Source organism: Dermacentor variabilis, chromosome 1 (assembly GCF_050947875.1).
Source record: "Dermacentor variabilis isolate Ectoservices chromosome 1, ASM5094787v1, whole genome shotgun sequence".
Classification (NCBI taxonomy): Eukaryota; Metazoa; Arthropoda; class Arachnida; order Ixodida; family Ixodidae; genus Dermacentor; species Dermacentor variabilis.
The window spans coordinates 9993012-10276113 of NC_134568.1; the positions used below are offsets into that span (position 1 = coordinate 9993012).

The window sequence follows — 283102 nt, forward strand, 5'->3', positions numbered from 1 at the left end:
TTCAAAACGGTAGTCATTGCCCAAGAAGTACAAAGAGCAGACGACACTGCTGGCGGACTTATCATTCGGAGTAAAATCTTTCCTCGATATAGTTTTCAGCCATGCGTGCCGGAGCGTTTCACCAGTTGGGAATTTGTGGAAGCTTAAGCCAAACTTTTCTTTTGTGCTGGATTTGCAGCATGGCACGCAGCAATGTGGCATGTTCCTGAAAATACCGGAAATAATCTATGAGGTCAAAGTCCCTGATTATCAAAATAATCTTTTGTCTGAATCGAAGTGACTCGAACAAAGCGATAATACATAACACATGGCTGATAGCAGCAGAACCCCTTCAGCAGCAACACTTGAGGACTGGGAAGCCTACTCCCAACATCACTCAAGTGCCCTTGAAGCTACACAATGTAAAAAAATATAAAAGCCATGCGTGGAAGGGCCCCGAGTATATAATTTGTCGAGCACGAGGCTAAAGAAAATGGACCTTGAAAGACAGATCGAGAAGACAGTCAGGGGCCACGTTGAAAGAAAAGCCCGCAAACAAAAAGGAAGACGAGCGTTGCAGAGGCAGCGCTTAGGCACAGCGGCAGCTCACTGGCCAGAATAGATATTTCAAGACACGTGCAATGCGGCACATCAAGTCATGCATCAACGCAGCCTTAGCTGCGTCTCGATCGTATTATGCTACAAGAAACAATGTGAACCTGATTTAAGGATATACAGAGACGTACCTTGATTTCCTTGCGGTTTCCTCTGGCTGTCAACACATTTTAGAGTGAAGCTGATGCCAGGGTGTGCACGTGCACTCTCCGATGTATTCGCTTCTCCAAGCATGTGCCATGCCGCCGCGCCGTCGGCAGGAGTTAGAGTTTACAAACTAAATTAGATGTATTCGATTTAGCTTGTGAAATTATACAATGAACGTACGTGCCTGTGACACTGTCAGTAGTTAGTTTCGTCCTGCTTGGAAACATTCAATAGAAGCCGACGGCGGTCCACGATGTTCATACCCAAAAGCACAAGCTTGCCTCATTCCGGCTCGAAGTGACAAAATGTTTCCTTCGTAGCTCGCTCCGCGGAAGGGGAAAAAAACAAAACAAACGCGTGCATAAGCTCCCGATAGACGCGCTAAACTGCTGCCCACAATCGTGTTCCAGCAGTAAACACGATCGGCTTGCAAAACAACCACCGGCTGCATTACTTCGCACAACATAACATTTTATTTTCGTTCTTCGCAACCATTATCTCCGGCCAGAAAGTATTTGTACTTCAGTAAACACTCAACCCGATGTGTCACCGAATATGAAGCTCTTCCAACACGGCGGCCTTCCCGCGACGCAGTCGACTTGAAAGGTATATGGCGGTGGCCGCTCAATGTTGCCAGTCAAATTCCGACCTTTGCGGTACTCTCAATTTTTTTCCAGTGACTCTAGGCAGGAGTAGGGTGCCTCGATGCGCGCGCTCCCTCCTCCGTAGAGGGCGCGCGCATCGAGGCACCCTAGGCAGGAGTTAGAGTTACTGTATGTGCTACCGCAGGTAGCTACCTACGGTAGCATATACAGTAACTCTAGCAGGAGTTAGAGTTACTGTATGTGCTACCGCAGGTAGCAGAGTTGCGCGTCTGTTTTATCACGCCGCTAGCGCCTCTATTGGCAGAGTGTCATCACGTGGTAGCCAAGCAACCGTGCATTGCGGAGAAGCAGATGTTCGGGCCAATTTTTGTATTTCCCGACGCCGCCGCTGCAGCGAACTGGATTGGCACAAGTTATCGCCAGTCAAATTCAAATCCAATCCGGCCGATGTTGCCGTTCGCTATCCACGTGCGTGCTAGCTGCGTAGCAACAACGCAACGTGCGCAGCGCATCTCACGTTTGTTTCGTCGGCCTGCCTCGTGACACCTTACTGCAGTAATTGTTTTTCTTCTTTTGTAAAACTAGTGAAGGGTGTTCAGGTAAAGACACCTGAACAAACAAATTTTCAGCCAACTGCCTATTGCGTCAAGTATGTATGAGATGAAATTGCTTGACTAACAGCTACGTGCTTTTTGGGCTGTGCTAAAAGAATTCACAGCTGGAATATTAAAAGCTACTGCAAGTCTGGATTTTTTTAAATAATGGAAGCACGTAGAGTTATACAGAAGATTTAGCTGGAATTACCAGTTTTCTGCGTGTGATGCACCACACTGCTTTCACAGAAGTGTCGTAAAAAAGCCAGCTCACATTTTCATGATTGTGCACTGCTTGGGTTGTTTCTGAATATGAAAGAGGTTACTACTAAGTAAATATATTTAATCTACTACAGCTTATGTGAAGCAGGATGCAAGAGGAATGAATGTCGTCATTTAACATACGGTAAGGGCCTAACTGTGTTTTGAATTATTCCCTTTAATGTAGCTATGTCAATCCTGTGAGAAAAACTTTCGCAACACTCCCACAGAAGGCTACTTTTGGAATCCCTGCAGTGAAAAGGCACATAATGAAATCACACTTGCAGGTGTAGCTGATATCCATTGCTTGCTGGTAGATGGATATGTTCCTACACAAGATCTAATGGGGTACCAGAGTCGAAATAGCAATGGTTCGTCATTGATTCACCAGTAATATTTTAGACTGGCTACATGTTGAGAGCTATGGCACATAAGCAAGTATGAGCCTCATTATATTTAGTACAGTTCCCTTTGTAAAAGAGCGCCACTTGATAAAGCTCACTATATCAAAATATTTGCACGCGCATATACTAGTGTTTGTTTTTTTCTCTGAAATTCGAATTGTGATTTTATTGCCAAAAAAAGAGGTAGTTGCGGCTCGGTGCTTTTTGTTACTGTTTACATGCTAAACGAGCACTGCTCTGCTCTTTTCTCTGCGTATTTATCTCTGTTGAAACAAAACCTGAGTGCCAAGCAGTATTCAAGCGAAGGAAACTCATTAAAGTATCCGATTGTTTACCTCAATTACTAAAGTTTGTCCAGTTTTAATACGCTATCTTATTTCGAACCTTATACTACCTTGTGAAGTAGCTTTTTCGCACGAAAATTTTGTAGGATTTCCGGAATCTATAAAATAACATCACCATATTCCCTAAGTTTATTCGGTGCGATCTAATCGTTACCGTCGCGGTTCACGAATGCTGCATCTGATCGGCGTATATAGAATACACAATCTATTCTAGATACGCGAGTGCCCATACGTTATTAGGGCGGAGAAAGTGCACAGGTGAATGCAACTCAAAAAAAAAAAAGAACTAATATACGCGCTGCATCTTACGCCGGGCGCTAAAAAAGGGCAGCGCCTTTTTCTTCACAATCTAATCCAGTCAGCTGTTTCGATGCGCTTTGTTTGCGATTAGGCGGAAAAGCGGTGCACAGCGATGCAAAAGCGCCCACGGTCGATCGACGATACGCTAGGCATGTCGCCTGCAAAAACGGAGTGCGGCTTCGCCGCATAGACTTGGTTGCTTCTCAGGCAAGATGGCGGACCTACGCGCAACTCTGCTACCTACGGTAGCATATACAGTAACTCTAGCAGGAGTGGGAGAACAGCGCCGCTCTGCGGCGCGCGAGGAAACTTCTCCGATTACACCTCTCCAATGGGGTGCGCGCTGAATGGGACGGCCGGAGCAAGCCCCGCCGTGCGCGCGTGATCGAGGCGGCCGCGTTAGCAGACAAAACCACATCCTGAAATCGGCCGCTTACGCGGCAGCAGCTCCTTCCTGCTGCTGCCGGCAGGCGGCGGCACAAGTCTGTGCCAGGGCCGGCTTTTCAGACGCCATTTTTCCCGTGGGCGTCTTGCGCTGGATGGATGGATGGATGGATGATTGTGGCTCAACCCTTTGAATCGGGCGGCGGCGGCGCGCGCCACCTAGCCTTTAATGGCTCTATATGCATGCATAGCTATGTATTTACTTCTTTACTTTTGCGTTGATATTGTCCACCAATCAGATAGCCTCCGTTTAGTTATTTCTACCTGTTCAAAGTCTATTCTACTTTCACTGTCTTTAAAACCCAAGGCTTTGAATAGCTCCCCGTTAGACTCAACTGCAGGGTGAAGTTGTTTACAAGCAAGTATCAGGTGTTCCACCGTTTCCTCCTCCTCTCTACACGCCTCGCACACCAAATCTATCTCCTGGTATCTGGCTCGGTATGTTTTAGTCCTCAGTACACCTGTCCTGGCTTCGAACAACAATGAGCTTCCCTTAGAGTTATCGTAAATATTTTCTTTGGCTATTTCTTGCTTAAACGTCCTGTATGTCTCCAATGCCGATTTGGTTTGCATCTCTGTACTCCACATACCCCTCTCTGCCTCCTTAACCTTTTTCTTGACAGATGATTCCTTACTTGTTCCCCCGCTACTGCCCAAGTATTTGCTTGTCAATTTTCTAGTTCGCTTCCTCCACCTCGTGTCAACATTCCTCGTGTATAAGTAACTGAGAACCTTCCTAGCCCACCGAATTTCCCCCATTTTTCTCAATCGCTCCTCAAATGCTATCTTGCTACTAGCCTCTCTGCCCTCGAAAGAAGACCATCCCAGATCCCCCTGCACTCCAAGATTTGGTGTCTTGCCATGTGCTCCCAGAGCGAGCCTACCCACACCACGTTGCCTAATTTCCAACTGTTGCCGGGTCTCTGTTCTAATACATAGAACTGCATTGGCAAAAGTCAGGCCTGGTACCATTACCCCCTTCCATATCCCTCGTACTACCTCGTACCTATTGTAGTTCCACAGTGCCCTACTCTTCATAATCGCTGCACTTCTGTTACCTTTAGTCGTTAGATATTTTTCGTACTCTGTCAGATACTCAATGCCATTATTTATCCACACCCCAAGGTACTTGTATTTATCGACTATCTCCAGCGTGGCCTCCTGTATCTTATACTCGCCGCAACTGTTATCATTAAAAATCATGACTGCTGATTTTTCTTTGCTAAACTTCAAGCCTAACCTGTCTCCTTCTGTACCACATATGTCCATTAATTCCTGCAGATCTTCTGCATTGTCAGCCATTAATACAATATCATCCGCGTACATCAGTCCTGGTAATGACTGTTCAATCAATTTTCCTTGCTTGAGAAATGATAGGTTGAAGCCGAGTCCGCTTTGCTGTATTTTGGCCTCTAGACCTTGTAGGTACAGCATAAACATCAGAGGTGACAATGGGCACCCCTGCCTAAGCCCCCGCCGAATCATCACAGGCTCCGAAACCTGCTTTTCCCATTGTATAATCACCCGGTTACCTTTATAGATATCTTTTAAGAAATTGGTTACTCCATCTTGCACTCCTAAAGTTTCCAGAATGCCCCACAAGCCCTCTTGAAGTACACTGTCATAGGCTCCCTTGATGTCCAAAAAAGCCAGCCATAGGGGTCTGTGTTCCTTTTCAGCTATTTCAATGCACTGTGTTAGCGAGACCAGATTGTCTTCTAGCCTCCTATGCTTCCGGAACCCATTTTGTAGCTCTCCAAGTACCCCCTCGTTCTCTACCCATGCCTGCAGTCTGTCCTTTATAATCTGCATAACCACCCTGTAAACCACTGACGTCACTGTTATAGGCCGGTAGTTATTTATGTCAGCTTTGTCCCCCTTTCCCTTATATATCATTCTCATCCTACTTAGCCTCCATTCGTCAGGTACTTTACCATCCACTAGCATTTTGCTCACCACCTCCCTCAATGATTTCTTAGATTTCGGGCCCAATTTCTTTATTAACATAATTGGAATACCATCGGGGCCTGCCGATGTGCTACTTGGTACCCTCTTCTCCGCCCTTTCCCACTCTTTTTGTCCAAGCGAAAGCAGTGGGTTGACCGGGCTATCCCTCTCCGACTTACTGCATGTACCATTTGTCTGTTTTGTAAATTTTTCCCTCATCATGGTTCCTATATGCTCCATTGCCGCCTCTCCTTCTAACCGAGTACCTTGAGCTGTTACTATATACCTCTGCTCTAGGCTTGTCCTATTACCCAAGGAGTTCAGATGTTGCCAGAATTTTCTAGCTGCCTGTTTATCTTTTTTATTGCTTATTTTTGACAGCCATTGGGACCCTTTTGTCTTGATTTTCTCGTTGATCAAATAAGATGCTTCCCTTTTGCATTTTATGTAGTTTACCCATTTCCTCTCTACTTCTGCTTCAGGTTCTCCCTTACTTTTGGAATACCTGTGTTCCCTGGAGGCTTCCTGACGTTTCTTTATGGCCTTCTTAACCTCTTCATCCCACCAGCTCTTGAGTTTTCGTATCCCTTGCCTTGTTTTCCTGACTCGCGCCTTACCTAGCTCACGCTCAAATAGTCTCATTAACTTTGGGTAAGTCCAATCAGTTTCAGTACTCTCTGATATTTCCTCTTCAATTTGTTTGGCCGCTATTTCCACTTCGTCTTCTGAGTAAAAAATCACATCTGGCGTTTCCTCGCGCGTCGTTCGTGCTTTAGTTTCCCTCTTAAAACTCAACTTGATACGTTTGTGGTCGCTACCTATACTTCTGGAGCCCTGTTCATCTATAATCATGGCTCCTAATCTATCGTACATCCTATGTGACATCAACGCATAATCTATTGTCGAGTGTCGACCCCCTACCTCCCATGTTATGATCCCGTCACACTTTTCAGTAGAGTTACAGACAACTAAGTTAAGCCTCTCACACATATCCAGCAGCATGTTACCTGTGGAGTCTGTGTACCCATCCATATCTTCAACATGCGCATTCATGTCTCCTAATACAATTACTTCACATCCTTTTCCTAGCTCATTGATGTCCGCTGCTATACAGTCCAACATTTTTTTGTTTTCCTCTTTAGCATTTGATCCTGTCCAAAGGTATACAAAGCCCAGAAGTGTTTTCGCCCCTGCTACTTTTCCTTCTAGCCATAAATGCTCCTTGCATTCTTCTTTGACCCTTTGCCAATTTGTATTTTTATGAATGAATGCTCCAATTCCCCCACCCTTTCTGCTACCCTGCACTCTGTTGCAATATTCCCATGCATAATCAGGGTTACAGGGCGGTTGTTCCATGTCCCTAAGATGTGTCTCTACAAACCCATAAATCATTAAGTTCTCCTGCCTTAGTTGTTCTTCGATTTCCTCCCATTTTAGCCTATTTCTGCCACCTTGCATGTTAATGAACCCTATGTCTGACTTAATTTGGCTCTTGCGCTTATTCCTGTCACCTCTCCTACAGTACCGATGTTCGCGTGTTTGTGGCTCCTGCCTCGAATCGTCCACGCCTACACTGCTTCTTTCAGGGCTCTGGGTCCCCCTAAAAAAGCTGTTGCCTGGCGACCCATCCTGCCCCCTATCCTTTTGCCAGTGGCACCACTGTAGTGAATACCATCCTGCACAAAAGGTCGGAAGCCGGTTCCGTACACGTCCCTGTTGACCTCCATCACGCTGTACCCGAGTCGTCCGCTCAGACTCCTAATGACCCGATTGGCCTCAACCACCCTCCTTTCTACCTGGTAAGCCTGGCCCTGGACCTCTGGGATAGTGCATATGGTCGCATGCACCCTCCCGGAGGCCTCTCTAAGCTTACTCAGCCCAGTCTCAATGTGCCTCTCAAGGTCCTGGCTTCTCCCCTTAAGCACGTCATTGAGCCCAGAATGCATAATGACCAAGCTGTCGCTCTCCGTGCTGACCCCAATTACTTCCCGCGCCTTGGTCATTGCTTCCGCCATACCCTTGCCCGCTTGCACCTCCACCTGTACTCGCCCGTCCGCCTTCACTCTCGCCATCACGCCCTGTTCGGCCCTCCCCACATTGGAGTCCCCTATCACCAGGACCCTTCTACGTGCAAACCGTTCGACTGCAGCCTGTGCCTGCTGCCCCTCCCTTTGCGCCCGCTGGCGCCCCTGTGGCTGCAGCGTCGCCTCACTCGGGGCGCGTTGTGCAGCTTCACTATAACTACGCCGTTTCACCGGCGGCGAGCTGATGACGGCTTGCTTTGGCTCCCTGCCTCCCACTTCGCCTGTAGGGTCTACCCTACTTTCCGAGTTTTTGCCAACACTTTGTTGTCCTGACCCGACCGAGTTTGAGGTATGTAGCGGCGCCTGGTGGTGGCGCGCGAAACGTTATCTGGGTAGTACCGGCTTGGGTAGTATTGAGCCCTGGCTGTGGCGAAGCACGTTTCTAGCCCGAGTTTTGCGTCGATTCGCACTTTTTTCTGCCCTGTTGCAAGTGCAAAAAGGCTCGTCACTTCTCACAGACCACGCTGACCACGCTGCGAGCTAGCCGCAGCCTATAGTTTAACGAAAACGGGCTCTCCGTGAGACGTAATGCTGGAAGCAGAAGGAATCGGAGACGCTGATCTGGAGAGACCTAGCTCAGCCTCGAAAAAGCGTCACCGTAGTTACTTCTGCGTCGTGGGCTGCCATGAACAAGAAGGCCTGAATCCCAACATCAGATTGGACCGTTTTCCTTCAAGGCCTCGCGAAGCGGAGCGTCGGGCGCGCTGGATAAGCGAAACTTCGCGCCATGCTGCCTGCTTCACCTGTCTTGAAGCTTGCTTGATTATCTGCATTCCAAAATTTGGTCTTTTGCACCTACAGTCCCGACGGCAGATCGACATAGCATCAGGCATGGCTTGTGATTCACGATTGGAGACCCGGCCACAGCGACAATTAACAATTCGACTGGTGTGAACTGGTGAAGTGACCAGATGTGTGCTAATGACCACAAATGGTCGGGCTGATTCGGCGACAATTTATAACTACCCACTACGAGCAGCATAGGTTCGAGAGTTAAATGTGCTCATCCTTGACCTCAAGCCAGCACGTTGAGGCAGCACAGCAAGGCAGTATTGATTACAGCACATCGATGTTCGAGCGCTGTCATTAAATTAAGTTACGTCAAGCGAGCAGCGCACGAGCTCGCGCTGCAGCGCGATTCGCACGTACGTTAATTTACTGCGAGCTCATATGCATTGCATCAGTTATTTATCAGTTGCTAAAGGGACAGACGGCCGCTACTTGTCTAGCGGCATGTAGTCAACAAATATTGCAGGAGGCCCGCCGTTTCGCGGCATGTCGAAACACCGCTACTGTCGCGGCGCGTACGATCGTGCGCTCGAGCAGTTCGTACATCGCGGCATGCTGAAAGACCGCTGCCGTCGCCGCGAGTACCGTCGTGCGCTCTAGCAGTTCCGTACACGTTTGCTTATCGCTGCTGTGAATTCATTTATAGCAAGCATTTCCTCGCGTTTGTGCGCCTGAACCTAGCAGCGCGCAAACCTTACCTGAAGTTCAACTTCGCCGCTTATTTCTTGAACGGCGTACACGTATTCGGCGTTGCATGATCTATTGCCTTTACGCAACGTGCCACCCCTGAAAAATCTTCGGCGCCTGATATTCGCTGCAAGCCGTGGTACAACAAAAGCGAAAGTGGCGGGTCCATATTGTAAACGTGCTTTCCGAAGCAGACTACTGAGCTTGGTACTACCCAGTTCAGGACAGAGGGCGCTTTTTAGCACCATTTTTGCAGCGCCCCCTGGGCAATGCAAGAGCCCCATAGGCGAAAACAGTTTCTCGTTTTTGTCTCAAAAAACGGGCGACTAATCGTGCCAAGTGTTATGCTAAACGAAGTCGACAACAAAATGCGATCGTTCTGCAAAACTTGAGCAACAGTGCAGCGGTGAGTGCAAAATCTTTTTTTGAACACGCGCAGCCAAATATTCACGACACTGATTATGCGTATTAAGTATTAATCGAAAATCGCGTTGCAAGAAAACTTCATTTTATTGGATACTATTATAGCGCTTGCGATCCGAGACAATCATCATTAAATTTTTGGCACTCGATATGCTTCATTTCATTAGGGCCCAGGACCAGACCTCTCAAATCCTGGCAGTCCAGAGGGCTCGCGAGAGGGCCGTCAGGTTCCACCTGATGGTCCCCGAGTGGGCCTAGCCAGGTGGCGAATATACTCGCGTCTATTGTGGACCAAATAAAGTTGTTTCATTCACTCACTCACTCGACATGCTAAGTTGACATTCAGAGGCGGCAGTCGACAAAAATACGAATGCTCAATGTTTCCATGCAAAATTCGCGTGCCGAGTGCCAAATTTCACGAATATCTTAGAACACAAGTGCTCTAGAAGTATCCAACAAAATGGAGTTGTCTTTGAATATGACTGTTTCAAGTAACTTATATAAATGCATCCAATAATCACAAAAAAAAATATTTTCATTATGCATTTACTGAGCCTATTTGTCGGCAAAAACTGTGTCCGTCAAAATAGGGCACAAACCTCTGCGCAAGCCTCTCCCTCCCTCATTTCAATATCTAACAGATCCTCTAATTAAAATTGATAGTTTAACCTAGGTCCTTCAGTTTAACTTTCAAGGCCCTGTACACGCTCCTGAAGGGTCTAGGAATGCTGGTTAGTTTTCCATACATGAAGCATGGCCATGTGGTTAAAAGAAAAAAAAAAGGGGGGGGGGGGAAGCTACCATCCACCGCTAGGGCACATGTGAACAAAGTTAGCGATCACTGGCAATAGATGAGCACCTTTGTTGACCAGTGTGCAGACAATTGCTTTGTTGTTTTCCATTCTCCGACACACATGCACACACAGCATTTGTGCAGAACCAGACATTGTGCTTGCTTTCTGAAACATGTAAGCATTTCTACAAAGTCGGGAAAATGTATAAAAAGATTTCAGCTGCTGCAGCTGTAAAAACATACATGCAAGAAAAAGCCAGTATTTCAAGAATGTCCAAAAATCCAATCTTTTGTTATAAGTGCATTCATTCCATATACGATTACTACTTGCAGTGTCTAGAACTTCCCAATGAATATCACCACTTTTGGCATGCAGTCATACACACAATTGACAAAATTAAAATCTAGAAAAGTACTCATTTTTAGTAAGCTGCTAGTACTCAAAAGGCAGTAAACAGTTATCTGTTGGTATGATGGGAATTCTCTTATCACAACACAACAGGATTCCCATCAGATTTGAATAGCACCACTATCATGCAAATATGACATTCAAACACTTCCTTAATTAGATGAAGAAACTGCTTTCTTCATTCCCTGCGACATAAAAGAATACTTAACGAACTGGCGTTTAGAATTCAAACACAGTTACCCGTGGCTGAACATAACACCCAGATCACTCATCTCGGCAACATTCCGAGAACACAGTAATTAGAGGTGTGCACCAGCAGAAATTCCAAACCACAAGTCCACCGTAATTGGGCCTGGTCAAACAAGTTTCCTTTACTAACCAGGAGGATCATTCTATCTAGCAACATGGGAACAATAGATATACTGTGCATTCCTCTGCAAAGGTCGCACCCCTAAATATGCATCCCAAAATATCAAATAAAAGCATTTCAGAGTTTATCCATGCATGATGTGGGGTCTCAACCATGGCATTGGGACATAGAAACGAGAACACGGCAATGCAAACAATCACAAGGGTATTTCTTGCACCTTCCATACACCAATGCCAGCTAACTGAACGACTACCAATACAACAGGCCGACGGGTGATGACGAATCGAGGAAATTAGACTCATCTTGACAGGACAGCGAATGAATATGTTCGCCCCCATGCTGGGACACCAATGCCTGTTCGTTTGCGTGTACAGGCACGCGAACAGTGTCGTGCTTGAACGATCGAGTTCATCCACCCTGGTGCTCTGTTCCGAAGCGTTACTCGGGACGGTCCCGCAAGGCGTGTCGGCGCACGCATGATACATCTGTGCAATTAGCCGGCCCCAAGCCAAAGAGGAGCAGGCTACTCCCCTTTGTGCCCGAGTAAACCCGCCCGTTAGGTGGCATTAGCAGCACAATACTCGCACCACCTCTCATACTAATCTGCAACTACACTGACCACCAGCGGTGCCCAGCTACACGGGCAAGCCGGATTACAGGAGATGTGAGAGCAATGCAGGCAAAACATCAGTTGTGGGGACGTTCGACTCGTGCATCCCCACTACGAGCACACCCCTACCCTAGGCATGCCTATCCCTTCCTGCACCACATGCACTGCACTATTTCCACCAGTGCATGAAGGTACGTCGGGTTCCCATTCAGTCCATTTTGGTGCTTCAACAGTTGGTAGTTTGTTACGACGCAAGTTCATTGACCAAGCATTACTGTTGCCACAAGCTTTGCATCTTAGTACCCTGTGGCTTGTGCTGCTTTCTGGCGGCAGCACCTGCTTGTGGGCACAGCCTTAGGATGTGCAGAGAGAGAGAGAGAGAAAACTTTATTTTATATATTTAAAAATAACTCGAAGTCCATTTGTGGAAGTATGGTTCACTATGAAAGCTTTGCGAGCGAAGCTCCATATTAAGTTGTTTGGCAGACGCAGTACTCAAACATCGCATCCTTGAAGCTGATACTTTCCCTGGAATGTTTTTAGTGCTTGTCATTCCCATAGTGAACACTTAGTGTTACCTCCCTTGTGCATGCATAGCACTTGTGAAGGCGCTTGCAAGTGGTCAGGGGCATCACACACTCTTTCCACATTTTGTGCAGCGAGCTTTTGTTGCCAGAAACATACACATGCACTATTGAACAATCCATTCGATGACAGATCTTTTTTTCATCATACAACCCTATCAATGGTGCAACGTCCACACCACCATCCAATGATGGCTTCATGTCTGAACACCATAATTCGGTTAAACCATATTTCAGCTGCTCCAGTGCTGCGGTTTATGTACCAGCAATGACGAATGAGGCAGAAATTAAGCTAAAAGAAATACTTTTCAAGGCTATCGAACATGGCGGCAAGCATGTCTGTTTTTCAATACATATTACATCAGACTCCTCTGGAAAAAAAAAACAAAGAAAACATGCAGCATTTACTCAACAATACATACAGAAAAACTGCGGTTTTGACAGCGAACATATATAAATCAAATTTTTGTGCAAGATCAGTAAAACAGACTGTGTCAGGCTTAATTCCACCACTTCTGCATTACCCTGAAGTTTCAGTGCAGGCACTGCACTTGTCGGTGGAGTAGCAAATGTTTGCTTAGGAAGTGCGAGGGTACTCTGGGCATTCCCCTTCCTGCCTATTTGAAGACTGGCACAATAAAATATGTGCAAAGTTTGGCAAGCAGGCTTCCCCACACATCTTACTGGCCAGAAGTTAGAAGGCTAAGCTCCAGCACTGCTGAAGCTGCGACACGCATTTCGGAAACCTGGATGGCAGGGACGAGCCTCCCAGTTCACACGCCGACACCTTAGATCCTTGTTAGGTCAAACGAGATGTGTGGATAAGTGAACTTGTGGTTTTTGCATAGCATCTATTCCGATGTGGAAATAAAGTATCATCATCATCAGTAGCAGCAGCCTATTTTTATGTCTACTGCAGGTCGAAGGCCTCTCCCAGCGATCTCCAATTGCCTGTTTTATGCTAGCAAATTCCAACTTGCACCTACATATTTCCCAACTTTATCATCCCATGTACTTTTCTGCCATCCAAGAGTGGGTTTCCTTTCCCCTGCCACTCACCTGTACTAATGGTCCAACGGTTATCTACTACCCAACGCATAACATGGCCTGCCCAGCTTCATTTTTTCTCTTAATGTCAACTAGAATACTGGCTATCCCCATTTGCTCTCCGATCCACCGTGCTCTTGTCTCTCAATGTTAAGCCTAACATTTTTCGTTCCATCGGTCTTTGCATGGTCCTTAACTTGTTCTCGAGCTTCTTTGTTAACCTCCAAGTTTCTGACCCATATGTTAGCACTATTAGAATGCAGTGAGTGTACTCTGAAGTATATAAGCTCACTATGCCATCACTCACTTGATCCATGTAAACATATACAACCACTCATTTGTTACATTTTCAAGCTGCATTCTCAACAAAATATGCATACAGAGGTCTACCTGAAGTCCTTACTCTTCACATTACAGGCTCAGTTTAGCTGGCGAGAACATTACGAGAAATTTCACCCTTTCTTGGCAAATGATGCATTTTCGAATGGGCAGCTAACAGGGCAGAATTTCTTAAAAGATGACAATGCTACCCGGTCTTCCATTCTAATGTACACTTTTTGCCTACAATATTCACAACAAGAACACTCTTGGCAACACACTCAGCACTTGCACCTTTGAGCCAAGTCCCTCTATGGCTCCCTGCGACTTCCAGGTGCCAGAGGTGGAGCTTCAAGTATTAACAGTCCATTGGAACACATGGACACCAAGGCAATTATAACGCAAGGATTAATTTCGCTCAATTCTATTTTTTGAGTAATAACATAGGTAGGGCGCCACACAAACCACTGACAAAGTGCTAAAATGATTATCATTGGAATAGAATTATTAGACGATCCCAACCCAATACTCTTCAGAGCAAGTTTTTGGCCTTCAACCCTGCAAACAATCTGTGCACTGTGGCGAGACCCTGAGCGCAGTTGGGTCAGTAGCTTTCAAACTTGGCCTGGGCCAACTTCAATCTTGAGACGTAGGACAACTCCCAAGCTTGTGTGGACCTCTAACAGCAACCGCTATGACAGCCATGTGCAAGCGTTAGTCAACAGACTTCGCACTGCACATGGTGAACACACAACTTTTGCACATGTGGTTTTTTTGAACCTGCTTTTATTTTTTTTATTATTTATAACAGCGCTGCAGCATGCCCTCCCAAGGTTTGCTCCTCCAACACCGGTGGCTTGTCCGGTGGCCTTTCTAATCTCTCGCTAGTGTTGTCTCGTGTGTGCGTTCCATGTGTGTGTCTGGCACGCTTGTGTGTCTGTCTGTGTGTGTATATATATATTTATAATATATATAAACGGGTTCCTTCTGCTCCCCTCCCCCAGGTTTGGGGGGCTTGCTGGGCCACCCGATCTGCTGTCGGGATGGCAACGGCTACTTGTGGAAGGGACCGCGGGACCAAATCACGTCTGGTGGTGCGTCCAGCTCTGCCAAGGCTGCAAGGAAGTGCCACCGCCAACACCGTGAGCAGAGAAACATTCAACACTGGGCCTCAAAAAACAATGCACTCCACCCAGCAAGATGTCACCCCATCCCCACCCTGTGAAAGGAAAGGTGTCCTTTGCCTTCAAGGGTGGAGTCAGGTATTAGACCAAACATTTCTAAAATCTTTACTCTTGGAATTATGGTGCTGCGTAGTTGCAGATATGTGTAACTTTATGTGCTTATTCCAAATATTACCGCAATTTTTGCTTATCTCATTTGGTTGTAACCCTAGGCAAGTTTACTTTACATAAAAAAAAAGTGTAACTTCCTCGGCTTTCAGTAAACAGGGTTATCATTGGCTTCTAATAAGGTGCAGCTTCTGCACCTTATTGCTCTGGCCATCCCATTCGTATGCTCCCCAGCAGAAAAAGCGTAATGCAGCGCGGGCGCTTGGTGCTGTTAGCCGAGGGCTCTGCTGCCCGTGGAGTTGGCCATAGAAGGCAGACCGTGCGAGACCTCAATGTGTGTATTGCCTCTCTTTTCATCTGCTGTGGAAGATTTTGGTAGGATAGATTCAGGCAATTTTCGGCTTTGCTTCGAACATTTTGACATTTTAACCGTTTAGTCTTTTTGTGCGTTTACATTTTTTTGCCCCTTTTTATATCCTTATCCATTGATCATGCAGTATCTATAGCCCGTACTTATGTTTCATTAGTCTTTCGAAACAAATAGTGTGTTAACACACTGTCCATTGTCTGTGAACTGGTAGCTTATCATAGATGGCAGAGTTTAATTGTTATCTACCTAGTTTTTTTTTGCATTGCGTTAATTAAGCAATTAATGTGGCAGTTTTCGAGTTTGCACGCCAATTCTTTAGTGCGACGAATGTTCGTGTGATACTTGCTAGTATCTCTCCGTGCGCCCTTTTTCCAGTTCTTATTATTTTGTTGCGTTTGCAAATGTCTTTGTTACCCAATGCTTTTTTTTTCCCTTTATTGAATAACACTTGTTTTAGATTGATGCGACTGTAGCATTTCCCCTTACTAAGTGCCTCCCTAAAGGCATGTAATATTCATAAATAAATACATAAAAAAATAAAATAAACGTGACATAAGCAGACATGCGGAAAACGAACTAACTAGTATTTTTGTGTTTGAAGTTAATTAAAATTTCAATCATTACTGTTTTTAGTTATGGTAATGCCTGTTGGGCAGCAACTACATATGTGAATAAATGAGTAAATAATTGCATTTCTTATTTCCCACTTTTTGGTAACGATTTTTCGCTCTCCATCTTTCAGACTGCGGCATGCAGCAGGTAATGGCACACAAACTCATGCAACAGAACACACAAATTTTCTTTATTCAATCTGGAAAAAAAAAAAAGCATTAAAGGTTGGCGCACCTTAGCTGAAAGAAATATTTGGATATTTGACTTTGGAATGGCATACTTAAAGGGCCCCTGAAATGGTTCGCACAAATTTTGTAGACGCGTAGGGTACAGCTTAAGTAGAACATTCACACCATAATTTAAGTGAAGAGTTACATATCAATGGGGCTGCAAGTTTTACCCTTCTCCCTAGCCATGCTTTTCCTCCTCAACTCGTTCGCCGAGCGATCAGGGCTAAGCTCCACCTTCACTGGTTCTGCGTCACAATGCGACGTCACATCGTCCACTTCCGGTTGTTTTGGAGCCTGCTCCTGCCCGCGTGAAACCTCTCCGCTAGCCACTTGGCCGTCAACCCCAAGCGAGAGCTATCGAAGCAGCGTGCACTGCAAGCATTCTGTCGCAGCACCGAACGTGTCTGGTATTCCGGTAACCACACACTAGCTGAACGTTTCGATGGAACGGTGGAGGCATAAACTCAAGCTGATGAAGGACCTTTAGCGTAGACGTACGTGAGCTGCCGGCTTGGTCTCCACGGTCCAGCCACACGTTGGTGCAGAGCTTAACCAGCCAAAGAAAGAGCTAATATTGTTCTAACCAAGTGTAAAACATTTTAACCCTTTGAGGGTCACTCACGCAAATAATGCAAAATCGCGCCGCGAACAAGTCCGAAAATGGCCGATGCCGTATATTTACGGCGCCGTCTGTACGTTTAAAAAGCGCGCCCATTTTCTGACTTGTTCTTTTCTGTCAAGCGCTGCCACTATGTGGGAATACAGGGAAATTTTTTTCGCACGCCTCCCTCTCTATGTTTTCGTTGCATGGTTTGTTTTAGCGCTAGTTCGCTCCCACGCGTCTATATAGTGCCGCCCGCGCATTGGCGCGTGCGCGGGCAGGTGGCGGTTTGGGTTTTGTTTTCGCAGGCGATTTTTTGCAAAACTGATGGCTATCTCGTTACTAATTGCTCAAAGGGTGACCGCCTCTTTCTCGCTCATTCAGTGCTCACAGGGGTGCGCATAGGAACGATGTCGTGCATGCATTTCCGCTGCTTTTTTTTTTTTTTTTGACACTCGCGAAAACTAATTGCCTCTGGTTGGTGATAAGACGAAGATTAGCGGAAGTTTGTGACACATTTTGCTTTTTTGACGGGCACACAACCACAGTTTTCTTGAGTGCAAGCACCTACGCAGTTCGATTCTGCTATGGATGTACATATTAGATATTAGTGTAAGAGCAGGAAGATTTGAGTCCTGCGAAATATTCTTGTGTGCGCATTTTCAAGGCCTTGAACTATGTGTATAAAAATGCATCAAATTTTTAATTCTTAGAATATATTTTGTTACTGCTACTGTGTGTGGTTGAGCTCTATGCCACCAAGTGGCTGCACCGTGCAGACCATTCACATTTGCGCTTCTGTTCATTCCGTGAAACGACACGATAGGGGACATGGCCAGGCCCTGTCCCCTTGCGCTTGCGTTTACCCTAATATCGGACTCGTGAAACGCTATTGGTGTAAAGTGACGGCCGCAATCGCACAAATCCTGGTGCCGATCGGATAGCGGCAGTCCGATGCACTGGAGCCAGTTCATTCGTCTACTGGCTTGCAGAGGGACACGATGTCGCAGCTTGACATATTGCCAGTTATAACATTTGCAGTCCACAAAGTCGAATCATAGCGCTCGCGAAAGACAGAGTGACACTGACGGCGGAGCTCTCGTCAATAATGGAGCGCATTGAAACACAAGCAGACGACACTTGCTCTGTGCCAGAAGTGCTTAAGTGTACTGAAAAATTGTTCTTGTGCATTCTCTTTATGTTACTTTCTTTTTACAAAAACAAATTAACTAACATTCCAACTATTACAAACATCATTTGTTTACCATAAAGTTGGAAAGATTATTGATCACGCACCCTGGTCACCCAATCAGATAGCTGGCCCCACTGACGTCATATGGGTGATTTCAGTCATATGGGTAGGGGCGGCATAAAATTCCGCTGAGCAGTGTGCTGCGATCGGCAGCATTGTGCATTGTTAAAACCTTATAATAAATTACACGCATTACGCGGAGCACTTAGATGCATCAATTAATGATCAGAAGGACCTACTCTAACGACTCGGTATGTTTGTAGAAAATCGTCAATATCGTTTCAGGGTCCCTTTAATCCTTCTAGTTAGGTTTGTCTGTTTGCTCACAAAGCCAATACTAGATACATAAGAAACATACAATGTTTCTAGCACCGTCAACTTTTGTATGTTTTTCATGGTGAAATAACCTGCTTACTACAATGCCCCAATGCTGCATTATTGGTTATAACGATGAAGTCTGGCTGCTGGGTGTCTGAGCCGAAAGGCAGTGAAATGCAAAATCCTTGAAAAGAAAAAAAAAAAGAAGAAGAAAAGAAAACGAGAAATTCAAGGTGCTGCACGATGGGCCACTGCTACAACATCCGCCGCGCACTCATTTTCCAGCCATCTTCGTGCGGCTATCTCCCATCGCCCTTCCGCCTCTCCGAGCACGAATGGGCTGTGCCCATAGCTCTACGCCGCCCCACCCTCTGAAATGCGAATGGACTGCGCCAACTGCACCGCAAGGAGATTGCTCGCCTGTTGCTCGCCTGTTGCTTGCTGGCTCCTCATTCAGCACAGTTCTGCAAGCAGCTTAATCGCTTGCGTTTGTCTTTGTTGGTTGCATCGAAATCGTTCCGGGCCATGCGGCTTCTCAGCCTCGCTTGACTCGCCGCAGAAACGGAAGATGGCTGATCCGCCCGCTGATCATTTGCAATGCACCACGTTGCCGGTGAAAAGAAAGGGCACGGCTATAGATTTAGAAACTAAGTGCTTCTAAACTGAGATGATCGTTGCGAACGTGCTTGCATCAGGTAGCAACGGCGACGACGGCAGCGATGACACGGCCGGCTGCCTCAACGTTGTCCTTACACGAGGCCCGGCAGATAATTCACTCCCTCCAGGGCTTCCTTCTTGCGAGGAACCTTCCGCTGCACTACGTGGAGCCCTTGGATGCCTTGAAGAAGGATGTCGGCAAGCTTTTCACGTACAAGACAGACTTTTCTCGAGCAAGCCAGTGAGAACTACGTGGCGAGATGCTTGTGGCAATCTCTCCTCAGCGTTTCTTCTGGATCTCTCAAACTGACAGGCTGCCGGAGCAGCCTTCTCGCAATTTCTAAAAGGCCCCATTTGGGGCCACCAAAGCGATGCTTCGGTGGTGCTCGCATATCGCTTGCCACCTGTGACGCCTCTTTGCAGTTGTTATAGCAGTGCCATTCTTTAACATCGACAGCCGTGGCTTGTTACACGCGATCGGAGCGCCCAGGAAGCAGTTAAACCAGAGTGAATACAAACAGCAGCCGGACAGAGGAAGATGGTGGGGAGGGGCACTGGCCTCCCCACCATTACAGTTCTCACATCAGCTCTGCCATCCCCTATTTTGATTTTTTTTTCATGAACCCGGTTATAATAATTATCTGTTATAACAATGGAATTTTCGTGACACTTGACTAATAATAATAGTCAAGTGCCACGAAAATTGGTTTCGACTGTAAATCTAAGTGCACGGGCGATTGCAGCATGTTTCTGCGGGTGGATCACGCTGCGTCTTGCTTCATGTCGTCACAATGGCGAAATGCACAGATGAATGCAAACCCCGACACCAGCAGGCAAATCGTTTAAAGCTTGGAAACCAATTCACCCCAAGACGACCAACAAACCAAAACCAAAAAATTGCTAAATACAGTGTTTCGGGCACATGGTGAACTCTTGTAGATGTATTCCATTTCTACATAACAACAGCAATGTAGTGGGAGTATGTTAGCACACGTCTCGTCTACTTCGGCTGCGACTGTGAATGGCATGGCTGTGCGCGGCCAGTTGGAGGTAATTTGCGGCGGGTACAAAGGCTAGGCAGGCTGAGGGCTTTCTGTGCACTGTGTTCTCACGCGCCTAGTTCATGTCAAAGTGAGAGGCAGCATGAAGGGCAATTCGCTTGCTGTCGCCGCTCTTCATCATGCCAGCCTTGCGACAGTGAGTGCTCGCAGTCATCGGGTGAAATCTGTTCAAGTTTGACCGTGCACGCATGACACCATGCTTGTTGAACTAGTTAAGCGAATGTTTACTGCAATTTATACGTCCAACAAAACCATGGACCTTGCTTCACGTGTCTAATACTTTGTGAACGGAAGGTCTGGCTGAGAATTGGTATTTGTAGTGACACTGCCATAGTACGGCTCAAATGTGGAGATGTACCCTGTTAGGAAGTCAGCAAGCACCAAACAGTGCACGCCCTTCCTTTGAAGCTGACGGTACTCTCATTAATGCAAATTTTTGGCATGGCTTTGAAATGCTCACAGCATTTGGCATCAATACCGTAAAAACCCGCATCTAATATGAACCCGAGGTGACATTTTTGGGATGCGAAATGGAAAAAAAAGTTTTATCCGCGTAGCTAGGGAAACCCGAGGAAAACATTTATTTAAATTGCACTCCGCACTTCAGTCGCTGTCTTCCTCAGCTGCGCTCTATTCGGATAGTTCCTTGTGAGACATCTTCCCAGAGGTACTCATCCTCTGTGCCATCGAGTGCGTTCGAGATACCGCACTTCTTGAATGCACGACACAAAAGGTTCTCTGGTATGCTGGCCCATGAGTCCACAATCCGCTTGCATAGCGCGGCTGGTGAAGCCAACTTCAGCCGCCCGGTCGGTGTCACTGCAGGCTCACCTGAGCGCATCCAACCTGCGTAACACTGCTTGACCGCGTCCTTGAATGACTTGTTCATGCAAACATCTAAAGGCTGCAGCTGAGACGTCATCCCAACCGGAATAATTACGAGTTCAGTGCTGGAATCACGCAACAGGCTCTTCACTAAGTCGGCCAAATGGCAACGAAATGCATCCAGCACGAGGATGGACAGGAACGACAACAGTGCGCCGGCCGCCTATACCAGACGGACTTTATCCAGTCAAGCACAAGATTCTCGTTCATCCAGCCTTTCTCATGGCATCTCTTGACCACATTTTTTGGCAGCTCCTCACCTTTAGGCACTGTGTTGCGCTGGAAGACGACATAGGGCGGGAGCTTGCGTCCGCCTGCCGTGCACGCAGACATGACGATAACTTGCATTTTCGCGTTGTCAGTGGACTGGACATAAACTTGTTTAGAGCGCTCTTCGTGCATGGTGAGGGGCGATGGCATGTCCAGATAAACCGGCGTTTGGTCAACATTGTCGATTTGTCCTAGCTGGAAGTTCTTGGACTTGCGCAGTGAAATAATGTGGCACTGGAAAGCCACAAGCAGCTCTTCGAATGATTCTGGCAGCTTCTGCGAAATCAAAGTTCGGCGGCATAAGGAAAACCCAGCATGGCACATGTAGCAATAAATCCAGTGCTTGCTCGCTTTCAAGACGGAGCTCGGTAGCTTTTTTTCTCTCTTGCAAGCTCCTTAGCTTTTACCTACATAAGCTCCACGCTCACAGCTAGATGCGCGGCTCACTGTTGGCATACGAACTTCGTCAGGGCGAGTACGATTTCTGGGAATGTCCCACTCTTCGGGCTGCGAAAGCTTCTTTGCATTCCGCTGCACACGAAAAGGGCTTCCTTCTGTCGACGCTATTCGTGAATGCTTACCTCGTTGACGCCAAACTGCCTCCCAGCCGCATTGTTGCCGATGTCCTGTGCGGCTAAAATAACCTTTCTTTTGAAAGCAGCCGAGTACTGTTTCGTGGTCCGGATATCCTGGTCCTTCAATGCAGAATAAAAAAAGATGCATTTCACGAAGCGTGGTTTGCACATGTGCTGTAGTTACGCAGCAGTAACGAAACCAAGCTGTAGCCACGCAGCAATAAGGAAGCCAAGCTGTAGCCATGCAGCAATAACGAAGTCAAGCCATAGCTTTGTAGCAATAACGAAACCAAAACTTTCAGCCCGAATTTCTGACTGAAATTTTTGTTCGGATCTGCATATAGTATGACACAAAAATTTGGGACGCTAATAATACAAAAAAAGAAAAAAAAAACCTTGTATCATACATGCGTTTTTACACTATATCACACGTCTCTCATCTTGCTCCTCTATGTTGGCATGCTTGGAGGATGATCCCTGGATGGAGCAACATGGAGCATCCAGAGGATTTGGTAGACTATCACTTGTGTGACCACATGTGGGAAGAACATCTTCAGCAGGTCGCGGATTATCTATTCCTCGATTTCTGGTTTGGGATTCAGTGCCACATTCAGTAGAACTCCACGAAAAGCTTCGAGTTCAGATTCAGAAGCTTTATTTTTCTTATTTTTTTCAACAGAGGCCTCTGTACCAGTTATACAAAAACATAATTATATTTTACATACATAGTAAGTACTTTGCAGCATGTGGAGAGTCTCTTTCATACAATAAAAAGAAAAGTGGGATATTCATAATTCACTCTAAGAATTTATAAGCTACCTAACAATACAACTACTAGCAGATCTTTGTATTCACTGTGTTAATAGTCAATTGAACAGTATGTTTTGCTAGACAATGCCAAAAAAAGACGTACACGGAGAGAAAATTTATTTTAATTGGATATAGTGAAAGTGGATGCACTGGTTCATAATTCTTTCTTTAGCTGTTTAAAGAGGTCTGGACTAACTTTGAAGTCCAAATCTCTTTTGAGTTTGTTAAGAAGCAACATTATTTGATATATCATTTACTGTTTTCCATAATTAGTCAGTGTTATTGGCATGCGTCGTTTTTGTTCTCTAAAGTAGTAAGACGATTTATCAACACTGCTATCTATATATAATTTTTCATGGTGCACAAACTGAAGCAGCGTGTAATGAAATATTTGGTAAGCTCTTAACACATCATGCTTTAAAATAATGGCAGTGTTCCGAGATTTCGCGGGTTCCCTTTATAACGTTCATAGCAGCGAATTACTTGTTTTTGTAATACCAATAATTTATTGTAATTACCTTGTTGCTGTCGTTCCCCATATTAAATTTCCACAACATAATTTGGAGTAAAACAGTGCATAATAGAAATATTTCGTTAGCCACACAGGGATGAAAGTGGCTGCTTTGTATAAACACCTCACACACTTTCTACTGCTAAACTATTGATAAGAGCATTCCAAGACAGGCGCTCTTCAAATATTATACCAAGAAATTTTTGTGTGCTGACTCTAGTAATATACTACCCTTCAAATGTAATTTTCAACTCATTGTTAATCATTTTTGGAACTGTATGAAATATGATTTAAGTGGTCTTTTTTGTATTCAATTGTATCCGACTGACCCTAAGCCAACATCAAAGAATTGACAAATAAAGGTTTATATTTGTTTCAAGTGTTTGTAGGTCTTTCGATGCGAAAAATATGTTTGTGTCGTCTGCACACATGATTATTTCAGGGGAATCAGGAATATTTACTAAATCACTTACGTAAACCATGTTAACATTAGTTTGGAAGAAGTTATATTATTTACCTTAACTACTTGAAACAATTTTTTAAGTACTTCTGAACCAGTTTTAACGCCATCCCCCTTGTACCATACCTTCACAATTTATTAAGCAATGTTTCGTGATGAATACAGACAAAAGCCTTTTTAAAGTCTAAGAACAAACCAAGCATATATATTTTCTGTATTCAATAGTTATTATTTTATCTTTAATGAACATCAAAGCTTGCTTCGTTGATTTATTCCTCTGGAAGCCATACTGACTCTTTCTTAATATGTTCTCATTTATGAAAGCTATTAGTCTACTATGTACGATGCTTTCAAAAACCTTGACTATACTGGGTAATACTGACACCACTCGATCATTTGTAAGCATATCCCTTCTACCGCTTTTATAGATGGGTGTCATTCTTGCCATTTTTAAAGCTTGTGGAGAGGTGCCCATGCTCAGAGTAAGGTTAACAATGTGGACAAGAACATTACACATTAATGGTGATATATATGCTCAATTTCTACTGGACGTATGTCACTGATACCAGCTGCCACGTAGTTCTTTTAATTTTTCAAGAGTCCGTGCAATTTCTATACCATAGAGTTACTTCTTTCCAGCCCTTCCATATGGATTGCTCTGGAAGGACACCAAAGTAGGAAACTTTCTCATTTGCAAAGTGGTTTGTCTTATGCACAATTTCCTCAATTCATTGCTTCGTGACAAATATGTTAATTGTGTAGCTTTTCCAGTCCCGTCGCACGTGCACCTCTGATACTGCTGTCCTCTGTGTAATCTGTCCAGTTGTAGTCATCAGTACACTCATTGGACAAGGTTTCATTGTCTGATAAAAGAATATAAGTTTCCTCTTCACTAAAGTCATTGTTACTTGCGCTGAAACCATGAGAATCGTTCCCATTTTAAGCAACTCAAGCTAATGCTGCTTTTGAGTCTTCTTTAGTTGCTCACCTTAGCGCTGCCACCTAGAGGGAAGAGGATAAAATAAGTATGCACTTGTGCGAGCGTCCCAAAAGGTGGCACTACATATGCACTGGGAGAAAGGATGTGCGCAGTTTAAAAGGCCTTGGCATGTGCCTTCCGACAGCAGACTGAAGCCACAATTCTACGATGGCAGGTGGCTCCCGACAATGGACCGCACAATTTTGCTGCTTGCTTCACCCACCAGGCAACTGTCAAATGAAGCACCACTACCGATACCAGGCGCTACAGGATAATGCACGGATAATGGAGTTCTGGCAACATTAATCTGGGGTCACAATGTTCCTGAACTCACACTAATGAAAAAAAACCTAAGCATCTGCTCATAGTTGTTCTAGAGGATTTTAAAGGCTCAAACACATCCACGGAAAATTCAAGTGACACATTTGTTGTTGCAGGGGGGCATCTATCGCCATCGCCTGTTGCACTGCCTGTTTTGCATCACTCAGAAATTTTGACTTGTTGCCCAGAAGTCTACACGAGGCTCCTGCCGGTTACCATGGTTTCATAACAGACTGCCAGCTTCAATCTAAACTCATCCTTGCAACATATTTTTTTGTTTTGTTCACTGTGCTCAAGCACGGTCTTAAAACTACACCTAATTCGCTCTCATACCTCAAACTAGACCTTATAGAACATTGATCTTGTGACATAACTGCAGTTTTTTACAAGCATATTTAATTGGACAACAGTGTAAATTTGTCACTACTTCTTGTCAAGGTGGTGTGTCCTAGTAGTTACCCCACACCACAATGCAACAAGGTCTGCTTATCGCATTGCATGTCACCGTTGCTCAAATGTCATGCATGTGTGATGGCCTCTGTAAGTGACAATGCTTTACTGGCTGCAGTTACATTGATCCTAGTTTTATAGGCTATTCCACTAGGTCAGGTGGTGGTCTCCAAGCATTTTACACAATAACCAATGCTGCACTTCAAAGTAGACGAATACACCGAGATTGCACGTGAGTGAGCCGTCACCGTACCAATTGCTGGTGGCACAGAGGAAGAATTAGGGCCCTTAAAAAGCACCTTGAGCAGTGGAAGCTGTTAAAGATAATATGGTGAAAATGGAAGCAGTGTGCTCTATGTAGGACAACATGCACAATCAGCAAGCTTTCAACTATACAGAAAACTACTACAGAAACTCAGAGAGAGAGAGAGAGATAACCTACCAGCTTGGCAGTTGCCACATGGGCATGGTGAGGTTGCTGCTGCTGTGGGTGGTGGGGGGGGTGGTGGCTGGCATGGTGGTGCATGGAGTCGCCAGGCGCACCACCCATTAGCTTATGCGGGGACCAGGGTGTTGCCTCCTGATGGAAAGAAAAGTTTGAATCTCTGAGCAAAGCACTTGCACATGAACACAGGGAAAATTAGAGGAGCTGTCATGTCATGTCACAGAGTTTCATACAATAATTACTAGAGGAAACTCTGGCAATAGTGTCTGCGGGGGCTGCAATGGGAGCGGTTGTACCAGCATGGGGATTATGGGAAGTACATGGACTTGCCTAAACTTTGTTCTTCTGGCTTTAAACGGCTTCATGACTTTGTAAACTCGTCAGTTTCAACAAAGTGCTGCGTCAGAAATAATCAGATAAACATTATTAAGACTGTCTGGCTACAAGGTTCGAACACAGGACCCCTTGTACCAGGTCCGATATTAAAAGCATTACATCGCAGACACATGCATCGACAAGCGGCATAGAACACCTTTATGAATTTCTTGCAGGCAAGCCAGCACGTTGAGACGCGTGGCACATTTCGATTTGGTCACCTCGAGAGGCTGAACCGCTGCAATTAGTAGCGATTGTGTGTGCTCTCACAATATTCCACACTTAGAAAAGTATGCACTGCTCTGAAATTTAGGACAATGAACATAGATAAAGCGTACAATAAACAAAGACACAGGAGCTTCTGAATCCACAAGCACGAAGATCAGACAAATCCATGTGCTTCCCATCGTTCCCATGGTGGCTGAACGATTGCAGCGCCAGATTTTCCTCTAGCAACAATTGCATGAGACTACGATGTAAACAGATTAGGGTGATCAACAACAGCCAATGAAAAGACAGTGTATGCTCTGCTGCTTTTGTGACAAGGTATAATTACTGCCACTGCATGAACGTAACATGAATATACAACTCCAGTGCACATTAGCCATGGTTTGTACCAAATATCGCACAACATTTAAGGACAATTAAAGGAGGGTGGCCCCAGGCCGTATTCACACAGTTGAATTCACGAATATTCTTCTGGAAGCCATGCTTTCTTTCACAGGAACTATCTCTGCTCTCACTTTTTTGGGTGTTTGCCTCACCTTCTGCCGCGGAAAGTGGTGCAGAAAGTGGCGGTTTCATTTTACAGGCATGCAATGCGACAAATACTTCTTGTCCGTGGAACATCATGCATTTTGAATATGAATATTATGAAGTGTGTATATATACAGGATTTCAATATAACGAAATTTCACTGCCGCCGCTAAGGAATACCGAAGCAATAAATCTAAACTTCCACGAATGCAGATGGTCAAATAGTTGAATTACAAGTGCCTGCTTGCGAATGCACTACTCAAATTGCCCGCCGGGCGACCAAGAGCAACCGACCGCCAAAGAGGAGCAGCGTCACACTCCAAATAAGGAGCAATTGCGAGGGTGAACAGAGAACAATGGTGGCTTGACGAGTGCCATTTTTCCGTGTGCAATCAAGCACATGCAGGGGGTGGTGGGTGCTCCATCAAGCATGTGCTCCATTCCCGATTTTCTCCCCTTTTCCGTAAAGTCGGATTTAACAAGATTTTAATGCAATATAACGATAATTATAAAAAGCTTTGCTGCTGCTCATTTTCCAACAGCGAAGTTAGAATACACACTAAAGACTGAAGTGGATTGGACCTGTGAGCTAAACCCCAGCGCATGACAGTGAACGTGTGCACCACTGTGTTTGGCACAGGATGGGGTGGGGGCAATTGGGGCAGCACTTTCACTCCTGCGTACATGTAAGCAGTTATTAAAAAAACAGACGAGCACACAACTGAGTAAGCTTGGAGTTTTACTTTGAGTGGTGAAGTTGATCTCAAAGGAGACACATACTAATGGAAAGACATACCATTAAAAATTAGAACTTTGAAGCCTGAATGAAACTGCATTAATGAAATTGAAGCATGAGAGCCCAACTGCAACAAAATTTCACTTTGGCTAAATTTGTTACAAATGAGTAGTATATAAAGTACATGACTGATTATTTGGACACCGATAATTTGGACACACTTTTATTATTCGCAAAGCCCCATGGCGCCGCCACTAGCCCCATAGACTTAATAATCTACAAGGACTGACATTTCGGACACTTTACAGCGTGTCGTGCGATAATTCGGACTCCGACTGCACAACCGTCTGTTAAACGGCCACTGAGTCAAGCAGAAATAGCAAAATCTTCATATTAAGACGCCGCCGGCACTCCACAACACTGAAACTAACGAAGCTTAGTCGATTTGGTAGTCGCCGATGAGAATTCGGTGCATGAATCGACTGAACTTTTGTCTATCTGTAGTGACAGTATCACAATGGTTGAGAAGCAGGTTCTAGTAATGCCTTCCTCTTGATTCTATGCCCCTTATACCACCCACCATACGTGGCCAGCTGATCCTGTTGATAGCACGTACGGAGCGTCGCTCTGACCCCTGACGAAGCACAGAAAAAAATATCATAAAAGGCCCATCCACCATTCGTGGCCGGCTGATCCTGTTGATAATGTGTGCAGAGTGTCGCTCTGACCCCTGACAAAGTGTGAAGAAGAATATCATCAAAGGCATTGCAAGAAAGTCATGACCACGGACTGTCTAGGCCAAGGGCAAGCGTATCTGCATGCAGCAACACACTTTGACAAACTTGGGCCGTGTTCTTGAATGATCGCTTGTAAAGGATACTTTTGTTTTCGCTATATTTCATGCGACTAGCACTGAACGTGTAGACAGATGGAAGTGTTTTTGCACAGTGATAAGAAAGTGTGCTTGGCACCGTTCCATGAATGACATCACTCAAAGATGCCGACGCGTCTTGCGCTAGTCACACGGAAGTGCGCTCGGCATTGTGCCAAGAATGCCATCGCTCTGGTGCTATAGTTACGTTCATGTTCCTGTGCTGCCTTCTGCTGCAGGCTGCTGTAAACGTTTTGGTAGAGTGCCAGGGCTTTCGCCGGTTGATTTGTGCACCTGCACTCATGTTAAGTGTGCCTTGGTTGTGCATCTCGTGGATTGCTAATAGTTATTAATGGCTTTTCTGGAGCAGCATGTCCTTCCCGGAAGCCACGTGGCACTAACTACTGGGTGAGCAGGCCGGCCTGAGTGCGCTCTTGTGCTAACAGTGTGGCCTATAAAGTAATACAGAGTTTTTTCTGTCGACCCGGCTGCCATGGAGTTTGTTATCGCCGATTTCTGTACTTGGAGCTCACTTTTTGTATTTGACATATTCTTTAGACACCTAGCATATTCAAGAAGCCTTCAAGTGCAGCTTTCTGCATTGAATTTACCAAAGCGGTACACTTCTTTACATCGACATCCACAGCCGCATATGGTTGAGAGCTTGAAATATTGTGGAAACGGAGCATCGCTGATATGAAACAATGTCAAAACGTAGCAAGACAAACATATCTGCACATATGAGCTGCATTGTTCCAGCTTGAAATGAGTCTATATATACATATATTAAAGGCTGTTATTAGTCTCATTTTTCTTTTCCTTCAATCATGTTTACAGTTTGCGTGTGTCATAATGTAATGAAAATAACTGTGCTTGCATAAACAGAAGTGCTCATTTATAGGCTGTGAATTTCTCTCGCGAAAATGCAGCTTCCATCGCTGACGCCGTTTGTAACTGAGTAAGGCAGCTGCTTATGCTGCTGCACCAAAAGCACCATCTCTTGTTTCCCGTTTGACACAGACGTCAACAGTGGACCTCTGGAATCAAGAATTGTGTTTGCATAAAATGTACAAACCCACCAATCTATGTAGCTAATGTTGAATGTCCTTCTGTTGTTTGACCTGTTTCACTGCAGGATCATGTGACACACACACACACACACACACACACACACACACACACACACACACACACACACACACACACACACACACACACACACACACACACACAAGCGTGTGAGGGTTTGCATGCGTTATGCTGGTCTGCGCCTTATAAGGCCCCCTCCACTGAAGGGAGACAAGCCCTGAGCATAATATTTGCCAAGTGCAATGGCTGGGCTGAAGTACGTGCTTGCATTTGTGTGCTCTAGTCTGGCCGGGTTACGTGGCGTGGATCAGTTTTGTTCTGCACCAGCTTGACCAACGGGTAGTAGCCAAATCCAGATTGCGCATTTTGAAACGCTATCAAAAGCAAGCGTACGTGTGGTCGGAGCTTATCTCAGAGGTCATGCTGAGAAGAAGCGCATTCTAGGTAGCCGTCACTTCCAGAGAGCAATAATGGCAGCATTTTTTTTCAGTTATGACATCAAGAATGGCTATTTCTTGCTAGCTTTTCACGACGCTTTCGCTAGTACTTTAGGCATCAAATTTTGCATGGAGGCTCCTCTACACCTGCGCTACCTTAATCTAGCCCTTTTAACGGGATCCAAAACTGCGCAGCCGGCGTTTAAGGATTTGGCCTGGCCATCACCACCTTTCAAAGCCACTTCAGGGGCTGACAGCATTCCTGAGAAATTTTCCAAAAGAAACATTTTGAATGCCAGTGAATTATTCTCCTGAAATCAACACTTTTAAACTTTGCATAGCATGTGCAATTTCTGCATTTGTAACATTGGGTTGAATAATTTCGCAGGAATGTTTTCAGCCTTTAGTTGCATATGAGTTGCATACCTAACCTTGATTGTTGAAGGCATTCATAAAAAGCTTAAATACAAATAGGCTAAATGATGTCTTCAAACAATGAAACAACACTTGGAAAATGGATTACACCAGTAAACAGGAAAAACAGCCACACAATTAAGCTCGGATTTTTTTTTTTTTTGTTGCAAAGTGCATGTTACCGCCTCCCAAGGTTAGCTGTGCATTTTTTTTCACATTCAGTCTGAAAGGTGTGTTCTGATAAGTTTGACCGGCATGTCCAGTGACTCTTTATATATACATATATTTTTTTGGGGGGGGGGGGGTGCGAACGGGGCAAAGAATGAGCCAGCTTATTCGGACCCCCCCCCCCCCCCCAATTCACTTGGGAAGACATTGTCTTTGATAGACAGTAACTAGAAATTGAATCGTCTTTTATTAACTTTTTTTGACAGTTTTACTGCTCTTATAGGGAAGGAAAAAAGTGCATCTTTCCAAAGTGAAGCACAACGCTACCTTTCTGTAGGAATTGTTTCGCTTCTTGTAGCACTTTGCTCTAAGCTCACCTAATGTAATTGTGCAGACTCCTCATGTGGCATCTATGATCTCACTGTGAGATGGTACTGGCAGGTTAAAAATTCGATGGCGTTGATGCCAGTGCCAAAACTATTCCTTCGTAGTTGTAGTTCACGATGCGTACCCCTATGTGGTGTTGGTTCACTGCGAGTTTTGCTACGTGCTCCCTCATTGATCAAATTACAGTAGAATTTGGTTAATTAGAACTCCATGGGGACCGGACATTTATAAGAATAAAACAGAGTTTGAACTCAGGACAGCCCCTTTAAATATAGCAACTGATCAATTGTGTGGTAGAGTGTGCAAAACCAAAACAGTCACTAGGCTCGCACAGGAAAAATCTTCTTTCCTTTATCAGTTAACGCCTTGTGCGTCATTTACTGTGGGTGTGAGGGAAACCGTGCAAGGGTGAGCCGAGAAGGATGGTGGCTTGATGCACGTTACACTCCCCCATGCCCAGTGTTGGAGATACGTGACCGAGCGCACGCTAGGAGGGAGGCATAGGTGAGCACTGGTAATGTGATTGATCAAGTGCATGCTAGGGGCTCCTTACTGCTCCTTTTGAAAGGAACGGGCCTTAGAGACCAAAAAATCACAGAAAATCGCGTTTTTGAAACATTCTTTTTAGGTTCTACAGTGTCTGACGCAGTATCTCAAAAATTTTTACGCATCTTGGACCAATATATTAATTGTAATGGCGTTTTGTATCCCGTCAGCGGGCTGTACTTTTTCTGATAAACGCGCAAAAGAGGGCCTTTTTCCATGACGCACAGTTGCCGACCACAGCCATCTTGGTCTTGTTTGAAAGAGCCACTCTTGGATGGCTAGATAAGGCTGAATCCTGTAAATCAGGCAGCGGCTCACGCCCCCTAGCCATGACTAGCGATACATATTGTACATAGTGGAGGGCGAAATTACACTCTTGCCTTGATTTTAGCCACCAATCAGATAACCTCCGTTTGCGGTTATTTCTACCCGCTTAGTCTGTTTTGACTGAACTGCCCCTAAAGCCCAACGCTTCGAAAAAAATTAGCCACATTGCTTAGAACTGTAGGACGAAGCCCTTTACAGAAAAGTATCAGGTGTTCAGCCATTTCCTCCTCCTCATAACGTGTTTATGCCTTGGTACTTCACTTGGTACGTCTTAGTCCGCAACTGCTTCTCATTTAGTTTTTATGCCACCTCTACTCAGTGTAGTGAATGGCTATGAAGGAAAGGCCCGCAAAAATGTTGCCCCGATGCGCAACTCCACTCATCGAATGAGACATGTGACCGTAAGCGTGCCATGCCATTGGTTGATTTTCGCCGTCTGCCTAAGCCGCTCGGGCATGCGAAATGTGGCACGAAACGATGTAAAATTCAGTTTGATACAAACCATAAATTCGGTGAAAAGAAGACGAAATGAGGGGTGTTAAACTTTCAAAAGTGCACAGTAGCTTTGGAAGATGCCAGCAATACCTTGCTACCTGTGACGAGCGCCACCAAAGGCTCACGGCACGGCTGCAGAATAGGCTTAGTAAGATGAACTCTGTTCTGGCACCAGCCGGTGTTCATGCGGCATTCCAGCATAACTACTGTAGCCCGACAATTGAAGTGAAGGCGACTAAAGAAAAACTCCAAGAGTTTGCCTCAATGCTGGCTACTTAGCAAAAATCGGAATTTCTTGCTTACGTTGAAGCCACTGCAACTGGCTTGGCTGCGATGAAGGCGCCCTTCGGTATCGTAAGCCTCGATTCTATAAATGCTCTGCTGTACTGTGGAAATCGTAAGTTGTGGTGCTTTCGGCGAAGTTGCGGCGTGGAGTTCGTTGCGCAGGAGCGGTGGCCAAAAGCTGAACCCGCTCCTCATGAACAATCTCGCTGTGCACGAAATGCGGGGCCCTGGTAATTGGCGAACAGCATTAGGTGACATTTTTTGTGATTAAAGATATTCATCTCGTGAGCGATCTACAATGATGCTGCATCGACCAAATGTGCAATCCATTCCTCATGAACGCTGTGCGCGAAATGCAGAGGGCTGGCAATCGGCAAACGACAAGATTTCTTTTCTTCTATAAACGTTCCAGAGTACGGCATACATTCTGGGGCATGTGCCAGGGGCATCCTAGCCTGTTACAACTGGTAACATGCACCTACTTTATTATATTCCTCAATAAATTGAGTTGTCTGTTTTTTATCAATTTTCTCAAAACAAACTTTTTGCTCAGCCTGCTTGTTTGTGGCAACAATCTCTCAAGATCTAGGACAACTACAGCTGTTATTTCTTTTTGCTATATGAACCTAAATGCATAATACTTGAAGTGCTGCCAGCAGATTTCTTTTTAATTCCTCTACTTTTATTTGCTTTTGTTCCCTGGTAGCCATACCGTAAACACTTAACTTTGTGAGCTGCCAAATTGCCAATTGTTGAATGAATGTGTGTGGTTTAGTGGCGCAAGGGCCAGATATGGCCAAAGAGTGCCAAGACAGTATTAGTGATTTCGCGGTGATGATAATGAGTTCTGTGAAGATGTGACTTGGCTGTAAAGAGGCCTAAAAATAGTCGCTGTAAAGTGCGTAAAATCTACGTGCTATAAAATTATGGCGATGTCTAATGACGAATACTATGAACATTAAAATCCATCGTAGAAGAATGATGCATTGTTTCAAATATGCAAGATGTTGAATTGCTTACAGCACTACTGCCTCGCCAGAGCCCTTCATCCACAAGGGCCTAGAGGCATGTGCTATTTAAAATAATTATCGCAGCAGCATCCTCTGAAGAGAGGAAGCGCTACGAACGTGTGGGGCTAATAACATGCAATACAACATCTTTCTAAAAACCTAAGACGGCGTTGGTGTCAAAGAGTGGTTCTGGACCAAGTAACATAACAGGATGAAGGGGGATGTGTTGCCGGTACGCTAAGAGAAAATGTTTCTTTCTTTCAGATTCGGCTTCCCGACACTCCAGTAGGACGTGGAGGACGGTCAGCCTCTCGCCGCATCTACCACAGGTTGGAGGCTCGTTTCCTGTGAGTAAAAAGTTATGTGTGCCAAAAGTGTGTCCTATTCTTAGACAGCAGAATAGGACATCTGTCCGGCGGGATCTTGTTACAGGAGGCCAGAAACCTAATTGTGGCTTTATTACATGCAGTTTGTTATTTATTTCTTCGTCCCACATGTGTTGCAAGTAGTTTCGTAGTTTCCTTCTTAAGAAAGGCTTCAGGTCTGTGACAGGGACCGAAGCAGTAGGATGAACTGCATGAAATGAAGTTGATGTGGCCATCTGGTCGGCTAGAACGTTTCCCTCGATGCCCCTATGTCCAGGCACCCAGCATATAATCACATGTTGGTTAGATATATATGCTTTACACAGTGCGGAGTAGAGTTCATTAAATACTGGATTTTTGTGGTTACAGAAAGACATCAAGGCCTTCACAACACTGAGGGAGTCCGTATATATAACTGATTTCTGGAGTTGTGATTTATTTATATGCTTTACGACCGACAGCAGTGCGTAGGCCTCAGCCGTAAAGATACTAGTTTCCGGGTGCATTATGTCGGATTCCGAGAAGGATGGACTGACGGCTACATAGGACACCCCCTCGCGCGATTTCCGATTTCGATGCGTCTGTGTAGAACTCGGTACAGACATACTTGTACTGGAGTTCCCGGAAATGTATTTGGATTTCGATATCTGGAGCATGCTTTGTTACTTGCACATAAGATATATCGTATTGTATGAGCTGCCACTCCCAAGGAGGTAGCAGCTTGGCTGGATGCATTAGGCGGAGCTCGAGGAGTGGGACATGCATTTGATCACTAAGCTCCCTCACACGCAGCGAGAAAGGCTGTCTTACGGAGGGACGATTATGAAAGAGTGTATCATATGTCATATCGTTAATGGTATTAAAACACGGATGTTGAGGATTAGAGTGGACTTTCAGAAAATATGTTTGGCTGATGTATGTTCTCTGGATATGAAGTGACCACTCATTCGATTCTGCATATAAACTTTGTATGGGACTCGTTCTGAAAGCTCCTGTGGCTAAACGGATACCTAGATGGTGAACAGGGTCTAGCATCTTTAGCGCACTTGGAGCGGCAGAATGATAGATCACGGCACCATAATCTAATCGTGAACGAATCAGGCTCTTATAGAGATTAATTAAGCACTTCCTGTCACTACCCCACGAAGTATGGGATAGAAGTTTGATTAGGTTCATTGTTTACAGACATTTTTCTTTAATATGTTTAATGTGGGGGACGAAAGTGAGTCTGTAGTCTAGTATAACACCTAGAAATTTGTGCTCTTTGTTTACGGGTATTTGTTGTCCACATAGTTCTAAGCAAGGATCTCGGATCATTCCTCTCTTGCTTGTAAAAAGAACGCAAGAGCTTTTGTTAGGATTGATCTTAAATCCATTCTTGTCTGCTCACATCGACACTTTGTTCAGGCCATGCTGTACCTGTCTCTCGCACACTGCGAGGTTACAAGATTTGAAAGCTTTTTGTATGTCGTCCACGTAGACAGAATAAGAGATTGCCTGTGGTAATGAAGCGCGAAGCGTGTTCATCTTCACGATGAAGAGTGTGCAGCTGAGCACGCCTCCTTGGGGTACTCCCGTTTCTTGCGTAAAAGGACGCGAAAGTACATTACCGACTTTTACGCGGAAGGTACGAGTGGACAGATAGCTTTCTATTAGGTTTAGCATATTGCCATGGATGCCCATTTCTGACAAGTCTCTTAAGATTCCGTAGCGCCACGTCGTATCGTACGCCTTCTCCATATCGAGGAATATGGATAAGAAGAATTGTTTCTGTACAAATGCGTCCCGGATATTTGCTTCTACACGTACAAGATGGTCTGTTGTGGAGCGCCCTTCTCGGAAGCCGCACTGATAGGGATCAAGGATTTTGCTCAGTTCAAGGAAATGAATGAGTTGCCGATTAATCATTTTTTCAAACACCTTACAAATGCAACTCGTGAGGGCTATCGGGCGGTAACTTGCCACTGAGGAGGGGTCCTTGCCTTGTTTCAATACAGGGACCACAATGGCTTCCTTCCATGCGGTTGGAAGGTACCCTGCATCCCAAATGGTGTTGAAAAGTGTGAGTAGTGTAACCTGCGTGTCATTGTGTAAGTTTTTGAGCATTTCGTACAAGATTCTGTCAGATCCCGGTGCAGAGCTCTTGCATGAGCTCAAGGCAGCTCTCAACTCGGCAATACTGAAAGGGCAGTTGTAAGATTCATTCTGTAGACATTTTCTTTTGAGTGGCTTACATTCTTCTATTTGCTTATACTTCAGGAAGGATTTCGAATAATGTTTTGAACTTGACACACTCTCAAAGTTCTCCCCAAGTGAGTCCGCCTGATGTTGCAGCGTATCACCCTGTGTGTTTACCAGAGGGAGTGAATATGTTTGTCTCCCTCTAATTCTATTTACATGGTTCCAGACTTTCGCCTCATCTGTAAACGAGTTGATGTTCGATAAAAACTTTTGCCAACTCTCTCTTCTGGCCTGTCGGCGGGTTCTCCTGCCTTGAGACTTAACTTTCTTAAAGTTAACAAGATTCTCTGCAGTGGGCGAAGCACGTAGCAACCCCCCCGCTTTGTTTTGATTCCTACGTGCGACTCTACATTCATCGTTCCACCACGGGACATGCCGTTTGCATGCCGAGCCACTTACTTCACGTATGCAATTAGATGCGGCATCTATAATGAAAGCTGTAAAGTAATCCACAGCAGCATCAATTTCTAACGAGGACATGTCACCCCATGATATGCTAGTTAAGGTTCGGAATTTCTCCCAGTCGGCTGTATCGATTTTCCACCTAAGAGCCTGTGGTAGACATTCGTTTTCTTTATATGTTCTTAGTAGTATAGGGAAGTGGTCGCTCCAGTAAGGATTGTCGTTAACTTCCCATTCAAGTTCAGACAGTAGTGACGGGGAGACTAGGCTAAGATCTATTGAAGAGAACGTTCTGTTTGCAAGAGAATAGTATGTCGCTTCCTTCTTATTCAGAAGACAAGCACCAGAAGAGAAAAGGAACTGTTCAACAAGACGTCCTCGCGCATCTATACGAGGGTCGCCCCACAGGTAGTTGTGTGCATTGAAGTCGCCAAGAACCAGATAAGGTTCTGGCAATTCATCTATAAAGGATTGAAATTCATGTTTACTTAATTTGTAATGTGGGGGTATATAAAGCGAGCAAATAGTGATGAGTTTGTTTAGCAGAACAGCTCGCACCGCCACTGCTTCAAGGGGCGTTCGTAGCTGTAAAGGTTGACATGCTATACTTTTACGAGTGAGAATCGCCACACCACCCGATGATGCGACGGCATCATCGCGATCTTTGCGAAACGTAACATACGTACGGAGAAAGTTTGTGTGTTTGGATTTTAAGTGTGTTTCCTGTAAACACAGCACTTTTGGATTATGTTTGTGGATGAGTTCTTGCAAATCATCAAGGTTTCTAAGAAGACCTCGGACGTTCCACTGAATTATTTGTGTATACATTTTTAAAGTAAATTGGTGCTGTGTTTGCGGAAATGGGAGTGATGCCTTAGGTTACAGAGCTCTTTCGAGGCCCTGTAACCGGGGTTTTGCTTTTTCTGAAGCGTTCGAGGGAGCCTCGCCGCTCCTTAGGCGCTTCATGCGCCTTGAGGGTTGGTGTAGTGTCCATTGCCTCTAGTGAGGCGCCGGACACGTGCTCTTGCGAGTGAGATGTTGTCAGGGAGGGTGCCGCCTTGGAGCGCAAGACCCCTGCGCCCACCAGCCCGGAGGTCGATGGGGCACCCTGAGGAATTTGGCTGCGCCGGCTGTTGCCAGCGCTAGAAGGGGCGGGGGTGGGTGGGGCAGCCTCGGCTGCGCCCACCTTCGGGGTCGGTGGCCCCGTTTGCTGCGTAGACAGAGCAGCGCTAGCTGCAACCGCCGCGGGGGCAGATGGCGTAATTGCCAACTCACGGCTTGTGGGTCGGACAGCCGCCGGAGGCCGTTGTGACGCTGCCCCTTGACGCGCCACTTCGGCAAAGCTGGCCTTAGGAAGGTATGCCAACCCGCCTGCGTGCCTCTTTGAATGATATGTTTTCTTTTACTTTGATTGTTACTATTTCTTTTTCTTTCTTCCAAGACGGGCATGACCGCGAGTATGCGGCACGCTCGCCATCACAATTTACACAGTGGAAAGAATTCTCACAAGCTTCAGAGGAGTGTTCATGCGCGCTGCATTTCGCACAAGTTTGGCGGCCTCGGCAGCTCTGCGAACTGTGGCCAAAACGCTGGCACTTGAAACATCGGAGGGGATTTGGCACGTATGGTCTTACACGGAGCTTGATGTACCCGGCCTCGATTGACTCGGGCAGGACACTCGAACCGAAGGTGATTACCAAGTGTTTGGTTTGGATTTCTTTGCCATCTCGTCTCATTTTAATTCTTTTGACATTTATAACATTATGTTCACTGAAGCCCTCCAAGAGCTCAGCCTCAGTGAGCTCCAGCAAATCATCGTCCGAGACAACGCCGCGGGAGGTATTCATTGTGCGGTGCGGGGTTACCACTACTTGGGTCTCCCCAAATGATGCTAGCTGAGGCAGTTTCTCAATTTGCTTCTGATCGCGGAGCTCCAAGAGGAGGTCACCGCTAGCCATCCTCGACACCTTATATCCTGGACCAAAAACTTCGGTAAGAGACTTAGATAAAAGGAACGGGGAGATTGTTCGCACTTGTTTAGCTGGTTTTTCTTAGTGGATGACATGAAAACGAGGAAAATTGTGGACTTGTCGTCCGAAAAACTGAAATTCTTCGGTGCGCCCTCGTTTCTGAGGGCGATCAGGTAGTTTAGGAAAAGCATGTTCCATAAGTAATGTTGGGTTTTCGGCCGCGATGCTGACCACCCACCATGGAGTCCAACAGGGGGACGTGACAGAAGTTCCTGCTAGAGAAACCCTGCCAACGCCAGCCGTACATCGCTGCTATAACCAAATACAGCATAACCAAGGCTGGCTAGCTACACAAGGTTAACCCTTGCCGCCGGGGAACTAGGAAGTGAGGAGAAGTGATGAGAAGACAGGAAAGATGAAAAAGGCAAAAGAGAAAGACGAAGATTGGAGAGGAGGACAGGAAAAGGCGACTGCCGATTTCCCCCGGGTGGGTCAGTCCGGGGATGCCGTCTACGTGAAGCCGAGGTCAAAGGGGTGTGTTACCGCCGCCGAGGGGCCATAAAGGTCCAAACACCCGGCATTGGCTCAACCCCCAGGATCCCTTTTTCCCCGGACACGGCTAAGCCGCGCACGGCTACACGCGGGAGGGTCCAGCCCTCGTGTTCTCGGGTACGTGGTGTCGCAACACACCAAACGCCTGCTGACGCAGACGCCCCTGCGGGGAATTGCCAATTGTTGTTGGATTTGAAAACTGCTTTCAGCACTTTACTCCTCAAACATTCTGCTTGTGTTATTTCTTTCTGCCCAATACTATTTTTTTACCTGTTGTATCCACAAACAATATAATGGACTTTTAGTTATATCCATAATTATCTCTTAAAAGAATAATTGTATTTTTGTAATTGACTTAGAAAGCTAAATAAGACCGTGTGCTTTAACCGAATTTGGCCTAAAGATAAGTAAGATAGCTTCAGAAATCACGTACTCCCTTAAGAAGCTGGATGGGAAAGATGGGGGCACATCCGGTTCGGTCTTGGCTCCCTGTGCGTCTTTCACAGTCATTTTTACGGCTACGGCATGCAACATAACTGTAGCTAGCGACGCATCGAACCTTCGCCTTTGGCTTGGGTTTGTCCAAAGAGCTGTGCCTGGGAGAGAGATAGTTTGTTCAAAATAACCAATGGGTGGTTTTTGGAGTTCAAATTACCTGTAAATTTGAAACGAGGGATTTTGAATCATCAGGATTTCACTGTGCTACTCTACGTTTGGTTAAGAAAATTGTTCTTGCATCCTCTCCACTCTGCTTCAAATGAACAGCATGCAGGGCATGCATTTAAAGGCCCAATATCGAGAGCAAGCACTTCAAAATTTGTGACAATGCACCTCCGTTCTGTTGCTATGTCCAAGAACACATGGAGTGTTTTCACTGCCAAAATTTTTGTTTTCGTCAACCCGCACTGTTTGAACTATCCCGCAGCATTTTCGTGTCATAAAATAAAGGAGCCTGCAACCACAAGCATGCATGGACCACATATATTACAGCAGGGGTACCATTTATTCAGTCACATTTCTAGCTTTGCAGTTCTGAAACAAAAATGATAGTATTTCTAGATCACATAAGTTTCAAGTATATAAATTTAATTAGAGAAATCTCAAAGAAAATCAAGGTTGGCCTTTTCTACGAAAAAAAAAAAAATGTTTCAAATTCCTGCTAATTTACTAACATGCCTAAGCTTGAGCGCTTCTCGTAAAATTTTAGTGCTAGCTCGGGCAAAGATATCTGCCTCAAATATTATCAACTGTCATAGCAACATACTGACAAATTTTGAAAACCATGCTTTTCACCAGATGCAAAGAAAGAAGAAATCTGGACTTTGGCAAACATTGTGCAATTTTCCGCATTTGTGTTTTTTTCCTTCTCCACATCATGGTGGTGATACTCGGTCATTATTAGAAAGAATCAATGCTATTGACTTGCAGTCTATCACTTAATATTTTTAGGGCCGTTAACACTTTTCAATTTCGAGCTAACCAAAATGCAGATTCAGCAAAATTTGCAAATAACGTCTCTGACTGACCGGGCATGTTAATATTTTTTTTATTATTTTTTTCATGAGCCTAAGGTTGATTTCGTTGTCCTTAGCACTTGGGCAACAAAATAAAATGTTTGATCAAAATTAAAAATGTTCACCGAGCATGCCCGGCTAAACTTATCTGAACACACCCTGAAGATACTTTTCCTGTAGAACTCTCTGCTTGAAGCTGGGTATGTGGACATTATATGAGCCTATAGAGTAGAGTTTTAGAAACAGGAACATGTCACCCCACCTTTATTTTTTTTAAAGAGCCATGTAGATGGCAAGTTGGCAGCCAGTTACCAGTGGAGGACTATCTCCCCTTTGTCGTGCACCCACCTGAGGCTGGTGCGGCGCCTCGGCAGCCACTCTAGCAGAGGAGAAAAGCTGCGCAGCGCCTCCTAGCATTGCTCCAGTTGCTCCACCAGGGAAACCATTGAGGAAAGGGGGGCAGCCACCCAGGCTTCCAGCGTTCAGTGTTGCCTGCTGAGGCTGTGTAGCATAGCAGGGGAAAAAAAGAAAGGCAAGAGGTTGCACATCTGACCACCATTTCTGTACTTCCCTACCTCTGAACTAGCTGCCACAATTGCTGTTCATTCATGCCCACCATGTTGAAGAGCATATAATGACCTTATTAACATGCTGAAATCACAATGCATTGAAGAATGTCCATATAAAGAGTAATTTGACACAGCATAATTTGATAATGTGTGCGCTTGTGTTCCCACAGATGCTATGAAAATGATGTCTCTACACCTACTCAAGGCTTGCTAACAAAAGAAAAAATGGCACCCATGATGACGCTTTTACATGGGTCATGCTTCCTCAGTTAAAAAATGTGCAGAACTCCCAAGTTTGCTTTCAACATCTCTGCTGTTATGCCCATTTCGTGGATGCCTTTTTACCATGAGAGTCCAGCATTTTTAATATCATGATGTTTTCCTTATTAGCCAAAATAAAGGGGCAAAGGCAGATTGGACTACTTCTCTGGACATAATGTAGTGCAAAGGCACAACCACAAAGAAGACACAGATACACATCACAGGTCCTTGTGATGCGTGAGAGCATAAGAACAGGACACAAAGGCAGCGCACATTATAAATGAGCGTGTGTGGCAGTTTGAAGGCCACATATGTTGTTATCGCAGATTTAAAATCTTCAGAGCGACTTACTTCATGAAAAGGGGAAAAAAAAAATTACTTTCATGAAATGAGTTTCACTAAGTGCATATCCTGCATGCTGGTTAATTTCTACAAGCTGCTACTAGAGGGCACTAGTTGTCCTGTTGACAATGGAATTATCAATACTACACCCCACGCCAGCATCAAACCTACCAAACTACAACTTCCCTTGCAGACTGACAAAATGGTTAAGCCTAGCCAATGGGTGTGGCGGGCAGCGTCTACCAGTAGACTAGACTACATCAGTGATCAGGCATGATATACATGGATGGGCTGGACCTACGGCCTCTGTGGCTGTAGTGAGTTTACATCCACGGGCGATCAGCCGGCAACTACTGATAACGCCTACCAAGTTTGTGTGTGCACTTACTGGATAGAATGGTGTAAGCTCACGAGTAGGCATAAAGTCAATAAATCTGCGAACTGATTTTGCGCACCAGTCTGAACTGCCAGGTGTCATGGAGTGAAGGCCATGTGCATGGTATATGTACTTCACGATGACCCGCGACGCACATAGCACTGCGCAATAGAGAAACGCGAAACTCACCTGTGGTCACAGCGATCACTAAATTTGAAGTACATTTTATTTTAATAGAGCACAACACTAAGCAAAAGTCTGAACAAATTTTCTGCTGTTGGTGCTCTTAAAAAGAAAAAAAAAAAAAACAAACAAAATAAATTTTTACCATCACAATTTGTTTTTATGGACTGTCCAATTATTCAGACATTTTTGTGACATCTCTATATCCGAAAAATCTGTCGCAGACTGTAAATGCGCTCATAGTCGGCTGGCTGCCAGTGATTGTGTTATTTTGAATAGCCATCCGAGTGTAGTTTGAAGCTTCAGCAAATAGCTATAAGCCTGCCTCGTGTAAAGCAAGCACCCAGTAAAAAATTAAAGTGGACTTCACATGAGTAAATACTGTTATTTTTTTTTTCTGAAGATAAGTCACTCTGAAGAATTAAAATATTCAATAAAGAAATGTAACCATGGGAAGACACATTTATCAAGAGTGTATGGATTGGTATCAGAATGGGACACCTTTCGCACAACACAATCCTGCCAAGCCTTCATCTAAGTCTCGTTAATGAGTGAAGCGAGACCATATGCTTTCACTTGGCGACCAAACTTGTAGAATTTGTGTGAAAGCCAAATCTGTGTGAAAGGCGATCGTTTTTTAGTGTGTCACTAGGCGGCTGAGCTTGACATGACAACAATAGGCATCTAACCACTCTCACGTCACATTCCAGCAAGAGGTAGAGGTCTCCTCCTCCCTCCTTTCCTCTTCACCCATGAAAAGGTCTACACAAACAAGCTGCATTTGCGAAATCATTTTAGAGCATGTAGTTGAGTTCATGAAAGGGAAGCTAGCATTAAAAGCACAAAGCTACCAAGGTAGCTTCATGTACCCCTGCTTAAAATTTTCTATTAATTCACCCTCGCTCTGCAACCTCCTAGCCACTTGGTTAGCTGAGATGGTAGAGCAGTCACCCCGGTAAGGCGTTCGTCCGGGGTTCGAATCCTAGATTCGGGCAAATTTTTCTTCAACTATGAAGCTTTCTTTATGATAGACAGGTGTGGGTTTCCTTTGTAGCTTCGTGCTAGTCAGGTGGATGACAAATTTCCTAAACATTCCAATATTTATACGTAGTGAGCTTCTGCAGAACTGATTTGCCGTAGTTGAGTTCAGATGCTAAAGAATTTGACAGTTTAAAGGTCCAAAGTTTAAAGACAGGCAACTTCCATTAACACTTTGAGGGTCGATCTTTTACACCATGCGCATTTTTTTTACTGCAGATTCCAATTCTTCTTAGCGAGTTATTCCGAAAAGAATTTACTGTAATTTTTTTAGGGCGACTGTAAAGTGAGAAAAAAATATTTTGTGTTGGTATATATGTACTCTTCATTCATGAATAACAAAAAAAAAAAAGGAAATGAACTTATAATTAAAAATTTGATGTGTTGTTATAAACATAGTGCAAGGCTTTGAAAATGCGCATACGAGAATGTTTCACAAGACTCAAATGTTCTTGCTCTAACACTAATATGTACAATCCATAGCATAATAGAACTGTGTAGGTGCGAGCACTCAAGAAAACTGCGTGGTTTTGTGCCCGTCAAAAAAGCAATACGGGTGACAAACTTCCGCTAATCTTCATCTTATCGTTAAACAGAGGCAATTAGTTTTCGCAAGTGTTAAAAAAAAAAGCAACAGAAATGCATGCACAGCGGCATCGTTCCTATGCGCACCCCTGTGAGCACTAAATGAGCGAGAAAGAAGCGGTCGCCGTTTGAGCAATTAGCAACCAGATAGCCATCAGTTTTGCAAGCGCAAGAAGCCGAAACCGCACGTGGAATAAAACCCAAGCCGCCGCCGCCCGCAAACGAGCGCGCCAATGTGCAAGCTGTAGTATATAGATATGCCGAAGCAAACTAGTGCTAAAACAAACTACGCAACGAAAACCGAGAGAGGGAGGCGCGTGAAAAAAAATTCCCTGTATTCCCACATAGTGGCAGCACATGACAGAAAAAGTTAGGAAATTTGCGCACTTTTTAAATGTACAGACGGCGCCATAAATGTACGGCATCGACCATTTTTGAACTTGTTCGTGTCGCCGTGTATTTACGTCATTGACCCTCAAAGGGTTAATTCGACCCTGACAGGACAAACAAAATTTATCAAATTAACCAGTTGATGGAATTAAACAAGTATAAATCTAAGATGCACCCATTTTCTAGCAAGGAAAATGGGCAAGAGTCTAACATGTTGCACAATGGTTGGTGACAGATTTCCTAAAGCCGGCTTCATTGCAATACATCCGTGTTATGGAGTAAAGCATACGTAAGCTACTAAGGCAGTTTAGGTTTTTAATCAGATTGGATTGCACTGTGCAGGAAATTTTAGGCCCAATTTTTTTAATGGGGGGGGGGGATAAAAAAAATAAATAAAAGGCACATGTTAGAATCAAGTAAATATCATAGTGTGAGTTATGGTTATTGCTTGAAATCTTCCTAGCGCAGGCCAAAAATAGACATTTTTCGATTAGAGAATGACGTATGTTCACTGGCCCCTAAGCGCCGCTGAGACATCTTACCATAAATTGGTCGCTAATGGAGTTACTATAGAGGTCAGACGCGGGCATGACGAGTGGCCAAGTTCGAATCATGCAGCAAATGCCAACTTTAGGATCGAAATAACAAAAGTTTAGGCCCATAAAAATGCCAGCCAGGACCTTCGGTTGGGATCGAATTAACCGAAAAATCTAATTAACAGCAGTTGAATCAATGGAAGTCTACTGTATGTATAATCCCATGAATGACTATCTTTTTCCAGTTCCACAGTTGCCACAAGTGTTGCCATTTCAGATTTCCCCCAAATCTAGTTTGGTGGAGTTTGCATAAAATTTTTCTCATTTCATCTGCTGCAGATTTACAACATTCAGTAAAATATGAACCATTTGTCTATACGTATTAAGCACTTTCCTGTATTGCAGTGTTGTTACGACAATATAGTACAGTACTAAATGGTACTTGCAGGCATTAAACGTATGCTCATCTACCATATTTGGATCTTGGGAATTTTTGTAGGAGAATTTTGGTAGACTCTGAACTCAAAGCGAAATCAAGAAAAATGCAATAAAAGAAAGAAGAAAATGTCAATACGATGTCACATTTAAAAGAAAATATGATCAGTTTGACCTCAAGGTGAAGGATTGAAAGCAATAGCAAGGTTTAGTGTCGCACTGAAGGTGTCTCGGAACACTGGCGTGATCAGGAGTGTACTTGTGGCACTGCAGGTGTCACACCAAGAGGTGTGTGTTTGAGCACATACCTTTTGTGGAATACATACGCACTTTAACACTGGTTTGCCTTTAAGGGGGGGGGGGGGGACTTTCGGAATCAACTTCCTTATTTCCGCATAGATTTTGATGAAAATTAGCAGAGCTAGTGGTGATGTTTCTGTGATGTTATCATCGAACTTTCGAAGTTATATCTCAACAACGTCTTTCTTGAAATATTTTTTTTTCTCCTTTTGGGCTTGTCCCAAGCATGAACAACTTACAAAATGTGATCGAAGATTCATTTGCAGCACTGTGCGTTTCAAAATGAATGGTTGAGGGCGTGATTTTTTTTTTTTTACAACATGACTTTTTTAGTTCTCCTTTTTTATGACGTACAACTGTACAACAGGCATCTCAATTGTGAACTAGCTGAATCATTAATTCAGAAAAAGTCACACTGGAAAAGCAAGAATGTCCCACCTTGAATCGCACTTCAAGGAAACTGGAATTGAAATAGACCTAGCAGTCGTGCAGTAATCAGGGGAGCAAGCAGCAAGAAAAATATTTTGAGAAAATGGCCTCAAAGTGGCACCTTAGATTATACTTTATCAAAAGCTACCAGGGCTGGAAGCAATTGATGTTATATCAAATGCGGGGCTTCTGGAGCGCTTTGCCTTTAGTCTGAAGTGCCTTTGCTTTCCTTTCTTTCGCTTCCAAGACATCCTTCTCCACTGTTCTGTGAAGAGCATGATGGCCAGGTTGCAGACCAAATGTTGCACAATATCCAACAAAAGCACAGTAGGTTCCAGAATCGTATTCGTATACTGCCTCATTGACGGCTGTCTCTAGTGGAGCAGGGAGCCTTACCCCCTTAGAATCACTCACATAATGTCTGTCACTTTCAATGGTGCGTATTTATATTTCTGTAGCAACGACAAGATGACTAAATGAAGGCTTTCAGCAGCATTCTGATTTTGTTTTCGCTAGACAACGGCGGCTGAGGAGCTGCACATCAGAAAGGAAATGGTACAGGAGCAGCAGTGCAGCTGGAACATGCATGCCTTACAAGCTTTTGCAGCCTAATGTTTGCACCAGCTATCCATATTTTGAAAACAATGTATTGCACAAACTTTTTCACCTCTGAACCTTGTGAGAGCCTGGATAGCTTACAGAATGTAATGGAAGGTTGTCGAATACAGTCGAACCTGGGTATATTGAACCCACATATAACGAATTATTGTATACATTGAACAGCTGTAAAATTTCCTTTAAAATTTTTGTGTAAAATTTTGTTTTATATATCGAATTACCGATATATCGAACTTCTTTGTGACCCCCTTCAGATTGAATATATCCAGGTTCAACTGTACTGTGAACAAAGTAAAATATGACATTCTTAGTCTCTCTCTCCCCCCCCCCCCTTTTTTTTCATGCAAAGATTTGCAGTTGCACTTTTTATTTTTCTTGGCACGTTCACATCAGACACACATTTTGGGCGTGAAAAAATTGAAATATTCAAGCCAAAGAAGCGAGAAGGTCATGACCTGCACTGCGGCTCACGAAGCTGTGATCAAAATAAATAAATAAATAAATAAATAAATAAACAGACAGACAGACAGACAGATAGATAGATAGATAGATAGATAGATAGATAGATAAAAAGCCTGACTTTGGTGCACAATGTGCTTGGTCGCGAAGCCCGAGACCTGCATGTGGGAAATGCTTAGCCATGTGTTTGAGGTGTTTGCGCACAATGTGCTCTATAACCGAATCCGAGGCGCCGATGTGTGAATGCCTAGCCATAGGTTGAAAGAGTATGCGCGTGATGTGCATGGTTGTGGGTCCGGGGATCCCATGCGCGAAGCGCTTGGTTGCGATGTTTGATGCACCAATGCTTGAAAGGCTTAGCCATGTTTCCGAGGATTGCTTGCATGATGTGCTTGGAAGCAAAGTCCGAAGCACCGATGCTCGAAAAGCTTATCCGCGGATCTGAGACGTCCAGGAAAGGAGGGATTGGCCGTACTTCTGCCAAGGTCTACGTAGTGCCCGTTTTGACACTCGTAGAGTTCACAGTGGTGAAGACGTCGGGAGCTTGTGAGGCGCAAAGAGCAGATGGTGCCTCTATGGAGTGAGCACTGGACCCATGGCGAAGAGCGCTGGAGTCGCGTGGCGGGCGCGGTCAATAGGAGACTTTGGTACAATTTTCAATCATTTGATTTTTGTGCACTCATTTCTGTATGGAGGGGATAGCTGAAGCGGCATATTTGAAGATGGAGAAATGCGCTTTCCGAGAAGACCAAGATGGCGGCGCTTGGTTGCGCTGTTCTGGAGATATTATATGGCTTGAAAAACACTTTTTCTTAATCTCCACGAATTCTTTTTTTCCATTCTGGCTTACACAACAAATGTTTAGAGCACTTCTACATGGTTTTTAGACAACATATTTTGGAATCATATAGAAAAAGATTATAGAAACTGAAAATGTGATTCTAAAAAAACTGGCCATGTTTCACGGTGCAAAAGCTGTCCCGCCCTTAAACACACCATACTAGCCAGAGCAAACTCAGAACAGCTGAGCCTGACAAGCTACACATTATTTTTCACAGTGACCACAGTGACTTTTTCAGCAATTTTGTTGCTGATTTCGCATGCTTCAGGAACTTCTACGAATAAACTTGCTTGAAGCAAGTAACCCTCTACCATGTGGCGCCCTGCGCTGCCACGTGAGGACGGTGTGGATACCATCACAATTTCTTTCTTCTGTGCATTTTTTGCAATCTTGCACCGCTCCATTCCTCAACACCTTTAAATGTTTTTTTCGTGGACAGAATCTTTTTCATAAAACTTGCTGCAACAGTAGACGTAGAACTTGACACAACAATTTCTAGAGCGGCAACGGCTCAGGGCAGCATAATGGTACTGACAGGCGGAAATGGTGCTGCAGCAGTGGTGTCACAAAACCAGCAGCATTATCGTAGTAGGGCGACCAGCCTTGCACTCCAGAGTGGAAACCACATGTGCACACTGTGCCTTCAGTTATACTTTGGCCATGTGCTCTGCTGTTCTGATGGCCATTTGCAAATTGCCGGCACCATCTCTCGCTGGTTGGCTGAGGGCTCCTTCGAGAACAGTTTTGGAATTTTCAGCAACAATTCGGAGACTCAATTGACATCGTTTTGCCTGTTTTTAATGCCTAAAACTGATGAGGTGGCCCTTTAATGGAAGAAATATGCTGCTTCTCAATTGTGCAGCACACATTTCCCACCTGTGCCTGCATAGCCTAATTCTGTCAAATTAATGAAATGGAAGGCTACTACTACTCACATGGTGATAAGAGTGCTGCTCGAGTGCCTGCTGTTCTGACACCGTGTCTGCAGCAGCAGCAGCAAAGCGGTTGTGCTGTAACAATGGAGCCAGGCCATCTCCCTGGGGCCCCGTGGCATGCTGGTACTGAACCCAGGCCTGCATGGCGCTGAGGTCTGGAGTCAGGCTACTTCCGCCTGCACCGCCACCCACACCTGCGGCGCCTGCAAAGCAAGGGTTCTTCTTTCAAAGGGGGAACTCTTGTGCAGAAAGGCGATGACTTACATCAATACAAGGTGCATTTAAGTTGCATGGTTTTTTTTTCTTAAGAATAGCAGCAGCCACAACTGCAAGAACCTATTTTAAGGATACGGCCAACCAGCAAAGTCAAGTCAGATGGAAAGTGCTGTCGAGCTTTCGGAAAGTCGATGACTGTGTCTAATGCTGAAAATGGCTTTACGCAGCTATCAACAAAAGTGACATTCATGTTTGAAGAGCCAAGTGCCCACTTCCTCCTCTTGCACAACACACAGAAGTCTGATATGCTGTGAGATAGGCCAGTCATATGCACAAGACTGAAATCGGAATGAAGTTGCACAAGTAATGATGCATGTGGACATCTGTGGCATGTGATGTGTGCTATAGAAACATAAGAAACAGCTATTATATATAATAAAATACAGTGAGAAATGCGGCAGCAATAAACCAATTTTTTTGTATGCCACTTAATTTGCATTTTCTTCGAGTCAGCAATTTCGAGATTTCAATTAAATAACACAGTACACATTTCCCCTACGGTTTTCTTGGTTCGGCGCTGGCTCCTTAGTTACTTGCTCCTTAAGGCTGGCTCCTTAATTGAGCCCCTTAGTTCCCCTAATTATTTTCACTCATGGCAAGTGCCACACACACGGAGGTACCAACTGCGACGTTGATATTAAGAGAAAGATGAGTGCCGAGTAAGAACATTGACCAATAATGGGGCAACACGCACTGGGGATATCGTGTGATTTTTGCAAAAAAAAAAAAAAAGTGAGGATTCAATTTAAAATGTCAGTTATCAGAGACACGCTTGTAATATTTCAAGGTGCACAAGATGGTGGAAGGTTTCTGTGAAATTCTGAAGAATTGGTAGATATGCAATCATGAAACAGAATGCAAAGAAAGCAGTTGAGAGAGAGAGAGGCTGGGCCCTTACATCAGAACAGTACTCCTGCAGATTGAGTGGTTCACATCCAGAAGTAGCTCTGCATCAACACTAATCTTATCCCAATTCTGCACACTTACCTGACCTTGATGAGAAAATATATGTAAGCCTACAGGGTAACTATGATTGAAAATGACTGATTGAATCATGGCATTTAACTCTTTACCATATAAAAAAATGCCCCCCCCCCCCTTTTAAGGCTTTAATAATAGTTATTTACTGAATACATGATCAAGAAAGCTAAATAAATGTGCTTTGCAAAGATAACATTTTGTGAAAGATAAGGTTACTGGTAACAAGTGAATGTTACACTGATAGAGAGAAAAAAAAAGTGCAACACACACACAATACATTTCTGCTTCAAATATCTACAGCACATGAAAGTTTTAATGATGTAATTCATCAGAAATGTGAGCTACAAAAAAACGTTTTCTGCCCCTACTGGCAAACTACCTCTTTCTGGCAGGTGCCACAAATACTTGGGTAGGCTCATGTTGGCAAATCTCTGCTGTATGCTGCAGGTACACTGTAAATAAGACCTACAAAATTGCTAACATCGTTACATCTCAGTCAGCACAAGAAATCATCAGTGTTCAACAGGCAAAAAATGAAAATCGTCACTGAACAGCTGACAATGGTCCGGGCTGGTGTTGTGGGTCTGTATCATAAAAGTTAAAATCCAATCAACTGACATATTCCTTGGTCTCACTATTACTAGTAGCACCACTAGAGTGTTTTTTTTTATTTTTACACATTCATCTGAGGATACAGCAGTATCACAATACTAACAGTGTTTTTACAAAAGCTCAGATACTATAGGGCCTGCCATCTTTGCTATCACCAGATTCACACCTCTGTGTGCTCATAAAAAATTGCCTCCAAAAATAAACCGCTCATAAAACTAAGTCTGTGCCTTAGTCTGCATTTTGAAAACAAGCCTACATCTTAATAGCTAGCCTTTAAGAGCACCGGGAGCTGCGCCCTTGGGCATGGCACTCATGCGTCGCTGTGACCCATATTCAATGGCCTTGGTGGGGAAAGAAATATTTAACCTCCCAAAGTAACACTGAGGCTCCAAGAGATGCTGTAGTACAGGACTAAAGGTTAATTTTGCCCATGTGGAGGGTTCTTTACCTTGCGCCTAAACCATAAGCATTGCTACATTTTGCTGCAGTCAAAATGAGGCCACTGTGGCCAGAAATAAAACCAATGATGTTGTGCTTAGCAGCAGAATGCCATGGTTGCTGAAACACCAAAGCAGGTGTGGGAAATGATGGCTATAACATCTTTCTTTAAAAAAAAAAAAATATTATAAGACTACTCTAGAGCTTGAATGCACTTTGTATAAGCCTTATTCTACCTACTGACACAGTTAGAGCCTGAAAGATGCTGTGGATGTAACACACAAGAGCCCTGAAATATGAGCACTCCTACAAACTAGGCTTACACCGAAGTTAAATCTGTCTCAAGGGGTGCGATGTGTTAGCAAAGGGATCTGTGAACTGTTACAAGTATTATGTTAGGGTACCCAAGGGAATAATTTGCTTTTGAAAGTAAAATATATATATATATATATACAAGCTGTCCCCATTTAAGATCATGTGGAATCAAGTACAGTCTCATTCTAGGCTGGATTTTTTGAAACATTAGGGACGAAAAGGTGCTCGAGGTGAGACCACAGATCACAGCCACTGAACCCCACTAGCTGGCACAATAGAGAGCCAAAAGTGCATGTCTCTAGAGTGTACACTAGGGAGGCCCAAAAGACCCCTGTAGGCCATGTGAATGAGAAGCGAACAGCGAGTTAGCTCACTGTTGGAGTAGGACCAGATGCCCGGGTAGGAAGCATGTGCCCCCTTTTTCTGGGCCCGCTCCGTCCCGATGGGGCGAGGCAGCTTGCGGTCGTCCAGGCCCCCACCGGGAGACAGGCCCCCCTGAGGGGACACCGCCGACGGGGAACCCTCGTCTGCACATGCAAGCAGGGTGGATAAGGCGTCAGCACTTATGGTGGGAACATGCCTCAGAGAAAGAGTCACTCGTGTATTACTGAAAGAGCACTTCTCAAAATGACTGTGTCAGACCTACTTTTGCTGTATATGCCGCAGATCAGCACACACAGACAGGTGCCAACACAGATATTCATGATAGGCCTGCATGTGGTTACTACTTTTAAAGAAGCGATGAAACAGATAGTAGGAATAAAGCTACTTGCAGATATTTGCCTTTTTCAAGATACTGTGGCACTGCCTTGCAAACACCACAAGAAATGTAATGGCAGGCGTTGAGCCACCTCAATGGCAGAAAGCACGCCAAGATGCAATGTTAGCACATGCACACCAGCCGTGTTAGTGGTTTGCGCTTTGCACCAAAGAAATCATTGTAGGCAGGGTTTGACCCTATATTGGAATCAGTTCCACGACTAAACTGAAAGATTTGTTTGTGAACAAGTCAGTGCACTGGGACTTTCAACACCAAATAGGCAGCGATGAAAAGTTAAGAAGGTCACCTTAGCTTCAAATTTTCTCCAGCAATTCCAGTTACAAAAATAATCCTGTATGAACTGTATTTGAAGGCTATAGTCTGCTGCAAAACTCTTTTTGAAAGCATCCTTTTTGAATCACTCAAGTGATTTCTACAAGGACACAGTTGAGGGCGACAAAAGCTTATTGACCACCACTGACATATCATACAACTTTATGACCAACCATAAAGTCATACTTCTTACGTTTAACTCTGCTCCCATGAAAAGTGCCACAGAAAGGCACAGACAGGGAAGCAAGACCAGTAATGATCAGCACAATCTACGTTTTCAAGATGTCCACAGTAACATAAACCACAGCCAATTGTGTCAAAAACAACCATTTCTTTTTTGTCAGCAGCTCAATCTAAAACAAACTGCTAATGACCGTCCCACCACAACAAAAAGAAGAGAACAACATGTAAGGAGGTTCGCCAGCTCAAAATGTGTTCGGGTTTCCAATGCAGATAATGTAGCCCTTTGTCTTACCAGGAGTGAATTAGTGTTGGACATCTTCAAAGTGATCAACAAGGGAAGCCTCAGCATGGAGCTAATATTTTGACAAGAAGAATTGCCCTGGCAAAGAAAAATCTCATAGAAACGCTGGCACCAGGCTGAAACTTCCCTCGTTTGCCCAGTGGGCCTTCTTGATTTTCCACTTTACCTACGGGCTGCCAGAACCTGCCTGCATTACTTTAGTTGGGCAGCAATTTGGAAGTTGTCTGGCTAGCAAAATTTAAAATAGATTAAAATCATGAGTTTTATGTGCCAGAACCACAACCTGATGATTATAAGGCATAATGTAGTGTTGGGCTCCAGATTAATTTTGACCACCTAGGGTTCTTTCGTGCCACAATCTTATTCTGAATTCTGTCCAAAAATGGTGAATTTTTAAAGACCCCAGTCGCCAGCATGTTTTACTTCCTCCGCCAGAATAAACTCGCTCCCACTGGTGCTGCCTCATCAATTGCGTGCTGCCATCTACAAGAAACACTACAAACCACTGAGACAAAACCAGCTCACCTTTGGCATTACTAGAAAATGAAAAGTTTCGGGTGCCTAGGCCCTTTTTGCCAGAAATGGGCGGACAAATCCAGCTCATCCATGGCACAGATAGCGTTAATGTGCACCTAAATTTAAGGCTTGGATCGAACCTGCAACCTTAGGCTCTCTCTGGCTAGCATACAACAAAAACAGGCGATGAGCACTCACCACCATCTTTGTGGGGACTTGAATTGCAACTCGGGCGCTTGGTCTACCTTAGGACTTTTACCTTGAATAGCCAACTGGCAATGTACCTCCGGTTTTCATTACTTCTGCCATTCTGCCTTCTGAGGTGAGCTCTCTCTGGCTAGCAGACGACAAAAACAGGCGATGAGCACTCACCACCATCTTTGTGAGGACTTGAATTGCAACTCGGGCGCTTGGTCTACCTTAGGACTTTTACCTTGAATAGCCAACTGGCAATGGTTACCTTCGGTTTTCATTACTTCTGCCATTCTGCCCATTCTGCCTACTGAGGTGGTGAGATGAGAGGCGGCAAACATTTGAAGTTGTCCGCATTTAATTATTGTGCCTAAATTCCTTTGCATCCAGTGAAATGTCCTTCCCTGAACACTGCCCGGTGCCTTCATGTGTTAGATCGGCGTTATGTCTCGCGAGTTGTGGACTCTCCTTCCCACATACTGCAGCACCTTTTGGGTTTACTTTTCTCCCTGATGGTATCCTTTCTCATCTCTCTTGCATTTATGTGACAACATTTTTTCTTTTTTCTGCAGTTAGTGAAGACGGTCACAGCTAGCCAGTGTTCCCGTTGTGGGGTGTTTGGGTGCATAAACAGCTTCGACACCAATGTGTTCTAACTCAGCTGTCGATTTAATCAAATGCACTGATGGAGTAATGCCCAGCCAGTCCAGCCAGTCTATATAACCACACGTACATTCAATTACTGCTCTCATAACAGATACTGCTTACTGTGTGAATCACTATTGTTTGTCACTATTCTTGCACTGTGCAAGAATAGTGAGCTTGGCACAGCACGCGTCCTGTGCCAAGTCGCGCAAAATCTCACGAAAATGATAGCATCCTCAAAAGTGATAGCTCGACATTACTGCTTCAACTCTTTGGATAACATAACTACATATTTTCAAGTGGGCAAGACTATGCTGTGTGCACTGGCTGCTGCCATCCTGGTAGTGTCTTTATGTTTATTTCGGCCAGCTGTTCCAGCATTCAATTTTGAAAATTTCGGGCAGCTTCGGGCTGTCTTAGGACCCCATGCGACTCTGACGCTGTTCCTATCAGGATGGGAACTAACTAGGTGCTGTCAGGTTGCCAGAACTGCAAAAACCAACGACGACCAGTGTCAATCACTTTAACTCATCTACCTGCAACCTCTGTTCACATTTTTTCGGTGTTGCGTGCTGGTCAGCTATCGTACTGGCTTTGTGAATCAAGCTAAAATGCATTACCTTCAATAAACACTTTCTGTGTCAGGTGCACGGTGGTCGTGTAACATCTTTCATGCATGCCGTTTTCATGGTGTCACTTGACAATGTCTATGATGCTGGTCATGCTTTATGGATGGTAATGGAAAACTATTCTGAGCCGCTATAATGTATTCCGAGATGCTAGTGCAGGTAGCATAAAATCAAATGCAACTGGCTGCTAGTGCGGTACCTGTACATGAGCTTTTCCAGCCGGCAGTGCTAGGGCACAGCACATGCACATTCTTATCATGAAAAATGTGGATTGTTTACTACAGCAACATGGTGTGCGACCAGAAGGCTACTTTGAGTGACCATGAAAAACAGTCACCATGGTAATGCGAGCCCTCCCAGACCTACAAAGTCAAAGAATGTACAGACCAAAGTGATTTACGTGGCAGGTGTATCAAAACCTTACTTGAGTGACGACAGGCTTTTTGCCTCTGCCAAACAAATGAAGTTGAGCAATGGGAAACCTAAGGTGAGCTAGAAAAGCACGCAGAAATGCATCCAAGTCTGGGAAACAATGGTCCCTTTGCCCATAATTTCCTGGGGTGGTGTGCAAGCAAGCCTGCTTACAGTTTCAGAGCGAAGGAATCACACTAGGCATGAGTGAAAAATGCTTGACCGCCAATTTTTCCAGGGCACAAGGTTGGGTCAATGGCTCATGGATGTCTAAGAAACAATCGAACTTCACAATCAATACACATCGTAAAAGTCCATACTTGCAGTAATTCAAGGCAATAACACAAGTTAGTTAACCCTTAAGATGTACCTCACAAGTTAAAAGTACAGACTCATTTTTATAATGCCTGTTTTTATGGACCTGCACAACTGTTTTAATTTCTCAGCAGCAGCACCACCACCTACGCTTATCACCAATGTTAATGGGAACCAAAATTTCAGACACTGCATGATGTGTCACCAGCTTTTTGGACACAACCTACATGGACGATGCCACTAACACGGAAGTTGAAAAAGTTGCCGCAGTGTCGACTCGGCACTGCAGCAGAACTTTAGTTTTGACTGCTGACGAAGTGGCAGTCATTAGGCCCAGCAGCATAGGCTAAACCACCCCCATGTTCAGCCGTCCCAGCAAATTTGCAATGCCAGAGTGTCCGAAGCTCACTCTTGGTGATTATGTAGGAGATCACACACATGGGCTAGGTTGATGGCTGTAACACCAAAGTTTGGGTCTGAGAGTGCCTCTTTCCATGCCTTAAATATCAGTTGGCAACTGTACTCGGCAAAAGCAACTAGGGACATTAGGAACGGCAAAGCACATTAGGGACGGACATGGGTGTTTTGGCCAGTAGTCTGGCTGAGTTGGACAGCTGGCAAGCTGATGTGCAGATCCCAAGTGATCATACTGATTACGTAGTTGCAAAGCTGCAAAATACGCGTGTGTAATTTATTGTTGTTTCAGTGCCCCATAGTGGCATGGCAAGCTGCCGACTGGCCATCAAAATACACTGGGGACGCCTTGCTTAGTTGGGAGGCATTGTGCTTGCATTTTCTTTCACATAGATCCAATTGCGATTTTCCTTTTTGCCAATGTCAATGTGTATGTGTGTGCTTATAGTGAATGTATTATCATGCTGAATATGACTTTGTTATAACGAGGGTCAAATGTATTGGTTGATTGAAAGTAATACTTGGAAGACATTTACAGGACCTTCACCGGGTGCGCAAGATATTTGAGCACACCGCTTAAAACCGCCATACGTATTAACATTCTCATTCTATATAGCTGGGCACTTAATTTCGTCTTTACCAACCTATCTGTCACCTATGAGATTTATTACAAAGTAGCAGCTTCCAGCATGACACAGGAGATGAAGGTGTACACTGTTTTAGTCGTGATACATGTCAACAACAGCGACATGTAGATCACTACCTTCTTGAATGTAGTAAAATCCTTTGTTTTAGGCGTTCACAAAGGGAAATAAGTGCTGCTAGAAGTGAGATGCCATTAAACTCAGTTGAGTTTTCCGAGCAGGTCCACGCTTCAGGTGGCAGAGTCAACAATCAGATGGTAACTATTCTTGACATTGTAATTATGTTACTGAAACCCTAGTGCACTGTGGTATAATTAACCTCTTAACGCCCAGTGTCACGAATTTGCGATATACCAAATAATTCTCTATTTCCCATTAGCGCGAAGAAATTACAGGCTAGTTTTGGTCTTTGCGTGTTTTCAACACAGTCATTAGGCCCAGCAGCATAGGCTAAACCACCCCCATGTTCTGTAAAAATTTTAAAGTGCCACTTACAACAATAATCTGAATGAGAAGTGAGCACGCATCGAGACGACTATGCTGTAGCTGAGCAGGTGCAATTTCACATTTTTCTGCTTTTCTCTACCGATTCAGGGGAAGAGACTGGTCGTTAAATAAAATTTGCTTTTGTTCTCACGCACCTCAACATCTATTCTTACTACTATAAAACCTCCAGAATGCAGCTTTAGCAGCGGAATGACTGAATTTTCGTAATGTCTGTTAAGATGAACAGTTGAGAAAATTGATCATTGCTTATGAATAAAACAAAGGGGGGCAGGTGATGCTGGTGCTGATTACAGGCAAGAAACACATCACATGCATGCACACATAAGAAATCGCAAAACTGCATGCCACTATTGTGATATCTTCCAGCAGCTTAGACAACCAGATCAAAACCCGCGGTTGAATGTAAGAACTAGAATGTACTACTGCAAATGAGTTAACTCTGGGATTTTTATAGAGCATTGCTTTGTAAGTGTACATTATTCCAGAGGCAGTTCCAGGAATATAGCACCTGGATGATCAGCAATAAGTCGTAGAGGCACATGCAGTCGAACCTCAACATAACGAATGTGGATATATAAGAAATTATTGGATGTGAAGAACTAAATATAAAATTTGGCTGGGCATGAAACTGCCACTTTGGTAGCAGATACCCGACAAAGTGGTGCTGGTTAGGCCTAGCGGCCTAAGCTGTGCAGCCGGAGGAGAGGCTGGTGAATAAGCCACTGCGGGAAGCTCTCTGTCAATACGTTCTCATTTGTAGACCTTATCGGCAGTCGAGTACGAGATCACACACATGGGCAAGACTGATGGCAGTACAAGATGAGCAATGATAAAGTGCACCATCCGAACACGGTGAGCCCACCATACGGTTGTACCACTACATTCCTGCAGTCATTTTTTGTCCGAACTGCACGAGACTGGAATGAACTTCCGAGATAAACTGCACTCATCAGCGATACGGCGCACTTTGGGTCTGCAATCGAGTGCTTTGACTTGTCTTGTAATATCATCCTCATCAGCTGTCAAGCATACATGCTTGACAGCTGATTGTGTCGTAAAGTGTGTGCCTTCTCAACCAGCTGGCACTAAGAGAGCTAGCTAAGACCTGTCTGGTTCTAGCTAAGACCTGTCATGTACCAACATCCCGTGTATGAACGAGCAAGGTATTTAAAGGGGCCCTGAACCATTTAGTAAAATCAAGAAATGCATTTGAAGTTAAAAAAGACAATTTCAGAAATACTATGCCACAAAAATACTTCAATGCATTTAGCAAAAGCAAAGTGTTTGGCAATTAAAGGCCGCACATGATCCCCTTCATGGTGCTTGTGCTCCTTGTTCCATGTCTTACATTGGAAAGACTATGGCATAGCAGGATGTGCCCACAACACTTTGCCTACTGAACATCACCGTGGCTCGCAGTTCAAATGTGATTTTGGATGTTCATGTAGACGTCCGTATTTCCCATTTTGGTGCATATGACGCACCAAATGTGGCTGTCCTCAGTGAGCTGCAGTGCACTCGGTGAGCGGACTCTTCACGGCAATTCATGGCAGCCGCGGCACCTATGCTACACAGCAGGCCGTAGCTACGTGCAACTGTAGTGCACATGTGCAGCGTTTGCTTTGTGTACAACCAGGGTGTCCACAGAGTTGGCATTTCCAAATTCCCTGAGTTTTCCAGGTTTCCCCCGAGTCCCTTTGCAAAATTCCCCGAGTGACGCAGAACTTATGCTGTGTCACTCTAGTAAACACGTTAAAAAAAAAAGTCTTAATCCAGTTTTAATACTAAGGAGTAGAGTTTATTTGATTTAAAAAGAAAGTAGGGAGGGGTTAAAGTGCACAGCAAACAAAATATCTTTGAAAAAACAAAAATGGTAAAGCCCATTGCAAATAGAGTTGAACATGTACAAATACGAATCAAAAAAGATGCATACAGAAGCAAATATTGGCAAATATAAGCTATTTCTATCAACTGATGGCAACTCATATCAATGATGGCAACTCACGATATCAACTGAGGTTCCAATTTTGCCACTAGTGGCATTCTCTCTCAGCAGCAGGAAAGTCAAACTCAACTGTCCTGACATACTCTCAGCCTGTGCACAATGCCTCAGCGTTGCGTTTCACTGCTTTAAAGAGTTTATTTTGGTTTGGATGAGGGACACCTACACCTCTGCGTCAGCCAAAACTTTGCTCAAGCTCCTTCAAAGAAGCGGCAGCAGACTTCCTTTCCCGTTCATTCGTCAGTGCGTTTGGTCTTTTCTGTTCTTGTCCTCATTCCACTGCGCGTTTGCCCCATGGGCCATTTCAAGCATCCTCTTGGTCTGTTGTACAGTCAACGTCCGATTTTTCGGATTCCCTAGGGGCCGCAAAAACGTTAGAAAAAATGAATGCACGTCTCTTACTGCCCTTAAGGGCTCCAATCAGCACAGGCACGTTCATAGCAGCTCTGAAGGCCTGCCATTGCACTTATTAGGCATATCGGTGCTCATACTGTGACAAGATACAGTGTGTGCACGCGTGTATAATTAAGGAATACATACTGTGCCCTGCGACAATTGCCCCTTCCCACGCTTATTAAGCTTCACGGCAATGCTTCGCATATGCTTCACCGCGCGACATTACTGTATTGAGGCGAAGCCGACTTTCGTAAACCAGCATTGCGCAACGTGCCGTGCTTTCCGAGCTTCTAAGTCAATTGCGAGGATTAAAAAGGCGGAGTCGGTTCCATTGCTAACAGCCACGAATTCTTTCAATGAAAAACATGGCACCAAACGGCAAGAAGCTTAACAGTAAATGTCGAAGCAGCTAGAACTAGCACTGCTGCGGAGGTGACTACGGCTGCCAGTGAACCTGCATGCGAGAGTGCTGGTTCAAGGCGGCAAGATAAAATGACAGCAGTGGTGGCTTTGATTAATGTAGTTTTGGACATGCGGTCATGGCGATAAGTCCGAAAATCAAACGGCGAAGGGTTCTTGCGTCTGAAATTTCAGACCTTCTTATACACTGACTCTGGAGTATGTGGCGGTGCCACGAAACCGTCCGCATTATCGGGCATGTCCCAATATTGGGCGTCCGGAAAATCGGTCGTTGGCTGTACAATGGCAACTCCTCCAGCCGATGAAAAGTCTTCAAAGACTATTCATTACGATTCTTCTCTGTTACTCGAGCCAGCATTAGTGTGACTTTCGTTCCCTTTCAATAAAATTACAGCTAATTTTCCCTGATAGAAGCACAAAATCCTTGAGCATTCCCGATTTTCCCAATTGGTAGACACCCTGACAACAGGACTTGAGTGCACGCTTGTGCTTATATGCTCCAGTCTGGTTGTGCTACGTTGTGTGGACTGGCTTTGTCCTGCACCAGCTTGACAGACGAATCGTAGCCACGCCCGACTTGCGCATTTTGAAGCGCTTCAATAGCTCAGTAGAAAGCGAAGTCTGTCAAGGCATCAAGCCACGGGCGGCCAGGGTAAGTGCACGCTGGCAGGCATGCATGTGGTAGGACTAAGTTTTGCATGGTTCGAGGCTAATTGAGTGTCCAAAACTAGTTGAAATTAAAGAGACCCAATGGCTACGACACTGATAAGTAGCGTGGCCGAAGTTTAATTCCAACATGGGCAGCCGCGGCCGAGCGTGAGCATGAGCAGACAATAGTCCGCTTCTTCAGTCGGAAAGGTAAAGCACTTGCAATACCTCCAATCATACTAGATTTTCGTTCTCAAATTACTTTGATAATATATTACTTGAAAGGCACTTCATTCATTCCAGTGCGATTTTGAGACTTCAAAAAAAAAAAAAAAAAAAAAGGTGGTGCAGGGCCCCTTTCACTGCAAGAGGTAGATGAGAACACAGCTGCACTACCGAAACAAGTACACTAAAAGCTCGTTCAACACCCATTAATTCGGAACAGTATTTTGGACCTGGAAACAGTGCATGCTGGTCTATACAACCAAACATTCTTTAATTTGGCAGAATTCACACATGCACCAAATAATTCTGGCAAATGCTGACAACTGCTACTGCACAAAAGCGAAGTAAAGTCAGCACCACTTGAGTGAAACCAAAATGTGGGAGGCATCGCCATTGCATCCGTTTTTGTGTGCATGTGTACATGCCCCATCTATGAAATCGGCGAGATTAAGTCGGAGGCCGGCGAGCTGGGAGAGGGAAGTGAGCGGCAGAGAAGGAGGGCGCCTGTACGTGGAGAGAAGTGCACATCAGGGAAGGTATGGAGGAGCAGGCTACGAAGGGGGGCAAGGAGGAAGGCGGAGGCATGTCGGGTTCACCTTTGCTGGCAGTTGGTAGGGGCTGTGTGTGTTATGGATATACTGGGTTAGTCTGGCGATCGAGAGGCAGAGCGCCGAGCGAGAAGGACGAAGCAGCAACACAAGCGGCGGCAGGCCGAGCGTGAGTCGACAAACTCTGAAGTCATTGGCAAATGCTGGGCATAAACTGAACAAGACCGGCAAAAGGCTAGGCATGCCCAGGAGACTCCCGAAGAATGTGCTAGGCGGCTTGCAACAATGGGGGTGTTGGGCAAGATGGCATAGCTTATAAACTCCCAAACAGCATTGTGCGTAACCCACGTTCACGGAGTGTAACATCACTGCAATTCACATCACTCCCAGCCCGGATAACATTCTCGCTAAAATCGTCAAAAGCACTAAGGTGCTTACTAATAACATTCTGCAAATCATCTTTACGCAGTCCATAACTACCAGTACCATTCATAACGACTGGAAGTTAAGCAAGGTTGTCCCGATTTTCAAAAGTGGCGACAGAACTGATCTATCGAATTATCGCCCAATATCACTCACCTGCATTGCCTGCAAACTTCTTCAACATATAATCTATTCTCATGTTGCCTCTCATCTTGAAGCTAACTCTTGTCTTTTCTGTAACCAGCATGGCTTCCGACCAGGTCACTCTTGTGAAACTCAACTCTTTGAATTCACTACTGACCTCCATTTAAACCTTGATTCTCTCTTCCAAACAGACGTAATTTATCTAGACTTTTCGAAAGCCTTTGACCGTGTACCTCATGAATGACTAATGATCAAAGTGAACAGCTTGTGTCTACATCCTCTAATCACGTCCTGGATCCGGTGCTTCCTAATTGGCCGATCACAGTTTACAGTGATTAGACACCATCACTCTACAGTCACCGAAGTGTTATCTGGAGTACCGCAAGGTTCAGTCCTTGGACCCCTTTTGTTTTTAATTTTCATTAATGACCTCCCCTCTGGTATTTCGTCATCCATCCGGCTCTTTGCCGATGACTGCATGCTGTACCGCCATATAAACTCATACAATGATCAGTTGCTTTTACAGCGTGACCTCACTACAATTGAAAAATGGTGCACAGAGTGGCTCATGCAGCTAAACGCCAAAAAATGTAAGTTCATGAGCGTATCGCGGAAACACTCTCTCATGTCATACTCTTACTCTTTGCATTCCCTTCCTATTGAGCTGGTTCAATCATACATGTACATTGGTATCACCTTCACCAGCAAGCTTACGTGTTCAGAACATATCCAAAATCTGGTTACTGCCACTAATCGATCCCCGGGATTCATAAGACGGTCACTATCATCATCACCCCCCTGTGATCCGTCAACTAGTGTATGAAACATTTATCCGTAATAAACTGGAATTCGCGTCGGCAATATGGAATCCCCGTCAAGCGTACCTTGTTGAGCTACTGGAAGCCGTCCAAAATCGCGCAGCCCGGTTTATTACATCCCAGTACGACTATCGGCTAAGTGTTAGAAACATCCAATCATCCCTCCACATCCAATCATTAGCACATCGCCGAAAAATCTCACGCTTATGACTCTTTCAAAAGCTCTATTATAATCTCCCACATTTACGCGAGACACTTCTCTTGCCACCCAACTGTACTTCACGCCGTCTCTCAAACAACCTCAGTATTCAATGTCTTCATGGCTCTACTAAATCCTTCAACAGCTCTTTCTTGCCGGTAGCTATTGCAGTTTACCGGACCGCGTAGTAATCGAACGTAACCCTACCAAGTTTCGATACATACTAACGAACTTTCTGAGTATTGATGCTTAATGGATTTTACTTTTTACTACATCACACTTTTTTGAATGCATTGGTTATTACTTTTTGTGTTTGACATTTATTTGATTGCACCTTCTTTGCCCTTCTGAATGTTTATTATTATTGTTTCTTACTTCAGTCATGACTGTTTCTACGTTTCTTTTTCTTATGTATGCTCCCCATCTACGTAATACCCCAACAGGGGCCTTTAAGGGTCAATAAATGATGATGATGATGATGCAATTTCTTTTCTATTTCATTTCTTTTCTTGTTCTCTTCGCTTGCCTGCAGCCTTTTTCCTGTTATTGCAGCATTCGCATTGGCTGTTCTCATGGAGCGTTCTCTTTTCATAGCTGCCGTGTTGTGCATGCCGTTACACTCGGTGCTACACTGATGGTAACGCCGGCAAAGCGACAAGTATGTGGCCAAGGACTCTGCAACTAAAGTTAAAATCAAAGTCATCATGAAAAGGTACGACATGAAGAGAAGCACTTTGGACACATTTTAAGAACAAACACCAGATCACGCTAGGGAAAAAGTTTCATGCTTAAAGAAAGTGGTTGCGAACCGCAGCTCATCCTCAGCAGGAAGCAGCTTTGTTTTGGTGGGTGGGTGACTGTCGCAATGCACACCTGCCTTTGAGTGGACATCTGATAATGGCACAAGTGGAAAAGCGTGCAACGACAAACACTGATTCATTCAAGGCTTCCAAGGGCTGGTTAGAGAGGTTCAGAGAGAGGCATGAATCGTTTTCAGAAGTGTGTGCAGGCAAAAGGGCTGTTCCGATGAAAACGTGACCACTGAGTGGAGGAACATGCAGCTACTTCAGCACAACGCTGCGAATCCCCCAAATGATCCGTTAAATGCCGACAAGACGGTGCTCTCCTTTAAGGCTCTTTCAGACAAGACGGTGACCTTCAAAGGAGACCTGTGCATCAGTCGCAAAAAATGCAAGCAAACAATAACTGTGCTTCTTGCTGACAATACGACTGGGACGGAGCGGTTGTCCTTTGTAGTCACTGGGAAGGCCACAAAACCATGTTATTTCAAAAATATCAAAAGCTTTCCTGTTGAATACTGGGCAAAAAGAAAGGCTTCGATGACCTCAGATATTTTTTTAGGCTGGCTGCCGCAGTTGGAACCACAGTTCTCTTCCAAGGGGTGCAAAAGAACAATGATAATGCACAATTGCAGGTACCTCCCTGCATTATTGAACTGAAAAGCATCAAAGTTGCTTTTTTTATGTCGCCTAATTAGAATTTAGTTGATACATTCCCATTACATACGTTTTCCCGGCCCCAACGTTAGCAATCGAGAACCCAAAAAATGACCCAATAGAGTTATGCTAATTTTTTACCGGTTCATACGTCCCTGGAAAACACGATTTTTCAGCACCAACATTCAGTACGTTGCTAAACTGCGATCGGATGATAGGTTTTCCGATCGCTTGATCCCGTTAAACGAGAAAATGCACGAGGTGCGCACAATTGAGAACAGTACGTAGCTGCCCGCCGCTGCGGCTTCACTGCAATACTCGCCCGCTTGTCTCACGTGAAAACGACGGCTCGCCGCATTCGAAGCTATTGCCGCCAAACCTATTGCGATACGCATCTTCACCTATCTGTTTTACAGCGCGTGGCGTTTAGTGTCATTGGTACCATACTCCATGGTTTTGGTAGGCGATAATCTAAACGCACTGCAGTTCCCTGCTGCAGGCGGCGCGATATGGCCATCACGTTTCACTTGGGCGGCATTAGGCGCCACCCACCAACTCGATTTCGCTTCGGTTTCCTGTTGCCCTCTTAACCCCTTAAGATATTATTTATTTTTTTTTGAAAATTTCCTAACGAAAAGTGCCTATTCTTTTATTGCTGATTTCGAAGCATCGAGGTACTCGATGTTGAAAAAATATTTCCACCACATACTAAGTCAAATCAACACAATACAGATTATTTTGAACATTACATCGGAAACCAGCTGCCTGCTGCTGGTAAAAAATACAAACCACATAAAGAAGATAGTCGCAAACGTCTCATCATTTTTCACTTGTGTAGGCAATCAACCTTTGGCTATTTCACTCTGGAAGATTCGAGACTATGTGGTAAATTTAAAAGCAGGGCGGCTTGTTGCAGCTGATGTGCGAAAACCTAGTTTCCTTTTTTTAAACTTTCTTCCCCTTTTCTCCTTGCTTCTGACAGCAAATGAAGAATTTTCCAGTTGGCACTGCTTCGGCTTGGCAGGATGTAAGTAGGAAAGCGCTTCAAACATTGCGCCAGATGATAGCTGACGCAGTCTTGGTCGAGGAGGCACTAGCTGGCACTGAAGTGGCTGTAGAGGTACTGCTTGCTGCAGCAGCTGTTGATGATGTGAAGGGCTGCCACCACCCGAGCTTGGTGATGAACTAGGACACGGATCAGCAGAAGCTGCACGGCTTGAGCTCTTGGTTGGTGAAATAACAGCACAGGGTCAAGGACATCAGACAACCAGCCGTGTTTTACTTTTCTCGAAGGATCAAGGATTGACTTCAAGATTGACTCAATTAGGGTGAGGCGATAGTCAAGGTGGCTCATCTTCCCTCCATATTTTTAGTACAACACAAAAGAGTTAAATGTAGCTTCACCAATCAAGCGGCAAAAAATATTCTTGCAGTATATCATTGGCTATTTTCTGAGGGCAGGGTAGTCGGCCAGCATCTGATCTAACTTGTCAACACTGCCCATCATGTGATTATAGTCACGCACGATGCTCGGCTTCGTGACGTCTCGTCCTTTCAAATCTCTGAAAGTCTCCATGCTTGCAGTGTGCATTGTGCTCATGACAGAGACTACTTTTTTGTTTTGCCATTGGAGAGCGACACATTTACCGCGCTGGTAAGCTTACACCTCTCCTTTCTTATAGGGCCCCTAAACTGTTCGGACAGATTTTGTAGACACGTAAGGTACAGCTAAAGTTAATCATTCACACCACAATCTGTGTGAAACGTGTCATATTAACTCTTTGAGCGTCGATGCTTTTCGCCATATGCGACGGCCCAGGGTCGATTTTTTTTATTACAGATTCCAAATCTTCTTTGGGACTTAATTTTTAAAAATTTACCGTAATTTTTCTCGGGTGACCGTAAAGTGAGAAAAAATATTTTACATTGGTATATATGTACTCCTCATTCACGAATAACAATAAACAAGGAAATAAACTTATAAGAATAAAAAATTTGATGCACTGTTCGACCCAAACATTCAAACACCAAACAGAACATTCGCACCACAACTTAAGTGAAGCTTTACATATTAATGGAGCTACCAGCGATTACAAGTTACCTTCCTCCGTAGCCATGCTTTTCCTCCTCAACTCATTCCCCGAGCGATCGCGGCTAAGCTCCGCCTTCACTGCTTCTGCGTCACGATGCGATGTCACATCATCGACTTCCAGTTGTTTTGGAGCCCGCCCATGCGAAACCTCTCCTCTATAGGCTTGGCCGTCGACCCCAAGCGAGAGCTATCAAAGCAGCGTGCGTTGCGAGCATTTTGTCGCAGCGCAGAACGTGTCTGTTATTCCGGTAATAACACACTAGCTGAACGTTTCGACCCAACGGTGGAGGCATAAACTCAAGCTGATGAAGGAACTTTGTAGACGTACGTGAGTTGCCTGATCGGTCTCCACGGTCCAGCCACCCATTGGCGCAGAGCTTAACCAGCCAAAGAAAGAGCTAGTATTGCTCTAACCAAGTGTAAAACATTTTAAGCATTTACAAAAACAATGTGTTAATGATTACACTCCTGCGAAAAATTCACACCAGCAGCAAATAATACATTTCATTACTGCTACTGTGTGTGGTTGAGCTCTGTGCCACCAGGTGGCTGCACCATGCAGACCATTCACATTTGTGCTTCTGCTCATCCCGTGAAACGACACTGTCAAACAGCCAGGCCCTGTACCCTTGCGCTTGCGTTTACACTAATACCGGACTCACAAAACGCTATTGCGTTAATAATTTTCCAGTGTAAAGTGATGGCTGCAAACGCACAAATCCTGGCGCCAATCGGATAGCGGCAGGTCGATGCACTACAGCCAGTCCGCTCGTCTGCTGCCTTGCAGAGGGACACGATATCGCAGCTTGACAAATTGCCAGTGGCTTACGTTTGCAGTCCACAATGCAACAAAGTCGAATCGCAGTGCTCGCAAAAAGACTGATACTGACTCTGACCTCGGAGCTCTCGTCAAAATGGAGCTCGTTGTAACACAAGCAGATGACGCTTGATGTGTGTCAGAAGTGCTTAACTGTAGTGAGAAATTGTTCTTCTGAATTCTCTTTCTGTTAATTTCTTTTTATAGAAACAAATTAACTAACATTCCAACTATAACGAACATCACTTGTTCACCATAAAGGTGGAAAAATTATCGATGCGTCCTGGGGAGCAAATCGGATAGCTCTTCCTACTGACGTCAATTGGGTGATTTATGCCATATGGTTAGGGGCGACTGAAAATTTCGTCGAGCAGTGTGCTGCGATCAGCAGCGATGTACACTTTTAACACCTTATAATAACTTACATGCTTTACGCGGAGCACTAAGATGCGTCAATTAATGATCAGAAGGACCTACTTGAATAAATCAGTACGTTTGTACAAAATCATTTCAGGGTTCCTTTAAGCTACTTCGTCTGGAAATCTGGAGGCATGCCCTTTCTGTTTGGTCTCACGGAGCTGCACACATCTGTGCGGTTCTGGATAAGGAGGTCTACGAGCTCTGTCAAAGTACAGAAGTTGTCTAGTATCGTCAGGCAGTACGTGGGGTACAGGAAGTACCCCGTGCCTAGCAAGGGCTCGAGGAGCTTCATAACAACTTTAGTACCCATTGGTGAACAGGGTGCAAGATTTGTTGGTGTGCAGAGATTTGTGCCTTTTCCAGTACAGATCAAGACATCCCACATATATTCCGATGATGCCTCACAAAGCATGTAAAATTTCAAGCCAAATCTTGCTCCTTTATATTCAGTGGGATGTATTGCACCCATCGTAGCCTGCCATTATAGAGCATGAGACTTTCGTCTATCCATATGTCTCTCTCTGGTATGTATGCCGAGTGGTAGTTCTTCAACAATCGTTCAAAAAATGGCCATATCTTGCACAGCTTTGGCTGTGGATGGCCACTAAGGTCAGTGATGCTGGCATTATCCACAAAGTGCAGCATTCACATTATTAGTAAGAACCGGTTACAGGGCATCACACCTCCGAAAATAGGTGTGCACTGTTCTTGGACCAGTACCACTGCTGTTCGGAGGTTTTGAACTTATTCCCTGCAAAAGCAGGATCTCTTTTTGGTCACTGGTACACATATTTTGAGGCGGGAGTGTTCACTGGGACGAGAGCATTTTAGCTTTTTAGCCACATTAAGATGGTTTCATCGACCACTAGTGTAATCAGTTCATCGTCGAGAAACTGCTATATGCACTTCAGACGGTCACCTGGCGATATTAAATTGAAAGTCTTGCCTAGAATGGCCAAAAATGGAAAGTGAGGAGGCTTGCACCAGGATTGTAGACACCAAGCTGCACCCACTGACGAGCACTCGCAATGTTCACTTCAGAGACGTTATCACCAGAAAAACTGCTCAATTAAGTGTCATCGCTGTCTTCTTCACTTTCAAAATACAAGATAAACATCAATATCCAAATCGTCTTCACTGGAAGAAGATAAAGATGAAGAGCTTCCTTTTTGGGTTGACGGGCGAACTATGCATGTGTCGTAACCACCGGACACCATGTTTTCACACGAAAACCACACTCCTGCTGCAGGAGAAGCAGAAATCGTCAGGTGCGTCATCTGGTGGGCGACATGTGATTTAAGCCATAGACGAGTGCTTCTGATCCTGAACACTCGAGAGGAGAACGTATTCTGGTAGCAAAAGCTCTGCTCATTTGAAACACTTAAGGGGTTAACACACCACGCCAACAACAAAATGCGTCTCGGGCTGCAACGATACGCGTGACGCTTCGCATTACGTAGATAGCATTAGTTGAGTCTGCCAAAGTTTTTCAGTTACTTTGGATCGTACGTTTTTCCCGTTAGTACATTTTTTCTCCAATTTTTCCCCCAAAACGTATGAACGAGGTTCTGCTGAACTATTTCTGCTCTTCAACCCTTGCTATTCAGTTTGCGGAATTTAAATACCGAAGAGAACTGCTATAGCTGATGCTTTTGTGCTCCCAAGTTTGGATGCAATACAAAGTGAACCTACTTAGCGCAGTGCACATGATCACTCAGGTGTGGAAAAACACACCTCATCATGTTATCACCAGTTGTTTCGGCGTTTTGTTAGGCTTGAGCCCAAGGATCTGGCAGTAATCGAAGAGCGACGATTACTGCCCGAGCTTTGACGCTGTTTTGCAAACTGATGTGACGCTTGCCGACTATACTTGATCGACTATAGCCAGTTTCAGTTAGCCAGCCAGCCACAGCTGGCTGGCTAACCGAAAAAGAAATTGTAAATGATCTTATGTGCTCCCAGCATGACCACAATTCCGATGAGAAAAGGCCATCTGAGGAGAAGCAGCCGCGACCTCATTGCACCTCAAGAGAGGCAACGGGGGCACTTTTAATTCTAGAAGATTTTTGTTCAGGCACTGCAGAGAGCCTGTTGACCATGCTGCTGACCACTTAGGACTCAGAAAAATTGTCACGACAGCTGGGATTTATGCGAAAAGGTAGAGGCCCATAACGCAGTACTTCAGCAAGTAAAGGTATGCTGCTCCATCTTGATTTTAATGCTGTTCTTGTTGTTTATTTGTTAATTCGGCATTCGGATAATTCTGACATGTCTTGTGGTCCCGTGAGATCTGAATTAACAAGATTTTACTGTATATGTAGCATAACTTCATACCAACAAAACTTAAAGAGACAGCCAACAACATGAATATGAAAAAAAAATTAAAAAGCTGCTGATGTGTTAGAAACAATTCAATGCAGAAACTGAGTGTCGTTACTTACCCGCAAGCCGCACCCCAAGCGGTGCGCGGTCGGCACCCTTGGGCATCTGTCCCACAGGGGCCACTAGACCAGAGTACTGCTGTTGGAGGTGTGACATCAATTGCAGTGGATATACCCCAGGGTGCGCTCCCAGCGCTCCTGCTGCTCCCTGATGGTGGTGTCCAAGGTGGCTGCCACTTTGCACTGGGTGCAGAAATTCCTGCGGTGGTGCAAAAGGCATTCGCATTCCAGGAAGACTTCCTGTGGCTGCTGGGTGTTGGTGGTGGTGGGCGGTGAGGTGGTGGTGGTGGTGACCTGCACCCACTTGCGGGAATGGTGCCGCAAGCATCACTGGTGGTGCTGATCTACTAGAGAAGTCCGGTGCATTGGGGTTCAGGGTACTCTGGATGGTTGGTTGCTGCTGCTGAGGCTGCTGCTGTTGCTGCTGCTGCTGCTGCTGCTGTTGCTGCTGCTGTTGCTGTTGCTGCTGCTGTTGCTGCTGCTGCTGCTGCTGCTGCTGTGACTGCTGCTGTGACTGCTGCTGCTGCGGCTGCTGCTGCTGTTGCTGCTGGGGTGGTGGTACCAGCTCGGGTGCTGATGACCCATAGTGGGGTGGACCAAACACCATGCGTGACGATGTTTGCTGTGGGGAAGCTTGCACTGCCTGTGGCACCCCTGTCGTTTGCGCAGAGGCACTTTCATAAAATTCTTGTGCCTGCGTTGGTGGTTGGGACTGTGCCTGCGGCTGGGAAGGAGGTGAAGGTGGTGCCCCTGCACCTATGGGGGGTGTGCATGGGGCACTCCGCGGTCCACTGCCAATAGGGCCAAAGTTGGGCGGTGACACGTGCAGGTTGCCTCGATAGCCAGGAGCCTTGGCTGCATCCACAAGAGGTTCAGGCGGTGCTGGTGCACTTCCTACACTGCCGCCACTGGAGCTAGGGACGCCACACACACCGGAAGCGGCCACGGAGGCAAAGTTAGGCTTGGAGGATTCCCGCTGGCCCCAGACACTCGGCTGTGTCTCCTTGCTGAACACGTTGTTGAAGGGCGAGAATGTCTGCGGAATGCTGATAGCTGGCGCAGTGTTGGTCGAGGAGGTACAAGCTGGCACTGAAGTGGTTGTAGAGGTACTGCTTGCTGCAGCAGCCGTTGACGACGCTGCCACGTGGCCAGTACTGCCTAATGTCGGTGAAGGGCTGCCACCACCCGAGCTTGGTGATGAGCTAGGACGCGGATCAGCAGAAGCTGCACGGCTTGAGCTCTTGGCTGGTGAAATAACAGCTTGGGTGTACGATGCTGATGTAGCAGCTGTCCCATTCACAGCAGCTGAAGTGGATGACATAGACGGAATTGCAGTGACTACTGCGGACGCAGTTGTCACAGTTGTTACCACAGTCGCAACAGGCTTTGCTGAGGCAGAGCACGATGCTAGAGTGCCCCAGCCAGCTGAGCCCGAGGTAAATGGTGGTGCTGCAGACGATGTCACCGGTGCAGAGCTTCCACTGCTATTGCTGCTGCCTCCACCTGAGAGCGTAGGTATCCCAGGCCGAGGGGCAGGGCGTGTTTGACCAAACGGTGGCAGAGAGGGCGCAGGTGTTGATGCAGCTTTCACACCCACCACCTTGGCCGAGTTGCCCTGTCGACTGAGCTTGTTGCTGCTGCTACCACCACTGCCAGAGACTAGCACTGAAGAAGAGCCCTGCAGCAAAGGAGAAAACAAAAGTTCCATAAGGCTTTACCAAAATGGGCTTCCAATTTTACTCTCAGCTTAAACTGGCAGATGTTTATCAGCGTGTAATCTGGTGGCCTTCAGGACACGACATTCAAAACACGAAGTGAAGATAGCGTACTGTTGATGCAAATTTGTGATTAGCAAATGTAGAAAAACATAGATGTACAAAGTAATTGTAGGGGAGCAGAAGCAGCTATTTAAAGGTACCAGAATTACACATGAGCAAATTATGAGAAGTCAACAAATAAAAACACCAAGGAAAACATAAATGAAATTACTTGTACTTACTAAGCTAATTAAAGAAACGATAAATTAATGGCAATGAAAGTGGATGAAAAAACAACTTTCCGCAGGTGGGGGAACGATCCCACGTCTTCGGATTATGCATGCGTTGCTCAAAATCAGGCCCCTCGGTTAACCCCCTTTCATCTCGTTCTTACACGAGCAAATTCATACTTGTTATTTGTAGGTGCGGCAAAACTGGAAAAAATTGGACTGCAAAACGTATTTGAGAAAAACATTACTTTCGAATATTGAATCGAATATTCTGAATTTCTAAAAAAAAAAATCAAAATTAGAAGTTCTACGAACTACGGCAACAAAAGGATTATTTACATTATTTTATACATGTAATGCTGTTAACTGGATTTCAGGTCAATTGAGAAGCTTATGAATGAGAAACAAAGGAAATTAGAATCAAATCTGGTGCACAACAATAATGGCAATTATGGAGAAAAAAAAGCATGTGACAGATGCACGCAGTGGAGTAAAAGACTCAATGAAGGAGCTGGAGCATCATGCATCATTTTGAAGGAATACAAACATGACGAGGACAGGCCAAATAATAAATTGCTTTGTCTAATAGAGACAGCAAGGCTGCCTAAGGCAAGCAATGCTTCAACGGCTGGTAACTATTGTGCATAAATGACCTCCTCTATGTGTTTGTTTAGGAACTGCACCATCTGAGCAATAACAGGAGTTCTCCTGCACCAGAATCATTCAGAAGAGTCTCCTTTTGTATCAGACTTGCTCTCTGTAGACTAACTAACTGCTCTTGTCCCTTACACAATGTGAACAAAATGAAAATTCAATAGCTTTGAATAGTGTTCAAAATTTGTTTCAAAAGATGAAGCACCAACAGTGACGGCACACTAAGAAGGAACAAAGACAGGACAAGGCGCTTTTTTGTCCCAACTTGTGCGACTTGTGCCAACAGAATTCACCGCTCTGTTCAGTTGTGTTAGACCGTTGGTATGGCCATGTGAAATGAATGTGCCGAATTCTACGTTCGGAGATATGGCGACAGGTCCACCTGCTCTACGATTGGCTTCACCTGGTATGCTTTTCGCTGGATCCAGTGAAGATTGCAAGTACTAAGCTGCAGTAGCGCCTTGTCCTGTCTTTGTTCCTTCTTAGTGTGCCGTCACTGTTGAAAGCTATGCACCAGCTAGCCCTACGTGTTTTACTGCAATTTGAATAGTGACTTCCCGAATTGAACACGAAACGAGTAGCAAATGCTACCAATGTATTGTGCTTATTTAAGTACTGTGAATATAAGGCAAAGTTTTTCCACAACAATCTTTGGTCTAGCCCCAAGTCCTGGGCCTGAAAGATATGCCAATAAAGGTTCCATTCACTTAATTTTCCTACAAAGGTCTAGCCGAGAGCCTTATGAAGTTGTAGTGCCTTATCAGTCCACCAAAATGTTGCCATGATAGAAAACTGTTTTAAAATGCAGCTTCAGGATAAACCTATGCAGCACTTTTTTGAGTAGGACTGCAAGAACAGAGCAATTATTATGAAATGAAAATTTCCCTGTTGCGAGAGTTCCGCCTTGCGAACTGTACTGGAATGAACACGCAGTTTATGGCTCTGCTTAAAGTGCAATGATACAAAACAAGATTGGTTAAGGAAGTCAACGGCTTCATGCAGGCTTACCACAAAAATTTTTGAAGGGGGTTACACATGCAAATAAATATCTTTTTGTTTTTTCAGTATGTCCATTCGCTATTTGCATGTTACATTCAAGACTTTCACCTTTCGAATATATTAGCAAAAGAGACGCAAGCTAGCGATGCAGCCTAACGCGATTGTCAAATATCACCAGAATAAATGAATGAACAGCCTGCCATTCTAGTTAGCCAACAAGAGCACTTCCTGCGTGTATGTAGCAGCAGTAATGAATTGCCATGGAGGAAACCTCAATATCAGTTATTCCACTTTTTTTTGCTTTTTTGTTTTTACTTTTTATATTTCTTTATTTTAGTGTAAGCACAGCGCCAATCTCTCCTCTTTACAACACTACCAAGATGCGGCTGTGCAATCCTTGATGTGAAGGCCCCTTCCAAAGCCCGACTTTCTAGCCAATTTTTGGCAGCAGCATACTGGGAAAGCGAGTTTCTGTCACCTTCAGATTTTTTTCTAATATTTTCCTGCATGATAAAGGAACATCTAGAATTCAAAAAAAAAAAAAGAAAGGAAACTCACCAAACTGACCATTATAATGGCCGACTGCCCCTCAAAGGGGTGGATGGTCAATCAGTGTGGTGGGCGGTAAACGGAAGCAGTTGGGCAACATTTTCCCCACCATACATCATGGGGAGAACTCTGGCTTCATGTAAATAGTGACAGTAATACAACCACTAATACATAATTCTGGGGTCCTTCAATGTGCACCCAATGCACGGCACCATAAATGTTATTGCATTTCGCCCCCATCAAAATGTGACTGCTGCAACAGGGATTTGATCCTGCACCCTCCGGCCAAAGCCACCACTACACCACGCAGGCCCTAATACACCTCCCAGTCATGACAGACTTTCAAGTATGATATTCACCGTATTTTTGCAATTCTAAGCACCCCGCACCTATCTTCACAAAAGAAATATGGAAAAAGTTTGCATGCAAGGAAGTACATGTAGCCAAGGTCACCAAGCACACTTGCTCACTCTGTCGTCGAGCTGGACCCGTTGGAGTCCCGAGGTGACGGAAGACGACCTGCTGTGGGATACTGAGAACGGCTGCTCAAGTGGTATGATGGACTTGAGTGGCAGTGAAAGTGACTAAGTATCAGACACAAGCGGTGGATTCACTGTCTGCACCTAGGTATTTTTCCTTTGAATGTGTGCCAAACAAAATGTTAATTCTCGCACCAGTCTCGTTAAGATATCGCTGCAAAAAAAAAAAACAAAAAAGTTGGGGTAGAGGGAGGGGTAATTTCGGATTTTTCGTATCTAGTGAGAATGAATCGCGATCGTGAAAAAAACGGGGTGCTTAAAATTAAGTAAATACGATATTAGGGGTGTGCAAATACCACATAGTAGATTTTGAATCGAATATACAATCAAATTTTTTTAAAAGGTTGAATATCAAATAGAATATTGAATACCAGACAATCTAGCGCAAACATTTATGCTTCCAAACTAACACAGTACTGCACATGCTCAGGAGGCTAATGACGTTCCTTAACAAGAACCTTGCTAGATATCAGTAACTTAGATATCTAGATGTGTAGTATGCTCTAGCCTTATTAACCCTTTGTGAGGTGCTACTTTTTCCTTGAAATTTCTTTCATAAAAACTGACGAATAGCATTCAGGAGGGCAAAAGAAAATGTTTGACGCGTTTTTCAAGAAACGTGGTGCAGCAGTTCTCGAAAAAAAAAAGTGGTACATATATGTACCACTGACTTTACTACAAGAAATGAAATTTGGTACACATTTGTACCGCTGTCCACAGGCGGTTTAAAATGAAAAGAGAATGTGTAACAGGAACGATATTTACAAAGCCAATGCTGCTGTTTACTTGTGGAATGGCTTAAAACATTCGACACATAGCAGAACTTGGCCTTCGTTGCACGGAAAGCTCGTTCAAACTTGCTGCTGTGCCATGGAGTCTCGCCTACACCTCTGTCGACTGGCCTACCGCTACAGGTGACGATCTTGGCCGATAAATATATGCCTATTATACGTATTCGTCTCTGTGACGAGAACATCAAGCACTTCTTTCTCAAAGTAGAACAATGCCTTCTTTGCAGCCAAATGATCTTCCGAGCAAAACAGCAGGTCCCATATTTTTGTTACCTCTAAAATACTGTTTGGGAGTTTACCCAAGGGTCCAATTTTCTAACGGAGCAGCTTCCTCTTCATCCGAAAGAAGAGCGTGGACCAACTTGCACGTCGTTTTCTCTTTCGTTGGTCTTTTTCGCGAATACGAGTGCTCTCACTTCGAAGACACACTTCCGGAAGGGACACCGTCGTTAGAGTCTTCCTCTTCCTCATGCACCAGCTCAAGGACGAACTTCTCGTCGCTTCCGCAGTCCTCGCAGTCTTCACTGATTTCTGGATTCTACGGCAATTCAAATGAGAGGGCAACACCCTCCTCCTGCGTAAAGATGTGACCTCTAATGTGCTTAATTAAGAACAATTGAATCACTAACTACTATAGCTATCCCCTCGCGCTACTCTGCTTTCACGCCAGTAAAGCCGCGCAAACGCGAAGGGGGACCAGCGACCTGTGATACACAGGACTACGTAACTACAGTCGCCAAGCAGATAAATCAGTCGAAGGGCGACTTGAGCTATGTTGGTATTATGAATGAAAAATTACCTTCGCTTTCAGAAAGGATGCAAATCCACAACCTGTGTGATTTGACCGGTGCGACAGCCGTCCGCTTAGGCCTAACAACCCCAGCCGAAAGTGAGCCCAGAACAGACAATTCAAAACGGTGAAAAATTAGGGCGCCCTCAATGTATGTATGTGGTTGCAGATGAATCACTAGATTCCATTTACCAAACGGGTAAAAGGAGACGCTTAATAGGCATGTTGAAGCAGTGTTTTCAGTGAGTTTTTCCCACGCCACAGCAGCACGTACTGAACCGCAATGAAGGCATTTGCAAAAACTAAGTTGCACTTCACGCCACATGACGGAATAAAATAAAAATGCACATAAAGCTTTCTTAACGCCTTGGTAGATGGCAGCACTAGTAAAATTGGCTCCAATTTGAACAGTTGTTTCATTACGGGCATTTGACACATGCCCAAAAAGTGGTACATAGTTGTACCACTGTACCACAAAGGGTTAAAGGCAACACAAAGTTAGCAGGCCAGCACTGATAAGCCGGTTCCTAAGGAAAGGTCTGGAAAACATTTTTAATTGATGGAATGTTGATTGCTTGCTGGCCACTTACAAAGTAGAGATTATTATTTTCTCAAGCCACCTACGGCTTCATTTGAAACTTTGTGAAACAGTTCTCGTTGAATGTGAAAAATAGGCATACATTTCATTTGCTTTACATTACCCTTGCGATAGCCGGGGATTTTGTACTGGTCTATCTCCTCTGACCGCGCTTTCAAAAGAAAGCGCGGCCATGAGCCAAACTCTTCATTGAACTGCATTTCTGCTTTAATTGAACAAATTACACTTCACACACCGTCTTAGGCCATTGCCCCGATCGTCATTCCGCTAGAAGTGCAATGTGGCATGTGATGGTTCTGTTAAATCCAAGCTGATATGTAAAAATCCTTCCAAGTAGAGGGTTGGGATTGGATTTGTCTTTGGTTGCCCGTGGAAACTATCAGTCTAGAAGATGACAAACCTTGTGGCGCAGACATCCCCAGCTCAGCATCCCATGCCCAGAGTGGCTCAGTAAAAAGAGCGACTGTCATTCACATTTTAAAGCGAAGATTTCTTTGCCTCTTCCTTCGACTTTCCCACTGCTGCTACTGTGGCTGCTGCTGTCTGGTCCACAGCGTGGAGGAAAGCCGGGGGTGGGGGTTCAAAGCGTGCGTATACATGACAGGAGCAAGTCAGAGAGGAAAGGAAACTCTTTTGACCGCACCACGTCCAAAATGCACAATGCCCTCTGGAGCTCCCTGGGCGTCGCCACATAGCATATGCCATCATCAACACCCCTAATTATCATCAATCAAAGCAACCAGCACACAAGGCTTCGCTTCTGTGCTGGTTCCTACAGTATGTCGGATCTGCATCATTTTTATCGTGGAATGCGTACTGGACCAAGAGGCCTTTCACATCCTTGAAACAACATACCTGCTCTTGCCGATAACACATGGCTGCAGCTTGCCCAAGCCATTCTTAGTTGCAGCGAGCAAAACTGGGACATGGCCCTTGCTCATTTTTTCTTCATGGCGTGCACTGCTCTTCAGATTCAATGCTTTGTTTCAAGTCCTTTAGCACCCCAAATGTCTCGGCTGTCCATCATGAGAGCCCCATGCTTTTGTACCAGATTGCTGCTGGGACATCACCACTGTCGCTCTAGACAGTAACTTGATATAGCTTTGTAGGGAGAGCCCTGGCTATCCATACAATGCCATTACAGTGGGGACGGCATTAGAGCAATGCATCAAGTTGCTTCAAAATGAAGAGAATACAGTCGTGACATGTGCACAGCGAGACAAGCTAGTCGCATGACTCACCATGTGGTTTGACGAGGAGGAGGAGGTTCGATGGTCCGAGGAAGATGTCGATGCCTTTGCAGAGGTTGGAGCCGCAACACCATGCTGGGCCATTATGTCCGAGAGGTCACGGTCGGGCTCCTGGACCAGGCCCTGGATCAGAAGCTGCGCCTGCTTGGTCGCCTCTGCTGATCCTCTGCACATGTGCATTGCGCAAGTCAGGTTAAGCTAGTGCACCCCATGCTGCCTTATTTGTAGGTCAAATCATGCATGCTACAAAAACATTTTCTCACAACTCTGTGACGGGTGTAGTTTCTTTTGTTTGACGTTACTACCCTATTGTGTAAACAGCCCTAAAGACAAAGCTTTGAAGCTATAGAAACTTTACCACAGGTTTCTTGGATATTTGGTAGGCATAAGAAACTTCAACTTGACAACAAATCAGTCTCCGACTATGCCATGCAGGGTCAGCGAATATGGTGTTTTACTGCTGGGCATGGAGCCTGTCAGATCAATGCCCAATTGCACTAAAAGTGAGAGTTTTAGGCATTTAAATCCTCATTTTAGCTAAGATAGGGGCTGAAATAGGCACGTGTATTAGGGTCCTTTGTTTTCAGGCAGAACCCAATAATTCGCAATTTTTGCACCCCTGATCAAGTTCTATGAAAATCGGGTTAACACTTTCCTGCCCATGGCAAAAGAATTAGTTTTCAGGTAGTCTAGTAAATATTTATTTTCCTTTCACAGAGCATGCTTGATATGATACTAAGTGTATAGTATCAAATTGTAGAGAAAGAAATTCTCTTTCTGATGATACTAGTTCCAAAACATCATTATTATGCATATGAAGGAAAAAGAAATATCTGCACAAAAATTGTGTAAAAGTTGTATAAAAAGATCAATGTTGCTTCGCACAGAGAACATAAACATCTTGGAACATAAATTTTAAATGTAAGGAATCTGCGCAATGCTTCAGCAAGTATCAGCTTTCTATGTAACATAATTCTTGAGATATATAAAAAAATTTTATCCATACCAGGGTCTTTCAATACTTTTCTTCTGGCCAGGAAACTTTCTCCAAAGTTTCATACAGGGACAGAAGGTGTCATGCGAGGCACTGGCTAAGTAGAAAGGCATCAATCTGCGGCACTGGAATGGCCGGGGCTGCGCGATTGTGCAATTTTTCACAAGCATGTCTTATTTCAGCATGTTTGTAGACTGAAAATGCGACAGGAGCATTTATACTCAATAAAATTTATATAATTTACAAAATAATTTAGAGTAGGATGTACTTATGCACAAATTATACACCACAACCTTAATGATGGACCTGGATCGCAAAGTCCTACTGCTTGTGTAAGAAGTTTCGATCAGCCCTCTCGACAGATAGTTATTTGCCACGTTCTTCCTCCTCAGTGATGGAAGCAGCACTTTGTCTTTTGGAGTAGCTTTCGGAGGAGGTAAAATCACAGTTTGGAGCAGAAATATATGCTTTTGGAGCAGAAAAATTTGCTGTTTAAAGCAAGGAAATAATGCTTTGGAGCAGTAACTTACTGTTCTAATGTGAATAGGAAGCTCTGCATAAGTTAGTACTTTCTGAAACATTGCATTCAATATTTATTATACTAAGATGCAAGTATTTTTTCTTCAACTTGCTGTTTCATTTTATTGTTGCATATAAGAAGATGAACATAAGTGGAAACTTAGTCTTAATACACAGTTAATTTGGCATTTCAATAAAGAATTTAATAGTAATTTATTTTAATCTGAAGAAACTGAGCCACCTGGGGCCGTATTCTCAAACGATCTACTTCGGCGATAGTTCCGCTGGCGATAGTTCCGTCAGGTGCGCGCTGATGGCTGGTTGAGCAAATTCAGATGACGTAGCTCATTCAATTTTGCTAAAACGGCCAATCAGTGTGCACAGATGGCGAAGGCATAGCCGAGGCGACAGTATCGCCGGAGTGGACCATCTCAGAATACGGGCCCGTGTAGATAGCCTATCACACGTTCATATACGCGTGCAGCACAGTCACAGCTATGTAAACTGCAGTGTGTATGTCACAAATAGGCCTACACGTGCGAATGAATGTTCGTGCGCGAAATAAAACGTAGAGTTGGTACAGAGATGGAGCGAACTGACAGCCGCGGCCAACAGCTAAGGTTGCGCGGGCCACAAACGGCACCATCGTATAGGGCAGGGTCCCATACCACCCAGCCCAGGCGATCGCTTCTATCGCCGCTCACGGTGACATAGAAATCTGCTACAGCTTGTTTTTCACATTTGATCACATGTGCGAGTGTTTCATAAAGAAGCACCTAGTACTAAACCACTGGCATGATCGTCAGCAATGATACGACGGCATTTCGTCTCGGGTGGCTTGCAAGTACTTCATTTCGTTTGCTATTTGCGCTGACAAAACCGAGAACACCAGTTCATTTAAGTCCATGTTAATGAGATCGCAGGCGCTGTTGGACGTCATTGCGGCAGTCAGCGACCTACCGTCTCGTACGGCCATATTTCAATGGGGGTGAAATAGAAGAATGTGCACTGGGTGCACGTCAAAGGAGTCAAATAGTCAAAATGTGGAGCTCCACACTACCGCATGCCTCATGGTACGCGGTACCTGCGACCCTGTGCTTATCAGCAGAACAGCATAGCTACTGGACTACTATGGTGGATAGGCAGCATTGTAGTAGTTAACCAGATGAAGCTGACAGCTAGAAAGAAATAAACCTTAGTTCACTCATCTTCTTGAGCTTGTAACTGCGTGGTAGCAAGAAAATTTTAAAACCTTTCTGGGTAGAAATTATTTGAACTGGCTATGCATCCCCTTGCAGCAGTCTGATTACCTAACTATTTTCCTACCGCGCCTATTCAAATCGATCAATTTGATCGACACCATTTCAAGTTCAAATTCTCACGTGGCTTGCGAGTGCCTAGGGCCATCTAGGTTAGAAAGTGGGAAACACACAGCGTGATCCGCTATGTTTTGTTGGTTTTTTGCATTCCGGTGCGTATCCCCGCGCCGCAAAAAGTTTCGGATTGTCAGGCAAGCGCGTCGATAATGGTGTCGTCATCGCACAGATGCTCCTAAAAGACGTGCTTCTCGCCAATGGAGCGCTTTTGTAGCTGATTTTGCAAATGAAATCAGTAGTAGTGAGCCTGAAAAAGATGTGGACACATGAGAGTTCAGCACCGAGGACGAGGATGCATCAAATCAAGCCGGATTATCCAGGGGGTAAGTGTCGGCTCTATGTGCGGCACACATTTTGATTACTAATAAATAGTTATGGGCGGTGGAGCATGTACTCGCAGCTATATTATGTATTTTCAGAGTCTCAACGTCATACAGACACGATTCCTTGCCAGCAGCTGTAAAGCGCATACAGTTATTTCCGAGAAGAAACCCGGGGGTCGAAGTTGACGGCGGGCTCAGAAGTAATGCACGGCACTTCACACAGGCCGTCAATGTCTTCCTACTATTTTTCACTGCAGAGCTAATCAACGTTATCTGCGAAAACACGAACAAATATGTGTGGACGCATATTTTAGAGCCGCAGACCTACGCAGAAAAGGACGGCTGATGGAAAAATTTCAGTGCCGGTGAAGTAATGCAATGCATCGGAATCCTGATCTACATGGGAATTGTCGAATTGCCTCGTCTCCATCTATACTGGAATACCTTGGAGTTATTTTCGGGCCTCATTCCTCTAAAGATTATGCAGGAGCATTTTTTTTTTTTCTTTCCTTGCTTTTCTCAGTGTCATGGACCCGGAGAAGACTGACCCTGTCCGCAATGGCAAGCTGCACAGGATCGCACATCTACTGCAGCATATGAATGACGTGTCAGGGCAGCTTTTTCAGCCATACCGAAATTTGTGCGTGGACGAACGAATGGTTAAATTAAAAGGAGGATCGAGAATTCGGCAGTATATGCGCGAGAAGGGGGTCAAATGGGGGTATAAGCTATGGGTCCTCACTGACAAGGACAGGCTACCCTGTTCAATTCAGTGTTTACACTGGGAAGCGAGAAACACGCAGCTCAAAGGGACTGGCTTATGACGTAACCCGCCTGTGTGATGCATATTTGGATCAAGGCTACATCATCTACCTTGACAACTTCTGCACGTCCATCTCCCTCTTTGAACGTCTTCTTAAAAGGAAAAATCTCTCTTGCGGAGCAACGTGCAAAGATCGTCGTGGATTTCCCTCCCAGTTGAAAGACTCCACTTGGGAAAAAAGAACAACACGAGGGGACATTCACTGGCTGCGGTGCCCTGATGTGCTGTGCTTGTAGTGGGAAGACAACTGTGCTGTAAACATGATAAGCACAGCACATACTGCCAACAATCAGGTCACTGCAATGCAAAAAGTGAAGCGAGGAGACCAATGGACAAAGCTCCCCATCAGGAAGCCTCTTTTGATGGAAGACTACAATAAGGGCATGCTTGGTGTTGACAAGCCCGATCAACTTATTGCTTCTTATAATGTCTTGATGAAGTGTGTCAGGTGGTGGAAGACACTGTTCTTCCACTGCATTGACATTGCTGTCATCAACAGCTTCGTCATTTTCCAAGAACACAGGGAACATCACCCCGAGATAGAGGAGCTCTCTAGAAAGACTGCCTTTGATCAGCTTGCATTTTGAATTGAGCTGGTAAACCAGATTTTTGGGATGGACGATAGACATAGTCACCCTCCACCTCTTGTAGTCGTGCATGCATAGAACGAAACTATGATATTTTCTACTGTGTTCCAGTGCAGCGATCATGCTCTTTCATCCTCTCATGCCTTCCTGAGTGCGTGTGATTGTGGTAGCGACTTATACCGCTAATCGATGGTTCTTGTGCAGAGCGCACAAAATTGTCCGCTTCACGAAACAAGACAAACCTAACAGCTTGCACGCGAGACCGTCCCCGGAAGCGTGCCACTCAACAAAAATACCCGAGAGAGAAAGTTGCAGTTTTGCCAGACAGGCAAAGCATTGATGGTGATAGTAAATTAGCAGACAGCTATATGAAGTAAGGATAGTAGTTTTATCGGCCATATAAACTTGGAGGCATTCGCTTACTAAATGAATTAACAAGCATGGTGTCAACACACACAAGCAAACAAACATGTTACACAATGCGCGTGCACACTCGCGGTCAAAATGCTAGTGTGAGCAAGTACAGCAGCAGCAGAGAGCGAAGTGACCTTCATGCGGTCTATTGCTTCAATGCAAGAGCAGCGAGATGACAGCGTGCACAAAAATTATGAGTAGTTTACAGATCCACTTCAAGATAGGGCGCGCGTGACTGTGCAAAGTATGCACTTGTCAGCGGAGTCGAAGCCGCCTCCCACCCTCCTGCGCTGCCTTCCCGCTTTCCTCCATATATTGTGTGAAAAATTGAGCCGCGATTGTCAGTTCCCCTTGCGCCCAGTCGCAAAGTGTGCAGTTGCTGCCGGAGCACAATGCTGTCTGCTCCGATGCCCTTCTACCTGCCCGAGTGCCGCAGTGCGTCCACTGCGGATGCTGTATGACACGAAAAGTATTGATGAACTGGGGCCATAGCGACTAGCCCTAGCACGAGGTTGACCCCCGGGCGTCTTTAGGGGCAAAGCTCAACTCCCTGTGCAGTCGCCAGCAAGTGATCTCAACCGAAGAATGTTTACACCCTGCACACAAGTACTGTGACCTTTAGAAGCGGGGTATCTCTAGCAGTGCACGGCAGCAACAAAACAGTTACCGAGAAGAAAAGTCAATAACTCGTGTGCAGATGCACCAGAATTGGTGGTATTTCCATGAAGTAGTAGCTTGCAATGTCAATGCCATTTTGGGAACGAGCGCTCACCACTTCGACTATGCCCAGACTCCAGAGGTGCTTTAACCTTTTAAGGGTCGAATTTTTTTCTAAGAACCTTGCCTCTCCTTGCGGTCAATTCTTTTTATTGCAGTTTCCAGTAGTAGGAAATAATTTTAAACTCCTGAATACAGCAAAAAATTATTCCAAGCAATGTTTTGTATTAGAAACATTTGAATTGTAATAATAGTATACATACAAATATGGTACACAGTAGGATGTCCAGCAAAAATGTCTAGTACTATTTATGGCTATCAATTTTTCAGAAAAGAGCCTTTCATGCACACACAGTATGCAGACAAAGAAAAGTACTCAGAAAAATGGAGGGGGAAAAATGACATCTGGTATCTTTTCAGAGTATGAGATGTCTTGATGCAGGGCTCAACGTAGAGTGCCTTGTTGCAAGCAACGCACATGAATTATGCGTCCTTTTTTTTGTCTGAAGCGCTTACTTTTGTTCGCACACATACCACCTGCGCTGCATGTGGCTGGCTGCCTGGGGCGCATGTTTGTGGGAACTTCAAAAAAAATGTCCAGCAGTCAGTTGCAGAATGTTTTCTCCGCAGAGTTGTCCGCAAGCGGTCCTCTCGGTGTGTGGTGCTGCTCAATCTGCTGCCTTGCGACACGACACGCCTTCTGAATTGTGCAAGTTTCATTGTTGACGCAGTACTCTCGTGGTACAAGGCAAAAAGTGTTCAGGAGAGCCATGTTGAGAAGGTGGAAGAAAATCTTGTTCCACTTGAGAGTGTCTAATGCTATCACTAAAGCTGAGCTATGTGTCAACCTTATCAACGAGACCCACTTTCTTGTTAGATTCCATCACACATGCAGGCTTCTTTGTTGATCTTGTTGTCCCTTGTTGATCTTGTCAGTCTTTCACAGCTCAGGTCCATGCAACGGAGTCTTGTCACACCACTTGCGTGCCATCAATGTGTTGGTGTGAAAACTTTCAAGTTAACGTTTCTTTCTGTTCTGATTCACGGTTCTGCAAGCATTGGTCTTTCTGCTTTGCAAAATTTAATAACACTGCACTGGTGTACCAATTGCCTCTAAATACAAATAGACGATGACCTTTGTCTAGGAAATCAGCTAGAATGTCAGCAACAATGAAGCCTGATATACCTAATTCTTTGTTGATGGTCACTTCTGCAGAGGCCCCATGCAGGTTAAGAATCTCAACGCGTATTCGGTCTTCACGTCACACATCACAAAAATGCATCATTGGCACCTCCAAGGCATCAATGACTCAACGTAAATATCTTGGTAGGGAAGACGAAGACTGGACAATTTGTTCTTAATGTCTTTTACAATCATCCAATTGCTCTCAGGCGATCCGCTGTGTCTGTTACAGAGCTTTAGCGCAGGACTCGCAGAGACAAAAACGGTTGACTGAGAAAATCTGCCAGAAGAACGGAGTGTCCAGCGTGGACTAAACCGACGAATAATCTCTCAATGTAATCTTCTGGACTAGGCCCATCAGTACTACTCCTAAAAAACAGTAAAGTTCAGCAACATCAAACGTCCTCCCAAGGTCTGAGGTGCGATCCACAGGGGAGGCGAGGTATGGATGACTTCTCACGTGCGTACTTGTTTGTTTCGCTCATTACAAGTCAACCTATGTCTCCATCAAAGAAGAGCTTGAAGTACTCCACTTCGTTAGCGTCTGGTGGTAGCACATAGTCAGCAACATGGCCACTTTCGGAGGAGTCAAAAGAGAACAACTGGCGAAGAGACCCCTTTGCTCCATCTAGCATCGTCATGCCATGCCTGCTTGTTCTGGCCATATCGCACTCGAGTGTGACCTGCTCGGTGGAAATTACTCATCCAATGATGAGCTATCATCCGCTGATTCTGGCTCAATACTTGGTTTGTACTCAGAGTCAAAAGAAGATATGCTTGAGGGGTTACTGGAAGAGGCAATTCGTGCAGCCATACAAAAATCATGACTTCACACATCCCATTGTACAGGAATACGCAAACCCCTACCAAAAGGAAAAGCTTATTACTTTAAAAAAAAAAAATCTCTGAACTAAAGTTACGCAAGGCTATATCTAAGCTAATGGAAACACGATTGCGGCGACCGTAAAAAATGATGGCATCTCCTTTATGCATGCGTTGGAGGTAGCAAACAAGTCGTGCACAATCGTGTGAGCAAACACTCGGAGGTTAACAAATCGAGTTGTGTGACCCGGCGAGCGAAAACGCAATTTCAAACGAGTTTGCGCGACTACATAGAGATGGCAGCACCTCACAAACACAGGCAGGGGTGTTAAATGCACCTGAACTATCAAACATAACATATCCAACATAAGCCATATATGTATGTCAAAAACTCTTAAAGAGTTAAAAATCACGGTGTGGTAGAAAATTGGAGCAGAAAAGTGAAACTAAAGAAATAGTTTCGAATTGATGCATTAGATGATGCTAGCTGTACCAAAGTGCTTGAAGAGCAGCAAAATACAATATTTCAGGCATCAATAGCATGTTATAGATAAATATAGGCGTGGGCAGGAAAGTGTTAAGTAGACCTTATTTCTCTCTTAAAGGGGCCCTGAACCACTTCTTATCGAAGTGGAGAAAGGCATTTGAAGTAAAAATATGCTATTTTAGGCTGTTTCAGAAATACTTTGCTGCAAAAAGTACTTCTATACATTCACCAGAAGCGGAGTTATTGGCAATCAAGCATGGCCTCCACTGTGCTCCTGTTCCTTCTTCAATGCCTTGCACAACGAAGGCTACAGCGCAGAGGGGCGTGACCACAACGCTCCGCTTTCTAAATGTCACTGTGGCATGCAGTTCAAATTTAATTTGGATGTTAACATAGATGCCACGGCTGCCGCTTTTGGTGCCTACGACACGCTAAACATAAGACACATGGGGTTGTTTTTAACAAGCCGCAGTGTGCTTAGCCAGTGGACTCATGGCGGTACCCCGCGGTATTTACACCATGTAGCTGACCGCAGCTTGATATCAGCTATCGGCCAATAGCAGCCGTCTAAGGGAATGACAAAATAGTGCGTCTGATGATGAACTGTTCAGAAGAGTGTTTGAGAGGAAGGTGACTTCGTTATCTGCTTGCGAGCTCCATGCACTGCGTATGACGGGAAAACTTGGTTTAGATGTTCACAGCAAGCACCGTATGCTACCCCTGGTGTGGTTCAGGGCCCCTTTCCCTTTGTAAAGGGTAAGGAAATATGTAGGTGTTAAAGACCAATGAACGCTGCCGCTTCATCTACATGCGATGGTTCTTGTGGAAAAAGGGACTATTACATCAGGACAAAAAGTATGGAACTGAAGCACCTAGTACAATGAAGTTTTCGATTTCTCCTCCGCTAATGCGTTTTGTGATGGGAGGCACGCCAGATGTCAGCTTCATGCCTGGGAGGTTGAGGGAGGCGAAAGAAAGTTGTTGGCTCATTCAAAAATGCCAATAAAGGTGACCAGAAGTGAAAATTTCTAGAATCTCACTGTATCCACAATGGCTTGTGGGCACAATGACCTATCCTGCCGGCAATCCGGCATGCACTCCTGGTGTACCCTGCACAGGGAGTGAAATGTCCTGTGTAAATTGCACTAACAGTCGCTTTTGTATATATACCATACATAGTGGAATCCTGTTAATTTGAACATACTGCGCCATTGACCATGGTCTCATGAGCGTGAACTCACGCTGTGGCACCTCCAATCAAGCAGTGCAGCTGGGCACCGGCTACTCCTCCTGTCTCCCGTTGCAAGTATCATACTTTGGTGCACCAAAAATTCAAAAATTTAACAGTAAAGTAATGCAGCGCTGCAAGTATGAACTCCATTCAATGAGCTTTCTTTAATTGGAATAAATTTCAGGCCCCTTGGAGTTTGTATTCAAGAGATTTGACTGTAGTTTCTATTTACTTTTCTTCTAATTTTATTTCCCTATTCCTTTCCCTGCACCCCCTTTCTGGCTATTGTTCAGGTGTCAGCCGTGGCTGGTGCGGCCAGCAGAATTCTCTTCCGATCTTCCGAAAGCTAGAAATAATAGTAACTTTTTCCACAAACAGGCGTGAGCTGACAGCGATGCCAGCGGGTATGTGCATGTGCGAGAAAAAACCATGGTTCTACTAATGCAACGCGAAAAGAAAAGAAACAGGACGCCTCACAGAGACGGCGGCACACACACACCCCGCAACATGCTTTTCGTTCAAAGGTCGTGTCTCGTTTCTGTGCAACCGTTCTGCGTTGGAGACTAACGAGGCAATCTCACTGGACCTTGAGCTTCTGTCACTGGCTCGTCTACATGGAAGAAAAAAAAATTAGGAGAAAGCATGACGTCTAGCAACGTTGAGAGGACGTTTTTACTACTAAGGTATGCGCAAAGGCCCGAAAAGTCTAGGATGGACACCAAGATGTTGAAACTGCAAAATGATAAGGCACGTTAACAAGGGCTCACAAGACAAGGAACGGCATAACACTTCTTGCAAATAATGGCCATGTGCGCTATTTGTGCGTTCTTGCTAACTACTTACAGCAGAACCCCGTTGATATGGTGTTCAAGAAACTGCAAAAAGAAAATGTACAGACGGGAGAACATAACAGTGAGGAAGGCTCCAAATTGCTACAGTAATGCCGGAAACAGCTCTAAACAGCTGCCGGTACACTTATTAGGCGTCTCGGGTCCCATACTGTGATGGGAGACAGTGCGTGCATGTCTGTATAATTAAAGGGCACATACTATGTTTTGCAACAGTGGCTCCGTCTTAATATGCTTCACCGCATCACATGGCTGTATCATGGCGAAGCTGACATTAGGTTACCGGCAAAAAGCACAACTGCGCAGGGAAATGCTTATCAGGACTGACAATCGCATACTTTCTGCATTTCGTGTAGGGGCCACGGGTGGGGCTGGTCAGGTTTAAATGCAAATATGCATTTATCTTTTTGAAGCAACATGCAAGAGTGAATTTACCTTTGGAAAGCTAAATATGTGACCACCGCACCATAAGATTCGGGAACATTATAGAATGCTGACATATCAAATGGAAACATAATACATAAAAGTCAATAGGCTTTACATTTGGACTGCAAAAATGCAATGTAGCAGCCTTGAAAATGCAATAGTAAGGAATGTATCAATGGGGTTTTACTGCACTAGTTCACTGCACTTCAATAGAGCCAGAGTAACTCAAGACGACTACAGGCAATATGACATGGGTCTCGCTTGTCTAAGGTGTACTACTCTGTTTTTAAAGTTTGGTTCAAGTTACATGAAACCTTCTGTATATACCAAATATGGTCTCTACTTTAACTAAAATGGTCTGTAAATATAGCACAGTAAGCTTTACATGCAACAATGAGGCATTCAGGATAAAAATGACCAAACTAGTTTCATTATTTTTAATAGAATGGATTTCCCTGTGCATAAAACGCAACTATCCCACTTCTACCATCAATACTTGGAACATGCGCTGCACGTTCAGGGTGCACTAAGCAAGGAACAAAGAAATGTTTGAGGAACCGGGGCATGTCAACATGACTCGAGCCCTATGACATGCGGGACTAGACCAAAGTTGAGACGTCCATAGGTTTCTTTTAATGTGCACAATCATTCCAGTATCACTGTGTCATGGAATACGTGAAACACAATTACGAAATTACAACTACACAATTTGTTGTTTTGATTGCACAGCATAGCAACAAAGGTCTGCACTTGTAAGCAAATTATGTCTATGAAATTAACACTTTCGTGACCATGCCTATCCCCATCGAAAGCATGTTATCGATGGTTACAAATTCAAATTTTGGCACTTTCCAAACGCTTCTAGACAGCTAGTGCCACCTAATGGGTTAAAGAGAAACTATTTGATCAGTTTCGTTTTTGTGTTTCTCTTTTCCAAGGCGCGGGGATTTTTAAAGTGCCGTCGTAGTTGGGGTGACAAGCGCTGGTAGCGTCGAAGATGGCATCGACGTTGCGTGTCGCTGCTCCACAGAAACGGCCAATGTCAACAGATTCCCATGCATCTGAGCTTGGATTTCTGGATGATGGCAGTAGCACAGACTTGGAAGACGACTCCAATTCATCATACTTTAGTCCGGACAGTGAAAATGCATCAAACCAACCTGAACGTCAAGAGGCACCCACTGGTGATTTAGTTTTCATCTTGGACAGTTTCATCGCTAAGTATATGCGGCATATTCTAAAGGTCACAGTTCTTATCTGCAGGGTATTAATGTCATTCGGGCGTGACTGAAAGACAAAAATTAAAGGCCCGCGGCCGAGTAAGCAGTGGAGTTTTGTGCATAAACATGGCTGGTAGTGGACCTGGCATCGTGCTCTGGAGTGCAGTGCAGTGGTTAAAGGGCACGGTGGCTCACTAGGGCTAATGTTTTCCTATCTATCCTACATACAGAGCTTATATTTGCAGGATTAGTGCATATGGCCCTTGTGTTCCAAATGAATATTTCGAATTTTTCTTAAGACTTATCTTGTGCCAAGCAGCATTAATGTTTTCATCAATTTCTTTTTCATTTTTGTTACAATTTTCTCGTTTAATAATTTTTTTTTCATACTATTTTTAACACAGTAGAGCCTTGTTGATACGTTCCCGTTCACACACATTTTCCCGGCACCAACGTTCGCAATCGAGAACACACAAAAATGACCCAATAGTTATGCTCTTTCTTTACCGGTTCATATGTTCCCAGAAAACAAGATTTTTCTGCACTAACATTCAGTATGTTGCCTAACTGCGATCATATGGTACGTTTTCCAGTTGCTAAATCCCGTGTAAACAAGAAAATGCGCGAGGCGCGCGCGATCGAGAACAGTGGGTCTCTCCGATTTTTGGAGTTCTGGCAGCCCATGGGCAGCCAGATGGCAGCCAGCTAGTTCCGGTCCTGATAGGAAGTCACGTGGGCTGGGATCCAAAGACAACCCGAACCTGCCCAAAGTTTGCAAAGTCAAATGCCGGGACAGCTGGCCAAATGTAAACATGCCACCGGGATGGCATGGCATGGCTTGCTACCTGCATGCTACCAGCAGTGGGCGAAGCAACCCAAGAAAAAGATGCTCTGGCTGGCTCTGGTAGCCCGCAGGTAGCCAGAAGTGGAAAATCGAAGAAGCCCAGTATATAGCTGCCCGCCACAGCAGCTTCACCGCAATACTCGCCCGCCCGCCTCACGCTAAAACGCCAGTGTGCACTCAGTTTCTAATTTCGGTACCAGCAAATCTTCTCAGGGGTCGTCGCATGCGGCATTCATGGATATCACCATTCTATTGCGATAAGCATCTTATGTGTTTCACAGTGCGTGGTGCCGTCTAAAGTGTAGCGCATGCTTTTCATAAACGATAACTAAAACGCGCTGCCGTTGCCTGCTGCAGACCATGATAGTATACATTTTCCGGCCACTAGATCCCATGTGAACAAGAAAAGCCGCGAGGTGCACACGACCGAGAGCAGTATACAGTTGCCCGTATCGTGAAAACGATGGCGTGGACAGTTTCTTATTCCAGTACCAACAAATCTTCGCCCGGGTTGTCACACGCCTTATTCATAGCTATCGCTGCCAGACCTATTGCGACAAGCATCTTCACTTATATGTTTTAAAGCGCGTGGCGTGTAGCACCATTGGTATACCGTACTGTATGTTTTCAGTAGTCTATAACCGAAACGCGCCCCCGTTCTCTGCTGCAGGCTGCATCCAACGTCGCCCACCAGCTCGATTTCACTTCTGTTTCCTGTCGCCCATGCAATAGGAAAACAACAAAATGCGTCTCGGGCCCCGGAACACCACCAGCTCTGTGAGCATCGGCGTCTCGTGCCACAACAATCTGCACGGCGCTTTGCATTACGCAGATGTCAACAATAGTTGAGTCTGTCAAACTTTTTTAGTTACTTCGGATCGTAGGTTTTCCTGGTTAGTATGTTTACTCTCAAGGTTTTCTTCTAAAACGTATGAACGAGGTTCTACTGTAAATACCGTATTTACTCGAATCAAGGCCGGTTCCGATTCTAAGCTGACCCCCGACTGTCCGAAGCCAGAAAAAATTTTAAAAACTTACCTCGAATGCAGGCCGAACCAAAAAAGTGAGGACAGCGTTCACAAAATGATAACAGCACTTATTTAATATGAACGTGTCGAGCTCACTCTACATCGTCAACACCGTTAGCCTACACGTATGCTTGCGGATGCGCACAAGCTCGCGCAGTGTGGCATCGCAAGCGTCGAAACGCGGCACGATCTCAGTAAACAACTCCTCTCTGTTATTGGGTGCTTGTCTTCCTTATTGCTGTGATCTCCTCGTTGCAGCACACACAAAGGCATCTCCTATTCCCTCTTCTGATGACGGACGTTTTTCTCATCGATGCTATGGCTCTGCGGCGAGCACAACTTTTCGTTTGAAAGCGGCACTGTAGTGTGCCATTACGGTAATGCCACGCCGCACACCAACAGATCCAGCCCCGATACAACACAGGCCACAGCGACATCGCTCGTATACTTCAGTTGGCTACTGACCTGGCTAGTAGCGGCTACGATACTGAATTTTTTAGACGGCGCTAGCTATGGACCATATTTATCATTTTAAGTTACAAACTGGCGCATTTTTTAAAAATCCTCGAATCTAAGCCCACCCTATAGTTTTGTAGATTATTATTTGGAAAGAACTATCAGCCTAGATTTGAACAAATACGGTATGTTGTTTCAAATTATTACCACTGGAAGGATAATTGCTTTCTCCACAATTGGATACCATACACTTTAACATCAGGCATTTTCTGTGACAGGAAAATAAATATTTCTTAGACCACCTGAAAACTATCAATTTTTCCCACAGTCACGAAAGTGTTGAGTGCAATTAATACTATATATTTTTGAAGTGGTACTGCCAGCAGCTATGCTAAACAATGCACAAATAGAAGTTGTCCGAGGGTTGCTTTTTATCCGGCATCCTCCTTGCGCAAGCTCCCTTCCACACACTGGTACGAGGAATACTGAACTGTAGCACAAACGGCACAAAGCAAAAAGACTGTACAATAGCAGTACATTAGAAAAATTAAACAAAAGTACGAGAATAGCGAACGATGAAACTGACAGCATCGGCCACCAACCATAATTGAATCCATCGCTATGGCTGTAGCGTTGATCTCCACGAAGATCACAAAGCTGGCGTGCTTTACTCTGTTTCAACATAACCTGGCAAAAAGCGAAGGATGCGGGACCTCCACACTTTACACTGAAGAGAGCCATCTGCTTCTACAAATTTTTCTTCCAATACTTTTTTTTTCAGGGCAAGTAGTGTGCATTTCATATAAAAAATTTTCTGCTTATGCTTACAATGACAAATCAAGTGCAGCAAGCACAAAAAACATAGAATACAACAGAAAAGCTGCTAAATGGTTCATGAGAGAAGCCAAAATACATGCTTAACGGATTGACGTCAACAAATGTTTCAATAAGAAACAAAGAATAGTGTGTGTAGAAATGTTCGTTTAATACCCCTGTCACACGGGCACCCGCGAACTCCATTGAGCATGGAACTCCCTAATGGAGATTCACGGCAATGGAGTTGCAGCCGTGCTATGTGGCACGCACAGTGCGAGCTTTCGACGGGTGCTGCATGGGAAATAAACGGTGCTGTTGTGCTTATTTCCGCGTGCAACTGTTCACATACACAGTCGCCATTAAAGTAATTTATGCTATCTAATCTAATAAAATTACAACGAGAAAGTTTGCTGTATGTGATCGCAAGACTTTTGTTTTCCAAGCATAGTTGAAAGCGATGCTGGCCCCACTGTGCTCTTGCTTTCATGCGTGGGCACACGGGTCACTTTGACTGGTGCACTTCGAGCTGTGATTCTGTGCTGTGTACAGTCGCCGACCGTTTATTTGGACCTCACGGGGACTGCGAAAATGTCCGAATAAACAGGTGTCCGAAAAAGCAGATTGCAGATTAAGAAAAAAAAAACGAAATCCTTTATTTCCACGCACTTATTCGGGCTCGGCAGTAGGCTTGAAGAAATCGTGAATGCGCTGTTGCATGCTGTTCTGTTTACGCGCAATCAGAGAAGCCTTAATCTCGGAGAAGGTCGTACGGTCACTATAGGCGGCTGAAAGCACAGTCAATGCTTGTACACACTCCGCATGCGACGACAGCGTAGCACATGGTGCGTCATCTTCAGACTCGGAGTCGTCGTCCAGCAGCGCAGCAGAAACCTGACAAATGATCTCGCTGTCTTCGAGTTCTGCACATGTCAGTACAGCAGTATTCGCACCTGTGAAACTATCAAATGAGACGGTGTCTGGAATCGCAATGCAACCACTGCGCAGGTCTCGGCAGAACATTTGCGGCGTCAGTAGGGAGCACATTGGAAGGCGACAAATCCTGGGCCTCCCGGCACCCGCCTGCCGGCATTCCCCAATGCAATATCTGCGCGGGCACTGTCGGCGCCATCGCGATGTTTCAATGATGTCTCCATATGGCGCGTTGCATCACCGCAACCTCGACACAGCACACAAAGCAAACATCACCACGCCGTCACACTGACACCAGTCGCACAAACAAAAAACGCAGCGTCGTGAACGAAGAAACAAATCAGCTGCTGGATTGTCTTGACATGGCTTACTAAGCTGAGACCGGAACTGCTGTAGCTACGAAACAGGCAGAAACGATGATGAGCAAGGATTTGCAGTAGCGCCACTTGGTGGGGCAGCAAGGAGGCTCCGTTCAAAACAAAAATGGCGTTCAGCAAGTCGAACCATGCACCGGTCAGAGTCGGTGCGTGGTGCTCTCGATCTAGTTGGCTCAAGGAGTGTCCGAAAAATCAGACGAGAGGTTGCAAGGTGTCAGAACTTTCGGCAGTTGTTATACATTATGGTCTATGGAGAGAATGGTGGTGCTGCGAAGCAGACCAAATAATCGGGCACGTCCAAATTTCCGGAGTCTGAAAAGTCAGTTGGCGACTGTAATCGTGCACAAACTTGTGTTTGCGGTGTGCTCAACTGCTTCCAGGTGATGACAAATCGGATAAACAAACGAAATGGCGGAACATTTCCCCACGGTGCATGGCGAAGCACTGGTGCAGAAGGTACAGGCACAACTATTACAACTAGTAGAGTTACAACTATTTTATTAGCGTGGTTTGCGCAGCTGTAGCTATCTGGGAACGAGATTACTCCATCCGGCAGTAATGGTCGTTGACGAACTCCCTTCGCCAAAATCTCCATTTAACTACCTTGACACAAGGGAGGCAGTGTGACATGGAGCACAACTCTGTTGATGTAAAGACAAACGAGTTAAATGGTGTTTACGGGTGCCTGTATGACAGGGGTATTAGTTATAACAGCAATGTATGACTATTGTCTTTTTGGTGTTTAAGATTTTGCCCTCTTCTCACTCAGAATAAGTTTGTAGGCTGAAAACACATGCTTAACATCGACGGTAGTGAATACAGTGAAATCTCGTTGATACGATTCGGCTAAATACGTTTTTCGGCATAATACGTTTTTTTTTAGTTCCCGGCCGATGCCCTATAGAGGTAAATGCATTTTTGTACGGCTAATACGATCGTATTTCCACGTCGGTTTGGATAATACGATCCCGGAAACGTCTTCTGTATGATGATAACATCAGAGCCAGTCCTTTGAAGCGGGTGGGCAGAGCTACTGAAATTAACATCGAGCGAAACGACAGGCACGGCGGACTAAAGACGCGGCGACGCGCGCTTTGTATGCTCGAGGCTTGGCCTGGCTCGGCTCGGCTAGAGTCCGGCCGTGCTTCTGCACAGCGCCTGCAGCAGTGTGGCGGCCTCTGGGAGCAATTTTCGCAAGCTCGCACACCAAACGCACCGAAGCTTTTTAGCGCCATCTATCCTAAGACATAGTACTCACGGTAAAATCACATGACCAAGAAGCAGTGATTGGCGCATGCATTGACGATGCTGTAGTACAGTGGCTAGAATAGGATTCTAGCCACTGTAGCTGTAGGCTTTGTTGGCTTTGTGCTTGCCATTTCTCGTTGCCATTTTGGTGTTTCGAGCGTTCAGCTTGCACTTCGCCCTTATCGTTTCTTCTGTTTTGGTTCCGCGTTTCACCCGTGCGCTTCACCATGTCTAGAAAGCGTAAAGCGTTATCGCTGAAAGAAAAACTCGACGTCCTAGCAAAAGTCGACGAAAATCCGCAGAAGAAACGTGTCGACCTGGCACGCGAACTTTGTTTGCCTGTCTCCACGCTGAACACGATCGTCGGCAAGCGAGAAGAAATTCAGAAGAACATTCAAGTCTTCGGCGCCGGCGTGAAGCAAACAAGGGGCGCCCAGCATGGCAAGATGGAAGAGGTTCTTCTGGCATGGTTCAGAGAAGTAAGGGCGGCGGGCGTGAACGTGGACGGGACAGTTGTTCGCGAGAGAGCTGATGAGATAGCACTCTCGTTGGGCATCGAAGATTTTAAAGCTTCGGGCGGGTGGCTCCATCGTTTTAAAACACGGCATGGCCTGTCGTATAAAACCGTTTCCGGCGAAGGGAAGTCTGCCGACCAAGATCAGGTCTCCAACTGGCTTTCGACTCTGCCGGCGGTGATTGCTCAGTACCAGCCAAGGGACGTGTTCAACGCAGATGAAGCTGGGTTGTTCATCAATCTTCAGCCCGAGAAAAGTCTCAGCATAAAAGGTGAGACGTGTCAAGGCGGAAAAAAAAGCAAAGAAAGAGTCACCGTATTGTTGTGCTGCAACGCTGATGGAACCGAGAAGCTCAAGCCTACTGTCATTGGAAAATACTGGAAGCCACGCTGCTTTTCGCGTAACCCACGCCTTCCTGTCATTTATAAAGCGAATAAGAAGGCATGGATGACCGGAGCCCTTTTCACAGAGTTCCTCACATTTCTTGATGCCCGGATGCGTGCCGCGAACCGTAGAATTCTTCTGGTTCTCGACAATTGTGCCGCGCACCCTGTCGATACTTCGTGGCTGCAAAACGTAAAAGTAATTTTCCTGCCGCCCAACTGCACCAGCCACTTGCAGCCCCTAGATGCAGGAATCATTAGAAACATGAAATTTCACTTTAGGAGCTTGTCGATCAGACGCTTTTTGGCCAAGATTGACCGGAAAGATGCCAGCTTGAAGGTGGATCTTCTTGATGCCATCCATTTTCTGGCGATGTCATGGGATCGCGTCAAACCTGACACCATCGCCAACTGCTTCAAGAAGTGTGGCTTTTTTTGTGCACCTGGCGATACTGAGGAAAATGGAGATGACGGCGCAGAGATTGACATCCCGGACTGGGGTGACCTCAATGTCGACGCGTCTCCGGAAGAGTTTGTATCGGCGGACGACCAACTGGCGACATGTGAATTGCGCACCGTCCAAGACATCATTGCAGATGTTACCGCTGAAGAGGAGAGCGACGACGATGACAACCAAGACGCCGGAGATTGCAGCAGCGATCGTCGGCCATTAAATACTGACGGTGCTCTCGAAGCTTTGGACGGGCTTCGTGGCTTTGTCGCGTCTGCGGAGCTCAGCGAGGAAACTGCTACTCGTTTTTACGAGTTCCAGAAAAGCTTGCTGCAGGACCTCGAAAAGCAAAAAGTGCAGCGCAAAGTGACGGATTATTTTAAAGTGCTTTAATAAAAGCAAGTTCTGTGCCAAGTATGTATTATTCGCGATCTTTTGAAGTCCGTTTTGGATAATACGATTTTTGGATAATACGTTTTTATTTTCGGTGCCCGTGAGAATCGTATCAACGAGATTCCACTGTAGTGTGTTTTTGTATCTCCATCTGTTTCATGGCTTTCATCATTCTGGAGTGTTTGTTCGCCTGTAAGAAAGTAAAATTTCTTTGAGCAGAAAGAAATTCACGTTTATTGTGTAAGACAAACTGCAGCTTTGCACAAACTTTTTAAATAGCTGCTGCCGCACACATGGGATTAATTAAATTTGAGTTATGGTGCGGTAGCTCTGACTGTGTCACAACTTGTGAATAGAACTCTTAAGTGCTTTTTGTATATTGCTATGACTTAATTCTTTGTAAAGTGTTTCCCTTCTTATCACATGTTGGATCACAGGGGTATATGCATTTCCTTACATACAGTAGAAACTCGTTTATATGTTTTGGAAAAAATGTGACATAAAACATACTAACTGGGAAAACGTTACATCCAAGTCACTAAAAAATTTGGCAGACTTAACTGTAGTTCACATATGTAATGCGAAGCATTCCGCAAATCGTTGCAGTAGGAGAAGCCAACATTAGCCGAGCTAGCGGTGCCCTAGCGGCCCCAGACGTGTCGTTATTGTGGCTTCGGAAAGCTCACGTTTGTGCACCTCGAATTGAGCCTGCGTCAGCAGTTTCTTGAGGTCGGGTATTTTGGCAGAAGCTTCAACGTACCCACTCAGCAAAGATTGCACAAGATGATTCCTATCCAACTGGTGGGGCTCGAGCGGCCCGAAGCGCACATTGTCGTTTTTTCTATTACGTAGTGTAAGACGGCAGGAAATCGAAATGGCATCTAGCTGGTAGGCGATGCCCGACGATGCTGCCAGATCAAAACCGCACTTCGCGCCGCCTGCAGCTTGGGTTATTGGGTTATTGGGCTTGGGTTATTGCCTATTAAAGGCGTGCAGTACACTTTCAATGGCTATCACCACACATGTTGTGAAACAGATAGGTGAAGATGCTTATCACAACAGCGTTGGTGGTGATAGTTGTGAATATGACAGGAAACGACTCGCAAGGAGACTTGCTGGTACTGGAAGAGGGAAGTGAGTGTGTGATGCTGTTTTCCCATGACACAGGCGCCTCAGGAGAGTACTGCGAAGAAGCTGCCGTGGCGGGCGCTTACTGCTTTTGATCACTCGTCTCGCACCTTTTTCTTGTTCACATGGGATCTAGCAGGCAGAAACTTATCATACGATTGCAGTTTCGCAATGTACTAAATTTTGGTGCCACAAGACTGCTTTCAGGGAACGTAGTAACCTGTAAAAATGAAGTGTGACTGTATTTGGTCGCCTTTTGTGTTCTCAATCACGAACATTGGCGCCAGGTAATTGTACGAAACAAGATTACAATGAAGGCGTCAAACAAAACAACGGACGAAGGAAGGCAACACGGGACAACAACGTAGCGACTACGCGGTTCCGTGTTGCCTTTCTTCGTCCGTTGTTTTATTTGGCGCCTTCGTTTTAATCATGTATAACCAACTTGCTCAGTACGAAACAAGATAGTACCAACGAAGTTCTACTGTATCAAGTTGATTTTGACATGTGCCTTTTTTTACCCCAGCAAATTGGGCAGAAGATTGCTTGCACGGTGCTATCAGATGCAAAACCAAGTTCTTGGGCAACTACATGGAAGGAGGTAAAAGCTGCTATCAAAACTAACTGCAAAGGAAATATATCATTTTGAAATACACTTTGCAAATGCACATCCCCCAGTAATCCTTTGTACCACAAATATCGTGAAAATTTCAGTCACGTTTGCATGACAAATTTTCAGATGTCCATACAGCAATGTGTTGATTGTATCCTCTGACGTTTCTCCAAGATGTTTGTTGCAGCAGGTTGTGTGACAGCACGTGCTAAAAGCCGAAGCACAAGGATTAAAACTGTAAACGAGTATCTCCGAGTGGCCAGCAAATGCTCTGACTGAAATTGGCTTAGATGATGCCAAGTGAGATAATTTCACAGCCATCCCAAAGGAAGATATAGTTTTAAACCAGCTGGATGAGGCATTCACCAAGGTTAATCGTCGCGCTAGTTGGTACTGCAATATTAAGGTATTTTTCACCAGATTAGACGTATTAGTGCTATGTGTGTCCACGTTCTCGTCCCTGTCTAATAAACTGAAAACAAAAAAAACCTCAACGATGGATTTGCTAAAATTTACTCAAGCAACAAATCATGCCTGTTCTGTGGCACAAAGTTCCAGCCTGTGGGAAGCACATGGCTGCTTGAGTAAAACCCAAACCTTCACAGTCACTTGCACTACATGTTCGCGATCGAGTTTGTCTAGAACCAGAGCCTGCCTTCTGTGCTAGCCCCATAGACAGCATACCCAATGAGCCCTCAGCACACCAATGCACCGCCCATAAGGCACTGTAACAGAGGAAGGACCCCACAAATTTGAAACTATTTTAGCAAAAATACAACAAAAAGAGGATGGAAGCACCCACCGGATCAAGATGGTGCGCTCTCCCTGGCCCTTGTGCTTCTCCACTTCGATGTGGGCTCCTGAGGCCTCACGGATGGCGTTAATGTTGCAGCCACAGCGCCCAATCACCCTGCTTATAGCCGTTGAGGGCACCGTCACCTTCTTGGAACGGCGTACCACTTCCTTCCAACCTTCCTCACCCCGATGGTGACTCTTGGAGGAGCCCGATGTCACACTGGCACCCGAAGACACAGGCGTGATGGCGGAAGACGATGTGTTCAAGCTGGTGCTGCCAGCTGAGCCACTTTTCTTGGGCGAGGAGGCCACGCTGGGGGAGGGTCGGCCCGCCCCACCAGGACTGCGGGGCCCACCACACGAGTCCATTACATCCAGGGCGAGCTCACCTAGCCTGCAGGGAATGCGTGCACCATGAAAGGTCAAAAGCCTGCCAAAAAGTGTGTTCCAGTCAACCAAAGGAGCGGGGAGTAAACTGGTGCAACAAGAATGTCCTACTCATTTTTTATTTATGCTTCATTGTTTCTGGCCCAGCCATTCTGTTGCAAAGGCACAAGAAAATGTGAAATATGCCTGCCATTTTTACACTAAAGCAGATGTGTAGCCTGTAGTTGAAGAGCTGGTGATTACATCAGCAACAGTGAACTGTTAGAAGGAAGACGCAGTGTAAATCCACCAGCATTGCCTTGTCAGCAAGGACTTCGGAAGGGCTTGTCCTGTATCACAGAGTTAACTGAATTCTTGCATGAACTTGCTTCCGCTTTAGATAAATAACTATTGAATGCATCTTTCTGCACTTCAGAAAGACTTTTGATGTGGTATTGCATTCCTTACTCACAGAAAAAATGATCATGTACAATGTCCATCCTCAGATTGTCTTTTGGGTCACAGACTACCTTACATTATGACGACAGTGGTTATAAATGGAGTTGAGTCAAGTTTCCAAAAAAGTTACCCCTGGGGTGCCTCAGGGTTTCATTATGGGGCTCCTCTTGTTCTTATAATGATGTCTGCATTTTGTATAGAACAATTACTAAAACGGATTATGCTGAAATCCTTCACAAGGACCTCGATCAAGTCAATCAATGGTGTAATCAATGGCATATACAATTAAATCAAACTAAAACAGTTCATATGATGCTTACTCACAAAAAGAACCCCTTCAATTCTTCTTACAGTGTTAACAATGACCTAATACCTAAAGTCAGAGTTTAAATATTTATAGATATATTCTACAGCCAAATTATCATGGTAGCGACAAATTGACAAGGTTGCAGCTAAGCCAAGAAAAATGTGTTTTCTCAGTCGTAACCCTTAAATATTGAGCCAACCTACACGAGAGTTACTTCATAAACGATTTGATAGATCAATTGTTGAATATGCGTGTGTATTATGGGACCCCCCCACTGCCCGTGACTTAGAGAAGCTTCAGCGAATACAGAATTTAGCTGCTCAGTTACGTTTCAATATGTTGTAAATTTTAGTGCGACAAATGTTAAGAAAGAACTGAAGTGGGAGACTTTTGAGAGTCGGCAAAAAAGGACTCGAACTTTTCCGCAGCATCTATCATGGCACCGTCGGTATACAAAGGGATATATATATATATATATATATATATATCCATTACATCCAGGGCGAGCTCACCTAGCCTGCCAAAAAGTGTGTTCCAGTCAACCAAAGGAGCAGGGAGTAAACTGGTGCAACAAGAATGTCCTACTCATTTTTTATTTATGCTTCATTGTTTCTGGCCCAGCCATATATATATATATATATATATTGCAACACCATTACTGGTCACTACAGGTTGACCCCTCGCTCAAAGTTCAAGGACCTGCCTGCAAGTCAGATTTGGTCAAGATAGTGCTCGATGCCGCCCAGGCGAGCATTTCACGTCGTTTACACTGCAAAATCATATACGCTGCAAAGTGACCGCCGAGCGCGCCGCTGATGGGTCGCTTCGGCTGACGCTGTAACGGACTTGGTCACTGCGAGCGTTCCCCAACATCTGTACATTGTTTGTCCGGGTCTAAAGGACCAACCGAAATGATAACGCAACACGAACAGAGCAAACGGCAACATCAGCAGCACGTATTTCGTAAAGCGAATAACGGGCCGAATTGCCACCGACAGGCACGCAGATCCTGTTGGAGACGCAGCTTCGAATTTCACCCAACTTCAACAGCTGTCAATCTAACCCGCGCATGTGATCTCGGGGACCGACCACATGATCCAGCCGTATTGACACACTACAGGCAAGCATTCCGCGATGGCTTTGCGGGCCGTTGTAAGCAGTGTGCCGTGAATGTTCATCACGGCACACTGCTACTCCTAGTCTAATCTAGTAATCATTAGTCCTAATCAGCGTTGCTTCAGGGGGCGTCAGCGATTAAAGTTATGGTTTCGTGCCAAATCGACGCAGACCTATTCACAGCAGCCGTGCGACACTCGGAAAGTCGACAAACTGCCTCGCAAACGAAAGCTAGTGAGCGGGGCAGCAACAAAGTTGTTCACGACTGCCACATTTGCGACACGGAACGGCGGTCTCGTTACTGACACCGGCCGTAGACGCAAATCAGTCTTTTTGTAGTTTCGAGCAGCTCACCACAAAACTAGCTTTGCACTTACAAGGCGGACCTGAAAGTGTCATGACCTGATTGCATACATTGGCGCGGACGGCGGATAAACAGGTATAGTAGATTGCAGAATCTTTGGCAGGTGGCAAATCGGGCCGAACCTTACAATGCAATAGCAGGGACAGTTTCTCGGTGCCAGCAACGCGAGTCACGTAAGGCCAATCTGTCGCACAGATTAGCCTTACGTTAACCCAGCTGCCGTAAAGTTGTGATAGCCCTTCGGCATTTTAAAGAAAAACTGCAAAAGAAAACTTTCTATGCAATAAATATGATTGCTGCAAAACAGAGGTCCACTATTAAACAGAACCTCATTAGTATTCAGTACAACAGAGAGTCACTAATTCATTAGTTAAAGAGGGGAAAAAAGCACTTCATTCGATTCAACAGCTATTCTATTCATAAAAAAAAAATAACTTTCCAGATCTTCATATACTAGAACTGAGCTGTAATCAGTGCTGGCATACTAATTTGGTGTTCCCTTTAATAACAGTAGACGGAGCTGTATGCCTTGATTTCTATTTACCCATGTGATTAATAGCTTGCTAGATTCCTATTATGCAATGCTAAGAGACTATTGAGCATTTGCAGCACCACATTTTCTTGGGAAAGAGCTTTCAGAAACGTTTTCCAATATTTGATTCGATATTCAGCATTTCTTCCATGATTCGATTCATAATATACTATTTGGCATTCGCACACCCCCTACTAAAAGCTATTCATGACTGGAATAGATTGCCTTCCGATGTCGTCAGTGTTGTCTAGTGATGTTTTCTTTGCACTATCGAAGTGAGTGCACATTCTTGGTCTTATTTTGACTACCTCAAGTTCATGTTTCAGCTGGTGTTGCTTTTGTAGTCCATATTAATTGATTCCTACACTTTAACAATGTTCATATGTATTTTGCAAGAAGTTGTGCTAATATTACATATCACTTTACTTACTGTATTGGTAGCCTACATTAAGTACCACTTTTTAGCATTGTTGATATGTATTGCAAAAGTATTGCAAAAGAAGTTCTGGTGATATCTTTGTTTTGTGAATTGTTTTCCAAACTTGCTTCATCAATACTATAAGCAGAAAAAAAACTAAGGAAGAAATATAGTCTGGTATATCTGCAAATATGTTGTAGGCAGATCCATTGTAACAGCCAGGAACTGTTTTGCGTGAAGCAGCAGCCAACATGGCCCTGCAGCTGACCAAGCTCACGCCTGTGGTATCCTGCAGGTCCTGTAAAGCCACCACATGAATTACTTACGTGCTGGTCTTGGAGGAGCCATCAGTGACTGCATGGTGAGCCTGTCCCCGGTGCTTGGTCCCCTTCACCACGGTCGAGAAGTCCTCACCATCAGCAAGCCCATTCACCATGACCTCGCCACTTCGCTGCTTGCCTGCCATAGCTGCTTGGCGATGCGACTGAACTACTGAGGGTGGCCCCAACCCCAGAGATGATCGAGTCACCGAAGATGCTGGCTGCTGCAGTAGAGCTTGGGTTGTCTGAGCAATTTTCCCCTGCTTGCTGCTGCCTCCAATTTTGCTGGGTGCCACAGGCGATGGAGACGCGGCGTGGTTCAACCGGGGTGGTGTCAACTCGGAAGGGCGTTCCGTGGTGGAGGTTCCTGCCTGTTTCTTCTTGCGTGAATTTTTGCTGCTACCCTCCATAGCTACAGACGAAGGGGCAGTGGTCTTGGGAGGAGAGGAGGAAGGGCTATTCGATAACTCATGGCTGCCACTGGGTGGTGCATCGTCAGAGGTGTCTTTTAAGCGGACCTTGCTAGGCATGGAAGAGGAAGAGACTGCTGCTCCGTTAGGCTTGGGTCGACCAGGTGCATTGGGTGGCCCACCACCACGATCAGAGGAACCTGTACAGTAATTGACACACAACAGTGACATTGACACACAATAGTGACAAACAACATGCAGGGTTTGCATCCCTAACAAACAACAAAATAAAACATGTTCAGGCTAACATACAAAAGAGCATGATTACCTGTAACATCCTGAATGACAAAAAGTCAACAAAACCAAAAGGGCTCTAAAGACTCCATGTACATGAGCAAAGCACATAACCGGCCACGTTTCTTTGCTCTACATTAACTTTGTGTCTCCTGTACAACTTGTTCACATTTGCTTGGAGACATTTTTTTCCCTCTCCGAGAAACATGCTAGGATGCAAGGCTGTGATGCTCGCTGAAAGAAGCTTGGACAAAGCAAGCACAGGCACTGCCTAGGCCCACTTGGTTACCAGTCGTTACCTGTATCTGCTAGTGTTACAAGGTGGCCTGATGTTTGTCGCCGTTGCACACAAAATGGCTTTCGTGCGGTTTGGGCTTAGGACGGGTTGCTTGGAAGCTACAAAAAAAAAGACCGTCGTGAGCCTACAACCGGAAACAAGGAGCCACCGTATGGTATTTCACAAAAATGGTGGCCGTGAATAGGCAACGGTCACCCCGTGCACTCGCTTCCGTTGGCGAGGTGGTTTGTCGGCTTTCAGAGGCTAGTGTGACTGCTGTGTATAGATCACGGTTAATTCAGTAACCATAATTTTAGTCACCGACACCCGACTACGCAGCTGCGTCGGCCTAACGTGCCGCAAACCATAGCGGGAAGTTTGTTGCTAATGTTTCGACGGATGGCTCATCAGTGATCGGTCGCGAGATCACGTGAATGGGTGCGATTGACAGTCGTTGAACCATGGTTCAGGTCTGCAGTCGACTGGCCTGCAACTACAGCATGCATCAGTGCAAGAGTTGGTCTGTGTGCTCACATGTAGTTAGAAAGCAACGAAATGCGTGAATTTGTGTGCATAAACACTGAAATCGTGTACTCTATGCAATCAGCATGCCTTCCAGTGTCTAATTGGCCCAATCTTCACATATGCTTTGGTGCTTTCTACACACGCCGGGTTTGTTGTTCGCTCTTCTCGCGTAGCCTTAATAGTTTTGAGCGGTGCGGTCGACCTGGTCGAACCTTGTACAGACAGATTGCGCGCCGTGGGAATGCTGCGCGTATCAAGGCACTGACCACAGCTGTGTCATTCACCGAAAGTACCGACATTCGGTGTCGCACGGCAAACTTTCAATCGCGATCAAGCCTGATCCAGGTCAAATTTTTTGGTTGCGATTGGTTCCTTTGCGCAAGCTGCACGAGGGAGCCAATCATGGTCGAGAAAGTGGTCACGACTCCGGTACTGGATACTAGATCTTGCGAGTCGAATTATTCTAAGATTCACTATTTGATTCGAAATCAAACATACGGGTATTTGCAAACCCTGAATTATTTTCTTTATCAAGCCAATGTTCCTGCGGCTCATGTGTTCTGAAGTGTTGAATTACTTTTACAATAGGTGGTGTCCAAATCTACGCTACAGCCAAGCAACAAAAACCAATGCTTTTTCATGCTCCAGCCAAGCCAAGTGGTCAGATATGCTAGTAGTGGTATTCGTGCAAATGTGAATGAAAGCGTGATTGTAACAATGCTTTACCTGTAGGAGCAGGGGTAATACACACTCTTGAAAAGTTTGCATCCTTTGGGAGTTATCTTGTCCTAAAACGATAATCGCTATATGCATTGCTTGCATTTTCGTTCTTGAAAACTCAGCACTAGCAAGTTTCCTGTTGATAATGCTATGTCACGCTGATAACGCACATGTCATTCCGTGACCTGGTAGTACCGGGCTCGCAGCGTTAAAGAAAGGAAATGCGGGCAGGACAGATGACGCTTATGGTTGCGGGACAAGATACGACCCAAAGCGTGCTCCCATACCGTCTAACCAACCACCGCCTCTTTTTTTAGATTTCTTTGCGAACCACCCCGAACTTTCCTGAACGTGGCTGCTGCCCACTGGATGGATGGATGGGTGGATGGATGGATGGGTGGGTGGGTGGGTGGATGGATGGATGGATGTTATGAGCATCCCCTTTGGAACGGGGCGGGAGGTGTCTCCGCCAAGCTCTTGTTATTTTATTGCCTAATGACCTACCGATGTGAAGAAAAAAAAAATGATTAATTCCCGTAACCAAAGTTTCTGAACCCCTACTGTGAACTTTGTTTTTGTACGCCTCCGTTGTTTGTCGTTTCCCTACTTTTCTTCCACAAATCTTCCAATCGCCTCTTACAAATCACTATTGCGGACATGTTTACCTTCCCCCTGCTCTCACAACCAACGGCTTCAAGGAGGCCAGCGATTCCTAAATCGACCGCTAGGCAGATATCTTCACATTCTAATACAACATGCTCCATTGTTTCCCTAGCTTTACCGCAGCAAGTACATGCTTCTTCCTTCTTATACCTCGCTTTATAAGTGCATGTTCTAAGGCATCCTGATCTCACTTCAAAAGGTAATGAGCTTCCCTTTGAGTTATCAAATTATATTTTCCCTGATTTCATTTTTTCCACTACTGCTCGTGCATTATTGCCACCTAGCGGTGACTAGTAACATATTTTGTACATATTAATGGAGGGTGAAATTTCAATCTTGCGTTGATTTTAGCGACCAATCAGACACTCTGTTTGGCTATTTCTACCCGCTTAATCTATTTTGCCTCCACTGTCCCTAAACCCCAATGCTTTGAAAAGATCTGCCCTGTTGCTCTGAAATGTAGGATGAAGTCCTTTACAGAAAAGTATCAGGTGTTCAGCTGCTTCCACCTCCTCTCCACACGCACCGCATAACGTGTATATCCCTTGGTACTTGACTCGGTACATCTTACTTAGTTCACAATACTCCCATCCTGGCTTCAAACAACAAAGAGCCTCCTCTGCGGAATGGCGGCACCATCTAGGAGCAATGGCTCATACTAGTTCGCCCGCAGCAGCTGAAGGTAAAGGGGGGAAGCCGGCCTGCGCATGTGGGTCATTGGCGGCTAGTGGAGAGGACGAGGAGGCCTCGACACAGGAAGCCGCAATGAGATGGGTGAGTGCACCGGAAGAGATGGCGCCACGTTTAGCATGCGTTTCGCCACCCGCCAGCCGCTTGGACGGTCACATTTCTTGGCCTCCAAGGGGAAGCTGGGAAGGCTGGGCACCGTAAATAAATGGAGCACGAAGCCAGCTTGCCTGTTTCAACCGTATAACGCTGGTTGCGTTCAAAGGTGTGTAGCATTGCAGAGCTTGTCATTTGAGGCATCCTTGGGCCAGTTGAGAAAGTGCACATAAGCACTGCCTAGTATGCTTCGCTGTTTATATATTTTAGTTGTGGTGGTGGCATGGTCGAAGCAAGGCTTGCTTTTGATTGGGAGGCTCATGGGAGCTCCCGAGTTTCCTGCCTCTCGGATGTGAAACTGTGACAGGACCAAGCGTGCACTCCTCAAGCAAGTGGGGAAACCCAAGACTATTATTGGCTGCTGCTTGTGCTCATGTGGTGATCGCTAATGGCCACTTTGCACATTGTCTGCTGCTGCTGTTTGCTTGCTTCATTACTGCCAGTCTTTGCATGCTCTGCTACACTTTTCGTAATTTTTGTGATCGCTCAATGAACTGTCTTGTCAAGTTTTCGCAACCTTTACAGCGCCCGTGCTTTTTTTCTTCAACAGTTCCCATGTTCACTGCCAGATTGTGCATGACTGGATACATTGCGTGGAACAAAGTTCAAGATGCTAAAGCGCTCCATTAAGCTTGCTTGTTTGTATGGAGAAGTGCACAGCCAACAATGACTGCCATCAACACTTCTAACGTCATAGCTTCTGCTCCAGCAGTACAACAATTGTGTCAATGCTTTCAGCAATGTATCTTCTGCTCCATCGGTACGAGAATACGTCGTTTCAAGTGCACCTGCTGTCTCGAGCGCACCAATCTACCTTTTTACCAGTTCACAGAAACCCTGCAGAAGCACACTGACACTTTAATACTTAAAGGGACCCTGAAACGCTTTTGACGATTTTCTACAAACGTACTGAGTCGTTAGAGTAGGTCCTTCTGATCATTAATTGACACATCTAAGTGCTCTGCGTAAAGCGTGTAATTTATTATAAGGTTTTAAAAATGCACATCGCTGCCGATCGCAGCGCACTGCTCGGCGGAATTTTAAGCCGCCCCTACCCATATGACCGAAATCACCCACACGACGTCAGTGGGGCGAGCTATCCGATTGGCTGACAAGGGCGCGTGATCGATAATTTTTCCAACTTTATGGTAAACAAATAATCTTTGTAATAGTTGGAATGTTAGTTAATTTGTTTTTATGAAAAGAAAGTAACATAAAGAGAATGCACAAGAACAATTTTTCAGTACATTAAGCACTTCCGGCACACAGCAAGTGTCGTCTGCTTGTGTTACAACGTACTCCATTTTGACGAGAGCTCCGCGGTCACAGTTGGTCTCAGTCTTTTCGCGAGCACTATGATTCGACTTTGTTGCCTTGTGGACTGCAAACGTAGCGACTGGCAATATGTTAAGCTGCGACATCGTGTCCCTCTGCAAGGCAGCGTACGAGCGAACTGGCTGCTGCGTATCGGACTACCGCTATCCGATCGGCGCCAGGATTTGCGCCTTTGTGGCCGTCACTTTACACCGGAAGATTACTAACGCAACAGCGTTTCGCGAGTCCCGTATTAGGGCAAACGTAAGCGCAAGGGGACAGGGTCTGGCCGCTTGACTGTGCCGTAACGGGATGAGCCGAGATGAGCAGAAGGGCAAATGTGAATGGTCTGCACGGTGCAGCCACCTGGTGGCATAGAGCGCAACCATACACAGTAGCAGCAACGAAGCGTATTCTTTGCTGCTGGTGCGTATTTTTCGCAGGAGTGTAATCATCGACACGTTGTTTTTATAAATGTTTAAAATGTTTTACACTTGGTTAGAGCAATATTAGCGCTTTGTTTGGCTGGTTAAGCGCTGCGCCAACAAGTGTCTGGACCGTGTAGACCGATCAGGCCGCTCACGTACGTCTACGCCAAAGTTCCTTCATCAGCTTGAGTTTATGCCTCCAATGATTTGCCGAAATGACCAGCTTGCCTGTGGTTAACGGAATACCAGACACGTTCGGCGCTACGACAGAATGCTCGCAACGCACGCTGCTTCGATAGCTCTCGCTTGGGGTCGACAGCCAAGCGGCTAGCGGAGAGGTCTCGCGCGGGCGGGGGCGGGCTCCAAAACAAACGGAAGTGGACGATGTGACGTCGCATCGTGACGCAGGACCAGTGAAGGCGGAGCGTAGCCCCGCTCGCTCGGCGAACGAGTTGAGGAGGAAAAGCGTGGATGGGGAGGAGGGTAACTTCTAATCGCTTGTAGCTCCATTAATACGTAACGCTTCACTCAAATTGTGGTGCGAATGTTCTACTTAAGCTGTACCCCACGAGTCTACAAAATTTGTCCGAACCGTTTCAGGGGCCCTTTAAGGTGACGAAACTAGCTCACTACCTCCCGCACTACATTGCCATGCACTGCCTTCGGTGAGCTCCTCGAGGACCAATTGTTCACCCAGTGCCAACACCTTACACACCCCCATGGGGCAACACATACTCTTACAGTTAGGATATTCCATCCTGTCCAACCCATAGACCATAAAAGCTCCGTACCAGCTTGGATAGCAACAGCACTGAAGGTTCATCCTACACCACGAAACATGCACCCCAAACACAATGGTGGGTGCTGCCAGGCTCCGGCAAGGCACTTGATGCATGGCACCATCAGCGAGATGTGCATTCTGTACACGAACACCGTTCGGGGCCCTCTAGGGCGCAGTGCAGTGGTGGTTGACAGCATTCACACCCTTGCAACAGCTGCCTCCATATGCAAGCTGTGCACAGGGAGATCCTTGGGGCGTCTTCTTGGCAGGACATGACATTCCAACAGTGGCATACCCCATCTTCCACCAGGTCTCCTGTACCGCCACATTCGGCCAATACCACTTGCACTTGCTCTGGAGCCTGGTCACACCTCATGGCAGGGCATTGAAAACACTAATGCAGCCGCTTGAGAACTTACCCTTAGAACAGCGCCTGTACAACGAGGTGACGAAGCGAGACTGAGAGAAACTCTTACTATCATACTGCAACATTGTTCGCTACTACACACAATCATGCATTCTCTTTCCCCTGCCTCAGCCACTGTTCTACAAGAAAGGTGCCGAGGCAGCCACAAACACTGACCTTTTCTAATTTAAACTTTCCTCCTTATCTGCCCAACACAATACCCAGATCTACACCCGGACATCTACACCCGGCTGCAACACCACCCTCACAATGTATCACGTCATGGTGGAATGCACCGTTATCTGCCCCCCCATCCCTCCCCCTCACTCGTTCCTTCATCCCCTCTGCACTGGCGAGCAGTGAGACAATGGGCCTCCGAGGTCCACTGGGCCCTGCGAGCACAGGGCAACACAGGAATCCTGGGAGCTGTGGACTAGGGGCCTCCCCCACTATCCTCAGACTTGTCAATAAAGATGTTTATCTCTCTCTCGCGTCTGCCCCACAGAGTGGGAACATGTCATCCAATGTTCCCTTGGAAATGAATTTCCTGACTCGCGTGGGGCCATTTTAGACCAGAAAATGTGCACACAACTTTCGAGGACAGTTTTGCCGAAATTGTTTTTGCGTGGTGTGGCTGTTCGTTCCAGCAAAAGCTCGAGAAATGGTAATTGAATTTCAATCAGGTACTTTTTTAATGCTGTTCAGGTGAAACTAGATTTAACGAAATGATAACCACACTTGAATTATTTCGTTAAATTGAGAAAGGAACTTTTCAGGCCTTCAAAATCTAGAATTGTAACGTAGCAACACACAAAAGCTACCGCAGAACCTTATTCACTGCTAATCCAGCCATCTGTCGCATAAACCATGAAATAACGAAAGCAACCACCGCCGCCCCTACCGAGGCGGCGTTGAGTCCACTGTTCAGCACATGGGTACGGTGTGCAGCCTTGTCAAAATAAAGCTTTGGCCATGACCATGGTGCCTGCATGTTTTAACGCTATCGCTTTGGAGGAAAACCTGTCTGTGTCAAAATTAGAAAGTAAGCGCCACTTTTTTTTTTTTTCACTCATTTATTTAAGGAAAAACTTTGTTAAATTGAGTTCGGCCTGATTTGTTTCGCCAATTCGGATTGATGACAAAATTGAACCCTATGGGTAACTGCCGGGGAAAAGAAATTTCTTTGTTAGATTGGGAAGTTCATACAGGCAAGCCTCGGAACACCCTAAATAATTCAATGTAAAAGCTATATTGCAGCCAGTTTGAGTATGGTTTCCCAGAAGATGACTGTAATGTCATGATGCAGATGGTGGCCACGTGAAAGCAGGGCATCGCAACATTTTGGCCCTCACTCCGGCTCACTTGCTCGCCTCTTATGCTGCAACTCATTGCGAGGCCCGATGTAGCAGCATAGGAAACTGAACAAGTCACAGCGAGTACCACAACGTCGCAATGTCCTGCTCTCACATGACCACCTTCTGCATCATGACATTGCAACAGTCACCTTCTAGGAAACAAAATCAAAACTGGCTCTATAAAGGCTATTATATCAAATTATTGAGGGTACTCTGAAGTTTTTCTGTACTTTTTCTATAGTTTTGAGGACCCAGACATTAATTTAACAAAAGAAATTGGCAGTCAGTACTTCTTCATGTACCAACAGAGTCTTGAGATATTTCTTTGGCTGCTGGTAAAAATATTTGCCGCTCGGATTTAGTTGGTGCCAGCTTAGAGCACAAATCAAAACGTGGTCTAAAATAAACACTACTTTTCTTTCACAAATGCCAAAAGTCTTACAAAATATTTTTGGGGTTTCAAGTGCCAAAACTACGCCCCGATAATGAGGCACGCTGTACTGGGGCACTCTGGAATAATTTGAACCACCTGAGGTTCTTTAACGTGCCCCTAAATCCATACTCCATCTCACAGATTGTTTGCAGCACTGCCAAACGTACGAAGCATACACAGGCAATATCCTTGCACAGTGGAATACAGTCTAGCCCGGTTATAACGAAGTCGGCGGGAATCGGAAATCACTTCGCTATATTCGCCATTTAATAATATGTGGACTATGAAAAAAACATGCAAACATGGGCATACCGATTTATTGCCACCGAAAGAAGTGGTCCTGCGTCCCCTGAACATGTTTCGCGAGTGCGGACTTCAGGATTGCGGCTTCCATGCCATCCAACTGTGAACCAAAGATCTGGTCGAACTCCGGACTCCCGAGGTACATCCGTAGCGTGTCAACAGCTGCAATGGCCGCTGCGGAGGTGACAGGCTTAGGGGCACAACTAGCATCGTCGCATTCGCTGTCGGAGGTGCTATCCGCCAAGGTCTCGTCCATGACACTCCTGGCAACTTCTTTAGTCGTGAAGTCCTCGGTGGCAACAAGGTCTTCGTCGGCGAAAATGAAGTCCATGTGGCTTAGACCCGCAGGCACAAGGTTCAAGTCGCTAGTGGAATCCCAAAGCTGCTCCAAGCAGGCCGTTGCAGCGGCAGCATCAGCGGTTGCAGTGACGTCAATCGTGGTAGCTTTGTCCCCAGCAGGCGCCGCCTCCGCGCTGCTGCTTCGGGAGAAGCCGGCTTTCTCGAAGCAGTGGGCGATGTTCAGGTGCTTCACATTCCTCCAGGCTCCACTTTCGAAGAAAATCGCCTTTACCAAAGGCACCTTCATGCCGGCCACGTTGTCGGCAGTCAGGAGACGCTCGATCACTCGGCGCTGGTAGTGGACCTTAAAGCTGGCAATAACCCCCTGGTCCATGGGCTGCAGCTTGGCAGTAGTGTTTGGGGGCAGGAACAAAACCTCTACAGCGCTCAAGTGTGCGTTGACGTGATGCACACTGCAGTTGTCAAGCAACATCAGCACCTTGCGCTTCTTTCGGACCATCTCCTTGTCGAAGTCAGCGAGCCACTTGCCAAAAATGTCTCGCGTCATCCATGCCTTCTTATTGTTCACATACATCACTGGCAAAGACAGCACCTTGGCAAAACTCTGTCCTAATAAACAGCATACAACGATCCACGAAAACAATGAAAATGAGCCGCGCTTCCAACACACACAATGCTGCCGCGCTTTCTCCCTGCCTTGCGCACCGCGGCATCGACATAAAACAAAGCGCGCGCTGTCACACCTCCTGCAGACTGCAGTCCAGCTGTGGCGCCCACTGCCTGGGAGAAATAGAGAACCGCGATTGGCCAAGACGGCCGCTCTCCGCGACGTCACAAAAAAAAAAAAAAAAAAAAAGATCGTCTCTCTTCTTTTTCCCTTTTGCCCCTGCGCGGCGTGCTCTACCGCTATACGCCGTGACACCGTTCAAGGACAGCGCAACACGAGACCGGCGTGCCATGCGATGCAGTGAAGCAACCTTTCGCTGCGCGGGCGAGCAGGCGACGCCACGAAAGGACGCCGTCAGCCAAATTTTGCTCTTATTTTCGCGGGAAAAATCTCCTCAAGGACGCGAAAATGTCTTGATTGACATTTTTTTCAGTTGGTATTAAATCTCTTCGTTATATCCGCTGACGCGCTCCGATTTACTTCCTTAAAACCAGACCCAAAATGTATTGAAAATGCAAAAATGGGAATGGGAAATTGAAATCCGTTCGTTATAACCACTATTTCGCTATAAGTGGCTTCATTATAACCGGGCTAGACTGTATAGTTCTGGGTGTACCTGTCTGATTAGTAGCATGATTAGAGTTTGATTTTTGCTTGGTACATGATATGTTACAGCGATACGTGACGTGACCATGCACATTGTATCCTGCTAATTACTGCACTGGTTACCGCCAGTAACCATAATAGCCAGCAACCATTACACAGCAACATGGCAGCACAGACTGCCCACTTCGATCCAAATTGACATTTGCTACTAGCTCTCTGTCCTGACAGCAAGAAATAAGTCGTAAATTCATCATCGTTTAGTTTCACTTCATGCTGAGGGCCAAGCCCCAGGCAAGTTTTGTCGTAATTACTTAGATCAGCTGTTTGTATTGATGCTGCTAAGACTGGAATGTGGCACTGGGCCGTAAAAGTAGTTTGATTTTCAGTTAGCAGATGGCACCGAAGCATAAGCACTGGTGATGTGTTGACAAGGCAGAACACTATTAAGTACGCTCTTAGAAAGGAGTGTTCCGCTCAAACTTTCAGGCAGTGTTCGATGCGTCCATTTGCAGGACCTTACCGTAGTAGATTTTGCTCCCTTCAAAAATTTGTCGGAGTAGCTTTGCTCAAAACATGGTCCAGACTGACGGCCCTTCACTAGCAGCAGGTGTTGGAGTGTTGTGTTGCACATTGATGAGCGGAACTCAGTCTTAGTTTTTCGCGCTGTGCTAAAAATCCTCTCACACTCTGCGTTGCTATGCTGTACTACGAGTAAATCCAGCATCGCCTTAGCAACTCAGTGAAACATGTTTTCCATCAGTGTTTTTCATTTTTACAACCATAGACCACTGCATGTCCCACCTTTTTTCATTCAGAATGTCCTCTGGAAGACTGTATGCCTGTAGTGTGGCAAACTCAGATTCGAGAGCATCTAAAGCATCTTCAGAAGATTCATGGGAATCTCGGGGCAGCAACTGAGGGAAACTCTGAATAAAGAAACGAAGACTCGAGAGCAATGCCTGTGAAATAAATTTCATGTTGGCCACCTCCGCATTCTTCCTAGTTGCGTTTCAGAGTTGCATCCACATCGACAGCGCTTTTCCTCGTCGCATCTCAGTAATATTTTCCGTAGAAGAGGCCCAACGTAGTCGCTGACACTAAGGGGTAGGTTGTGTTCGACGAGGAATCCCGTAAACAGGCACTCCACACGTATGACACTGTCGTCGCACTTGTTCCGGAGAAAGTTCACTATGTTGCCTTGCTCCTCAGGGGTGCGAACATAGCTTTGATGCTTTGCCATGAAAACGTGCAGTTTGAAGTCGCTGTTGACACTGCGAGACACGCTGACATCGCATCCAAACGTTGCACAAAATGCAAAATGTTCTCCTTTTCTTGACATCCAAAAGCATGGAAATTCTGAAGTATAAGTTCGCAAAAACTTCTGCAAATACCGTTTCTTGGGTTTTGATAGCGTCATGGCATCAAGCACACGAGGATTCTAACTTTACACAGTGCACCGCACACAGACGGCCTAGCCAACACTAATCACACACACAAGCAGCAGCAACAAGATGCACCATGGAGGAAGGCATGCATGAAATGCAAGAACTACATTGGCGCTGGCTTTGGTAGTCTTACTAGGCACTGCAGTCGGCTGCTTAGTCAATGATACCGACGGTGCTAGTGCTGCCGTTGCTGGCGATTCTGACGATCACGATGTGGCTGTAGATTGCACAGTGGAGGTTTCGCAAAGACCATTATTGTGCGAACAGAGACCCCTTTTCAGGAGATAAAAGATAGTGATCGTAGAATCGGAAAGTTCAGTAAAAAATCTGAAAACCCGGGCTAATCGGGAGGGTTGGCAGGTATGACATTGCAACCATCTATGTAGAATCCAATTTCCAATGCTACAGTCATATAGGCGAGCTTCTACATTACGGCCACAAATTTTCACTGCAATCGCCATAAAGGGCAGTTTCTACCTTGCGCCCATGCTTCAAGAGTTCGATTTGCACTACAATCACCATACACAGCAGTTTATACATCTCGTGAAGGCACACAGAGTTCCATTTACACTAGTCACCCGAACTGGACACTTTTTACATTGCGTAAACACATGCAGATTTAATTTTACGCCTCAATCGCAATAGAGCGGAGTTTCTACATTGCATCGAATGCGCAATGTAGAAAGCAGAGCGCGCAGCAGACGAGACACTCCAGCTAACACAGTAGCAGACTGTCACTGCAAGCGCTCCCAGATGTCGGCCCTAAGCCCGAATGCCCCAATTCACAGAATAGCACTGCCTCTGTCGGTATAAGGTTTGTCTTAGTCAACAGGACTTAATGATAATGAAGTAAAATTATATGAAATAATAATGCAATGCAGGTAGAGGAAACAGCAACCAAAGCAGTGCAAATTTTGTAAAGTGCAAAAGCATGTGTGGAGATCATACCAATCAGCTGCCAATAGGCACACAGATCATGTTGGATACGTGACAACGAAGTTCCCGCTGCTTCAGTAGCCTTTAATCTAACCTGCATGCTTTATCTCGGTACCGATTAATAGTGAACCATCCATACGAATATATTAGCGGCTAGCATTCCACGACGCTCTGGGGCCTGTTACCATATTAGCCAGCAGTGAAATTTAGTCACGACCACACTGACAGGCAATTAGGCCTAATCGGCGCTACCTGATAGAGCATTGGCTACTAAAGCTAGAGTTTGGTGCCGAATCGATGCAGATCTATTAGGAACAGCCGCACAATACTCAAAAAGCCGACACACCACCTCGTAAACAAAAGCAAGTGCAGGGTTGGCAACAAAGCTGTTCACGGACGCCACCTTTGCGATGCACCACATGGCAGCCTCTAATTCCCGATGCCGTTAGTTGACGCAGATCAGTCTCTTTTTGTAGCTTCGGGCAACCTGTCACATGACTACCTTTGGATTTATACGGCAGGCACAAAAGTGTCATGTCCCAGTTGCAATGCATGTGCGGACAGCGGATGAATTGGGAGGGGTGGGGAGGGGGGTGCAAGTGTCACGCAAACTTTCCGTGACCCTCCAGATTTCAGTCTTTGACAGGTGGTAAACAATGCCCAATCTGACATTGAAAACACGCCTGCTCTTTAACAATGGTGCCGGCTGTGCACAGAATGGTGATTCGAGTCATCCACATGGTCTTTTCGTATGTTGCGAAGATTGGCTTACGATAACGCACCTGCCGTAACGTTGGGATAGCCCTCTTGTATTTTGGAGAAAAACTGGAAAGCAAAACCTTCTCCGATATAAATAAATAATTGCCGCAGAACACACTTCCGCTAGTAAACCGAGAACCTCATTGGTATTCAGTACAATGGAAAGTCAATAATTCACTAGTTTCAGAGCAGAACAAGCACTTGATTCTGTTCAACAGATGTTCTACTGATAAAAAAAAAATTTTTTCCAGACTTTCATAACTAGAACTGAGCTGTAATAAAAGCTGGCATGCTAATTTGGTGTTTCCTTCAACTCTCTCATTGGTGCTAGAAATGTGCTCCTTTTCAGTGCTTTTATGTTTTACCATTTCAAGATCTAGAAGTCTGAACCAATACTGCGACAAAAAGTTATAGCCTGATCACTGGTGTTTTGAATGGATGTATAGCAGGTGGGTTATCGTAAGCCAATTTGCTCAGACAATTTTTAAGAATTATGTGAAACTTAAAACAAGCACCTCAAGCAACCCGAATGAAAGCAATAATTCAGTATTTTTAGTACAAGTACTGAGACTTCAAAAACTGAAATATACAAAATATGCACCTGGTTCCTCGTTTCTAACTTTTGTAGGTCAGATCATGCAAGAAAATTTTTTTAAAGATTTGTTGCCGTCAATACTAGCCACAGTGATGCCCATGCTGCAGGAAAGCAGTAACTTTGCAAATGTGAGAACAGGTAAGTTCGTACAGTACAGGGAGATTTGTTTTACTGATTGCAGTAGGCACCTGGATTGTTTTTACTGCATTCTTTAGGCTTGCAAAGCAATGGTTGTCAGGTCAAAGAAGCATGCGGAAGCCTTCTCAAACTTCATTACAGCGTTTGACCAGCTTATCTGTGCAAGCAAACGTATCAAGGTGCGTGTTCAACTGACGCTGGAGCCTCCACAAGCTTTCTTCAGTTCATGTACAGTGCTGTACAGTAATGTGGATAATAATATTGTATCATAATGAATAAGGGCACTTTCCCAGGTGGTTTTCAAGCTACGAGAGATTAGACAGCTAGTCAAGCTTCTGGTGAAGGCAAGTCCGAAATCATCTGCACTATCTTGTGCGAGTGAAAACCCCACACGACCAGGACCGCTCGTAATAACTCATACACATGCTGTCAAAGCACTGATGGATAAAAGCAATCCATAGTGGGGAAACTAAAGTTGAGCTTGATATTTATCAATACAATTATAAAAAAAAAACACTCATAGGCATTTACCATTGTCTGAAACATTGTTAAAACAGCCTAAACGTCGGACCAGAAAACTGACAACCCGAGAGAAGCTTCCGCGTCTTTACTGCTGCTGTCATCTAAAAATTAGGTTGCCTAGTAAACCAACATGCGAATTTTGGGTCTTTTTATTAAAGAAGTGCTAAAAGCACTGGAGGTTAGTTTCAACAATACCCCCAGTCGAAGTTTTATATTTACAGACACCCCAATCTGCCAACAATTGTCAAATCTGGCACATACATTTAAAGTTCAGTCTTCATTTCAGACAGTGCGTAATGTTACTAGGAAAAGAATTCCAAAAGAAATGTTTAACAACGTATTGAAAATCTGTCTATCACGTTAATAGATTTCAATAGGTGCGGTGAAGTAGTAGATCATACTGTATATCTTGATATTTATGTACTTAAATTACTGAAAGCCGGCTACATTCTTTTTATGCAATGCTAGAAGACTACCAAAACATGCGAGGCACAGTACAGTTAAACCTGAATATAACGAACTTCAATATAACTGTACAGACTAAGTCAGTGTTTTTCTAGCACACATGATCTTCCTGCCAGCTTGCGTAGCCTGGGTCTCCAGGCTTTGGTGCTACTTGGCAACCAAGGCACTGGTTCGATAAAACAATGACGTCCAAGATGAGGCCCGTGTGACATTCAATTATTGCACCAACTCCAATATGGGACATGTGGCCACGCTGGTGCCCTGTTGCATAGAAGTTTACTGCAATATCTCTGCTGAAATATGGATCCATTTCCTTGTAGGTGGTTTTCACAGCAGAAGCAGATTCTGCATAGAACTTGTCTATGCACTGTGTCTGCGGTTCCCTGAATTTCTTCAAATGCTTCTCAAAAGTCTTATGATGCAGGCCACAATGGGACACTTTCATCGCTGCCCAGAAGTCATTGAGAGCTGGTTGTCCATTCTCTGTTTTGATACCACAATGGCTCTTATATTCATGTCAAACGCCATTGAGTCATCCTGACGAGCAGAACTCCATGAGCTTCCAACTACTCCACAATATAAACATAGCAGCTCAAGCTTTGTTGCAAGAACAAGTTGGGTGCCTCCTTGAACCTTCATCCCAGTCGTGAAGCCCCGCTGGCATGGAGTCCCAGATAGCAGGTCGCCTAGGGCATCCATTTGCACAAGAAATTTTTCACCTTCACTTGTAGCGGTGGCAGCTTCGGGATCGTGCTCCATTGCTTGAAATTTTCACTCCATTGCTGACATAGCGCCAAGTTCTCGTTGCATAGAAGCGCGTTTTTTATTCGCCGCCTCTTTCTCCGCACACGTCGGGAAACGTGTTTTCAAGTGCACAGTGGACGACGCGATTGCACTGTCAGAGGCAGATGAAAGAGAGGATGTGGAAGCCACTGTCGATGAGCACGAAACAGCAGGCGTACTCGTCACAACAAATTCTTGCACCGGTGGAGCAGGAATCGCATTTCTAGAAGCATCGACACAACCACGCTCTTGCGAAGTGAAGCAGAAGCTGCCCCAGAGGAACCATCGATGCCAAGATCATCGGCGCGCGGGCGCGCTATATAGAACGCTTCCTTGCAACGAACGCGTGTAGCGTCTCACCTTTCTTTGGGCGCATCGTGGCCGACCGCACAACAACTGGAAGGCTAAATGCAACAATGGTCTCGTAAAGACGGTTCAAAATTGTCTCGTTAAGACGGTAGATACTTGTAGAATATGCGAACGGCTGCAAAGATACACGATGGCAAGCGGAACACACAAAGGGCAACGGCGATAAAGGAGCCGAAGCAGACAGCCGGACGCGCGATGCAGGAGACCACTATATCGCACGCAGCAGCCAATGTGCGCGCACTTTGCCCAATCTCAGCTTCGTGTCTTAGCCACGGGAAACTTGAAAGCTCTCGCGAGCCCTCCAATCAAGAGCGATTTATGCCTCTCCTGCGCTGCAGCTGCCCCCGTGGGTGGTGGGGGAAAAAAAAGCACAAGAATGCACGAACAAAACACCAAAATGGCGGTACTCGGCGGAGCGGTGGAGAAATGGTGTTCCCGCCAAGTAGGGATGCTTTGAGTGCTTGCTTGTCGCTCGAGGGCTGCCGGGGCTCGTTATAAACTTTATTTGAAATAGTTTCGCGATGAATTAGATGTTGATATTTACAGAAATGGTAGTTTATAAGACATACTGCCCGAATATAAGGTTTTCCAAAAATCGACCTTTTCGTGGTTTTTTGGTTATCGAAGGCCGCGTCCCCCCTTGAGCAGATGCTCCATTTCATTCCTTTCATCCCTTTCTGCACTTCCATAAAAAAAAAAAAAAAAAAGCTACAACCAAACTTACCTTGGCTTTATTATTTGTATGCTTCATAATGGTTTTGGTCAACAAACACAACAAAAAAAGCGCCTTTCAATTCTTCTCGTCTGCACTCATGAGCCCACAACAAATCGCATAGCGACGATAGTAGCTACGTTTACACTGATACGTTAGCAATGTACCCTATTTATATGCCGACGCTTGTCACACAGCTAAGATATTCGCCCACCCTTAGTGGAAGCGTGCCGTATAGGACAGTACTGAAAACAAATGCCGCAGTTTCCGCAGCATGCTCGCCATGTGTTTCTATGTCACTGGCAGCTAAGCGCGCCCACCTCTGTTTCTGTCCCCTCAAAGTGGACATGGCTACGTTGTAGACGCAAACTTGCCGATATTTACGATATTATTCACTACTGATACGGAAGGAACTGTTTCTATGCAAGCAATGCACTCATGAGAAGAAAAATCCTGTTCGGCTTGCTCCGCCGGCCGCCACTTTTGTTTTGGTGTCCTGCACTGTTCAGTCGCGGCAGCCTGCTTGTTGACCTGTTGTCATCCCCCAGCAAATGTGGAACGAAAAGAATCTTTTTGTTCTTTGTGCGGAAAATTTAACCTGCGCAACGGCCGCACCCCTGAATTTGAGTCAATTTTTTTTTTGACAAAAAAGTGCCATAATAATACGAGTAAATACGGTACTTTGCAGAACGAGGCAGCGCTATCTGCACTCAGAAACTCCTCTATCGAAGCACCACCTATTTTATTGCCTGTAGCGACGTGCTCCCCAAAGTTCTGTAATGTCAGCGGCTGCCACTGTGTTGGTTTCACGCATGGGGCGTTTCGCCCTAGCGAACACAGCCCGCCTTTTTCTTTGATCGGCATCGTCACTAGTTCTAGCCTTCAAACTCGTGGCGCTTGAGTTTTCAGAATAATCGATACCATCGACTGCGCGAGCTGGTACTTAGACTCTTGCAAAACTTGCATCTTCATCTCAAGCGGCACAACTTCGCACTTCGTCGGCGCACCTACCGCTGCTTTTGCAGCTCATTTCCGTGCTCACCAAGGAAGGGATGGAGGGAGATTGTAGCAAAAAGATCGCTTCTCGATCTTTTTTTTCTCTCTCTCTCTCTCTCTTTTCAGGACGCTCGCCAACAATGCAAACGCGAAGCAGCTGGCGCGATCTTCTGGCACCCTAGGCCAACTTGTCATGCTCTCCGTGGCTTTTGCAATCGGCGTGCTAGTGGGACGTGCTGTGCAGTAACGGAGGCAGATATGAACTCGCGTAGGCAAACTATTCGCCCCGTCTTGGTTAAGGGGAACTTGGCAAGGCAAATTTCACAATTATTCTGCATGGAAAACAGTTCCCAAAAGGCAGAATTTCGATCGTTATACCCGATGCAATGAATAATATATTGTTATGTATATGTGTTTTTTTTTTCTCTCATAGTCCTAATGCATAAGCTGATGCTCTGAAGTCGACTCATCATTTTAACTGATATAGCTTTATAAGTGAACTGCACTGTACAGCAACATTTCATTGCTTTGAAGTATGAAATCCATTGAATCCTATGGACATTCGCTGGGGATACGAAAATATTTCGTTGTCGCGGGATTTCCTTATTGCAGGTTTCAACTGTATTCAATTCACTGTTTGGCTTTTTTTTTTCTTGTTCAATTCGATGTTAGATTCAAAATCTGCCATTCGGTATTCACACACTCTACTATAAAGGCCTAATAGTTCACTGTTCTTAATTTACTACTGCGCTACAGTATGGTAGGGGATGACGGTAGCGAGCCAGTGCCAAATAGACACCGAGCAGACAATGCGGTACTGGTGAACATTTATAAGGGCATTCGTCTTTACTGATGGCTAGGCTAAGCAGGCCGCAAGGAACTGCTGTGAAACCATTTGGATGAAGCAAAACCTTGCTACTGTATTCATGTAAATGCAGGTTAAGGTTGCAATGTGAAAACATTGGTTGTGTCAATCCACCAACTGTGGAGCATGTATCGATAGTATGGCAAGCAGACGCTAAGTGGACAATGTGGTGTGGACAAACACATCTCGAAGGGCATTCAGCCTTGCTTTGGCTAAGGACACTGCAGCTTCCACAGTGCTGCAAACAATTTGTGAGATGGACTTAAGTACCACAGATGTTTTTTCAATTCGCCCCCATTGAAATGCAGTCGCCATAGCCAGGATCAAACCCGCAACCTTGAGCAGCCACTGGGCTACCGCAGTGTTTCAGTCTGCTTTATGATCCATCAAACCCACCAGAGGTGGCAGTAGCCAACGGGTTGACTCCACCCCCTCCTGGATTAGGTAGCCGCTCGTCCAGCTCTGCGGTCCTGTTTCCACTACAGGAGGCAGAAGTCCGGTTGTCCTCTTCATCCTCTTCCTCGTCATCGTCGTCGTCCTCCTCCGACTGGGAGCTCATTGGGGGCTTGTCTCCTTCGCTCTTGGAGTCCTTGTCCGAGTCCTTGCCACTGCCATTGTTAGCACTTGGCACAGCTGCCTTGTCCCCGCCCTCCGCTTCAAGCTTGGCCAGACGCATCTGCAGGCCAGCAAATATAGCATCATCCACAGTGACGGTACCGATACTCAACATTAATGCGCGGGTTATTGCACTAGTAAACATAAATTATGCACAATTGCTAAAGTGTCTGCCTGTCATGTACACACTGCACTGGTAAACTAAACAAGACCAGCAGAGAGCCATAGCAATTCTAGGAACTGTAAAACCAGCCTACACTAATGGAGAAGTTTGCTTTCTCACTAGTGAACATAGTGTGTCAAGCCATGTCTACAAAATGAAGGCACAGCCTTTCAGCCCATGCATGCATTCACATCACATGCTCCAGCGCTCCTTAACTGCTTATTTATACTCTGCACATTGTGCTTTATATCTACAAGTGAAAGCATGGGAGCAATGAACACACAAGAACTATCCTGCAGGAAGTTGTTGTAAGGCCTGTTCTTCAGCTTGAATTACACTTACTACAGTCACCAAAATCACTTGAGGGAAGCTCGCGTTGCAGTGAGGGCTGAAAAAAAAAAACATGCAGGAAAGACACAAAAGACCAACATGTTTTAGACAATTGGCGGTTGTGCCTAAAAGAAGTTTTTAAGCACAGTACACATTCAATTGCATTGTAGCAAAATTTACATAATTCAGCAGGAAGGGTTATTGAGAGTTTCACCAGAGCCAAACAATGAATTGGATGGATTGAGCATGTGAGATGGACAGAAGTAAAAAGTCCACCCAACCTGTTCCTGTTTTTCCTTCTTCTTGCGGCGTTTTCGCTCCCGCCGGCGGGCAGCTGCAGCCCGGCGGCTCTCCTCACGCGAGCGCTCAAGGTCGAGCTCCTCAAGCAGAGAGGAGGCACACTTGTTGGCCTCGGCTGCCTGGCGTTCCTTCGCAGCATGGATCACCTCAGTGCACTGATGACATTTGCGAAGGAGATCCCGTGAATCCGGCCCCAAAGTGGCCATGAAGCGGGCCATTTCCTGATCCGAGGGGAACTGGGCGACCTGCTTCACCAGCCACTTGGCCGCCTTCACGTGACCTCGCCGAAACGCCGCCATCAGGCACGACACCCGCCGGTTGTCCATGCTGTCTATGTCAGCCTGCGCCGCCACCAGTAGTTGCACCACATCCAAGTAGCCACCTACAGCAAACAAAAGGGCATTGTGAGCACAGATGCAAAGCAAAGTGCATGGGTGCCACGAAGCAAGGAAAGTTGGGGCACAGTGATTATCGTTCGTGATTGCAGCTAATCTGAAGGCCACAGGTGTCAAATATGCAACCTAGCCATTAACCCCCCCCCCCAAAAAGATGCAAGATCGTTAGGTAAAGTTCAGAGAGAATAAACACTACACAGTAATAGCCTTTTCCTTTACCAGTTGAGCATGAAAGTCCGAAATTCAGTAGCATAATTCACATGTACACTAGCTGCAAGCCTGTGCAAAGGTTGCAATACAATCGAACCTCGACATAACAAAGTTGTAAAGACTGGGGCAAAATATTATAGGATCTGCGAGCACATGCCAAACTGCATTCTTGCGCCCTCTTTAAAGGGACACTAAAGGCAAATACTAAATTGACATGGACTGTTTAAATACCATTCCAGAAACCTCACAACGCTTGTTTCATGCTAAAGAAAGGAATGAGAAAATTGTATCTGAGGGGTGTTGCGTACTCCAGGGTAGCGCACCGTACTGCTGCCAAGAAGTAGCGGCGCCTGCCTATCGAAGCTCGACAGACATTACTTATTGGGTAGCGTGGCGTTGTTGGCGGGCTGCAGGCATCCGGTAGATCACGGCGACCAAGCAGGGGCGAGAAGATTTGTTAGCGCGAAACTTGCACCGTTTATTCAAAGGTAGTTGAAAGAAAATAAGAACAGCATGAAGTATGAAGTATAAAGTATAAAGTACATTTCGGAGCCTCTTAAATAGGCTTTCTACAAGTGTGGGCGGGATCTTGCTTCCGTCGATGACACGTGACAGGCACAGAGAGAGGGCCCCTCCTCCTGCATTACCGAGCACGAGGAGGAGAAGTCAATCCTTTTTTCGATGCATCCGGGAGAAGGTCGGGTGAATGACCTGTCACCCGTGGGCTCCGGCCTAGTAGAAGGTAGGGGGAACGACCTGTCACCCGTGGGCTCCGGCCTAGCAGAAGGTAGGGTGAATGACCTGTCGCCCGTGGGCTCCGACCAAGTAGAGGGTAGGGGGAACGACCTGTCGCCCGCCAAACGTCAGCGTATGAATAGGGTACACTTCTAACGTATCAGTGTAAACGTGGCTGCTATTGTTGCCGCTCATGATTTGTTGCGGGCCCATGAGTGCAGACGAGAAGAATCGAAAGGCGCTTCTTTTGTTGTTTTTGTTGACCACAACCATTATAAAGCCCACACATAATTAAGGCAAGTTTGGCTGTAGCTTTTTTTTTTCGTCATAGAAGTGCAGAAAGTGATGAAAGGAATGAAATGGGGCATCTGCTTAAAGGGAAGCTGAAAACTTTTCCAGAAAAAATGAGTGAAGAGCAGTACGCCGTGGTTTTCAACCCTCTGAATTCGAATATCGCATCGAAATTGAGCGAAAGAAAGCACAAACATATTTTATTTCGACGAAAAGTGCAGCAGCAGACACGCCCAGCTCGCGCGCCTCGTTTCCGCCTGTGATTGGTCGGGCACCTCGCGACGTCAACAATGGTGTTCATCCGGACTGACTGCTGCTGCTGCTACACACGAAGCATGGTGCAAAGTAGTTTGGTGGTGTTTTGCTGAGACGGTCATGGAAATTTTCGAGAGCTTGCGTTTCTCTGAGGAGTTCGGCGTTAAGTCCAAAGTCTATGAGAGCGATTTTGCGCGCGACGGTGACGGGCGACGGCTTCAAGCGACAAAACGGCCCATCGCTTCGACAAATCGCTCGGTGTTGTCGCTCGATGGCTCGTTTCTAGAAATTTAGAACTCGTCGCTCGTCACCTGGAAATGCTATGAGCGACTAAATAATTGTTCGAAGCCGAAACTGGATGTACGTAACTCATATACTACTGTTTGTCGCACGGAACGAGCAAACTATTGAATTTTACACAGGCAATAAGAACCTAGTGCAAGACCTTCAGAAATATTTTATGCTCCTTATTCAGTAAAATACATCAACTTAAATTGATAAAGCATGTGTCACGCTAGTTTCGGCGCGTATATTTCTGCCCTCATACCGGGAAGTCATCGCTCAAAGCCGTCACTCGCGTGGAGTTCGGCTTGCAGACAACGAGTGAATGCGACAGCCATCGCCTCGCTTGTAGCGCTGTCACTGTCGCGTGCAAGATCACTTGTAAGGGGTTTATACTTGTACACACTACACGTACGTACATACTTGTACATACTACATGTACGAGCCAATTGCGAGGAGCCGGCCTCTCCAAGAAGCAAAAAATGATGGTGCAAGCACTGCTTTCCACGCGAACGAAGGCGAAGTGTTAGCATCTCCTTGTGTTGGAAGTATTCTTTGGCGAGTATGTTCTTTTGCTAAGTTGCATTCAGTGTTCCAGTGAGTACGTTTCTGGGCAAACAACAGTAGTGTTATGTTCCTGCATGCCTCCTCGTAGAATGTAAGCGGGGATGCGATCTTCAGCATTTGTGCGCTGCCCCAAAGCTGTCGGTAATCTACACAGACGGTTTAAACGTGGGAAAAGTTTACCGGCTGTTGTAGCACGTGTAGTATAGAACCTTCATGAGCGCGCCATCCGCACGCTACTAGTAACTGGCGAATTCCGTCGGCTACGTGAGATGGTCGGTTTCTTATGTGTGCGAGAGAAGGGGGAGCGCAGCGTCTTGGCGTGAGAAGGCTTTCCAACACATGCAAACTTTACGCTTGCACTGCGTTATGGTAGCTGCATGCAGGCTGTTTCACAACACACGTGCGAATAGAAAATTCACGGCGCTTGGCGATGAAACCTGCGTCAAGGGTGGGCGATAAACATGAACCTTCCGTTCATCGTGCTAACTATTTTTTCTTTAGGAGAACCCAAAGCACGCATTATTGATAAACTCCGGTAGTAATCGTCACGGAAGTGGTTAGAGCACAACACTTGTTCTTGAGCGCTTGAAGTTGTTTCGCTTCACAGCAGCCTCCCACTTAGCTGAAAGCTTCTTGTCTTGCAGGAACTAATGGAACATCGGAACATCGTCGCGGCCGCTGGTGTTCGTGCAAGCGTAGGCTCCACAGAACGCCGGCAAGATCGGCCTACAAGTTCAATTGATGCTGCGCATGTCAACTACCACTCCTATATACACACAAATAAAGGAATGTAGGGTCGAGCGAAGCAGATTAGGATGGCACGCACGCAGAAATACGCCTGGTCAGGCACGGTCGCGGAGACTGCGAAGGAGCGGAACACCAGTGTTGACGTCACTAAGCCGTGGTTTCCGGTCTTCGCTCGCATCGTCAGCGTCAGCAGCAGCGCGCGGCGCTCGACAGTGGGCGGAGCTACAGCGCAATTTTAACCGACGATTGCGTCGCTCCTAAGTGAAAAATCCCCCCCAAAATTTTACCTTCATGGTTTACAAGGTTCCCGCATCTGTATATGAGCGTCTTTTTGAATTCGACAGACTCTCCAGCTTCCCTTTAAGAATGTTTGGTGCGTGCAGACCGCTCGGTTTGTTTTGAAGAGTTGTTCGCATAGCAGTCGACAGATGGTGAGAGCGATCATTATTAGCTATAGTCGGATACAACTTTAGAAAAAAATTGGAGGACGCTTAAGCTTCGCCTTCAAGAGTGGAACGTGACAGCGTTCCCGTCGACCCGCCAAGGGGTGTAAGACAATGGGCTACGGCGCAGCGACTACGCGCCTCGCATCGGACGCGGTGAGCGTCGAGCAACGCACGCCTGAGCCTTAGAAACAGCTCGTTTCTAAGGCAACACCGCGTTCACTAGAGGCGCTTTTGTACCGCTTTGAAGCATCGCACTCGTGGCTCAGTGGTAACGTCTCCGTCTCACACTCCGGAGACCCTGGTTCGATTCCCACCCAGCCCATCTTGGAAGTTGCTTTTTATTTATGAAGTGCCTGCCGTGATTTATCGCTCACGGCCAACGCCGCGGACGCCGACGACACCGGCTTTTCTGCGACACGAGCTCCTTAACGCTGTTGCGTTAAAAGGGGAGGCCCCGCCCAGATGGCAGAAGCGCGACAGCCGATTGCCTCCGCGACTAAAATAGTCCCGCTCGAAAAATCGTGCTCCTGAAATGCGTAATTCTCGGAATAAATAAACACGTTTGTATTTTGATGACTGGTTTAGAAGAGCTCTCATGTGCTACAGCACATGCCGGATCGTGATATAAAAATAACCCCGTGCCTTCTACAATGCTGCCCGTCGTCTGCTCTTTAGCTTCATTGCAACAAAAGTAGAAAGAGCAGCTCTGCAAGGCTTTTGCGCTTGTTCACATGTACACGGCTTATCTACTACTCGTTTTCCAAGCTTAAAATGAAGCAGTTGCTATTGAAAAAGCATTTATATAAAACAATGCATTTATCACAACCATTACAAACCTGGGACGAGAATACGGTCGAGGCAGGAAGGCACAAAAATGCTTCATTCATTATTTTAAATAAATACTGTTGGTTTTAAATCGCATAAAATTTATATTTTTTTCTTTTGTGTTTTCCCAATTTCACAGCACGCATTCTACAGCTTGCTCGTGCAGTGAGCACTGGTAGAGAGCGATCAATCGACGGTGCTACACAACGCTCGAACACCGTCGCTAGACGCTCGGCTATCTGACTACTGACAATGATCGTTCACGCTATGTTGACGGTGACAAATCTTTGCGCTGAAGGCTTCTTCTGCAAATATTTTCTGTTGAGACACTCGTACGTTTGTTTCATGGGCGCACACTTCCGATTTCTCCTGAGAATGGTTTTGCTCTATCACTTCACCCCGTCCAACGAAAAACGCAGCGACAGAGCACACAAACACACCCGCCGCTAACAGTAGGCACCAATCTTTGGAAAACTTTTCTCGTCGTAACTTCATTCGGGAGCGAAATAAAACAACATGGAACAAACACGCAGGATGTGTGTTCGTAGTGTTCGTCACGGGATCCTGTTTACAGGCAAAGCGTAGCGCAGCGCCAGCGATGCTCGCTGCAATGTTCCTTCGCCAGATCACGGCTCAGAATAAAGGCACGCGGCACAAATGCGGCATCGTAAACCCGCAGTAATATTTCCGGCATGATAGACCGTCGCAAACAGTTCTGGAATTCACTCTGACGAGGGGCTGAAGCACACAGCTGATGCGACCTCGCCCAATTCGAAGCGCGGGCGGCCATCTTCTCCGTCGGCGGAGTCACCGGCCGTCCGGCTGATGACGTTAGTCCAGAGTGCGCGCCCAATGGTGGATGCTCCTGTGCCTGCGCCTCGGAGGAGTAAACGCCCCCTGTTTTTCTAAAGTTGTATCCGACTATAGACTTGGCACATGACATATCATTGCGGCAAGTTCGGGGTGCAATCATTACACGGGAAATATAAAAAAAACCGAATTTTGACGACAAAATTTAGTGGTGCGATCATTATTTCAGTAAATACACTAGTTCTTTTTTCTAAAAATGAAATATAACTAAACAAATAGCATTTTATTTCGTCTTACAATACAATACAATGCTGTTTTTTGCAACGAGTGGTTGAGTACTAGTGACAAAATTTAATTGAGGAGTGCTTTCGTCAACTGGCAAGTACTTGAATGTCCCGGGGATTCGCTAATCATGTCCTGCGTTTACCTCAGTTTCTTGATTATTACGGCTCTGGTTGCAATAATATTGTTATGTGTGGAAAGATGCAGACGAAAGATGCTATTTACACGCTATTTACACTGGAGCCAGGCAGCCAGGCTGACACTCACTCGTGCCAAGGGCACCAACAAACTTCTTCGTCGTTCTCGGGGCGGTTCGTCTCTTGAGCATCGCTCCATGATATCGTAATATTATCCCCCGATGGCAAAAGCACCGTCACGATGCTGTTAAATATCCAAGGTGCATGGAGAGTTGTAGGGCTTGAGTCGGGCAACGTGGACAACGTCACTGGTTGTCACAGCGGAGGACGTGGTGGGCATGGCTAGAGCGATTTCGTAGGTGACATCGGTCACTTTGCGTATCACGCGATATGGGCCTGTGTAACAGGAAAGCAGTTTTTCACAAAGGCCGACTTGACGCGATGGTGACCAAAGCAACACGAGGGCGCCGGGCAGAAAATGGACATCACGGTGACGGAGGTCGTAGCGTTGTTTCTGCTTGTCTTGAGACACTTGTAGACGAGCACGCGCAAGTTGGCGAGCATGGTCAGCATGGGCGATTGCATCACGGGCATAATCGCTAGTTGAAGCTGTGGCGGACGGAAGCACAGTGTCCAGTGGTAGCGTCGGTTCGAGCCATACAATAGGTAAAACGGGGAAAAGCCAGCAGTTTCGAGATGGGAAGAGTTGTATGCAAAGGGAATGTAAGGTAGAGTCAGGTCCCAGTCACGGTGGTCGTCTGAAACGTATTTGGATAGCATGTCTTTAAGGGTGCGGTTCAAACGCTCAGTGAGGCCGTTCGTTTGGGGGTGGTAGGAGGTAGTAAATTTGTGCTGTATTGAGCAGGCACGCATGATGTCGTCAATGACTTTGGCCAAAAAGGTGCGGCTGCGGTCTGTAAGCAATTGACGCGGAGCACCATGCATCAAAATGATATCATGTTGCAGGAAGTTCGCAACATCAGTTGCGCAACTGGTCGGAAGAGCACGTGTTACGGCGTAGCGGGTCGTGTAGTCCGCCGCAACTGCAACCCACTTGTTTCTTGATGTGGATTCCGGAAATGGGCCGAGAAGGTCCAAGCCGACACGATGGAAGGGCTCGGCAGGGATGTCGAGCGGCTGCAGGTAACCAGCGGGGAGCTGGGAAGGCTTCTTGCATCGTTGGCAACGTTCACAAGCGGTGACGTAACGTCGTAGTCAACGGGCAAGGCCCAGCCAGAAAAAACGGCAACGTACACGGTCATAGGTTCGAGGTATGCCGAGGTGTACTGCCGTTGGTGCGTTGTGAAGCTCTTCTAGAACGGTGGAGCGGAGGTGTTTAGGTATTACAAGCAGGAACTCGGAGCTGTCTGGATGAAGGTTACGACGGTACAGAGTACCATCGTGGAGGACGAAGAGGCGTAGAGCAGCATCAGCCGGAGAGTGTTCAAAACGGTCGATGAGTGCTCTGACGAAGGCGTCACGGCGTTGCTCGTCGGCGAAATGAAGCAGCTGGGATACAGAGAATACGCAAGAAGCACTGGCAGTATTGGAAGAGTCAGAGTCGTCAACCGGGTAATGCGACAAACTGTCAGCGTCTTGGTGCAGGCGGCCAGACTTGTACACGATGGAATATGAAAATCCCTGTAGCCTCAAAGCCCATCGACCAAGCCGGCCTGTAGGATCTTTTAGCAATGAGAGCCAGCAGAGAGCATGATGGTCAGTGACTACGGAAAAAGGGCGACCGTAAAGGTAAGGGCGGAACTTCGCAACCGCCCAGACAACAGCAAGGCATTCGCATTCCGTAATGGAATAGTTGTGCTCCAATGATGCTAGGAGGCAGCTCGCATAAGCAATAACGCGATCCTTGCCACGCTGACGCTGGGCTAAGACGGCACCTACGCCATGACCGCTGGCATCTGTACGCAATTCTGTAGGGGCATCAGGGTCGAAGTGGCCGAGAATGGGTGGTGAGGTTGGAAGAGTGACTAGACGAGAGAAGGCGGCGGCTTCTGCAGTACCCCACGAGAATTGTACGCCTTTCTTCAAAAGATTAGGTAGGGGCCTAGCAATTGTCGCAAAATCTCGAACAAAACGACGAAAGTATGAGCACAGCCCTACAAAACTTCGAATGTCTGCGGCTGTCTTCGGAACCGGAAACTCTCGGACAGCGCGAGTTTTGTCGGGAACAGGCTGTACTCCGGAAGCGTCAATGAGATGGCCAGAAGAGTAATTTGTTGGTACTCGGTGGCCAAAACGACATTTGGACGAGTTAAGTTGCAGCTTCGCCTTTCATAATACATCAAGTATAGTTGTGAGACGCTCAAGGTGAGTGTCGAACGTTGGCGAGAAGACGACGACGTCGTCGAGGTAGCAGAGGCATGTGGACCATTTGAAACCTTGGAGCAAGGAGTCCATCATACGCTCAAAGGTGGCAGGGGCATTGCATAATCCAAATGGCATTACTTTAAATTGGTATAGGCCATCAGGTGTGATGAACGCGGTTTTTTCTCTGCCCATATCGTCAACAGCAATCTGCCAATATCCCGAACGAAGATCAATAGACGAGAAATAGCTGGAACCGTGCAGGCAGTCAAGGGCGTCGTCTATACGTGGGAGCGGGTAGACGTCCTTCTTCAGAATGCTGTTCAGATGACGGTAGTCTACACCGAAGCGCCACGTGCCGTCCTTCTTAACCAACACCACAGGTGACGCCCAAGGACTCGATGAAGGCTCAATGATATTTTTATCGAGCATTTTGTTCACTTCATCTTGAATTACTCGGCGTTCCGACGCAGAAACTCGATACGGTCGTCGGTGAATAGGCGCAGCATCGCCAGTAAGAATCCGATGCTTGACCACGAGCGTCTGGCCTAAAGGGCGATCGTAGAAGTCGAAAATATCACGGTAGGACGATAACACTTTGCAAAGGTCTTCAGCCTGCATAAAGGACAGGTCCATCGCAACCATTTTCTTTATGTTGGGATCAACGCCCGAGGCTGGCGCGAGGGGCATGCTAAGCTCGCGAGAACCATCGGGCGATAACGCTGCCACGTACAGTCGAACCCGACTATCGAACCCGTTTACATCGAATTATTCTATACAGTCGAACCAGACTATATCGAACCCGTTTACATCGAATTATGCCATATATCGAACAATTTCTGGACACGGTATAGTTACAATGAGTATATATAGCAAAAATTACGCATACATCGAACAAAACTAGTAGCGACTCCCGATATATCGAACGTCAAGCGGCGGAAAGTGCCCCCGGAAGTTGACTTTCCCTCGTGGTGACGGGAAAACCCGGCGGCGCGGCTCCATCCAACCGCTCTCCCTACGTGACCGCGCTACCTCGGAGCCGCCGACACCCCCCTACAAAAAATGATCCTGGCCCGCCGCCCGCAGCGCGGCAGCGCTTGCTCAGCCAATCAGAAGCTCTTGTGCCCTCGTCGTGCAAGATGGCGTAAGTGCGAGTTGTCTCGCTGCTTATCTGATTCATTGTGTGCGCCTTCTCCCGGAGTGTTGCCGTGATGAAGCGGCAGAATTCGCCTTTCATTGTGAAGCTCGAAATCATAAACCGGGTCGAACGCGGTGACAAGTAGGATGTCCCCGCAACGTACAAGATTCCGAGGTGCACTCTCGGCACGATCTTGAAGGGGGAATTTAGGGCTGAAGCGACCTAACTCGCGACCCGGTGCCCGTAGTGCCCGTGGCGCCCGACGCGTACGCACGGCCGTGTACGAGTGGTTCATACAAAATAGCTTCAGCCGTACCGACTTCCACGTGCTCGGTGATGACTGTAAATTCTGATTAATGCGATGAAGCCGTTGTCGTTGTTGCCGAAGTTTGGAGCGAGCTGTCAGAATTTCCGGAAGCTGTTGACAAATCAACGGTGGACGAGTTTGTGAGCGCAAATGATGGTGTCGCGACCACGGGAGAGCCCGGAAACGAAGACTACATTGCCGACATCGTGCCGAGCACAAGTGAAAATGAGCACAAGTGAAAATGGGCACTACGAGGAAAGCAACGACCGTCTTTGGCCCACATCCTCCGAAGTGATTGGTGCGCTCGCACTAGTCCGGTGCTTCAGCGCGAATGCGGAATGTTGCGGCCTCAGCTGCTCCGACTCCTTAGACAACGTGGGGAAGTGCGTGCCTCGCACGCAGCGAAATTGCCCAAGCAGAAGAAAATGCAGGACTATTTCGTGCGAAACTAAGCTAGTTTCATCAATAAAGTGATTTTATAAATGGTATGTGCTTTTATGACATCCAATTATTTAGCAGGCTTATATCGAATTATGCTCTATATCGAACTGATAGGAGTTTTTTTGCGAGTTCGATATAGCCAGGTTCGACTGTATATCGAACAATTTCTGTACACGATATAGTTACAATGAGTATATATCGCAAAAATTATGCTTACATCGAACAAAAATAGCAGCGACACCCGATATATAGAATGTCAAGCGGCGGAAAGTGCCCCCGGAAGTTGGCTTTCCCTCGCGGTGGCAGAGAAAACCCGGCTGCACGGCTCCATCCAACCGTTCTCCCTACCGTGACCGCGCCCGACCGCGCTGCCTCGGACGAGCCGTTGGCAACCCCCCCCCCCCCCTGCAAAAAATGATCCTGGCCCGCCCACAGCGCTTGCTCAGACAGCCAATCAGATGCTCTTGTGCCCTCGTCATGCAAGATGGCGAAAGTGCGACTTGTTTCGCTGTTTTTGTGTGCGCCTTGTAGGCCTTCTCCCGCAGTGTTGCCATGATGAAGCGGCAGAATTTGCCTTTCATCGTGAAGCTTGCAATCATAAATCGTGTCTAACGCGGTGAGAAGTCGGATGTCCCCGCAGAGCACAAGATTCCGAGGAGCACTCTCGGCACGATCTTGAAGAATAAGGGGGAGATTAGGGCTAAAGCGTCCAAACTCGCGACCCGGTGCCCATGGCGCCCGACCCGTACGCACGGCCGTGTACGAGTGGTTAATCTGAAATTGCTTCAGCCGTGCCGACTTCCGCGTGCTTGGTGATGACCGTAAATTCTGATGAATGCGACGAAGCTGTTGCCAGTGTTGCCGAAGTTTGGAGCGAACTGTCAGAATTTCCGGAAGCTGTTGACGATTCAACGGTGGATGAGTTTGTGAGCGTAAATGATGTGTCGCGACCACGGGAGAGCCCGAAAATGAAGACTACATTGACAACATCGTACCGAGCACAAGTGAAAGTGGGCACAATGAGGAAAGCAACGACGGTCCTTGGCCCACATCCTCCGAAGTGATTGGTGCGCTCGCACTAGTCCGGTGCTTTTGCGCGAATGCAGAAAGTTGCGGCCTCAGCTGCTCCGACTCCTTAATGTGGAAAAGCGCGTGCGTCGCAGGCAGCGAAATTGCCAAAGCAGAAGAAAATGCAGGACTATTTCGTGCGAAACTAAGCCAGTTTAATGAATAAAGTAATTTTATAAATCGTATGTGCTTTTATGACATCCAATTATTTAGCAGGCTTATATCGAATTATGCTCTATATCGAACTGATAGGAGTTTTTTTGCGAGTTCGATATAGCCGGGTTCGACTGTAGTACAACAGCCCAGAGAGTGTTATGGTGATGCCCAAGGAGCAGTAGAAAGGTCTAGTATACAAACTTGCTGTGTCACTTGCAGCTTTTGAAAATATGAAGTCAAGAACATAGTCCTGACTGAACACAGTGCATGAACACTGAAATGATACCTCTATACAAGAGAGAGAAAATTAGAATACTTGCCATTGCATGCAAGCCAAAGGGGCGAGCTGCCTTTCTTGTTCTTGACATCAATTGCTGCGCCACGCTTGATGAGGAGCTCAACGAAGGCGTAATGGCCTTTGTCAGCGGCAATAGTGAGAGCCGTGTCACGTGATGATGGCACTGGGGGCGCATTCACATCTGCTCCTTTGTCCAGCAACACCCGACCAACTTCGACATAGCCACCTGATGCAGCCTCCATCAAGGGCGTCAGCCCAGTCTGAAATTCAAGCAAAGAGTCGGGATGAGACAAAGTGGACAGGCCAGGTCATTCAGGCTGAACTCAAAGTGACATTGCTGAGCATATCCCCCAGTGTGAAAAACAACTCTGAAATCACTGCTTCTACAAGGGCTCCCCGTCCAGCTTATTTATCTTGGCATCTAGCACTCACAAGAAACTAAAAAATGATTGGCATGCCTGTTTCCCCATCACTCCAGAAACAAAATTACAATTTGCCAGTGTATCATTGCATCATATCATTGCATTGCCAGATCTTTGCATCAGACAATCCTCATGAGGTTCTAAGACTAAACTAACCTTGCTCGCCTGAAAAAAAAAAAACCTAACACAAGTATGACAATCTGCCCTCTGCCGCACGCCTCTGGAAATGTTTTGAAAGGGGGCCGGGCCTTTCGCTGGTCGATTTGTGTACAGTATTTACACGATTGTAAGTCGAGCACTTTTTTAAAATTTGAAATTCTGAAGTGTGTGGGGGGGGGGGGGTCGACTTACGATCGAAACCAAAACATGGCACTGCCAAAAAAAGCAAGACCCAACGGGAGCTCCAACGTAGTTTCAATTTTATGTTTGCTCTATGGCTCTACCCGTAGCTTTTCTCTATCCCACGTGTTTGTTCGCTTTTCGGAAGGGTTTTTCAACATTTTTGAGAGTTTTACAGTGCACACAACACTTACGAGGGGGTGTCGATAGTTGATGGAAGCACCGCTCTTCCATTCGCGGCGGCACCCTCAGAATGGCGGCGCTTGCGGGGAGTATCGGTAGTTCATGGAAGAGCACTGCTCGCGGGTTTCTCTTTGCCTGTTGCGCTTAGCTTTCTTTATAGTTTGACGAAAGGCATTGGTTTGACGTGTTCCACTTGACTGCCAGCTACGTGCTACTTCTATGCTTCCTCAGTCGTCATGAATGCTCCAGGCCCACTAATCATTCGGCACTCGTTCACAGCAGCATTCAAGAGGGCTGCCATCCTTTACGCCGAAGAAACAAATCACTGCACAGCGGGCCGCAAGTTCGATACTTCTGAACAGGTGGTGCGAGAGTGGCGACTGCAGCGAAGCGAAATTTTCACCTGTGACAGCAAGTGAGGAATTTCCCACGTGCCGAAGTCTGGACGCTTTCCGGAGCTGTAGGCTAACCTTGCGGCGTACGTCGCTGAAATGCGTGATCGGTCCCTGGCAGTCAAGTGCGACATGGTCATGAAACAAGCCCGGATCTTCGCCTTTTAAGGACCTGCTCCGCTGTGAGTACGAGTGGCTGGCGGCAGAAGGCCGCAAAATTACGCCAACCGGGCCTGTCAAAAGAGCCTCCCTGACAGCTGCGTGTGGTTGGGTGCATTTGGCGTGGGCTGCTGTTCCACAAGATGTCGTGATGCGGTCGGTTGCCAAATGTGAAATTTCGCTGGACGACGACGCGCTGTGGGACCATAGCAGCGATGACGATGGCAGCACTAGTGAAGACGAGTAGTGAAGTGACCATGTCAGCTACTAAAAAATTTTCGTTATCGAATGCGTCCTCAGGTATGCTTTCTTTTTTCTTGTCACGCGATATGGGGGGCTGGACTTACATTCGAGTCGACTTACAATCGTGTAAATACGGTACCTGTGCCCATGTTGAGCATGCGTCGGTTGTGCGTTTCGTGGACTTCAAGTAATTATTAATGGCTTCTACGGGGTAGCATGTCATTCCTGGAAGTCTCATATCACTCACTGACTACTCGGTGAGCAGGCCGGAGTGCACTGTGGTGCTAACAGTGCTAACAGCGCACGCTGAGTTCTGTCTGCCAATGCAGCTGCATTGTAATTTGTTGTCGCTGATGTCTGCTCTTGCACTTCGCATTTTTGTGCCAAAAGATGATGGAATGAAACGGGGGGAACAATGGTGTTCCAGGACCATCTTAGGATTGGCTACTGCTCTTGCATGATTGGCACAGTATGGCATGAGCCCTCGCACAGATTAACAAAGATGGCAACAATAATGGTGCACACGGCTCAGCAGTAAAATCTCACCTTGGCACGGTGCTCCACATTGGCCTTACGGTCCACCAGCAGTGCCACCACCTCCTGGCGACCTTGGAAACATGCCAGGGTTAGGGCTGTGTTCTTGTTTGTTTCAATCTGTGCGTTGATGTCACTACCGTTGTCTAGTAGGAGACGCACAGCAGCCACATGACCATTCATGGCGGCCAGCATGAGAGGCGAGATGCCCAGCTTGCTGCCCGTGCGAGAGTTGATCTCAGCACCGTGCTGCAGGAGAAGCTTTATGATGTTCACATAGCCTCCAGATGCAGCCAGACTCAGTGGCGTGTAGTCAGACACATTGCGATGCTCCTTGTTGGCGCCACGGGCCAGCAGAATCTCCACCACCTAGGTGGCACCCAAATCATTGATTGTCACATGCATGCATGAATGCTAGACTGACGTTAATTATATTATTGTTCAACAATATATGCACGTGATAAAACTTCCAAAACCAAATAATTCCCAAGAATCATTCTCTGCACTTAATTGCTGGTGGATATCGACAACTCCATCAAAGCTAACTTTGCCTTATTTAATTTGTATTTTTCACTTTTAGTTTAACTAGCTGAAGAAATACAAGCTTTCCCTAAGCCATAGTATGGTCATCCCTATAGTTCCGTGTAGGTCACAGCAGCGCTGGACTAAGGGCTACTCACTGAAAAAAGATTAATTTCAAATCCTCTTGCCCGTCAATGAAGTTTATTACCATGACTACTAGTAGAAATACATAAATGCACTAAAGAATACTAAGCACAGAGACAGATAAGGTAGACGCGACACGACATGTCTATTAGACTTATCGACTCTCTCAGATTTTTTTTTCTTTTTCTGCACGCTTATGTTTTTCCCTGAACTTAAGTTTCCGGACAGCCTAGCCTATCATCATAATCAGAGCAAATCCTGCTTCTGACTGCACAACAATATCCATGCCTTCATGTCCCTACGCTTCCTCAGAAGCTAGGCAGGAAGACGGCTAGAAGGTTTGAATCTTAGAAGCATATTACCTTTCTGCATTGTCACGCCTTCGATTACCCTGCTTGGCAGAGAAATCAGTTTCTTAGATAATCATGTTATCGTCAGTATGTTATCATCAGCATGTTATCATCGGCTGCCAGTAAGCAGTTTTTCTCTTTTGTCCCGATTTACACACTTTCCTTCTAAGAAGTCAGGAAGAACAACTTAATGACACAACGAAGCCGTCGGAAGTGTGCCCCACAAGTGGGGGTCATACCTCGTAGCGTCCCCCTGAGCAGGCAAGTGAAAGGGCGGTGTCCTTTGTGCGCTCTGACTGAGCCTCCAGGTCAGCACCATGTGAGAGAAGGATGTCGACAACACCTGCATGACCTGCTGTAGCAGCCAGCATGAGTGGTGTGAAGCCCTTCTTGTCGCGGTGCTCCAAGTGGGCTCCCCTGTTCAACAGCAGGCTCACCAGGTCCTCGTGGCCACCCGCACACGCCAGCGTCAGAGCCGTGTCATGGTTGCTCTCCGTCTGCCAGTTGAGGTCCACCTAAGGTCACCGAGGTTACTCGTACATAACACTGCCCCCATCAATAATCCCCATTTGTTGGGCCTCTCACTGGCATGGGCTACACCTGGGCTGCTTGGCAAGCTGAAAGTCACTGAGCAAGTTACTACACATCGGTGATGATCTGTGCTACAGATAGGATTCAAAAAATAAAAGCTATGGGTGTGTGGCAGCATCTGAATCTTGTGAACACACATTAGTAGGCTGTGAAATCCCCTCATACTATTATAGATGCACGATTTATAGCATGTACTGTCACAAATCAATTTCCAAGGCAACCACAGGGAGTTACAGCTGAGACCACTAGAACGCAAAACCAGTGAAGCACCATTCCCACACTTTTCTATGAGCATTTCTTCCAGAAGAATTTATTGTGAATGACAAGTTTACTGCATTGAAGGCCAACTCGAAGCAAAAGGTCACGTTTTGCCAAATTGTTTCTAAACGAGTGGTATGGCAAAGCTGCAGTGCTGGTAATTGTCTAATGCCCTCATTAACAGTTTTTGAAGAGCACTCTAGCAGACAACGCAAGCATGTGGCGGTTAGAGGATATATTGCAGATCTTGGCTCATGGCTTCAAATATCAGTACCACAAGCACCACCAGATCTTGGAACAGGCACTGCAGTGTGGTTCTGAATATTCCGGGCTAACAGTCATTTCATGTAAGCCAACATCTGTTCTTGTCGGCTTATTATGATGTGCCCACCTGTATCTAGAATTGAAAATTTTGCATGAAGGCTACTCTATATCTACACTATATAAATCTGGGCTTTTTTTTATGTGGTCCAAAAATTCCTCCCAGTTGGCCTTTAAACTGCATGCAGTCTCATCTATACTTTCACTGGTTAAATAAACTAAACTGTAGTTGCCCACTTTTCCTGTCAATTTCATTTTTTGCATTTGTTGTGCATTCCATTGTTTAAAACATCCAGCAAACCAATTGGTCAGAAGTACACTGTGAAGGAAAATTGCTCCCCACAGCAACATCAGGATCACAAAAGTTGGGATGGCCTGTCCTTTTGATTCTTTCATAAACAACCCTCGCTTTCTATTGTACCACGGTACACTGCATATAAGTGCTTACCTGAGCATGAATGGGGAAGGCAGCTGGGTGGAAGGCCAAGGTAGGTGGTTGTTGGCCCAAGGTGGATGCTGCTGGGTGAGCTCCACCCCCATGGTGGTGGTGGTGGTGGTGGTGGTGATGGTGATCAGGGCACACAGTCACTGCCTGCTGTGCCGTTATCGACACCTGGGCACCACTTCCGCCGCCACATGGAGTGCTCACTACCGTGGGCCCTGAAATTCCCCATCGCACCAAAAATGCTGTGTACAAGACCATTCAATATATACTGAAGTGTGTTTGAGAGATGCCTCAGGCAGCTGGGCATTTTAAAGCCAGGTGTTCCAAATCTTGATACCAGACTGTCTGCAATTTTAAAATAGTAGTGGCTTCTTATTGCAGCCAGTGCTCAGTTTGGTGCCACCAAAGCCTGACCACATCAGCTGAGTTAGTAGTCATGTAGTCAGTTTGTAGGCCTCAAATGAGAGTCCAAGACTTGGGTAGAACACCGCCTATCTAGAATGTGCTGCTTCAAAGAGATGCATGCCCCGTGTAGAAGACAAATGTGGACATCCACTTGCCAAATTGAAGACAAAGATGCGTCTTCAATCTGGCAACAAAAGTAGAAGCCCCTCTTCCCTTTGTACCTTCTGGCCTAATCAAGGTGCCAATTCAAAACATAACAGACACTTTCTAAGTTACCCATCCTGCTGGCAGCTGTGGAATGGAACTTGCTGCCTTTGGCACCCACTTTTTAACCTCTCAACAAAACCAACTGTCAAATGTTAAAGAGCTCAAATGCACCTATCACACCTCATTCATATGTGCATTGAATTTCATAGGTAACCATTTGCTTGTCTTATGCAACTGAACTTCAATTCAAAGATTCCTCATTCAAATTTCACGCAACTTGGAAAAAATGTCCAAGTTGTCCTATATTGACTTATTGAACGTGCAATGAAAACTTTAATGACTAACTCTGCTACACTCCTTATCTTGTTTAAACATTTTTTTTTACGCATGCAAGGCTGCAGAAAAAAAATGATCTGTCCGGGGAATTCGCATGAAAATCCTCCAAAAGAGCCAAGAGCTGGTCAATTCTCTCACAGTGTTCACACACATCCCTACATGAAGCGAGCTATTTATGACAAAGCCCATCTACCAATTAACTCACTGCAAGTGAGCCAGCCAGCAAAGTAATCATCCATCATGATTGCGATGAGTGTAGGCATACAGGTCATACTCAAAAGTGCCATTTGTCTCTTCACCGATTGTTTCAGTGGAGTCTCCCACACCACACTGCTTAACAAAAATGCAAATGCACCTACTCTCCCACACAAGTCCCGCACATGTACGTTAAAAATCAGACTGGGGTGATCAAAGTAAAACATCCAATACATCGCAGCTGCATTGCAGTGTTTACCAAAGTGATGACCCTGGCGATAATTGTTCCTCTCTGCCTTGTTCGTTCACTACTGACCTCAACACAATTGCAGTGGAGCTCCACAGCTCGTCCAAATCGCAACATGCAGCAAATTCCTGTGATATAATGAATGTGGATGTAACAGAATAATGCATGTATTGGACAAGACGAGACGCAAACCCAAATCAACAAAGGAGAATTTTACGTTCACACATTAAAGGCCATTGATATACCTTCATACCATACATAATTACTCCCGCATAATCGCTAGCACTATTTTTCGATAACCACAGTGCTAAGCAAGGAACTTCTGAAGATTTAATTTTAACTGCATTTTGCCAGGATAGGTTATACCATGCCTCTACCCCCCCCCCCTCCCCCATACCACTTGTAAAGAAGGTCAGTCTCAATCACATTGTCTAAAAAACAAGAAAACGACCCCCATTTTTGCACACTCATGGTTTACTTGCCAGCAACTCATATTCGGCTGCGCCCATTGCCTTGGCTGGATGACGGCAGCAAGTCTAGGTCAAAATTGTTGTAGGCCTGTGAAAAGTTGGTGCATGCAAGCTCAGCTTCAGGCTAGCAGCTCCTTCAACAGATATGCACATGACACTGCGAACCAGTTCCAACATCTCTGCAATGCACGCTTAGAGCTGGAAACGTTTCACACAAGCAGAATGAGCATATGAACCATTTGTTAAAGCAATTTTTTTTTCATGGTTACTAGCATAATAAAAAAGGGGGTAACTTGCATAAATGCACACACACACACACACACACACACACACACACACACACACACACACACACACACACACACACACTGTAGACTGGGGTTAATTCAACTCCAGTTAATTATGCTTTCTGGTTAGTTCAATCTCAGCACCTATGCATTTCTATGAGCCCCATCTTTCATTATTTCGATCCCAAAGTTGACCTTCGTCGGATATTTTGAACTTTATCAGTCAAGATGCTTGCGTCTGACCCCTATGAGATAGCAGCCCCTTTAGTGGAACCGTCTGTTTCGGCAGACCTTAAGGGACAGTGAATGCGTTCAGCACACTTCATCTCTCGTCAAAAACGCCTACTTTTGGCTAGTGGTAGGAAGATTTCAAAGCAATAAGCATAGCTCACAATGTTTGATTACGGTACTTACCAGATTCTAACCCGTGCCTTTTTAAAAAGAAACTTGGGCCGAAAATTGCCTACGCAATGCAACTGTACACCAAATTAAACCGCTTTCACAATGTTTACATGCTTTGCTGCATACCAGAGATGTATAGTGGTGAAGCTGACTTGAAAAAAAAAAAACACGGCAAAGCTGATTTGAGGTAAGCTGCCATTGTGCAACATTTTCTTTTTGTAATAAAATCAGGTGCACATTAGATTTCTGCTTTCTTTAGGAGCTTTAATGTCATTTCTACATTAGTTTACTATTATGGACACATATAAAGTGGCTGCACGTTTCATTTGGGGTGGTTAGAATAAGGCAAATGCTGCCAAATGAATCAGCGGTGGGTATTGCTATTATTTCTGCACTTTGTTTAATGCGACCTGCTAGACAATTCGACAAATTCCATCAGTCCCATCAGGGTCTCTGTGTGTGTGTGTGTGTGTGAGCGCGTACACATGCCATGCACGCAGACAATCCATTGTCAACCAGGGTCATGATTTCGTAGTAATGCCAATCTCAATTAAATTTTCACACTTTTCGCACTTCGTCAGTGGTCAGAGTGACGCTTCACCCACATTATCAATTGGATCATCCAAGTGTGAACAGTGAATTAAAAGAGTGGCATAGAAGTGGAAAGCACTGCTACAAGATCACGGCCTAGCTCACTGGCGAAAAATTAATTGGGATGTGTGCGTGCTAGTGAACGTTGCTTAAAAAAATGCAGCCGAGCCTTGCACCGCAGCTGCCCTATTAAGGACATCGCAGGACCCTTGCCACTGAGAGTGCTAATCAGTCACAAGATGACAAAAATTGCAGCTTCCGCACTACTATTGTGCTAAACAGAAACAGAATTTACGGATTCATTCAGTAAATACTAAAAGCTTATTGATATAGTAAGCACTTGTTTTGTGTCATTACAAACGACGACAGGCCGACCTGTTCATCGCAAACATTCACTTTATTACTCTACTCTACGAGTCTTGCCCCACGCTGTCTACATGCTGTCCATCCAGGCACGCCACACCACACACACTTCACGCCACTCGTCTCTCTTCCCTCCCCTCTCACCGCCACACCCGCGCCCCCTGGTCCCTTCTATGGCAACTACTGTCAACCGGGCACGTAGCCTCCAAGACCCGCACCTTGTCTCTCCTCATTTGGAGCTCTCTGTCCGCTTACACCGCCACTTTCTCCTCGTAGTGTTCTCTTGATACCCTCGATAATTCCAACATTTGGAATTATTCGGACACATTTTTCCAGTCCCACGAAATGTGAATTAACAAGGTTTTACTGTATTACATCCCCCTCCCCTCACACACACAGCCTGATGCTGTTGAAGGCCAAGAGTTGGGCATGTGCTGCTAAATGAACTCTGAGTTAATAAAATTAATAAAAACGATTTCATGTATGATGAAAACTACTGGTACTGTGTTTACATTATCAATACTGTTTAAGTGTGAAAACGTTGCTCATGGCCGCCAGAACCTGTGCATCAGCTACACACATCTGTAAAAGGCGCAGAGCAGAAGCAGCCCAGTTGCTCCGCATTGCTGATCCAAGACAGTTGGAATCTTTCACGAACTAGCTGAACCAAAGTATTCTGCAGATATGTAATTGAACCTACGAAGCCACGCTCACATATTTTCACGCAGTCAAAACTTGAAGCTCTGGTAATTACGTGCGTTTGAGCACACCACGAGCATGCGTCGTGCTTCAGAAACATGAACTCTCAACTTGCTAATGCTTTATGCTTTTAAATAATGGTATTTTTCTTTATTTCTTTGCACTACTCCAACACGGCATTACAGTTAAAACTCGATCTAACAAAATCCGATTTTATGAACTTCCTGATCTAACGAAGAAAGTTCCATTCCCTGGCAGGTACCCATAGGGTTCAATGCTGTCATCAACCAGAATTAAGAAAACTCAATTAATAAAAACCCAATTTAACTAAGTCTTTAACTGTCACAACTGGAACGCAAGAAATGTGACAGTTAGCAGCAAATGCAATGCTGCGGTAGCCCTTTGAGTGTCACTACGTTACAATTTTAGATTTTGAAGGACCAAAAAGGTGCTTTCTCACTTTTAAGAACTTCCCGATTGAACTAAATAATCCGAGCATGATCATTAATTCATTAAATCGAGTTTCAACTGTATTAAGGGGGGCCAGGGTCTTTGGGACCGAAAATCAGCCAAAAATTCTAATTTTAGATTTTTAATTTGAGCGTTTCTGAAGCGTTTTCGCACCTACCTCCGAAATTTGGCTACAAAATACCGTGTAGTTCTACCGTTATCATGACCTAAAGATGTGAATCTGCAACCGTTGCCCTTAAAATTGGGGACAAATCACGCCCGATTTTCGTCGCGCATAACTCTATAACTACGCTCTCTGCCAGCGCCATGTAGGTATCATTCCAAAGCTCACGTTTCTGGCTTTCTTTATTCGTCGGTTGACAGCATTGGCGGTGCAGCGCTCACGAAAAAAACAACAGCAAAGAAATCCACTGCGCATGCTACTATTGGCCACTCTGAGCACACGACCAAGATGGCAAGTGATGATTGGCTCCAAGGGCCACGAGCACTCAAACGACGAAAACAGCCGCAATTTTGTCTTAGTCTCCTGACTGCGACGCTGGATATACTGGAGGTCCTACAAAGTTTCGTTCCGTAAATCGTTACGTGTGGAAACTTGTAATAAACTTCCAAAAGCGATTCCGCCGTTGCAGTTGGCACAGGATACTCGCAGCTCACCACTTAAGTCGTACCACCGCCGAGCGTCGATGCCTAAACTGCTCTGCTGGATCACGCATATCCACGTGCCAGTTAAATTCACATAAAAATTGAACACGGCTGTCATACCTGAAGAGGAAGTGGACAAGATATGAGCACATGAGCAATCTACGTTCAACAAGATTGCATCTACGATGGCCACGGAGCGAAAGATTCGGCATTTTGTTGAAGATCCGACCACTGATAGTGCAATAGTCTTGATCACAAAGCCCACTGCTTCGTACGTTGCCATCGGACTTGCAGCAGTGAACAATCTCGGCGTTTTCTCGTGCAATACTTGCGGTGGTTCTGCGTAGCTGGTGCGGAGCGATCAGGATTACGGTCTCGCTACTAAACTGGCTGTGGTTTGCGAGATCTGCAGTGAAGTTGTGTTAGGATGGAGCTCACGGGGAACTGAAGACCCCAAAACGCGTAATATTTCTTTTGAAGTGAACATACTCGCAGTACGTGCTATGTTTTCATCCGGCAACGGCGAAACGGCCATGAATTATGCCTAGTGCCTACCGATGGCTTTTGGTGCCATTTTTCAAACTTTCTTCCGATATATCAGTTGTGAAATGTTTTTTGTTTTCTCAAAACCACAATCTTGATGATGATGCTGCATTGGAGGTGCATTATCTCTGCTTATACTTGGGCTATCATTGTAATTTTTTTTCCCTGAAAGGCAAAGCACAGTAGAGTGCAAATATAGAAAATAATGTTGTTGCATTTATTAGAAAATAAAAAATGTTTTTCGGAGCAGTTAGATTGATTTCTCTCACTGAAGTTTGCAATGTTCTCATTTGATATAAAACTGGGTTAGAACACCATACTTGCTAATTTGCACTCTTTGTTAGTTCCACATAATTTTCGTATGTCAATATTTATTATGGCCTCTACAGTTTGGTAGATAGATCACCTCCAAGCAAATTATGCAATAAAGCTGAATTTCCTCAATTTCTGGAAAGTTCTTTACTCTGCAAGAAAACTGGATGTATATTAAAAACTAGTACAATGAAATACATGGACTCGGGCAAGTTTCATCAAAATCAATCGAGAATTTTAAAAAATGTTTTCAGGCGCAGGGTCCCCCCTTGAAAGTTGAAGTTGAAAGTAAAGCACTGTCTCTGTGTATCTGTTTCTTTCTACATCCTCGTTCAGTTGCGCTTATACCCTCTATCATAGATTCTAACCAACTAGCCCGCCAACGTGTTTTAACCGCCCTTAAGGCCAGCTGCCAACTGACAAAGCAAAATCTCGCGTCAAAAACTGCTCCGCAGGGCTCTAACAAAGTTTTCCGCAGATTTCCCCTGGTGGTGCGTTAGCCGTCATCTGCTATGGCAGACCCGACATAGACCCGACGAGGCTGCATCGAGCGGGAGAGTATAACGGAGGAGGAGGGAAGTGGTTGGCGATGTTTTTCAACATTGAGGGGCTTTAGTCACTGCGGGAGGATGGCTTCCCGTAACACACCGTATGGTGCTTGATCGCGCGATAACCAAAGGTCCCGCTCACTAGAGCTTCAGCAATCTCCATTGGCTTGGGCCTCCGATCAGTGTGCTTTGGCCCAGTATGACCGCATGCGAGCACTAGGCACCACTCTTCGGCTTAGCGTCCGGAAAGGATCAACACAAGGTACACACTCGTCAAACGTGCAAACGCACTGTAGTCGCGCGACCTCAAGTCCGACACACAAAGGGGCCAGCAGACGAGAAGAAAACATGTACATTCCCAGTGCTGTCCCGGAGAGATCTCCCACACACCCGCTCTGGAAACAGTGGCGAGCTGCCGCAGGCAACGCGAGTGCCCCAATCGCAAACTACCACCAGTGGAGCACCACCGCCGACAACCGTGGCAAGTGGAAAGGGGAGACAAGTGAATACCCGTGCAAAGGCACCGCGGGGCATGCCTCAATCCCCAGAGGGTGCACAATTCAGCGGTATGCACTAGTAGCACAAGACCACCATTCTCAGTTGCCATGGCGAACCATTTCCCACTTCTCATGTGAAGCCACTCTGCATTTGGCACGTAATTTTGAACAGCCTACATCATGCGACTTAATTCTTTGTGCTCACGAGGAACCGAGGCATCATATTATAATAATAGTCGGCAGGCAAGTAACAAAGCAAAAAAATATATACACGAATACAAGATGAAGCTGGCTTCAAAAGCTCAGGCCCATATACAGTTATAAAGAGCAGGCCAGTACACGACACTATTTTATAAGGTTCGAATATGCACTCACTTTCGTACTTTCCGGTCATCTCAAATTTATCAAAACTAAGTTCATAGTCTCATGTAAATATCATCTAAAAGTTCAGATTACAGTTTTGCTTTAAATTATGTGTGTGCCAAGCACTGTAATCCCCACACAGCAATGCCCCATAACGCCTGCCGCACCCAAGTCTCCATGGTTTGAGCGACGAAAAGGCACTTTGTCTTAAAAACATGTCAGGCACCGATTTGATAGCTAGGATATTGCATTTATAAAGGGGCTAGAAAAATGAGAGGCACTGAAGAGTGAAATCTTTTATCATAAGTCCTTAAATGTGCTATATTGACAAAGTACAACTAGCAGAGATCTTCATCCCGAGATACTTACTCAACACATTACATGCAGCAATAACGATTTCACTGTCCTAGACAACTGTGATAGTGCAAACAGGACAATACAGATACAACAAAAATTTCTCCTTCAAGCCCAGATGTAATAACTTGGCACACAATATACTTTGGCGCAAAATCTACCTGCGAAACGGGCAGGACTGCAGCATGTGCACAAGACTACATCAATGACGAGAGGATGGAAAATAAAAACACATGCCATAGCTTCTCAGCCTTCCCTCAAATGACCAAAAGCAAATGCATGCACCTAAAGCTACTGCTTTTAACTCTCAACGAGCAAGTTATAACCAGGGTGTCGAACTGAACCCGAACCGAAAACCATACCAAAACCGGAATGCAAGCTGGAATTGAACCTGAACCGATATTATTAGACCTTGCCTGAACCCGAACTAAATCTGAGCAGAAAAATATAACTAAAAAATAATGGTTGCAGGTTAAGCACGAAACGATTCAAACAATATAGGATGCAAATGGGTGCTCATACATAAGTGATTTTTCGAAATAACTACTTTTCAGTCAGTACACCCTATGAGAACATCGCTACGGCTCACAAATTGCATTATGTGCGAGAATGCGGATAGCCAATGAGTATGTGCTGATAACTATACAGCTAGCTCGACAGAGATGCTTGCACTTATGAATGTGGCCATAATAGTTGTGTTCCACTGCCAAAACGGCACAAATGGCACACTGCTGGCAAATGCCACACTGCTACTATTACTAGATACACCGTAAAACGCACACGTCTTGACATACGAAGCACAAAAAAGATGGTGTTCCCAAGGAGAGAATATGGGAAAACCAAATTGTTCATCAGCATGGCTTCTTACAAGAATGAACCAATGGCCATTAATGAATGCCATCACCTTCTCAGTGCATGGTAACAACAGCTGTAAACAGCACAAGAAATGCACTTTTGTTCCTTGCCATGTCTCAACGCACATTTGGAGCCTCCAAGCAAAGTTGCCTCACTCTTCCATTTCTGCTAATCGTGCTCGGAGCACTATATGCGTTATTTCGCCTATTTTGTCTGCACTTAGTCAACGCAAGGCTCTGTGCCGCGTGCAGTTGTGTAAGAGCTATTTATTTACAGTTGAACCTCACTGTAACGAACCTCTATGTAACGAATTCCTGGATTTTACGAAAATTTTCAATTCCCCAACACATCCCCCATTGAAGCCCATGTATAGGCAACCTCCATGCAACGAACGCGTTGCGGCGATTGACCTTGATGTAACGAATTCGCGGCGCAGATCATCGAGCTGTATCTTGTAATGTTTTGCCCAAAATTCGACTGTGCCATGTACAACTTTAATAAATGTTGCTTAAGTAAGTTTTTATATCAAAAGGTAAAGTAGACCGCAAGCAGAATGCTTGCAATCGCAGCAAACAAGCAAATCTCGGTGATGATGATGATGTTGAGCGCCACACCAGTGGCAAGCGTAGCAACCTTTAAGCTTTCATTTTGTAGCTTGACACTAGGTGGCACTACTATGACAAATTCTTTGTGGTGTCTTGCGACGCACTTATGATAAGCCTTCTTCTCAGCGTGTTGATGTGCGTGTGAAGGTGTAAGTTTACGGTGTCGGTTCGTTGCGATGAGTTCCGCTGTGAAGAAACGCAAAGTTTTGTCGCTTGAAGATAAGCTCTCGATTTTGAATGTGGTTACTGCCGGCGAAAAAAAGAAGGATGTCACTGCCTGCTTCAATATACCAGCCAGCTCCCTGTCAACCATTCTTGCTGCAGAACAAAGCATCCGCACTGCGATGGAGTCGGGCACAAGTGCCGAGAAGGAAAGAATGAAGACATCGACCTATGCTGATGTGGACAACGCCGTGTTTGCATGGTTTATGGACAGACGAGCACAAAACGTGCCCATAAGTGGCGCGATTTTGCAGCAGAAAGCCATAGATTTTGCTTGCATCCTGGGCCACAATGACTTCAAAGCGAGTAACGGCTGGCTACAAGGATTTAAAAGCCGGCACGGTGTCGTCGGAAAGGTGATATCTGGCGAGTCTGCCTCCGCAGACAGCAATGCTGCTGCCTCGTGGGTGGCCGAGAAGCTTCCCGGCATTTTCAGCCGCTATGAAACTGCCGACATTTATAATGCTGATGAGACGGCCCTCTTTTATCAGATGTTACTGAGCTGCACGTTGTCACTAAAGGGAGAAGACTGCCACGGTGGAAAGCAAAGCAAACTCCGTGTGACGGTTTTGCTTTGTGCCAACACTGATGGCAGCGACAAGCGAACCCCATTGGTTATTGGCCGCAATGCCCGGCCCAGATGTTTTAAAGGAACAAGGCGGATGCCAGTAAAATATGTGGCAAACTCCAAAGCGTGGATGTCGCGGGCAATTTTTTCCAACTGGCTGAAGGAGCTCAACCAAGATGTCAAACGACAAGGCCGCACCATTTGTTTGCTGCTTGACAACTGCTCCGCGCACCATGTAGAAGGCCTACCGCTTTCGAACGTCGAGCTGCAGTATTTGCCACCTAACTGCACTTCTCTCATACAACCCTTAGACAAAAGGATTATTAACAGCTTTAAATGCAGCTACCGCCATCGATTAATACAAAAGATGCTCCCGGACATCCGCCTTGAACGGCCGACGAAAGTGGATATCTACCAAGCAATCCAAATCCTTGCTGCGTCGTGGCAAGAGGTCGAATCACAAGTGATCGCCAATTGCTTTGCCAAGGCTCAGGTAAATCAGGCCATTCAAGCTACAGTCCCTGAAGACGAACCTTCAAGCCCACCCGAGGTCGCAGAAGCGTGGGATGAACTACGCATGAACGGTGGGGTGCCCGACGGTGTCGAACTGTGCGACTTTTTGTTCGTGGACAACGGCACCGTGTCTATGGAAGAGATGACTGATGCGGCTCTTATGGAAACCGTTAAAGATAGCCTTGAAGGTGACGGTCCGTCAGAGCCTGACACGTCTTGTGCAGTGCCTACCGCGAGGGAACTGATGGACGCGGTGGACGTTCTGCGCCGTTTCGTCGGCTCGCAGGACGATGAAGCAGCCCTGGATGCCTTAGTTTCCTTGGAGCGCCGAGTAGTGGCTTCGATCGGGCAGAAACAGCAAGCAAAAATTACGCAGTTTTTTTCTATGAAATAAATTCTTTGAATGGCGAGTTCACTTCAATTGATATCTGTCGCATTTTTATTTCGTTTTGGCATGATCCTTACCAGTCTTAACCCGAAACTGCATGTAACGAAAACATGAATATAAGGAAAAATTACGAACTTTTTTCGATTTCGTTATATCCAGGTTTGACTGTATTTATTTATTTATTTACTTATTAAATACTGTCAACCCTTGACTGGGGGTTATATAATCGCAGTGCTTAGCATACATTGCCCGTGTTCATCATTTAGAAGCACCAATGTCTTTACCTGCCTTTATTTTTTTTTTAAGTAAGCAGGAAACAGAGCAAAATGTCACTTGCTGGCTTCTAACTTTCTTAGAGATTAAAAGTTTGCAGCTGCAATCTACGTAACACAATGCGAACCGGCGCTTTGTCACAGTTTGCTCACCACCAGTCCAGTAATAATAACACGAAGTGAAAGAAAGATGAATTAACTAAGCTGTTGTGAAGGCGTGGAAGCTAAGCCCACCCCATAAAGACACAGGCACTCACTAATTAACTCTGTCTTTGCTACGTAGAAAGAATATCCTCCTTATCTGTGCAACCCATTGGCAAACTGCACGTTTTTGAGAAAAACCTTATTAAAGATACTTTCCAATAGTTCATTTTCGACAATGCTATTGCTAGAATTGTGGTGATGGTGGCAACGCGAGAAGTTCATGTCAGTGGTGCGCACTGTGCTTCGAACGAGGGTACAAAGAAAATAAAAATAGGACTCAATACGGAACCGCACAGCTGCAACTGTTGTACAGAAGATCAAGGTCTTCAACAAACATGGGAAGAAGGTCACTTGTGCACATTAGTTACCAGCCATTGAGTAAGCATTTATTTCTCCTGTTAGGTAGCCTATGAGTTCACTGCTTCGATTTAGACAAATATATTTGACCAATCCCATCATGTTGGGATTCCTTCAAAACAATGCATGGTGCTGTAGCAGTGCCCTTTGCTCTTTTAATAGACACTATACACTTCACGGGAGCTCCTGTTTCTCTTTTTTTATTACTGTTTATTTATTGTATTTTATGTATTTATTAAATGTAAACAAGAGAGGAGAGCTGGCCCGATAGACGGAGCAACGCCAACTTCCGGTTTCTCTTTAGCTATAGCTTCCCGAAGAGTGACGTCAGGGCCTCTCCTGAGTTTCCTTCCTCCGTGAGTCGACCCGCCCAACAAACCATGCGGTGACCGTAATCACAGTGATGATAGTCAGAGCATTTTTCACGAATGGCCACCTAGTGGCGGCCTCTAGAATTGGCGTGCGGCTCCTTGCAGCCAGTTCAATAGCCAACCCCGGCCAAGCCCGGTCAAAACTCGTCAAAAGCCAAAATGGCGGTTGGAGCGTGTTGCCTACTTTAGCCCAGGCGGGTTTGGGTTGCGACGCATCATGCGGGAACGTTTTCACAGCTACTACATCACAGCGGGGTTCCTTATACATTGGATCCTATGGAAGCTATGCCGGGACCAGATGAAATCGACGTGGCAGCCAGGAAAACGCAGCAGTGAGGAACGTAACAGCGGGGTTCTACTGTACCACGTCTTCTATGGGAAATAGTCGCAGTGGACCTTTGACCATGCAGGAAAGACCAATCTCGTTATAGCGGACAGCTACTCGGGCTACATAGACTTTAAGATGCTAACAAGTGGAACATCAGTAGACATAAAAAAACTGAAGTGTTGGTTTGCAACACATAGTATACCAAGGCTGTTCAAGTCAGACAATGGACCGTGCTTTTCAGCAAAGGAATTCAACGAATTCAAAAAGGAATGGAGATTTGAACACCAAACATTGAGTCCCAGGTGCCTATAATCGAATAGATTAGGTGAAAGAGCGATAAAAGTTGCAAAAAGCATCATAAAGAAAAGTGAGAGAGATGGAACAGACATAAATAAGGCATTACTAAACCTGCGCAACGTGCCAAGAATCGAGGAGCTCGAGTCACCAGCACAAACGCTCTTTAGTCGTCGAACCAAAACAGCACTAGCAGTCGGCGCAGAGCTCCTGAAACCTGAAATCACTAACAATGTAAAAGAAAAACTTTAAGCACTGTGTAGGAAGCAAAAGAAGTATGCAGACATTCATGCAGCACCTGCTCCAGAAATCAAGGAAAGATCCAAAGTCAGATTCTTCGACAGTCACCAAAAATAGATCCCAGGAACTATTGTCGGAAGTATGCCTCACCCAAGGACTTTCATTGTAAAGACAGCAAGGGGAAATCTCAGAAGAAATGTCTTTCATCAGACCTACGAAAGCAGACTTGAAAGACACAAAAACTGCAGTACCCACTGTCGATCAGCCAACCCTGCAAGCCAGAGAGCAATGGACTCGCCACCAGCCATTGGGAGAGGCAATTGTGAAATAGACACTCAGTCAACTGTAACAGTCACAACTGTAACAAGAGCTGGAAGGCTAGGGAATGCACCAGTTCGGCTGAATGTCTAATACAAACAAAACAAGGGGGATGCAAGGGAAATCACATCGTCAGCGATATCCCTTATCTCAAGCCTCCCAGGCCTAAGCATATGGGCCGTTCCTCGTTGCTTCTCTTATATGGTTAATAAAGAGTTTATAAAACCATCACACTCGCCTCGCACCTTTTCTTGTTCACGTGGAATCCAGCGGCCGGAAAATGTATACGATTGCGGTCTGCAACAGGCAATGGCAGTGTGTTTCGGTTATCGCCTATTAAAAGCGTGTTACACTACCGACAGCACCACGCACTGTGAAACAGATAGGCAAAGACGCTTATCGCAATAGGATTGGCGTTGATAGCTGTGAATGCCGTGTGCAACGACCCCGGAGAAGCTTTGCTGGTACTGAAATGAGAAAGCGAGCGCACGGCGTTTTCATGTGAGGCGGGTGGGCAAGTATTACGGTGAAGCTGCCGCGGTGGGCAGCTATATACGGTTCTCGATTGCGCGTGCCTCGCGCATTTTCTTATTTGCATGGGATCTAGCATCCAGAAAACACATCATACGATCGCAGTTATCTATGTTGCTTTGGGCAACAAAGAAATGCAATGTTCAATAGGTAAAATGTCACCGTAAACCGTTATCAGCAATCAGCAATGCCTAAACAAAGTGCCGCCAAACCGTATCTCCTGATAAGCATAGTAATCGCCAATCCTTTGTAACATTCCGTAGCGGTAGTGCATGGTGCAGCGTTCTCGTTAACTCAGGCTGCATCGACAGGAACACTTGGTTCCTTTCACTAGGGAACGCCGGGTTCAAAGCGTTCATTGTAAAAGTAAGGCTATCTAAAAAAATGCTCATTACAGCTGGAAGCAGTTTCAATAGGCAGGGTCAGAAAATCGTAAATGCACTGAAATGTGGTCTTTATAACTGATAGATCATTATATCTAGGATCATTATAGGTGGGTTCAACTGTATTAATGTGAAAAGCATTAATTTTTCTCCCCCCTATGCCAGAAAGCCTATTCCTTCCAACTCCTAGCAAAGCCTCGTGCGGGCATATCAATAGCACTCTGTAGCATTTCATCACTGGACAGGATAAAGTTTATTCTGCTGAACCGGTTCAGTGTTGCAAACTGGTTCATGAGCCACTCAAATTTTTTTAGTTCTACGAAACTGAAATTGAACATGAACAAAATCAGAGTGCTTTGAACCCAAACTGAACCGGTATTTTTTTGGTTCAACACCATGAATATATAAGTGAAGGCTCATTTATTTGATCCTCAATTCATACATTTCAACCCATTACCTGGGCCCTCTTACATTATCCTACAGCATTAGACACTCATTCAATCGAAAATGTTTGGTTGTGCGCCAGATGTCATATGGCACGCTTGTCATCGCATGGTAAGCCCTAGTGTGCATCAAGTGTCACAATCTCGACAAGATGACAAACGAGCAAAGTAACACCAGTGCCAGCATCCAAAACAAGAGGCAGAATATGCGTCACTATAACGGTCGCTTGAAAAAGTACTACTAAGTCCTTGTGATAATGGTGAACAATGCTAGAAGCTTCGATATTGCTAAGTCTACGTCCATTAACTTTCTAGAAAAACAAAGGTTACCCACTGAGAAATAATACAGCGAAACCTCATCACTGTAAACCCCAGATTAAACTTTTCAGAAATCCCTAGCTGACTGCTTATAGTTTCAATGTAAAAATATTTCAGTACCACAAACTTTACAAAACCGAACATTTTAGAATAACAATCGTTATTAAATTTTCATGTAATGTTAACACCATCTCAGTAGTACGGATTCATATTTATAAATCTGGGGATTCTTTGGTTTCAATATATATATGCTTTGCGGCAACAAGAGCGGTAGGCTAGCAGACAAAATGGCAAAAAAAGCGGACGCCTTGCAACTTGCACCCAGGGAGGCACAGTGCATGGGCTCGGAAAACCTGAGACTGTACTGGAGCAGAAAAGTGCTGGAGGGGACTTTTATTATTTTTTATTGCCGAAGCCATGACACAAACGTATGCTCCCTCCAGAAAGGTGTCACCTAGCAATGAAGATGCATATCTTCCTTCTGCCGCCTTTATTTTTGCGCACGCTTTATTTTTTCCTCACTTCTTCCTACACGCAGGGAGATGTAATTTCTATGCTCATGGGCCAGCCCTTTCTGTTCTGGATGGTGTCACTTACACACACTTGCACTTAGGAAGAATACAGCTGTCCACCTTCCATAAGACAAAGAATGTGAAGAAGAAAAAAAATTCCGCTTTGAAGGCAACATAGAGCTTCCTGCTTGTTGGTCGTTTTGTAGACGTCTCTTCTGTGTGCACTATGGTTACTATACAGTGCTTTGACGCAACGTGGCAGCAGAATTGATGAAAAATTTATGCACAGAATGGTTAAATTTGGAGCTTTCACAATAACCTTTCAGAATAACGAACTTTCCACGGTCCCCTAAGTTCTCTATACCGAAATTTCAGCTTACTTAGTTAATATTGAGTATTTCTATCCCACTATACGTTCGAAATAAACCTTAAGTGTTTTATTTTCAAATTCTAAAAGAAACAAGGCAGACACCAATAAGTAAAAAGCGCGATTCTACAACACCTAAATGCCAATAGGGCTTGTAACAGACCACAATTTCAGTTTTGTGTGCATATTGTGTGCATACCATGCCTGTTGGTGCAAGTACCACCAGGTATGGACACAGCATATGTGCTGACACTGTCTCAATGCCCAAATTAGCAAGAGTTTGTCAGAACAGCCAGCATGACCAGCCTGTTGCCAAAGCACCGGAGCGAAGGCCAGGTGTAAAAAACTCAAGGATGCCAAAACGGAAAGCTACAACATTGCCATGCCAGACTTGAGAGCTTTTGGCATCACTTGCTCATTCACAAGGCCAACAGCCACCGTGTGCTCAGCCCACAGCCCAGAGTCAGTTGGATGACTTATACTGGCAAATTCTTAACTGTTGTGTCCTCCCCGATTAGGAAGGACAGAACTGTTCTCAGAGCCTGTCAACAAAATGTTGGGTGTAGAAGCAACACTCACCACCATCTAATAACACATACATGCATGCAAGCCACTCACTCACCGGTGACGATCTCGCCCAAGGCCTCATGGAGTGTGCGTGCAGGAGCGGCCACCATGAGTCCTTCAGCCTGTGGGGGTGCAGCCCCGAACGAACCAAGAAGGGAGGCTCCGCTGCAGCTGCTCGCCACGGCTGCCGCCGCTCCTGCTGCTGCCGCACATACTATGCCACTGCAGGCATCCTTGGCACACGGGACAGCCCCCACAGCGGCAGCCAGAGGTAACTGCTGCTTGCCACCACTTGCCTTTGCCTGGAGATGGGATAGTGGCATCCAGCCTCAGGCACTTTCTCATGAACTACCATATTTATTTGATTATAAGGCAGTCACGATTGATTATAAGACGTGGGTACTCAGTTGGGGGACCCAAGAAAAGATCCTAAGTATGCACACTAAGTAAGACGATATAGAGTAGCAGATGGTTTACTAAGACTTAATGGGGATTGCCTGAAATACCTTCTTCCTGATTCTGCCTGATTGCCTTCTAACAAAGCCAAAATGCAAAATAGCGGCCATGAAATAGGGCGGAATGTAGCTTCAACACGCGGAGTGCGGATTATATACGAATTTTACCTTTATGTGTGGCTTCACGGCAGTGTGACTTTCACCTCCAAATGTGGCTTTACGGAATTACAGCATGTGCTGCCATAAAGCCACACTTCAAAAGCAATATTCACGTATAAGGCATGACGCGACTTTGAGGCTAAGTATTCTGGGGGGGAGAAAAATGCCTCCTATTCGAATAAATACGGCATATCAGGCACATTGACAGCCAACCCATGCTGTTATGAACATATTGTTTTCTATCAAACTTAAAAGAAAAATGACAACAAAAGTTCTTTAAACAACATAACGTCAGAGCACAACAAAGTGGCTGTTCACATATTAACTATGGCATAAACAAACAGTGCAATGGGACTATGAAAACACCAGAAACCCTTCAACTGTCAATACATACCCTGAAAGGTGCTGGTTTTACGAAGCCGCCTATGTCCTGAAGCATTCTGACCAAGCCAACTTTTCTTTTTACAGCAGAATCCTAGCACATTTAGAGTATCGGTCACTGCCATTTTCAATGAACAAGAGCTCACTCACACTGCAAACATAGACCTTCAGTGCTAATATGAACATTAATTACTTTTTTAATCCTAAGGTGGCATCAAACCTTTTTACCTAAAATGCACAAAGGAACTGGGCTGAAAACAAAGCCAATATCACACACAACGAATAAAACACCTATTCTCATTACTCAATCCCATTTCACTCCTAGACACTTCCCTGTCCACGCCTATTCCCATCGACAGCTCGCTGTCGATGACTGCAAATTCATATTTTACGGCTTTCCAAGCGCACTCAGACAGCTGGCACCATTTATTGGCTTATTTAAGTACTATTTATTCAGTTTCGGTTTTCGGTTCTCTTTTCTCACCATGTGCAGATCTTTAAGACACCTGCACCCAAGTGCAGCTGTGAGATAGGAAAAATGTAAATTATAGACTACCCAAAAACTGCTGCTCTTCCCATGGGCAAGGAAGTGTTAAACAAGAAAGATGACCAAAGACATGGCCACTGAGCTGCAGAAGTAGCACAGTGACTCAAAGCTACACGTGACTTGCCTTGTCAAGATGCCTCTTGGCAGCAGCGGGTAGTAGTGTAGGTGCTGTCGCGGACGAGGAGGGCAGGGCAGTGATCTCTGCACCGGAGGAGGCGGGCACAGCCGTTGATGAAGAGGAGAGGGCAGCATTGCGCAGGTTCAGCTCTTCCACCACGTCCTCCGTCGATGCGGCCGCAGCCAGGTGCTGGTGGTGTTGGGCAGACAGCACGATCTGGGCATGAGCCTTTTCCTGCACGCACGGCCCACACGGACAACAGACATGCAGCCCACCGCTCGTCTCCGCCCCATTATGACCCATCCCAGGGAAGGAAAGGAGGCAGCAAACACTGGTGCAGCGCCCACCCACTACTGTAACCTCAAGGCATGCTCAGCGGCAGTCACACCCATTGCACTAGCAAAAGCTTGCAAGACAGCAGTTTCTCTACAGAGCACCCAAGCTGTTCTCAGAAGTCAGTTTCAAGAACCATACCAAAAAATCCAGCACCCGTGCAGCAAAACGTTTTTCTTTTTGTGTGTGTGTTTATTGTACTTATCAGGCTTTTTTGCTGCTACGTACACCATTCAATTTGTAGTGTGGGGCACCACAATAAAGGCACCAAGCTGTTTGTGGTCACATTTTAAAATAATATAAATTAGAAATAATGTGCCTGCTAGCAGCTATACCTATCAGCTATTTCAGGAAAAAAAGAAAGGTAGCCTGGTTGCCAATGCAACATCATCTCGAATGTGGCATTAGCGTCACATCATGGTGCATCGTGGATTCAGGAACTGCACTGTACAGCTTGCTTCGCTTGTTTGCTTGGTGCTGAATCAATGTGGTCAGGCAAATAAATGACTGCCCTCCATGCATATAAACCTCAAGCAGGGTACGCATTCTTGGACGATCACTTTCGGTGACACTATCGCCTTCGCATGATGCAGTGCACAACCAGCCAATCAGCTCATGTGGTTTTGCTCAGCCGGCCAATAAGCATGCATTGAAATTAATATCGTCAAAAGCAATCATCCAAGAATACACCCCCAGATTTCCCCAGAGAGAGAGAGAGAGAAAGGAATTGAATGGTACACTGGTACAAATGGCAACAATTATGCAAATGAAAACAGCAACAAAACAGCAGGCATGCATACCATGCATCCTCCCACAAAAACACACACATCTCGAAACTAGCTGCCAGGTCTCAAAGACACTCCCTGGAACGCAAATTTGCCCCTCACACTTCGGGCACTTTCACTTGACACCGTGTAGTAACTTGGACCCTTCCCACAAGGACAATGTTATTGGCACTAGGTGTGAAAGCCTAAGTTCCTTGATGACATGCCTTATAAACCCAACGCCACAAGTCCAGATTTATTTTCATATGCAGTACAAAAATGCCTAGAAAGCTACTTGGAAAATTACAACTGAACATGAAACCTTGTCTGCAAGCTAAAATTTTGCCAAGTGTTTGAATATGCAAAAGTGCTGTTCTACAAGCTCAAAAGCTACTACGTGCAGATTTATAGAGGATTAGTACATAGATGTGCGTTACAACATTACTACATAGGAAGTGCTAGCTTTAAGCAGATGACCACACTGCCATACCATGCCTTGAGGCCTTGTTTTTGATAGCAGACCACGTACTGCGTCGCTTCTAAACAGTACAGTTTTCACATTCTGGGGCGAAATACGAGTTTGTAAGTAACAACGCTTTTGATCAAAAGGAAACAGAGCTGTTGTTAATAAATTTATTCTTGGTTAATAATTGTGTAAGCATTCTCCAATGACGAGATCATGGACCACACACTCCTTTTTCTTTTTCCTTCTAACAGCCAATAGTTCTTGCTACTTTATAACCATGAAATTCATTACCACAGCACTTATGCACACAAGGGTGCCGAGATTATCGTAGTGCTTGTCTACAGACCAGAATTTTTTCTTTTTAACACCCATGCTTGGAGAGCAAGTGCATTTAATCTTGAGCCCAGTAATCAACTGTTGGTGTGGCCAGCAGGCTTAATAATGGGGCAGCTGACGACAAAGTCATGACAAGCAAACAGTGGCAGCAAGCATGCAATAGGAAAAGGTTGAGCGCTAGCTTGTCCATTCTTTCTGCCAGTTCACGCAGTGCTTGGCAAAAGATCTGCAGCGCTTGTAGGCTACCACCTACAAGTGCTGCTAATTTCAGTCTATAATTGCCACCATTGGTTCACAGGTACTTTGCACAATGTGATCACTAAGCTATGCCTATACAAAAGGGGAAGACTATTTACTGACTGCTCGATTTATTGTTGACTTCAATGAGCTAGCAGGGTTGTATGCACTTCCAAGTACTGAGATGTTTGATCCGCCTGCGCACTTTACTGCAGGTTCAATAAACGTTTTCCCAATCCACCAGCTAATTCATTAAACTAACATAATCAGACTGAACTATGTAGAAGTAATTCATACACTTAAGGATTTCTTTTAGATAGTTTGTATTCCATTGATGGTGATAATTTCTTTTCATAGAGATATGCTCACTACAAACAGCATCAACTAAAACGGTATGCACACCGCAGGACTGCACATTTCACACTTGTTTGCACTGCAAGCCCTTTGCTTTGTATGGCAATTAAGGCATTCAAGTGCCCTCAGAAAGCAAGTAATGGCAGGGGGAACTGCTGGCATTCTGCTGAACGTTTTATCCTCCTGAGACCCCGCTATGGGGATTTGTCCAATATATTGGACATTCAGATATGAGACAGTACTCCTGTGACAAGGCTTTCATCCTCATAAAACCGCACTGTACAACTTATTGGACACCTGCTTGCGCCATCTATGCAGCATTGATGAAAATACATCGTTCAAATTCCCGCCGAAACAGTTACACAATGGCGGCATTAAGCGGCGCGGCGTTTTACGGCAGCTGCCGGAGAAGCAAGCACTGTTTCTCGTATTTCTACCTGCTTTTAGGGCATATCTTTGATTTTATATTAAAGTTGATACAACAGCGTACGCGCAGAATACAAAATTTTAACTATTCGCGCGCTTACCTTTTTTTACTCTTCCTTTGATTTCGCGTGTCCATTACGTTGGACGCTAGGACTCAACCCGGTTATTTTGACCGCGCTTTTTCAATGGCCTTGTTATGAACAGTAGGCGAGTACTGATGGCGTTTAGCGGCTTGCGGACGAAATTGCGTCTCTTTTTTTCTTCGGGGGACCGGCCTCGCGTGTCTTATGAATTATTCCAATAACGTTTCTTTTTTCAATCCATGGCTTCGATCCGCAAGACACCTACTGTCGCAGATGGTCTCGTAAGGCAAAAATATCAATATCCCTCTACCAGATATTGTTCGCATGTACAATTTCAACATGGGCGTTGTTGACAAGGCAGACCGAATGATAAGTTACTACAGGATAAAAGCAGGCGTGAACAAGTGGACAATCAGAGCCATCTTTCACCTCGACATTGCCCTCAACAACTCCTGGGTGCAGAACACGCGGGACATACGCTCCCTAAAGAAACAGCGGAAATAAATACTCAAATATATGCAGTTCCACCAATCTGTTGCTGAGACTCTCGTGGCTCAAGGGAAGAAGCAGGGTGAAACGGAGAGTGAGATCGAAGCCGAGTGGCATCCGCCATCAAAGCAGGCTCGGCTGTCTCCTCGAGAACCGCAAGAAAAGAGCACTACCCACTACTCAATACTGGCAGACACTGCAAACACTGCCCGTTGCAGACTACAGGGCTGCGACATGAAAACAAAGTTCTTTTGCACCAAATGTCGGCTCTTCTTCTGCATCACCAAGGACAAACAGGTGTTTTGAAATTGCCCACGAGAAGTGAACACAAGAGCGAAATTTTTTTTTGAGCAGAGGAATGCTCTTCTTATGTACTTTATTGAATACTTTGCCTTTTGAGTTGTTAAAATATTTTTGCACATGAGTTTTGCGTAATATCCGCGGTATGTCATTACGTGCGCCCTGGGTGAAGAAAGACCGGGTAGCATCCCAGTGTCCAATATATTGGACATCGCGCTGAGCTGAAATTATCACGGCTATTGAAAAAACATTTAACACTTTTCACCTTCATAACCATCCTGATTTATTCTGAAAGTTTGGTAAAAATCTGTGCACCCAAATGCATCCCGGGTCTCAGGAGGTTATAGGCTAACCATTGTAAAGTGTTTACAGGAGTGCCTGTCATATCACGCATGTTTGGAGAAAGATGTTTCCACCCAACTCAAAGTTCAAGTTAATTTTCTGCTTAAAATGAATACGATATTCCAAGTACCGTATATACTCGAATATACGCCAACATATTTTTTCTAAAGGTGATTCATGAAACTCCTAGGTCAGCTTCAGGATTCCAGGATTTCGTTAGTAGCCATTGAAACTGGTGGCACGCCATTAACCCTACACCACAAGACCGTTCTGTAGCCACTACCAGACCTGCCAACCTTAACCGTTATCGTATTTATTTGAATCTAGGCCGACAGTTTTTTTCGAATAATCATACACCAAACTCTAGGTTCAGCTTAGATTCGAAGATTCTAAAAAACGTGCCAGTTTTTAAGTAAAATTGATAAATATGGTGCATAGCTAGCACCATCTAGAAAAGTCAGTATCGTAGCCCCTACTAGCCGTGCCAGTAGCTAACTGAAGTACACAAGCAACTTCGCTATTCTGACCTGTGCCGTATCAGCGCATGGCGTGGTATTGTCACTAAATTGCCATTTTCAAGCGAAAAGTTATGCTAGCCGCAGAGGCATCATAGAACGTTCAGGCCGGGCGAGACTTTGGCATCCATGAGAAAAACATCCGTCGTTGAAGGGGGCAATGAGAGATGCTTTTTGCTTTCACCGCAACAAGAATGGCATTTATCGAACCACAGCAGCGATGATGAAGTGGAATGAGCTCAGCATGTTCATATTCAATAAATGCTGTTTTCATTCTTTGAACGCTGCCCTCACTTTTTGTTCGGCCTACATTCGAGGTAAGATTTCTTTTCTTCCTTTCTTCAGACTTTTGGGAGTTGGCTTAGAATCGGGACCACCCTAGATTCGAGTAAATAAGGTAAATACTGCAGTTTATGCCAAAAAATACTAAATAATGATGAAAAGTACTAAATTTGTGTCAGTAGTCAGGACGTTAACTGTGTTCTAAAAAAAAAATTCGACTGTTCTCTGGGGTCACTGTGAACAGGCAAACTGCTATATAGTCAGAAGAGGAATGATCTGTGCCACAGAAAAATGGAAATGTCCACTAACTTTTTCATAAAATATTCACAAATCGAAGGTTGAAGCTTTAGTTGCTGTTACACATTGGTTCTACGAGAGAATGGTACTGCTGCTGGTAGGTCAGAATAAATGAGTGCATACGAAAATTGCCTCTGAAAGATTGGTGGGCGACTGTATTCGTATAAAATGAAGTCTGCCCTAAGCTGGCTACATATGAACAGTCGTAAAATTATTGGTGCCAATATGACAACCATAAACAAGCTCTAAAAATCTGGTATTTTATGATAAAATCGTAAAGGTTAGCAGGTATGCATTACTATCTGCTGCCATATCCATGAAGTACTACAGCTCACTGTAATAGTACACCACTTTTATTTTATTTAATGGATGCAATGGAGGCCCATTGTTCTCTTTTTTGTTTTAAAACTTAGCTCTTGACAAGACACTGGCACCGAGAAAGCGGTGTTAGCAGAGCGGTGCCTACAGAGTATTGGGACAATGTTTGTGGCTAGTGGCAGACACTGGTAATAAAGGTAGTTTGCTTTTTGTGGCTGTTGCCGTTTACCATTTTTTGATTGACTTGCATTTGTTTTTCCCCCCACTTCCTGACATTCTGAATTTGTGAGGTCAGCTTCAAATTGGGGAGGCCGGCCTACATTCAAGTAAATACGGTCGTTAATAATGACGGACAAAAGTACGCCTCCTGTGGGTGTGAATAAGTTATGATAAATTCACTTAAATGCAAACGTCAAATCCACATGGCACCACACAAACTGCCTTGAAGATTATGGCATGAGCTAGCCCCGATTTTTTAACTTTTTTCTTCTTAAGCCAGTTATCTAATTCCAACTTATTTCTGGTGCTTTACACGGACAGTGCTTTAGCATTTTCCTGCCTGTGCCTATTCCCATCGATAGCCCACTATTAATGGCTGCAAATTCATATTTTGCTGCTTCCCGAGCACTCTTGGACTAGTGCCGTCTAATGGGTTATTAAGCAACTATTTATCAGTTTTGCTTTCTGTTATCGTTTTATGCCACACGAGGATTCTTAAGCACCCCCTGAGAAAGACTTGGGTGTCGTTGGCGCGATGAGCACACATACTTCCCAAGATGACGCCATTACGCACCACTCATCCATGGAAACGTTGCATTTCTACAGACTCTGACGCAGCTACATGAAAGTTTTTGGACTTGTGAAATAACACCCACACAGAAAACAACTTTGGTCCGTCACATTTCAGCAAGGAGTTTCGCTTTCATGTTCGAACCATTTCAAAGCTGTGGTGTGCCGATATAAAGATATCCTATGTGCCCTAAAGGTCACAGTTTTTATTGTAAATGTTAACATCCTTCCATAGGAATAATTTGGTGGCCACCAGACAAGGAGGGGAGTTTTGCAGCCAAAGACAGCCAGGAATTGATTGTGGCATCATGCTGGGGCTAGTCACTAGGGCTAATGTTTTCTTATGTCTAAATAAATTCTTCACATAGAAAGCTGATAGTCGCTTGAATATTGTAAAAGTCCCTTGCATTAAAAGTCTATAATCTGAATTTTCTAGAAGCAACAGTGACGTCTTTTATAACTTTTTTTTCGAAACATTTTTGTTTAGATATTTCTTTGGGAATTCTTTTAATAAACGTGATGTTTGGGCCTAGTAACATCCGCAAGAGAATTTCTCCCTCAACAATTTGATACTATAAACCTAAGTATCAGGCATGCTCTGTGATAGGAAAAAAGTATTTACTAGGCTACCCAAAAACTGCTGCTTTTCCCATGGGCTCCTAGGAAAGTGTTAAGTAGCAGATCTTCCGACGACCATTCACAGCGCTGTGCAAATTCAGCTGAACCTGGTTGTTGGGGTTAAATAGCACCAATTAGGCAACAGGAACAAATTTTCTGGTACCTACTTCACTTTGGTAAGCACTCCTCCTAGCTGCCATTGTTGTGAATGACTTAAGTGCAAGGATACATGGAAACAAAAACTGAAATCTGCTGGCAAGTTTCGAAGTTGTGGATTCCTGAAATAATAAGCCTTAAGGAACAAAAGCTCACCAAAAGTGGGGCCTTACTTCCTTAATGCTAGTAGCTACTAAAAGAATCTGCTAGGACATCAAGACAGGCTTGTAGGCAATTCACAATTCAACACAGATGACACATTGACAATGAATGAAAACAAGCAAAATGAATGTTACAGTATAACGCTTGCTCAGCTACGTGTCATCTGCGCTATAGTACGACATTTAGAAAAGAGTTTCTTCCCATTTAGTTAAATTTATCCTCTCTTTTCTACACGTGCACAGCTAAGCTTAAGTTGATGTTCCCAAAGACCCAATGCCATCAATAAGTCATGAAAAGGTCGGACACAATGGTGTTCACAAGCTTGAGCACTTGCACAAGTTAGTGGAGTGAGCTGTATTTAGACAAGGACACAAGTTGTGAACTAGAGATAGTCGACGTTCAAATTTGCTGACATTTAGTAGCAGCAGTGATGGAGCGAGTTAGTTTGACAGCAGATTAAAAATATGCATTGTCCCAGATTGTGTAGCTTTCATTCTGGTGAGTATGAGCGCGTGATGCAGTAAGTGAGGAGAGTGCGAGTTAGCTTTGAAAATCTCAGCCTGCCATGAGCAAATATTGGTTGAGGGCTCGCAAGAACGCCAACCTCTGCCTGCTGCCAGCTGAATGCGGTCTGCGCCTGGCAAGCACATGCAGGGGCGTCATCTTCGTTGGGCATCATGTCCTCGGAACCCTGGAGTGAAGCACAGACCAAAGCGAAATTGATACCAGGACAGCGTTTCTGTGCTACGCAAATCAGCTCATGATACACAGTCGCTGTTGGTCGCACGTGCCGTTTGTAGCGTCAAGTCCCCGAGTAACAGAGTTGTGATGGCAACGCAGCTACAATTTTGGCTCCCAGCAGCACAGTTTGAGAGGTGTCTTGCATGGCTCCCTTTCTTGCTCGGCAACAAAGGACACCATAGCAAAGACATGCAAGACCATGCACATTGCTCACATGCATAACAGCCACAGCAAAACAATATATCTGCCATGCATACACATTCACTTCAGTGCAACCTTGACTACAGCTGAGCCAGCCCATAAGAGCCCCACTTATAAGAAGCCGTGTAAAGCTTTCTTATGGGCATCATTTTTGTTTAAATCTATTCTCTGCATGTTCAAGAGATGAAAGTAAACTCTATGACAACGCATGCACACTGAAGTCATCAAATGCAGAGGCCCCAAAACAAGCAAATGCAGAGCTACCCTCAACCCAAAAATTTTTGTGTCATTTGATACCCCATTTCACTCACCTACAGACAATGTGTGTCTAATACAGTCAACAATCGATTTTTTTGGATGCCCGATTTTTCGGATACACCCGATAATTCAGACACCTCTGTGACACCCCCATGTACCCCTAAAGCAAATGTATAAGAACATCTGAAATGTCTAACACTGAAACTCTTCACCGTCCGATTTTCCAGACCATCTCTGTGATGAACACAGGCCTGAAACAGCAATAATCAAAGCCAGCAGCATCTCCATTTTGATTGTCTCACAGCCTTGAACCAGCACTTTCACACGCCGATCCACTGGCAGCCGTATTGCAACCATCACTGCTTGTCTCGCAGCCAAGACTACAGTAACACTAGGCCTGAGCTGCTCTGACGTTTGCTACCAAGCTTCCCACTGTTTCATGCTTTCTTTCTTTATTGAAACAATTTGCCACAGTCAGCAATGGCGCTAATTCTGTCTTTGTCATAGTCACCAATGGCTTTAAGGCATGGAAAGCACTGCAAGAGTCAAGCATTGCATAATGCCAGTTTCCAAAAGTCAGCTTCACCACAATACGGCATTATGCATATGCAATATATTGCGGTGAAGCACACCAAGAGTGGAACGGGGTCACCATCACAGGACACAATTTGTATGCCTTAATTACACATGCGTGAACACGCAGTCTCCTGTACAGATGCACAGATAAGCCTAATGAGTGAACTGGCAAGCCTTCAGAGCTATTCTGGACATGCCTGTGGAGCCTTAAGCCCTTGGGGGCAGTCAAAGGCATGCATTCTTTTTTTTTTTCGAACTGCCCATTTTTTTTTTTTTAAAGCACAGTTTATAGGCACCCATTCCTGTGGTGAACATTGGCGTGCCTCGCCCTCCCTCAGCGTAACCGAGCGAAGAAGCTCAGCGAAAGATGAAAGAGCGAATGCAGAGTGCAGCAGCGGATGAAAGAAGGGCACACTGAAAAGAGCGAGAGGAGGAACCGGAGGAGCAGGCTACAGTAAAAGCATGAGGTGGGAAATGGAGGTATAGCAAAAGGGTGAAGAGAAAAGCAAAAGACTGCAATAGCGAAGAGAGCACGAGGAGGAAAGCGTAGGAAGCCACCTTGAAGCACTACCACATGGTGATGTCCGCGCATTCACGGCGCAGGTCACCCGGGGGAAAGAAAAAGAAGAACCAGAAAGGTCAGCTTCATGCATAGCGTTCGCCACAAGCATTTTCCAGAAATATTACGGTTGCAAGAACTGCACTTGCTGGAAAGTGGCAACTGTGTGGCCGGTCTATATATAGCGCAGCGCGTCGAGACTCTGCCAGTAGGTGCGGTGATCAGTACAATGACTCACTATATTGCGAAATGAAAACACGTAAAGAGATGTGCTGAACTTTCGCATTAGAGTGTATCGTAAATGTTCATGAATTTCTTTTACATTTTTGCTGGCCCTAGGGAGTCCAAAAAAACCTGACATTGACTGTAGCAGTGGGGCAGTGTGTTACACAGGTGATACTGAGACGCCATGGTTCCCAAACCTGTTCGAACTTGTCAACGGTGTCATTGCCACTTTTCATATGGTCTCATAGTACTCCCGTACACTTCAACACACTGCACCACTGTGTAGCAGGCTATACAATTCCAAATGTTTGCAAAAGCAATACAGTTGTGCTATCTGTCATTGTTAGGCCACACCACAGCATGCACCAAGCTTTGCACTCACCACAGCACACACCAACCCTGTTTATATATATACATGTACATAAACAGGCTGCGCTGCTTGCTGGCACAACCTGTGAGGCATGCAACCACCGGCACACTATGCGAGTTTCACTGCACGTGTGCTCGGGCCATTAGGCTCCCTTTAAAACTTAGAGGAGGTCCTGTCCATGCCGATGCTACCTATATTGATGAAACAATAGATGGGCTTCTATGGGCTTGCATGCTTCTGCCCTGTCCATTGTCCAGACAGTGAGTTGCAATATTAATAAGGCATGATTGCATTAGAATAGGCTTTTGCGAATATCAACTTTTAGGTTCGAAGCGAAGTCAAAACGAATACCGTACTTACTCGCATAATAAACACACTTTTTGCCTGAAAGATGTGCGCAAAGTTGGGATGTGCATTCATAATGCTAGGTAGAATTTTGAGTGATTCTTTTTTTCCCGCAGCTGCCTCTAAAAAAGTCAGTTTCACCTGAAATGTGAACCATCGGTAATAATAGCAAATGTGTAGACAGCCACACGAAGTAAGGATAGTAGTCCTATGGGCTGTATAAACTTGCAAACATTCGCTTTAACGCAAACTGAGCGGTGAGAACGCAGCACCAGGTACGAGTCACCATCGACTCAGCCACTGATGTAGATCACTTTGAAGATATGGTGCACCGCAGCGGCGCAATGCGCAGTTGCTGCCAGAGTAACCTCCCCCCCCCCCGGCACTATGCACACTACGGAAGATCGTGTTTCCTTCCCATTTTCGTCCCTTGTATGTGGGAGATTGAGCCGTGATCGTCGGCGCCCCTTGGGCACAGTTGCGCAATAAGCAATTGCTGCTAGAGTGCAACGCCGTCGTCAGGCCTTTCTTCGCCCTTCCCCCCCCCCCCCCCCCCAACCGGGTATTTAGCGCAACGAAAGACGGCGCGCAGGCTTGAGCCACGATTGTCGGCTTCCCTCACCCACATTCACTCGCACTTACACTATGCGGCGCGCGACAGCGACGACGACGGCAAAAATGCACCTAGAGCGTCTACATAACTGCTTTCGCAAAAAAAGTTGGAGACATGGTACGATTCGGCATCCAACACGGCATCCAACACAGTAGCACCCGCCGAACGCCATATTAGACACGGAATTGTACAGTGTGTCTCCTACTTCACGGCAGCAAGTTCAGGGTGCAATCTTTATGCGAGAAAAAAAAAAAAATGCTTCTTGATTGGAAAAGTGGGGGCTGTGTTCATTATGCGAGTGCATTCATTATGTGGGTAAATACGGTAGCAATTAGTATGGAATAATTTCGAAGCGAATACTTCAAATAGTTTTGGCATCACACAAAGATTACACGAGCAGCTCAGCACCACCGCCGAGAACACCATTAGCCTAGCCCACTTCCCTTAGAAGCCTTAACGTCCACTTATCAGGAAGTTCGAGAGACAACTGATGCCTTGCGATACTCGGAGTTGCTACAAGCAGGCTCGACTGTAATGCAAGATTCCGTGCATGCTGACTAAAAGGTTGCACAACCTGAGAATATGACTAAGTTAAAAGGCGCAATAGATGAGTGAAACTTGCGCATATTTAGGTACTAACTTGATCTGTTATATGTGCCAAGCAAGAAGGTGCAGGAAAGCACTAGGAATGCTTTGTTTGCAAAGAGTGCAAGTGTCAAACATTTTGGAGCCACAGCAATGCAGCTCTGCGCTAGGAGTCACCCCGTCCCCGCGAAAGGCAGTCATGCCTTTCATATCAATGAAAAAACAAGACAGAGCACAAGCCCACACTACATCGTGTGGACCTGTCCATCATGCTGGGGAACATGCTACAAAATGGGGAGGAGCAGACTGTTGCAGTGCCCAAGCCAATCAAGCAAGCCATGCAGTGCAAGATAATCAAGAGATCCATCACCTTCACTATGGGCCTCCTTCGAGGCGAGAATAAAAGCGTTGCGTAGAAAAAGCCACCCGCATGAGGCTTGCCCGCGGAAAGAGGCTTCTCAGTCCGGGTGCAGGGAGACGTCCAAGCGCAGCCAGGGACGTGCATGCGAGCGTGCCACAGTTCCCTATCCCGACCCACCTGCAGCTCACGTTCCACCCTTTGCAACTCTTCAAGGATCTGCTGCTTCTGCATTATCTGCTCCTCCCGGCTGGGGTGGTTGAGCTCAGCCGATCGCATCATGCTGCTGATGCAGGCTTCCAGCCGTTCACTGGGCCGAAGGCCGGGTTGCCCTTGGCTTGGCTTTGTCAACTGGTCTGCCCCACCCCGTGACACCACAGTGCCCCCGCCACAGGACATCAAGGGTGGATGGCTCGAGGAGGAAGAGGAGGAAGGGGAGTCCCCACTGGCCTTGCGCTTGCCACTTGTTGAAGGAGCACTGCTGCTGGGCCACGATGCATCAGCCGAGGGAATGGCCGTTACTGAAGAGGACGACGCCGACGCCACACGGGGCGTTACCGCTAGAAGGGAACGTAACACACGTGAGCTTCATGCCACCCTTTCCGTTAAATATGCTTTTCACAACAGCAGGACCAACACTCACCTCCAGCAACCTGTGGAAGGTAGGGGTGCCCAGCAGCAACTGCTGCCGCTAGTGCTGCAACCCTCTGCTCTTCAGTCATGGGGACAACCTGCACAACACAGCCACATAATGTCTTTAGGGGACCCCCCATGTAGTGCTTGGCACCTCTGTACACTGCAGGTGCCGAAGAAGTGGTAAAAACAACCTCTCAGGGGGACCTCTTGCTAGCATAGCATTCTCTTTGCTGCCTCCGCTCATGTGCCTCATTTTAAGAACAGGCGCAGTGCAGAGCCCACGAAAGCCAGGCTGTCAGTGTGAAGCATTGCCCGAACTGACATTGCTGTATCGAAGCAGAATATGAAGAGCACATTAAATCTTATACTACTGTCAAGCGGGCAAGTTAAGTGCACTTGGATAGAGTGCCACTTGATTGAAGTGCACTTTGCCAAATCTAAATGTTGCAAGTAAAATGTCACTCGCAGAAGAGTGCCCTCCAGTCAAAGTGCGTTCACAGAATGCACTTCGCTGGCCAAGTGCGTAGCCTTGCTGCCAGTGGTTTCAATGGTACAAAATGTAATGCATAAAGAAGGGACACGGAAGTTCATTTTAGTTGTTGTACAGCTTTTAAAAAAATAATCAGAACAGAACTTGCTCATATTCTGTTCTAACAGGATCAAATGCCGCCTCGTCGCACGCCGCCATGTTGTCCTCGATTGGCTGGCGTTGATTTGAAAAAAAATTTTTTTTTTTGTTGAGAAAAAATTGATTCAATTGCTTTTTATTCATAACAACATAACACAATCGCTTTTTAGAGGTTTTTTCTTTTCAATCTACATCTTCAAAAAATGCACTCTTAATCTGTCGCCATTTCTTTTTATTGTGAATGCGCTCCGTTTTCCCGTTTGGCATTGCATAGCCTAAAATGTCACACAAGATCCCAAAGTACACTCCCCATAAGATGCATCTAACTTGGCCGCTTGAAAGGGGTATTAATTATAAAGGAGTTGGGTCTAGATCAAAAAGTTTTCTTGGTTCTTTGCTTTTCCAAGTTATGGTGCTGAAAACTTGCAGAAATAACTGAGGTTTTTTAGCGCACGAAAAGGGACGAAAGACAGTGGCAAGACGCGGACATAGCACTACGTCTGCGCCTTGCCACTGTCTTTCGTCCCTTTTCAGGCGCTAAAAAACCTCAGTTAAAAAACCTCAACATGCCCTAACCTATGCTCTTGCAGAAGTATGTACATCGTAAACCACTCGTGATCACTGCCAGAGTCACGAATATAGTCCCAAAACCAGCACATATGCAAAACATCTACACCAGGCTGAAGTGAATTTACAACAACTGAAGCAAGTAATCTGATGTTTGCATCCTTTTAAATAACGATAAACGCTTCAGGACTGGCCTTACCAGATGGATGTCGCATGAAGTAGACAAAGTATAATAGAAAAGTAATGTAAAAGACGAAAATACTTTCCGCACGGAAACTTAAATGACAAAGTGACAATGTGCATGCGTTTGGTGCAGAGTTTGGCGCAAAGCCCATGCTACTGACAAGTGGCCGTGCACCTCTTGATCTCAGAGGCTGTAAGCAGAAGCAGGCTTCTCGGTCACCTAGGCAACCACCTTGTGTACACAGCTTCCGCCATCCCATTCATAGAGCACCTCATACCGTGAGAATTAACAGCGCATACAATACACTTTTTCCTGCTACTTGTTTGTTTGCTTCATGTGTCCTCTTCCTCCGCATTGCCCTCGTCACTCTCCCCTCCGCTGCCGGCATCACCTCACTGACAAGTGAGCCTGCTACCTTGCTTGTCCGAGATTTTCCGACAGCCACATTATAACCAGTAGACTCCAGCTAATTTGATCCCAACCGAAAGTCTCTGCTACCACCCATGCATTTTTACGAGCCCAAACTTTGGTTATTTCGATGTTAAAATTGGCATTTGCCTGATAATTTGAAGTTGATTAGTCACCACGCATGCGTACGAGCCCTATGATGACACCAATAGCAACCCCTTTACTGGCAATGTCTGTCTTTGGAGAGCTTAGGGATCAGTGAATGTGTTGAACACATATCTCCTGTCGAAAATGTTTATTTTCTGGTGGCCCTAGGCAAATTTTCAAGCAAGAGCTGAACCTCACAGTGTCTGATTATGGCAGTTACCCAATTCTAATGAACACCTTTTTTTTTTTTTTTTCACAAGAAAATTGGGTCGAAAATTGCCTGCACAGTGTCATCAGATATGAAACAAACAGCTTCGCAGTGCTCATATGTGTTACCATCGAACACAGATATATAACTGCGAAACTGACTTTAGGAACCCAGCCACCAATGTGCAACACATAATACATGCTTGCCCCCTTTTCTTGCTGAAAAATTGGGTGCGCATTAAATTTATACTTTGTTTAGAAGCTTTAATGTCATTTATATGCTAGTTTTCTACTTTGGACACAAATAAAGTGGGGGTGCATTTGATTCGAGGGCATGTTAGAATAGGGCAAATACCGCCAAACAAATCAGCAGTGTGTTATGTCACTTTTCTGCATCTCGTTTATTTCTACTTGCCAGATAATTTAATGAATTTCAATGGACCTGTCAGGGTCGAATTAACGGAAGTCAACTACATTTCATGTCATGCGGCTGCATCATAAGCAGTATCCGTATACATTTAAGTCCTATGGAGGGTAAATGGTAGTTGGAAAACACTGCATTATATCAGGTCTTACATAATGTAAGCGGTCACGTCATAAGTGGTCCAAGTTGTAATTTTATGGGCTCATTCTGAATATGACATTCATTTCCATCTCACATTGTTCCAATTTTATGTAAGTTTTCTATGAGCTCGAGAAAGATCAGTGCCTGAAATTTAAATAGGGTATTACTATTCATGGTTATAGAAGATTCAAGAAATCCAAGAAGACAAACCTTGTTGCTCTGTCTAGTCTACTCTAGAACAAGAATTTTGAGAGTTCAAGGAATAAAGAAAAAAGTTTGTCAGTTTTGAAGCAGAGAAAGCAATGGCAAGGCTGACCGCTGTGTTAGAGCTCCTTGGACAGTGTTGCAATACACAAGGGAGACTCAGAAGCAACTGCTCCTGCACAGCAGGAACCATGTAAGCTACCAGGCGTCGCACCTTGGCGCACTAGGTGAGACCGACAGAAAACATGCAGGTACCAAGTGTGTGTGTGACAACACACACACTTGTGACAACAACACACAAGTGTGTGTCTAACCCTCCATGCAGGTACCAAGTGTGTGCGTGACAGCCCAGCGGCAGTGTGAACAGACCTCAAGTGCCCATATAATTAATTGCTGTCACAATTAAACACTCATCTAAGCGTCAACTTCAAAGTCTTACAACTCTGTTTCAGGGTATGAAAAGCTGCAGGGCATCTCAATAATAATAAAAGTATTTTCCAAGACTAGTCCACATAGTTCTTACTGAAGGAGGAAGAAAAACCAACCCTCAAATGTAAACATATCCTGGTGCATGAAATCTCTGCTGGTAGCGATCACCTGCAGAAAACTCACTGTTGCTCTAGAAAAAGTGAAATAAGTAAAATTTAATTGATATCTTGCTCTTTGTTTGAGCTGCAATGCACCGTCGCATGGCACTCACCTCAACTGCGGGGGAAGGTGCTGCTGCTGTGGTGGCTGAAGCCGTCGAGGTCACGGCTGCGGCCGCTGCTGCCGCGGCGGCGGCAGCTGCTGCCGCAGCCGTACCCAGGTTAGGGTAATCCAGCAGGAGCTGCACGACCGCCGTGTGGCCCCCCTTGGATGCCTCGATCAGCATGGTGGAGTTGTCCTTGAGCCGGTGGCTGGGGTCCGCCCCATGAGCCAGCAGCAACTCGACCACCGACAGGTGGCCACCCGCACAGGCCAGTGACAGGGGTGTGTGGTCATTGCTGCTGGTTGGCCGGTTGGGGTCTGCACCACGGTTGAGCAAGAACTGCACCGTGCACAGGTGGCCAGCCCGGCACGCCTTCATCAGCGGTGTCCGGCCACCCTCGGACTCGTGCTCCTGCAGATGATGGCAGCAATGCTGACAGGGCTGCTGCTTAATACTTGTTGCTGGGCTAGTTGTTCATACTTCTTGCAGTGGGAAAGACTTGAAACAAGTAAGGAAACTATCGAACTACAAAGAACATTATTTCCTGTCTAGTCATTTCCTTACTTGTTTTCGTGTTTTTCCCACAGTAAGAAGAGCTGCTGCTGCTACAAATTCAACACACGGCAATTCGGCTGCAGCATGACACTGATCCTAAGTGGTAGCGAGTACCCAAGAAATTAAACATCCAGTAACAAGAAAAAGATAAAGACACTCAACTGCACTCACCAAGTCAGCATTAGCTTGAAGCAGCAGGTCAGCGACATCCGTGTGGCCATTTTCGCAGGCATACGTCAAAGCGGTGTCCCCCGTGGCAGTCTTCGCATTAACACATGCCCCTGCACACAACACGGAGGTTAGCAAACAAGGCCCTGTGAGCATTCAGCATCAAGTGCTCATCAAAAGCAAATGAACAGTCTAAAAAGTGATTTGTTGCAGACAATCTAAGCTAAAAGAGCACGTGGACTCTGAACTAACATTTTTTTCACTGTTTTCACAAAGTAACTAGAGTTGTGCGAATATCGAATATAGATTTCGAATCGAATATCAAATCAAAGAAAAGGAAGGCTAATGTTGAACCTAATATTGGGATCATTCCACGCCAACTGTCCCAACCGTGGCGCTTGAGAAAATTAATTTCTCTCGAAAAGTTGCACGTATGTAAGCATTACTTGCACAGTATCTTCCCAAAATATTTTAAGCCGAAAAAGTTTTTGGGCACCATGAGGGCTATTTGAATTTCACGAAATGGTAGAAAAGCCGGTGCAAAAAATTCACAAGAAATTGACCACTTTGCACATTCTTTCAAAATTTTGATTTTTGAGCGGCCCGAACATAGTTCTTGCTTTTTAAAACAGTTTCAAAAAATACCTTTATGTTTTTTAGTCCTGAGCACCACAGTGAAAATACGCAAATTACAGCGTTTTTGGGAAACTTCACAAAAAATGGTCAGGGATAAAAACCTGGAATTTTTTTTTATAGAACTTTTCCTAAAGTATACTACCCTCTAAAAATTTATTTTTGCCTATGTGCTGAGCACAGGGTCTCAAATAAAAGCCTGAATTGGGCAATAATGCTATTTTGGCCTAAGTTTTAGCTGTTGGTACACACTAAGGTGGTGGATGGAAAAATAAGCAGAAAAACAGATATAATTGAGAAGCACAACTTTCAGCACGGATATTTTAATCAAAGTAAGTTGTGTTTTGATCGTGAAATTTCTTTTTTAAATTTAGTCCCAGCATTGGATTATCTTCGTTCGATCTTCACCTGATAGCATGTTCATGGGAAATACAAACCAGGGTGGTCCAAATGGTGGTCTGTGCGGTGAGGAATAAAAACCGAGGTCACCAGGAGTGTGTAAGTATTTGAATCTTGCAGGTATGCTTACTTAAGATAGATCAACATTGCGCACTTCCATGCTACTGGAAGTATGCACATGCGGCTGCCTACATGTGAAGCAGTAGAACGGGCCACAAATCATTTTTTTTTCGAAGGTACTTCTCAGCTGACCATCTGACTGCTGAGAATCACCGTTGCAAAAAAAAAAAAAAAAGTCGCCAACCTTGTGGGGATGCGCGACTCTCGCACGTCCCCTGATATGTTTTTCCTGCATGGCGCGTCTCCTGTAATCCGGCTTCGCCGCGTGGCCTGCATGATGCCCGCGGCTGTCGATGTGGTTGGGGCGCAGCGCGAGAGATGGCGCGAGTGTTGCGTTGCTAACACCGCCTCACGGCAGGGTTACTTGGGGGCGCAGGGGAGGACGGGCTGTCTTTTTCCCGGCGGGTCGGGGAACAGCGTGGACGTCCCGCGCGCCGACCCATGCTTCTGCGAGACCGCCTCGCGTGGCTGCCTTGGAACGCGCCACCGTCCGCGTGACCGTACACGCGAATGACCAGGCGTTGGGATCCAGCATGGGGCGAACATATTCGCTCGCGATGCGTTCGCGGTGAGTTGGACTTCTAGATTTGACGCGTGCCCATCGGCATGTTTTGTGGATAGCAACTCGGCTAGCAGGCATTGATCTATGAAAGGTGCAATAAATGCCCTTGTGATTGTTTGCACTACTGTGTTGTCGTTCCTTTGTCCCAAGAGTACGGGTGTGAGAGACCCCACAACCTTCATGGCACACTCAGCATAGTCACAGCGTAAGCTGGAGCAGCGGCTCCATTTTCAGCAGCACATGCTAGAGGGTCTTCGCGGCAAAGTCTCTCTGCATCGTTTTCACGAGAACGATCTGAACTGTCCGCTCAGCATGACAGCAACCTACGGCTTGCGCTGCTCTCTGTACAGCGGTCTGCTGGGCCTGACATGGCCTCGTTGTAGTCGCAGCATTACCCTACGATTCGCTTCTTTCGCCACGTTTCATACCTTGCAAGGAGGTGCCATAAAATGTATGGAAGAGTAAACACAGGTATCTCAAACTACACGGCGCACATGTCGAAACCCTTAACCTATGGCAGGATACGACACTGTCACTGACAATGATTTAATGACATCTTCTTTAATACGGGGTGGTGACAGTCACCTAGCCTGCTTGAGTTAACCAGGTGCAGCTACATGCAGCATGCAACTGCTATATGTCGGGACACCTGGTGAAATACAACACAACTGCAATGCATTCTGTAATGCATTCAGTAATTCTGTAATGTCCGTGCAAGTAGTTGGGCAGACGCTTTCGCAGGAAAGGTAGCTTTACAATAATAAAAAAGGTTTTGTCATGGTTTTACTGACCACAGTCGACTGTATTTAGCTCAGATGAGCCCAAGATCCAGGGCGCCTTGTGTGCAGCCAGAATTCCTTACCAGCATTTATGAGGTACCGAAGAAGCTCTAGGTGCCCTTCCTGGGCAGCTTCCATGAGTGGAGTGCTGGCGCCTAGCTCCAGCTGGGCGCCCGCCTTGAGCAGGAAGTCAGCAACCTCCAGAAAGCCCCCACAGCAGGCCAGCGTCAGTGCCGTTTCCTGCAGTCACAGAGACAACCAGGTCAGTCCTGCCCTCAAGAAATAATTTGCCGCACTTTCTACTTTGAGCAAAGCACAAAAAAGTGCACAAGATGCTTTCATTACCCTGCCTAAGGGAACACAAGAGATTTACTGCTACAGACTAATGAATTACTTGTAATGACGTGCAAATATTAAACGTTTGAAATTCGAAAAGAATATGAATACTTAGCTTCGAATATTGAATTGAAAACAAAATAATTATTTGCAGATTGACTTATGAGCTAATTTCTGAATATTGGAATTACATTTACAACACTAAACTAAAACTAGTAAGCCATTATTAAATAGTCAACTTATGTTAATTCTACCTTGATGGAACACACAAAATTTATCAAATTATCCGGCCAGTCGAATTAAAGAAGTCGTACAAAAAACACTAGAACACACGGCTGATTCACAAGGCAGTACTTGCCCAATCTAACACAGCCCAGAATCAAATGCACACCCACTTTCTAATGTCCAAACTAAAAACTAACGTAAAAATGACATTAAAGCTCCTAAACAAAGCAGAACTCTAATACACACCCAGGCTTTTAGCAAGAGGCGAAAGGGTCTAACATGTGTTGCACCATCGGGACCCATTCACTAAAGTCAATTTCACCACAACACATCCACGTTATGCAATAAAGCATATGAAGGCATCGAAGGTTGTTTAGGTTTGTTATTCGATTGCACTACAGAGGCAATTTTTGAACAATTTTCTTGAAAATAAAAGCATTTGTGAGAATTCAAACAATACCAAGGTGTCTACCAAGTTGACATTTCCAAATTCCCCGAGTTTCCCAAGTTTTCCCCGAGTGCCTTTGCAAAATTCCCTGAGTGAAACAGAACTATGCTTTATTTCAAGACTGGCTGAAACCATATAGCCTGATGCTGTCACTCTCTAGTAAGCATATGAAAAAAATTCAAAAAAAGAACTTAATATAATTTGAATACTAAGGAGTAGTGTCTATTCTATTCAAAAAGAGAATAGAAAGGAGGGGTTAGTAAAATGCACAGCAAATGTATTCTGAAAAAAATTCTCAAATCGAGTTGGACCTTCTCACAATACGAATAAAAAGGAGATGCATACAGAAGAAAATATTTTCGAATATGAGCTATTTCTATCAACTGATAGCAAGCTCAGTGGTATGAGGCCCGAACTTTGTCACAATTGAGATTCTCTCTCAACAGCTGGTGCGTCAACCTCAACTATCCTGACATACTCTCAACCCGTGCATGACGCCTCAGTGTTGTGTTTCACTGCTTTAAAAAGTTTATTTCGGTTTGGATTAGGGACACCTGAACCTCGGCATCAGCCAACACTGTTTTTTGAGCTCAAGCTCCTTCAAAACGGCGGCAGCATGCTTCCTTTCCCGTTCATTCCTCAATGCCTGCGTCCTTTCTGTTCTTGTCCTCCTTCCGCCACTCGTTTGCCCCACGGACCATTTGAAGCATCTTCTTGGTCAATTGCCCTGTCCACGTCCGATTTTCCTAGCTCCCTAGGGGCCACGAAAACATCCGAAAAATCGGCCAGTTGGAAAAAATAAATGCATTTCATTTACTGCCCTTAAGTGGGTAGCCAAGAAAGATTTAACAAGGTTTAACAAGGTTTTACTGTAATGAAATTCGACTGTATCAAGGGCACCGGAGTGGAAGTATGCAATCCCAAACGGTACCTGTCTTGAAAAGCAGCGCAGTTCCAAGAATACAAATGACCATCGGCTGCGAAAGAATAAATGACCTGCACAAGTGTCATGCATGTGGCCCCCAGGTTCCAACGTGGTTGCGTTCAATGCATTTTCACTGCAGAGGTATACAAAATCTACTAAATCCTATGGGGATACAAAAATATTTCACTATGGCACGAGTTTCGTTGTCTTGGACTTTCGTTATTGCACAGTTAGACTGTAGCTGTGCTGCACCGGCATGGTTACATGCAAGTGCACCTGCTGCTTCCCAGGGAAGTGTGTGGCACAGACCGGAGAGTGAAACTCACCTGTGTCTCTTCCGTCTGGGCATTGATGTCAGCACCCTGAGAGAGGAGCAGGGCCACCATCTCTTCGTGGCCCTCACGAGCAGCCTCCATGAGTGGTGTGTAGCCCTCATCATTCACTTCCTCAATGTTGGCACCCCGCTCCAAGAGTAGCATAGCCAGCTCAACATGGCCCCCACAGGCTGCCAGTGTCAATGGTGACTCAAAGCTGTCTGTCGGCATGTTCACCTACGATGCACAGAAACAAAGAATACTCATTCATAAAAGCACTTCCACATGCACAACTGTGCGTTGAGCATTGCATGAGCATTGCACAACACTGAAAAGTTTTGATAGTTGCCCACTAGACAAAGACTGCACATGGGCGATTGCACGGCATACCTGAGCCCCCGAGTCCAACAGCAACCGGGCCACCTCGACATGGCCATCCATGGAGGCCTCCATGAGGGCAGTGTGCATCTCATCAGTCTTGTGCTCCTGGTCAGCGCCCGCTTCTAGCAGGAACCGCACCATTTCAAGATGCCCTGCACAGACAAAGCAACAACAAAAAAAGAAAAAATTACTTCCAGCTCGATTTCTGTGCCACCTCATCCATTCAGCTTGAAGGCTCAAAAACAGCAACAGTGCAGTGTCCAGACAGGTTCAAAACACAACAATGGGTTCACTACCTGCCTGCATTCCCTATCTAAACCCATCAAAAAACTGAGAGCATAGCACAAGCATGGCACAAATCTAAGAGCATGGGAGATAGACACACATTTACGTCCCATCATTGGTTGGCAAACATTATGGCTATCATGGCAAGCAGCTTCCCCAAGACTGAGCTTATTCCCTGCAGCATTGAAACGAGCAAAAGCAAGAAGCGGCAGCAGTCACATTCACCTACATCACCAAGGTCAGAAAAGGGAGCGGGTGCACAAGTGATCAAGCCAGCTTACCCTTGTAGCAGGCAAGCGTGAGCGCAGACTCCTTGAACTCATTGGAGTGGGTATTAATGGAGGCACCAGCAGCCACAAGGACACGGGCAGTCGACACGTGCCCTGCAGAGGCAGCCTCCATGAGGGGGGTGTGGCCATTCTCATTGTGCTCCTCAAGGTTTGCACCCGCCTCCACCAGGGCCCGAGCCGCAGCCTCGTGGCCCCCCAGGCAGGCAAACATCAGCGGCGTGTGCCCTGCACAGCATGGTGCTTCGTCTCAAGTACTCTTTCAGACACTTCCGTTCAGTTTTATGCATTCCTGCAATTCACAATATGTGCATCCAACAGAAATCCAGTAAACACCTCAGTAAAGGTGGGATCTCTCTCTCACAGGGCTGAGCTTGGGTATGGATATGCTTCAAGAGGGCCTGCCAAAGTGGTTTAAATGGAAAAGAAACTACATGCTACTAATTAGTGCAGTGAAATACTACAATTGCAGCCACTTGGCGAGAAGGGTAAACATTGGGAAGGTCCAATCGCTGCGGGTGGCCGGTTGACAGGCTGGCTCTGCACATGTGCCAGCCTTCTGCTTTTCCTTTTGTTGTTATCATGGATGTGCGCGAGTCGTCGTCTTGTGGTACCGAAGTGTGTTGCCAGCATAGTAGGCCTAGCTACCGGAAAACGTGTTTCCTTGTCTCGTGTTTGTGTCACGCTACTTGTGTCACGCTGGGCTAAGTTGCCATGCCACCTGATATTTCCAACTAAAGAAAATGTCAAGCTTTATCCTTGGAGACGAAGCAAAGCATCATTAAAGACGTCGAAAGTGGTCGAAAGAAGGTTTCTGTCACGCAGAAGTACGGCGGCAATTTGGAAAAACAGGGTTAAGGTGCAACAGCAACTGCAAGAAGTTTATGGATTACTAGCAAGGAAGCGGATGCTTTCATCAAAGTATGAAGTTGTCGAGCCCAGAATGTGCCTGTGAGTGGTCCGATTCTCCAAGCAAAGGTCAGGTCATTTGCCAACTTGTTGGGCCACGACAGTTTCAGCCCATTAAGGGGGGACGTGGGTCTTAAAAATTTTTTTCTTATTTTTGGGTGAATCTTTAATAAACTCCACTGACTGGGGTAATTTTTTGTGCTGATTTCAGATCTGTAATTAGATTTTTGATAGCTATAGCAGTTCAAAAAATATTTAGGTCTGAGGTCAAATTAATTTCAAACTCGTTACGGGACTTTTTGATGATTCCGTCTTGCTAAACCAAAAACTAAATGCATGACACAATTGCTAAAGACCTACTGTAGGGGGTGATGCTATACAGTCAAACCCCGTTACAACGAACACCACATTAACAAACATTGCAGATTAACGAACTTTTAAGAAATCCCGTGCCGACTGCTTATAGTTTCAATGTAAAAATATTTCACTACTACGAACTTAATAATATAATATTTGGGGTTTTACGTGCCAAAACCACTTTCTGATTATGAGGCACGCCGTAGTGGAGGACTCCGGAAATTTTGACCACCTGGGGTTCTTTAACGTGCACCTAAAACGTGCACACGGGTGTTTTCGCATTTCGCCCCCATCGAAATGCGGCCGCCGTGGCCGGGATTCGATCCCGCGACCTCGTGCTCAGCAGCCCAACACCATAGCCACTGAGCAACCACGGCGGGTACTACGAACTTCAGAATAACGAACATTTCAGAATAACGATCGTTATTTAATTTCCGTGTCATCTTAACAACACCTCAGTACTACGAACTCACATCCCGAAATGCGAGGATTCTTAGATTTCAGTGTATCCGTCACGGCAGTCGGAGCTCTAAGCTAGCAGACGACGCAGCGCGAAGAGCGGGCCACCTTGCAACTTGCTTCCCGCAAAAACCTGAGATGGCGCGGAAGGAGAAAGATGCGGGCGGAGACTTTTTTTTTTCCTTCTCCGTTGTGGAGGCAACGACGCACCAGGTTTTGTGAGTGGAGAGGCGGGGAGCATGGGCTAGTAAAACCTGAGACGGTGCGGCAGAAGAAAAAAAAAAGTAATTAACGCTGATGTGGGCCTTTTCTTTTTTTCCTGTTGCGGAGGTGACGACGCATCACGTTTTTCTTGCTTGTTTTCTCAGTTGTTTGCGTGCTGTCACCCGTATCAGGCCTGTCCATCTTGTTTTTCTTCTGGTTATATTATTGTGTTAGAAGTGCGTGCCAGCGTTCGCGTTGCCATGAGCTCAACAACTCTAACTACGGCGAAGAAGCGAAAGCAGTTTTCTTTGAGCGAGAGAGTAGAGGTTCTTCGCGAGATAGAAGACGGGAAGAAACAATCCGTCGTGGCTAATTAAAGAACGTGGAGTGGCGCGGTCGACGATCGCCACGATTCTCAAAGATAAGGAGAAAATCTTTAAGCACCAGCAAGTATCTTGCTGCAAGTTACGGCAGCACCTGAAGACCGCAACGAGTCTGTGTCGGCCACAGATGCGTTGGACTGCTTGCGAAAACTTCGCATATTTATAGCCAAAAGCGGCACAGCGACCGAAGGCGTGCATAAGAATGCGGACGGTCTGGAATCGTTCGTGCTGCAGTGTCTGTGCTGCACCCGTCAGAAGACGATCACGGACTATTTCAAATAAATGTGCCTTGTCTGACGATCACGTGTACATTGTGTGAGAAACGAGTTCAAGGAGGTACTGTTTCAATGGTAGGACGTTTGCGTTACTGAAATGCTATTGTTATGGCTAATTTTTGGGCTTTTACTATAACGACCTTTCAGAATCACGAACATTTTCCTGCGGTCCCCTGAAGTTCATTGTACCGAGATTTCACTGTATTTATTCATTTGGAAGCATTTTGCGGACAAGAAAACAATCTTGCATTTATTATGAAAATTTTTTTCTAATTAGCAGTGATTACTATACCTGAATGTAATTTTCATGACTGTGCAAGAGTAATAAAAATAGCATCACCCCCCAGATCATTTCAATACGAATAAAATGATACCACCCTTGTCATTTTTGGCCAAAAACAACCCAGAAGAAACACCCGTAAGGTGGAGCACAGTGTGCAGAAACATCGAACTGAAATAAACGCATTTGAAGTTTCAAACAAATGTAGCTTTTGCTGAAGTGAATCTACAGCAATACAAATGGCACCGCTTTGAAGCTCTACGTTTTGTAAGTGTTCTTTCCGCACACACTCTCAAAATAATAGCACACTGGCCACTGAACTAGCACAAGAAACTTTATTAGGCACCATGCTCTACAAAGAGCATGGTGCCTGGGTCTCAAACCGAGGTGCAGAACTCTGTGTGGGCATGAATATAGTTCCAGTGTTGTACCTGCAGGCTGCCTGATTGATAGCAGTCTCCACTACTTTCAGTGAGGCATTTTTTTCATTTGGTAGAATTGACCATGTTACTGAATGAAGGCTCTGAGTGTAAGTAGCCTTCCAAGTCGTCTTCACCTGACAATGGCTGTGGAACTTAGGATCAGAGAGCCAGTGATAGATATGTAGCTGCTAGGTGCTTTCCAGAATTGTACTTTTGTATGTTGCCTTGATCACTTCTGCAGTCAGATGTTGTGCTAGCACAAGGGGCCTAGTGAACAGAGCTCATGATGCGGTTGTCTCTATGAGGGGGGGGGGGGTGGGGGGCTATGATAGGGTACGCGGACGCGAGGAGCCGACACTCAATGCTCTTGTTCACACAGTTCGAGGTGCCGACATGCGAAATGCCTAGACGCGAGCTCGAGGAGTGGGCACTCGATGTACTTAGTCACACATTCGGAGGCGCCGATGCATAACATGCTTAGGTGAGGGCCCGAGATGTCCGCGCGCGATGTGCTTGATCGACGAGTCAGAGACTCCTATGCGCGAAATGCTTAGCCGCGGTACGAGGATTGCAAGCGCGATGTGCTTGGTCACGAATTCCGAAACACTGTGTGCTGAAAGGCCTAGCCGCATGTCCGAGGATTCCGCGCACGAACCTTGGTCGCGAACTCCGCGTCGCCGATGATCGGAATACTTTGCCGTGGGCCTGAGACGTCCACAAACGTAGGGATCGGCCACGCTACCGCAATGTCCGCGTAGCACCCGTTTTGACACATCGAGATTACGGCAAGTAGAGACTTTCAGGCTCGCGAGGTGCAAACAGCGGTGAAAGAGCCGAGCAGACGACGCGAGCGCCGGACCAATGGCGAACTGCGCTGGAGTCGCGTGGCGGGCGCGGCCAATCGCAGACTCCGGCACGACCTTCAGTCATTTGCTTTTTGTGTGCTTGTTTCTGTACGGAGGAGATAGCTGAAGCAGCAAATTTGAAGACGGAGAAATGCGCTTTGCAACGAGACCAAGATGGCGGCGCTCGGTTGCGCCGTTCCAGAGATATTGTGGCTTGAAAAACGCGGTTCTTTCTTGATTTCCGCGAAATTTTTCGCCACCTTGGCTGATAAAACAAATTTTTAGAGAACTTGTACGTGGTTTATATGGATGATATTTCGGAATCAGATAGAAAAAAGAGTTACAGAAACTGAAAATGTGATTTTTCAAAAAATCGATTTTTTGGCCATTTTTCGCGATGTAAAACCCGCGTCCCCCATTAAATGGGTGGATTCAGCGGTTTAAGGACTGGCACAGAATAAGCTGCCCTTTTATCTCCGAGGAGAGCACACAAGTTGACAATTCTGCTGTTCAGGCCTGGCTCAATATAAACATTGAGACCATGCTGGCGAAATACGCCGAGCGGGACATTTATAATGCGGATGAGGCTGGCATGTTTTATACCGTATTTATTCGAATCTAGGCCGATAGTTGTTTTTTTTTTTCAAATAATCATATTCCAAACTCTAGGGTCGGCTTAGATTCGAGGATTTTAAAAAACGAGCCAGTTTTTCATTGAAACTGCTAAATATAGTGCATAGCTAGTGCCATCTAGAAAAGTCAGTATCGCAGCCGCTACTAGCCGTGCCAGGAGCCAACCGTACACAAGCGAGGTCGCCATTTTGACCTGTGTCGTGTCGGCCGTATCGGTGTGCGAAGTGGTGTTATCGCGATGTCACCAAGCAGGAGATGCCACTACAGTGCCGCTTTCAAGCGAAAAGTTGTGATAGCCACAAAGGCATCGTCGAACCTTCAAGCTGGCCGGGACTTCGGCGTCGACGAGAAAAACGTCCATCGTTGGAGGGGACAACGACAGCAGCTTTTTGCGTGCGCCGCAATGAGGATGGCATTTAGCGGACCAAGGAAAGGCCATCACCACGAAGTGGAGACAGTTTTGGCAGACTTTGTTCGGATGCAGAGAGCAGCTGCCCTTCCAGTGATAACAGAAGTGCTCCAAGCGAAAGCTAGGGAACTTTCGAGGAAGCGAGGCCTAACGCCAAAGGATTTCAAAGCCAGCCGGGGCTGGCTTCAGAAATTCATGAAATTCACCGCTATTTTGAGTTTCCATTGTCACAAAGTTATATTGGTTAAAGGCTGCTGTTTCACATTTTGTTTCAAAATGAGTGGAAGCCGACGGTAATTCACCGTCGCCTTTAAGAAAAAGGCGATTGCGTACGCGGAAGCCCACGGCAACCTGGCGGAACAGCGCAAATTTGGAATATCTGAAAAGAGCTGTCGGTACTGGCCGAGGCAGAAGCAGCGTACGCATTACAACTTGCAGTAACCTAAAGAAAATGTCATTTCGTAAGCGGTCCACAGCGGACCGCAGAACTAGAGCACAAGGTTACGGAGTTCGTCCGGGAGCTGCGTGTAAGACCGCTGTCGGTGACTGCCGAATGCATCCATGTGAAAGCGGTAGAGATCGCGTGCACCTCTGGACTGGGCAGCGAGAAGCACTCGTCATCCGACTCTAGTTAGGACGACTCTGATTAAAGGCGTTGCTCTGATTCGGAGTAGCGCTTGCACACTTCATGCCCTTCTGTGTACTGTACACATGGCCAATTCTTAACAGTATCGCGCGAGCATCGACCCGCGTGTTTGTCAGCACCTTATCATCAACGGCACGGAGAAATAGCGAAAGTAAGCTCACGTGTACACGTGCGCGTATCTCGTTTGTTTCGCCGCTTAGCGCCGTTAATAAGGTGCTGACAAGTACGCGGGTCGATGGTCGCGCGATACTGTTAAAAACTTGGCCGGGTGCACATGCGAGCAGCATTTGAATAAATACTGTCACTATTGTGCATGAATCGCATTTGTTTCAAGGTAAGGGTGTCTTTCGGTACTTTTGCCATTGAAGAAGATTTTTTTCATTTTTAGAATTCGTTAGTTGGGGGGATCGACCTATATTCCGGTCTGACCTATAGTCCGGTTTTGACGGTACGGTTTCATGCCAGAACAACCATAGCTTCAAATCCACAGCACGAATTAAGCGAAGCCAGCCAGGCTTTCGCGTGCACTCTGCCCCGGCAGCTGATAGAGTTGCCCGCACTGGGACGACGCTATCATTAAAAGTGCCGGCCAACAGGAAGCTAATGCTTCCTCTGCCTTTCACTCTAACGAGTCACCAAAACTCGAGATTACGCAACCTCCAATACTAAACTCACAAGAAGACAGCTTACATAATGCCACGCAGTCTTCCCCCCCCCCCATCTCGGCTCATTCACCCACTCTACCACCCACCCACCCACCGCCGCACACACAGAGATTACAAGCAGGGTGCGTGGCTGCGTATGCTTACAGCCATGCGCAGCCACCGCGGACACGAGCACGTCAGAAATTGTTATGTGCTCCAACTTACCCCCCCCTCGCGATCGCTTGATCGCACCGCGAGCTCCCCTCCCCCTCTTTCCCTTTGCTCACACAGGAAGGCAGCACTCATGAAGCCCCATCTTGTCTCACCCTCACACACTTTCACTTGCACCTAAAGCACAAAGTGCAGGTGCTGCGATTGGATCTTATGGCACTTGGATTTCAAGCGAAACATGACATGGCTCCACTTCGGTGGTCGCTCTAGCGAAATTTGAGAGGTGCATTTGCAAGCAGTTGTTAGTAATTCAATCATTTGACCATCTGCGTCCATGGAAGTTTCCACTGCGGGGGAAGTGAAATTTCATTATATTGAAATTGCACACAAAACCTTCGTCACATTGAGGTTCTAGATACATGCTGTTCTACGGACAAGAGGTTATGAAAAGCTAAATACTTCGTTATATCGAGAATTTCATTATATTGAAGTTCGTTATAACAAAGTTTAACTGTACAAGATAAACACCACTAAAATGTACTAAGCACACCCACATTAAAAGTGAAAGTGAAACACACTCGTGTACTATGATATGGCCGAGGCCTGAATGAGGAACATTGCTAAACTGTTTCAGTATAAGCCCCCTGTATTTTGGTATGTGCAATTAAAATGTTGATAAAAACGAGAATCACAAATTAAAAAGTTGCGAATGAAGAGATTAGAACTTACATGCCATGTGTTTATGCAACATCACCTAAATTAGATTTTCGCAGTGATGCACCAAAGTGCACTAAGTTTTGAATATCTATACAGAGGGAAGAAATTTTAATACCTTCGTCAGCTATTTTTGAAAATCAACCACTGTAACTCTGGATGCCTCGGTATACAAGCCTAAAGAACTTTGGTGACAGATTGTGGCATGTTTGGTCCCTCCCTGTCACCCCACATAAGCCCAGTCTAAACATGCAAACAAAAGAGAAAGAAAGGGTAAGACACATACCCTGTGCCGTCTGTGCATTGACATCGGCTCCATGCTCTATGAGCAGCTTCACTATGTCAGTGTGGCCCGCAGTGGCCGCCTCCATCAGCGGGGTCATATCCTTGAGGCCTCGGTCCTCCACGTTGGCACGCATCGCCAGCAGCAACTGCAGAATTGTTGAAACAGCAGTGAGAGGTGCCTAGATACGCCATCCTACACCTTTATAACTGATGCAAATGTGACGTACGTTATTTCACACAGCCAGAGAGTTTAAATTACAACCATGGTATCTGGTTTTTTTTAAGGAAGGTCCCCATTAAAGGGTCAGACAACCGCTCAAAACTTGAATCGAGATAACATCGCTGATGGAATGATTCCCTATCGTAGTGGCTAAAACAAGCCATGTTTTTCTCATTAAATGTGGATTTATATTTTTAATCCATCACTAAAAGTCGTGAAAAATTACCTCTGCCACCCCACGCGGCAAAAACGTGACGCTGCATAAGAGGTCCACCACATGACCTTTGACTAGTGTACGCAGTTCTTGGTATTTTATTAGTATTGAAATGCAGTATAGAGTAAAACCTCATTAAACCACACCCGCTTGAACGGTAGTTTTGTTTTAAAAGTAGTAAAGTCAAATCCCCGACTAAGGGGCCATTGAACATAATGTGTTTCGTATCCGCATAAACCGTGCCAGCTTATTGCGTACGTATCTGTTAACGCGTAGTGTTACCACTTTGCGTCGCGCAAGCACAGCAGTGAGTCGTCTCCATCGGGCGGCCCGGCAGAACAACAAGCCTCAGAGATCGGAACAGCGGCCTCCAAGCGCCCTGTGCGTTTGCGCGAGAAGCCACATCAACACCAATATCATTTCGGCGCCGTGCCAGAGAGCGTTGTGGCGTCGTGCAAGCGAGGACTCGCGTTGTGTCGAAGTTCGGATAAAAAAGACACCGGCTGCTCAGCATAGAAGAAAAATTAGACAGCGTTCGTGCTGTCGAGCGTGACACAAAGAAGACGGCGCTGGCACGCGACAGGCATCTGCTGTTGACTACGGTGTGTGGCATTTAGAATGCGAAGAAGTTGCTCAGAAGCGCTGCTGCGACCGCGAAGAGATGTCAGCTACGAGGTTCGACTTTTTGCAATCGTTGCCTCTGTTGTTGCCGAAGTGTGGACTAGAGACAGTGATGAGGACGACACGGAAAGCGACAGCACAGGCGATTCAGGCCCGACAGTGGCAGAAGCTGCACGTTACGTCAGCCTCATGAATGCAATCGTCACGACGAGAAGAGCACCCCGCAATGAAAAAGGTGCCCTGCGACTTCTGTTTCTGTTTTGACACAGTTTCTAACCCCTTACTTTGCGAGAACAAACATTTATGAGTTTTCCTTTTTTCCGTGTTCTGTGCCCAACTGGAACAGCCTAACAGAACATTATGACACACTGTATGACGAGATGATCATGTCTTTTTGTGCTCCTTCCTCAGGTGCTATCATGTTTCTTTTCTTGTTCTCTTTTTGCGTAATAGAGATATATCGTAAATTGTATTGCCCGTCCTGCTTGGACCAGATTGGTCTGCAGCATGTAATAAATAAATAAATAAATATAAGATGAGGAGCTTTCGCGGTTTTCCTGACGTCTCTTAACAAACAAGCGAAATGGGGGGGTCTGAAAAAATTTTGACCAATCGTGGAAGTCTGATTGCAAAAATAGGATAGAAAAGCTTGGACTAGCTTTATGTTATAGTTCCCCGGGATGGTGTAAAGCACTGCTCTTGGCCCAATTTGGTGCAATTGGCACAGCTGTTTCACCACCAAGCACTGGTATGATTATCACCTTAGTGCAAAGGTGGGCTGGATAGTTGAGGCACTGGGACCAATCAAAGAACAGCACAGGTGTGTGCGCTCTGCATTTGACTCATCCCAGTGCAAATTCAATTCATCTCTCACTTAGCACAAGCACTTGCCAGCACTTGGGCACTCCATGCAGTCACTGAAACCAATTGGGTTCTTTTACAACGGCAGCCAAGAGGGGACATGGAATACCTGTGCCAGCTCACAGTATCCCGAGGCGCAGGCGAGAGAGAGCAGGCTCTCCCCCTCTTCGGTGACCTCGTTGACGTTGCGGCCCTCGTCAAGCAGCTGACGCACGGCACGTACGTCCCCCTCACTACACGCTTCCGCCAGGGTCCGGCTGCTGTTGACTGCTGCTGCAGGCACTCCTCCAGTTGTTCCTTGCTGTTGCTGCTGCGATTGCTGCTGAGGCTGCTGTTGTTGCTGCGATTGCTGCTGTGGTTGCAGTTGCTGCTGCTGCTGTGGTTGCTGCTGCAGTTGCTGCTGATGCTGTGGTTGCTGCTGCTGATGGGGGGCACCCCCGCCGTGCTCGGCCCGCATGCGCGTGAGCGCAGCCGCCGCCTCATCCAGGGCACAGCTCACCGAGGTCGTCAGCCGCCGAAGAACCTCCGGGTCTGCGAACTGTTTGCCCTCAAGGGACAGCTTGCTCAGCCCTGCACACACACAGACATGCTCAAATTAAAGGGCCCCTGAAACAGTTCGGACAAATTTTGTAGACGAGTAGAGTACAGCTTAAGTAGAACATTCGCACCACAACTTAAGTGAAGTGTTACGTATTAATGGAGCTACCAGCGATTACAAGTTACCCTCCTCCATAGCCATGCTTTTCCTCCTGAACTCGTTCACCGAGCGATCGCGGCTAAGCTCCGCCTTCACTGCTTCTGCGTCATGATGCGACGTCACATCATCGCCTTCCAGTTGTTTTGGAGCCCGCCCATGCGAAACCTCTCCTCTATCCGCTTGGCCGTCGACCCCAAGCGAGAGCTATCGAAGCAGCGTGCGTTGCAAGCATTTTGTCGCAGCACCGAACGTGTCTGCTATTCCGGTAATAACACACTAGCTGAACGTTTCGACCCAACGGTGGAGGCATAAACTCAAGCTGATCAAGGAACTTTGTAGACGTACGTAAGCTGCCTGATCGGTCTCCACGGTCCAGCCACCCATTGGCGTAGAGCTTAACCAGCCAAAGAAAGAGCTAATACTGCTCTAACCAAGTGTAACAATTTTAAACATTTACAAAAACAACGTGTTAATGAGCACACCCCCGCGAAAAATTTACACCAGCAGCAAAGAATACATGTTGTTGCTGCTACTGTGTGTGGTTGAGCTCTATGCCACCAGGTGGTTGCACCGTGCAAACCATTCACATTTGCGCTTCTGTTCATCTCCTGAAACGACACGCAAGGGGACACGGCCAGGCCGTCCCTTTGCGCTTGCGTTTACCCTAATACTGGACTCGCAAAACGCTTATGCATTAGTAATCTTCCGGTGTAAAGTGACGGCCTCAATCGCGCAAATCCTGGCGCCGATCAGACAGCGGCACTTCGATGCACTGCAGCCAGTCAGTTCGTCTACTGGCTCGCAGAGGGACACGATGTCGCAGCTTGACATATTGCCAGTCGCTATGTTTGCAGTCCACGACGCAACAAAGTCTAATCATAGTGCTCGCGAAAAGACAAACCGACACTAACGGCGGAGCTCTCGTCAAAGACAGAGAATGTTGTAACACAAGCAGACGACACTTGCTGTGTGCCGGAAGTGCTTAAGTGTACTAATATATTGTTCTTGTGCATTCTCTTTATGCTACTTTCGTTTTATAAGAACAAATTAACTAACATTCCAACTATTACGAACATCATTTGTTTACCATAAAGTTGGCAAAATTATCGATCACGCGCCCTGGTCTGCCAATCGGATAGTTCGCCCCACTGACGTCAATTGGGTGATTTACGCCATATGGGTAGGGGCGGCTTAAAATTCCGCCGAGCAGTGTGCTGCGATCGGCAACGATGTGGATTTTTAAAACCTTATAATAGATTACACGCTTTACGCAGAACACTTAGATGCGTCAATTAGTGATCAGAAGGACCTACTCGAACAACTGAGTAAGTTTGTAGAAAATCATCAAAATCGTTTCAGGGTCCCTTTAACTAACCAACCAGAATAGTCGCCCATCTGTCTGCAATGCACTACGATGGGCATAGAGGTATAGTAGTAGGGTTGCCAACTTTCCAAGATTTAGCGGGACAGTTCCGACTCTTGAGCAAATGTCCCAGTCTCGACTTGACCCTTAGTGCCAGGTCAGCCAAATGTCCCTACTAAGGCCTTTCTTTTTTTTTTTTAATGAATAACAGTCAATAAAAACCACAGTTCCTTTCAATAATGCCCGACAGCTTAGTTGCACATTCTCTTTTTTTCTTCTGTAGCATTGTAAAAAACATAAATGCGGTTTAGTTTTTGTCATGGCTCTAGTGCTGTTGGCCTTAATGGTTCAGATTATTTGTACTATCTGTATTTGTAGCTGTATTAGCCAGGCAACAACTGCATCTTTCTTGTAGTAAATCACAACATGGTGGATGAAAAATTATTGCGCAACTTCTTGCCCATACAGGCATGCGGCTCCTGGTATAGATGGGGTCGGTCATCCTAGCCCCCTCTTCAGACTGTCCATTCCAGAGTTGGGAAACCTATATAGTAGGCTTTCCCCTATAGGTCAAGCAGGTGTGTGCTCCTTGGAGAAGAAAGGCAGTCATGGCTTTCTAACTGTAATACAGTGCATAATTACAGAACTTCAACAGGTTTAAATTTGTCATTTATAATTATCCACCTACACACTGCTGTCCCATCTATCACTGTTGTCCATTGTGGGGAGCACCCGCCTCCATTTACTCCCGCGTACCCGCGTCGTCCCGTTCGCACGTGGCCGACGGGTCAGGCCGGCATAGACAAGGGAGAGAGGCACTACGCGCCCTCCCTTTCTCCGTCGCTCTTGTGATGCGTGTACCCCTCTCCCCCCACGCGGCTCACGGGAAAGGGAAACGTATCCGGCAGGCGAGGAGGACTTCCCCTCGCAAAAAGGTAAAGAGGCATAAAAGCGCGCCACCGGGGGAGACGCTCTCTCTTGGGACGCAGACACCTGGACCGCCTGGACAAAATCACCTGCCGCATCCCGTGAGTAACCTAGTTTGTCTGACCCACCCAGACAACGAGGCAAGCCTATTTACTACTATTACTGAGAGGACGTCCCTCTGCGAGTGTTCGCTATTGCTAATAGCAATAAACGTTATTACCGTTGACAACGCTGGTTGCCTTATTCATTTAAACCCGGCGTAGCCGCAATTCCCGCGCTACGGGTTGGGAGTACCACGAAGCGACTGCGTGGGGCTAGATCCGGAGCTCGCCTTCAGCCCTAGCCGCACGCAGAGTGGAAGCCCCACACCATATACATTTCCAAAAAACCTGGATTTTCTTTTTCTTAAACTCATTGGACATTCATCAGCTACCTTTCTTTCTTGGTTATCTTCGATAACTTACAAAGTCTTACAGTCCCTTTTAACACAACATTGCTTAATTGCTTCACTCTACGGTGAACAGTGTGTGAAGCATTATTGCCACCCCACAACGTGCACATTGTCTTTTCAGTGGTGGTACAACCATTGCACCTTTCAAGGAAGGTCTTGGCTCAGGCAAAAATTCAATTTAATACAGCGACAAGCACTTTTGGCACAGTGTTCAACATATATCTTTATACCCGATATGGTCCTAATTTTACCTGAGATAGTCAATAAATACTTATATTGTAGCCAGCTTTATGCATATCAGTAATGCATTCATATTGTAAAGTACCGGACTAGTTTTATTATCTTGAATAGAATGCCTTCCCATGTGCATACATCATGCTATAATGCCATTTCTACTATTTAAGCTTGCATCAACTGTTGCGTGTTCGGCGCACTTCACACGAGCAAGAACAAAAAGTTAGGAGAACTAGAGCGTGTTAACAAGACCAAGCCCTAGGACGTGCACGACTAAACTGAAATTACAGTGAAGATGTCAACAGGTTTGTTCTTTTGTGCAGAATCTCTCCAGCATATATCTATAGCTGTGCTGTAAAACATGTTAAAGCCGATTAAATTACAACATAATCTGCTCTTCCAATTGTGCAGGATTGCGAGGAAGGTCCCAACTTGTAAGCGAATTATTAACCCTTTTCACAGCAATCCCGTGGACGGTGGCATGTTTGATCCCGTACACTGCTTGCCTCAGCTGCCTTTGTTGCCTCAAGTGTTTGCAATGTATGTGCGTGACGGTGGTGCAGCTCTGCATGCTTGCATTTTAGCGGGTATAGTAAGCTGTGACTGGGTGGACGACACGCAAGCACTTTCGGAGCTCATAGCTAGGGGTGTATGAACAGCAATTTTTCAGACCGAATCAAATACGAATCGAAAAGCGCAAGAAGCAAATCGAATCAAATAAATACTTTTCGAATCCCCATTAATATGAAACCATGTTCACATCTCAGTATTCTTAACAAGTTTCTATGATTACATAGTACATTATGAAGCATTGTTTATCAAAAGCACAATTGGAGCATTAGAAGCAAACAAGTAGTTTCTTTGCATGCACAGGCACTTCAGAGAGTGCGAATAATCGCTGTGCAGCCTATAAACTGTGGCTAGCTAAGTGACGTAGCCTGCTCCCATATGCAAGTTCTCATGTTTTACATCTGTACTATGGCCGCGCAGGTGAAAATTTACCGTACTATACTCCAATTTTATGTTTATTTAGGTGCAGTGGACATTTTGAAATATTCGAAAAGTATTAGAAAAATATTTGCATTTACGAATAGTGACTATTCAATTCGTTAATCGAAAGTTTAAATATTCACACACCCCTACTCATTACAGTTTGTACAAATGGCGCGAGCCACTTATACAATGCTTGTAATAAAAGCGGGGCTAAAAATGTGTTCCAAGCTGCCCAAACTTTTAGCTTAACTTTTAGCTTTTTAGCTCAACTCTTTCCCTACCATGAGGAAAATAGGGCTTTGTGAAGGTTACGCCGGCCTTTTTTTTTTTTTTTTTTTTGTACTACTGCACTAAATATTATGAGAATTATGAGAAATTATGAGAATCAAGATTGTGGGATAAATTTGAACAAAGTTTGCGAAGACACGCTTGTATCTACTCTGAAAAATATGTAACAAAATTTATGAGATAGACAAAATCTATTACCATCTAACACGCACTATTTCCGTAAAAATCAAAATTTTTAATTGAACAGGTATTTCACTACAAAAATTTAAGTGCAAGCACGACAGTTCCGCGTGCCAGGATGCGGCGGCTAACGTTTTGGTCTGGCTTGTGTCATCGTCACTCTCAGATTCGAAGTCTAACGAAAAGGCAGCATTCACAGACTCACTGCTGCTCGATCCATCTTTATCAGCCACAGATGCAACGGAGTCGCAAGATCTGCTATCTTTCAAAGTGGGCGCATCGCTCCCGGAGGCGGCCATTTTTGCATTCTACTTTGACAATTGCAAAACTTCAGAGAACATTAAAAAATTAACACCTGGCACGGAAAAAGCGAATTGCTTAGAAGACAAAAAGATAGTTCTCCTTCACGTCCTATGGTGTAGAGTGTCCATTAGCGACACTGAAGGTTTCGAACGTGGCGTTTTCAAACCATCGATAGTTGGCGGCCACTTTTGCTACCTACTTTGACGATCGCAAAAACTTCAGAGCACGTTCGAAAATCCCCACGTGCGAGTAAAAAGCAAACTGCTTAGCAAACAAAAATATAGTTCTCCACCTTCACATCCCATAGTGCAATGAGCCCGTGAGCGACGCGCAAGGTCTCGAAAGCGGCGTTTCAAACCATCGTTGGCAGGCTAATGATGCCTAATGGGCACGGTATGGAAAGAGTTAAATTTAATCAGGATCAGTATGTTTTGCCCTTAGTTCTTTATTTGGCTAACACATTCAAGCAGTGGCTTGAAAGTTGGCATAATTGGTGCAGTTGTTCCACCACTGTCTTATGTTGAATTCCAATGGTAGATCGCGAGCGCTCGGCCGGATCACGAACGGAGCGCATCAGTCCGACTGAGATCGCTCTCATCTGTTCACACCATATCTGCGAAGGGAATGCGTGCGCTCCCGCGGGGGCACTTAGTAGAGGAAAATCAAGTGAGAGGGCGCTAGAATAGAGAGAGGAACAAGCGCTTGGAAGCGCAACCCACCACCCCATTTCACTGTCCGTGTCAGAAGAATCATCACTCGACTTGGAAATCTTAATGTCCGAGTCTGAGCTGTCTAGGAGCGCGAACAAAATCGCACGGCACGAAGCGGCGTCCACGTTTCCCATGTCGTCCATAGCTGCCCGCGACCGGAAACAGGCGACCGTGACAGGAAGCAGAGGTGGGTGAAGGAAATACGTCACGAGGACTTCCGGTCAAATCTGCCGATTTCGGCGGAGCAAATATTTTTGCTCCACGGAGCAATCCGGTATCAGCGGCTGGTCCCAATCTGACATTGGAACACACAGCTCACGCTCCCATTATGCCATTGGAATAGGATTGCTCCATACAGAGCAGAAAAACTTGATCTGGATCTGCCATTGGAATTCAACATTAATAATTTATACAGCTGCATCGACTGACTACATCAGTGATGGCATTTCCTGTAGCAACGAGTCAACCAGCTTCGTTAAGTTAGCCCGTTCAGTGAGGGCATACACATTTGTGTACGTGACATGCTTTTATTTTCTCCTTTCTGTCCAGAGGTGGTAAGGAAAAGCACAACATTTATGTTCACATATATTGAAAACTCTGCTTACCAATGCTGCAGCAGTTCAATTCAGAGTCCAGTGTATTGCCATAGAGAGCCTTTTTGGTGGAGGCATTACCATGTCTGATGGCCCAGTTACCATGCTTGCCATCAGCAATGGGGCGTGAGTAATTTTTTCAGTCTCGTAATGCTTGCAGCCAATGGTAAACTTATGCTTACACTTTGAGCCAGGGATTCATTTCTTTTCATGAAGATGCCTGGCATGATTAACTATTCAAATACATGGATAATTTTATTTACATTGTAATTGTGCTAACTCGTTAGAAAATGCACAAAGCATCATCTTACCACCTAGACTGGCTTTAAGTGCAGTCAATCTCCAGCATTCCAAAATAGTCATGTAAATTTAGCACATATATATCGACAGTCAATACCAATTTGTTACTGAAGGGGCTAAGAGCATTACCCTTCCCACAGCACTTGGGAGACTCCTTCCCCCTACATTGCTCAACAAGACGACACTTGGAGAAATCCTTAAAACAGGGCAGCACAGTGTAAATGCCACATGGCTTATCAAGTGGCTAAAGGCGATATTCATGTTCCGAGAGTGTACGTACCAACCGAGAATTGTACGAGAAGTCATGATAGAATTCTGTACTCTGTAGAAGTAGCCTGGTGAAAGGCAGCAAATAAAGATCACCGTGTCTGGTCATCGCTAGAACTCAACACAATCGGTCTTTCACATTGTGGTGCCACTTCATTTTGCATTTCGCACTGTGGCACCACCTCACAGACACTGCTAGAAAAAGGAATGGCAGGCACTGAGCTGCTGTGACAGCAGACAGGCAAGCTGTGCGAAGTGAACTGCAATGTATTCACATGTATTTCTCAGCTACATTAAAGAGTTCTGTTTTTCACCAAAGCAAGCTTCCCAGGCAGAATTTCATCCCTCTTTCCCTACAACAATGGCTTTATGACCTAGCTAAATGATGCACCTGCTCAGAAAAGCAAGCACATGAAGTGTCTGAACACCATGACAGCTGAAGACTAAAAAGTTAAGCAAGAAGTTTAGTTGTGCAAATCGTGACTCATTAATTCCCTCCTTGTGCAGAACTTTCTTAAGTATCTCTGTCATTCAATTAATGCCTCTCATGCTGTCACTGCAGCATTGAGGTGATGGAATGTATTTTGCCCATTTGTGTATAAAAATTATCACATTCCAACTGCAATGTAAGCATTCCTCTGAACTGTGCTACCGGTGTCAGGCAGACTGCGAGAGCTGCTTCTCAGGCAAGTTGGTAATTCATACTGTGCAGGGGTGCGCTAAAAAGCAAGGACTGATTGAGGCACACAAAGATGCATATGGGAGCACATTAGCAACTGACATTTAGAGAAACTCCACGAGTTATGATCTAATAGCCATGTGATGCATACTGTAACTCTTTCTGCAGAGCTTAAAAAGCATACTTATTTTCATGACAACAAAATTGATAGCATATGAACTAACACTGCTGATTAGGGCTTTTGCTTCTATAACTTCTTGCACACATTTATCTTTGTGGGAGCTGGTTATGTTGCACTTTCAACAGATGCTTCAGACTCCATAAGGGTATGTGCTGCCCAAGCCAGCAAGCAGCAGCAGCCTGTGGTGCCAATGCCACAGACGTTTAGCTAGTGCCGAGGTTGCAGCGGCAACTAGGTAGATGCTTCCCCTAGTACCACAGCGGTACGTGGTGCCCGAGCCAGCAAGCGCGAACCACTACGACGAGAGTGCCTCAGGCATTCATGACATGGTGTCGCATCCAATGGGAAGTTAGATGCAATTTTTTCACTGCTACAGACTCCGCCGGTTTTTTCGCTCAATAGGCCACTTGAAGCTTTCGCATAAAAAAGGGTGAGAACAGCCACAATCATTGCAGTGTGCTTTGACAGGTGCCCATCTCAGTAACACATAATACAGTCGAATCTTGTTTATCCGAAAGCTCTTATTTTGAACTTTCGGTTTATTCGAACTGACACTGTGATTCCGTCAAAGTTGTGTGCACAGTAAAACCTTGTTAATCCAGATTTCACGGAACCTAAAGAGCGGAACCTAAATTAACCAAATGCCAAATTATCGAGGGTATCAAGAAAATCATAAGCAAATGCATACTACGTCGTCATGCTTTTATTTACTCATTGAATCAGCAAATCTTATTTATATTTTTGCACAAAAGCAGTGCGGAAGCTGCAATTCTCATCTCGTGACTGATTAGCGGTCACAGAAGTGAAGGCCTTGCGACTTCCTTCAAACCGTGGCCGCTGCGCATGTTTTCATCCGAGAAGCTTCTCACTACCGCACGCACATCCCGATTATTTTTTCGCCAGTGTTGCCAGGTCACCACCCATCGTGACGTAGATGGTGCTCTTCATCCTCAACAGCATCGCACTGAGTAAAAACGAAACTACTGTTTGCCGCAACTGCTGCAAACGAAACCGCAACAGCTATTGAGGCGATTATGCAAGGCGACCTTGCGGTTCTGAAGGCGCGCAGCCAACGCGCACACTGAGACAAAACGAAACTGGTGTTTGCCACAACCACTGCGGACGAAACCACGTTCGCTATCAACGTGATCATGAATGGCAACTGTGCAGTGTTGAAGGCACGCGGCCAATGCGGTGCTAAGCGCAGCAGTAAACGCAAGAAGCAAGGCTTTAAAGGCACAAATAGACGCATTCTAGTGTTGCTGTCACTTATGTACAATTTCCACTGACGACTATGGCGATGCGAAGTCCGCCGCTTCGTTTTGGTGGACGCTAACGGCAATTTTGTTCTTTTGCGTCGCACATTTGCGGCGCTCCATGCTCACCGAGCTCCGAGAGTTGTCCGAATGAACCGATGTGCGGCCAAATACGTCCAAATTCACGAGTTTTATTGCATTAAATAATGCATACACCTGCTTTGAATTATTCTATTTTCCAAATTAACGAGGGTCGAATTAACAAAGTTTTACTGTATTCCAAGGGGCGAAAACACCCAGTAATTCGAACGCGAAAGCGTTCACGACAGGTAATTCGAACATACTGCACTTCGACAACACTCTCAGTAGGGCGCCAAATCATACGGCAGCACCCCCAAGCAGCATTCCTCTGACCCTGCCATAGAGGAAGAGCTTAGGAGAGACCCCTCAAAGCCGCAGGCTAAGAAAAAAGATGTGGCGGAAATTTGTGCACAGCCGCCCATCACAGATTACTTCTGTAAGTGACTGGTGTCCTGTACAGTCAACGACCGATATTCCGGAACCCAAATTTTCGAACATGACCAATAATTCAGGCGCCTTCGCGGCACCACCATGGTACTCCATACACTCTTAAACAAATGTACACCCTTTGGGTTGTATCTTGCCACACAACAATAATTGTCACCTGTCTTGCGTTTCCTCTTGAAAATGCTGCGCTCACTACTTTCCTGTCGAGAATTCTCTGTCAAGCTGATAATGCGCATGCCGTATGCGACTTGAAGTACCGAGCACGCAAAGCTAAAGAAAGGAAATGCCGACAAGACAGATGACAATTATTGTTGTGTGGCAAGATACAACTCAAAGGGTTTAATTTTGCGGGGAGTCAAAGCGTCAATGTATAAGAACGCCTGAAATTTCACACCTAAAAAGCCTCACCCGTCCGGTTTTCTAGACTTTCTGCCATGACCGCAGGTCCGAAACGGCATTGGTTGAAGCCACCACTGCTGCCATTTTGATTATCACGCCACCTCGAATCGGCGCTCTCGCATGCAGATCCGCTGGTAGCCGTAGGCACCACCGTGACAATGCTAGGCCTAGCTGCTTTGATGTTCACTACCAAGCTTACTGCTGTTCGGTGCCTTGTTTTTCTTTGAAACCATTCGCCGCTGTTAGCATTGATGCCGACTCCGCCATTGTAATCCTCGCCAATGGCTTTGGAGCACGGAAAGCATGGCGTGTTGCATAATGCCGGTTCCCGAAAGTCAGCTTCGCCACAATATAATATTGTGAATCGATGAAGCATACTAAACGTTAGAAGGGGCAATCGTCACGGGAGATGGTAATTATACATGTGTGCACCTGCCTTCTCCTATTGCAGTACGAGCACCGATATGCTTAATAAGCGTACTGGCAGGCCTCTAGAGCTATTTCGGACGTGCCTGTGGCAATTTGAGCCCTTGGGGGCAGTAAAAGGCATGCATTCATTTTTTTCTTTTTTTGGACCGCCGGACTTTTGAATGTTTCCGCGGCCCTTAGGAGTCTGAAAAATCTGACACTGACTGTATTTTGTAAATGTGTGAATAAATCTTCTGGAACTTACCACTCGTGTTAGCTCAGTGCACATGCGCCACTGTAGGTAAGTCCTCCATTCAATTAACTTCCTTCAAAATTCTTTTAATGAGAACACATATTCAGGCCACTTCATATATATATATATATATATATATATATATATATATATATATATATATATATATATATATATATATATATATATCGAGTTCAAATTATCGAGATTCGACTAAATTTTGCTTGTGTTCTCTGACCCGATCGTTTATATATCAGCTGGTGTGTTTGATGCATTTTCGGTCCCATGACAGGGGCAACTTGTAAACCATACAAGAAATGAAAGGGCTCTAATGCTTCTTTGGCACCTTTTCAGCAGTCACATGGCTATAAAATAATCTAACCTATTTATGAAGACTTGAAACTTCAATAAACGTAATTTGCTAGTGTACTCCTGTATGTGTCTTTGTGTGCCCTGACTCAATCCTTGCTTTCTAGCACATCCCTGCACAGGCCGAGAGAGTTCAACACCTGTGACAAACACAAAGCAGGACAGTCTGTACTCCCAGAAAATCTAGCTATGAAACATGGCCAACAATTTCTAATCTCTTGTTTGCATGAGTATTTGAAGATGGGTTGTTTTTCAACACAGTCAACAGCGCAGCGAACAGAACAAGAGATGCAAACTGGACAGACGCATTGATATAAAAAAAAAAGGGGGCAGTGGATCGATTTTGAACATTATATCTCTTGTCCATCGTCTGTGCTGTTCACCATGTTACTAGTTTGCGTCAGCCACTCCAACGCTGAACACACTGTTCACAATGGTTCCCCATATATGTGAACATGCCATCACACTCACCTATTCAGAAATTTACAGGGTCCCACGACCTCACATAGCTTGTGTGCCTGTGCACAAGATGCAATAGTGGTACCAGAGCAGTAATGTAAGCATCGCCAATGCATACATCTTTGGCTAAGCTACAGCTAAGGTAAGTCTCAGGGAGGGCAGGGTGCTTGAAAAGGGTCAGTGAAATGGATGGCTTGACTCTTCAGCGGTTAGTTGTATTTGCATTTCCAGCAGATTTCAGATTTAGGAAGATCCAGCAAGAGAAGTAAATCTGTTATGGCAAGCTGCAGCCATGCAGTGGTAACAAAGGAATTTTTGCAAACGAAAACAACAAATTGACTTGCTACTTGCATCATGTACACAGGTGTTCGACTACTTTAAACTTTGTTTTCACCATAGAGTGCAGCTGGTACATTTAGATAGCAGCCCTTTTTCTCTTGCCCAGACTGTACAAGTGTTATTTCTAATGTTGAATATCAGGCAAGTTGGTAGCACATACTTGACATAGACAAAGAAATCCACTATATATATATATATATATATATATATATTATTGTTACTGAAATTTAAGTGCTGCACTTCTGTCATCCCTGAATAAACTAGAAGGCAATGACATAGTAACTCTCGGAAGATAATGCCAGTATAACGTCAGAATTTTGTGTTCAATCAATCATGGCAATGCAAGTAGATTTTCATGCTGCCACTTGAAAATGATATGCAGAGTATTTTGTTGCTGGTCATGCTTAGCAGATGGTAATGAAAAGCAATTCAGAGTTGCTGTGATGTGTTCCAAAATACTTGTGCAAACAAAGCAGCATGCCACTGGCATTGCATTAACAAGTTCTTTGCCAGGTCGCAGTATCTACCAGCTTCCCACATCTTTGTATGCCGTCTGCTGCGGGAGCCACTGGTGCCTGCCAGAATGTTGCTGGTGCTTGCCACTTGGGCACAGCAAATGCGTATTCGTGCGAAAGGACATGCCATAATGACCAATAAGCTATTATTAAGGTGTTCTCTCCCCTGACGGACTGAACTTGCTTGTTTTAGCCAAGGCATGCAAAACTGTGCTCATTCTCTTGACACTCCAGAGACCATTTTCCTCAGAAAAAAAATAGTAACTCTTAGGTTTCTTTTCACAACAAGGATACTACAACTAGCTCCACATAAAAATGTTGTACCACTTTTTTTTTCTTCAGTATTTTGTCAGCAACGTTTAACAGTCACACCATCAGTGTGGTTGACACTACAACTGAGGCATTGTACTTGAGGGACACTCAAAAGTTAATACTCATGTATGTTAAGTCAATGAGACAAATTGCTTTCTTACTACTGCCTTCAACTGCACTGTAAGACTAGTTATGCCATAAAGTGTTAGCCTAACACATTTTATCCATTATACACCCGTTTACAACTGTACACATGAGGCAGTGTTTTTTTTTTTTTTTAATGATGCCCAACCCACAATCACTGGATTAAGTCCAAGAATGCAATACAATGCATCTACAAGCTCAAGATGGCACTGGTAGTGCCATCTTCGTCCTCCACAGCACGCAAAGGAGGCAAGCCTTTAAAGGGCCCCTCACCAGGTCCGGCTATATTGAGCTGACAAGTACAGTGCATACAATGCGCGCTCATGATAGACTCTGCTAAGAATTACATTGCGACACGCCGTAGAAGGAGCTGAAATTTCAAACTAAATGCCGTTTGCCTTTCTCCTCGCGGGCGCCACGTTTCAAGACAGGGGGGATGACGTACATCAGCAAGTGCGCTTACGAACATGTATATGCTGTGACGTCGCTCATAGTGACACATGACATTTCAAGACTTGAATATTCAAGGCAACATCTGTCATTTGTGTAATCTGTTCCTTCAATAGACAAATTAAAGTTCAGAGAAATAATAAAACACACGAACCAAATGTCAGTGTGTTTTTATTTTACTTCGCACAGCAGCAAGAGAGATGTACTTCCGTTTCATCTGCTTGTTCCCTCGTTCAGTCGCGTGCGCAGACAACGAAACTTATTTTCTACCGTGTTTCAGCACACAATCATGCTCTGTGATCCGCTTGCATCTGCCTCAGTGTTCGTGTAGGACTGACTTATACAGCTAGTCAGGTGCTCTCATGCGCTGTGTGAAACGAGACAAATGCAGCAGGGTGCGCGCACGACCGTCAGCGGAAGTGCTCAGCACGCAGCAGTAAGGCGCGAGAAAAAAAAAAAAGGCAGAGCCCATGACATATGTGTCACTCAATCCTCCAGCTCCAGCGTCGGAGAATGCAGGGAAGACATTTCGCTAGCGGAGACTAGACGGGCAAGTGGAGAGAGTGCCCTTGTTGGCAGTGATGCTCGCCTCTCGAAATCATCGGTTCGCGGCACTGAAATATTTCCATCTCTGCTATTAATGAACCAATTTGAAAAATTCTTGCGGTAGAACACTCCCAAGAGAGCACATAACTTCCAGCATATAACGAAAATTTGCTATGTGGCCTGGTGAGGGGCCCCTTAAACGGACACTAAAGATGAACGCTACATTAATTTAGACTGATAAGGTCTTTGAAAATCATATCTTCGTTAATTTTGCCATAATTAGTCATTACTACAGAAAATGAAGGTCAAAGTTCTATCTTTTCAATTTCGTGCTGAAACCTTAACACCGGTGCGCCAATGTAACATCACGGATTTCAAAACTAATACTAAAAAGTATTTGGGCCTCAGTGTCACAGCAGAAGTTCACCTAACTTTCCAAATTCAATCTTTATCAATAGACACTTTACTACGCCCTAGCAGACACCACCAATATTTATGACGTCATGCCAAGCTTCTGCAAGAACTTCCAAGGCCGTGGCGTCACCACCAGTCCTTCATTTTGACTGCTCCTTTGGCTTACCAAGCTTCTTCTCGTGGCACGAGTGGGTTCTTTGGTATTGTGGAAGGGTAATTTACTACTACAGGTGAAATCATTTTTCTCTTCAGTGTCCGTTTAAATGTAATACAATCAATGCACAAAAAGTGCAGTTTCTCCCTCCATGCTAATTTATTCATCCTCACTTGTTGCAGTACTCGAATACCACTCATCTGTCCATTCACAATTAAATGTAAACAGAAGCAATAAAACTCCATAGTGCCAATATGTTCAGCTGTGTCCAAATACATGTGCTTCCATTTAGCTTCACAATGTTTTATAATAATAATATATGGGGTTTTACGTGCCAAAACCACTTTCTGATTATGAGGCACGCCGTAGTGGGGGACTCCTGAAATTTTGACCACCTGGGGTTCTTTAACGTGCACCTAAATCTAAGTACACGGGTGTTTTCGCATTTCGCCCCCATCGAAATGCGGCCGCCGTGGCCGGGATTCGATCCCGCGACCTAGTGCTCAGCAGCCTAACACCATAGCCACTGAGCAACCACGGCGGGTCCAATGTTTTGCCCACACAATGAAATAAGCTTGTATTAAACATGCACTCAACGCAATGATCTTCCAATGCCAATGAAGAGGGAAAGTATGTACCAAAGCATTGACTGGAAAGCAAGCATACTACTCTGAAGATGTAATAATGACTTCTAAAAATTTGCATTCCAGATGGCACAACAGCTACCAGCTTCCAAAGTTTGTTGGTAAACATAACCAATGAAGATGAATTGACTGGCAAGAACAGAATCAGGAAATAACTTATAGTGGCACTCTTGTTCCTTGTTGCCTTTATTCTATTGCATATGCATATTTTTCTCCCACATTAAGATAGTTGGTTATGATGCAAGAAAAATCCACTCCAACACATGGCTCAGAAACAGTGAGCTTTTGAGCTTGCAAACCAATTACTGATAAAACATTTAAAGTAGCTTTGATTGTCACTTAAACTCATTGCTGCATGTGTAAATATTATGCGATATATTCCTTAAAGTTGTGTGTGCGCACCTGCGTGCGTGTGCATGCACATGTGAATGTTTGTGTGCAAACGTCTGTGTGTGCGTGCAAACATGTTGATTTTTGAGTGCATGCACAAAATGAGAGTGCGTTTTTTTTTTAAATCTTACAACACTGGATGTTCTATCTCATATTTCAGGCCAGTGACACAGCATGCCGGAGTATCATGGCATGGGAAGCAATAGGGAGCAGTCATTTCCTTTTGCTAAACCTTGGAACTGGCTGTCTATGCACTTCTTCCTGCTCGGAGTAGACAGTTGAGGTGGCAGTTTATAAGATGAAAAAAACACTTTTCATCAAGACCAAGATGGTGGGTATCTGCACTGTGCCATTGCTGAAACACAGACCTCTGAATAAGCTGTTCTTTTCTGACCACAAAGGTAGGTTTTGTCATCTTGGCTGATGAAATTATTCTTTTTATGCAATTCCAATGGTTTCGAGCAAAAATTTAGGGATGCACAGTAAAATACCTAGACAAACCAAGGGTTTGATTTTGAAATAAAAAAATATCTGACCATTTTTCTCTCCAAAAGCTTCATCCCCCCACTGCACAAGCCTCACATAAAATCTTGCTTCTCAAGCAACCAGAAGGCTGTGCCAAGCCCACACCAAATAAACTTTTCAACTGGCATCAAGCAGTTAAGTAAAACAATGTACCACCCAGAAGCCACCCACCTGTGGCTTCAAGCAGTGCCTCAAGGCGCGCCTGGGTGTCGGGGTCGACGCTGCCCACCTGTAGGTCGGGGCTCTCGCCTCCACCACCTTCCGATGAGCTCAGCAGGAACTTGGACGTGTCCAGCACGCGCTCTTCCTCCAGCTCTTCTGGGTCCAAGATGAATGACTCGGCCTGCGTTTCATTACGCTAACGGTCATGCCACAAACACCAATCTTAGGACGAGAAGGGGGTTAACCGAGGGGCCAGATTTTTATTACTGATATCACAAGAAGCCAACAAACAATGACACCAAGGACAACATGGGGGAAATTACTTGTGCTTAATAAATGAAATAAAGAAACGATAAATTAATGGAAATGAAAGTGGATGAAAAAACAAGCAGGTGGGAAACGATCCCACAACCTTCGCATTTCGCGTGCGATGCGCTTCGAAATCTTAGGACGAGTACCACAAAGGTGGCAAGCTCCCACAATGCCTTAAAGCAAGATGGGAACACAAGTGCACAGCTTTAACTGACAAAGATGCAGCTATACAGAGAATGTCAGTTTACAGTGATGCCTCTTTTTACGTTGTCAGTACCCTCACTTGCTATGTGGCAACACTAGCCAGCAAGCATATGGTCCTGACAGAAACATGTAAAATATATAGTCTTCAAACCTATAAAGATGAGCCATTTGCTGTCAGCACACGAACTTCAAATGAACTGCAGCCCACTGACAGCAGGAGCAATACACCCATTGCATTTTACAGTATAAGCTTAGAACAAAATGTAAGATGCTTAAGCTTACATGTGCCAAACGATACTTTAAATGCTGTTTCTATTGCAATATTCAACAAGATATATATTTTCCCATTTATAACAGAATTCATAGATGCACTGATCTACCGAAGATAAAGTGGTGATGCGTCAAATGCACCAAGCACAATGTGACCAAGTATCTACAGCATCACAAAAATAGCTCTTCTACCCAAAAATTAAAGGTTACTATAAGCAGAGGCAAGATGTGTATAACAATTTTGCAGAAAGACAGAACACACACCTTTGCACAACAAGAGCATGTTAAAGGGACACTAAAGAGAATAAAGGTGGTTTGAGTGTAGGAAAACAGGAGGTCAAAAGAAGGCACATTGGCTGCACAGGTGCTTCCCGATCTCTTGCATGTGCATCTAATGTGCCTTTTGTCTGTGTTTACCTGCGCTTAGCCACCTTTACTCAAGATGTACCAACAACAAGCCTACATCACCACCATTGTGGACTAAAGAGAATAATTCCAAGCTGCATTTTTATACCCTTTCACCATACGAAAAAAGAAAGACCGTGAGAAGAGGCCAGAAAAAACACAAAAATGAAAGATGCGTCTCCACCTAGAAGTTGACTTTGATGGCATTTGCTCAGGCATAGTTAATTTTTTTTATTGGTTTAAAATGTAATGCATCGCATTTTAAGAAAAAGAATTGTACTAAGGCACAAGAATGCAATAATGAAAAACTATTTTGAAATTCATTAATTTACACTGATGCACTGGAGCTCAGGGAATTTTGAAGAAAAACGAAGAAATATTAGAACTTCGACCTCCGTTTTCTTCTAATAATCAACGTTCTGCCTCAAAATTTCTGTTAATACAGCTTTTAAAAATATTTCATCGGCCGAAACTGATATGAGTGTTTCTCTTAGTGCCAATTTAAAGCCATTTCTTGCCTAAATTAAATGCTTCATCTATCTGTCAGCACCTTTGAAAATTTCAACAGAAGTCTTTTTTTCTATTAGATTCAATTTCACTTTCCTGCAAGTACACCTTCTGATTTCTTGTTCACGTTGACAATGGTGCAACAGCAGCAGGAAATCAAACTAAGGGTACATGGTTTGTATATGCACTAACAAACTAACAGCCCACATTATCTTACTTGTACAAAACAAGGATAGGTATTAACACAGAACAAGACTAGAGCACACTGCTGCTTGCATTGCTGCACTTTGCCGACACTCAATTTTCAGTATTCACTTACACAAGCTCAAGTTGCGAATTTTTCTCAGCAGATATTATCCATAGATAAAAACAAGGTACAGCTACTATAAAATGCGCAAATACAAAAATTGTTGCAATACTTAACTTTTATATCTATGCTGGGTGTTACACAAAACCTACACCGTTTAGTTTCAGATATAAAGTCCGAATTTGAAAACTGATCAATCTTTTTGTTTCTTGTAAACTTCAATACAAAATTTTGCAAGGAAAGTAAACATTTGCAAACGGCAACCATTTCTGCAGGCTTGTTTGCAGCTTCAGACAACCAGCTGTGCTGCCTACATAAAGGCTCAAAGAACTTTGAAATATATTTTAAAAAAGAGCTATCACTAGAGTTTTCTGTTCCAATTTGGAGTATAGCAAGCCAAGCTTTCTTGCAGCACATACTGAACCCTACTGTAATGTAAGCCAATACATATTAGGTGCAGGAGACTAAGCATACATCAGCATGCGCTACAAGAAAATAGGGCATGTGTATGCAGTTTTTACATGACATCCCTTTCTTTGAACTTGAAATCACTTCTGAACACAACCATTATGCATGGTTTAATAAAATTGGAAATGGGACGCATGCCAGTATTTTGCGCCAATTGGTACAAATCGTTGGGGTCACAAGAACAGAGAAGAAAACAAGGACAATCGCAGACTACTGAAGTTTCCATGGACAGATGCTATGAATATGTGCAAAAGTAGAAAGGTTTAAAAGAAATCAAGAAAACAAACAACATTCATGCTTCCATTTTTCTAAACCTCCAAGCCACACACTAATGAACAACGCAAACAGATGTAGAAAGGGCATTGCCACTACATTCATAGACAACCTTCTGTGGCAATGAAGGAAAAGCTATGGAAGCGAACTACACAAGCGACAGTGCTCCTGGAAATAATTCTACTACCTCACTCACGCTTGCACTATAGTATGTATATTAAAAGAAGAAAGAACACCACTCGGCGCTAAATTTTAATCTGATTATTTTAACTCTGCTCTTCCATGTTTTGGCAAATGCAAAACCATCCCAAGTGCAAGCTACGCTGATTCAATATCCGCTCCAAGAAACTGTGCAAAAACAGAAAGCGCAGGCGAACTCTGCCAGATTTCTTGGGCAAAGTAACATTTGCAGAAGCTGCAGCTTTCCCTTGAGTGTTACAAGAACTTGTCCACGAGTATAGCAATACAGCTTTATGACATTGAAGATCCATTGCCTACACTGAAGGACCCCATGTTCCTTCGAAGTTTCACACAAAATTTGCAGTGCAGTATAGAGTTAGTGACAACAACTGACGACAGCAACAATGACCACGACTTCAATATGTCGCAGGTAGTCATTTCCCTCAATTACAAAATGCACACATGAATATCTTGTAAAATGTTCCATGAAGAAGCTACATAAAATGGTATTTGCTTCATACTGCCTGCAAAAAAGTGACTAACAACACTTACCAGCAATGCTCTTTGTCAAATGCACTATTGCCAGCAAAAACGTATAAAACAGCGCAGGAATATACCACAGCTTAACACATTTATATTACATACATTCCAGTAATTGGACATGCAGGGAACACAGCAACTGAAACGTGTTTAATGTGTTAGCATGATTAACAGATGAACTTCGTTTTTATTAACTGGGCCAAATATCACAAAAGTGCCACATATACAGCCCAGGCAACAAATTAAATTTTCACTGCTCTCTTTTGTTCCAAGTGCTTTCTGAAAAGTCAACTGAATATTTGATCAATTAATGCTAAAAGCTACTACGCATCAATTGTCAAGCTTTAGTTTATGAAACCTGTTTCACACTTTTGCATGTTCCTGCTTTCCAAATGACCTAATTTACCAATTTAGCTGAACAATTACAAATGTTGCACCGGCCAGAGTTTCATTTAAACTTAATCTGTTAGCCTTGCAAATTCACCCCTATTGATGAACACAGGTAGAATATAGCAAATATTTACTTTTATGGTAAATGGTAACCTGTGGTTACGGTTTCAGGGCAACTGCCAAATGCACTTCACTTCATTTCTATTCGACCGATTTCCTTCTCATACTGTCATTAATCCACAACTAATTATCACAGAAAAAAGTATTCAATACTTCCACATGCTGACTGCCAAGCAAGAACTATTCTTCCCTTGCAAGACTTTACTGATCATTCTTCAATATACCGCACATTGCACATTAACTTCCAGCATACATTTACATTGCTAGTTCAGATTCTCAATCACTATCTGTTACCTGCAGAATTACCTGGCACAACAATCTGCAAATTGCAAGAGATGTTGGTCCTTACAGCCGAGCTATCCCATCTGTCTTTTTTTGGAACACTAGTATAGACAAGCAGTAAACATCAATGTAGAAATTCTGTCTCCCTGCCCAACTCATTTTTCGCATTGCTCCCATGAACTACTGTAGCTAAGCGGTGCCAGCAGATGTGTTCTATGCATACCTTGCAATACTAATAATTTTACAGACATGTCTACTACACAGTTTTAATTAGGAATAAAGATTTGGCTGACTGACGAATGGATGATAAAGACAATTTACATGTTCTTGACCCATTAAAAATATTGAAATCTGAATCCCCACACAAAGCTCTGCAAGTTATGGGGCCACTTAGATGCATAATTTTGTTTAAAAAAATTAAGTTTTTCATAAATGTACCTTTTGCACTCCTGACGTTCAATAACTACCAATCAGATAGATTAAGGCACTGTTGGTATTTATTTTAAGAACTCTCACCATAGCCGTGCAATGCTTTCTGCTAGGCTTCATGACATTATGTTGGCTTCACTAGCTAGCATGACCCAAGAGAGGAGCAGACAAGGGGACACTTATGTCCTAATCAAGGCTCGCATTTTCAAGCTTGAGTCACAAAACATAAGATGCCACTGCATACTCGGCATACAGGACCACCTCTTGTACAAATACTGTTCCATGTGTAATTCTAAAGACAGTGTCCGAAATTCGGATGGTACAAATGCACACTACCCAGGCCTCCCTTTGTGCCGCAATCCATCATATTTGACATTTCTTCTTAGCAGGCCAGCAGAGGGTGGATTCACGACACCATCTAGGGTATGCATTGTACACCATCAGAGGTAATACTGACATATTGAGCCAAAGGTTCGCACAAAGCTGTTGCTCAAGGTACTTCTCTAAAGGGCTAGAGCCACATACATTTTTGCACTTGAATGCTTTCTACAAATATTCACTATAATATAACCAGTGAAGTCTGGCACAGTCAATGAAAGTACCAATCAACTTTATTTTTCATTCATAGAGTTTCTCCAATCATACCAGTTCTAAAGCTCACATTTCAAAACAATATGCAAAATTCCATAAGTGGGCTTTCCCGCACACTTGACTTACCCTAACCAAAGTGGCCAACCTTCCACTAAATAAGCAGTTTCAAAGCTAACAGACAGCAGAAATGACAGCACCAGTCCACACACTGACGCATTATTTATGTTACAGCTTGATGTCTGCCATATTGGTTAGGTCTGAACAGGTGTTTGGAGAAGCACACTTACTGGTTTTTGCATATAAATTATTCCTGCAGTCAACATAAGTAATAACTGATAATCATCAGCCTAGCATATGTGCACTGCAGGATGAAGGCCTCTCCCAGCAATGCACAGTGCTCAGCGACTGAAACATAATACTCTGACAGCGTGGCAGCCGGCGCTTTTTGTGCCACCGGTGATCGCTGGGCGATTGCTGAGGAGGCCGAATGCAGTTACGATGCATCAAAAAAATTATCACTTCCATGCGTGGATTTCGCGTTCATGAAAACACTTTCAGGCTTTCAGTGTCACCACTGCCCACCAGTGGCGCAAGAAAGTACCAGCCACCACGTTGTCCGAGCATACAGTTTCAATCGCTAAGCACGGTACCCATGTCCTGCAACGGACAACTCCATCCTAACCCTGCAAAATTTTCCAATCTTACTACACCAGCTAACGTTCTGCTGCCTTCAATTGCATTTATCTCCCTTCCCTTTCCACAACCAATCCTGTTACTCAAACAGACCACCAGTTTTCAGATCTAGACCTACCCAACTCCATTTCTTTTTCTCATCCAGAGCCCCCCCCCACCAGCTGCACCCATTCACTCCCTTATCTATTAAGCCATCTTCCTGTCTCTTAACGTCATGCCTATTATTTTCCGATCGATTACTTGTGGAACATTCCTTAGCTTCTTAAACTTCAACTTCTTTGTTATTCGTTTCAGCCACATAGGTTACAACTGCTAGAATACACTCAATGTATACTTTTGTCTTTAAGGACATTGGTGGGCTGCCGGTCATGACTTGGAAATGTGTACCATAGATGCCTCAAACATTTTATTTCATCTGAAAATTTTCTTCCGATAATACAAGCCCCCCATGATTACTTGGCCTAGATAAATGTACTTTTCCACATCTTCAAGAGGCTGTCTACCAGTCCCAAACTCATGTTCCCCTTGCTAGGCTATCAATAACTAACTTTAGTCCTCTGCCATATTAATCTTCAAACATGCCATCATAATTTTTCCAGTTAAGCTCATTTGTTGAGCCATCTCCAGAGTTGCCTAATAGATAATGTCACCTGCAAACCACAGGTTGCCAAGATATTCCCCTCTGATTCTCACATCAATCCTTCCTAGTCTTACAGCCTCTTTTTTCAAACATGAAGTGTACATACAGCATAGGAGAGATTGTGCGTTCTTGCCGAACACACATTTTTTAGCGACATTTTTCTACTTTTCCTGTGAACAGCTACGGAAACTAAAGTATTTCTAGATATTTTAATCCAATGATATTCATGTATGCTTCCTCTGATCCTCAACCAATCAATACATCCATTACTGCTGGTATCTCAGCTGAATCGAATGCTTTTCCATAATTTATAAAAGCCATATAGACAGGCTGGTTATACTCCCAACGTCTTCTCAATTAGGCACCTGGCTGATGACATGCACGTGATAAACTGCTGAACGTTGCCTGCTAAAGCAAGCCTCTCCTCTGGTTGACTGAAATGTCGTTCCGATTCCATCAATATTACCTTAGTGAATATTTTGTGCAATGCAAAAGCAAGTTAATGGGCTCATAATTATTTAGGTCTTTAACACCTCATTTCTCATCAACCAATATCATGTTAGCATCCTTCCAAGTCTCTCGTACACTCTACATGCAAGGCCTCATGAATTAATTAAAGGGTCACAAGCTTTTAGAGTATAATATCCTTGCCACCGTTTATCACATCATAAATTTATGTATTTTACTTGCAAAGCAATTCTAACATCCCACTGAGTTACATGCAGAACTTCTTAGGGATTGGATCTCACCGGGGTTACATAGCTGTTCTGGGCCCTATTACTAGTACAGAATTCCTCTGCTACCTTTACTATATCAATGAAACTGCCAAGGACATTGCCCCACTTATCTATGGCTGCATATATATTGTCCCTGGCAAACTCCTTGGCAAATTTATTATTACTCTTTCTTTACTGCTTTCTCATTCTTTTCCGATGTTATATTCTAAATTTTGTTTTCTCTTTCCCCGATTAGTTTTGACATTACACTCCATTCAACCTGATCTCGGGATTGAAGACTTTCATGCTCTGTCATACTCTATGATATGCAAGGTTAAAAGACATGCTACCAATAAGGGCCAACATTATCAGTCACTAGTATCCTTTCTTTTTGAACAGCATTAGAAATGGCAAATGTGGATGAAAAGAAAAGAGCAAATATAAGTGTTATTTAATTGTTTTATCTTACTCCATGATATTTGCGGGTTTTTCTCTCTCTCTTTTCAATGTTTAAGGAAGTGGTGCTTTATAATTTATTGTTTCTAAGTGGAACCCCCCCAATATGAGCAGACCCTACCCCACCCCCCCAACCCATGCTTCTTACCAATAACTATGTTCCGAGCTCTGAAACATGAAGCCTAGCAGCAGACTGGCAACTGGAAGGATCAAAGAGCCCCAGTTCACTTAGGCATGCAGCAGTTCACACGAGTGCTAATGGCATCACAGACGTCGCACATTGCTCAATTTTGGCAATTTGAGCTCTAGACACCAGCAAAATGGTGCACTCACGCATGCACCAACAACATACAAGCACATCTGAAGTTCACTTCAGTTTGAAGAACTACCGAGAGAAAGCATCAGGCTAAGCTAATCAGCATGTTATGTTTCCAGAAATGATGACGGGCAACATCTGGAAGTGCAGGGCTGGCATGCCATAAAAAGATTAAAACTGAAACACCGATGGCAGCCAATCTTGCAAGCACATTGTGTTCTTAGTGGGTTGGGCCCAATATTAGTGCTAGGTGACAGGGGTACGAAGCCAACACCACACGTCACTGATTGGCTTGTGTAGCACTGTATTGCATCACCTTGTGTCCTTGTCGCATAGCGCTAGTATCGCATCATATCCAACCATGAAGTTCCTGAAAATGCTCACTATGACATCAAAGGTTATGGCCAAGTGTAGCACACTGTCAAGAATGAAAATCGAGCTCTCCTTTTCTCTATCAGCAAAAGTAACACTGAATCACAAAAAATTTGGAGGATGCTTAAGCTTTGCCTTTAAGGGTGGAACACCATAGCATTCAAAGACCCCTCACTGCTTCTCGCGCTTCCCGGCAACTGCAGCGAATCTAACCGTTATGTTTACCGGGACACGCTCGCAGCACTCCACGGCCTCCCAGATATTCAAGCGCGGGCACACACAAATGGTGGACGGTGTGGTGTGGCTGGTCTATGAATGGTAGAAATGCTGGAAAAGGGGTTTGTTCTAGTTTCCATGTAACAGAATTATGTTTTCTCGTATATTCAAATTACAATCCAACGGTATCAACAGACGCTATCATGTCTGTGGGATGCGTGTAAGTTGTACTTTACGATTTTTCTACGTATTTTAGCTTGAGAAATTCATCTAGTTCAGCAACTTTCTTGCCACATGGAGGGCCTGGGCATGGGTGGTTCTAAAATATTTTCGCCAAGACAACATCCGACGCGATACGCAGTCGTGGGATTTTCTGCGACACAGGGCCATTAACGCTGTCGCGTTAAAATCTTGCAGTGCAACTCGTTGTGCTCCCCACATAGAATTAATCCAGCACTTTCACTCTACAGCCTCTCTCATCACCCAGGTGTCGCTCCAAGACTGAATTCTCACTAAGCAGTTGCTTTGTATTTATGAATTTACTGTGGCTAGAATGGAGCAAGTGCATACAAAATGATTTGGTGCAACTGCCTATGCTTGAACATTTTCCTTTCACTGCACGGTGTCACACCAAGCTGCTCTGAATAAATTTAGGTTCAGCAAAACATGTGCAATATGCAATAATATGCACTTAGCATGCAACTTTTTATTTCAGCAAATTCATGGCACCAATCCTCACCTTATAGCACACATGAACACATTTCTCAAGCAAACAAGCAGGACATCACAGAACTCTTTCTTAATCAGCATGTTTCTGCAGTAAAAAAATAAAACAGTAGAGCATACTAATCTGTCTCAATTTTTGAAACAATGCTAGTTCAGCAGACAATGCTCATCCATGTCCTGGGATCACGATTACTGTCTGCTCCTTGCTACACTGGCTTTATGAACATGGTCACACTGCCACAGGAAAACAACAATACATAAAACACCACTCCAAACAACAGCTGAATCCTGCAGCTGAAGCCCAGTATTTACTTGTGTGGCAGGTTGATCCTTTGCAAAGTGAATTGCTTTAAGAACCTTTACTGCATTTTACTAGGGGATAAAGATTTCCTTGTGCCACCTAGGTTCAGCCAGTGATGCACCTAATTTATAAAAATACTGTTTTGTTCCCACTAAGGAATGCGACATTAACGGGAAACTAAAAGAGAAAGAATGAAACTGTTCAAACTGACAATGAACGTTTCTAAAACACTATTTTACTCACTTCGCAGTAATAGATTGAATATTAGAAGAGAAAATGAAGGGTCACATTTATATTCTTTTTTTATTTCGCACCGAAACTGCAGTGCAACGTCACAGATTTCAAAGTATTTTCTCACATTTTGGCCGTTGTAGTAAAAGTTATCCAAACTTGCCAAGTTCAGTCTTTGGTTCTTTTATCATAAAATGGTGTCGATCTTTACAAACAAAAGCTTGACTAGGTGGGAGCAGACGCCATCAAAATTTATGATGTCACGGCTGGCTGGCGCGAAAACCTCCACGGATGGTCACCACCCATCTTCAATTTTTGCATCATTTCTGGCTTACCAAGCCTTTTCTCACAGCAAGAGTGGCTTTCTTTGGTACTGTAGAAGGATAATTCACTTATACGGGTTCAATTATTTCTCTCTTTAGTCATTTTTAGTGTTCTTAAAACAAATTTTGACTTCTATAAAGAATCCTGTTCTACAACCTTCATACCTGTGGGTTTTGTTTTTTTCTTGAAACAATGACTCATTTAGAGGACTTCAAATCACAAGCTTAGACATGTACACACACACATACAAAGAACAATTGTTGCTAAATTTAGGTAATACTGTAACTCTTGCCTATGGACATTCTCAAAGCTTTTTTTCTCAATATAACATTTTAAACTTCAATTGTGCCACTTCAAATGAATAAGGTTATGCCGTGAAGTCAGAGCTCCCAGTGAAGAATAAAAAATAAAGAAGTTCCAACTAACAGTACCCCCCCCCCCATGTCATGCATACATTTCTAAATGAACTCACTGAAGAAATGTCTGCTCCTAAAGCAAGACAATATTATGGGCCCCCTTTGACAACACCACCTAATCTACAAGAATAAGCAGAATAAAATTCCCTGTACACTCTAGCAGCCATTTTCACTAGACATTTTACCTGCGTCTAGACTTGTCCATGGTAAAAAAAGGAGCTCCGCGCAAGTGACAGCAAGATACCAGAAAGTTGTCATGTGACAAAGGTAAGAGGCTTTGAACAAGTGTTACTCTTCTGTCAACCTATCTACAGTGTCGCAATTTACTGTCACATAACCTCTTTATGCACACATAAAATGCTTTGTGAAAGTGGCCCACGAGATAATCAAAGTTTCATGCATAAAACTTTACACAAATATCAAATGTTTTTAACATTGTCACTGTCGCAGTGGCTATTTTATGCCAGCAAATTTACTGCTGTCCAACTTTCACTCATAGCTCTGCACAATTTAACATTTGGATGTCTTTAAAAAAACATGCGTCACCATAAAGCGACTGTACAGCACAAAGCCTCCCTGCTTTTCACAAAGTAAAAATCGCCACAAGGCTCTTGGTATATTGAAAACTGCAAGGTGCCCACAAATGGTACTCTAGGGATTAGTACTAGATTTAGGCTGAAAGTGGACTCTCCTCCCATCTAATAGAACTTACAAGTCTGGCTAGTTCGTAACACATGAAAAGACAAAGATGACAGACATCAGCGCTGTCCGCGTGTACTTTCCTGCCACCCTGTCACCTTTGTCTTTCCTTGCGCTGAAGAAAATAGATAGCCTCCCAGTGATACAAAAAGCCATTGGTTATCTTGTATGAGTTTTGCTTTAACCCTTTTTGGGCTGCACTTCTATAGCGATGCCTTTTCCGATGATAATGCCTTTTGGCGCTTTTCGCATTCATGAGTACTCAAGAGACGTTGCGCAGCATTGAACGCAGTCACTCACGACTGCGAAAAGCACTGTAAGGCATTAGCATCGGTTAAAGGCACCGCTACAAAATCGCGGCCTTGGTCCAATGATTCTTGTAGAAATTATAAGGCTCTGTAGGAAATATTCGACATAAAAAAAAAACAATTATTTTCAGAAATCAGAGGGCCAGCAATGCTAACATAATGTGTATTTTGTGCCACAGATAAAAATGGCTCTCCTTGAAATTTCACAAATACCCATGCACTGCATCATACACTATCTGGAGCCTGCTGCCTAATACATATAACATGCCTAAGGTTACATGAAAACGGCCTTCAAATAATCTGTGGCCATACAATCCCATCATTGTCACTATTAGGAAGTCTGAAGAATGGTGGGCCACTTTACAATGCCTTGAATATGTTTTAAGTGTTTATAAGAAAAACCTTAGATACACTGCCAAAATCTACGGCAGAACTTTCTTGTGTGCGTGTGCGACTTGTCGTTCTCATGCACGAATACAAAAGTTTCACTTGACTGAAAAATTCTGACCAGGAAGGGTTAACAATTTAGGTATTACTGAATTCAGCATTATTTACATTTAATACTTCAGTTTTGTTTGAGCACCTGGAAAGGCAAGTAGAATGGCATACTGTATCTTTTTTTAAACACCACCAGCATGGCAGTTATGATGTGCCAAACATGAGGAATCATCTTTTCTCTGAAAGCTTCAGTTCCAAGACATACCAAACCTCCTGCACCGTACTATGAAGCCGTTACAACTAAAATAGTCAACAGTTATAGTTACGATATCCAACAATAAAGCATAACAAAACCCAGTCACAGTGGACACAACTTAATGACAAATGGTGAATACTAGTGGTGTACTTGTATGGGCGCATGCTCTTTCAATTCACAATGCAAGATGAAAATTACCTCTCGAAACTGCTGTCTTACCTGAAACTGACAAAAAAGAATGCCCATTATTATGTACAAAGCAACAGGTGCTGCAAATTGGCTGCTGGAATTCCCCACGAACATAACCTTTAAGGTTTAAGCAATTTCAATGTAACCAGCATTCTTGATACACAGCTGTCAAACCTTACAACAAAATTTGTTACTGCTTCAGGTTTTATCTAGAAATATAATTTCTGACTTTCTTTTCCACCTAATATACCAGCACATATATACCAACAGCACAACTACACAATTAACCTAAGAAAATGTGACAGCCACTCCCTATAAAGGTAACAACTAGTTCACTACCGGAAGGGATACATATTATACATGCACAACGTGCATGCAAAGTGAGTGGCGCATCTTGACAAGCTCTTGCACAGCTTTTGTACAAGAAATCCTCGATTTCGATCCTTGCTGAAACCACCTTTCAACAGTGAAAACTGACATTTTAGCACAAGTGTCAGTGTGTGACAATTCAATCCCAAGTATGCACTGCTCTCATGAAATGAGTTTACAAAATTACACAACACTGGAGCATAATCACCTGCATTTATTTTTCCTCCATTGCACTGCTGTTGAAAACACTAACCTTTTTCAGTTAAAGCAGAGTTAAGGAATGTAAAGAAAACATACTCCTCCCTTTTCAGTTTAAAGTAAGAAAACAATCACTAATAAGTGCCAAAATAGGTTAAACAGGCTTAGCCTCAAAAATGTAAATATATAGCTTCAACTGAATCCCCTACCACAACGCTAAAATGAAAAAAATTAACACTGATACAGCTTATGATCCTCATTTTGAAACTGCAGAAAGATTCCGACGTTAACTACAGTCTCTATCATGCTTGACATAAACACACCTTAGGAGCCACTTTGCTTCTCCTGCAAAGGATGCTGGTGTTTTCTGGTTGGGTTGACTTGAAATGTGCTAGCTTAATTCTTCCTCCCAGAGCATTCATTTGCTCATTACTGTTTGTTGGAGGTTAAGTTGCCATTGATGCATCTCCGTTGTTCAAGTCTGAAAGTGGTTGCACTATCGACATAAATTCACGCACATTAATTCCAAAACTACTCCCAATTTTTTTTTCACTTGCAGGTCCCCGTGCATTTGTACCGATGGCCTTAGTTTAAACTGAAACATACACCTGTGCCTGCACCATGCTTAAAAACTGGCCACCGTGATTACATGTGTGATTTACATGTCATTATGCATAACAGGCATTGTGATCAGTTATTGCCTGTTCATGTTTTAACTTACACCGACACAACGTATTACTACTGATGTAACCACAGACGAAGTACAACTGACTTTCTTAAGAGCTGAATATGCACCCCCCCCCCCCGCAATCCTACACCGTGCTCAAATATCCAGAATACCTTAACACACCCGTTTAAGTCAGTAAGAATACATAAATCCTTAGCACTGACAATCTGTACAACAAACAGTTACAACAGCCAAACCAATATCACGCCTTTATAAACTTTTGCCTCAATGGATTTTTTTTTTTCTTCAGAAAGCCACCACAAATTAAATAAGTCACGCAATTCTATTGCACCTTTTTTTTTTTCTTGAAGAAACAAATGTGTTACTTAAACATGGTTGTGAATCAAAAGGTTAATGCAACACCTACAGAGTACTATGCCAAATCGCCACTGCCCAGTTCTTTTCAAACAAGGAACCAAACTTCCTGCAAATCATAATTTCATGTAACAATCAACTGAAGAATGGCAGTAGGATTACGGAAACAAGTACAAGCAATGACTAACATTCCATTTCAAAGTGGACTTATAAAACATCTTAGCATGACCACCAGGTCACAAATGTCATAAAGGGACCAACGACCAATTTTTATTGCACCAGTTTTTTTTAGTGCAACAGAAAGCTTGCTGATCTGAGTGTGCAATCATATAGTGGTAATGCAGAAAACGCCATGGAACATTTTTTACCAGAAGTTTCTTATCTGCATTGACGATGTAGTCATGCACAAGAAACATGCTGGAAAACAGCGATAGGCGAGTGCAACAGCGATTATACGCCGGCACTTGCAAGAAATGGGGCGAGAAGTGTGGATTTAGCTAAAAGAAAGTAATATTTCATTTATCACGCCGATGTTCCTGCCATTCATGTTTTATGAAGTGTTGCATTATCTTTACAATAACCGGTCCAAATCTGTGCACAAGCGACAGCTCCCTCCAAGTAACACAAGCCGATCCCAAATACCATGCTTTTCTTTTTTCTAGCCAAGTCAAGCTACGTGGAAGAATATGCAAATAGTGCTATTATTGCAGTGCTGGCACTCATTCACAGCCCAATACGTCCATATTATTTTGTATCGCAGAGAGACCACACAACTCTGGGTACTAACTCACAAACTCGCACGCATGGAACAGCCCTCCTGTGCGCGCCACTATGCACTGAACAGCTCGGCCACTCCACTTGTTGTCACGAAGGGAGCGTTGCTCGATAGCATGCACTTTATTTACTTCGCAAGACTAAAGAATATAGCACCAAAGCCTAATACATGAACAGGAATTTTAAGCAGTAAGTACGATGTACTTAACAGCCAACTACTGTACAGTAATCTCATTACCAGATCCGAAGTGCCAAGACTTCACCATCAGGCCGCACAACTTACTGGTATGCGAGATTTTCTTTGCCAAATTAAAATTGTAATTCCTATTTAAATTGTGAACAGCATGCTGGATTCTATCACTATAAATCATGGTTGTTTCATTTCCATCAACATCCCACAACACATTCTGGCCAGTGGTCAGTCTCATTAATGCACTACATGGTACTCATGCATAAAGAGCAAAAATACATATTGCACAAGAATGAACCTCTTCAATTTCTTACAACATTTTACTGATCCAACATTGGTGGTATCTTATGAAAAGAAGAAGAAAAAAACTGCTACCAATCAGTTCTGGCTTAATTTTGTCCACTTTTTTTTTAAAGATGAATGAGTCATGCTGAAGTTATGAAATTACTTTCTCCAGCAGCTTCTCATTCAAGGGCACATTACCATCATATTCAGCACTTCAAATTTTGCACACACTGTTCAAAATTCTGGGCTACGAATTTTACTGCCTCAACTTTTTTTCCCATGTATTCCAGAAACCCCAGCAAGCATCAAAAACAAGTAAGGCCTAAGCAACCAGAAAACCGCAGGCAATGTACCGCTTATCTGCGTTTTAAAACAACTACTTTTATGAAAGCATCACACACTGACAAAGTGCTTTGCAAGCAAACCGAGAGGCTATGGAAACAAGCACTCACAACAGTTCCCACATTGCTCAGCAACTCAACCTTTAAAAGCGAGCCTTAACGGCAGAAAAACCAGAAGTGAAGATGGATTAACGACAAGAATGCACTGTATATTCATTCTTGCATACATGTAAGAGTAGAAGCAAATTAAATGAAATTGAAGAAAAGCATACATGCATGTATGCGTTTCTCCATTGCATCACCACTCATGCACACATCAACATACACAATCACCAAAATTTGGCACAAGGTTTAAAAAAGTGAAGACTATAATCACACAGACCAATTCATCAACAGCCATTTATCAAGAAAACAGGTATGATTTCAACACATCCTCCAAGACTGTCTTGCAGGAACCAGATACCGGTCACACAGTACAAATCAACAGTCCTTAGTATGCACTACTACTGTCACTGCAATAAGCAGATCAATAACACTGACCTAGCCAATAGGCAACAGGCCTATTCAGACACCTTATTTAACAGTCATTCTCATGTGGCTAGTCAACACGAACCTTAAAATTTAAGCCTGTGCGATTACTACTAAAGAGTGTACACAAGTCTTCGCATTCGCTAGAGCTATTAGCAGTATGCACATTCCTGCCCCACCTTTGATAGTTCTTTCTCCTAGTTTCTACTCAACTGAAAAAAAAATTTAATTGTAGGGTTTTACGTGCCAAAACCACAATCTGTTTATGAGGCACGCCGTAGTGGGAGACTTCAGAAATTTACAACACCTGGGGTTCTTTAACGTGCACCTAAACCTAAGTACACGGGCATTTTCACATTTCGCCCACACTGAAATGCGGCCGCCATGGCCGGGATTCAATCCCACAACCTGGTGCTTAGCAACCCAACACCACAGCCACTAAGCAACCACTGCGGGTTACTCAACAGAGAGAAAAACACTAGAACACATCAATGTTAGTTTACAGAAGGCTCACCAGGGAACAATATTCCAAGATCACAATGATAACTTGCTAATAAATCAATGGATATTCAATGTCAATACCCGTTTGCTATATACATCATAACTGAACAGATTTAACAGGCAACTTTAACCATATACATAGTAAATTCTACTACATAAGTAGTTGCAGCATTACCTTCAAAGCGCAATCGCTTTTACAACTCTCTACACTACTTACAAATCATTTAGTGGGCGAAACAAAATTTAGTGGCCTGTCAAGTGTCATTGTATAACAGCACACACAAAGAATACCCCTCAAGAAATAGAAACTCAAATTATGTTGCCTTGACATGGTGTGGGAAATAACGTGCTATGTGCACTTTTATGCTCGCCTATTTAGACAGCCAAAATATGCTTGACCACTGTGCTGACCCAGAACCCACTCAGATTCACTAATTGTCAGAAGCAATTCACACACACTGGGAGTAAAAGCTCAATGAGTCAAGGCCACGCACAGCTGTTAACTACGAGGTTCAAAGAAGTGATCAGTGAAGAATCGCAGTATACGCGCTACGTCATAAAACACGTACATTAGGAAGCCCACCTGTCAAGTTTAATACCAGAGGAACACAGCAGCAAGCATTACTTTTGTTTACGTGGAGGCGAGGCGGCAAGCTCCCATCGCACGCCGAGAGGTATTAAAAGAGCCTAGAGTGGACACCGCTAACGGCAACCGTGGAATGGCGCGTCTCACCTACGGCTTTGCAGACGACAAACATGGCAGCAACTCTCGAACGAGTGCTCGCGTCAGCAGACGATGGGCCAGTGACGGAAGCATATGCGTGCGCGCCGTACAGACAGATGGCTTCTCTACCTTGCGCGCTTACTCAAGGACCGCTTGTCAACGCTGAGCTCGGGCACTCTTGACGCAGTGCCTGTGTAGTACGAACGCCGCCGGACAGCGCGGTTGAGTTTTGCGACAGATTCGCGCTGTTTGGGAACAAGAAGCGACCTGGCCGATGCGAACCGCTACTATACAGTGCCACAAAGTGACCGCTGGCCAGTGCGCGGCTGGCAACGCACTATCGGCACACTAGCGAGCAAGCGGCCCATAGCTACGTATTCAAAGTAGTTCTGGGATCTCAACCCGACACGAGGAGACGGCAGCAACGCCGGATCGCACATGCATACGCAAGTGCGGATATGCCCCACCATACACAAGTGATCCTTCTGCACCCGGCCAGCTCACCTGAGTCCGTTCACAGGCTTGCGGCTGTCCTAACGCGGTTTAATAACAGCGCACAATACACGTTGCCCGAAGGTTTAGGCCTAGCGCTACGTAGCCCCCTCCCCTATCGCCCTCCCCCTCCTCTTTGTAGCGTTCTTGTTTGCCTGCGAACGGACTATGTTAAAAAAAACTGTAAAGCTGTAAACATTCAGCTGGACTCACTCAGAATAAACAGTGGGCAACTCGTGTTTTCCAGACGTGCTGCGTAACGAGGCCGTGATGCAGCCCCACGGACACAAACAGTCTTCCGCACTGGCTACCGTCTGCGTCCGTTGGCAGCGGGCATTCACTCTCGACGGGGGCACGGCTCGGCGGCGTCTCGCAACGTGACGCGGGGAGAAGGCACAGCAGAGAATAAAAGAGACGCGCGCCCTACCTCGGACGCTACAGCGTTGACAAGTCCGATAGGCGACTGCGCAACGAAACATCGCCCAGTACTAGGCCCCCCCCACACTCATTCGGCCAAGCTCCCGATATTTCAGATCCGCGAAAGGGCACTGCACGGGGCCCACTTCCTCTGTCCTAAAACGTCTTGCAACTGCTCTCACCGTACCAGCACATGCGCCGTGTTGCCGCAATGAATCCAAAATTTTGAAAACAGTGCCACGATGCCCCGTTGCCGGGGCTGCCGAGACAAATGACCGAAGGGTGCAATATCCCGAGGTGAAAAAATGAAGGGGGAAGGGTAGGGGGGTCGGCAAACGATAGGCCTAGACCCTCTGCTGACGGGCCCATTTTCTTTTTTTTTTTTTTACAGACGCAGCAAGCACGCACAGCACGCGCAACGCGACTCCATAAACTGTTAAAAGAACACACGCGGCACAGCGGAGTCGCGATCGTAGCCGGCGACAGCACGGAGTACCGCGCTGGCGCCGCCGTGACCGCAACCCTCGTGCTGCCCCGTAAGCTACCGCCGCCAGTCCCGACATGGACGCAGAAGAGTTGGAAAGCCGCGTCGGCTTGAGACAGGAGCTCACTGCCCGCCACCAGTGACTGCCGCACAGCCGGCCGGGACTCTGGCCCTACTCACCGCATCAAGGCAAAAATGCTGGGGCGAGCGGCTGGCTGACGCGACGGGGACAGAAAAAGCCCTCCTAGGCCTAACGATCGCAGCAGCATTTTTTTCTCGTTTCGTATGGCACACGAATACAAGTGAGTCGCACACGCAGGGATCAAAGAGCAGCTAGCAAGAGAAAAGAAGCAGGGTTACCTCGGATGCCTCGTCGTCGTCACTCTCGGTTAAATCTGCCATAAAATTGGAATGCAGGGAATTCAAGCTCTGCCTCTGGCCCGTCTCGAAATTATCGCTAGTTCCTGTACGTCCTTTACTAACCTCCTGTGGTTCCTCTCTCACGGCATCGCACGCATTTCCATGAACTACATTCTGCATTTTTTTCTCACATCCGACGGGCCCACATCGAGTCCTACAACTTTCCGAAGATACACGACTTTATATTACAGTCTAGATGGCCACGCAATTTACAGAGAATAATTCAAACAATTTACATGCCAGCAAAGGCAGCCATTAAAGCATTGAAGGATTTTCACTCCAAATCCCGGATGTAAACAGTTGCGTACTTAAATTTGTCATAAAAATGTTATTTGAGTATATAATGATTATTCTTTAAACAATTAATTTGCTAAGATATATTTTATCTATATTTAAATATTAATACCCATGTAAGATTACGCCAAACTTCATACGAAACTGCGCTGTCTAAATTGTTAGCTAGCCGAGTTGTTCGGCAAGTTTCCTCCCCGAATCAACATTCTTGAGGGCATTGTAACGCATTTGCACTACAAACGAGCAATGATCTGTTATTTCTCGCGCTGCTACTTTTGTACACTGCCGCACCGCAAGTTAATGAGCTTGCTGTAGCCCGTTACATTGATGATCAGTGTTGGTGGATAAAGTCAGAACTACGCGGGTGCGTTCACCTCACGGTTCGATCGACGAGCACTGAATTGAGCGTGCTTACCTCGGTTTTGTTTCAATATGTCTCTGCTGGTGACGTACACACTCCAGTGTAGTATTCATTTGCGTTCCTTCGTTAATCAGCTGGCACGCTACCTCGATCGGGAGCTGGGCGCGTTGAAGCAGTGCCTGACCAAGCTGTGAAGCGACTGCTGTATACGAATAACCGTGGAAAGAGAAACTACACTGCATTCAGCGTGTGCAGAGAAAGAAAAAAAAAACTCTGTCATTATGAGCAGGTATTGTGTGAAATAAATTAGAAGGCTGTTAGGAAAGGAGTCGCTGCAGAAGATAGGTAGTGTGGCATTCAGCCGAACGTCAAGAAAAACTGACATACATAACCTACAAAAACGTCGTCTGCTTGCGATAAATAACTGCAACGTTGGCTAGTTTCGAATCTGATAAAATAGCTGAAGTTTAAGCTTCTCATAACTTCGAAGGTTGTTTATTTCTCGGTAAACGGATTGAAACCTAGAACAAAGTATTGCATTTTGGAATACCATGTGCCGACGCAGTCACCAAGAACCGCCACGGTAGGAAGCCAGCTGGCCAGCTGAAGCCAGCATAAGCGCGCGACTTTAAAGTCGCGCTACGTAGGCTTCCTACTACAATAAGCTATAACAATGAGGTTCCTTAGGAGCCTTAGGCATGGAGGAAGGAAAAAACTTTCTTTATGCTTCGGCTACAAATACATACAGTCTCGTGCGCGACCGATGACGGCGCTGCGAACGGCGCTCCAGTGACGTCAGTCCGGGGACCCACCTTTGTCGTCTGCTACACTTCATTTTCATGCGTTTTCTCGTGCTCTGACAGCGTCTCGAGTAGCGCGGCGCTCTCCAATTACTGCCTGTATTTTTTCTTGTTCTTTTTTTTTCTTCTTGTGGGCCGAGGATGCCGCCAGGACCTACGAAATCATTTGGCCCTCCCCACCAACTCGCAGGAGACACAATAAAGCTATTTCCTCCTGCTCTAGTTCTATAAATGACAGCATTGGGAAGACAACAAACGTTGTATATTTAATGTATCTGCTATATCACTACCAGATGGGGCAGCCCAGCGGCTACGGCGTTGCGCTGCTAAGCTCGAGGTCGCTGATTCCACCCCGGCCGCGGTGGCCGCATTTCGATGGGGGCGAAATCTGAAAACGCTCGCATATGCTTAAATTTAGGCGCACGTTAACAAACCACAGGAGGTCAAAATGAATCCATAGTCCCCCATTACGGCGTGCCTCATAATCATATGGCGGTTTTGGCGCGTAAAATCCCAGAATTTCATTTTCTTTAATAATTTTTTTTCATATAACCACAGCCCTCGCAGGCAGGGACAAGATCTCGTGACTCAGACATAAAACATCGCGCCGAGCCAGTAAATGAGAGTGTACGCAGCTTTTGAAACGAAGCACGATCGCAAGATTCATTCACAAAACTTAGCGTCGACTATATGTGGCATTGTAGTCGAACAGAAATTTTAAATTCCGCTCACAGTTCTAGTCATCATGTGTTGCATATATACTTTTTTCTGACCAGAAAAATCTAATTTTTTTCAGTCACAAGCGGTTTATTTCGAACATTAGTTGCACCACGCGCCATCATGCTTCGCAAACCTCCAGCATGTTTTTCACTATTTTCTTGCAAGTAAATCTCATTACAACTTTATAATGCGAAAATATTGTTTATACGACTGCTTCTGTTCAACTTACTCTCAGACTACCGGAGACCATTCGAAAAACATCACTTTGTCAGCGTAGAAATAAAAATATTGTTATAAAAAAAGAACACCAAGGAACGCCTGTAAACATTTTATTGCACCTTTATACGTCTACTCTCCCCCCCCCCCTTTTTTTTTCTAGTTTGTTTAGCGCTCCAGCTACTTATTCGGTCGAGTACCAGCCAGCATGAACTTAACTTTCTTGTTTTAGTTTTATATACGTATGATGCGCTTACAGAACAAAATATGCTGAAAACAGTGATATAAACAAAGGTTGTCACCTGTTCTTGTAGCGCTAATTCTCATCGCTGGACGAACCTCGTCCGGAAAATGTGCTCGCTACCCTATGGCAGCAGCACAGAAAGAAAGGGTTACGCTGAACCGACTCACTTGCAGGGGCGAGCTTTGTCACAACGGAAGTAATTAAGCTTAATTTAAATTACCTTGCGAAGGTCAGCACAACAGAACAAAGCTACGTAGCTTTGGCACACTAATTTTGTCCGCCCTGCTATCAGACGTTCCAGACAGCATTTTGAGTCAATGCTGCTAAAGTAGTGCATGCATTAACGCACCGCAGCGACCACTTCGTTTCCTGACAATGGCATCGAACGTCTGCTCAGTGGCTGTGGTGTCTGGCTGCTGAGCACGAGGTCGCGGGATCGAATCCCGGCCACGGCGGCCGCATTTCGATGGGGTCGAAATTAATGCAAAAACGCCCGTGTACTTCGATTTACGTGCACGTTAAAGAATCCCAGGTGGTCGAAATTTCCGGAGTCCCCCACTACGGCGTGACTCATAACCAGAAAGTGGTTTTGGCACGTAAAACCCAAAAATTTAATTTAATCGAACATCTTTTGTAATTTGCTTAACGCGCTTGGCAGCAACACAATTGGAATGGCTGAGGCCAACGGAGTGGGCGACTGAACACGCAGTACGCGCTGGACAGACACAGTATCACAGCGCAGACGCAGTAGCTGAAGGTCAAATGCTGCGCTGCGATAACGGATCAGCAAGAACGAGTAAGCAACGCCGCACACGCACGTATACGCAATGATGACTATAGCAGACGACGCTAGGAGCAATCGACACCAGAGTGATGACGACGGTGACTCCGCTTGATTCACGTGAAATAGTATCCTGGAACGTTCCGTATATACTGTTATACAAGCCTACAGACTCGCATTTCAAAAACTCGAACAGAGCAGGTCGGCCGACAGCGCCAAGTTGCCATCACGTAGCGCGCGCGCTACGTGATTGATTGATTGATTGATTGATTGATTGATTGATTGATTGATTGAAAACTTTATTGTTCCACCGAGCTGGGGTGCCCGCCTCTTAACCTACACGTAGGTAGGGGGGGAAGCAGTCCCCGCGCGTTGAGGTCGGTGAATCTTCACGGCCTCAACGGCCAGTCGGATTGCTCGACGCTGGTCGTCTTCAGCCTCGCTCTGGAGCAAGGCCTCCCAGGCTTCTCTACTGTCAATGTTTTCCTTGGCCCCTGGGGAGCCAGCAGTGGAGTGGCAGTGGAGTCCCCCCAATGACGTCACATGCGAGAGGGCGCCACTCAAAGATCTCGGGTAGAGTTACTATATATGCTACCAAAGTATAGTGTGTATCACAAGAAGCCAACAAACAAAGACACCAAGAACAAGATAGGGGAAATCACTTGCACTTACAAATTAAATTAAAGAAAATGCATAATTAATTGAAACGAAAGTGGATGAAAAAACAACGCCGCAGGTGGGATACAAACCCACGTCTTCGCATTACGCGTGCGATGCTCTTACCAATTGAGCTACCGCGACTCCGATTTGCCATCCACTTTCTGGGGTAGTTTTATTTATCTACTAGAAGTGACTTTGGCAGTGTTAGCCAGCGCCATCACGCATAAACCTATAGGCGGAAGATGTGGAACACCCTTTCGGCCACAGGCGTCACGAGTCGTGATCTATATGGGTGACGGCAACTGCATGGTCAACAAACTCACACATGCTACGAGGGCATCAATGTTGCCGGATTTGAGACCTTCGTAATGTAATGAACGGGAAGAGGAACCAAGGGACCCGGTTTTTATTAATCATATCATAAGAAGCCAACAAACAGAGACACCAAGGACAACAGAGGGGAAATTATTTGTACTTACTAATTTATTAAAGAAATGATAAATTAATGGAATTAAAAGTGGATGAAAAATTTTTAACTCTACCCCTACCGGAATATGGGGGTAAGCGAATCTTGTCCTGCGTGCACCTGACCTCCGTCACGGATAAGTAACCCGGAGGTAACGGTGCCGGTTTGCTTCGACCTCCCGTTCCCTCAGCTCGGGATCTTCTCGTTGCTGTCGGATTACCTGGACTTGGGCGGCTCTAACGGGTGGATCGGCGCGCCGACGGCGAGCCCTTTCACGGGCGAGTTCTCGCCGCCGCTCGTCGAAGGCTGCCAGTTCCTCGGGGAACGCACAATGCTTGGCCGTCTCATGCGTTTTCTGAGAATGAGTTGAATGGAAATGAAGCCGGCACAGCGCGCGTAAAACCCCTTCCCTCCCCGGCTGAAGCGAAACTGGCCTGATTGGTTGCGCGCGTAGCTTGAGCGCGCGCCTATGCAGCTGGAACCCTTGCTAATGCCTCACGCTCCAGCGCCGGCGCAGCTGTCAATTCATCAAAGAGCTCTTTCCCGCGGCTGCACTGCCCTGGGAGCAACTGTTTTATGCGTGACCACAACGCCACCGAAACTTGTGAGCCAATACAAGCTTCGCTTGAAAAACAACTGGTCCTATCCCACGTCCATAGAGTTTCTTACTATAACACCTAGAGGGAAATCTGGCGCCACCGTCTATGGGAGTTTCCTAAGGGGCACTGTGCCGTCATGGGAATGACGGCATATTTGTCTGCGAGGCTTGTGTTGGCTGGTGCTGTAAGAGGCTTCGTCTAAAACGTAGATATGGCTACACAAATAACGCGCTATCAAAGTAAAATCTTCATAAAATGTTTCCATTCACGCATATCACATCTTTACTCACCTACAATGCATAACCAAGCGAAGAAAAGCAAGAACAGACGACAAACTGTTCGTTCTAAAGCGAGCGCGAATCTTGTAGTCTGTCCTCCAACTTTAGCGGCCCGCTGATACTTTTTACTAATCATATAATTGTACGTGCAATAACAAGTTCTCATAGTTAAACAAAATATGTTTTTGTGTAATAATAAAGCTAAAACATCTTTTTACGTGCTGTTTTAGTAGAAAATGAATCATTGTGACAGACGGAACGGCGCTTATTGCCAGGCGCGTCTTCAAGGGTGCGTTCGATTGACCTGCACTACTGTGAACCAGTTCACGGCGGTTCACGAGAAGTTCAGAAATTGTGCAGCTTGATTCCTGAGTTGCAGGCCCAGCGAGACACTCGAAACGGATGCAAAGACGCATACACGGTGCAGGCGTTATGTTATGTCAGACTAATGTGCGCGGAGTGTGTGAGTTTGAGAGGTCCTGTCTGCAGGTACATTATCGGCTTCTGGGCCTAAATACACACCACACTTGCATAGACACATCAGACGTGCGTAAGCGGGGTTTTCAAGGTGCTCGCGCCCCTGTGCTGCGCCGTCTGCTGCACCGCTGCTTCGAACTTGTACGCATGTACCAAGTCAGCCCCGACAGTCGAGTGGGCGCAGCAAATCGTGAACCAGCCTTGCACCTTTCCTGCACTTTTGAAACGAACTTCGTGGTTCAGTGGGCGTCATTGCTGCACCGCTTAAACGAATGACAGGGTGCAGCACCTCGTGAACTGGTTCAGGTGGTGCAGGTGAATCGAACGTATCCCAAGGTGTCCTGGCTCTCCGAGAACGATGTCAATCCGAAGTCACAATATACCGGCATTCCCATGCATACCACAGCGCAGAATCGCCAGATTTCCCTCTAGGTAATATAGTGAGGAACTCTATGCCCACGTCTTCTCATTACGCGTGCTATGCTCTAACCAATTGAGCTACCGCGGCGCCGTTTCCCATCCACTTTATTGAGATTTATGTTTTTTACTGCAAGAAATAACCTTGGGAGTGTTAGGCAGCCTCGGTTAACCCCTTTACTTCTCGTTCATTACATAACGAGGGTCTCGAATGCGGCGACATTGATGCCTTCAGGTAGCATGAGTAGGTTTACTGACTTGTTCCCGCCACTGTTGCGTTTCGCCTGCGACACGTGGTTTTGCCGGCGCGACTGCGGCGGGGCGGCAGACATTTTGGCCCGATCGTCGTCGCCGCAACACTCATCGCCAGGTGTTTCCAGGCGCGACTGCGGCGATGCGACCGCCTAGGGATCATCCTCGCATTCCAGTCATTGTGCCCGAAACAGGCGATGCCAAAGCAGGGATCTCATTCCAGTCATTGTGCCCGAAACAGGCGATGCCAAAGCAGGGATCTCGTTCCAGTCATTATGCCCGAAACAGGCGATGCCAAAGCAGGGACCATCCTCTCATTACAGTCATTGTGTCCGACCGGCAGCGCCACGACAGGGTGCTACGAGATCGTGCTCGACATGGTGCTACGGCATCGCTACGACAGTGTGCGTCACCATTAGCCCATTGTACATTCACGTGCTCGTCTTTTGAGGGGTTCCTTCTTGCCCTCAACTGCGAGAGTATAAAAACAGCTGCCCCCGGACGCCAAAAGGAGGGCTCCGATTTCTTCTGTTGAGTGAAGTGCTCTCCCGTCTCTCTACTTCGGTCAAACCTGACCGCCAACTCTTTGCGATGTTAAAATAAACATGTTGTTTCGTTGTTACCAGTCGACTCATGCTTTGCCGGGACCTTCGGATGCTGCCAGTTGTACCCCAGGCCGCCAGGCCAACGCTACCCTTGGGGCTTGCGACCCAGGTACAACCACGGGCGTCAGCGCCGAGTTCCCAACAGATCGTACCAGCAGTCGGATCCAAACATCTGGTTGGCAGCGGTGAGATCGCCTACGACTTCAAACAACTGTCTGCCAGCGGCGAGATCGCGACAACGGAGGCCAGCAGCAAAGAGATGCAGTTGACAGTATGCTGAGCAGCTCAACGACGATCCGGGAGCAGTGCAACGAGCCCTGTGTGACGACTGGTTGCCTGCAGCGGAACGACTGCGCGGAATTCCTGCCTGCGAGGTTAGGTGAGTGCGGGACTTTCTTCTTCTGAGCTTTGCCAGGCTTTTGTTAGTGTCAGAAACAGAGCTGGTAATTGTGGTTGTCGTTGGTGCCGGGTTAGTTTGCGGCAAGACAATAGTAAGCAGTAGAGAAAGCAGCATTCAGAGCAGCCATGGATTTGAAGTCGTTGCGCAAACCGAAATTGTTGGAGCTTGCAAGAGAGTTGGGTCTGGATGTCTCAGACAAACTAAGAAAACCAGAACTGCTAAAGGCTATTCTTGAGTTAGAGGCTGAGGATGACGAGCTGTCGGAATGCCTTGAGACTATTGAGGAGAGGTCAAAAAGACAGGAGCGCGAACTTAAAGAGCAAAAAGAGAAACAGGAGCGCGAACTTAAAGAACAGAAAGAGCGAGAGCAACAAGAGCGTGACCGTCAACACGCTTTGGAAATGAAGCGTCTTGAGGTAGAGATGGAACGCGCTCGTAATGGAAGTCAGGCACACGGTGCAGGAGAACGCGTATTGTTCAAAATGACTGACCTGATGCGGCCGTTTAAGCTTGGAGAGGACATTGGTTTGTTCCTGGTTAACTTTGAGCGAACGTGCGAGAAGCAGGGGTTCTCTCGGGAAACGTGGCCACAGCGCTTGCTCACTTTGTTACCCGGCGAGGCGGCCGACGTAGTCGCTCGCTTGGATAGAGAGGAGGCAGAGGATTTCGACACAGTGAAATCGAGTCTTCTAAAAAAGTACCGGCTGTCTGCGGAGGCGTTCCGTCGGAAGTTTCGGGAAAAATGAGAAAGGCAGAAGTGAGTCATATACAGAGTTTGCGTATAGGCTTATGTCGAACATGCAGGAGTGGCTCAAAGAAGAGAAAGCGTTTGGTGACCACGATAAAGTTCTGCAGTGCTTCGGGCTAGAACAGTTTTATAGTCGGTTACCGGAGAACGTGCGATACTGGGTCTTGGATAGGCCAGACGTGAGTACGGTGGCTAGAGCCGCTGAGCTAGCCGAGGAGTTTGTGACGCGTCGAGCTCGCGGAGCTAAGGACGGTCAAAAGGGTGAATTTGGCTCCAAGTCTGAGAGGCCAAGGTTCACGCCCATGAGATTTAAGGGGGACACGCGTAGTGAGGATGCGAGTGAAAGCAATCCGACCAAACGTAAAGAGACGGCAGCCGAAGCCGAACGCAGAAAGCGGTTCGAGATGAGGCGAGCGGGCGTTTGTTATACGTGCCAGAAGCCGGGTCACTTTTCGGCGCAGTGTCCGGAAACAACACCAAAAGTTGTGTTTTTTTCAATAGGCAGCACGGACGAGAACATGAAGCTTCTCGAGCCTTACATGCGAGACCTCCTCGTGAACGGGAAAGAGTGCCGAGTGCTTCGCGATTCCGCAGCTACGATGGATGTAGTTCACCCATCTTACGTAGAACCCCATATGTTCACGGGCGAGTGCGCGTGGATCAAGCAAGCCGTGGAAGCTCATAGCGTGTGTCTGCCAGTAGCAAAGGTGCTTATTGAAGGACCTTTCGGAGCGCTTGAGACAGAGGCGGCAGTGTCATCTATGCTGCCACCCCAGTACCCGTACCTATTTTCAAACAGGTCCGATCACCTCCTGCGCGAGAAGGGGCTTTTGTTTGGTGAAGCTAGTGTTCAGGCCTTAACCAGATCGAAGGTTCGGGAGCTCGCTGCAAAGGCGGTAGTTGCGGGGCCGACGTTATCAAACAACGAAAAAGGGTCAGAGGCGCAGCAAGCTGATATTCCGAGCACGCCCGAACTGAATAAACTTGAGTCTGTAACGTTAAAGGCGCCAGATACTGGAGAGGAAACGCCCGACACGGGAAAGTTAGAAGAGCTATCTACTGATTTGCTCATCGCGCCTACGTCAGACGGACTTGATAGGTTGCTAAAAGTCAGCCGGTCGGCTTTGATAGCCGAGCAAAAAAAGGATGGCAGCCTGGAAAACGTGCGCTGCAATGTCAAAGAAGGTATCGCCAGGAAAACTGCGCGTTTTGTGGAACGAGGTGGAGTCCTGTACCGGAAGTATCTAGACCGCCGAGGAGTGGAGTTCGATCAGCTGATCGTGCCTCAATGCTATCGTCAGGATCTGTTGCGCTTGTCACACGGAGGTTCGTGGTCCGGACACCTAGGAGTTAAGAAAACTAAGGACCGTCTCTTGCAAGAGTACTATTGGCCAGGGTGTTTTCGGGACGCAGACCATTTCGTGAGGACATGTGACACTTGTCAGCGGGTGGGCAAACCAGGGGACAAATCGAGGGCGCCGTTGAAATTGGTACCTATCATTACGGAGCCTTTTAGACGGCTCGTTATTGATACTGTGGGACCTCTGCCGGTAACAGCCACGGGGTACAGACACATTTTGACTGTGATCTGCCCAGCGACAAAGTTCCCTGAAGCAGTGCCGCTTAAAGAACTCAGCTCAGTTGAGATAGTTAATGCACTACTGTCCATATTTGCGCGAGTTGGTTTCCCTGCGGAAATCCAATCAGATCAGGGCACAGTGTTTACTAGCGCTTTGACGACAACTTTTCTCGAAAGGTGTGGGGTAAAGCTGTTACACAGCTCAGTGTACCACCCACAGTCGAATTCCGTTGAGAAGCTCCACTCCGTCATGAAGCGCGTGTTGAGAGCGTTGTGTTTTGAACATCGAACTGACTGGGAGCTGTGTCTGCCTGGGGTGATGTTTGCTTTAAGGACCGCGCCGCATGCAGCTACGGGGTTTTCGCCAGCTGAACTGGTGTACGGTCGCTCGCTTCGATCTCCGCTTCGCATGCTTCGAGAATCATGGGAAGGTAGGGGCGACGACCCAGTCGTGGTGGAGTACGTGCTTAAGCTCCTCGAACGCTTAAGAAGGGCACAGGAGTTGTCAGGTGAAGCAATGACAAAGGCCCAGCAGAGGGCCAAGGTTTATTATGATCGGACAGCCAGGGCCCGTCGTTTTGAGGTTGGCGATGAGGTCATGATATTACGCACATCGCTAAACAACAAACTAGACGTGCAGTGGGAGGGCCCAGCACGAATTGTTCAGAAACTGTCGGACGTTAACTACGTGGTAAGTCTGCCAGGAAAGCGGAAAGCACAGCAAGTTTACCACTGTAATCTGCTCAAACCTTATAGACAAAGGGAAGCAGTGGTGTGCATGATGGTAAACGTTCCTGAAGAGCTTCCAGTCGAGCTTCCGGGACTAGGCTCAGTGACGAACAGGGAAGACACCGGTCAAGTCATTAGTGACCTTATCAGTAAAGCACCGCTGTCGCCCGAGCAGAAAACCGAACTACACCAGCTATTACAAGAGTTTCAAGGTCTGTTCTCTGAGAGGCCTGGTAGGACTTCGGTACTTACTCATGATATAGAACTTACCTCCCCAGAGCCAGTACGATCCAAGGCGTATCGGGTGTCACCCCGCCAGAGCGATATTATGGAGGCTGAGGTAAAGAAAATGCTACAGCTCGGTGTTATTGAGGCAGGTGAGAGTGATTATACCTCCCCTTTGATTTTAGTTGAGGTACCGGGCAAGGAACCTCGTCCTTGCGTCGACTACCGCAGGCTTAATTCCATCACTAAGGATCAAATTTATCCGATCCCTAACATCGAGGAGCGCCTTGAGAAAGTTAGTAGCGCTCAGTTTATTTCCACCCTAGATCTTGTCAGGGGTTATTGGCAGGTTCCACTTACAGAAGAGGCTAGTAGGTATGCGGCGTTCATTTCACCAATGGGAACATTCCGTCCTAAAGTGTTGAGTTTTGGTTTGAAGAACGCGCCATACTGTTTTTCAAGTCTCATGGATAAAGTGTTGCGGGGACAGCAAGAATTCGCTTTACCGTATCTAGACGACGTAGCGATATTCTCCGCATCCTGGTCTGAGCATATGACACACTTGCGGGCAGTGCTAACCCGCCTGCGCGAAGCAGGCTTGACAGTCAAGGCTCCTAAGTGCCAGATAGCACAGGCCGAGGTTGTCTACCTCGGTCACGTGATTGGTCAGGGTCGTCGCCGCCCCTCTGAAATAAAAGTGGCCGCTGTGCGAGACTTTCCGCAACCGCGCACCAAGACCGATATTCGGTCGTTCTTGGGTGTCGCCGGCTACTATCAGAGGTACATCCCTAGGTACTCTGATATCGCGGCTCCCCTGACGGATGCTCTAAGAAAGACAGAGCCTCAAACAGTCGTCTGGGACGAGACAAAGGAAAGAGCTTTTAGCGCCCTAAAGAGTGCCCTAACAAGCCAGCCTGTGCTACGATCGCCAGACTATACAAAAGGGTTCATTGTTCAGTGCGATGCTAGTGAGCGAGGCATGGGCGTTGTACTGTGCCAACGGGAAAATGGAGAAGTAGAACACCCCGTCCTGTATGCTAGTCGTAAGCTGACCAGTCGTGAGCAGGCGTATAGCGCCACCGAGAAAGAGTGTGCGTGTCTCGTGTGGGCCGTTCAGAAATTGTCATGCTATCTAGCCGGCTCGAGGTTTATCATTGAGACGGATCACTGCCCTCTCCAATGGCTGCAGACCATCTCTCCCAAAAATGGCCGCCTCCTGCGCTGGAGCCTCGCTTTACAACAATATTCCTTTGAGGTGCGTTACAAAAAGGGGAGTCTCAACGGTAACGCCGATGGCTTAAGTCGAAGCCCCTAACGTAGGAATCAGCCTCAAAATTGTTTGTTACTGATGTTTTTTTTTCCTGAGGCAGGATTTTTTTTAACATATTGCTTTTGTTTAGTGTTTCAAAGTGATGATATGCTTTCTAGTGCAAGTTTTCAATTTGTGGACGCGTTCTGAGTGATGCTAGACTACTGTAAGGAACTAGGCAGTGGTATAAAAAGGGGAAAGAGCCTGGCAGGGCTTAGTGAGGGTTGTGCCGTGCTTGCTGACTGAGCGGTTGAGTTTCAGCGTAGTTCTAACGCTTGCCGGGAACGAGAACAAAAATGTGAACTCTCCCGAAGTCACTTTGCAGTGTCCCGTGCGAACCTGAACAAGAGAACGAGGCCTTCTCTGTGCGCTGCGCTCAAGAAACGTCGAGGGACGCCCGACTTCGGTTATGAGCATCATCGAGCGACATCCCTCCGGACAGCGGATGCAGTCCCCTGTCCATCGGGATCTCCTTCCCCCGGCGGGGCGGTCTGTTGCGTTTCGCCTGCGACACGTGGTTTTGCCGGCGCGACTGCGGCGGGGCGGCAGACATTTTGGCCCGATCGTCGTCGCCGCAACACTCATCGCCAGGTGTTTCCAGGCGCGACTGCGGCGATGCGACCGCCTAGGGATCATCCTCGCATTCCAGTCATTGTGCCCGAAACAGGCGATGCCAAAGCAGGGATCTCATTCCAGTCATTGTGCCCGAAACAGGCGATGCCAAAGCAGGGATCTCGTTCCAGTCATTGTGCCCGAAACAGGCGATGCCAAAGCAGGGACCATCCTCTCATTACAGTCATTGTGTCCGACCGGCAGCGCCACGACAGGGTGCTACGAGATCGTGCTCGACATGGTGCTACGGCATCGCTACGACAGTGTGCGTCACCATTAGCCCATTGTACATTCACGTGCTCGTCTTTTGAGGGGTTCCTTCTTGCCCTCAACTGCGAGAGTATAAAAACAGCTGCCCCCGGACGCCAAAAGGAGGGCTCCGATTTCTTCTGTTGAGTGAAGTGCTCTCCCGTCTCTCTACTTCGGTCAAACCTGACCGCCAACTCTTTGCGATGTTAAAATAAACATGTTGTTTCGTTGTTACCAGTCGACTCATGCTTTGCCGGGACCTTCGGATGCTGCCAGTTGTACCCCAGGCCGCCAGGCCAACGCTACCCTTGGGGCTTGCGACCCAGGTACAACCACGGGCGTCAGCGCCGAGTTCCCAACAGATCGTACCAGCAGTCGGATCCAAACACCACCCAAATGGATCACGTACTATAATGACGTCTGCTGCAGAAAGGATGGTCCACATCCCCCGCCTAGGTTTGTGAGTGGTGGCGCTGGCTAACACTCTCAAGGTTAGCTCTAGTAGTAAAATATAGATATCCAAGACAGCTAGTGCATGGGAAAACGGCACCGCGGCAGCTCGATTGGTAAGAGCATCGCACGTGTAACGCGAATATGTGGGTTTGTATCCCACATGCGGCCAGTTGTTTTTTTCATCCACTTTCATTTCCATGAATTTATAATTTTCTTTAATTGAATTAGTAAGCACAAGTAATTTCCCATATGCTGTCCCTGGTGTCTTTGTTGGCTTCTAATGATAAAATCGGGCTCCTCTGTTCCCTTCCTGAAAGTAGTTTGGTAGCATATCATAATCATCAGCCTAGCTACGCCCACCGCTGGGCAAAGGCCTCTCCCGTACTTCTCCAACTGCCTCGGTCATGTGCTAATTGTGGCCATGTTGTCCCTGCAAACTTCTTAATCTCATCCCCCCACCTAACTTTCTGCTGCCCCCTGCTACGCTTCCCTTCTCTTGGAATCCAGTCCGTAACCCTTAAGAGGAAGCTTTAGCTCGGGCCCAACTCCGACGCGGCCTATTCAAATACTTGTAAAACGCAAAAAAGTTTTTCTGAGATAACCCCTGGACCGATTATAATGAAATTTGTTGCATTTGAGAGAGAAAGTTAAATCCTAGTGACTGATAGAAGCGGAATTTTGATTTATGTCCTGCATTTTGTTACAAGGATTTTCAAAAATTCGGAGGTTTGAAAAAAATAGAAGCATGAAGTTTAGAAATTCGTAGCTCTGCATCAAGAACAGATACCGCGGTTATGTAAACGGCATTCATTACATCATTCAAAGCGGACAAATGCGATACATCAATTTGTATCTTACATGAATTTGTTACGTTGGTTACAAGGGTTCTGCAAAAGCTGCATTTCCATATTGCTATTTTTTTATATTCATGTGTAACATATCAATTTTGTCCGCTTTAGATGTACTATTAGATGCAATTCACAGAATTTTATTATCCTTTTTTGTTGTTGAGTTACAGAGTTGTAAACTTGATATTTCCGTCTTCTGAAAATTCTTGATTTTTGTCAATTTTTAATAAAAAATTCACGACCTAACTCAAAAATTCGAAACTAACAGTCACTAGATTTTAACTTTCTTTTTCTTTTAAATGCAACAAACCTCGTTAAATTTGGTGCAGTGGTCACACACACGCCTGTTTCAGATGCTTCCTCTGCTCCCTGTTGCTTTCGCACGCCATGCTCTTGCCTTGGCAAGAAAGTAAAGGTGGGCAGTGGCGTAGCTAGGTCGTCTGGCACCCGGGGCCCATAGGTCTTCTGTCATCCCCCCCCCCCCCCCCGGGTGTAGCCAGCGGAAATGGTGTCTTCAGGCGTATATGACACCCCCCCCCCCGGGCCCCTTGCACCCGGGGCCCACGGCCCCCCGGGCCCACCGGCCCCCCCTGTTGCTACGCCACTGAAGGTGTGTAATTGAATAGAACTTCACAACATCGTTGGTAAGCTCTTTCTTGTGTCGATCACGGCCGATCAAATTCGAAGGAGTCATCCGCAGAAAGTATGCAAAGTCGGCGATACTTTTCCTTCGTAACTCATTTAAACTGAAGCAGAACATGAGGGCGCCTTCTAGCGATGTTACCAGTTTGTTTAGTGCTTCAGAAGGGAGAAACAGAACTCGCATATGCAGCGTAAGTGACGACTCGGGAGGATCGAGCTGACTGTTGAATTCAGTTGTGTCCCTGAGAAATCGGAGCACTTGGTTCTTTGCAGGACATTGCTTGTTACATAGCCTGCTATATAGAACATCAGCCTAGAGTCACTTTTCCCTGTAGCAGCTCGGCAGTTCTCGATGTCACAGGCGCTCACCTCATGTGCGGCTTGCAAATTTTCATCATCGAGGAGCTCGTAGACGTACAGCCGCCCTGATTTTTAATAATATAGCGCGAGCGTCGACTGAACTGCTGGTGAGCGCCTTATAACGGCGATAAGCGTGCAACAAGAGCGTGCAACAAGGCGAGTGCAACAAGGCAACAAGGCGAGTGCGCGAACTCTCGCCTTGTTGCACGCTTATCGCCGTTATAAGGCGCTCACCAGCAGTTCAGTCGACGCTCGCGCTATATTATTAAAAATCAGGGCGGCTGTACGCTTTTCGCGGTGCCGCTGTCTCACTAACGTTGCCGATACCGAGCAAGTTACTGAGCAGCTCGGGGCGAACATTTCCGCTGTCAGGAGACCTTGCCAGATTCGTAAATTTCAGTGCGTTAGTAGATATTAGAAACTGTACTGGCGCAGGATGCTCATTGCTGCCCGACATTTGCCTCAGAACGCCGAACAATTGTTCCAGAGTGTCTCGACTAAATCTTTGTCATCGGGTACATGAAGCCGAGTTTGGATCTCACATACTCCAAGAGACTGAGTGTGCTGTACAGAGTTACCAGAAGGCCTTCAGCCGCGCTTGCGCTGATAAAGCCATCTCTTTCGGACGTGCGCTCCCGCTCGTCCAAGTAGTCGAGGAATTCAGATACTGGCTGTGCATTCTCCGAGTTTGCAAGCAGTGCAGCTGTTGTAAACCGTGATGTCATGATAGAGATTAGCTGCCGGAACCGTTTGATAAAAACATCTGTTGCGGTGGCTTAGCCATGCCTTTGCTGAATTTCTTCACGATACACGAAGAGACCGCGTCGAACTTCGTCATAAAAAAGATGAAAAGCCGTGGATGCTCCCTTGAAATCAGAACAATCTTCCCGTTGACTGCATGTCGTTCGCACAAAGTGTCGCTCGCACACAACTGATGTCGGCTGCAGTTGCTTGTCTGCTCGGCGAAGGGCCAGTTCCAATTTGCTAAAGGTCAGGGTCTTTTGGCACCGAAAACAAGGCTATCTAGGGCCTCTTTCTCGCATATTTAGAACCCGACTTGCAGTTTGGAGCGAAGCAGCAAGTGTCCTTGGCGGTCTTCTTTGGTGGAGCAATACTGCCGCTAACCTCGTCGGTCATTTTTCCGACCTGGAAAATTAACTTTCAAACAGTAAGAGGGACCCGGAGTTCTTCACCTTTCGAGCTGACACGAACACGAACATATTCCAATACGGGCTTCACCAAAGGGAGTAAAATGATATGGCGAAAACGTGAGAAGGAAAGCGTAGTGCCGCGGCTCCGCGGCGGCGACCGCTACGAGATGGCGCCAGAGTAGTTCATCGATGGCATGCGGCGAGCGTGTCCAGCGATACCGTATATGGAAACAAAGCGCTGCATGAGCGGAGGTCTGTCTGCGGCGGATGCTGTGAATCGCGCCCACGCGTCGCCCACGCACTTCCTCTCGCTCTCTCCCGATTAGTGAGGCAGTCGCGCCGCACTTCATTCCGTTTGCAATGTGCCGCACGAGACAGACTGTCCGCGCCAGCCAATACATTGCGAAATGAAAACACGTACGTGTAGAGCTGCGCTCAAATTTCCCATTAGGGTGTATCGTAATCGTCGGTGAACTTTCTTTTCTTGCCAGGATTTCGAGACCAGTAATCATTTAACGTAAAAAAAAGAAAATTCGGAAATGTTCATGTCAGCAATGTTTTAATTTCCTCTTAACTTATTCTCCTCGAAATTATTTCACGTTCTTGAACTCCTACCCCGATTCCGGTACGATCCCACAAAGTAGGTTTCGGGCCATTTCACCAAGTAACAACCTACCAGCCAAACTACTGGTGAGGCCACTGCGCAGGAGTCTCCGGCAGTTAGAGATCTATATACTATCTGAAAATTTTGAACGCATGAATGAATACCATTAAAAAAAAGTTATTTCTCTTCTTTTTCTGGAACGTTTGCAGGAAAAATATCCTAAACTTTCTCAGCGTGCCGAATTAACGAGAGCAGCTAGTATAGGCGAGGGTGGTTGACAGGGCCTGTTTCGAAAACTTATTGCAAGATGTTAACATTTAAAGCAAACAACCCCCCCCCCCTTTTCTTTTTCTATGCTCAGAGAATCTTGGTAGCCTTGGGAGTTCTCATATACAGACCATGAAAGCTGCTATTCTGCGCTATTAGGGAGGCGAGGCTGGTGTGCTGCTCGCACGCTTCCCGATTGCGGCTCCTCTGTGTTTGCTACGTGGCCCACTACACGTTGCGGGTTCGCCGTGGCAAAAAATTCCGTGGGCGCCTCGAGACGTATACGGAACGGTGCTGCAGCCATAAGTCGACTCGAGTCGACTTATGGCTGCGAGTCTCGACTTATGGCAAGCGGGTCTCGATCGGAAGAGATCTCTTCCGATCGAGACCCGCTTGACACCGGTTTAGGATGGTGAAGTGTTCTTTAAAAACTCCTTTTATTCATTCGGCGAAAAAAATGTGGATAAAAAATTGAGAAAACGAAGACAAAAACTTCCTTTACTAGATTTTGCGCCGGAACCTTAGCGCAGTGTATAAATGAAGTGCGAGATTGCGAATTTAAGTTTTCCTTCGTCTCGGATTTGGGCCAGATAAGTTCTCGAAACTTGCTATGTAGATGCTTTGGTCCTTCAGAACGCAATATAATCAGTATTTTAATGAAGAACAATTAACTATATAGATTCACGCAAACGTTGTCGAAATCCATGACGTCTTGACGAGTCACAGTGGGAAACTTGGATGCGCGGCCGCCACACGGATTTGGTTGTCTTTTTTGCTTTAGCAAACCTCCTCCTGACGATAAAAAAAAGGGCACTTCTCCAATCCTGAAACTTATATAATACTGCTTAACTTAAAATCTTTCTTTGGTCTACATATTTTTTTAAGAGACACTAAAGAGAAACAAAAAAATCCATTTGAGCTCTATTAATAAATTATCATTCTATAGGACATCGAAAAGGGCACTTGTATACCGTGAGAAGAGATCAGGTAAGCGAGAAAAGACGCAGAAGAAAAAAACTCAGTGCACTTCCACTCTGTCAAGAAGGGCGACCAGCGAAACTGTGTAGGTGGGCCCCTTATTGGCCAACTGCAGCTGCGTCACGGGTCGACCCGATATTGCACTACCTTCGGGATCGGCCCACGTACGGCGAGTGCTTAACGCCTGCTTCCCCTCCGCCGCGGGTCGGCCCGGTATTGCACTACCTTCGTGATCGGCCCACGTGTGAAAAATTGTTGGTCTACGCGCGGACGCGGTCCGCCAGATCCTAGCCATAGACAGCTTCGCTGTAGAAAGCGGTGGCCGCATAGCTGAGAGCTACAGAGCTACACAGATGCCAGCTTGCGAGGAAGTGATGAGAAGACAGGAGAGCCTCGCTGGCCGACAAAGAACTAAATAAAGGTGAAACTAAATATAACATTCAGGTATTTTTACATGCAAAACAGGGACCATGCAACCACGTAGGAAAGGAGCGCCTTACGTAAAGGTGATACATGACTCTGCGGCACGCTTCCGCTTGCTTATCGCTCTCCACCCTATAGATATACGTAAATCCGCTTGCCAACAGACGCTACGAAACACGTGCTAGTAGAGATTTAAGGGCACTAAAAACAGAATAAATGAAAAATACATTTTTTCTCGTTTTTTTTTCTAAACGCGTAAAATGCGAAGAAATATAGTTCGAAATTTACCCACTAAAGTGAAACACATGATGAAAATCATGCGAAAGTTGGTTTGGTGTCACTTAGTAAGTATAAACTATCAGGCGACATATTAATTTCATCCAGTTAGCGTAACATTTTTAACCCGATGGCGTCGACGGCGCCCCAAATCCGTCGCAGAAACCGACGTTGGCGCCGGCGGAGTTGTTCCTGAGCGGAAATTTCCGCATATACTTAGGTATATGTATATGCCATGCCTTGCTATATGACATGCCGTGTAGGCGGATTACATTGCCACACCATTCTATCAGTGAAGTTGCTCATACCTTGTCTTACATAGCTGACAAAGTTATTCCTCGGAATTTTGGGGATGACAGCCGACAAACAAATGTCACGAAACAAAACACCGAAAGCGCATGCCTTTTATATTATTCTCCGACTTAAATATTAAATGTGCGAAACAGTAACAGAAACCAGAAGGCGATATAATTTCTTCGGCGTGGCTGCGCGCTACCTCCAGGATCGGCGCACACAAGAGGCAGCGTTTCTACCACAAAGCTCGCCTTCGTGCATAGCGTTCGCCGCCAGCGTTTCCCGGTGAAGATTACGGTTACATAAGCTGCGGTTGCCGGGAAGTGTGAGAACCAGTCAGGGATCTTTGAATGCTATCGCGTTCCACTCTTAAAGGCGAAGCTTAAGTGTTCTCCAAATTTTAACCATGACATAAATGACCATGACGCACAGCTCTTCGCTCATTTTTTTCTGGAAAACCTTTCAGCGTCCCTTAAGGAGCCCGTGTCGCAGAAAACACGGCGTCCTACGTCTAGCGTCGGCGCCCTGCGTCGGACGTCGTTTCAGCAAAAGGTTTTAGAACCACCCGTGCCAGGCCATCCATGTGACGCAAGGAATTTACTGAACTAATCGAATTTCTCAAGCCAAAATACGTAGAAATATCGTAAACATACACACAACCTACAGACATGGTAGCTCTCGGACTGTAATTTGACTATACGACAAAACACAATGCTGTTACGCGAAAACTCAAGGCAACGCCTTTTCCAGTGTTACCACAATTCACAGACCGGCCGCGGCGTCCGCCATTTGCGCACGCTGGTGCGTAGGTGTCTCGGGGGCCACGGAGCGGCGCGCCCGGTTCCTTGCGATACCTCCAGCTGGCGCTCGCCTCCGCCGCTTCTTGGATTTCTTGGATTTGTGGATCCAAGAATTGTGGACTTCTTGGATTTTGTGGCGAATGGACGTGCTTTTCGGGGCTCCGTTTTTGTGCATGCTTTGAGCTTGCTTCTGTTTTTATTTGCTGTTTTTTTTTGCACTTAAATAGTAATTGGGAGGTTTTCCTTTTCTTCCCTTTTCTTTCCTTTTCTTTCCTTTTTTTTTTTGTCTCTCGTATTTCGGGTGCGCGGGTGTGCTTCGTGTACATTTGTTTTGCAGGATGATTAGAGCGTCTTTTCGTGCCACGTGTTCCAACACATGCAGCCGAGTGGGACGTTGAGTGTTTGTAGTCTTTAAATAGTAGCTTGGAAGTGGCAAGACAAATAGCTATTAGTGAATTTACTGTGCGTGTTTGGTAGAAAAGTGAGTGCGTGGCCGCGTGGTTGAGTGCGTGCGAGAGTGTGTCATACCTTCGGTCTCCGCGGCGTTGATTGTTTTTGAAACAGTGGTGAGAGTTGCTTTGCGGCATTTTGTGGATTTGGATCCTGTGCGTATCGGTTTGTTTCTAAAACGCACGTGCTCTGCATTGATATAGTATTATAGTATTTGGAAAAAGCCGTGCAATACATGGCGAGAAAGCCGGTAAAGCAGGCACTACGGGGGGCGTCCCTCAAGGCAGATGAGGAGACGGGTGAGAATGGAGAGGGCGTCGAATCAACCGGCACACAATGTGATGTCGATACTAGGCTGCAGAAAATGGAGTCTTTCCAGGAAGAGCAATGGATATATGGAAACACAGGAAAAAACCATAACAGTAAAGGGGAAGAGAAATGCAGCCATAATTAAGCACAGAGCGCTATAGGGATACAATAGGTACGAGGTCCTCCGAGGTATGTGGAAAGGTGTAATGGTTCCAGGACTTACTTTTGGAAATGCGGTTGTTTGCTATAAATCAGGGGTACAATCAGGACTCGACGGGAACCAAAGGTCAGTGGGTCGCCTCGCATTGGGCGCTCACGGGAATACTACAAATGAAGCTGTGCAGGGTGATATGGGCTGGACTAGTTTTGAAGTGAGGGAAGCTCGCAGTAAAATTGAGTATGAAGAACGGCTGAGGAATATGGAAGAAAGTAAATGGGCTGGGAGAGTGTTCAGGCATCTGTACAGGAAAAACATTGATTCACAGTGGAGGAAAAGAACTAGGAAGCTTACCAGCAAGTATGCGGCCTGTAGGATGGACAACACAGCAACAAAGAAGGTCAAACGGGAAGTCAGAGAGGCTGAATTAATCTCATGGGTGGCGGCAATGGAAAGGAAACCTGCCATGAGTAACTACTTAAGAGGAAAAAACGGAATCAGGAAAGAAACCATTTATGATAACTCAAAGGGAAGCTCATTACTTTTCGATGCGAGATCGGGATGCCTTAGAACACGCACCTATAAAGCGAGATATAAGAAGGAAGAAGAAGCATGTGCTTGCTGCGGTAAAGCTATAGGGAAACTACGGAGCATGTTTTATTAGAATGTGAAGACGTCTACCCAGCGGTCGATTTAGGCACCACTGGCCTCCTTGAAGCCCTTGGGTTCAGAGGGAGCAGTGGTAAAGCAAACATGTCCGCAATAGACATTAGTAAGAGGAGACTGGAGGATTGGTGGAAGAAAAGTAGGGAAACGGCAAAAGACGGAGACGTACAAAAGCACAGTTCGCAATAGGGGATCAGAAAATTTGGGCGTGGTAGGTCAGAGTGTTTTTTTTTTCATTGTTTAACCTAGGTAGGATATTGGGCAGTATAGTAGCAAGAGCTTGGTGGCGCAACCCACCGCCCCGCCCCGTTCCAAAGGGGACGCTCATAATATCCATCCATCCATCCATCCATCCATCGCGGCCCACGCAAGAGGCCGTGATTTTCTACCACAAAGCCCGTCTTCGAGCATAGCGTTCGCGGCCAGCGTTTCCCGACAAACATTACGGTTACATACGCTCCAGTTGCCGGAAAGCGTGAGAAGCAGTCAGGGATCTTTGAATGCTATCGCGCTCCACTCTTGAAGGCGGAGCTTAAGCATCCTCCAAATTTTTTTTTATGGTGGTGGGCTCAGTCTCCATCGGATTTTGCCATAGATGAAACCTCGACATAGGCGTATTGGCCGGGGGGGGGGGGCACTTGCCCCCGCTCGGCCACTGTCAGAAGTGGCGAGATATTCCACGTCCCCGCCCCCCTCCCCACTTTTGAAAACGGGCGCTTTCGGCTGCATGCTGGAAAATCCAGCAAAACAACAGATGAGGCCCAATTTTCTTTCTGAACGCATTAGCCACGTCATTAATGCTTTTCTCTATTACGTATCGCCTCTTTAGGCAGCGAGTATTGTGTTTCCTGCCTCGCCGCGAAGAGCTGTTGCAGACGACGAACGGGGTGCGTCATACACGCTGGCATTGGGCAGTTCCCGCCTCAACAATTATTCACGTCTCCCTTCTTGCATCATGCCCAGCTAGCAGTTTGGGATCACCTAATCATATTTGAAAATACTAAATTAGCTTGCTATATTCGATCTAAAGGCGAGGGGAGGGGTCTGGATCAAGTATTATAATCATCCGCGCTAGACGATGACGATTCTTATGGCACAAAATTGTTGGATTATCAAATACCGGAACTACATGTATTGAATCTATATACAGGGTATCCCAAATATCCTGCACCAACATTTAAAAATATGCAAATGCCACGGTTGACAGAACCAACGTAATGTTCTTTGCCGTCGCTTGGAGATACTCAGATAATTGTTTGCATTCAGCCTCATTACATCAGTAGCCTTTATTAATTAATCAACTTCTTAAATATTATAGTTAGATGAAAAGTGTCAATGAGAAAATTGTAGAGCAACATAAAAATACTCCCGATATAGCTTTCTGTTGCTCAATACGTGCTACAAAAAAGTGTTTTTCTGAGCGTGAAAGAGGCCCGAGAATACACGCAAATACCCGCCGTGGTTGCTTAGTGGCTATGGTGGTGGGCTGCTGAGCACGAGGTCGCGGGATCGTATCCCGTCGACGGCGGCCGCATTTCGACGGGGGCGAAATGCGAAAACACCCGTGTACTTAGATTAAGGTGCACGTTAAAGAACCCCAGGTGGTCGAAATTTCCGGAGTCCTCCACTACGGCGTGCCTCCTAATCAGAAAGTGGTTTTGGCACGTAAAACCCCATAATTTCTTTTTTTTTAACACACGCAAAGTGCCTCGAGCGGCCAGTCGCGCGGCGATGTTGCGTGTATATTCGCGAGCTGCTTTCACTCTCGGAAAAACATAGTAGCACGTATTGAGCCACAGAAAGCTGTATCGGGAGTTTTTCATGAACGTTACTCTACGCGCGGACGCGATCCGCCAGATCCTAGCCATAGACAGCTTCGTTGTAAAAGGTTGCGTAGAAATGCAGGGAGGTTCGGATCGGATCGGAAAACATTTATTGGGATCTAGAAAAGAGATCTTCGCGGCTTCAGACGGCCTCTTCCATCTTCTGATGGATTCTTCTGTCTGCAATCACAGGGTTGGTGCCCTAGTCCAAGGCTCCACTGAGTATATATGGCCAACCCGCGAGCTCGCTCTACTAGGCGCTTTTGGCCGTTCAAGCTTACGCTGGAAAGCATACTCTCCCACTGTTCCGCACTCGGGTTTTTAATTTTATAGATAGTTCGGGACTCAATATTTTGACAGGCCCATGACATGTGGTATAGATCTGGTTTCTCTCCGCACCATGGGCACTTAGCCTCATACTGTGTAGGGAAAATTTTATTGAGAAGGTTTAGATTCGGGAAAGTACCCATCTGCAGTTGTCGCCATGCAACAGCATCCTCTCTGCTTACATCCTTATCTGGGGGAGGGTACTTAATTCAGTCTGACCCCTTTATAATAATTTAAGATATCTGAGTCCATGGGTACTGACTCGGGTTCCTCAAGGCTGGATGTGTCGGACGCCCGGTTGGTATGCCCTCGAGCTATCCTATCCGCCTCTTGGTTCCCTGTTATGCCAGTGTGCCCTGGTACCCAGATTATGGTATGCTAAACTTTGTTTCCCGGGTCGCATGAGCAGAGTATGTGGCGTGCTCTGCGCCCAATTCTGCCGTTTGTATAATTACGGCATGCTGCTTGAGAGTCTGTTATTATTGTTAGGGACCTGCCAGATCGATAGCCCTCCAGTGCTGCCAGAGCCACAGCTGCCTCTTCGGCCTCGACTACCGTGCAGTCCTGTAGTGATGCGCTGGTGATCTCCTTGAGGTCCGAATTAACCACCGACGCCACTGCTCTGCTGTTTTTTCTTCCGTCTTTGACGAACGTTGCCGCGTCCGTATACCTTGTGTTGTCCTTGTTCGCCAAGGTTCTCTGCACGTACTCCGCTCTTGCTTCTCTACGCGCCTTGTGCAGGTTCCGGTCCATATTCTTGGGTGTCGGTGCGACTCGCAGTGTACTGCGATACTTGTCTGGAATGGCCTCGGTACGTTCGATCTCTTGGATCATGTTGGCGCCGCCGTATCTTCGCAGGAGCACCCTTCCCGTGGGGGTCTGCATCAACCTACGTGCCTGAGAGCATAGTAGTGCTTCTCTTAGTTCACTGAAGGTATTGTGCAGTCCCAGGGCCAGCAGTTTCTCGGTCGATGTGCACTGCAGCAGGTGAAGCGCAGTTTTGTACGCCTTTCGCAATATGGCGTGCGCTTGTTCTTCTTCTTGCTTGATGCATTTGTGGTAGGGAAGGCTATACACCACTCTGCTAACCACGAGGCTCCTGACTAGCCTGAGTGTGTCGCTATCCTTCCATACCGTGTCTCTTGCTAGATACTCTGTTGATCATACGGGCTACCTGCATGGTGGCAGTCTTCAGCAGTGTCAGAGTATGATTGCACCGTTGATTGGACTGAAGCCACATCCCCAGGATCCAAATGGTGGTCTTCTCCGGAATGCGTTGTCCCGCGAGGTATACGTTGAGGCTGAGCTCATCGCTTGTAGGGACCGTTCGATTTTGTTTGCCTCGCCACACCCTTAGGAGCTCGGACTTCTCCGTCGAGCAGGCGAGGCCCCTGGCCCTAACGTAGGTTTCTGCGCAGGTGGCCGCTTTTTGCAGGCACTCTTCTTTTTCGCTGAGCGATCCCCGGTTCACCCATACCGTTATGTCGTCAGCGTACATGGCGTGCCGTATGCCTTCAAGTTGTTCGAGTTGTCTTGCTAGCCCGATCATTGCGACGTTGAAGAAGATGGGGGAGATGACCGACCCTTGAGGAGTTCCCCTGTTTGGGGTGAGAAACTTCTCTGATCTGACTGCTCCCAGGCCGATTGTTGCTGTCCGGTTAGAGAGGAAGGCCTTGACGTAGCCATGAATCCTTCTGCCACAGTTCAGGCTATCCATTCCTGTGAGGATGGCTTCGTGGCTGACATTGTTGAAGGCTCCTTTAATGTCCAGTGCCATGATGACGTGTTCGCTGTTCCGTGGGACGTTGCTGAGCACCTCCTCCTTGAGTTGGAGAAGCACGTCTTGCGTCGATAATTTAGCGCGGAATCCAGACATGCTGGGGGGGGGGGGGGTACAGCTCGTTGTCCTCCATATAATTTTGTAGCCTCATTGTAACCACCCGCTCGTACAGCTTGCCTAAGCATGACGTGAGAGAGATTGGTCTAAGATTTTCTACTTGCAGTTTTTTGCCAGGTTTTGGAATCATCATTACCTCCGAATGCTTCCACTCCTCGGGTACTGTCTCCTCCGCCCAGTGCTTGTTGAGATAGTCAGTAAGTTCGACTACCAGCTCATCACTGAGGTTGCGAATCAGCGCGTTCTTTATCTTGTCTGCGCCTGCAGCCGTATTCCTAGTGGTATTTCTTATTGCTGCGTATACTTCGTCTTTGGTTATAGGCCTGTCCAGATCAGAATTTTCTTTCCCCTTGTAGCACTCCGTGTAGGCTGCTGGGTCACCGTCCCCGAAGCACTTGTGCCTTACTCTTTCTATGAGCTCATACTCTGAGCCCTGAAACTGGTGAACCAGCCTCTGTATGGCCTTGTTGTTCTCCGACTTGGTTTTAGTCGGGTCCAGGAGTGCTTTGAGTATGCTCCACGTTCGGGCATTACTCAGGGTTCCGCTTAAGGAATTGCTAAATTGCTGCCAATTTGCTCTCGCCAATTGTTCCGCATACTCTTCTGTCTTTTGCGTAATTTCCGCAATCTTCAGCTTTAGCTTCCTATTAAACTTCTGTCTCCTCCACCTTTTGGTCAGGCTCTGTCTTGCCTCCCATAGCCGAAGCAGTCTAGAGTCAACCTCCGGTATTTGCTCTGTGCGGTCAATCTCCTTGGTGTACTCGCTTTGCCTTTCCTTCAGCATATTCCCCCATTCCTCGATTGACAGGTTAACCAGAGGTAGTTCTGGTTGGCTACCTTGCACGGGGGGAATGACTAAGGAGATAAAAAGAGAAAGAGAGAGGAAGGAGAGAGAGAGAGAGAGAGATGAGCACAAACAAACTGCGTACACTACAGAGCGGTAGGGGGCAGCGTTCTTAATGTCTCTCGTGAAGGCCCGTAGACCGCAGGAATCTTAGTAACGCGAACATAAGCCGTTCTGTGCGGATGTTCTTTGGGAGCACTGGCCTGGAGATATAAGTTCTGATAGTGGACGATTGTCCAATTGGTCCATCACTCTGGACATCACTTTCCTCTCGGCACTACAAAGCGCGGGCAGACACAGACAGTGTGTGCGAGCGTCTCTTCACAGCTGCGTGTGTCGCACGCGGGGCTGTTGGCCATTACAATATAAGGATCGAAGGCATAAGAGTTAAAGATACAACGCGTACAGCCACAGACGGTACAGCATGGTCCGTTCACATCGTGGCAGTCTCGGCGGTCGCTACGATTCGTGTGGGTCCGTGGTTTGGGCGTAGCAATTAATGAAGTCCCAGCGAAGAAGAAAAAAAAAAAGCTGCGAAACTCGGCTTTTTGATTGCGAACTTCGGTACCGATTAACGTAAAATAGCAGCCAGAGGAGGTCACCGGGCTAAGAAAGTGAGCTGCAGGATGGTCGCGGCAAAGCTCTCAAAGGGATGCAAAGGGTAGGATCTCTCCTGAGGCGTGGCACATTATCAAAGTCAACGGAGCAAAATTCTCCAACGCATAGAAGAACGTCAGGCAATTGCTCTGGTTCCCGGCGCATACGACTCCAAGCATTCCCGCAGTCCACCCCAACGAGGTATCACACCGCGAAGCACGAGGTCTTACTCGCCGAACCGAGCAAAGAGTGGCTTCCATCGGTCAGGAGATTTCCGAGGAGCAGATCTGGAGAGAAAAAGACAGATTAACAAGATTTAGCGATATTACGAAATTCTATCAAAATCGGAGGCGAGTATTACCACCGCCTCACACTAAACTGAACAGAGCTGAGTCCGTTACTTGGAGGCGATTACAATCAGAAACCTATGCGAGTCCCGTGCAACTAAAAACTTTCAAACCCGATATATACGAGAGCGATATATGCAAGCTATGCAAGTCTGCTATAGAGCCACCCTTCAACACATGTTGTGGGAATGTGAAATATATCAAGATAAAATGTCAGTCTCCCTGGAAACTCTACGGGCGCGGTGGTCGGCCGCCGTTGCTCAGCTCGGAACTCCAAGACCAACTCTGGTGCCGAGGAAACTATAGAACATCTACTGTGCTACAGCCCATCTTTTCAAAACGAAAGACATGACCTCTGCACAGCTCTCAATCAGCTAGATGGAACACCGTTTACCTTGAAGAAGATCTTGGGACCATGGCCTCGCATATCGCAGCTACAAAAGGCCACAAAAGCTCTGCTGCGATATTTGAAGGCTACTGGATTGAATCAGCGTCTGTGATCTGGACTGAGCGACCGAACGATATAACCAGTAGACTTTCTTTTCTTCTTTTAATCTTTCCGTCCCCTTTTCCCTTTCCCCAGTGTAGGGTAGCCAACCGGGCTCAGTCCTGGTTAACCTCCCTATCTTTCCTTTATCATTTGCTCTCTCTGGGCCGGTCCAGCGAGCCATGGAGGCCATACGGGAGCAGCAGCTCCCAGTGGCCATGTATAGGCGGCTCCAGGCCCGGGCTTCCCAATCGCCGGATTTCAAATAAAGTTATCTCGCTCGCTCGCTCCGAAAGGTGGTTTGTGTCTATTCGACGCAGGGTGACCTTATACCAGATGAATATTCTTCGTTGTTTATTTTTCTTTTTTACAGCAGTACGTGCATAAGTTACTGAGATTGGCATTAACATCTGAAGGTGCGGTTGCCAAACATAGCGCAGCCGCTGCCTTATTTAACAGTTTCAGGCCTGAATTATGATTGCAATCATAATTCAGACTTGAAAACTGTTAAATAGGGCAGCGGCTGCGCTATGTTCGGCAACCGCACCTTCAGATGTTAATGCGAATCTCAGTAACTTTCTAAATTCTGGGATATCACGTGCGAAAGCCACGGTCAGATTACGAGGCACGCCATATTAGGGAACTCCGGATTAATTTTGACCACCTTGGTTTCTAAGGGACTGACAACCAATTTTTATGCTACCCGTTTTCTTTAGTGCAATGAAAATATTATCGGTCAGAGGGCCGAATCATGCATGCCGCGGAAAATGCCGTGGAAAATTTTCATCTGAATTTTTTCAGTGAGGATGTTGTCGGTCAATGGAAGCACGCTGGAAACAGTGATAGGTATAAGCCAGATATATCGATTATACGCCGGTATTGGGGGGGGTGGGGGGGGAGGCCGATGAAAGTGCGGTTGTAGTTGTGAGAAAATATTATTTTAACGCGAGATCCTTATTATATGCCCCATTACGCGAAAGTCCGTCGGCGTGCGACCGAAAGATGGTGACAAAAATGGCCGACGGCGAAAACAGTAAAAACACGTGAAAAATGATCGGGTTGACGTCATATTTCACGGGGAGGTTCCTGCGAACAAAGTAAATTAATGGGTTTGAAATGAAAGTTTGGCGCATTTCGGTTTGGGTGTGAATCAAACCAGGACCTCTGGAGACGCGAGACGAGCGCGCGTACTTTCCCGACGCTTCTGGCTGACTAAAGTGGTGCCTAGTGCGTGCATTCATGCGCGCACTGAGCGCTTTCATGACGTTCCGAGATCTACAAACGGTGTACTAATGCTTTCGCATTCCCACACGTAAGCAGTCACAAGTGTACGTCCCTGCCGAATTTCTTTTATTACTTTTATTTATCACGCCAATGTTCCCGCGGTTCATCTTTTCCGAAGCGTTATAAATTGTTTCAGAAATAATAGGTATACGCGCTTACGTGGTTTCCTGTCAAAGAGCTTTGGTCATTAAAAATATTTAAGTGTGTTTTTTTTAGCCAAGCCAAGTTCTCCAAAGTGAAACGACGCTTTTGCGTTGTTTGCGTAGACACGCGCGCGCTTTTGACTTCCGAAGTGTGCCGTCCCTCGAAGACCCGAGCGAGCTGCAAAAAAGGATTTTTAGCTCGCATGCTTGCTCCGACGACAGCAATCATGTGCCTCGAGGGAAGCGAGCGCCGCTCGATCGTTAGCGTGGACTTTTTTTTTCCACTTCGTAATGCGCATATAGAATAAAGCGCAAGCGTCTAATAATATACGAACTTCCATTTTAAGCAACAAGTGTGCGGAACTTAATAACAGCCGAGTTCAACATCATCGTCATCATCATCATCATCATCATCATCAGCCTGGTTACGCCCACTGCAGGGCAAAGGCCTCTCCCATACTTCTCCAACTACCCCGGTCATGTACTAATTGTGGCCATGTTATCCCAGCAAACTTCTTAATTTCATCCGCCCACCTAACCTTCTGCCGCCACCCGCTACGCTTCCCCTCCCTTGGAATCCAGTCCGTAACCCTCAATGACCATCGGTTATCTTCCCTCCTCATTACATATCCTGCCCATATGCCCCCATTTCTTTTTCTTGATTTCAACTATGACGTCATTAACTCGCGTTTGTTCCCTCACCCAATCTGCTCTTTTCATATCCCTTAACGTTACACCTATCATTCTTCTTTCCATAGCTCGTTGCGTCATCCTCAATTTAAGTAGAACCCTTTTCGTAAGCCTCCAGGTTTCTGCCCCGTACGTGAGTACTGGTAAGACACAGCTGTTATACACTTTTCTCTTGAGGGATAATGGCAACCTGCTGTTCATGATCTGAGAATGCCTGCCAAACGCACCCCAGCCCATTATTATTCGTCTGATTATTTCAGTCTCATGATCCGAATCCGCAGTCACTACCTGTCCTAAGTAGATGTACTCCCTTACCACTTCCAATGCCTCGCTACCTATCGTAAACTGCTGTTCTCTTCCGAGACTGTGAAACGTTACTTTAGTTTTCCGCAGATTAATTTTTATACCCACCCTTCTGCTTTGCCTCTCCAGGTCAGTGAGCATGCATTGCAGTTGGTCCCCTGAGTTACTAAGCAAGGCAATATCATCAGCGAATCGCAAGTTACTAAGGTATTCTCCATTAACTCTTATCCCCAATTCTTCCCAATCCAGGTCTCTGAATACCTCCTGTAAACACGCTGTGAATAGCATTGGAGAGATCGCACCCCCCTGCCTGACGCCTTTCTTTATTGGGATTTTGTTGCTTTCTTTATGGAGGACTACGGTGGCTGTGGAGCCGCTATAGATATATTTCAGTATTTTTACATACGGCTCGTCTACACCCTGATTCCGTAATGCCTCCATGACTGCTGAGGTTTCGACTGAATCAAACGCTTTCTCGTAATCAATGAAAGCTATATATATATATATATATATATATATATATATATATATATATATATATATATATATATATATATATATATATATATATATATATATATATATATATATATATAATTCGCTAATTCTCAGACACTGATATAGACGCAATATGGGAAAGATTTAAAGCCATTGTATCCCACTGCATCAATAACTATATTCCAATAAGAACCAAACAAACTAATAAAAATAACCCATGGATAACACGTGATGTCATTCATGCAAAGCGCAAAGTGAAGCGGCTAAGACAATTGCTCAAAACAAAAAAAGGCCCTCAACATAAACGTAAACTCACGTGTGCTGTCAATGAAATGAAAGCAAAGATTAGTACAGCGAAAGCACATTTCTTTTCAGTTACGCTTCCTAACTTTTTAAAGCATTCCCCTGGAAAGTTTTGGAAGTATCTTAGCCCCCAAAAACAAAGCAACACTCTCAATTCTCAGGAACAAAATTTAAGTTTTGCAAATTCATTAAATACATACTTCCAGTCTGTGTTCACTGCTGACGATGGTCGCATTCCGGAGGTGAATCACTACAACCAGAGACCACTAGGCATGCCAACGATAACTGAGTCAGGAGTCCTGAACTTATTACTATCAATAGACACAAAAAAAGGAAACGGCCCGGACAATATTCCCAACACTTTTCTTCAAAGATATGCCGAAGTCAACGCGAAATATCTACATCTAATATTTAACAAATCCTTATCAACATGTAGCCTTGCAAAGGAATGGAAAATAGCGAAAGTAATCCCCGTTCATAAAGCAGGAAGCAAAAGTGATGTTGGTAATTACAGACCAATATCGCTAACGTCCACTGTAGGGAAATTATTAGAGCATATCATATTAAAACATATCAAGAACTATCTAGAGCAAGCAGAAATATTATCGCCTATCCAGCATGGCTTCCGGCGGGGACTTTCAACAATAACCCAATTACTTGAAGTAACGCATGACTTATCCCAAAGCATTGATAATCAAAAACAAGTTGACTTAATAGCATTAGATTTTTCAAAGGCGTTTGATAGAGTAACCCATCGAAAACTAATCAGCAAACTGAAAACAACTTTAGGCGATGGTTCTATTGTCAATTGGATTGAAGATTACCTAACCAACCGGTTTCAGTATGTTGTTGTTAACAATGAAATTTCTTCCATTGTACCAGTTACATCGGGGGTGCCTCAAGGGTGTGTCCTTGCTCCCACTTTATTCCTTATATTTATTAATGATTTACCCTCTAACATCCGCGTTAAAATGAAGCTTTTTGCCGACGACTGCATTCTTTATAATGAAATTAACTCTATGAATGACCACGTTGATTTAAACAGCGCCCTTCACGAGGTAGTGTAGTGGTGTAAAAAGTGGCAGATGGAGCTGAACATTAAAAAAACTGCCTTTTTATCTATAACCCGCAAAAAACATAGGTCAGACTTCGAATACACAATCAATAATATACCGCTCACCCGAGTTCATGAGCTTAAATATCTTGGCTTGATCATTTCACATGACCTAAGATGGGAATCTCATATTAACAGTATCATACCATCTGCTTTAAAACGGCTGTTCTTCCTCAGAAGAAGACTTCGAGCTGCGCCACCGGAAATTAAACTGCTATCATACAACGCATTTATTCGCCCAGTTCTCGAATATGGTAACACAATTTGGTTTCCTTATACACAACAGCTTATTAACAAACTAGAAGGAGTGCAGCGAAAGGCAATTAGATTCATCTTTAACAAATACAAGAATAGCGATTCACCTACCCAACTGCTAAAACAAGCCGGTATTCCTACTCTGCGAAACCGCGCCAAGCTGGCAAGACTAAAATTATTGTTCCAATTGATACACAATGCATTACGAATAAATACTTCGTTGTATATATCCCTAGCTGACACCAGACCTTCCCGCCATAAGCATTCATTAACACTTAAAGAATATGCATTTCGCACTGACTGTTTTAGATATTCGTTCTTTCCTCTTGCAATAAGAGAATGGAATAGCCTGGACCCCTTCATAACGACTAACACATCGTTGCCGAAATTTATAACCCTTGTAGAAGAGCAGTTGTGCAATAATTAGACTACGCTAGCCGGAAATAACACCACTCAAGTCATTGTATAAAATGAAATCTGTATGAGCATTGTATTTACCTATGTAATTTCACCCCTTTTGCCAAATGAAATGTACCCTTGTTTTATTTCCTACCATATGTGTAAATCTGCTTTGTGTCGATTGCAAATATTGTTGAAATCATGTAAACCTGTTTTTATCGCTATTTGTGAGTGTATAATATATGCCCAACCTGTAAAAATCCCGCTGGGATTGACAGTATCTGAAATAAATAAATATATATATATATATATATATAAATATATATATATATATATATATATATATATATATATATATATATATATATATATATATATATATATATATATATATATATATATATTAGAAACAATACAAAGGAAGGCCATTCGATTTATCCATAACAAATTTAGGCGTGAAGACTCTCCCTCTAACCTTCTAGCAATTTCTGGGCTCCTTACGCTCGAAGCACGAGCGAAACAGGCACGTTTGAAATTTCTTTATCAACTTCTGCATAATTATTTCAAAATTGACATTTCAAATTACATTTCTTATTCTCAAACACGACCTACCAGGCACGAACACGCAAACACCTTAGTAGAATATAAATGTAATAAGAATGTGTTTAAATATTCCTTTTTTCCGGTTGCCATCCATGAATGGAATATGTTATCGCCTCTCACCACTAACACAGAGTCACTGTCTCAGTTTGAATTAAACATTGAAAAAATTGTTTAGCAGGTTAAAATTGCTGGTGCTATTATTGATCGTGCAAACCACCATGTACTTGTGCCCTGTGTATGTAGTCGGGTATTGTCACAGAGTGCATGCCCGCGCTCCTCTCAAGATGGCCGCCATTGCCGCAGCAGCAGCAACGCCGCTTGAACGGCGATGGGGAAGAGAGCTTCCCATTGTCCCGAGCTCGCCAGACCGGTTTGGTCACGTGTGTCGCCTGAGCGCGGCGGAGGGACGAGGCGGCTTGGGGAACGGCAGAGCGGTTTGGAAGACGGAGCAGCGTGGCCGTGCACCGGGAGACAGCTGAAGATGTGGTCGGCAGGCTGAAACCTCCAGGCCGAAGTCTTCGCCGTTCGACCGACAGACGGGGCAAGTCCGTCAGGATCTTCGGCAGCGAGGTACCAGCAGCCCGACGCTCTTCAGACCGGGATCTCGACAAGCACGCCACAGTTAAGCCTCGTGTTCCAGCCCGCTCTCAAAACTTTCCGCCGGACTGTCTTTCTTTAATCGCGATTAATCTTTCGTTTAATTATCCATCGAGTGTTGTTTCTTATATGTCCTGTTAGTTTAGTCTTTGCCGCATTTATTGTCGCGCATATTTTGTATTGGTGTCGCGTATTTTGTTTGTTATTTCGCGAGTGTTAATAGCTCCCACGTGGTGGGCTTAGTGTCGTGCGAGTGGCGTCAGGGCGTGCGTTGTGACCCGCACGCCTTCCGCGAACTCGGCCCCCTGCTGGTAATTTGTATGTTCTTTTTTTCGAGTATGTCTCGCGCATGATTTTATTTTATTAAATTGAGTGTGTGTGTTTTACGTCGCCCCCCGTCTCATGCCTCTGGTTCACGGTCGATCAGGCGTGGACCTTATCGCCGGTCAGCAGTCGAACCCTCACTAAACGCACGCGGGGTGGGTTTGTTGTCGCCCCATCCCCTCCTGTTCGGAGAGTGCGAATTACCCCACCACCAATCCTTGACAACTGGCGTCCGCGACAGGACTTGCTGACCACGATCTTCCGTGACCACGAGGTATAGCGGGGGGGAACAGACGCGTATCGCCGAGAGCGGGAGAAGGCCAAGACATGGCTGATGGACTCCTCGAGGAATTGGAGCGCATCGTGGCCGTCGGGAGGCAGATGGGCCTTGAGGGGCCAGCGCTCCGGGAGTTTGTGCGCGACATGCGCTCCAAAGAAGAGGCGGATAGTCGCGAGCGCAGGAAAGCGCGAGAGCTGCGACAACGCGAGGCAGAGGAGTGCGATGCGGCACGGTCTTCCCAGCGCGTCCTCGAGTTAGAGAGGGAAATTGCGCTGTTGCGCGCGAGGGAGGGCCGTGACGGGAGCATTCGGAACACAGAGTGCCTGCCGGGCTCGACCGTCGCCGCTGACCAACCTCATCCCTCTGGAGTGAGCCTTGCACAGGTTCGTGCCCAGCCCGAATCCTACCTCGTGCCTCAGCCCTTGGGCGCCGGGGCCTTCGAAGCGAACGTGAGGCCGGTGCTCCGAGAATCAGGCGGTGTGGCGGGTAACGATGGTCAGAAGCCGACCACGAGAAACGTCAGCCGCCACGCAGGCAAATTGTGCCATCGCAAGCCGAGAGAGGCGGCGAAGTGTGTGGCGCGGCGGAGGCTGGCGGGTTACCGCACACCGCGGAGGTACGAGGTACGGACCGCTAGCAGATTGCAGAGGGTGAGGAGGAGGCCGCGCAAAATGGCGCAGAGGTCACGGAGGTGTCGTCAGAGCTCGGGGGTCGCGGTGCGTTGCTCGTCGCCGCGAAAGAGAGCGCGAGCGATATATTCGCCGCGGGAGGTGCCGCTAAGCCGTGCACTTCGTCACACCCGGTTGGTCAGGCGCTGCGAGTGGGTGAGGACCCGGCAAGGTTCGGTGTACCCCAATCACCGAGCCAAAAGCAGGCAACCGGGGCCTGAGGTGATATGTCGCGGTGGAGCGGCTAGTGCGTCTCCCCACCTATGTGTCGGGAAAGCTCGGGGGACGGCAGGAATGCGACCCCAGCGAGTCCGTTTGAAGAGCAGGGGTTAGTGAGCAGGGCAGTCGGCATTGATAGTTTAGTTTTGTTAATAGTGCCTCGCTACATTTTTTTTATGTTTCACTGCGTTTGTTGTTTGGTTTTCCGGCCCTTCAATTCACCGATCTGTTATTTTGTAGGTTTTGTTTTGTGTGTGTGTGATAAGTGTTGCGTGTAGACTGCGCGTACCGGCTCTGCCGTGGTTTGCGCCAGTCACACGACCCAAGGGGAACAGCACAGTATCATATCAATTTTTTAGCAGCTGTTTTGAGTCATTTTGTTTTATCAGTGTGTAGTTGGCTGCGGAGTGCACTGACTGGCTGAGAGCGAGGCGGCGATGTGCGCGGCGAAGTGCCTTGTGCGGAGGACTTCACGAGCCGTGACCCACGCGACGACGTGATTGTGCGCGTGACCTTCGAGTACGTGTCGAGTGCGGTCTCCTTAAGGTGCGCGTGCATGACTATGTGTTAGTTTGAATGTTATTAGAATAACATTCTTGTCGTCGGGGTGGTGTCACAGAGTGCATGCCCGCGCTCCTCTCAAGATGGCCGCCATTGCCGCAGCAGCAGCAACGCCGCTTGAACGGCGATGGGGAAGAGAGCTTCCCATTGTCCCGAGCTCGCCAGACCGGTTTGGTCACGTGTGTCGCCTGAGCGCGGCGGAGGGACGAGGCGGCTTGGGGAACGGCAGAGCGGTTTGGAAGACGGAGCAGCGTGGCCGTGCACCGGGAGACAGCTGAAGATGTGGTCGGCAGGCTGAAACCTCCAGGCCGAAGTCTTCGCCGTTCGACCGACAGACGGGGCAAGTCCGTCAGGATCTTCGGCAGCGAGGTACCAGCAGCCCGACGCTCTTCAGACCGGGATCTCGACAAGCACGCCACAGTTAAGCCTCGTGTTCCAGCCCGCTCTCAAAACTTTCCGCCGGACTGTCTTTCTTTAATCGCGATTAATCTTTCGTTTAATTATCCATCGAGTGTTGTTTCTTATATGTCCTGTTAGTTTAGTCTTTGCCGCATTTATTGTCGCGCATATTTTGTATTGGTGTCGCGTATTTTGTTTGTTATTTCGCGAGTGTTAATAGCTCCCACGTGGTGGGCTTAGTGTCGTGCGAGTGGCGTCAGGGCGTGCGTTGTGACCCGCACGCCTTCCGCGAACTCGGCCCCCTGCTGGTAATTTGTATGTTCTTTTTTTCGAGTATGTCTCGCGCATGATTTTATTTTATTAAATTGAGTGTGTGTGTTTTACGTCGCCCCCCGTCTCATGCCTCTGGTTCACGGTCGATCAGGCGTGGACCTTATCGCCGGTCAGCAGTCGAACCCTCACTAAACGCACGCGGGGTGGGTTTGTTGTCGCCCCATCCCCTCCTGTTCGGAGAGTGCGAATTACCCCACCACCAATCCTTGACAGGTATGCAGCATAGAATACCTCAATTGCCATTTTTTTAATTAGCATGTACTTGTGTTTGGTGTATACATTTTGTAGTGAAATTGTTTATGTTTAAAGTGCAAAACTGACGTTATACATGTATTGATACTTAACATTATCAGTGTTCTTTGTATATGTACATATATATAGTGCCTATCTGCTATGGTCTCAGTAGAGACTGGCAGTATTCTAAATAAATAAAAATATAAATAAGGGTTGGTCATATTCCGCACATTTCTCTATCACCTGACTGATAGTGTGAATATGGTCTATTGTTGAGTAGCCTTTACGGAATCCTGCCTGGTCCTTTGGTTGACGGAAGTCTAAGGTGTTCCTAATTCTATTTCCGATTAGCATAGTAAATGCTTTGTAGGCAATGGACAGTAAGATGATCAGTCTATAATTTTTAAAGTCTTTGACGTCTTTCAAATCCTTCTTATGGATTAAGATTATGTTGGCGTTCTTGCAAGATTCCGGTACGCTTGAGGTCATGAGACATTGCATATACAGGGTGGTCAGTTTTTCTAGAACAATCTGCCCACCATCCTTCAACGAATCTGCTGTCACCTGATCCTCCCCAGCTGCCTTCCCCCTTTGCATAGCTCCCAAGGCTTTCTTTACTTCTTCCGGCGTTACTTGTGGGATGTCAAATTCCTCTAGACTATTCTCTCTTCCGTTAGCGACGTGGGTGCCACTGGTACTCCATAAATATCTATAGAACTCCTCAGCCACTTGAACGATCTCGTCCATATTAGTAATATTAGTAATAGTATTAGCCGAGTTACGTACAGTAATATCATGTATCACATCCAAAGTACCAAGGCTTCATCGTCAGTTCGCGCCACTTACTGGTCTTTAGAGACATTCTTTGCCAAGTTAATATCACAATTTACAGTTAAATCGCGAACAGCGTGCTCGACTTAAATTATGGTCACTTAAATTAAATTGGTCAATTATTATCACTTAAATTATGGTCATCTCATTCCCACCAACGTCTCACAACACATTTTGTCCAGTTGTCCGTCCCTTTAGGGCGCAGCTAAATCTAAGTAGACGAGCGATGTTGCATTTAGGCCCCATAGAAATGCGGCCACAGCGGCCGGTATCGAAGGATTGCCTAAGCTTTGCGCCCACTGCGGATCAGCTTCAAGATTGGGCGCGCGAGGCCGTGCTCATCCAACGGCTTTGGCTCAGCCAAGCCATGCGCAGCCGTAGTCCGTGGGGGCGGTTGAGGTGAGGAAGGGACGCATACTTGTGCAGCCCTAACAGGAGCACGGCTCGGTGTCGATGAGGAGAGGGAAGTGGGGAGAAAGGTGATAGGAGAATGAGGGAATTAGGGTCAGAAGGAGATCCTACGACGGGACTGGCGGTGGGCGGCAGCAGACCTCTAGAGTCTGCCGGACAGCGAGGTGTCCTCCAGGAAGTCGAGGACTGCCTTTAAGACATGGCTTTGACGGGGGGCAACGAGATCGCGCACAGCTCCCGCTACACCCTTGCGCCCGAAAGATCACGGCGAGCTTCCTTGCCGCCCTCCGCGCTTGCGCTCGCGAAATCAAGCCACCATCCTTCTCGGCTCTCCCTCGCACGCTTTCCCTCGCACCTACAGTATACTGGGCGCGGCCGCGATCTTATCGTACTTGCACTTTATACGGAACATCACGGCGACGCCTACCGCGTAAATTCTGCTGGAGTGTCCATATGATCTAATGAAAAAAATTACACAAAAATATGCAGTACTACCTAGGAATTGCAGCAACGTCTCCGAGAACTTGTCAATCGCCCACTTGGTTGTAGTTATACAGTACAGCTTTCTTCAGTCCGGACTTTCTCAGCATATTTAGCCTGGTTGCTAAATATGCTGAGATTGATTGTCTCAGTGCTTACTCTCTCCCTTTTTCCTATTTCTATTCCCCTTTCCCTCAACACCAGTGTAGGGTAGCAAACCGGGTGCTCGTCTGGTTGACCTCCCTGCCTTTCGTGTCATTGCTCTCTCTCTCTTAGCCTGATTGCATACGCTCCAAGGCGCAGCCAGAACAGATGTCCCTGAAGCATTTGCCGTTGCCACGGCAGCCGACACGTTTCTTGGTCGACTGTTGTAGATCCACAAGTACTGGTGACGGATGGTATAAGGGCCGCTACAGTCCGAAGCCTCCGATGAGATACTCCCTGTGCTCGTGTAAGGTCACGACGCTGCGTGGTGGAAGGAAGCAGACACACGGGGGAATTCGACGTTTACTCTTTAGGGCTTGATAGTATTACGTTTCAAAGAGCCAATGGAGATTATTTGGGTGCTTACAACGCAGCGTGCCCTTCACCACCGCTTGCCTGGACGATGATGGGGCCCGGCGTTGATTATTCGTGGGCAAATAAAGAAGCTCTCTTCAAGATGACAGCAACCACCACATTCTGTGGAAGCGGTAACGACCGTCAATTCAGTCCAGGCTTCTCAAATCGCTACAAGCGATTGGACAACACCAGAGCTGGAGTCTAGCATGTTGGTGCGACATCATAGGCAGAGTGCTTAGTCACTGCCATATTAGGCCACCGTCATACGTTTCGCAGAGAAGGAACCATAGCTTAAGACATTACGAATATCCTTTTAGGGGAGGCGATTTTCGCTATTAATCTTTTCGTCGGAAAATGAGGGAGCCGGAATGTTCTTCCGCCAGAAACTACATACATAGTTTCAGATGATGTTTTTTTTTTCACCCTTTGTGTATTTGAATTGGATCTCAATTTGTTTTCTTTGGCTATGACCCCCTGCTGTAATGCCTGCAAAGGCGAAGCAGGTACCAAATAAATAAATAAATAAAAATCACCGCCCAAGCACTCCGTACAGATGGTCAACCAGCGAAGCTCAAACGTACGGCCCCGGTTTTTATCACTGGGTTAATCCCGATGGTTGATTAAACGACGACTTGGTAGGCTGCCGGATCCCCAGTACACAATTGCTGCTTGCGCTCGGCTGCACGAGCTGATCTTGTGCCCGGTCTGCAGCATCGGCACGGCGTAGACGAGCTCGTTCCCGGTTCTGCTCGCGGCGTTGCTGATCGAAAGCTGCCTGCTCCTCAGAAGTACGTATGCCGTGTGGCCTACCCATTTCGGAGCCCGAAAGAACCGGCTGCGCGCTCTCTCGCCTGTGAAGCAGAGCAACGACGCCACTACTGGCGCAGCCAATCGCGCGCCTCTTTCTCTTTTTTTTTCTCGCATCCGCATGGAGTTGCGCCGGAGGAGTTTTCGGCGTACGGCGACAGACGGATGGACGAGTCGGCTGGCCATATACAGCTTCGCTGTATTAAATAAATAAATAAATAAATAAATAAATCTTGGCATGCCATCTTGGAATACTAGTGTTGCAAAGAAGACACACAGGCTCGGCGCTGTGCCTGCGTGTTCATGTGCTCTTCCTGTGTCCAGGGTCTGTTCGCGTTAAGGCTGCATGAATTCCAGCAAGTTGGTCGCGCCGTCGCTGAGTCGCAGCGATCGGCGCGATGTGGGAGGGGCAATGTGTAACGAAACAAAGTGCTATCAAAATAGGCGTTTTCCTGTTTTACCGCACGTTGGTAGCTCTGTGGAGCATGTCGCGCGCAGTTATGTTTCAATAGGGCGTACCCACCAGCGCCTGCGGCTTGAGAGCTTCATAAACATTAGTAGCGTGTTCTTCTGCAAAAGCAAATACTCATACAGGAAAAAAGTTGTGGCTTCCATAGTAACAACGAAACTAGAGTGTACTAAACGGAACCACCCCACCGACGCCGCACAAGCCGCACGCTCTTGCTTCCGGTGTTGTGCAGCGTCCCACTCACCACATGTGCAAGCTCTCATAAAGCCTCAACGCTTTTAAACGTTAAAGAATGGTGCACTTATTCTATTATTGAATAATAATAGGAAATTTCGAATATTTGACTAGTTTCCATGTTGTTTTTATTTAACGATGCAGGCATGGATACTTCGTGGGCAGGGGCAACCTTTCGCATCGCCGCGACGGAAATCGCGCGGCCGCAAACGCATGTGAAAGCTGTCAGCGAAAATCGCTCTGTGACGTGCGCGGCAGAACGATTGTTTTCGCTCCAATCACGCCATGTGAAACAGCCTTTACACTGTATATATAGCATTCCAACTCTTGTTGCATTTCTTCTTGACCACAAGTCTATTCATGACCATTGCCGGCCGAAGGCCTCTCCGAGGGATCCCCTGTCTTGCGCCACCCGTACTGACTTCTGGCTGTACTGCATAGCCAGACATTTTCGGAGGTGGGTGGGAGGGGGGGGGGACACTTACGTGGTCGGGAACAGGGAGGAGAGAAAAGGGCAGGGGTTTGGTAGGCCGTATCACCATCAGCCTGTTTTTATTTTTTTTAATGCTCACTGCAGGACGAAGGCCTCTCCCTGTGATTTACAAATATCCCTGTCTTGCGCAAACCGATTCCAACTTGGGCCTGCAAATTTCCTAATCTCATCACCCCACCTAATTTTTTGCCGTCCTCAACTGTGCTTCCCTTCCCTTGGCACCTATTCTGTAACACTAATGGTCCACGGATTACCTACGCTACGTATTACATATGGCCTGCCCAGCTCCATTTTTTCCCTCTCAATCTCAGCTAAAATATAGACTATCCCCGTTTGCTTTCTGATCCACACCGCTCTCTTCCTGTCTCGTAACGTTACGCCTAACATTTCCTTCCATCGCTCTTTGCACGGTACTTGCACTCGACTGCTGCTGAAGTTATGGTTGGCTGGCTGCGGATATATATGGTGTGCGGAGGAGACAGGTGCTCGGGCCCCCAGCTAATTAGTACTTCAGCAGCAGACGAAATGAATATGACCACTGTGGACGCTTACAGAATACCCCCGCCCCCCAAGTTGTGCATGCTCAGTGGCCCCAGGGGGCATATGGATGTGCTGTATGCATGTACATATGTATGCCCGGTGGTCCCGTAGTGTGCACTGCCACTTACAGTTCATGTGCACTGGGACCCAGTGGTCCCAGTGCACATGCACAGTAGAGCGAACGAATGAATGAACGAGTGAGCGAACGTTTTCCTTACTGGGTTTTCCACGAAAACGCCGAAATCCACGCTATAAACTGGGTTGATTCCGAGAAGAATGATTCGCATTAAAAAATCACACGTGCTCTAATCAATTGTGCTCCGTTTCACAGTGGACCACGTACGCAGCATATTAGAGACGTTTAACCCGTTTCATGCTGCAGGACATATTTCCGAATTAAAAAGAAAATATTCCCTTTTTACATATAAACTATTGCAGTTAGTGAAAGGAGGCACAAGGCCAAATACGAGTATTCCGTGATGTTGCTCGTTTGTCACCGTTTTCGTAATTTTTCTCCCTGCCTCTATGCTTACACTGCATGGATCTCACGTTGAATTGATTTGAACGGCCGTCAACTCTCACTCTTCTTCGTTTTGATTTATTGGGAAAATAAATGTCCACTAATTCACAAACGATACGCTAATATTTTGCTCTTTTTCTTTTAAAAAATGCAATGTATCATCAGATACAACTCCCGCCGGAAGTTATCATTGATTGAGCCCATATGTAGCTAAACAATCGGTTTTACTGCCTGTATATATGCCTAAATGACAATATTTTGCACCAGTTATAGGCGTCCTGAACGGAGCTATTTAGTGCCTTAGCATCCGGTGCGTGGCCATAAGTGGCATTTACCTCTGTGGCTCGGACAGGGTCGCGACGGCAACGCACAGCGTTATAGTGGCGCCACACGATGTTGAAGCCGAGAACAATATATCTATTATATTACCTAGCTCCCGCGAGCGGGTGCGCATCAAGCGGGACATGGGACGTTGCAGCGATGTCCACCCAATGCTGTCGCCGACTGTGTTGCGATTCCTTGTCGCCGATGAGCCGGAATACAAGCTTGGGATAGTTGGTTTGACATTATACCAGGTGTATATATTTTTTTATGTGGAGCACGTTTTCTTTTGTTTTTTTTAAATAAAGTGTCATATATAGCATCCCGTCATTTTTTTTTTTTGCTGACGGGCTACATGGCTAGGCGGAGATTAGCAGCAAGAAAAATATTGAGCAATAATTTCGCTAATTCACTAAAATATGCCAATTACCTTTTTAATTACCAACTTTAGGGCGCGTGTTGTAGCAGCGGAATTGAATGGGGTAGCGAAGGCATATCTACTTAGCAGAAATCCTATAACTGGCACCACCTTAGAGATAAGCGACCTTAAAGTGCATGCCACGAAGTAGATATGGACGTTCCATTTACCAGTTTCCGATGAGCATGCCTCTAACAGTTCTGGACGATTTTAACCTGGAAAGCCGAAGCATTTTCTAGCGTATTTTTTTTCGAGACTAATATCTCGGAAATGGAGCTAGTCTAAGGATCTCTGCTACGCAGACATGACTTGATCTTTGCTCGGCTTCAATTTCGAAAGTTGTCATTAGTAAGGTCCGTAGCTGGGCAGGTTCGGTACGGGTGGATTGATACAAACTGCGCGTCAAGTACGGGACACAAGGCAAGAAAGGCTTACAAGTGAGTTGAAAAAAAAGGAAGAAAGAATTAATATATGAGATTTTACGTGCCAGAACCACTTTATGAGGTACGCCGTATTGGAGGACTCCGGAAATTTCGACCACCTGAGGTTCTTCAACGTGCACCTAAATCTAAGTACGCGGGTGTTTTCGCCCCCATCGAAATGCGGCCGCCGTGGCCGGGATTTGATCCCGCGACCTCGTGCTCAGCAGCCCAACACCATATCCACTGAGCAACCAGGGCGAGTGAAAAGAAGGAAAAGAAAGAAAGGATGATGGAACGAAGAAAAGGGGAAAGAGAGTAGCTGTCGTCCCTCATGTACATGGCCTATCCTGGCCGGAAGAACGTGGATCAAAAGTACGGGGTGAAGACTGCTTTCCGCACTAACCAACCAAGGTGCGCAGTGTCGCAGTGAAGCCGAGTGCAGTGTCCAGCATAAAAATCAGTATGTATGTAGAGTTGCGTGCACTATGGGTTGCAACACGGTGCCCGTTGTCAAAGGGGTCCCAAGACTGCTCGGCGGCGCTGACATTCGAAAAATTGTACAACTAAACACCAATTCGATTACTGGTATTTATGAAACCAATTTTAAATGCGTAAGCATTTCTATGCCTGACCCGCCGTGGTTGCTTAGTGACTGATATTGCACTGCTAAGCACGAGGTCGCGGGATCGAATCCCGGCAGCGGCGGCAGCGTTTCGATGGGGGCGAAATGCTAAGACACCCGTGTATTTAGATGTAAGTGCATGCCAAAGAACCCAAGGTGGTCCAAATTATTCCTGAATCTACGGCGTGCCTCATAAGCAGATCGTGGTTTTGGTCCGTAAAACCCTATAATTATTTAAGTAATTTCTATGCTTATTGAACGAGGGAACCAGTCAATTCGTCAGACGATTGCTTTCAAGATATAGGGACCGTAGCAGCTCGCGCTGCCTCTCGCTTCCAATGCGAACTAAGCGTCGAAAAGACGGCGCACACGAAGCTATCAGCACTCGCCGCACTCTGTCCCCATCGCAGATTGCTTTCAAGATAGGGCTCGCACAGCCGCCGCCAGGGCACGGTTGATCACGGCTCGTAATGGTGCGACGCAGATGGAGAAAGTGCTAAAGAGCGATAACGGCCGGCTTATAATCACCGGAACGTCATCAACGTGCACCTTGTGCCGCCACCTGCAGTAGTTTGCTTGCGTCATCGATTCACTTTGCGTCACTGTCCGCAGCAGTACCTGTCACCGCAGCGCTGTCGTTTATACTGGTCGTATCAAGTTTCATAACACTGATAATGATACCAGGCTGCGTGGAGACGAGCAAGTGGCACGCAAATGCACAATGCTTACGCATACTTAGACAACTCCCAGAGAAGCTTCTGCGTGATTTCTTTTTTTTTTTTTCGTATGTCGGTGCCGCCGTGCAGTCCTGGGGCGCCTGCGATCACGTACCCTCTCTTGCAGCTCATATTTCACGTTACTGTGTACGTAACGTACCATGCGAAGTTTTCCTTAATATGTAGGAAATCCCACAGTCTGGGAATGTGGGAGATGCATTTACCGCAGGTTAAAACAGCGATTTCTTTCGGGGACGTCCAGGTTACACCTGCCAGCGCACGGCCGAGGCTGTGCGCGAGCCAGATTTCATGAACGCAGTAGAATTCTTTCAAAAGAGACAAGACTCACTGGGCGAATAGGATCATCGAGCCATTCCGCATCAGGAGGGGTTAGGGTGCGTTAGCCACTCCTTGATTCATTTTTTCAGACAAGGAAGCTTATTTATGCTCCACGTGTAACACAAGAATGTGCATCATGCTCTTGTTTACGTATACGCCTGTATTTTTGTAGGAGGACACCCTCAATGTACACTATATCCGGGTTGTTTCTACGTAGATCCACAGTAATATTTTAAAATAGCCTTATTGAAATAAAAGGACGGTTCCTTCGGAGACTTGCCATCAGAGGTGGCGAAAACGAGGTGACGGGTGATATTAGATAATTAGTCGCTAATTAACAAAATCACTTAATTAACTCTTAAACTTTGAATTTCAGCTGGCTCACCCTAATTGGGAAATTGAGGCGAGCTCTCCCCGTACAAGCCATATCAACGGTTGAATCTGGAAAAACGCCATTACCCGTGGAACTGTGGCACGACGAATTTTGGCTATCACAGCGTGCGAAACCGATAGTGGAGGGCTGCAGGGAGTGCCAAGCCGCGCCCCTCGAGGCGACGTCGGTGACGTTCTGTTCACGTCACGCTGCAGCGGGCAGCCATCGTGTTGCGGCTCCGGGTTCCTCGCTGTCGCATCACCTTTCTATCCACCCACCGTGGTGGATTAGCGGCTATGGTGTTGCGCTGTTAAGCACGAGGTCGCGGAATTGAATGCCGGCCGCGGCGGCCGCATTTCGATGGGGGCGAAATGCAAGAACACCCGTGGTCCCGTGCATTTGGGGCACGTTAAAGATCCCCTGGTGGTCAAAATTAATCCGGAGCTCCCCACTACGGCGTGCCTCATAATCAAATCGTGGTTTTGGAACGTAAAAACCCAGAATTGAATTGAAGTTTTTATCTCTTTATGTCGTATCCTGAAGTGCTTTCGCAACGTGAACTGTACCACCTCAATCTCATTTTAATAGACACATACACATACGTGAAATATGTAGACAAATGCTGTGCACATCCCATGCATCCCAAGTTGGCTGATAGCTAGATGGATACTGCTTGAGCAGGCTGGAAGCAGCTAGCGCTGTGTCAAGCTATAGTTTGGACATCTTCAAGATGGCTAGAACTTGATGTGTCTGAGGCATACGCACTAGCAGTTGTGAAGACGTTTTGTTTAAAAAAGTATGTAAAAAAATTTCGAAGCCATGGCTCCGGGCCATACACTTCTAGCCATTGCGAAGACAATTACTTAGAAAAGATGTCAAAATTTTGAAGGCGTTGTCAGGGGAGATCAAGGGCAGCCTCAGCAAAGTGTGTTTGTGTGGCGGGGGGGGGGGGGGGGGGGGACGATCAATTTTGTAATGGCGGAAGCTGTCTGTATGCTTCGGAAATGGGGAAGGGATAGTTGCGTTGATAGGGAACTTGACACCCCTTGTAGCGTAATCATCACCTATCGGTGCTCCCCAAAGGGAGCGCGCGGAAACCGATTTTTCATCGATTTGCGACGCACGTTTTGAAGCGCGCACATCCGCCGATTCAAATCTGGCGCTACATTGATGTCATGCTGCGACTTCCTAGGCTGCGACTTGTAACCCGCAAAGAAAGCGCGCAGTTTAAAACGTACATAACTGACAAGTCAAAAATAAGATACATGCTGTCCAAAAAAATATATGTTTAAAATATAGCTTGTTTTAAAGTGAAAATATGTTATAAGCACAAGAAAAGAATAGCGCAGGTGACGCCACAGGCAATGGTGGCGCTTCGCGCTCTTTTCTACGGATTTTGAAACTTTCGGCGTCGGTGGAGGAGAATTTCAAAACGTGTTTGCAAGGATGGCAATTACGGCAGCAGCAACACCGCTTTATTTCGGTTCTGTAAGTTATTTTATTGTGTGATTGAAGGGTTCATACTTTGCTGGAAATAATGTTGCACAATTTGAACGGCACGAACGTCAGTTGACGTTTCGGATTGGCGCTTTCGTTGCAAGTTTTAAGTTTGTTAGCATCATTCTTTTTCTTTTGCATCTTTGAAACGTGAATATGGTACTGGCTTTGGGGCCACGACGGGAGCTGTGCAATACTGTCACCGACTTAATATGCAGTGATCGATCACCAGTCATGTCCCGATGTTAAACAGTTGCGATACTATTCATCAGCATGGCACTGTATTAAAACATGATCACGTAAATAACACTCGCGGGCTGCAACTACTAACGAAAAATACACGAAACCGCAAAAATTTCGCATGAATGTCGCCTCTACACCGTTCGTTGACCTTGTAAATCGGGAGAAAAAAACGGCTAATGACACCACATTGAGCTCATGGAAGTGTGTCCGCTCCACTCTTAGGTGTTAGGCAATGAAAATAAAAACGACCGAAGGCAGCAAACAAGTGCGGTCGCCAAAGACCTGAGTCCTCTTAAATGACGCCATTAAAAAGCAGAAGTTATCATGTTGTTTCAATGGAAGCCACAAGAGAGTAAAACAATATCCTCAGCAGCTGCATATGCAACATTTTATGAAAATTGAACCTATAGAGTGGTTCAACAATCTGTCGGGCTCTGCTATGTTGAGTGCAAAAAAAAAAAAAAAAAAAATCACCTTTACACATTAGCTAAATGAAACTTTCAATTTCAAGATATTTAGTACTGTGTGACTTTTTTCAATGTTCCTATGTAAAAGCCTCTCTGCAAATTATGGTAAACTTTAATTTACTTTTTTGTATTTTGGCTGAATGTGAAAATTTTGTTTAAGATAGATACTTTAACCTTCATTCTGTTTTCACTGCATGGTTTCTGTGCTGCACTAACCCACGGGACTGTCAAGACAGATGTGTCACTTGCAGTGTTGTCAAAAGAGTAGTGTGAAGTCATGTAGTGTGCATATTTTTTTTTTATTTTTGTTGTTCTGAGCATATGATTCATTTCTTTTTCAGAGCAGCTGTCTTCACTTGGAGGTCACATTTCAGATTTTGTGCCAGTGGTAGAGAGAAGCCTGGTGCCCTTTCCCAGTGTAAGAGGCAAACCTTGGATGAAGCGATGTCATTGAATGTGACCTTCAAGTAATGTCGGGTTAATTAGGCTGCAGAGAGAAAGCAATAATAAATTTGGGACACGAACAAGGCTAACACAAGGTGTAGTTTGTTTGTTGACTCATGATAGTGAGCTAGCACATTTGCACTGTTTCCTTGACAGTGCAGCTTAAGGCTGTTAATAGCCAATGTGCTATCATTTTGCTATTCTAATTTAAGTAGTCATTTCTGCTACTCCCATTAGCTGATCAGTGTTGTCTGAATTTCAGACGCTGCTAGGAACGACCCAAAGTGAGATGATATGCTGTCACACTCTCTCAAAACAGTGGCGGACTGGCTGACTAAACTGCAGCTTGAGCATCAACTGTGACTCAAAGGTAAACGTGATGCATTTTATAACCTGAATTACATAGAATTCTTACTGTGTTTTCTGACATACTATATGAAAGTGACCTATACTCCCATTTATTGGCAGCGAACCTTGTAGCTTTTTTCACTTAGTTATAAATATAAGTCGGAACTCTAGTTTGCCAAGTTGTGATGTTTAAATGCTGTCAGCTTCAGGAAAGGGAGTTTTGTGTTGTGCTATTCATGAGTAAGGAAATAGGTCTTCCCTTTTTGAAATTTGCCATATACAATGTGAATTTGATATAAAAACAATGATGATGAGGTTGTTTGACATTGTGCTGACGAGAGGGTACTTAGTATTTTATAGGCATATACCACAAGATTTGTCAATAAAGCTGTCAACTCGGTAATTATGCTGTGTAGCCTTAATTCCTTGTTTAATAATACAGAAATATTAATAATTTATGAATTACCTTTTAGTGTGACAGCTCAAAGCATGTGCCAAGTGAAGGGTGGCTTCGTACGTGAAACAGAAGTCTATTTATGTCACCAAAACTCAATGTGGCGGTCCCATGGTACCAGACACACACACTATCACCGTAGTGTGAAAACAGATCATACAACACTTGACAGGATAACAGGGGAGTGAGTCCTCCTGCATTTCAAAAAGAAGCGCACAATTGGTAGGGTCAATTTGACGGCTTTCAGGGACAACGTCATTATATCACCGTCAACTACTGTATTGAACAACTACTTGAGTTGTTTGTGACATTGCATGAATGTCAAATATAGTTTTGGTGATGTGAATAGTCTCCTGCTTCATGTCTAAAACAGTGCTGCACTTGGAGCACATTTTAAACTAGCTCTTATAAAATGTGATGTAATTAGTATTTGTGGTGCTCAAGGAATTGAGGCTCCATGTCATAATTGTGGGTTCGGCAACTACCTAAAAAAGCACAAAAGCTGGACACAAACTTTTGTGTCAGTATTCCCTTAATGAATTTCTCCTAGGTGCATTGCTTGATTTTAAAAGAGTAATAATTTTGATGCACAATTCGTTTTACACTGTTGATGTTCTGTTTTAACTCATGCAGAATACTAGAAACCACTGAGTCAGCCAGACCCTCTGTAAGCAGCTGCATCATTCCCTGAGGTGGCATGAACAAGGAAGTTCTGTTATCGTGATCTCATCGAGCAACTTTCTGCATGGGATTCCTGGTTGTCAGTAGAAGATTGCAGCCAAATATTCCAGGGTGAAAGTCGAGCCTTTCCGGCTACCAAGACATGACTGCAGGGCTCACAAGGAGTCCTTCATGGTACTCCAGCCACAGTTCAGTTGTAATTCCAATCGGTAACTTTTGAAAACACCACAAATCGGTTTTATGTGTGTGTTGTGAGAATGGTATAGTTCTTGGAGCCATGATTTAGGCAAAATAAGTATTTTGGTTACTGAAACGATTTATTCAAAAGAGTGAATGGGAGAGGGAGAAGGAGTGGCTGTGATGTACCCTCTGGCAGGCATGGCAGCCACCACTGTCCGTGCAGTCTATGTTGTCACATAGAGATGGCAACACTGTACCGCACACTACACAACAGAATGCACCTTTGCTGCCTTTTAAGCTTATAATTCCGTGCAAGTCTTAGCCTGTTCTTTCTCTGCTTTACTTGAATATCAAGTGTGCTACATTTAGTGATGCTCTCAAAAGAGCTAATTCTTCCCTGTACCCATATTATAAAGATTTTAATTAGCATTTTTACTAAGACAAATATATTTTTTGTTGCACTGATAATTAATATATCTAAATTCTCTGTAAAGAAGTTGCATTTACTATGGACCCACTGTATTAGTCATATGGATGGCAACCGTACTGAATCACATTTGTATTTATGAAATAAACTGCATTTTTTAGCACTCCATAATGCATCTATGAGCCATTAAGGAAGGTTGTGTCTGTGTAGAGACAGAAAACGGCCTTTCTGCATGCAGTTATTTATTGTCTTGCTTAATGTGCACTCTCCACACACTTGCACTCAGTTCTGCTGCAATTACAGGGTGTCTACCGATCGGAAATTCTCAGGGATTTTGTGTAGTCTGGAAAAACGCAGGAAAAACTTGGGGAATTTGTGCCTCTATCAGGGAAAAATAACTGTAATTTTATTAAAAGGGTCGAAAGTCGCGGTAATGCTGGCTCGAGTTACAGACAGGAATCATAATGAATTGTCTTTGACGCCATTTCGTCGGCTGGAGGAGTTGCCAGTGTACAGTCAACGACCGACTTTCCGGATTCCCGATAATTTGGACGGCTTCGCGGCACCACCAATGTATCAGAACGTCTGAAATTTCGGACGCAATAACCCTTCGCCATCCGATTTTCTGGACTTTTTGCCGTGACCGCACGTCCGAAACGGCATTAATCAAAGCCACCGCCAGTGCCATTTTGATTACCTCGCCGCCTCGAACCGGCGCTCTCATACGCAGATCCGCTGGCAGCTGTAGCCATCACTGTGGCTGCTTCGACGTTTGCTATTAAGGTTCTTGCCGTTTGGTGCCATGTTTTTCATTGAAAGAATTCGCTGCTGTCAGCATTGGCACCGACTCCGCCTTTGTGGTCCTCGCGATTGGCTTAGAAGCTTGGAAAGCACGGTGCGTTACATTCGAACTAAATATGTTACTTTGTCTACATCACGCCTGTCGCGAAAAAATCACCCATTTACACTAAACCAGTACAATATTCGCAATGACACGTTCAAGTTTTCACTTTTCCCTTGTGCGATCAGAGAATGGAATCTCCTCCACTCAGACATAGTTTCCTCTCCGTCACTTTCATCGTTCATCAACCTACTGGAGACATCAAACAGAGAAGACGCCACTTAACACACCCACATATCTTAATCTTAACCCACATATCTGTAATACTTATTTCTGTGCGTGGAATTTATGCATTTCAAACCCCAAACTCGCCGCTTCTGCGCGGTTATCAATTACCTGTATAAGTTCTCTAATCTTACAAGTGTCATTCATTCGCTATTTTTTATATAAATTCTAGTAATACAATATTGTTATATTGTTATACCAACTACATTGTTGTATTGTTATGGCCATATTGTCATACCAACCAAAAGTATTGTATTATTGGTGATTTCTGCAGTAGTTAAGGAAGCGTTTTTCCTTTCTTTTTCTTTTAATGTACCATGTAACATGACCTGTTTGTTTCTTTCTGTAAAATTGTGCCCATCTGCTTTGGTCTCAACTGAGACTGGCAGTATTGCAAATAAATAAATAAATAAATCATGCTGGTTCCCAAAAGTCGGCTTCGCCTCTGTATAGAAATGTTACTTGGTGGAGCATACACCAAAGCATTTCAGTGAAGCATGACAAGTGTGGGAAGGGGCTATTGCCACGGGACACAGTATGTATTCCTTAATTATACTGCACACGGTACCTCCTGTCAGTACGAGCACCGATATGCCTAATACGTGTGCCGACAGGCCTTCAGAGCTCAAAAAACAAAGCGTTGGCTGATGCAGAGATGCAGGTGTTCCTGATCCAAACCCATATAAACTCTTTAAAGCAGTGAAACGCAACACTGAGGCGTTGTGCGTGGGCTGAGAGTATGTCAGTACAGTTGAAGTTGTCTTTCCAGCTGCTGAGAAAGAATGTAAATTGTGACAAAGTTTGGGCCTCATACCACTGAGCATGCTATCAGTTGATAGAAATAGCTCATATTCGAAAACATTTGCTTCTGTATGCATCTCCTTTTTATTCATATTTGAGAATGTCCAACTCGATTTGCATTTTTTTTTTCAAAGACATTTTATTTGCTGTGCATTTGACTAACTCCTCCCTTCTATTAGCTTTTTGAATAACATAAACACCACTCCTTAGTATTCAAATTGGATTAAGTCGTCTTTAAAAAAAATTTTTTTCATATGCTTACTTGAGAGTGACAGCACCAGGCGATATGGTTTCAGACCGTCTTGACATAAAACATAGTTGTGCATCACTCAGGGCATTTTGCAAATGCACCCAGGGAAAACCTGGAAAACTCAGGGAATTTGTAAATGTCAACTTGGTAGACACCCTGCATTAGTACTGCATACAATCGTTTAGAGTGCAGTCTACCTGAGGCTATAGTGGTATTTATTGGCTGTGTTGGGTTGTGGAAATGGCATATGTGGCTTTTTCGTGTGGATCTATGCATTTTCATACCAGTGCAAGTCTACTAGCTCACAAGATCCACATGCAGTGCAATGTACTCGTGGCCTGTTGAACAAGGTAAATAGAATCATACATTTGTTGCAATAATATTTTTTCAGGCAGACATGCTTATTAAGTGCACTGCTACAGCCGGCATGCGTGGTATAGTATGCTAACACTGATCCACTTGTGTCACAAAGCAATGGTCCTTTCCGATTCTGAAAATGTAGCACAATTTACAGGCATGGTGCTCAAACATTGAGAATGGCTGAACAAAATTAGTGGATTGCGATGTACTATGTGCACTCAGTGTGTGCTTAGGCTGAACTAAAATACCTGTTTAAGCTGTATCTGAAGTTATTGAAAATAAAGAGGCATAATGAAACGCTTTTTCTGCCACACATGCATAGTAGCAGACGACAGAGTTTGAAAACCTCCGATGACGTTTTATTACCAACTTTGATACACATTAATGGTGGTGAGTGCTGATACCATTTGATGACTAGAAATGCTTATACTAGCATGAGCTTAAGCAAAAACTATTGTCTTGCAGTTTAAAAGGAACATGTGGGAGAACCATATACACATACACATACATTTCTTTGTGAATGTGGGGATAACTATTTTGGTTCTGGTGCTATGTATTGACAAAAATATTTTGTTGCACCGTATTTATTCTTTAAACAATTATCAATTTGGTATTTGTACAGTATTACAGTGACCTGAAATCAAGGGCTTGACAACAGCTCATCGGGTTGGGAATTAGGCACAATTAGACACTGACCACAGTCAAAATTTTACTGTGGTCTTTGCCTTTCATATACTTTTGTAGTCACACGTAGAATAAGAATTCAACCTTTCAGGATCGTAAACATGGGTATGCAGAGCGAACTATAGCACCTGAAAAGTTGAAACAAGCCTGCATGTTGGACGTCTACGCCGAAGATGCAGCAGTACTTCCTAAGGTGGTAAGCAGAGAGGACATTAGTTGAGCTACCAGCTGGCTTGTGGAGGTCTATGGCTAGAGTACAGCTTACAAAAAACAACTACCAGCCATGGCCTTATGGCTAGATTAAGCTGGTAGGTAGATGTCTACTAATTAGCTGCGTGCTTCCTGAGTTCCTAATGTGACATGAAACCTTCAAGACATTCTAAAGTAGGTGGTGAAATAGTGAATCACCTCATAAATGCAGACGTGGGTCTGTTGGCAAAAGTATATCTGGCTAGAGGGCACCTTTCCAAAGCAGTCGAATTGATGGAGTTTATAGTTTCATATATGGGGGTTCACAATATAAACAACAGAACTTTGTGAAGGTGTGAAGAAGGCTAGATGTGATAACTCATTTGTTAATTGGCGCCTTAATTTGTGCTGCACACCATTCTGACATTCATCCCATTGCAATTAAATAGATATGCGCCAACACGCAAGAACACCTCACAAGATAACAGGTGCGGGGTAGATCCCATTAGACAAAAATAAAATAAAATAAAATAAATCAACATTGCGTTGTGCACGTGCTACTATATACTGAAACGACTGAAAATTTAATTTGGTGCACTCTGAATAAAAACACAAGTGCACAAAAGAAACTGCAATGTAGAAAATTTATAGGAAGCTAAAAATTTCGACAGAATTGCTTGCCTGGTTGGGGAAATTGATTAGAACTTTGAGAGTCTTCCCCAACGACAAGCACCGCCGCCGACCCTTCCACCTCTCCAGTCTATCAAGGAAAGGTTTCCTCCCCGCCTTTCGCTCTCCACCCCTCCCTTCTCTTTCTCTTTTTTACGAAGGACGTTTTAAGGGGCTTCAGTTTTAAAAGCTGCACACCGCCACCTCCGAAGAATATCTTCCGAGGAAGGAGCCGAAGGGGCTCCGAAACGTCGGGCCAATTAATCCCGTTATTTGGTTGGAGTCTCTCAATTTTATAAGAAATTTATATTCACAAGCATTCACCTTTGCAGCATAATTAAGCTGAAAATGTGAGGAAAACCAAACATGACGCCGCGTCGAAGGACGCATGTGGCGTTATAACAGCATGATAAGTCCTCGAGCTGTATTTGTACTGTCGTAGATATAGTTATGAAAGCTTCGTTCGCATAGCTGTCGTTGAGATGCGCTACAGCTTCTCACCTTCATTTGCGCTTCATCACATTTATTTATTCAATTACCTTAACTATCCCGTGTCCCTCCCCATTCTTTCGCATTGATTCGCTGCCGCCCTGAAACATCTTCGACGTTTCAAAAATTGCAAACGTTCCTCGCGTGCTC

General features: G+C 45.6%; 1 protein-coding gene, 1 long non-coding RNA gene and 1 other non-coding gene across 16 annotated transcripts; 1 reads left to right on the plus strand and 2 right to left on the minus strand.

Annotated features, from left to right (window-relative positions):
* Positions 1-14519: 14519 nt before the first annotated feature.
* On the minus strand, positions 14520-228705 carry mask (multiple ankyrin repeats single KH domain). Of its 14 annotated transcripts, XM_075684651.1 has the most exons (33): positions 227922-228141; positions 227799-227833; positions 208528-208699; positions 192195-192655; positions 190171-190315; positions 182528-182761; positions 181971-182113; positions 181593-181817; positions 179416-179572; positions 176843-176952; positions 176126-176548; positions 172523-172610; positions 172060-172439; positions 167653-167739; positions 159788-160015; positions 158177-158423; positions 141534-141745; positions 140155-140430; positions 138912-139268; positions 136650-136887; positions 124897-125297; positions 123904-124183; positions 104604-105207; positions 100723-101109; positions 88744-88854; positions 78760-78934; positions 70612-72289; positions 52086-52238; positions 49090-49292; positions 41141-41293; positions 25850-25987; positions 21883-21996; positions 14520-14868 (listed from the first exon to the last, which is right to left on the minus strand). In XM_075684651.1, exons 4-33 carry the CDS (start codon positions 192540-192542, stop codon positions 14836-14838), a joined length of 8328 nt encoding a protein of 2775 aa, XP_075540766.1. In that variant the 5' UTR covers positions 192543-192655; positions 208528-208699; positions 227799-227833; positions 227922-228141; the 3' UTR covers positions 14520-14835. The 14 variants fall into 14 exon arrangements, with proteins under 14 accessions (XP_075540766.1, XP_075540774.1, XP_075540739.1 ...); XM_075684659.1 differs by lacking the exons at positions 227799-227833; positions 227922-228141 and adding an exon at positions 228568-228705; XM_075684624.1 differs by lacking the exon at positions 227799-227833 and having other exon boundaries at positions 227922-228142.
* A 3297-nt stretch (positions 228706-232002) lies between these two features.
* Positions 232003-232075, minus strand: TRNAT-CGU (transfer RNA threonine (anticodon CGU)). Its single transcript has one exon. It is a non-coding gene; the product is annotated as a tRNA-Thr (tRNA).
* A 42945-nt stretch (positions 232076-275020) lies between these two features.
* Positions 275021-278547, plus strand: LOC142570057 (uncharacterized). The gene is made up of 4 exons (XR_012825654.1): positions 275021-275131; positions 276192-276268; positions 276557-276664; positions 277730-278547. It is a non-coding gene; the product is annotated as an uncharacterized LOC142570057 (long non-coding RNA).
* The last annotated feature ends 4555 nt before the right edge of the window (positions 278548-283102 follow it).

Bases quoted from the DNA above. Each gene is read 5' to 3' on its own strand.
- mask (XM_075684567.1), bottom strand. From the start codon at position 227,978: ATGCAGAATGTAGTTCATGGAAATGCGTGCGATGCCGTGAGAGAGGAA. The intron at 172,611-176,125 runs GTGAGTGCCATG...TGTGTTGTGCAG, and splicing joins CACCTTCCCCCGCAGTTGAG to GTTGTCCCCATGACTGAAGA. The intron at 49,293-52,085 runs GTGAGCTAACTC...CTTGCTTTGCAG, and splicing joins CATCTGGTCCTACTCCAACA to GCGCCGCAGGTGTGGGTGGC.